The sequence below is a fragment of the Pituophis catenifer genome, unplaced genomic scaffold, assembly GCF_029215685.1.
Source record: "Pituophis catenifer annectens isolate HBS135680 unplaced genomic scaffold, rPitCat1.0.hap2 SCAF_2, whole genome shotgun sequence".
Classification (NCBI taxonomy): domain Eukaryota; kingdom Metazoa; phylum Chordata; class Lepidosauria; order Squamata; family Colubridae; genus Pituophis; species Pituophis catenifer.
In genome coordinates this window covers 136,392,360-136,633,186 of record NW_027256882.1, presented here as the reverse complement: position 1 = coordinate 136,633,186, position 240,827 = coordinate 136,392,360, and the positions used below count along the sequence as shown (strand labels likewise).

General features: G+C 39.2%; 10 protein-coding genes across 13 annotated transcripts; 4 read left to right on the top strand and 6 right to left on the bottom strand.

Moving 5' to 3' along the window:
• Positions 1-10,164: 10,164 nt before the first annotated feature.
• PYCR1 (pyrroline-5-carboxylate reductase 1) lies at positions 10,165-21,754 on the bottom strand. Its single transcript, XM_070934679.1, has 8 exons — positions 21,696-21,754; positions 21,160-21,260; positions 19,615-19,685; positions 16,151-16,330; positions 14,162-14,383; positions 13,214-13,306; positions 12,697-12,860; positions 10,165-12,605 (listed from the first exon to the last, which is right to left on the bottom strand). Exons 2-8 carry the CDS (start codon positions 21,224-21,226, stop codon positions 12,461-12,463), a joined length of 942 nt encoding a protein of 313 aa, XP_070790780.1. The 5' UTR covers positions 21,227-21,260; positions 21,696-21,754; the 3' UTR covers positions 10,165-12,460.
• A 10,237-nt stretch (positions 21,755-31,991) lies between these two features.
• Positions 31,992-34,616, bottom strand: MYADML2 (myeloid associated differentiation marker like 2). The gene has a single exon (XM_070934678.1). It carries the CDS (start codon positions 34,309-34,311, stop codon positions 33,409-33,411), a length of 903 nt encoding a protein of 300 aa, XP_070790779.1. The 5' UTR covers positions 34,312-34,616; the 3' UTR covers positions 31,992-33,408.
• Positions 34,617-40,751: 6,135 nt separating this feature from the next.
• NOTUM (notum, palmitoleoyl-protein carboxylesterase) lies at positions 40,752-56,359 on the bottom strand. The gene is made up of 11 exons (XM_070934676.1): positions 56,031-56,359; positions 54,966-55,018; positions 52,434-52,529; positions 49,988-50,048; positions 48,556-48,614; positions 46,160-46,262; positions 44,508-44,699; positions 43,318-43,418; positions 42,429-42,576; positions 41,857-41,904; positions 40,752-41,058 (listed from the first exon to the last, which is right to left on the bottom strand). Exons 1-11 carry the CDS (start codon positions 56,357-56,359, stop codon positions 40,752-40,754), a joined length of 1,497 nt encoding a protein of 498 aa, XP_070790777.1.
• An 11,114-nt stretch (positions 56,360-67,473) lies between these two features.
• ASPSCR1 (ASPSCR1 tether for SLC2A4, UBX domain containing) lies at positions 67,474-149,853 on the top strand. The gene is made up of 16 exons (XM_070934675.1): positions 67,474-67,661; positions 70,656-70,711; positions 75,748-75,862; positions 91,580-91,680; positions 103,864-103,921; positions 104,918-104,991; positions 105,958-106,384; positions 111,813-111,952; positions 116,020-116,101; positions 116,813-116,879; positions 119,126-119,188; positions 119,403-119,455; positions 144,100-144,151; positions 148,895-148,964; positions 149,212-149,393; positions 149,705-149,853. Exons 1-16 carry the CDS (start codon positions 67,560-67,562, stop codon positions 149,716-149,718), a joined length of 1,656 nt encoding a protein of 551 aa, XP_070790776.1. The 5' UTR covers positions 67,474-67,559; the 3' UTR covers positions 149,719-149,853.
• A 10,578-nt stretch (positions 149,854-160,431) lies between these two features.
• Positions 160,432-168,889, bottom strand: CENPX (centromere protein X). Its single transcript, XM_070934674.1, has 5 exons — positions 168,805-168,889; positions 162,634-162,685; positions 162,368-162,421; positions 161,849-161,937; positions 160,432-161,666 (listed from the first exon to the last, which is right to left on the bottom strand). The coding sequence occupies exons 1-5, from the start codon at positions 168,853-168,855 to the stop codon at positions 161,652-161,654; spliced, it is 261 nt and encodes an 86-aa protein (XP_070790775.1). The 5' UTR covers positions 168,856-168,889; the 3' UTR covers positions 160,432-161,651.
• A 225-nt stretch (positions 168,890-169,114) lies between these two features.
• On the top strand, positions 169,115-188,876 carry LRRC45 (leucine rich repeat containing 45). The gene is made up of 18 exons (XM_070934673.1): positions 169,115-169,167; positions 171,127-171,437; positions 171,898-171,959; positions 172,909-172,979; positions 173,169-173,347; positions 174,734-174,862; positions 175,433-175,545; positions 176,034-176,092; positions 177,018-177,095; positions 178,049-178,184; positions 178,383-178,460; positions 179,218-179,329; positions 179,448-179,518; positions 180,369-180,461; positions 180,640-180,732; positions 182,254-182,427; positions 184,995-185,142; positions 187,421-188,876. The coding sequence occupies exons 2-18, from the start codon at positions 171,200-171,202 to the stop codon at positions 187,615-187,617; spliced, it is 2,031 nt and encodes a 676-aa protein (XP_070790774.1). The 5' UTR covers positions 169,115-169,167; positions 171,127-171,199; the 3' UTR covers positions 187,618-188,876.
• A 6,798-nt stretch (positions 188,877-195,674) lies between these two features.
• RAC3 (Rac family small GTPase 3) lies at positions 195,675-203,800 on the top strand. Its single transcript, XM_070934672.1, has 6 exons — positions 195,675-195,731; positions 198,666-198,737; positions 199,862-199,979; positions 201,432-201,494; positions 201,790-201,949; positions 202,883-203,800. The coding sequence occupies exons 1-6, from the start codon at positions 195,697-195,699 to the stop codon at positions 203,011-203,013; spliced, it is 579 nt and encodes a 192-aa protein (XP_070790773.1). The 5' UTR covers positions 195,675-195,696; the 3' UTR covers positions 203,014-203,800.
• Positions 203,801-203,853: 53 nt separating this feature from the next.
• Positions 203,854-208,734, bottom strand: DCXR (dicarbonyl and L-xylulose reductase). Its single transcript, XM_070934671.1, has 8 exons — positions 208,592-208,734; positions 208,399-208,496; positions 206,557-206,711; positions 206,036-206,078; positions 205,686-205,785; positions 205,528-205,592; positions 204,915-205,032; positions 203,854-204,095 (listed from the first exon to the last, which is right to left on the bottom strand). Exons 1-8 carry the CDS (start codon positions 208,638-208,640, stop codon positions 203,992-203,994), a joined length of 732 nt encoding a protein of 243 aa, XP_070790772.1. The 5' UTR covers positions 208,641-208,734; the 3' UTR covers positions 203,854-203,991.
• A 2,661-nt stretch (positions 208,735-211,395) lies between these two features.
• Positions 211,396-223,205, bottom strand: RFNG (RFNG O-fucosylpeptide 3-beta-N-acetylglucosaminyltransferase). 3 transcript variants are annotated; one of them, XM_070934668.1, is made up of 9 exons: positions 223,078-223,205; positions 218,730-219,431; positions 217,482-217,530; positions 216,214-216,316; positions 215,765-215,918; positions 213,873-213,958; positions 213,622-213,787; positions 212,415-212,500; positions 211,396-212,286 (listed from the first exon to the last, which is right to left on the bottom strand). In XM_070934668.1, the coding sequence occupies exons 2-9, from the start codon at positions 219,210-219,212 to the stop codon at positions 212,220-212,222; spliced, it is 1,194 nt and encodes a 397-aa protein (XP_070790769.1). In that variant the 5' UTR covers positions 219,213-219,431; positions 223,078-223,205; the 3' UTR covers positions 211,396-212,219. The 3 variants fall into 3 exon arrangements, with proteins under 3 accessions (XP_070790769.1, XP_070790770.1, XP_070790771.1); XM_070934669.1 differs by having other exon boundaries at positions 215,765-215,840; XM_070934670.1 differs by lacking the exon at positions 212,415-212,500.
• A 135-nt stretch (positions 223,206-223,340) lies between these two features.
• GPS1 (G protein pathway suppressor 1) lies at positions 223,341-240,024 on the top strand. 2 transcript variants are annotated; one of them, XM_070937630.1, is made up of 15 exons: positions 223,371-223,403; positions 225,180-225,383; positions 229,080-229,172; positions 230,602-230,783; positions 232,255-232,419; positions 233,343-233,478; positions 233,793-233,870; positions 234,349-234,409; positions 234,684-234,769; positions 235,023-235,117; positions 235,586-235,691; positions 236,530-236,610; positions 236,734-236,871; positions 237,534-237,668; positions 238,750-240,024. In XM_070937630.1, the coding sequence occupies exons 1-15, from the start codon at positions 223,371-223,373 to the stop codon at positions 238,822-238,824; spliced, it is 1,668 nt and encodes a 555-aa protein (XP_070793731.1). In that variant the 3' UTR covers positions 238,825-240,024. The 2 variants fall into 2 exon arrangements, with proteins under 2 accessions (XP_070793732.1, XP_070793731.1); XM_070937631.1 differs by lacking the exon at positions 225,180-225,383 and having other exon boundaries at positions 223,341-223,403.
• Positions 240,025-240,827: the final 803 nt, after the last annotated feature.

Here is a 240,827-nt window from a genome sequence, read left to right as displayed (position 1 = left end):
GCTCACGTGCCAGGAGGGCGCGCGCGCGCAGGGTGCTGGGGCGGGTCCAGAACGTCGAGGCTGAACCCGAAGGGCCGAGGTGGCGCGAGACAGAACCGCGTTCCACGCGTAGCCCCCATCACCCGCGCCCCCTCCCCCCCCATTGTGAACCGTTTGGTACCAGACAGCGAGGGGGAGGCTGTGATTCGATCATCCTCGACTAGCCGGGCTTTACAATTCAAAAGAGTTTCCTATTTTTTTGGGGGGGGGGGTGTGACCCTGGTGGGGTCTGTAGTTTTTTTTTAAAAAAAGGTCCAGTTAGGTATCCCTGACCTTTCGGAAGCGAGACTGAAAGAAGAATATTTGGAAACTTTTTGATTAAAAATAGAAAAAGATAAGCGTATTTTTAGAGTGAAAAATAAACCAGTTGGGTGAAAAGAATTACACGGTACTAAATCCAGATATTGCAATATCCCTGCTGAAGAATAAAAATCAATTTTAAAAAAAGCGGCGTGAGTGAGTGAGTGAGTGAGATTGATTGCCCCCAGTGGGGGCAAAATTTTTGCATAGGCGCGGAGGTACTGCTGTCTAGGGTTAGTCTGCATATTCCAGAGTAGAGATAGACGTATTTCTCAACTACACTCATCCTAGCGTTTTCCCGCAGGGACAGGGTCCGCTATTTCTCAACTAGATCCTTTGAAGGGGAGTGGGGGAGGAGATAAGTGCTGGTTGTTTACAAAGTCATTAGAAAGAGATATCCAACGGGTTACTTTGGTGCCAAAAGAGTTCTGGAAGGTTCCAGAGAGCAAGTCTTGTAGCTGATGTCTCCAAATTTGTAAGACTTAGGCCACTTCTTCATTAGTGTTTTATAGCATTTTATAGCAACATCAGCCAATGTTGTGGCAATATAAAGCTTCATTACTGTTATTAGCACAGCGATGTTTGAATGAGGCTATAAGATGCTATAAATGACTTTAGAGAAAATGGCCTTATAATATCTTTTTAGACACTGTATGGAATGCCAGACAGTTTTTATTATCTAGCCAATAATAGTTAAATGTGGTACCTGATCCACAATTTCATTGTAAATAAGCTGCCTGAGCCAGCACTTTAAATTTTTCTAGACGAAGACTTGCTTACTAGAAAGTTCAAACCTTTCCCTCACAGTATTTTCCTCAATAGTGCTTTCTATTCTTTCTTCTTTTTTCATGAGCAAAGAAATCAATCATTTAATAGTTCTGCAGCTATCCCTGTTTATCAGAACCCTGTAGATCCAGGCAGGTGTCTGGATGTCAGACAGTTCCTCATCTCTCACATAGATAGTCACATACAGACTTCGGACAAGTATGTTATTCACAGAACTGACTAAACTGGCTTAGGACCAAGCATCTCTAAGAATAGCCTTTGCTGTTTATCTGCATTCCCCCCAAAGAGTCAGGTATGTTCAAGCAACTGAAATTCTAATAGCTCTTAATTTCCCTTCATTAATAAAACAAAAACTGTATTATGTGGGTGAAATGCCTATAGCTATCTGCCAGGAAATTGAACCTGTCATAACTGAATCACTAATTTGCCTAGTTTATATATCATATGGGAATTGCCATGAGTCGCAAGTTATAAGTCTTGTTTTTCATTGCATTAACAATGAGCCAGTATTTCTTGATGCCCACCTTCTGATGCTGTCCCTTCTCTTTAAGTAGTACCTCCCTCCCCTCCTCACATTTGTGTTAAGTCTTTGCTGTGTCTACACTTTCTCAAAACTGCGGAAATTGTAAGGAGCAGTGAGGTCTGGGCTGAAAATGCTGATGCAGGAAAGTTGCACTCACAGCTGTTTCTTGCTTAGGTGCCAGGGAAGAGGAATACTGCAGCACACTTCAAAGCTAGAGATAACGCAAAATATAAACTATTGTACCTAGTAAAAAGTCTCAAGAGACCCTGGATCAGATTGATTTCATCTTCCAAAGCTGCAGTGGGAAAGAAACTTGTTTCCTTTGAGTTTCACACATACTGTAAAAAACACACTCTTGCAAAAGTCAGCAGAAGCCAAATTTAAGTATAGCGAGAATAAAACTGTGGTGATACAATCCTGCAATTTGATAAGACCTTTATCCTCCAAAATTGTGTCTGCAAAGATGTCTGTATAAATATAGAGAACAATAAGCAATTGTGGCTATTTAGGTTTTAAAAACCTAAAGGAACTGATGATCTGATGGATATAAAAAAGGTGATGTCTGAATGTATGAAACTTTGGCCCATGTTAAACAGAGCTACTATAGAACTGTAGCTATGAAACAGACTCCACCACTGGCTGCTGTCAGTTCAGACCAGTTTGGGTGAACTGGTAGTTCCAACTAGGGCTGGCCCCACCCACCCACCCTCCCTGGTGCTATCATGTCCTATATAATCGCCATTTTTTCTATGCCGTATGCATCAGAGATGGTATTCAGCAGGTTCTGACCAGTTCTGGAGAACCGGTAGCGGAAATAGTTTGAGAACCGGTAAATACCACTTCTGGCTGGTCCAACCCCCATCTATTCTCTGCCTCCTGAGTCCCAGCTGATTGGGAGGAAATGGGATTGGGAGGAAATTTTGCCGTAACCTTCCCCTGGAGTGGGTAGGGAATGGAGATTTTACAATATCCTTCCCCTGCCATGCCCACCAAGCCACTCCCACCAAGCCATGTTACTCCCACCAAGCCACACCCACAGAACCGGTAGTAAAAAAATTTGAATTCCACCACTGACGTGCATGCTCACATTTGCGAACCGGTTGTTACAACCAGCAGTAGCCCACCCCTGATCCAGAGTACAGTAAATAGGAAGAAATAACAGACCTGTCCTCTTGTTGGAACCATGAAGACTACCTAGGATGCTAATTTAACTCCACTGTGAGGAAAAAGTTCACATAAATAGCGTTTCTGAGTTACCAATTGTTCTAGTATTAAATACGAGCTTCTGGTATTAATATCTGATGTAGCCAGTTTCTCTAATATACCACACTTTTTATATCTTGCAAAGTATTAAGAGATTGTAATGATCTAGATAAGATAATTCTTTTTTTAAAAACAACTATAAATATGGCCTGCCTTTCTTGAATGTTTTCAATACACACACACACACATAATATGATAATTTATTGAAGTATACAGATAAATGTATCTTCAGGTACTCTCTTAATGTTTGCTTAGTATCCTACCTCATCTTTCAAAATTATTATTTCATTTACAACCATACAATGGGATGATGATTGCTGCAAAGTGAAGTACCATCACTCATCACCATCTTTATTTCCAAATACATAGTTGTATCTACATAAACATCATAGAAATTCTTAGAGGATAGGAGTAAGGACAGACAGTGTTTCATTTGGAAATGTGCGCAGTAAGTGACAGTATTTCAATGGATTGTAGATTAAAAGCCTTTGAAAAATGCTAATAACCTTTATGTGATTAAAAAAACAAAACCAGAATCTGTATTATAACTGAAACTTACCACTAAAGGTCACATTATATAGGGGTATCTCTGCCTTCTTTCCTTGTAGCTTATATTTTATACCAAAAGTAGCTATTGAAATAACAGGTAGGAATTGGAGAGACCAGAGACTGGTAAAACCAGAGATTTTTAATTCCAAGCTGTTTCTTTTTTTTCTGGAAGAACAGGTAACCCTGTCATAATAAAATTTCTCCAATCATCAGAAAGGGGAAAAGTAAAGAAATTCAAGTCCTGTTGGGCTTCTCTTTCATTTAAAAAATTAAGAGTCAAGAACTGTCTGTTCCTATAGTTTTGTCCTAAAGCATTCCTATAAATGGCAATATTGGTTGCTTAACCTATTTTTTTCTAAATACAGGGTGAAGAAGAAATGGCTTAATTTATTTTAATTAAAATCTCAATTTTTCATCAAGATGGATAATTTTTTCTTATCAACCTTATTTATCAACTTTTAAATTATGAAGACAGATATCTATTGCCTTTTTCAATAATATAATTAAATGTTATATAAATACTTCAATCAGAAAGCCAATGCCTGAAGTTGATGTACATTTTGTGATTTATTAGATATGGGCATAATGTGAATTAGTTCTCTAATAGGAAATTAGTGTTACTCTATAGGGAAGATAGTATTGCTGAATCAACTTGACCTACTTGTTCCAAAAAAAACTTTACATACTATTGGATATATTTTTACCACTTTTTATTAAAAAAACCTTTCCCAAACCAGTTTACAAAATATTAAATATATAATATGTTTAAAACAATATTAGAAACATATAAAGCAAGCAGGATACCAACAATGGAAAGTATCTACAGACCAATTACATATTTATCTATAATTGGAATAGAAAGTGGCTAGAATGGGATGGGTCAGAATTTCTGTCTCTTAGAACTTGCAATCTATGAAAACCATGGAAAGTGCAATAGGAAGTAAAATAGACACATACCCTGCAGGCAGAAAAATAACTAGAAAGAATGACAGAAAGCACCATATGTTCCTAATGCAAAATCTCTAACTATGACATGGAGTTCAATTAATACTCAGTCTTGTATTCATTACAATAAAGTGCATTTTCCGGAGAAGCAAATATTGTAGCAGCTCAATATATTTTTGTCAAGGCAAACTGCTCCAACGTGAATAGATTTTCTTTGCAAATCACTCTTTATAATTTCTCTTTTGAAAGCGATATCTAAAAAAAATATGTATGGGAAGAATTTGCTGGCCTATCAAAGGAGTAAATGCTCCGAACTTTTGGTTAGGAGTTGAATGGCATTCTGGAGAATACACACTCTGCCAAAAACATGTGAATGGGATAACTGTACAGAAAATACTGAGTTCCTTGATTAAAGTTTAGCTAAATAATTTGCTCATCGGCTGAATATATGCCATGTTACCAATTCTATTTACTGCAATCTGTATCCTATGTCTTAACAATGAAGCTAAATATGCTAAATTTTGGATTCATAGGATAAAAAGTTACAAAATAATAGCTACTTGGAGCCCCTGTGTCTTTTCCAGGGTTTGTATGACTGCCCTCTACTGGCATACCCTCCCAGAAAAAGATGTTTAGTCTAAGAAAGCGTCCCCCAACCTTCTGGGCACCAGGGACCAGTTCCGCGGAGAGAGGTTTTCCACAGACTGGAGGGGGTGTGGTTTCATGTGCTGCCTGCATCCCACAGATGGGGCTCTGCTTTTTTATGATTTCTGGCATGCCACTGACCAGGGGTTGAGGATCCATGGTGTAAGACATTTCTGGCAGGTGAAATGTCCAAATCACATTTTGCCCTCAAATCCAGATAATTGCAGTCCTATTATTTTTACTATTTAATATTTCAAAAATATTTAAAGTATTTTTTTTAAAGAGCAATATTATTTTCCATTCTTTCTCTTATTGGAGACATAGGCCATCATACACATACCAGTACCTCAAATTTACTTTATACACAAGGATACACAGACAGACAGACACACTTTTCTTTGCATCAATATTTTCTTTCTTTTTCATGCAATATGTACTATAAGAATGGTAGTCCATATCTGAAGGGCCTTAGGATGAAAACTACTTTACTCATGTTTTATGTGCATAAAATTATTGTGTACATTTTACAGTCACACAAATCACATTAAAATTGTTCTATAACCAAGGTAGCCAACAGCTACTGTTAGAAAATATTCTGTTCTCATACTGCTCCATGTGCAAGTCACATATTAATTTATACTTCAGAATGAGGACATGAAAGTTCAGCAAGAAATCCTAAATCAGGGGAAAGTTTTTGCAGTTTCAGATAATATAAATAAAAAATCTGTTGAAAAACTTGTGCAGGCTTCAGCCACCTGTCTTTTGTTGTCAGCATTAGTCAAGGTTGCAAGATTAAGATCTCTAAATTACAGTTGATAAAAATTGCAATTCTAAAATTTTATTTAGAATTGACATATTTTGGAAACAAAGCTTTAGCAAAAATACACAATTCTTTCTTTTTCCATTCCCTCACCCCAACTTTTATACCAATATCATTGGTAACATTCTGATCAATAAGGACGGCTCTAACTAAGCTTTAATCCTAGATCTTAGTCTTATAAGCATTTCATTTGGCAATTATTTTTATGTAGTTTAGAAAGGGTAAAGGTTTACTGTAAAAAGAGGTTTCTGTACTGCTGACCTTTAATGTTCTATTTATCTGCCATGCTTCTAAAGTAGCTTTAAGAAACTACAGTGGGAATATGAATTGCTATCCTCTTCCATTACTGAGAGAGGGTAATCAGATAAACCTCAAATATAGGATTTCATTGTGATTTTTTTCAGTGATCAGCAAAATTATATAAAACCTAGAAATTAACATAAAGCCTTCCTCTATTGAAAAACTGTGATAGGAAACACTTTTGTTTTCCATTTATAATGGTTATACAATGTTAGCAGTTACTGGAATTTTTTAAAGCCCTAATAGAGCACATAACATGTACTACCTATTAGTTTTTCTATTTCTCATTGTACGGTTCTAGAAGTTACAAATAATTAAGTGTGTATAGCATGATTCAGCAAGTATTTTGGACCAGTAAACATATATGAAGATTTGAGAATCTGCTGTGCCCATTGTCTCTAAAGGGCTGCTGTGAGGGAGGGCTTAGTTAATCAAAAAAAGCCACCTATGGTGTGCAGGTCCTATTAAAACAATATATTTGAAGGGTAAACTGGTGAAGTTTTTCCACCCCATCCTCTATGTATATTTCCAAAGAGAACACTAGGCTACAGCCATATATAATATTTTCTAAGAATAATTTACAGGCACACTGGTACCCACAAATATCATGCTGCCTACCTCTGCTATAGCAGAGTGAACTTTGAACCTGATAAATCCTAGACCAGGAACATCAACACTAAGTGAAGAGAGTTAATCAATTTTTCTAGAGGAATTTTTCCAAACAATTCTGGGCATTATAATTTCTTCAGTCAGAAAGAACACAAAACCAACCCCATCACTAGAAAGTGTAATATTTATAAAAAGACACCTAAAATATATAGATTCAACACAATGTTAGATGTTAAGATGGATGCAAAAGTTTAAGCATCCCAGGTCAAACTGTATATTTCAATCGAATCCCTATATGAACAAAACCTGGAATAACTTCTCTGTAATATGAAATTAAGTACTTCTGTGTTCTATATCCACTCTCTTCATTTAGCAACCAATTTCCATTGCAAGTTATTAAGCAAAATGGTCAATAAGTGAATATGTGACTAAGAGTCTGTTCTGCTCTGGCCCATGGAAATTACAGACACATAGGTCTTGTATCTTTACTAAAATGTTTTGAAATAGAACTCTAATGGCAAAATGTTTGAACAAATAAGGCAGCTAAGGAGTTGAGGAACATGATGGCAAGGTAAACAGAATTGTTGCTAACAGATCTGTAGGTGCACAGCTTCCCTTATACTAGGTAGTGTGACCCAGATTTGTTCCTTTGACAGGGCAGGTTTCTTTCTGGCCAATAGTCTTGCTGAGCACCTTTCTTCATCCCTCCTCTCCTTGCAGTAGGCCCTTGCATTGGAGGGAAGCATTAACTCTTTGTCTTCTGATGCCAGTGATAGCTGCCTTCCTTGTTAGATCACTTTTGCATCTGAATCTCCTCAGACTGATGATCCTCTTCAAGTATGAATAGGCCACAACAGTGTTCCCTCCACCCCAGCTCTCCTCTCCTGCAAACTGAGGCCTCAGCTTCTGTAGTTACTGTCAATGAAACAGGTATGTGTGATGGAAAGCATGAACATCACTGACATCTTTCAAGGAATTCTCCTCTGGTCCATAACATTTCCTGTCCACTGAGTCAGCCCCAAACGTGCCAGGAATCTAGAATGTGAGCTGCTTCATATTGATGTTCCACTACAATTACAAAGGGTGGTGGATTCAGTGCTGAGAAGCAAGGAGGGTTGGAACCAGAAAGGAATGATGCAATACAGGATGAACATGGAAACTGGAAGATAACTTGAGCTAAAAAGTAATTGGGTTGATGATAGCTTTTCCTGAGAATTATAATAGGAAGGGGTTATTGAACTTGTCTGATAGGTGACTGGTCGCAAGGTGCTTAGAGAAGACTCATTCTAAGTCCCCTACAACTATTGGTGGGCCTGCAGGGTGATGAGAATTAGCAAAGTGTTTATAATCAACTTTGGCCTTCTGTAACTGTTCTTGGAGAATGTGATGAATTGTTTGTAGTTCCTGCAAGAGCTGATCCAAGGCTGGAACAGAAGCTGGTGAGGTCAGCAGAAAAAAATGGGGGTGGGTGCTATAGTTAGCCAAGAATGGACGTATGTTGTGCATTATTTTAAGTAAACGTAACCTGTGCTAAGGAGGCCTGCCCAGTTATCTTGCTGGTAGTTAATAAAACGTCTGAGATACTGCTTCAGAATCCCATTCACCCATTGTGTCTGACTCTAGATGATGCTTGTAAGATTTGGAGCCGTAGACTTTCGAAAAACGTACCAAAACCTAGCAGTGGATTGTGGGCTACAATCTGAAACCAAGTGTTCAGTTAACTATGTATACAGTAGATATGCTATGAAAATAGCCAAGTGGTGCCTTTGGCTGTGGGCCAAAGCTATGCAGTGAGTCATCTTAGTGAAAGTGTTTGTCACTACCAAGATTGTGGTGTTACCTTTTGACTTTGATATATTATAAAATCCTAGGATACAGTGGCCCATGGATGTGTTGGGTCATGTAATGGCATGAAAAATCCCAATGATTTGCCTAATAACATCTTTTCCTCTACCACTGGTAGAACAGGAGGTGACATACTGACTTACCGTACATTATCTTGGATTCATGGATACCAAAAATCTTCACAAACGATTTTGAAGAAACCAAAGTTGCATGCAGCTGGGCTATCGTGGCATAGCAGCACCCTTCTCTTAGTTCTCGATTGTGGTATATCCTGGCCCAAAGTTGTTCTTGGGATTGGCATGAAGAGCTTGAAACTGAAGGCTGAATTCAGCAATGTTGTTCAGCAGGGGGCTCTGCTGCATTAGCAACAGTGTGGTCCATTTAGCAGAATCTCCTGATAAACCAATGACAAATCCAACACTAAGTCTGTCTGAGGTAAAATATTCACTTCTTAGACTCATATATAGGTTATACTATGCCCAAAAGGCATGAAACTGAGTCAGTACCCCATTAAACTTTTCTGGGCATGCTACTGAATATTTCTGGTCTGTGTGGTATGGCACTGTGGCTGCTGCCTGCAATGACTAGACTTGCAGAGCTTGTAGCTGTGCTTTAAGTAGCACCACCTGCTGCATGAATGAGAGTTTTTGGCGGCAAGTTGATCCATGACAATTTTCATTGCTATGTGGCCAGTAGTTAATTACTCTCCCTAGGTGACTAGGATTTAGGCTGGTGTCAATCTGTTTTGTCCTGGCCCACAGAAATCAGAGATGTTACTAATAGACATACTTCAAAACATTCTGTTCTGAAACAGAACTCTGATGGCAAAAGATCTGAACAACTAAGGAGGCAGCTAAGGGGTTGAGGTACACGATGGTGATATACAAAGAGAGTTGTCCCCACAGATCTGTGAAATGCGAGATGCCTGGCTCCTCTTATGTAGTAGGAGTGGCATGACCAGGATTATTTCTCTTGACAGGTCAGGGTTTTCTGGCCAATAGTCTTTGTTCAGCCCTCCTCTTCTCCTTGGTAGCTCCGCCTCTTTGATTTCTAGTGATAACTGTCTTTCTTGGTTGCTAAGCAACTCTTCCAGCTGAATTCCCTCAGGCTGATGATTCTCTTCCTTTTCCAAGACTGAACTGGCCACTGCGCTGAGAGATGTTGTGAAAATCATTGGTTGATACCTTCACATTCAGATAAAGCTGTTTCAGACTGCACTCCAGTGTCATTCTCACTCATAGGCATGTGATCATCAAAATTTTCTCTATAATGTATATTTCTTACATATAAGTTGTCAGCTTTGTTCTAAATTAAAAACCAAACTTCTCATTACAACCGGATCTTCTTCTATCAGTTTTCCAAGATGCTGTATTTTTACTCCCTCAGCCCAATTTTGTTCCATCTCTTCCATTCAAGGAAGTGGGAAAAGCAAGGTCTTTGATTGGTGGCCGAGTTTCTTTGTTGTTGAAGGGAAGCCAAGAAAGAAAACACCTGAGGTTTCACACACTTACTTTAATGCAATCAGGATACAGAAGTAGTGAAACGTAATTTTAAATTGAAGAATACAGACTATCGATGTTCCATAAAGATTTCCCGAAAAATAGTATCTACAAATTGCAGCAAGTACCTAGAGCAAAAACATTTTTTCCTCTAATTCTTTGACCATTTGGGTAGTCATATAAAAATAAACTAAAGCTTCACCTCAGGAGAATCCTGCTTCATATTCCTTTGGATATAGTTTAACTCTAGATCATTGTCACTTTATTATTTAAGAAGTTTCCTGAGTTCAGATATAACAAGAAGTGTGGTTTGTTTAAAGACAGAATGGTTGTTTCTGAGCTTTTCCTTATAGGTTTAAATATGGGAAAGAATGAGTCAATAGTTTGGCTCATTCACAAAATAAAAGCCACTGCTCCTGTTATGTGTATTCCAGAAAATAGGAAAAAGTGACAAGAAAAGATTAGAATAAGACTAAGGCAGGAAGGGGACAATTGTGTAGTAGTACAGAATTGCTCTGCCCTTGATCTTTTTGTGGGGACAATCACCACCTACATCTTCTCAGTCTTTGGGCACTTTAGCAGAACCTGCATGCTGAAGCTCCCAATTAGTTCAGAACACATGTCTGCCTCCAGGATATAAAAAGACTTAAGTTCTACAGATAAAGGCTAAGTTCTGCTTTTCTCAGCAGAAAAATATTTTACCCAGAAGCAATATATAACACAACAATATCAATGTCCTAGAAAGGGCAGGGAGCATTTTAGCAGAGCAAGACTCTAGCCTTAAAAGAAATAAGAAAACTGACTTCTCTGCACCTCACTATAATAAGTTCTTAGATTTCAGGTCTACTTAGAAGGTACATCTTCACAACTATTTTTTTTTTCATTTTGCAGCCTTAGGCAAGCTTCAAGTCTTAGTCCTTATCTATTAGAGGAATGCTATGAATAAATCCAATAAATTCATAATTAGATCACTAATGCATCTAATTGTTACTCATTCTTGCATCATAGTACGGTTTGTTATTTCTGATTGTAGTACCAAAATGTTAATACCTTGTGTTAATAGCTACTCCACTGTGAAAATCAAAATTATGTATGAATAATCCTCACAGGGATGCGGTAGCTCAGTGGCTAAAACACTGAGTTTGTTGATTGAAAGGTCGGCAGTTCAGCGATTCGAATCCCTAGTTCTGCGTAATGGGGTGAGCTCCCGTTACTTGTCCCAGCTTCGGCCAACCTAGCAGTTCAAAAGCACATAAATAATGCAAGTAGAAAAATAGGGACCACCTTTGGTGGGAAGGTAACAGTGTTCCGTGTGCTTTTGGCATTTAATTATGCCAGCCACATGACCACAGAGATGCCTTCAGACAGCGCTGGCTCTTCGGCTTTGAAACGGAGATGAGCACCGCTCCCTAGAGTCGAGAACGACTAGCACATATGTACGAGGAGAACCTTTACCTAATCCCCACACAATCTGAACAACTTCCAGACATATGCTATAGCATATTCTGAATCTAGATGAGATTTCTTATAGCTTACGTACTATAAGTTTACACATTACCTGCATGAAAATGAAAGATCAAAATCTTGGGCAAATCCAATTTAGGTAGCAAGAAATGAGAAAGAGCTCTGCTAAAAACTAGAAAGTTGCTGCCAGTCAGAGTAGACACAATATGTGGCCAAATGGAGAATCAGACTGATCTGTTTAAAACAGATTCTTATGTTCTTATGGAATGAAGAGATTCCATAGTCTATAGAAGAGACTACTATAGATACTTTTTGCAGTGTATTAGCCCAGACAAATAACCTATATGAAATCTAAAAGCAGTAGACAATTGTTTGATTAAACTGAGAGACATTGCAGAAAAAAAATCTGAAGAGTCTGCTTCTACCCTGTGTATGTGTGTGTTTGTATGTGTGTGTGAGAGGAATGAAATAATGAACAAATGAATGAATGAAAGTGAACAAGACTTCAAAATACTTAGATACAGCTTTCTGTTTGACTATGTAATTATTTCTCTGGATCACCTGTTTTGAAAATCTGTTGTGAGATTAACTAGGAACATTTGGATGAAAAATGTAAACAAATCATCTGTCAAGACTGCTGAAGTTTCTTCCCTAAGAGAACCGGCTGAAAAAAATTACTTTCTCCTCAGCCTCCAAGAACATTGCCCTATCTACTATACCTTAATAATTACTTCTGGAAATTTAAATGCCTTTCTTTCAGCATCTTGAGTCCAGGACACCTCTCCCCCCCGAAACACCCCCCTTTAAAATGATGTGTACTAAATATTCCATTCAAAGAAAAAGAAAACAGGCTCAGGCAAGGCTTGGGTCTCTTCAGTATTTCTTGTTGCCAGGATTATTCTTGTTGAATAGGCTGACCTTGTTGGCAGAGGAAGATTCTAATTTCACTTTATCCATTAAGGTTTTCTTAACGGCAGCTGGGGAGACTTTCTCCTGGTCAGCTAAGCACTGTAGTTCCCTGTTAAAGACAGAGAATGGATTAATAGATCAAAGAACACAACTCAAGGGGTGTGTGAGAGGGGATTTCTTTTTGCTATGTGCAAGCATACCGTGTCCTGATGCAGGATGCCTCCACAGCATTGATGAGCAGTGAGCGGAAACCACCACTCTCTAGGAAATGGAGAGCATAGATGGTAGCACCTCCTGGTGAGCAAACATTGTCCTTAAGCTGTCCAGGGTGCTGCTCAGAATCCAACAGCATTTTGGCAGCTCCCTATGGTATTGGGTAGACAAGACAAAGACAACTTAGGGGATAGGAACAATAAGTTACTTTAACCTATATTTAGCTGGATCTTTGAGGGAGAAAATGTAAATTATGGCAGACAGAATTCCTTAAAACTGCAAATTGGTCATTGAATAAAAAAAAAATCTGACTTGTCTCACACATGATTGAATGATCCAATAGTATTTCTGTTTTTTGTACTGTACTTTCATAGGTGTGTGGTAATAGGGTCCTTCTTTGAATTTCAAACACGTTTTTTTAAAAAATAATTTGACTTTTTTCCTATTTATTAGGAAGCAGAGTAGTCAATGACCAGTCTGATAATCACAAGCTAAGATACTGACCAACAAGGCTTGAGCTCCCAATCGGACCGCTAGCCTGCGAGGAAGGCCCATCTTCACCCCTCCATCTGCCAAGGCATCCAGGGCTGTGAATGCCTAGGAAATCAGTAGTTAAAGAGAAGTAAACATTCTGGAAGTGGAACATAACAATGCAATGTATTTTTCTGATTATCTAAATCATGACTATTATCCTTCTCACCTTTCCTATTACCTACTCCTATTGGTATCTTATGACTATTAGTTGTTGGTTGTATCTCATGATTTATGATTGTATCTTATGATTTATGATTTATCACTGTTGCTTGTATGTATACTAAGAGTTTATGCATCAGAGACAAATTCCTTGTGTGTTCAATCACACTTGGCCAATAAAGAATATTCTATTCTGTACAGCATACTTCACTTAATCCTCCAAGGAAAAATTGAAGGCAAACAAGATCCAGGCAGAAGAAGAACATAATAGCTTCAAAATCTAATGGACTGGTTTGGACATAACTCAGCAGCACTTTTTCGTGTGGCTGTTAATAAAAATAGGATCGCCAACATGATTGCTGACATCCAATGACGGATATGGCACTGTTCTAATCAGAGTTCTAATCAGAGTTCCTCAATCCAGTGCCCTCTAATTGTGCTGCAGCTACAATGTCAAGAACTTCCAATCAGTACAGACTGAGGCAACTGCTGTATTCCAGAATTTTAACAATGGATCCTTGTGGGTAGCCTAGGACAGTTTGGAATAAATCATCTAGAACTCCAATAGTTCTAATGACATCTAGGAAATGAAGCACTTGGTTATAAAGCCTCATTCTCAAATATTGCAAGCCAATCTGCTGCCTCGTAAAATAAGATATAGCATAAAAGTAGTTACATTTCTGCATATAACCCTACCCTCACCACCACCCAAAACTTTTATATCCTTTTTGAAGAATACAGCAAAGATATGGCACATACATAAGCAGGTCCACTGCCACTGAGTCCTGTCACAGCATCTATCAAATCTTCTTCCACTTCAGTGCAGAAGCCCACACTTGCCATCAGCTGTTCTAAGAGCTTCCCATCTTCCACTTCTGCATGTGTGCCTGTGGCATAAACGGTGGCCCCTTCCCGCACAATGACTGGTGTATTAGTCATGCACCTGATCACTTTTGGGGTGGGGCAGAAGGCAGAAAGTTTCTTGAAACAAAAATAAGAGAAAATTGAAGATACTTAATTCAGAACTTTTTAAAAAATTAGATCTGACAAGTGCTGTAGAAAATCCAACTGTGCCAGGTTACAGACAGGTAGGAAAGAATGTTCCATGTTTATTTGGTACCCATATAATGTCTCTTCATATTTTTAAATGAAATATGTTGAGGTGAGGGCAAAGAGTTCAGCTAGGAACCTATTCTTCTCCCTAGGCACTTATTTCTTATTCATATATCAGAAGATCCTTACAGAAGAAATACTGAAAGTTTTAAAAGCATTGCATCTTCATTTCCCAACTTGTCCTCCAGATGCATTGCAATTCCATTTTCCTAACCGAGGGACTGATCATTCTAGAAGTTGTAATCCCAGCACATCTGGAGATGCCAAGTACCAAAAAGCTAAGTTATACATAACAGACTCCTGCCAACTGCCCCATTTGCAATTTAAGGAATGTCCATAGGGTGGCATATTATATAGGATAATTTATCACAATTTATGATAATTAGGAACATTATGAGAATTCAGTCAGAATAATCTTATTAAATGTATACTAATGTAGAACAACTTATGTTAATTTATTCAAGTTGATAACAATTTATTAATTCATAATAATTTAGCAATTCATGCTAATTTATCCAGATAAGAATAATAATTTCTGATAATTTATCCAGTACAATAATTTATGATAATTTATCTGGGATAATAATAATGATTTATGATAATATATAATTTATCCAGGACAACGATTTATGGTAATGTATTAAATTCTGGTAATTTATCCAGAATAATTACAGTAATTTATAATAATTACATCATGATAATTTATTAATTTATGCCTTACTAATTCATGATAGTTCATCTGGGTAATACTCATAACGTATAATAATTTATTCAGGGTAGTAATGATTTATAATAAGATATTAATTCATCATTTATTGGGTAATACCCATAATTCATGCTATCTGGTGTAATATTAATAATTTATTACAATTTATGCTAATTTAGAATAATTTATGCTATTTTATTCAGGTTGATAAACATAATTTATTAATGCCGATTCATGTAGGGTGATAACCAGTTTACTTACAAAGCTATTTACTAGATCATTAACCGAAGATACATTTCCTCTTCTTTCTATATAAGCAAAGCAATTATATTTGTTGCACTATTACCACCACATGATTAGTTTGTTCTTCAGAAATGTCTGCTAGCTGCCCTTCCCTTGCACATCTCTAGGCTCAAGAAACCTAATACAGATGAGTCAGGGGTGAAATGCTCCCAGTTCGGACCGGATCGCCTGATCAGGTAGCGATGGCAGCGGGTGGTTCGGAGAACCGGTAGCAAAAAATCCATGCGCCCCCCCCATGCCCAGCTGAGCTGTGCAATCATCAGAGGCTTTTTTTTTTTTTACTTTTAAAAGCATTTTTTCTGCAACGAAAAAATGCTTTTAAAAGTAAAAAAAAAGCCTCTGATGATTGCGTGGCTCAGCTGGGATCGTCAGAGGTTTTTAAAAGCATTTTTTCTGCAACCTCTTCTGCTGAAGAGGTTGTAGAAAAAAATGCTTTTAAAAGTAAAAAAAAAAGTTGGCAACGCCCACTCAGTCACATTACCCCCCCCCATTACACAGCACCCCCACACATTACTTTTAAAAAATGCTTTTAAAAGTAAAAAAAAAAAGTTGGCAACGCCCACTCAGTCACATGTACCCCATTACAAATTTTACATTTCACCACTGAGATGAGTGCTGATTCTCACCTTTTCAATTGAGTTGATAGTGACACCAGCAGCACACGAGACTACAATATGTCGATCTTCTATGTCTGAGCCAATTTCATCCAAGATAAAGGGAATTATGGGAGGTTTCACTGCTAGAAACAGGACATCACTGTTTTTAACCGTCTCCTTGTTGCTTATGGTGAAATTTACACCCATTTTCTGGAATTAAGAAATTGCATAGCAATTGATGAAGTACATCTTTGTGTTGAGATTATAACAAGGACAATAGAATTAAGCATGAAACGAGGCAAGCTTGGGCACACATTTATTTTCCTAGAACTACAAAGGCAAAATAAACTTGATAGAGTAAAGCCAAAATAATCTCACATCTTGATTTTAAATGGGCAAAAAAAATGAGGCAAACGTAATTCAACTGTTTTGACTACTGGGGTTGAGATGAGGTTTTTTGATCGAAATAACTGCACTAGTTTGCAGACAAACTGAGATAGAGAGGAACTTCTTGGGAAGAATCATATATCCTGTTTGGAACATGTTCAGTATCTAGATGTATATTCAATTTTTACACTTATGGTAGTGCTGTTTTACCATTTGCTATGATGACTCTAGTACAGGTAGTCCTCGACTTACAACAGTTCATTTAGTGACCAAAGTTACAACAGCACTGAAAAAAAGACTTATCATCATTTTTCACACTTACAACTTTGTAGCATCTCCATAATCATTTGTTAGCTGGATTCACTTAACAATTGTGGCAAGAAAGGTTGTAAAATGGGGCAAAACTCACTTAACAAAGTCTCACTTAACAACAGAAAATTTGGACTCAATTGTGGTCGTAAGTTGAGGACTACCTGTATTTATATATGAAAATTTTATAAATACATTTTATAATCAAAACCACAACCTCAGATATTCTGCAGTTTAAGGACAGGTCTGATCTCAACTAGATTCTAGGAATATGATACTCCTGAAGATAGAAACTAAGGACTAAAGAATGCATTGTGGACACAAATGTAACATGTAATTCCTTTAGCAATGCCACCATAAGTAATGATAACTGACAGAAGCAAGGCGGTGACTGAATGTATCAAATCTTCTCCATATCTATTCGAGAATATCTATTTGCAACAGAAGAAATAAATAAAAAAAGATTATATCTTCCTCACAAAAAGTATTTCCATACTAGTATCTCATGCTAAAGTTATTTTTTCATGTGAAAAAAAACAACTATTGGTAGGCCTCGAGAAACGACTGTAATGGAGCCTGCCCATTATGGTCATATGTCATGGCAGTCTTTAGGTGAAAGGTGTCACCTAATGAACCCACCCCCACTCTTCCCAGCAGGATGATTTGATTTAAATCAAGTCGATTTAAATCATGATTTAAATCACTAGTAAAACAGGCTTGATTTAAATCAAGTAGATTTAAATCATAATTTTTAAAAAGCAACTGTCGTCCCTGTCCCGCAGTGGCTCTTCCTCTGACCCGCTGTTGACTCACCGACAGTCCCATTCACTTTAATGCGGCAGTGACACAACAAGGTGAGGGACGTGGCAGACAGCAAGTGAGTGGATGCCTGCTAACAGGCGCTGCCGTGATGGATCTGAAATAACAGGTACTCTTTAAATGTAAGGACTCATTCTTGCTGGTAGTTAAAATCTTTAATATTATTATTTGCAAGCAAAATGAAGGTTTCCTATTTAGCCTGCTGAGCTTGGATTCATTGAATGAGTTTACCAAAAATATAAATTTTGCAAAATATACAGCTTCATCTTACATAACTAAGCTCCACATCATTCTGAATAAACTAAATTATTAATGTATCTTAAATAGAAAACTATCTTTAGACAGATTTTTACTCCAAAAGCATTTTATTAAAATAAATTTGATAAAAATAAAAAAAATCCAATTTAATTTTTTTTAAAAAATCGATTTTTTTAAAATTAAATTTTTATCTACCCTGCTTCCCAATGAAACATAAAAAGAACATGTGGGTTGCTAAGTGGAATGTGGGGTGCCTCCTGGGTGGGGGAGGCTCTTCGAGGCTTCATACAGGCCCAAGCACGCCTGCCCTGGCCCTCCCAAGGCCTCCCCCATCACTGACACCCCATGCTCCACTTCCTGTGCTTGGGTCCTCACATGCCTTTTCCCACTCCCACCGGGTCTTCCCAGACCTTAGATCTGATTCCCATCCCATCACCAGGCCAAATACACTTCTTCTCATTTAGCTTTTGAAGAGCTGAGAGGCCTTCCAGGATGCTGATATTATTTTCTTTTTTGCATGGCCACATGGCACAGTTCTGAAAATGGCCATCATTTAGTCCCATCCGTAAAATGGCAGCCACATCCGATTTGCTGTATTAGGCTCACTGCCACACATCTGCAGGACAAATTGCTTCATTTTGCTACCTTAACCAAGCTCTGCACAGAGCTGCAGAAGCTTTCTGCAATGATCAGAAGCTTCTAAGGCACTATGCTGCAGAACTCTCAAAGGCAGCAAAATGAAGTAATTTCTCTGATGGCCGCCATTTTGTCCTTCCCACAAATGGGTGAGACAAAATGGCCTCCGCATTTGGATCACCATTGCCTGGCCCAGGGACACATAGCCTGCTTGCCTTCCACAACATGAGGTCCGGAGAGCTTCAAAAGATGGGGCATGATGGATGCATTGGGAGGAGGCCCAAGTGCTGCAGGGTTTCAATGGGTGGGAGGGGGGGACTGCAGGCCTGCTACAGCCATCGTAACTTTGAAATGGGGTTATATGTGATTTTGGGTAGTCTGTCATAATTTCAAATATCCATTAAATTTCCTGTTGTACCTTGAGGATCCCCTGTATATGCTTTTCTAAGTAACATGTAGCCGTACTTTTTTCTCTCAATTTTTCTTTTTTATATGAATGAAATGTATCCTAATTCTAGTATAGGAACAGAAAAAGTTCTGACTGGGAAATTTAGTTCCTGTAGACATAATATCAGAGCTAAAAAAATCTAAACTATCTCAGTACATGGATGAAGCATGAAATGCCCAAGTTCTTATTGGAACTACAAATCAGTATTCTGGTTTATGACTAGAAGTATGCTGCTCTCTGTTGTTGCTATCATATCCACTGGATCCCTCTGCTAATAGTCACAGTTAAAAAAAGTTGTATGCTCTGTGGTTGGTGACTATGATGTATAAACTAGGAGTTCTACTTTATTCATCTTGGAACAAGCCAGACTGGTGCCACAGTTTTGTTCTTGGCATCAGGATATGGATTGTTCCTAGATGAACCAGCAAGATTCTTGTCAAGCTATGTAAGGAAATCAAACCAAAAAACACCTGATTTGTTAGCTGGATTCACTGCCAGGAGTCATCAGTGACATCAATCAAAGCAGTGTGCACATCATATATGAAGAGTTCAGTATACAAACATAGCTACGGAGAGTTTTATGAGTGTTTTGAAAGCAGAAAAGAGGCATTTTAATATTTCAAATACTATAACCTACCCTCAAGCCTGATACTGTTGGGAGATCAGTGTCTGGTGAGCTTGCTGTTATCTTGTGGGCAGCCAAAATCCCTAGAAAAATAAATATTATGTTTCATTTTGCTATAACTTCCTATATCTTATTCAAGTGATGATTCAGTTCTTATCAGAGGCATTAGTGTTTTATAGCCCCACTTAGATGGGCTCTTCCAGTGGTGAGAAAGTTCAGATGCGGAGTCCCACCAGGCTGAGAGAAAAGGAAGAGGAAGGTCACTCAGCCATTTCTTCCATGTTATAGCAGCAATGTAGGCCATGTGAGGAGTTCCCTCCTCTATTTAAAGTATCATATTCTCCCCCTCCTGCTTGACTACTTGACTCATAGGGAACTCATCTCCCCCTCCCTAGTTGCATAAAACCCTTTCTTTTTATCATAACTGACTAAATCAATCTAGATGACCACTAGAGGACACTAAAGGATCTTTTTCAGTATTTCTTTACTGCTATCTAGCTCCATTAAATTTTTGCTGCCCAGCTCTGATAGTCCTACTACCAGGTTTGTTAAAGCCTAGCATAACCTGCTCTGCCTGCCTCCTCTGTTTTCATTATATCCTTGCCACTATCATCACGTCTCTTCTAAATACACCCATTTTGTTTTTCAGTCTCTTATTCAATTTGCTTTTACTACCTCTTATCCAATTGTAGATTTTCAATTTTTTTAAAGTGAAGAAATACTGAAATGTATTGATAATTTTTTTAAAGTAAATGAACATTCAAAACTAAGATAATAGATAAGCAGGCAAAGTTCATGCAGAACTACACCCTTCAAAACTTTGTTTTTAAATCTGTGGAAAGTTCTGTGCTGTCTTTTGCAATGTTTGCAGTTTCATGACCAGTAAACCACTCTTCTAGCCTGTAATTATACTATTTCATAAGAAGTAAAAAAAAAACCACATAGAAATTAGGAGGTGGTTCTAGGGTTCTGGTTGCTGTGATATGAGTATTTAAATGCACCTCGGATTCTCCTAAAAATATAGCATACATATATCTGCTTGTATCTCATTAACATTTTCCCAACAATACTGTAACAAGTTAATCTGGAGAGAGTGGTAATATAGTAACATGAATTCCAAAATACAAAAGGGGATTAGTTTCAAACTTGTATCTAACTCTACTGTATTTCAACAAAAGTAGCACTGTCTTCATTACAATAAGCTCATTATACAAATATAAAGTATGCTTGAATCAAGGAAAAAATAAAAATATGAGAGACAGATAGATGGATACCATAAGTGACCTGGATAAAAATTTAGTATCATTTTTAACGTTTCAGAAATATCATATTTAAGTTGCACATTACTTGATTACACATTGCATGCACATTACTTGATTACACATGATTAAATAACACAACTGGCTTCGTCTGCACAGTATACTAAACCAAAAGCAAACAAACGACATGGCATCTAACATACTGTGCAAATGTGTAAGAAAGTTGCAGAATTAAATATAACACTGGTCAATCAGTGAGTTTATTGCAAATCAGTTCCAATTTCTTGCACTTGTCTACCTGCTGCCGTGAAGCCCCTCGCTAAGGAAAAGGCGAGCTGCCCCGCACCGATGAATCCGACACTCATGGTAACAAGTTTCCAGAAGTGACCTAATGGATCCCTGGTATATAAAAAAAATGAGAATATCAACTAAACGTGCCGGTGATAATAATATAATTCTTGCAAATTACAGGAACGGTCTTCAGGTTTTGCACTGGATTTAGAGAATGGGTAGATTCAAGTATCTGGGACAAAAAAAAAAGTTTAGAAGGGCTACTGCAGGATTCCTAACTAACACTCATCCTCAACTTGACATCACAGCTCGTTTAATCTTTTTCCTTTCTTGGAGCCGGCTCCACCTCCCACCTCCCACCTGCTGCTCTGCTTTTCTGCTTTTCCTGTCTATCCTACGGTCCCTGTCCCTTAAACCCGATCTTCCATTCCCTTTGCATCGCTGATCGATCCTTTCCATACTCTTCAGGTTCTCCACTGACCCAGCCTCCCCCCTCCCTCATACTTGTCTCTATGGAGCCCACTTACCCCCTAGCAAACAAACCTGATACTCCCACGTTGCTCGTTCAGAATCGGAGGTGGGGGTGAAGAGAAGCCGTGGCAAAGCACAGGACAAAGATTATTCCTCAGCCAATCCGAATGAGAGGGTGTGGCCTCCATGCCTTCTCCTTCAATCAGCTGCTGAGCAAGCTCATCGCCTGCTAGCTATTGGAGTAAGCTTTGTTTGCAGTTGCATCAGTCGAGCTTCCACGGAAGCCGCGAAGGACTGATTTCTTCGAGTGATGTTTTTTGCCGGGAACGGCTGCTGCATCCTGGGCGTTTCCATTATTAGTACGATACAAAACGGGTTCACGATTGCGCTGTCTCCTGGGAATTGTAGTTTCGGGTGGGAAAAAAAACGTTGAAAAAATAGGTGATAGAAAAATAGTGATGCCTCTTAAATGCGGTACTTGATTTGGAATTAAATTTGCATGGAAATCACATCGTTTGATCTGACAGCAGTATTTTCTTAACTGCAATGCTAATTCAACTTTAGGGAGGACGTGGGATTTCCAGTAAGGTATTTTTAATACTCGTCTTGGGTATATGCAGCGTCTTGAAAACTGAAAAAGGAATTTCCAACTCTCATATAAAATGAATTCATTACGGAAGAGTTATTTGAATGATCTGAAATAGTCCTTCACGAGTTTCTAAGTTGTTTATTCTCTTGATCATTCAGGTCTATTCTCTATCTTTCTCCCTTCTCAGCTTCCCCCATCTCTCTATATAAATATAATTTTTATTAAGAATTTTAGTCTCTACATGGGGCTCCCCTTGAAGAGCACCCGGGGGCTCCAACTGGTCCAGAATGCAGCCGCGCAGGTGATTTTTTTTAATTTTTTTTTTAATTTTGATTTATATGCTGCCCTTCTCCGGAGACTCAGGGCAGCTTACAATGCATTAAGCAATAGCCTTCATACTTTTGTATATTTATTGCCCCACAAACTGGGTCCTCAATTTACCTACCTTAGAAAGGATGGAAGGCTGAGTCAACCTTGAGCCTGGTGAGATTCGAACTTACAGTAATTGCAGACAGCTGGTGTTAATCACAATGCTATCAGTCTGCTGAGCCACCAGGCCCTTGATTATGGGAGCGTCATGGTGCTCCCATGTAACACCTCTCCTATGTGAGCTGCACTGGCTCCCGGTGGTCCTCAGGGTGCGATTCAAGATGTTGGTGATCACCTTTAGAGCGTTCCATGGCTTAGGGCTGGGATATTTACGGGACCGCCTTCTGCCACTGTTGAGTCCTCGCACTTACAACACGCGGCCTTGATTGGCCAAAATGCATGGACTTGCCTGCGGGAGAATACTGTCTTCCCATTGGTTACTTAGTTTGACAGCTAAAGTATAAATAGCTGTCAAATGCCTAAGTTCTGTTCTGTTTCTCACAAGCTTCTACAGCTGTTGTTAGCAATAAAGAGTTCCTGTTTGATCTTAACCTAGTATCGCCTCCGTTAATGGACCCCGGGTCGCCTTACAGAGCAGCCACCAAGAGCCTCCCACTGGCCAGTACGTTCCCACAGAGAGTGGCTCCTCCGGGTGCCATCGGCCAAATAATGCCGACTGGCAGCCCCCAGGGGGAGAGCTTTCTCTTTGGGAGCACCTGCCCTCTGGAACGAGCTTCCCCCAGAGATATGGACAATTCCAGACTTACGTACTTTCCGTCGGGCCCTCTAAACCTTTTTATTTCATCAAGTCGGGCTGGCCTAATCTCTCCAATTGTGTATTTTAATTTGGATTTTTAATGGGGGATTTTAACTGTTGGGCCAAATTGTTTAATTCATTTTTAAATTGTTTTTATATTTTGTATTTGATGTTTTTTTACTTCTGCTGTTCACTGCCCTGAATCCTTTGGGAGAAGGGCGGTATATAAATTTAAATATTATATTATATTATTATATTACAGCAGTAAAAACTAACAGAAGCAAAACAAAATACAATGGGAAAAAAGGATAGAAAATGCAGGGAAAAAGGAAAGAAGAAAGGAGTTACCCTGTAGTAAGATGAGTAGCCAATAAATTAGCTAAACAAATAAAAATATAATTAAGAAAAAACAAGTATATAAAGAAGTTTACTCATTAGTTTTTTGGTCTTTGCCGCAGTTGTCAGCTCCACTTTCACAGAGCCATCTTCAGTTTGCAATACCCCTACGGAACTCCACTTATTCAGGTTTGTAAATACTTCTTGATCTCACATGAGCCCTAAAAATAGTCACACACACACACACATTCTTTTTACGACCCTGTAATCCTTTCCTTGGAGTGGGGTCAGAGGGACTAAATGGAACTGAGCGTTTACTGGCCAAATGCCCTTCTTGACACCTACGTGAAGTTCGCAGCAGATATTTTCTCTTTGCATCCTGATATAGATATAGATAATATTGATATTGTGGCATAACAGAAAGTTACTTTTTTGCCTTTGCCTTGTCTGCTAATATTACTATTGTTTTCTATTTTTATTGTTTCCCTTAATGCTGTTTTTTTAGGTTTCTTTTTCATGATTTTTGTGGAATGCTAACTATTTAAAAGGTTTTCCTAAGTTCCAGGCAAAACAAAGTGTTAGGGAACTATATTGTATTTCCAGTTGCATTATGAATATGCATTTCCTAACTAGATGTTTTAAATAAAGAAATGGCTTTTTAAAAAGGATGATCTCATGCTTAAGCAGCGGTTTGGACTAAAAAAACCCCAAGATCCCTTTAAACCGTATTATTCTATGTCAGTGATGGTGAGCCTTTTTGGCACCGAGTGCCTAAACTGGTGTGTGCACATGTGTGTGCGCATGTGTGTACTTGCGCCAGAGCCCTAAAACTCAGAGACTAGCTGGCTGGTGCGCATGTATGCACCAGCTGATCTTCACACGTGCTGGAGCCCTGGAAACTCCTGGGGATCCTGGGTTACCGGCATGCATGAAGACCAGCTGGCCGGTGCGCATGTGCACATTGGAAACCCAAAGACCAGGTGGCCAGCATGCGCAGAGGCCAGCTGATCTCCAAGTTTCTAGGGCTCCGACATGCACGAAGACCAGGGGTGGGTTCTAAATTTTTTTACTACCGGTTCTGTGGGCGTGGCTTATTTTGTGGGTGTGGCTTGGAGGTCATGTGACTGGGTGGGCATGGCCAACTGGTCATGTGACCGTGTGGCCATAGCTATGTGTATAGGGACTAAGAGGGCTGAAAAAAGTCATTTCTGACAGGTCCTCGCACTTTTGACTGGTCCTCACACTTATGACCATCCTTACATTTATGCCCATTGTAGCATTCTTAACAACAGTGTCATTCATTTCACAACTGCTTCTCTTCACCATGGTGACAAGATAGGGCAAAAACCATAAAATGTGAGGACAGTCGTAAATTCGAGGACTGGTCAAAAGTGCGAGGACCAGTCAAAAATAACTTTTTCAGCCCTCTGAGTAGTCCATATGCACAAAAGGATACAGCAATAGAGAGGGATGAAGGAAGGAGAAGAGAGATGGAAGAAGGAAGGAGAGAGAGGGAAGGAAGAGAAGGGAGGAAGGAAGGGAAAGAAAATTAGTAGGAGTGAGGGTAAGAGAGGGAGGAAGAGAGGAGGAGAAGGAGAAAGAAAGAGGAAGTAGAGAGGAGAAGAAGAGGGGGAGAGAAAGTAAGAAGGAAAGAAAAGAGAGAGGTGGTAAGTTTGAGGAGAAAGATTGCTGTACAATAAAAAAGATGAAAGGGAAGAAAGCCAACCCCAAACAAATATAAAAATATTAAGATAAAGAATGAATTGTTAAACTTTAAAGAATAAAAGAGAATATGAATAAATAGCAATAATTAGAAACACACATACAAACATACAATGTACTTACTTTGAACAGAGTATTTGGCCGGTTCACAAATTTAAACAGTGTTTAGTCATTTCAATTAAATTTATAATTTCTATATTTCCTTTTTGCCATATTTATTCCTCATCTATTTTTGTAAAAAACCAATATTACCCTTCATCCGCATCTCTAATCTTAATCAAATTCAATTTTTCCCTTCTATTCTATATTATACACCTTCCCATTATCATTTATTTTTATATCCATCCTCACATTGGTTAATTATGTAATATTACAGTTGTTTAATACAAATTCAACATTTTAATATAAATCAATTAATATAAATCAATTATCTTTTTGTATATTAATCAATATGAATATGAATATTCCAATTATTTCCATGCAATCCAATTTCTTACAAATCAATTAATTATATTTACCAATAATAAACAAAATAATTTCCCCCATATATTCCTCCAAACCACAACTTAACCATTTTTGCTTTCAACACAATATACAATTAATAGTATCTCAATTATTACAATTCCCTTGTTAAACAGAGCTTTTTTTCTTTTGTGTTTTAAAATCTTGAACTCTCCTCTTTTTCCCTAAATTTCCCATTGTTTGCACCTACCTTTTTTGGTGAGGAAAAAGAAAAAGAAATCTCTCTCTGCCTCATTTTGTCACGTTGTGGCAGAGCCTGCTTTCAGTTTTGTTTTTTCAGCATAGCTAGGGGGAAAAAAATCTGCTCCAGCACTCTTTGCAGCTAGCAACAGAGCCCTGCGCAAAACAGCTGAGAGCAAATCAGCTGAGAGTTGGGAGGCCGATCTAATAAACTTGTGCTAATTAACCTATGCTGAAGCTGAAAGAGGCTGTTTTTTCTATTTTTGCAGGCACCGGTCTACTCATTTGTTTTAACACTGATCAGCTGTAGGGAGGCCCTTTGAAGCCCCGCGGCAAGAGTTTAAACAGTTTTTTTCCCTATAGCCATCAGCTGGGACTCAGGAGGCAGCAATAGATTGGGAGTGGGTGGGGTAAGCGACCGGCGAGCGGGCCGGGAACCGGTTCGGGGGCGTGGCCAGCCAATCTTATTACCAGTTCTCCGAACTATTAAAATTTTTTACTACCGGTTCTTGCGAACCGGTGCGAACCGGGAGCAACCCACCACTGACGAAGACCAACTGGTACACCAGAAACCAGAAGAGCAGCTGGCGACAGTGCGCGTGCCCACAGAGAGGGCTTTGCATGCCACGTCTATGTTCTATGTTCCAGATGATTATAGTTAATGCAAGACACAGCAATTTGACTTCAGTATAATATAGTATGGATTTTCAGAAGAAGTAGATTGAATGGTTAAAAATGCTAATATGGAAGTAGCCAGCTTTATATTCTAATTCACTAACATTACTAATGTTTGCCTTCAGTGTGTGGTGTATGTGAAGCACCAAAAGGTCATATCAATTTGCCACTTTTTGGTGCTTCGCACAACTTACTATATCATCTGATTTTTTTGCTTTGTGACTTTATAAGATGGTGGCTACGTTGCAAATAAGTAGCTCTCAACTCACAGCATCTCTAGTGCTTACAATACATCTTCAAAATTCCAAATGGGCCAACCAGCCAGAAGTCTCTTACCCTAAACCATGCCGGATTCAAACCAGTGAGGACAAAAACAAACCAGATTCCCCACTTCTTCTCTTCCTATTACCTGTCCATTTGCTGAGAATTTTTATACAGGGTCTCCAGGGCTGCAGAATTCCCATATTCTCACCATTCCTGACTTGTCTCTGGAATGCTCACTGTGGTATTTCTGGAGCATCCTGTTGTGGTCCGCCAGCAGCCTGCGGAGCTGGCAATGGAGTCGGACAGCGATGAGGCTGAGGAAGACATGGGCCAATCCTGAAGGCTGGGGAAGGCCCGGATGAGGGCTCTGTGTCGGAGGCAGAGATGGGTCCAGGGCCATCGGGGAGTGATGTGCAGACTTTGGAGCCTCCAGAGGCTGACAGTAGAGAGGCAGAGAAACAGGAGGAGCCTGTTCCTAGTGCACGTATGAGAAGAGCTGCCAGAAGGCAGGAGCAGATAAAGCAGAGAGGACGACTCGGGAGTAGGGCACTGGTGGGTTGCCCCAGTTCATACCGGTTCTATAGAACCGGTAATAAAACCATCAGGAGGCTCCGCCCACTGACCCTGATGTCATCAAAATGCTTCTGCACATGCGCGCGGCCCCATTACAAACCGGTAGTAAAGGTAAGTAGAACCCACCCCTGGAGTAGTGCCAAGAGATGATTGGCCCCTCCCATAAGGCTTAAAAGACCAACAATGGCTCTTGGCCTCTTTGCCGGAAAACAACCATTGAGAGAATTGCTTCTTGTTTGGCTGTAGTTATTTCTTCTGTTCCTGAACTGTTGCCAAGAAAAGCCTTTGGCAGTTTGCCTAATTATCCCAAGGTCAGAGATAAACTAAAGACTGGTATTTTAAGGACTTTGCTTTCATTTCATTTAGAATACGCTGAAAATGAGTTAATTCTCAGCTGTTTTAATAAAATCTGTTTGTTTTTTGGAACTGTTTGCATTTAATATCAACTACGTGGGTCTGGGTCACAACACATCCATGGTCACAAAGCCGACTGCCTGTTAAGTTGTTTCTATATTGGTATGATATGATAGGCAAGTCACTATCCTGGTTTACATCACTAGAACGATGTAGGAAGTACAAAGAATAGCAGTAGCACCATTAAAGAAATTATGAACCTGAAATTCTCTAAAGAAAAGTTGCCCTGGAAAGAAGGCTACTATACAGAGATCCTGGTTTTCTTGTTATTACTAGAGAAAGCAGTACTGTAGATAATAACTGCCAGATAGACTTGTGCCTACTTGTTAGCATATTTGTTTTTACAAGGGTAGAGCTGAGCTATACTTCTGTTTAAAAGTATTGACAAATGGCTAAATCCATATACATCAAAATTTCTCCTCTTTCTCCCAGCCCACACTAAGGGAAGTGATTGGAAGACTACGTGACCTTGGGACAGTGGAACTGTCATAAATTCATGCTAGTTATCAAGCATCCAAATGTTGATCATGGGATGCTGCAATGGTCATAAGTGTGAAAAACAGTCATAAGTCACTTTTTTCACTGCTGTTGTAACTTTGAATGGTCACTAAATGAATGGTTGTAAGTTGAGGACTACCTGTATATTAAATTGTATTCAAGTAAGAAATATTTGAAGAGAATTTATGAAAATCTTTGCCCTTAATACTATGTCTACAATATGCAAACTATAAAAAGATTTAATTCGTCATCCAGAGGTTATATGGATTTCTGCAAATGTGATATAACCATCATTGTCAATTTCATGCAAATGATTTTCAGAGCGTATATAATACAGTATAAGTCATATCAGCTGTAGGCGTCTTCATGTATGTTATTGAATATGTTCATGATAAAATCAAGCTCTCTTAGTTCATTCCAGATATATTGCATTTCTTGCTAACATAATTTTGGGAAATTTAATTCAATATATCTGGTGGATACATCTGGTTGAAAAAGACTATATGGTAATACAATATTAGTCCCTTAATTTTTAATGATGTGTACCTCAAAAAAGCTTAGGATCCAATAAAACCTTGGGAAAAAAGTAGTACTCCACAGATTCAAAGAACTTAAGAACTATTTAATTCTTTGTATAATATAGTAGATAAGTTAACATCACTGTTTGAATTAAAGCTTAGGATGACTTTTCCAGCTGATTGTTTAGAACATTCCACAAATGCTCTTCTCTTTTTGCCTTGGAGTTCTGATGGAATTTATACTGTGAGGAATGCAATGGCATTCTTCAAACGATCAATGATGCTTTTAAAGGCAACAGGGCAATTTAAGTAGCATAGCAGGTGTGAGGCAGTTAATTCTTGATTTGGAGATCTCTCTCTCTCTCTCTCTCTCTCTCTCTCTCTCTCTCTCTCTCTCTGTGTGTGTGTGTGTGTGTGTGTGTGTAGAATATGTTTCTTTCAAATTGTATATTTTTAATTGGAATCAGAGCTATAATTGCAGTAATCCCCTCATTCCACCAAATTAAAATAACATCTGATTTGAGAAATTATATCATCATATCTTGTGCTTTCCCAAAACAATTGAGAATGGATCACTCTCTCCAAAATTAGTTCAAATGCACTTATGCCAGCCATAATGTATATTTATCTTCTCTGCCAATTCATTCATCAGATGATGAAATTCTGAATGCATGATTCAGGCCACATGAATGAAAGTGATCGTGTTGCTCTTTATTTGTGTGCCATTTTTAAGAGGGAAAGTCATATTTCAAATAAGATGTAAACGAATGCATAACATTCACTTATCTTCATTTACAGATAGTCCTCGACATATGACCACACTTGAGCCCAAAATTTCTGTTGCTAAGTGAGACAGCTGTTAAATGAGTTTTGCCCCATTTTACAACCTTTCTTGCCACAGTTGTTAAGTGAATCACTATAGCTGTTAAGTTAGTAACATGGCTGTTAAGTGATTCTGGCTTCCCCATTGACTTTACTTGTTAGAAGGTGGCAAAAGGTGATCGCATGATCCTGAGGCAACCTCATAAATATGAGTCAGTTGCCAAACGTCTGAATTTTGATCACATGACCATGTGGAGGCCGCAATGGTCCTAAGTGTGAAAAATGGACACTTTTTCCAGTGCCATTGTAACTTTGAACGGTCACTAAACAAACTGATGTTAAATCACGGACTACCTGTATTTGTTTATTACTGTCACATATATGCTGCCCCATCACACAGATTCTAGATGGCTTACAACATATAATACAGAGAATCCATATAAACCAAATTCCCCAGTAAAACTACTACTAACTTATAGCTTGAAACATCCAGTAAAATTTCAGTATAAAACTAAACTCAGAACAGTTTCCCAGTATCACTATTAGTGCTCAAGCACGTGTTGGTCATGTGACTGAGTGGCCGTGGGAGTGAGTGATGTCAAGTTGGCCACTCCCACCCAGTCACATGCCCCCACCTAGCCACACCTACCAAACTGGTAGCGAAAATTTTTGAAACCACTGTAGAGAAGTAGTCTGTCAATCAATCTAGGATACAAATATAAGAGACTTCCACATATTGCTCTGAGTGATAGTCTAAACTTCAAGAGCGGAGCAGGGATAGAGAAACACAGGGCTGATGCTGGAGAGCTCTTTCCAACAAAGTGCAAGACTGTGGCAGCGACTTCAAAGTAGCCCTAGCTGTGGATGTAACTCAGCTGTTGTCTAGCTTCTCAACTAGTCAAGTAGATTGCCTTTGCAATCTACTTGACTAGTCGTTAGATTTGACTTAGTTGAAAGACTTGACTGTCTTTCAAAGTTGTTAGTTTGTCGTGGGACTTAGATGACTTGCCATGATCTGGCCCTTCATAATCTGACTCTGCGGTCATCTGCTCTGCATATGGTCTCTCTTTTCTGCTTCAGAGGATTGATCGCCTGCCAACTCTAAAGCTGACAGCTCACCCGAAATTAATGGTGACTTCCCCTGATAAATATTAAATAGCATGGGGGAGAAAGCCATTCTTGTGAAAACTCTCACCAAAATAACCATGGGCTGATTCTTCTCCTTCATAACCATTTGCCATAACTATCCAGGTAGGAAGGAGCAGAATTATCATAAAACAGTGCCTCTAACTTTCCTAGGCAATATAGAAGGGTACCATGGTTAACAGTACTGAACACAGTAAAAAAATCTAGTGGACTAGGAAATGTGTAAATTCTTCACTTGGGTCCCAATGTAGGGATCATCAGTGTGAATAGTATGGTTTTGGATCCATCCTCAAGGTTGAACCTGACTGGAAGACAAGATAATCCACACATATCAGAGCTATTGATTAGGAAACTGTAATTACTGCATTGGCTGAAAACCAAGGAATGAGCAATGTTGCTCTTGTTTTTCTTTGGATTAAACGTACTTTAGAAATGCATACTTGTTCTGTAATATGTTACCACTAATTCTAGTGTGTGCAGCAAGGATTCTGAGCCCTCTATGGTGCATTAATGTTCATAATATGTATTCATTTATTTACATAGACATATTGTAAGAGAGTTGAAAGAAAGCAGCTTAAACCTTAAATGTTTTTTGTGGACCTTTACTCATTTGCACCTAGTATCATTACCTTCGTATTATTTCTAATCCATGAATGAGAGGACCTTATCCTTAAATGTTCCAGCATTAAAGTAGTATTTTCCCTATTAAATTGGCATCGTCCAATGTCAAGGTTAAGCCCAAAAATGGCAAACAGCAATTCAATCAGAGTTCAGTTCTGGTTGTTTAAATTCTTGTGCTTTAGATTTTTTAATAGATTTTTTTTCTAATTAGCCATTTTTATTTTGGTTTGAAATAGTTTATTCACACACATTTAACATAAACCATTAGGACAAACACATCAATTTCTTTAAAATAAATTTATTTAAATACTGTTTCACACTGTAGGATATCAACTATTGTACTATTATTTGCATCAAGATTGTTTTTGCAAACGACTTCTTAGCTGTAATTTAAGAACAAGCATATTTCAGGCAACAGGCACTTCATTGAATTCATTATAAAAGTATACAGGTCCTTTTTAAATGACAAGGCACACAACTTATTCAGTATATCTGGAAACTCTGAGAGTTATTGTCCCAATGTAAGTAGTCCTCAATTTACAACCATTTGTTTGGTGATCGTTTGAAGTTACAACAGCACTGAAAAAAGTGACCTATGACCATTTTTCACACTTATGACCACTTATGACCATTGCAGCATCCCATGGTCATGTGATCAAAATTTGGATGTTTGGCAACTTGCATGTATTTATGAAAGTTGCAATATCTCGGGATCTTGTGATCACCTTTCTCCACCACTTGACAGACAACATCAATGAGGAAGCCAGATTCATTTAGTTCATTTAGTTAGTAACCACGTTACTAACTTAACAACTTCAGTGATTCGCTTAACAGCTGTAGCAAAAAGTCATAAGTGGGGCAAAACTCACTTAACAACTGTCTTAGCAATGGAATTTTGAGCTGAATTGTGGTCGTAAGTCGAGGATTACCTCTACATTTAAAGGAAACCTAAATTAAATCTAAATAGGTTGGGGAAACCTGCCTTCATGTTTGTACCACATGTTTGTACCACACATAACAATCATTTGCCTGAATTAGTATACTTTGATCTAAAAGGCAAACATATCTTGCAGGTAGCCATAGTTTCCACAGGCATTTAGGTCTCCTCAGATTCTTTCTTCTTGAAGGACTGCGGATTGAGAAGGACAGTCTGGAAGTAATTGTTTTGAAAACATAGCAGCCTTTCTGTTGCAGTTGTCAATTACAATGTCAACATATTTTTCAAACAGCTCCCAACAAGAATACCCCAATACTCCCCACCCAGCACATGCATGCAGAAATTCTCCTTTGTCTGGAGGAATGTTGAAATTGAAATATCTTCATGATGGTTTAGTCTTTCTTCCCTCCCACTGTGGAATAGCTGACAATACCTACCAGGTTTATTACAAAGGTATTATGTTTTTCTTCAACAAAAATTGATCTTAGGATGGACAGATGCTTTTTTTCTGGCATTTGGACTGTCATTCCATTTCTGCTAAAGTTTAAATTACTCAGGAGTCCTTCCAACAAATAAGGGCTCAAAATCTATTTCTGAATTTGTAGAATTAGGTCGAACAGAACTGGATGTTACAATAAACCTGTCTGTGAGCTAGAATACTGAAGATGTTCCATCTATGGCCCATCAGACCACGTTACATGTTTTTTTCAAACCATCCAATTTTTCCCCATGGATGCACCTCAAGTTCATACTTTGCGTGTGACACTATTGGCTTTGTAATGGGTCCGAACTCTCTGATTTTTTTGAGTCATTTAAGATTCTTGTAGCATCAGAGCTGAGCATTAGTGAGCTGAGACAAAGCGGATACGCTGTGAGTATGCTAAATCCACCATGTAGAGTACTAGGTTCACATAGGTGAATACCGTAATGACCACTTGGTTGTCCCATGAACACATGGCTCGGGAACACTGGTAGGGACGTTGTGGAGAGCCATATTTATGATCAAAGCAGAAAACCGGCCATATCACTGCAGCGCTCACATACATCAGGATAGCCACGAAAGTGTAAACGACCACAAAGCGTTCAAAGGAGCATTTCAGCGTTGCTGTCTTTCCTGTGACGTTGAGAGCCACCACAACCACAGTCACCACAAAGCAGAAGCAGTAAACAGCCACACACCACTGGGTAGCTGCATACTTATTGTATTGGCTGTCCTTCGCCAGAGCGCCAAAGATTATACAAGCTACAAAGGATTGGACAATTTTCAAGAGGCCTGTAACTGTGGCCATGTAACTTGTCACCTGGCCTGGCTTGGCCCTAGTTAAAAACACTTCTGCGGCATATGCCCAAAACAGAAGCCCTGCAAAAACACTACTGGCAATGCGGAAGTTTCTCACCTCGCAACTTTTGGAATCGCAGTCAAACTGGATGTAGACTGGATAGATCACAGCGGCGGTGATGGACATGAGGGTGGCGAGCATGGCAAAGGCAGCTGTGAAATTCCCCCAGGAGATGCTTAGGTAGCTATGGAGGTGAGTAAACTCGCAGGTGAGGATGAAGACGGTGACGGCAAAGCAAAAGCACCAGATTGATATACAGAAAGAGCCATAGGCCGCGCTGAATCCCGCTCGGTGGGCCACAAGGCTGAATGTAGTACATCCAAACATGGCCTGCAAGAGTCGAACAGCTCCCACCCAAGAGGCCACTGCATCCACGTTGAGGTATGTCTTACTTGATCTCTCCATTGCTGGATCGGAAGTCCTAGATTCCCTTCGGTAGTTGGATCTCGTTTCCCTTGTCCTTGTCCTATCAGAAGCTCAGGGGCTAAGTAGGAAGTGCCACGAGAAAAAGCTCTGTATCCCCTCTGCCCAAATCTTTGCTGGCTGTTATTTATGCGGCAGGCATAGTATGTGTTTCTGACAGCTTTTTGAGACGGACTTGCCTCTGCAGTAAAAGTATTGACCTGTCTTTGTCTGTGCTGCAGTTATGATCCATCAAACCTGCCCTGCTGAGTTCTGCACACCAAGCACTCCGGATGCACTACTCTTACTTTTCTTCTCTGTCTCAACTGATCACTTTTTCCCAAGTGACTCACAGGAGGTTTGTTTCAGTTGCACAGCTGCAGGTCTCAACTCTGTGCTGTAAAGGGCCAGCATATAAATAGAAGACTATATTAATAGATTTATCCAGAATGGAATGAATCGCATGGGGTGTGTAGGAATGAGAAGCTGGTTTTAGTTACGTCCAGGATAGCTTCATGCCCCTTTCATCTTCGGGGCAGAAATAAACTAAAACAATTTGAATGGCAAAAGGCAAGTAATCCAACAGCAAACAAGGATGGGAAGGACATATAATGCAAAAATACAGATACATTGTATATTTGCATTAGAGGTATACTGCTTATACTTTTCGGTCAAAATGTTGAACTCATGGCATATTACAAATAGCCCTTGACTTACAGCCGTTTGTTTAGTGACTATTCAAAGTTACACCAGCATTGAAAAAAGCGACTTACAGTGGTGGATCTTGTTGCAGCATCCTCATAGTCATGTGATCAAAATTTAGACTCTTGGCAACTGGAATGTATGACAGCTGCAGCGTCCTAGGATCACAAGATCACTATTTACAACCTCAGCCAGCCTTCGATAAGTAAAAGTCAATGGGGGAAATCAGATTCACTTAACAACCATGTGATTTGCTTACTGAGTGCAGTGATTCACTTAATAACTGTGGCAAAAAGATTGTAAAATTGGGCACAATTCACTTAACAGCCGTGTAAATTCTGGCCCCAATTGTGGCCATAAATTGAGGACCACCTGAGCATCCAAACAATCAGCATGGTTCATGGGAAAGCCCATTGGCTGGCTTTACACATTATGCCAAATTTAACCTGATTTATTTGGTTTTGACTCTTTGCAGTTTAGAGATCCATGAACTGTACTTTGCAAATCATAGTATATTCAGTTGCCTATTCCACTATTTACAGATCTCTGGACAGTTTATGGTTTAGGACTGTATCTACACAAATATAAGAGCACTAAACTGAAGGGACTTTGGGACCACTTAAAGGGAGCTGCTTGTTACTTTGACCACATTTTAACATACAGTACTTATCTCAATATGATAGTAAAACAAGTCATGCAGAATTCTGCTTACCTGTTCAGAAGAGCTTACTGAAAAACAGTATTTCCTGCTGATTTAGCCACTGGTTGAAAAAATATCATTTGTAAGATTAGAACATTGTTTTGTACCGTATCTGTATGTATATGCCAACGGATACTTAACTGAATCATGAATTAATGAATTAATTCATTTATTAGGATTTGGCAAAAATTCTGAATAATATCTGTTGGATTTTGTACTGAGTTACAAACTCATCACATTTTAGCTTAGTGGGTTGTATATGATAAATCTAGTCTAGTTGTGACTGTGCTCATGCTAGTTTGCTTTGTTATGGTTAACTGAATAAACCACAATTGATACAATTCACACAACCCACAATACCAGAAGTACAAGACTGGAGGTCTCAGAACCACTTTTAGCTATTTAAAAGCTATTTAAGCTTTTACTCTTTTAAGGGCAAATGGCATTTTAATTTAACAACATGTTGTATGAATTCACTCTGCACCTGACAGCAACTGTTGGGCCTCAACTATAGTTTTCTTGTCCTCTGATGCCTTGTATTGTTTTGGTTTGTGTCAGATTGGAAATACTGATTCAACTGAAACGGCTATTGAGTGAATACAAAATGGAGTGACCAATCCAAGACACAGATGTTGAGGAAGTTTGCTTATAGAAAAGGAATAAGGATGGAGCTGCAAAAGAAATAAATAAATGAAAATGGAAAAGGGTTGAGAGGAAAGAGAAGACCAAGAAATTTGTCCTTAGGTAAAGCTGAATGAGATTCTCCAAAAGAGAGAAGGTACCATTATGTTGACATCATCATCATCGTTAGCTGCAGCTGTCATTGTAGCGAAGCTCCACACTTTCACTACTTCTCTTCTTTCTCTTGAACAGGTGCTCTCTCTCTCTCTCTGTCTGCTTGTCTACCTACCTACCTATGTAATCTATCTACCTACCTATCATCCATCCATCCATCATCTATCTATCTATCTATCTATCTATCTATCTATCTATCCTACCTATCTAACCTATCTAAGACTAGAACTGATTGTTATCTAGTTAGGGTAATGAAATGTCTGCAAGAAAATAAACAAGCTCAGAGAGCACCAAGGACCCCACATTTATCAAATTTATTTGCTGCTCATCTTGCAGTTCACGTGCTTCAGGAGCCGTTCCTGCCTTTGCCAGGCTTGGACCGTATCAAATCATGGCTCATTGAATAAAAGGCTGCTTTTGCCTAGCTTGATACATGTTAGTGTGTCTGGGTTCACTTTATTTATTAAACCAAAAACAAAAGAAGTACACAGTGATTTAGTTTATATAAAAAGTAATGACGTGCTTTATTCAAGGCCAAGTAATTGAATGAGCAACTGCTGAATTTACACAAAGTTTGAAGCTGAAAACTTGGCTTACAAAGCATAGTGGCTAGGTTTACACCTAGCCACTATTCTCCAAACCAAGAGAATACAGTATAGTTTAGCATACATTTAGCATGCTCATATTTTCGGTTCCGGGCAAACCGGTTGTTACAATTGGCAGCAGCCCACCACTGGATGGATGGATAGATAGATAGATAAGATAGAACAGAGTTAGAAGGGATCTTGGAGATCTTCTACTCCAGCCTCCTGGTCAAACAAGACATCTTATACCATTTCAGACAAATGGTTGTCCAATCTCTTCTTAAAAATCTCTGGTGTTGGAGCACCCAGAGTGGGAGGTGGGGAGAGAAACGATGGACAGCTCTCCTGGCAAGGTAGGGAATTTCTGAAGGTAGGAAGTATAAATTTGCTGATGGAGATCCATTTCAATTGATGGCAAGTGGTTCTCTCTACTTTCAAATACCATTTTGTCTGACAGGTGCATCAGATTGTGACCTTGGATATACATGTCAACACAGGAGGTGGAGATGGCCTGATGACCATTCCAGCTTCCTTGAGTCTAGGCAAACACTCGAAAGCTGCCTGTTGCCAAGGCCCTGAATTTTGATCACATGACCATAGGGATGCTGCAATAGTCATAAGTGTGAAAAATGGTCATAAGTCATTTTCTTCCAGTGCTGTTATAACTTTGAACAGTTACTAAATGAATGGTTGCAAGTTAAGGACTACCTGTATTGAAGATATTTAAATTAAATTAATTAAATTATCTGGATCAATAATTATAGTACCACAAGGAACACAATTAATTGAAACATTTTATTGTATCTAATATACAGCCAGTATCCAAAATAATAAAGATTAAAAACAAGGGATGAAATTCTCTTAGATAGTCCTAAAAATTTTTTTTTTATACCTTAAGTTTTTTATTTCTAGTGACTGCCTGAACTGGTCTCGGCAGTTTTCTTGGCAATATTGTTTCAGAAATGGTCTGCCCTTGCCTCTTTCCTAGGGCTGAGAGAAAAGAACTGGTCCAAGATCACCCAGCTGGCTTTGTGCCCAAAGGCAAGTCCAGAACTGAGTCTTTTGGTTGCTAGTCTGATGTCTTCACCACTAGCCAAATTGGCTGTATCTCATATTCATAAACCCGGTGTGTGTGTGTATATACTATACTAATACAGTAAGGTGACAGAATTGCTGACTTTTTGTCTTTGCTATACAAGTAGTCCTTGACTTACGACCACAATGGAGTCCAAGATTTCTGTTGCTAAGTGAGACATTTGTTAAGTGAGTTTTGCCCCATTTTATGATTTTTCTTGCCACAGTTGTTAAACGCATTACTGTAGCTGTTAAGTTAGTAACGTGGTTGTTAAATGAATCTGGCTTCCCCACTGACTTTGTCAGAAGGTTGCAAATCCTGGGAACGGCAACTGTCATACGTATGAACCAGTTGCCAAACATCTGAATTTTGATCACATGACCCTGGGGATCTTGCAACAGTCATAAGAGTGAAAAATGGTCATAGGCCACTTTTTTCAGTGCCGTTGTAACTTTAAATGGTCATTAAATGAACTGTTGTAAATTGAGGATTACCTGTACAGTCCTCAGTATGGCAACTATCCCGAAACTACACTTTTCTCAACAATACTTTCTGACTTTACCACTAGGTGGCAACAACACAGTATTTGCATATTCATTTTACATTAGAGAGCCTTCACAAATTTTTATTTTCTGAATTTCCTCATAATAGTAGTATACCAGATTTGTTTTATCATTGCTTGTTCTACTTTCAGGTTTACGTTTAGAAAATATTAGAAGGAAGTGTAGCACAATTAATTGTGGTCAAGTTTCGAGATGAAGTAGCGTTGGTCTTTCTTAATGCTTATATTTTTTTTCCCTTGAGATACTGATCTTTACATATTCATATTGTTATTAATATAACATATTAACATTTTATAATAACATTTTCCATATAAAAAATGTGGAAATAAAATTTTAAGGCAACATCCAATTGGGCATGGTATTGGCTGGGTGGAGGGCACAATGACAACATGAACATGAATGGCTGATTTTTGTATGTATATCTGATATCCCAAGGCAAGTGAGCATTTTATGTAATTGTGGCATTTGTCCTAATCATACCTGTCTTTATTGGTTTGCTTGTAGCAGGTTTTGTAATAACATTAAAGCACATAACACCCTCTGTTATTGCATTTACATTTAACACAAGTGTATAATTTGGATTGTCTTATTTGAGAACTAAAATGTCTTGGGCCAACTGGACAACAGGAGGGAGTGTATAATTCAACAATCAGTTATTCCCAGGTTAGGAAGAACTGTTATGTCAACTGCTGCTGCCCAAGACTAACAAAAGAAGGGCCAAATAACTATTGTCTCAACGGTGGGGGTGAGGGTGGAGAATAGCATTTATGTTTATTCTTCTCTGTTCACTGCCAGCTTCTGACAAGAAAGTCAATGGGGAAGCCATCAGGAAGTCGAAAATGGCAATCACATGTTCACAGGATACTGTGACTGCACAGGATTCCCTTGATGATGGCAACTGGGACTGTCACGATTGTTATTGTAAACTGGTGTAGTCATATGGCATCATGCTTTATAACCACATCAGGGATGAAGTTGCTGCCCCAATTATTGTTATTAAGTGAGGACTATCTGCATACATACCCAATTTAAATCAGCATCCTATTGTTTGTGGCCCTTTCTTCTCTCCCTCAAATTTGTGCATTTCCTATAACGAAAAGATGAATAAAGGTGCAAACATCATATAGATTAAATTGGAAAAAAGCTCTTTCTTGAATACTTCACTCATAATTTCATTTCTACAAATCAACATCGTACAAAGGGAGTCATAAGGATTTAATAATAATAATAATAATAATAATAATAATAATAATAATAATAATGCCAATGCTGACCCTTGCCCTCTCCCATACGTATGTGTTCACAAGGAAAACCTTTCCAAGAAAGTATTTACAACTTTACAACTTTTGAGCATATCTTGGATCAGCCCTTATAAATAGCATTTACATATTAAAATAAATATTTTCACATTGCCAAAATAGCGTAAGCCGTTTTCTTCATTATTTAAAAAATATGTTACAAAACAATATCATTAATTTTATATTTCTTGCTTATTTCTTTTAAAAGTCAAGTAATAAAATCATTTCATAAAACAATACAAAAGTAAATTGAATACACGGTAGATCCATTTGTAGCCGCTGTGCTTTGTTTGTACAGTATCTTACATGGTGAGCTGCTGGCTCCAGGAAGTCCTTGTGGTCATATCTTCCCTTCTGATAGGAGAATAATTCAGTGCTCCCACCTATCCCCAAAGTCACTCTATGGCCTAGAAATGCCTTGGAAATGATAAAATGCATGAAGGCCCTTATGGGTTCTTGAAGCTGGAGTTTCTAGGCACCCGTTACTTCCTGTAGATTGTCCTTGTGAACAGAGGTACTGCTTGGCAGTAATGTAGAGGTAATGCTTCATTTAAGTGGGTAGATGAGATTCTGTCCATATGATCCTGATAGGCTAATTGTGCAAGAGCTATGTGCGTTAGTTTGGCTACTTGTCTCTGTAGATGTTTACGTGCTGTACGTGAGCAAAGAAGGCAGAAAGTTTGGGTGTCTAAAGAGTCAAGCCGTTGTCGTTAAGAGAATACACTTCTAGCTAGCACTGCTCAGCATCCCTAGAAGTTTACTGGGCTCCAATCCTTGTTGCTGTGCCATCTTCTGCACATCAAAACCCATATGCATAAGAAATTGGATCACATTCATCTCCTGGCCGGTGTATTGGTCCCGGATGGTAGGGCATGATGGGTTACAATGTGGCCATGGGCAGCTGTCAATCAGATGGACCGGGCAGCCTTTTAATGGGGCTTTCCCATTCTTATTGCTGTCATGTAGACTGCGATCCCAGCAGTGCAGAGCTCGGGGCAAAGAGGTCCCTTTCACTTGGATGTCTGTCCAATGACTGAAAAAGCAACCCATATAGATGAAAGCGTGTGACAATTTGCATGCTTCTTACAGGTGACTAATCATAGGATAGGCATAACTCAAGAGAACCTGCTGACATTAGAACTTTCGCTTCTGAACACTCATGGGGTCATATGAGGTAGCAACAAAAGAAAAGAGCTGCCAAGATTTGATCTATCTGAAACATACTGGACAATGTATGAGAATCAAAATAATACAGAATCAATTTACACAGGTTACTAGAAATTCCAAAAGATGGATGATCTGCTTTGCATATTTATATTATTTATATGCTCAAAATATACTTTTCTAACATTCTAGAAAGTCAGCAGTATTCCAGAGGAGGAAAGGCAGAATTTCAATTTCTGGATTTTACTTTTTGCTCTCTTTTCCCAAGACAGCTCAAGATCCACTGACATTTATTGTAAAACAGTTACTCAGGGTAGACATCTAATTGCAGAATGCAATAAAATGGGAGCTTCTGAAACCAGTCATTTATTCTCAGTATCCAAACTAAATTTAGTCTTTTCAGAGAAAAAGATCAATCCTGTCCACCCCATTTCTTTTTCTTTTCAGTCACCTGATTAAAAGGCGTGGGGTAATTTATGTCACCTCTGCTAATCATAATGCTTATAAATGTAAATTACCCAAAAATCTACAAACATATTGTAGATTTCAATTTATTTTCTGCTCACTGCTGATTCAGCCAGTCTTTCTTAATAATTAGTGAATGTCTTTCATTTGATAGAGAAGATGAGAAAACAGGAAGGTGCACCTTTCCACTCTACATACTTACTTGCGTGTTATGATCTCATGAGACAAACAAGCTGGAGCAAAGCTGGCGCTGAATGAGAAGGGGGAAAAGTCATAAAATCAATGTGATAGAAAAAGAAACATTTTGGAATGTCTTTTGTAACAACTTTTGAGTTTTTTCATAGTAGAATTTAGGCATCTTGCTGCAATAAAGATACCTATATAAGTTGCTAGGTGCAGAAAGGTTAGATCTCAGACCTGAATTGCTTTGAAGCACTATTCTTAACATACCATACAGAAGCTAAGTCACCACAGATTTAATTTCATTATCTCTTGTGACTGGGTATTGTGGATACTTCTGTCATGAGAAAGCAACTGAGTCATATGACAGCAATATAAAGCCACTGTCCTTGTCTTAATTTTAATTTTAGAGTAAAAGGCCTGAGATGCACTGCTGACTCCCACTAACAGCAATACAAACAAAAAAAATTTAAACATACAAATCTAGTGTTTAATAATGTGACATATCATGGAAAGATTTTAAGATAAAATTCTTAGATCCCAGGAAAGGAAATTTCCTTAAATGGAAATTTAAAAACATGAAACAAAACTAACGTCACATCCTTGAGAGTATTCCTCAATTCACGGCCCAGATTTTGGATATAAAGCCATTGTCCTTCCTGTACAGGCTGGCCAGTCAAATGTACATTGTCCACAGTGAGTTGAGCTTCATCAAACAACCACTGCACCACAAAAACAGGACCTACACAAAGAAGAATTTAGTATCAATAGCATCACTAATAGGGCTATAAACTTACTGGCTTAAGTGATAAACTAAGTAAACAAGAATGGATTAGATTTCTTAGTATGTGGAAATTTTAGAAAGAGAAACAAAAAATTAAGGACGAACGTTGGTATATCCTGTTATGCCATGTAACATTTTCTTGTGCATTTACTGTTAAATTTTTTTTTATCTAATCACATGGTAGCAGGGGTGAAATCCAGCAGGTTCTGGAGAACCGGTAGCGGAAATTTTGAACAGTTCAGAGAACCGGCAAATACTACCTCTGGCTGGCCCCAGAGTGGGGTGGGAATGGAGACTTTGCAGTATCCTTCCCCTGTCACACTCACCAAGCCACGCCCACAGAACCCGGTAGTAAAAAAATTTGGATTTCACCACTGCATGGTAGTCTTTATTTGCTAAATTGTAGATGTTTCTTGCAAATTATTCCACACTTTCTTCAATAATTAAAACAGTCTCGCATCCCCCAAACACATCCTATTTATATTGAAGTATTAAAGTAATATGAATATTTATTTATATTCAACAAATCAATTAGAAGTGTAAATATCACATAATTAGCTAAATCAAAACATTTACCTGGCTGACAATACCAGCAAGGCTTAATAATAACCACTTAGTATTAATTATTCAGATAAGGAGAGTTTATCTGAAATGCATTTCAGATATCGTTCAGCAACAGGCCTTTGCTGGCACACTTACATCGGAGAGTAGGATAAATTTTATAGCCAAAGAAACAATTCCATTCTTCTCCTTCTCTAAACTGCATTTTGCAGCGTTCAGGAACAAGTCCATGCCAATATCTGAGAGTTTTAAAAAAAATAGCTGGAGTTAATTATTTAAATTCATTCTACTAGAAATAGTTAACTATGCTGTATAGAATATCTGGGATTGAGAGGCAAGAGTATGTAAATCGTGAAGGGTCCTTGGTGCTCTCTGAGCTTGTTTGTTTTCTTGTTACCTAGTTTCATTACCCAAACTAGGTAACATTATCAGTGCTAGTGCTAGTCCTAGCACTGATGATATTGCCTAGTTTCAGTAATGAAATGTCTGCAAGAAAACATGTCAATCCTGAGCTACAAATGCTCTTCCTTTATTAGTATATAAATTCCAAAACCAGTGGACAGTAGAGGGCAGACAAACCACACATTGAAAATGTATATATATTTAAAAAGTTAAAGGGTGAAGTTTTCCTCTGTTTTGCCGAGTCTGACTCTAGGGGGCGGTGCTCATCTTTGTTTCCTAGCAGAGGGAGGCAGCAACATCTAGAGGTTGGTTTCTGTGGTCATTTCACCAGCATGACTATACATTGAAGACACATGGAATCAGGAGTGGGTTTCACATATTGTTGCCACTGGTTCGCCACGCGTGCGCTCGCTTCACTCACGCACATACCCAGCCTTCTGCACACTCACTGCACACACACACACCTTCCGCACATGCGCTCGGCCTTCTGCACATGTGCTACATAGGATGGCATTACGTCCAGGCAGATGCAGGCCCACCCGCAGTCGCCGCTACCAATTCACCCAAATTGGTCTGAACCGGCTGAATACCACCTTTGCATGGAATGCTGTTACCTTCCCACCAAAGTGGTAGCTATTAATCTGCTCACATTTGCATGCTTTCGAACTGTTAGGATGGCAGGAGCTGGGATGACAAAAGGAGCTCACCCCATCATGTGGTGCTTGCTGGAATAAATACACCTTCTGTTTCTCTGTCTATTGATAGATTACTAGAATATCTACTATGTACTTTCTACACAGTCACATTTCATGAATATTACTTAGCAATCTCTGAAGACTAGCTCATGTTAACTATCAGGGGAAAGTCTCACTGGATGTCTCACTCCAGTTTTAGATTTCCAGGAAAGATGTTAAAAACTTCAATACCTAATTCCTCTCCTGATGGCTTCTGTGGGGGCGCAGGTTATGGTATCAATGCAGTCTGTCCTACGATATTGTTTATTATCCAAGAACCAGCCAGAGTCTGCAAGGCCACGGACCTGAATCCCAGGATATCCCAGTTCTTCCAGCTGTTCAGCCACTCGATCCACATTCAAGAGGACTCCTGTTCCACCAGCACTGCAATGACAAGTCAAGACTTTGAAGCAGAACTCCTTCATATTGTTGCCTGAAGAACCATGGCTTGTAGGCAAGGTCTACACATCGCATCAATTAATGTTAATGAAATACCAAATTTAATTGCTTATTCATTTGTTCATTCCTTGGGCCATTTACAATGCATTAAAAACCACACGAATTCAGAATAAATTTAAAATGCAATAATTAAAATACATCAGATAAACAAAGAGAAGTCAGAATAATTAGCAAGTTTCTAAGCAGCATATCTGTTAAAGAATTGATTAAGCAATAGTTTTAACTGGAGAAAATGAAAATGCCTTTGGTTCTGAAAAGACTGAGTGTACTTTACTGAGAAGGCATTCCAGAATGGATACTGAAATAGCCCATTCCTGGAAGCAACTCACTGCACTGCTGCATAAGAATGATGTCACAATATCATACAAATAACTGATAGAAATTGCTATCATTTGTATGGTGACACAAGATCTGTGAGCTCATCATGGCTTCCATTGAATGCTTATCATGGGAGGGCATTTGTGGAATGGCTTGAAAAATGATTTTATCATACAAGAAAAAACGTAAGGGAATAGATTTTGTAGGTTGATTCCAGCACCTTAAAATTAAGTAGACAATTGTCAAGGCAGGTTTTGAAGAGTGTGCTCCGCCTGTGAAACACCCTTCCCCCATGATGACAAACCTATGGCACGCAGAGCCCTCTCTGTGGGCACGCGTGCCATCGCTAGCTGCTCTTCTGGTTTCCAGAGTGCGCAGGCCAGCTGGTCTTCGCATGTGCCGGAAACACGGGAGCCCTGGGAATTTCCAGGCCTCCGGTGTGCGTGAAGACCAGTTGGCACACACACACACACACATGCATACACATCAGTTTGGGCACTTGGTGCCGAAAAGGTTCACCATCACTGCCCTACCCCAAAAATCTCTCCTGGAGCTGATTGATTTTTTTTTTTTATTTGATTTGATTTATATGCCGCCCTTCTCCGAAGACTCAGGGCGGCTTACAATGTGCTCAGCAATAGCCTTCATCCTTTTGTATATTTTATACAAAGTCAGCTTATTGCCCCCACAAACTGGGTCCTCATTTCACCTACCTTAGAAAGGATGGAAGGCTGAGTCAACCTTGAGCCTTGGCGAGATTCGAACCCTGCAGTAATTGCAGGCAGCTGGTCTTAATAAGCTTAATAACAGGGTGCCTTAAACCCCTGTACTACCAAGACTCTTGGTATCATGTTCGGACCAAAAAAACCCTATTTTGTTTAAGTGGGCATTTCAACAAGTAGTTAGTCATCGTGGTTATTTATAGGTATCAGTTGCATCTCTTACTTTAAAATGTTGCTTCTATTATTTCTTTTTCTATATTTACTTTTGAAATGTTTTAATAATATCCTTTTCCAACTCACACAAGCATACATTTACTAGATGTGTTTTCATGAACAGACATATACCTGCTTCCTGCCAACAGCAACACCTTGGCATTTACAAGGCCTTTCCCCAATAATTCCTTTACAACTTCTTGTATGATGAGAGCACCCATGAAGACAAATTCATCTGTAGGAGGAGAAGGAAGGGGAGATGAAAAACAATCATAGTAAGTAAAACTGGCTAACATTTTTTGCCATTCCTATTGAAGGTATGGAGTAATGAATATTGAAAAGTATACTTTTTGTACCATAAGTTTCCAATGAGTGTTCAGTGGAAAAGTAAACCTAGCAAATATTGCAAATCAGTTAGCAAGCTTCAGATCCAAATTCTTTAATTTCTTCGTTGAATGTAACAAATGGAACATTCTTTCCCTTTCATGTTCTTTAATGTTTAGGACTAGTTTTCTGAACATTTATTTGACCTCTCAAGTATATGTTTGATAAGCTAAGCAAAGAAAGAACAAAATTCTGGGAAAAGCTTCTTTAAAAAATAGCAGTGAGATGGACCTCTATCCAGAACAGGGAATCTGAATTATGGTATATCTCTCTCCTGTTTCAGGAAAGCAGAATTTGTAGCCCTTCAAATATTGCTGGACTTCAACTCTCAGCACCTCTCATCTTGGCCATGATAGCTTCAATAGCTGGGAGCTGACGTTCAGCAGATCCAGAAGCTACAAGTTCCCCATCCAAACACTGGAAGAACAGAGAACAGAAAGAAGTAGTGAGAAGGTCCTGTTGAGAAAGATTGTAGCATGCTTCGGCAATTACCAGCCTCTGCTTCTACCTAATCTGCATCCAAGTGCAGGAGATTTCTAATTTTTTCCCAGCTGCTAGAATACCTAGCACACGATCACTGCTAACTGAGACCAAATGTTACCATTGGAAACTGGGACTGGATTCATATCTCAAACTATGATTTAGCAAAACACAACAACAACAACAACAACCTGGTCTTCCATGCTGTGTAAAGTCTTTACAAACCACAGTGGCTAGATTCACAAATAACCCTAGGCCAGGATCAAACCAGCCAAATTATGACTTGCTGCAACACGTGAGCCAGGCTAATGTACTTTACATCTTTTCTACCTTAAAAAATAAAACTAGTAGACTGAAGAAGAGAAATTATAGTTTCAATCAATTTCAGATGATGACCTTCCATCAACATAAAGGATATTGTAGAAAATAAAACAGAACTATATGTATGGAAATTGTTCTTGAGGTGACATTAGCAAAGAAATAAAGACAGTCAGGAATGGCTGTAAATGCTTGGGGAGGGTGTCTTTTCATTTTTTGCATGAAAAACAACAGAGGGGCTTATGGTACCATACATCAGTCTGCATTTAAGGCAACACTGAAGATGTCAGAAGTTCCTTAGTGGTTTTCCATACAAAAGGAAAACTGGGAAGATGGTCAATCCCAGTTCTCTTGCACAATGTGTGGAGTCCATGATCATAAAGTATTTGGTCAGCGTGGTGCTCTCTCAAGAATAACTACCTGGGAAAATTACAAAAATAAGGGTGCAAGAATGGGAACAATATTCCTAATGAAATGTGAGGCAAACTCTTCCTTAAGGGAATACAGATAAGGCAGTTAAATTTGTTCATCCTCTCAATATTGGTGATCAGAAAATTTCCTCTATTATTGTCCCTGAGTTCAAGCCAATTCAAAAAAATGTAACTGACTGAAATAAAGATATTGTTTTTTTTCCCTATACAGCTTTTATTTTTAGGTTAGAAATCTTTCATTTAATTAGACATGAATCTTGCCAGATAGGATTGTGAAAACTAATATTCTTCATACAAGATCAATAGTAGTGATATCCAGGAATCTGGGGTGTCAGCTACTGACACCAAATGGAAGATAGGCGTCCTGAGGAGAATATAAAATTTTGGAAAGATAAATACAAAAGGTCCATGTTTTATCTATTGAGTCAGTTATGTTAAAAAATCCCAACTGCCTGAAGCTCTTCTTTAGTCAGTCAAGAGAGCAAATATTTCTTTGTCACTTATGTCAACATCTTCCAGGCGGATGTTTCTGGCCACACGGTGCCATATATGTGATAGATCTAGATGATGGCCCTCAAGCGCATGCACAGATATAAGAACTTTCTCGATTCCATTTGGAAGTCCTGGCACAATTTCATTTTTCCTTATTTCAAGTTTAGCTAAATGAAACAGTTGCTCAGACCCTTGAGATGCAACCATTTCCCTCAGGCTGTTGCTCGGTTACTCCCATGTGGGGTTCTGAACCGTGACAAAGCAGGGCTTGCAAGCGGATGCATTATCTAGAGGATATTTATTATTTCTTCCTGCCCGCTGGCGAGAATCCTTTCTTCCTTTGCACAACTGTGGAGAATTCAGGCCAGATTCCCTTAATGCATAATGCCTGTTTGGCAGCAAGAGCCTGTCAGAAGCACTCACTTTTCTCAGTTTTGGCAGAGGCTCCACTCCAGACATCACTTGAGCAATATGGGATGAAACTGCAAGAGAACAGATGTCCTTGAGCACCAATATTCTTTTGATATGCATGGAGGGGTAAGACAAGAGTAAAAGTCCAGCAAATTAAACCCTAAGAGCGATAAGAGAAAATCGTTTAAACTCGGCTCACTCAGATCTGATGGTACCAGCATTTTATACAACTGATATCCCAGGGCATGAAGCATCAAAGAAAAATAAAATAAAATAAAAATTCTTCTAACACTTGGAGCTAAATGCCAGGGAGCTACAATTGGTCAAAATTTAGTGCATTTCCAATACATGTTTAATAATAGAAGCTTTATTCTTATTTTTATGGCAAGCATGGAAAATGTCCAGTAATTTTAAAGCTCTCATAGATCTGCACAGCAAATGCCACTGTTCTGATTTTCTATTTCTACTTTCCCCTGTATTGTGCTCCATTGAAGCTATCAACAACATCTTAGTTGATAACTACATATTAATTAGTCTAGATGCTTTTTGAATTAGAAATTACTCTTGAATGTCCCTGCTGTCTAAAAACAATGCTATGCAAGGAAAAAAAAATATCCCAATGAATAGAACAGCCATTCTAATTCTAACAGCCATTCAGCCATTCTAACAGCATTCAAGTACGTACAGACACTAGCTCCCAAGTGGGCTTTCAGATTAACAGCTATCCTCTGGTATTTGCTTTTATTCCCCGAGTCTGCTATCCAATCATCCTAGCCAGAAGTTGTATTTTACATGGGACTGTTTCCTTTTTAAAAGGGTTAGTGTGACTTTATTTGCTGGAGAAACTCTGTGTATTTTTTGGCAAGAACTAACACAATTTGATGGCACATAATCAAAATACATTTGTTGGATCAGTTATTACTATTATAGAAAATATCTAAGAATACAGTTCATCAGAGAAGTGCAGACAGAGAAGGAAATCCATCCTCACTGGCTTCTCCATTATGGCCAAGCAATTCTGCATTAAAGACCTAGCAGTGGTACTTCCAATACAGCCCTACAGTGGGAGGAGTACAAATGCCTCAGGCTAATATTGTTTTTCCCTTCCAGCCTACCCACCTACATTACTTTGGCCTTGCTGGCATGAATCAGGTAGAACTTCAGATCTGACCATCAGGATTTTCCCTCCCTTGTCTTTGGATTGTTCTTGAAGACTTTCTTAATGTACTAACAATCCATTCTGTTTCATAATTATTCTCATTTATTTTCATTTGTAATTTCTACTCGTGCTTTCATTATAGGATCATTACAACTTGCAAACTCTGGTCCTTTGTTTTCTCATATGCAGGCTAAGTTCTCCTTTTCCCTAGTTTACTAGTCTTCTATCTTGTTTATTTTTGCTTGACTATTCCATTCAACTCCTATAGCTGTTTATTCTACTTACACCATATTTGCATTCCACCAGTGAGGATTTTCTTCTGGTTGTGATGACAAAATGCCTGTTCCTGAAGATGGAGAAAAATAATATACATACTAACACATAGAGAAAAATATCCTTCACACAAAGAACAAAAAACATTCAGCATTAATTCAATGACAGATGGTAAAAAACAACAACATTGTTAGGTTCATATGCCAGAGCATCTGAAAGGATGCAATATTCTTAATAAAAATCTTTCAGACTAAGATAGGAAAATATTAGATTTAATACTTCATTTTTGTACTTCATGTATACAAAAATAGAACCTGTATCACTAATGTTTGAAATATTTCTTCTTTTTGGTCTAAACAGATAAGCTTACATAGTGGAAAACCTAAACACGTACATATACTTAAATGTAAATTCAGTATGTTCATGGACTCTTATTCTCAGATATGTTTTGGATGGACTACAGACTCTTAAAGTTTTAGAAGTGAAGAACACAGACTCATCTAAGCAACAGAACAAAGGAAAATTACAGCATTCTGAGTACTTTGACCATAACTGATTATTAAGCTAGGCATTAAGTTGCTAACACTGGGAAGAAGTATTGGTGAGTCAGCAAAAGTTAACCAATTTCCATTTCTGAACCAGGGCTTTGTTCTATGATAACTAAACATGCCATATAAGGACAGCCAATGATCTCTTAGCATTCTTGGGGATCTGCCCACAAAGAAGTGCCTTCTCCAACTTCCATGAACATCAATGTAGGTACTGGAGCCATAGAGGCTGTGCAGTCCTGAAGAGATCTGTAGTAAAATCTATTTATTAGGCCTGTCTGCATACCTTAAAAGGCATCTCTCTTTTTTAAACATTTCTTTACAAATCCCTATAATTAATGAAAGAGGAAAAAGAGAGTATTAATGCTGTCCACTTTGCTGAAAATACAAACATAGAAATGTTTACTATGTGGTGGGCTATCTTCCCTCTAAGAGTCAATGTCATTACAAAATCAACATATGCACTATGCTGAAACTTTTTAAAATAACTTTTTGTTTTATTAATATCATCTAGGCAGATACAGATTTCAGCCAAAGAAAATAATTTCGTTTTTCCAAATTGTCCTCCAGTTTCTCAGATAATATGTCCAGTGCAGGCTGAGAATAAGGTGAGCTTTGTGGTATCTCAACATCTTTACTCAGCACCAAGTAGGGAAAATGATGCAAATAATGAACTTTTCTTAATTCCTAGGTATAGGTATACCTCATTTTTATGCCACTTTTCCATCTAGATCAGTGGTTCAGGGGGGGCAATTTGATTTTTAATGGGGGCAATTGCAACCTTGTTTAAACCAAGTTAATGGCATTTTAGGCTTCCTCCGCATGAGCAGGAGTCACTTTTTGAATAGTAAGAATTATATGTCACAGGGATCAGGATTTTAGAGATGCTTAGGGGGCATGGCCAAAAAAAGGTTGGGAACCATTGATCTAGATGCTCTCAAAACATATATAGGAATACAGTAAGAGAAATATATAACCAAATATCACCACAAATAAATAGCAATTTTGTATGTGAATATTTCATTCAGGGGTATAATCTAAAATGGATTATGATTATAGAGGTGGGGATTGAAAGAAATCGATCTATTACTTTATCTAAAGCCCTGTTGCTTCATACCCATATCGGCAAAAGGGAAATTAGGTCCCTTTTCTCCTCTTGCTTCACTTCTGTAACACACAAGAGAGGGGATACATTCATCTAGTTATTACTCTCACTCCTTCCAGAACCAGTTAGATATGAGATTAATTTTGCTCTCTAACATAAAAAAATATTTCAGATTAAGCCCTTCTTGCAACAGAAGTGTGAAAACATGGTTGTGTAATCTAAGATTGGCATTTCTATTCCACACCATTCCTGACAGGAAATCATAGATTTAAGTTATGGAGGGGGGCACCTTCTGATTGAAAAAAAAAATAACAGTGGAACCAATTACAATTGTCAATGGAACCAATTAATCAGAGGTGGGCTTCCTTTTACAACATGAGTTCCTACTAGCCATCTGTCAACAATATATCAGTTTGAATTACTACTCTAAACAGAGATTTAATGACTGCAATGGCCTTTTCCAGCTCTAGGATTCTACTCAAATATTTCCTGTTCTCTTAAATTTATAGAAGATCTGCTTTGCAGAGAATGAAAAGGAGATTTTGCATTGGAGGCCTCTTTCTATTAAAATTCAAAATAATTACATGCATTATTTTGATTCTGGTATGTTACCTGTTTTTTAAAAAAACCTCTGCATAAATGCTAAGTGAATAAACCAAACATTATTTATTCCACATAAATAATAGAATATTACTAAAGATAAGTATATATATATATGTATTCATAATTATGCAGTTATGTAGACAGCAGAAACAATATATAATTCGCAATGTAAATCTCAGACTAATTAGAACAAAACATTTACCAGTTCTGGTAATGGGCCACTCCTTGGAGCTCATTAATCTCCTCATTGTTTCATAACGAGAATTGCAGTTCTCTCTGCTGAAGCAATACCAGCCTCCTGCATCCAATAACAATAATAATGATGATGATATCTCAGTAATTTTTTCCTGTATCACTAATTCACATCATTTTAAGCTGTGATTTATGAAATAGACACTTGGTGGAATTAAATTAGTGATAAAATTGTTTTATAACAAAGTAGATATTATTTTTCCTATACAAATTTATGGATCAGATAGATATATTTTAAAAGCTAAATAGAATTCCACATAAAGTAATCATAGAATCTAATTTGATTGAGATTTTAAACTTGTCAAATTATGCAAACTTCCTTTGCAATAATCTGAACATAGCAATATTAACTTCCTGTAAATATGAAAATATGTATTGAATAGGACAGGACTACATTGTAGTCTACAGTTTTTGCCATCTTTTTAACATCATCTGTAAAAGTAATGAGCAACCCATTGATTTCATTGGCAGATTGCTATCTTTTTCATAATATAGTATGTTCTGTCTTGAATTTCTTCTTTACAAATCATGTTTTCATTCTGCTTTCAAAGTACGTTTCAAAGAATTAATCTCTGTACCATTGGTTTTTTTTTCATATTACACCCTAATTCCCTTACCTGGAAATGACCCAAGTGAAATAGGATTGCTTTATTATTTTCTGACTGAGCAGTCAAATGCCAATAAAGATAGTTCTACTCTTTACAGGGCACACAACAGGCATATTCCTTAGGATAGGATCTATGGATGTAAATCTGATTAGTTTCAATAGGATTTACTTCCAGGTCATAACCATGAAGACTTGACTCTGCCTTTAGTCCGTATGTAATATATATATTACACACAAACACGTTTTTAGATTAAATTGTATGCATTGAGGGTTGAGATGAAAAATTGAAGGCTTCCTATGTAGAAAATGCAGGATTTCTGACAAGATTCTTGAAATTAGAATAGAACTACTTGACATCTCTAGTTTACAGTATCATCTCTTATTTATCTGAATAGCAAATGGAAAAAAAATCGCAATAGTAATTCTTAGGCAAAAGTTGATCATTTCTTCCATAGTAGCATAATGTTGTTGTCCTAATTGTTTTTATCTGAAACAAAATTTTATTTTGAACTTAGTGGGATTTACTTCCAAACAGATGGTTTAAGGTACTTTTCCAAAAGGAACTGGAGTTTCTTTTTTTTCCCTTTGAAAATGTTTTGCTTCTCATCTAAATTTCTTTAGTTCTGATTGGTGGGGAATGGAAGGATTTATAATCTTTGCAGTCATCTAATCTTTTAGCAGTCTGAAGGTTGGTTGTTAGCGTCTCTGAGATTTGTTGAGGCCATTTGAGGGTTTATCTGTATCCTCAGATTCACCTGAATCAGTGTGCAAATGGGTGTGGAACCTTCTTGGGACTGCTAAAAGGACTGTGTTGTAAACAGAAGATAGGTGGTGTCCTATCCCTCCACCTCTATTAAGAGAGGGCTGTTCAATTTTAATATAGATAGCCCATTTGATCCCTCTTTCAAACCAGTGGTCCTTTCTGTCCAGAATGTGGACTTTGCTGTCTTCAAAGAGTGATCTTTGTCTTTCAGATGCAGATGGGCTTCTTAATCCTGTCCTGATGGGTTTGTTCTCCTGTGTTGTGCTATGTGTTTGTGAAATGTTTCTTTTGTTTCCTTAATGTACAGATCTGCACATGTCTCGCTGCAATCCCCTTCATAAATCACATTGCTCAATTTGTGTCTGGATGTTTTATCTTTGGTTCCATCTTTCATTTCCCACCATTCAGTTAGAACTGAAGAAGATTCTTGGATGAGAAGCAAAACGTTTTCAAGAAAAAAAACCAGAAAGTCAATTGCCTTTTGGAAAAGCACCTATGGGACAACCATGACCTGGATGATTGAAAATCTCCATAGACATCAAAATAGAAAAGGTTATGAATTAGAAGGGGGGGGGAAGGAAAAATCATATAAGGTTCCCAATTCACGGGCTTAACTGAATAAATGCAGCAAAATCTAGAAAATACAAGGATGAGATAAAATTAAAGTACAAGCAAACAGAAGAAATGGATTGATTGACTAAGGCAACAAGAGCCTTATGTACCATCGTTTTACTTTCTGGTGCCCTTCAGACATTGTGTTGCTGAGTGGTGATTTAGGAAATTGTACTCAGTGTGTATGAAGTGCACCAGGTTAGAAAACCTAACAGCAAAATTTATTCCTATATGTAGCTTTGATTAGAATTATTGGACTAATTAGACTGTTATAAGTTTGCAAGACATAGAGACATGTGCAACAATGGCGGTGAAGATGAAAGGATGAAGACATTGGTTGCAAAGAAAGCAAACAGTACATATTAATATTCCTTGCATCCTTTGAAAAAAGCAGCTGGGATGTTACTTTGTCATCTCTTAAACTTTTTTACCTAAAGAGTATGAAATCATTGAACTTTGCTTTAAAACTCAAAATAAAATTAAAGAAAACTCAATCTCACCTTCCAAGAATAGAAGCCACCTTCTGCTGCCTTTTGATTCTTTGAGGTAGTAGCTAAAATAAAAACAAATAGAAGGCAGCGTGAACTTAGTTAGGGAGACTGGCTCACTCGACCACAAACCCTTTGATACACCAACTCATTATAATATCAAGAGAGTTACATAAAATACTTGGTTAAAGAACAAGAGAAAGAAACAGGATGGCTGTCAGAAGAGCTCCAAACAGAGTCTGATCAAAGGACCTTCTCAGGGACTCTGAGCCAGGCTGAGCTGGCTTTCATCTTGCTCCAAACTAAATGCATTAAACAAATTCCTAGCATTCCTAAGTATTTCCAGGCAGGAAAGAGTTATTCCACCTGTTACTGACTGTGCTCTTAGTAACAGCCACATGGTGGAAGCAAAGCTTAAACACTAAGGATGGATTGTTTCAGCACTTTTGAAGTACTAAGTATTAATAGTAAACAGTTCTGTGTGCTCTCTGAAGCATCTCTTCTTGGGGGCTGGAAATGATGCTTTATGAAAAAAGGGAAGAGACTCGCCATACATACAGGCAAAGTCTACAGGCTTGCTTAGAAAATTCACTAAGTTCTGATCCAGAGCTAAACTCGTTCTAAAAAAGCTGAGAATTACATTTTTATTAGAACCCAGAGAAACTTTCCACATCTTTTCAATACATTCTGCAAACTTCTGATCTTTTGCACGAGAGTAAATTTATCTAATGCAGGTCAGTTATCAATATCTCAGAAATCTACAAGACAATTTCTTTTTCCTCCCTACTTTGAGGATTTTCGTCTGCCTTCGGTTAAAGATTTGTGAATCAAGGCACCTCCAAGCAGTATCGCTTTGAATTCCAAATACTTCAGGCAAGAAAAAAAAATTATACACGGGAGGATACAGATCCGCCATCTGGTGCAAAGCTTTACAAATGAAGGTACATGAAGCAAAGCCCGCGAAGAAGCATTCCATGAAAAGTTCTCTATTTTCTACCGGGCATAGGGTCCAGGAAGATGGGCAATTGAATGAAACAGAAAGAGACGAGGCGCAGCGAGTTTGGCATCTTCACTCACCCGGCGGGACTGCCGTCGTTGCAGGTGACCGAGCTGTTCAGAAGCGAATGAAGCCTCAGCTCCTGGTGCAGATTCTGCGCGGAACAAGGGTACAGCGACTGCGCCAGGCTCTTGATCTGAGCCATGAAACTGTCCATGTTCCCCTCCACAGCGGTAAAGTCCAACGGGAAGCTCTCCACCGGCTGCCCAGCCGCTTCGCTTCGCTCTCGGGTCGCCGCGGCGGGTTGCTGCTGCGGTCCACGCCGCCTCCAGCTCTTCCTGCCTTCTCCGCCAGGACCCCAATGCAGGAGCCCCAAGAACAGCAACATCTGCACCGTCCCTCCACCCATCGCGACGCGGAGCCACCTGCTGAGGAGGAGAGAGGACCGGGTAAGCGCCACCGACTAGCTCCAAGGAGGCAGAGCTGGGACTAGGGCTCGGTCGTCTGGCCTCGGGCGGCGGGATCCTCCTTCTGCCCCTGGTGGCCAAAGGCGCTTGGCGGGCTGGGGGGCTTCGGCCTCTGTGCCTGCTCCGTGCCTTGCCTTGCCTTGCCTTGCCAAGGGTCTGGCAGCAGCGGCCCCGTCTCGCTCGCTCCAATGAGCTGCGAGCAAAGCAGCGTCTGGGCGTAGTTAGAGGCAGCCGGTGCCTGGTGCTCGCGCTGTCCGGGTTCTGCGGCGGGGCTCGAGGGCGCTCGGCTTTTCTTGGCGCACGGACTCGCCGCGTCGTCCCAAACCACAAGCATGACAAGAGGGGCCAGGAGTCACGGGGAGCCCACCGGGGGCGCCGCCAGCCTGGGCGTCGCATGGGGCGGCAGCGGCCAGAGAGCCCCCGCCTCCCCGTCGCTGGAAAAGGAAGAGAAGGGGAGGAGAGGAGTAGGAGGGGAGGGGGAGATTTCCCTTTCATGCCCCAGCCAACAGACGTCGCTCTGCCTGTCGTCCTCTTTTCTGTTTTCCCGTCCCGTCTGGCGAGACGCTCAGGGAGGCCAAAGCACCTTCGTAACTTCCCGCCCAAACGCAGGGCGACGTTCCTAGCGGGAAAGCGGTCGCGGCTCTTGACTCAGAGGAAGGGAGGGCGAAGCGGGCGGCACTTTGAATTCCTCCGGTTTCCCGCCGGGACTTGCCGCCTAGCTGGGGGCGAATGCCGGTGAACAGCCGCCTTCCACTCCTTCGCAACCGGAGCTTGGGCTGGAGTGGGGGTCGCTTCGGTAAAAGACGAGCCACAGCCTTCGGGGCTTCGGCTATGATCTTCAAGGATCGGCGACTGCAACCCGCCTCCTCTTGCAGAGACACCCCCCCCCCCACGCGCCTGACCGTCTTGTTCCTTCTCGCCAGTGCTTTGAGTCCCTTCCCCTGCTGCCCCAATGCTGGGTGTCCTCAACCATGTAGGCAGCGCCAGGCAGCCTCTTCGGCGCTCGCGTGTGTACAGTATTGGTGAGGAGCAGCGGCGGTTCTCTCGAGCCGAAGTTCTCTTTGGGGAAAAGGCAGGAGGATCTGTGGATGTCCCACTGCCTTCGGTCCTGGCTGCTTTCATAATTTTCTTCCCCACCATCATGATGGTCGTGAGAAACATCAAGGGCAGAACCCTACCCATTCAGGTTTCACGATAGTTAGCATTATGGTTTACCATATTCGGGCTGCAGGATTCCTGATGACCCCTAGATGGCAGTAAGGAGCTAGAGAAAACAACTACCACCATTAGCTCTAGCTGTCCAACCTGATGACTTTTGCCAATCAATAAATGAGATGTGAGACAAGACACTCTTTATTAATTTATTCTCAAGACATATCAGGCATATCATGATCCCTAAACTCAGCTGAAGATGTTACCTAGCCTGGTAACAAAACATTTGGAAACCAACCCACAAGCTAAGAGAATAAACCTTCACCCTCGCATATCAAGAGAGATGATAACTAAATATCATCTCCAGACAAGCTGCCTGGGTGGCTGGATCCCCATGGAAGTAGAATCTCTCTTCTAGATAATGTAGAACTCTTATTCTGATTTATTTGGAACTATGGCAAATAATGCCAGCAGCATCAAGAGATCAGTGTTCCTCACCAGTGTCCTAAATTCAAAAGTGGAGCTGTTTGAATACTGGATTTTTATGTATGGCTGAGTTTAGAGAGGTTGGTTGAAACTCTGTAAAGTAGATCTCTGAGTGTTTTTGTCTTATTTCTCAGACTGTAGGCATTGTAGTTCATTTAAGTATATGGTTTTAGACTAATTATTTGATGAAATAATTGATACATTTGCATATTAATAAAAGCAATGTTTTCAATGTTTCTTTGCTTTTAGGTAATGCATACTGTAATTGTTTCTTACCAGAGATATTTTTGGGGAAGATACCTTTGTGAAAGAGAAGGATAGCCCCATTTCTAAAATCAGATTTGCACATAACACGAATATATAGTATTAGGTAAGTTTTTATATAAATTCACATACACATTTATATATAAAATCTTATGTAGCATTTATATAGAAGATCTGATCAACTATCCAGAAGTATTGATTATGAATACATTAAAACAACAGATTAATCTGATTAGCAGCTAACGTAGTTCTTCCAATATTTAGTGAACATTTTTAGTAAAAAATGAATAGCAAATTGCTAAGTATACAGGATTCTAAAGATAAATGTAGCCAATAATGTCTTCATATGCTTTTAGCAAAACTGTATTTGTTGATTTGAGAAAGCATAAAGTTAATGTGAATTATATAATATTTTGTGCTATGGCATTGAAGGGTAGTTGTTGGATGCAATAACTGGTAAATAATGGAAATAAAGCATACACGAGAATAAATGGAATGCTTAGCAAATGGTTCAAGGATGTGTGAACAGGTTGTATATATAGAAGTAAATGTACAAGCAATGTTTAGTGTTATTTGAAGTATTTTAGGAGAAGACATGAATGTATGCATACTTCTCTATGCACATATTTCATTATGCAATAATGTACATTTATGGGTGAATGTGTAAGAAATGCTGGCAATGATATTAGAAATATATTAGGAGAAAACATGAAGGCATATTTCTGTTTACTGACATTGCCATGTTATTGAGAATCAAAATTATTTTCCACATTAGACTGTAAGATGCAATAAAGCATGGATCTGAAAATTATTGATCAAAGACTAAAGTAGTTATATTTTATGTTTTACTAGGAAAAAAATTGCAATTGAGTGAACAATTGCACGATTTATATCAGTTTTGAAAAATTACAGTAAACAGATGAATTTGTATACCCATCAAACTGTAAAAGTAGCAATGATTGACTTACAACCGTTCATTTATTGATCATTTGAAATTACAACGGCATTGGAAAAAGTGACTTATAACCAGTTTTCACAATTGTTGCAGCATCTCTATTGTCATGTGATCAAACTTCGGACACTTGGCAACTGGCATGTATTTATGACAGCTGCACTGTCCTGGATCACCATTTGACTTCTGACAAGCAAAATCAATGGAAGAAGCATGATTCACTTAACAACTGCAGTGATTTGCCTAATAGTTGCGGCAAAAATGTTGTAAAATTGGGCACAACTCAATACCTACCTTGGTTAGCAACAGAAATTTTGGCCTCAGTTGTGGTTAGGTCAAGGACTATCTGACCTTACAGACTGCCTAATCATAGGACAAACTCTAAATGTGTGAAGTTTTGAGTTTCATTGTATAGTCTAACAGAATTCTATGGTTTTTTCTAAAGTAAACTACTATTAAACTATTGCCAAAGTACCTTCAATTCTGGGAAAGGATAATACAGACTAAAAGTAACAACAATCATATGAGCATCTGTAACTCTGACTAGCAAACAGTGTTAGCCCCCATTATAGCCCAGGAATTGAAACTGACCAATTTGCTGCTGCTGCTAGTCGGCTGAGTATTTAGAAGGCTTCTCTACAGCAGAGTTCTAGAAATTTGCTCCACACTCCAATCCAGATTGTCTCATTGCTGGAATTTCCTAGGTTTCAGAAGCTCCTGACAATATCATGACACAGAGACACAGGAGACTTGTGCAGGATTGATGGAGTTCCTGAACTCTGCTGACTTATTGTTTTAATTCACAGTTGTTTCACAAAAGTCTGTTTTTTCAAATATAATGCCAAATTCTAGTAGTTACTAGCTTTCAGATACTGAAAGCTAGTAACTGAAAGACACTTAAACTATCTGGTCTTTAAAAATCACATTATAAATTATGTTTTTTTCAGTTTGAAAGCTATCACAATAACCAGTTTCTTCATGCTTTATGATCCCAAACAGCTCTCTGATCCTTTTCCAGACATGCCTAAAATGCCCATTTCAATCCTATATCACAAAGCCTTGCCTGAAAAAGTCACTTATCTTTTTTCTGAATAATGTTTATACTGCAGACAACGGAAAGAATCTAAGAATGTTGGTTAAGTGCATCTTTTTGCATTTCTGACCTGTGCAAGATGTAGGACGTAGATGAAGGAAAAATACTTTCCTGAGGCCTGACTAGAGGTCTATTCAACTCTTCTTCCATGTAACATTTTGCTATCTGTCTCATAAAATGATCTTACATAGTAAGCAGATTCTCAAATAATTACTTCAAAGTATGTTGTGCCACCTCAGATTACATATACTGCTCATTTGATCACCTGCTAAGTCTCTGGAATCCACATGGCATCTATTCCTAACCATAAGCCTTCTCTGGAACCGGCCGTTTTGGCAAACTACCGTCCGGTCTCCAACCTTCGCTTTGTTGCGAAGGTTGTGGAGAGTGGTTGCGCGACAGCTCTCACAGTTCTTGGATGAAACCGTCTATCTAGATCCGTGCCAGTCCGGCTTCAGGCCTGGGTACAGCACGGAGACGGCATTGGTCGCATTGGTGGATGATCTCTGGAGGGCTCGGGACAGGGGTTGTTCCTCTGTTCTGGTCCTGTTAGACCTCTCAATGGCTTTTGATACCATCGACCATGGTATCATGCTGCGCCGGCTGGAGGGATTGGGGGTGGGAGGCACCGTGCTGCGGTGGTTCTCCTCCTATCTCTCTGACCGGTCGCAGTCTGTGTTGGCAGGGGGGCAGAGGTCGACCTCGAGGCGCCTTGCTTGCGGGGTGCCACAAGGGTCGGTCCTCTCGCCGCTCCTGTTCAACATTTATGTGAAGCCGCTAGGTGAGATCATCCGTGGTTTTGGGGTGCGATGCCATCTGTACGCTGATGACACTCAGCTGTACATTTCCACCCCAGACCAACCCAATGATGCCCTCGAAGTGATGTCCCAGTGTCTGGAGGCCGTGCGGGTCTGGATGGGGAGGAACAGGCTTCGGCTCAACCCTTCCAAGACCGAGTGGCTGTGGATGCCGGCGTCCCGGTATAGTCAGCTGGTGCCATCGCTGGCTATTGGGGGCGAGTCACTGACCCCCACAGAGGGGGCTTGCAACTTGGGCATCCTCCTGGACACACGGCTGTCTTTAGAAGAGCATATGACGGCCGTGGCCAGGGGGGCTTTTTATCAGGTTCGCCTGATACGCCAGTTGCGCCCCTTTCTGGATTGGGACTCCTTGTGCACAGTCACTCATGCCTTGGTTACGTCACGCCTGGACTACTGCAACGCTCTCTACATGGGGCTCCCCCTGAGGAGCACCCGAAGGCTCCAGCTGGTGCAGAATGCGGCCGCGCGGGTGATTATGGGAGCGACGTGGCGCTTCCACGTAACACCTCTCCTGCGCAAGCTGCATTGGCTCCCGGTGGTCTTCCGGGTGCGCTTTAAGGTGTTGGTTCTCATCTTTAAAGCGCTCCATGGCTTAGGGCCAGGGTATTTGCGAGACCGCCTGCTGCTACCGATAACCTCCCACCGGCCAATACGCTCTCACAGAGAGGGCCTCCTCGGGGTGCGGTCTGGCAATGTCGGCTGGCGGCCCCCAGGGGGCGAGCCTTCTCTGTGGGGGCACCCGCCCTGTGGAATGAGCTGCCTCCTGGAATACGATTGATCCCGGACCTCTGGACCTTCTGTAAAGCCCTGAAGACGTTTTTATTTCATCAAGCCGGCCTAGCCTAAATGGTTTTTAATTGGGATTTTAAATTTTATGGATTTGGGGTTTTAAATTGGGTAGCCAGTGATTTAATTCTTTTTAATTGTCTTAACTTTTGCATTTGTATGTTTTTTAATTTTGGCTGTTCACCGCCCTGAGTCCCTTCTGGGAGAAGGGCGGTATACAAATTAAATTAATAATAATAATAATAATAATGATGATGTTAAAATGATGAAGCGTCAGACGCTCCACTCTTTTATAGTTGCATCATGCTGTCACAAGTCACAAGTAAGTAGAAAAGCAGCAGTGTTTGTATCTCAAAGAATATTTCATTACTTACTCCCCTCCCCTGGCTGCCCACCCTTTGGTGGCATAGTCAAATATATAGAAGTAACCAGAGAATATAAACTAAGTTGAATGAAGTTGGATGTACTTCTACTTGGATGTTTTGTGTTTAAAGAAACACAAATAATATATCGCATATCAAAAATGCAAATGTCAAATTTATTTTCCACTCTTAATAAATAAATCTCAATAACAATAATAATAAAGCTATATGTGATATAAACTTTACATTATAAAAGAAAGAGGGAAGCCTTGAAATTTATCATGTAAAAAACTCTTAAGAAAATTTGAAGTTTGCTTGAAAATCTTTTAATCTTGGTTAAAAGAATAGTTCAATATTTTGGCAAATGGCACTGCTGCAAATAAATTTATTTTTCCAATGATATATACATACAGATTCCATATTTCCTGATATTTTAATAACCTTCAATTACTGGGAATATTTCCAGGAAGAAATATGTGACTTCAACAATCAGCAATTTCTATTAAGTATGTTAACTTTTATGAATTTCAGTCCTCATAAGGTAATATTAGGGCAAGGTCAAATCATGTCAGTGTATGTCCCAAAATGCATTTCCAAACTCAAGATGATCATAACCTACTATTTTTATTAAGTATTCTTTAAGATACCCCATATACTGTACATATGTTGTGTTAATTATATTTTAAGATAGCAAGATACTAACTTTATAGTTTTTAAAACAATGGCAAGGCAAGGATAATTAGTCCAACATTATCTGGGGGCTTATAATTCATCCAGTTCAGCCCTCTGTTGTCCGCTGGCACTGATTCTTTAGGATTCCAGAAAAAAAGGTTTTTATGTCACATGCTACCTATTTTTTCCACTGGAGATATAATAGACTATGACATCTTTTACAAGCAAAGCTTGGGTTTGAGTTATGGATCCTTTAGCTAAGTCTTTTGAGCTTTATGCTGATGAAGTTAAAAGAGACTGGGGAGACAGTCAAAAGCATTTTGTTGTGGAGAGAGAGGCGAAACAGTTGAGCTTTAGAGTGGGATATAAATGAACTTTAAGGATTATTTTATAAATCAATGGAAGAAGTGAGAATTGAAATGTGTAGCAGTCACCTCAAATGAATACATCTCCTTGCTGAACTATAATGAGCTCCAGGTGGTAGTCCCTTCCCCCTCTTCTGTGCCCTGATGCTTCCAATTTTATCCAACTATTTCAAATTAGAAGTAGTGCTGGATGTGAAATGTGACCTTTCACCTCTTTACAACAGTTGTGATTACTGTATTATATGCCTTTGGAAATCTGAGTCATTGGTTGAATCGTGCAACATGGATAATTGAGCTCAAGTTACTTCAAAGAGTGTTCTTTTTACAGAAGTTACACAGTTCTTATAAAGATGTGCCACTTTCAGACACAAAATGGAAAACAGCTGTATGCTTCAGAGAAGAACATTGGCCATCCCAGACTCAGACTGGGTGAAGGAAAAAGCTCTGGCTATATAGCCTTTTTAAATCCATGCCAGTTGGTTTTAATGGGCTATGCCTTTTCAATTTATTAGAAGAATTACTTATTTTACAGTATATTCAAAAATGTAATTATGATAAATCCTTGTTCTGGCAAGTTTAAAGGGATGATCTTTTAAAAACATGGGTTGCCTCTGAACCACTCAAATACATTGTCTGCACTGGGCAAAGGGCAAAACAGTTCACTTTTGTTCCTCATTTTATACAACATTGAGAACTGAATTTTATTTTGACACTGGTTAGAGTACACATTATCCAGTGATACACTGAAGGCTGTTTTAGTGGTATGCCAAGCACTATTTAGTCATGCTATGCTATCCAGTAACACTTTTGTCAGTACTATCTTCAACAATTCCTGCCACTCAAGGTGGCTACCTTATTCTACCAAACAGTTCATGTTGTTCCCTGTCTACTCTGGCTAGTAGCAGTTCTCTCTCCTTTCTTAGGCTAGCTATATGTCACACTTCAACTTAAGGAGCAGGGAAACTCCTGAGCCTAATAGGGCCTGCCAGCTAGGCCCATCTCCCTTCCAAATGCCTGAGTCATAAAATTTAATATGCATCATGTTTTGATTTAGCATTTTATATTTGCCATTAAAATTAAACTTTGCAAAGGTTGATGAAGGAGGGAGAGAAAAAGAGATAAATGTGTGTGGTACAGCTGGATAGTGTAGTGGTTATAGCATGGATTTTGAAGTGGGAGATCAGGAATCAAATCCCAGCTAGTACCTACAATAGGGTTAAATGGGATAAGGCCCCCTAATGTTTCACCTACCTATCACTAATATGAGAATGACATGAACTAGGAGAATCATGCTAGCTGGGACATAACCTGGATTAACAAGATCTGCATCAGATGTTTGGGAACCAGGACAACATGATGATGTGGGCTACTGGAACAAATTACATATGGACGAGACAAGAGAACCAGGAATTGATGGAATGTAACTACAGCAATAGATCTAATGAGAAGTGGTATATGAAACATATGAAGGAAATGTAGATGGACAGAAGACTTGCATCCAAACTAACTGGGAAATACCGAGTTAACCAATGTTTCAACATAGTGAAGAGGAAACTGCTTTCATAATTTTTGATAGGCCAACTACACATTATATCTTGGACTTTTTTGATACATTTCACAAGGAAAATAGCATGGCTACTGATGTAAGAATCACATTTGTATAATGTGCCTTGGTTACAAAAGTCTTTTCATATTAAATACAACTGTTTGGGAAATCAACTGAAGTTTTTGCAATAGTAGCACTGAGTCTAGAAAAGAAATACTGAATGACTATCAATCAGTATGGAAATTAGGCAATGTTTGTATTAATATTTGAGGCATAGAATGAAAACTATTTCTAAAAGGATTATATTGAAATATATTGAAACTATAATTTTTCTGTTTCCCTTTTTGAGTGAATAGTCATAATAAATATAATTCACATGCTTGTTGGGTACATAACATGTACTATGTCAAAATCATCTGAAACACAATATGATGTGTGAATTCAGCCATTGATTTACTTGGGATCTGCTTCAGCATGGAAAAAAGCATGTATCCCATACTGGCTCATATTAAAATAAAATGTACCTGAAAGATATGTAGCACATCAGAGAAGATCCAGATTAATATTTTAATGTTAATATTTCTGTCGTGATGATAGAGAGAATAGAAAATGAAAGAGAAATAAGAGCTGGAGACTACTGCTGATATTTATTTATTTATTTATTAATCAAATTTCTATACCGCCCTACTCCCGGAGGACTCAGGGCGGTGAACAGCCAAGATAAAATACAGATAATACAAATATTAAAAGTCCCTTAAAATTATTAAATATTTTGGCCGAAACACAGATTAAAACACCCAATTTATAAAATCAAACGAATTAAAAATTTAAAAAAGGAGAGTTAGGCCAGGCCAGCCTGCTGGAACAAAAAAGTTTTGAGAGCACGACGAAACGTGCTCAGGTCCGGGATCCTCCGTATCTCTGGGGGGAGCTCGTTCCAGATGGTAGGTATATTTCCCAATATCTCTTGAGTCTTCAGATTAGTAACACGCTGAATACAAGGTTATCGTATCTTGGAGTTTGATTCAGAAGCTTTGGATTTCAGCTCTAGATTTAGTTTTTGGTTTTAGCACTTCATACCAGGACCAAACAGATGACACAAGGCTTCATGCTGTGCTGATGGAGACTCCTGCTATTATGGAATCCACAGAATGCTTATAAAATTATTTTGAATTTAGACTTCTAACCATGTATTCAACACTCTTTCACTCTTTTAAACAGATGTTTTTTAAAAAAAGGCTCACCTAATAGTTAATGCAATAATGGGGTTGTGCCATGAACAAGGGTCTACTGTTGTGCAAATAGACATTATACTCAGTCCTGTCAACTATGGACTTCCTTCTTCAATATGGGTGTAAAACTCACAGCATCACATGACATATCGTGCCATTTTTCCCCTTTGCAGAGCTGGAGTGGGCCTGGCCTGCATCGTGCCCACAGGCTGCCAGTTTGACACTCCTGTTCTTCAAGCACTAGGTCTTTGAGCCAAATAAAGGTGGAAATCTGGCAAGTAGAGGGAGAGCTAAATTTGAAAGAAGTAGACTCTCTCCAGCTGGTATATCAATTTGCCAGCAATACATGTTTATGACACACAGATTGTGCTTTTCCAGGTGCTGGCCAGATGAAAGTGGTAGTCTTATATGTGACTTTTTATTCAATGATAAAATGTCTTGAGATCTGTAAATAAAGGATAACATTCAATCTAAATATTAGTATATTACAATAAATATACAGCAACTCAATCTGGACAATATAAATACTAGCCAAAACTAAACACATCACACTACAGATTAAAATGTCAATCTGGTCAGTGAATTCAGTGATTCTAGCATGTTGTATTCCATAAACAATGTGAAAACATCTTTTGTGAAAAAGGCTTATTCCTCTAAGGCTCTAAGTCTTAAGAGCCTTCAGAGGAAATAAGCCTTTTTCACAAAAGATACTAGAATTACTTCTTGATTTACAACCACGATTAGGACCAGAACTTGATTCTTGATTCTTGAAACTTGATTCACACAACCTATCGATATGCTTTTTTTGTGGGTGATTAAACTGAGGTTTATTCAATAAGCCATGATCCAGTCAAGCACTGTTGAGTGCAGGTATACCCAACGTTATTTTTTTAAAAAATAAGCCTTCCATTCAGGGTACTTACAATCCTGCCCATCATCTTTTTACAGGTAGAAGACGCTGAAATTCCTCCCCTCCCCAGATGGCCCGTATAATTTTAGCACCTGCACGGGCTACCCAAACGCACGGCCGAAAAGCGCTCCGGACTGCTTAAGAGAAGCGAAAAAAGGCGGCAAAATGCGAGCAACGGAGGAGACGCCTCCAGTAGCCCAGGAGGACAACAAGTCCACGTGTTAACCAAAGAGGAGTCCGGGCAAAGCTGCCTTGCATGTGCCAAGAAATTCCCTCGACCAAGCTCCCTCTGCTCCATAGAGAAGGGTCGCCAGGGGCAGGCACAGACCCGCAGGGATGAAGCGCGAAGCTGGGTGCTCCGACGTCGAAGCCGCGCCCCTCAGCCGTGGCCATTCGGCTTCGTTGCGGAAGAATCTGGTGCCTACAAGGGGCGGGGGAAGCTGGCGGAAAGCTGGCCTGCATTAGGAGGGAGGAGGAGGAGAGTGAACGAGCTAGAGAAAGATGTCGGCGGCTGGCGGTGGGGCTACTTCCGCCGTGACGGTGTTGACCCCGAACGGGAGGCGAGTGACGGTCCGAGTAGGCCCAAGCACCGCGCTGATCCAGGTGAGCTTGGTGACGGGCAAAACGGGGGGGTGGGAGGGTTGCGTTCGCTCTGATTGGCCCCGGTCTGGAAAACAGGTGAGCAGGCTAGTTATGATTGGGTCTGCGGACAGGTCGTTGCCCTCAGTAGCTCTCAGGGCCGTAGAATGTTGTTGTGGGGGAAAGCAGAAAGCGTATCGGGTGGCCTTGTTAAAAATAGAAAGCTAGGCCTTTGAGGAAGGGAAGGGGTTGATGTGCTACCCAGGTGAGGATTGTGTTTTCTCACGCTCCTCTTTGCAAAGGGGGTTCCGTGGAACACTGCCTCTTCCTGTGGATTCTCACCATTCTAGTTCTCTCTTATGGGGAACAGAAGGGACTAGTGCCCCTATGCTTCGCAAAGTGTATTTGGTGGTCCCTATACAAAGTGTGTTTGGCCCCTATACTACGCCAAAGTGTATTTGGTACAGGCTTGCCTTACTAAGTGTAACTTGGGGAGGCGCTACCCTGAGAAATAATAATAATAGTAGTAGTAGGTTACATGATCTATTGAGCCACAGATTAGCCAGCCACAACTTAATTTACTGCCAACCCGGTTTGTATGATTACTATATGGCTCAGAGTGTTATGTGAAGCCAGAAAAATTGGGATAATAAAAGCAGTTGAACTAACTAACCTTTGGCCTGTGTAAAGGAAAAGGAACTGAAGAGAAATTAATTATATACGTGATTGAATCAGAAATTGGGATACTTAAGAGTTTTGGGGTCCATTGAATGTTTTTACTATTACTTTAAAACCAGATTAAAAATGAATGGCTATATTTGCATGAAATGCTTCCTATGGTTAATTTATTGATGTTTTACTTAATCTATTTTTCTGGGTTCTCATGATACGCTGATCCAGAGGCTAACCACAAGAGCTGGATTTGCGTAGCCTGAGGTAAACTAAAACAGTATGTTCACATCCAATGACTCCTAGTTTTTCTTTCAAACTTTCTTCTCAGCAATCTAATTTAGTGGTGAGATTATTTTCAGACAGTTTATAGAATTTCATAGATAAACTGAATATCCCTAATAGATCCTAATTTATATTCTACTACACTTGACACAGAGACTAGTTCATCACTTTAAGAGATTATACATCATATTAAGCCTCAGTTTTTAAATATGACATTAAATAAGCTCAAATTCACCTATTGTGTTAAATGATATGCCATGGTTTACAAGTTACAACCAACAGTTTTGTTCATAATGTAATAAAGTAAGGTAAACTAAAAGCAACATTTTTACTTAGTGTGATGTGTGAATCTTGATAGGATGAAATTTATTGCTGTGTTGACATATTGAGCCAAAAATCCAGTTAATGAGAATACACATTGTAATGGCAAGCATAACAGATTCTGGGTTTGAATGTTTATGGTTAAAGAGTCCTGCACAATGGAGATCATTTGGTCATGGCTAATGCCTTTTGTGTGAGGTATGTGTAAATGAAAGATAAATGTTTTTCATTCAACATAATTTAAGACTTCTATAACTGTTTCCAGTGCCCTGCTGAGGTAAAGCAATATTTTAATTTCACAATTGTTTTTAGTTGTTGTTGATATTTGATTTATTTTGTTTAAACGTGTGTTTTTTTCTGAACTTCTCTGGGAGGAAGAGAATATAGAAATAAGTACACTTGTTCACATTAACTCTTTTCTTGCCGTGCAAACAAATTTTGGTTATATTCTCTTTTCATACAGACTAGTTTGGCACCTTGTGCTTAGCCATTTTTTAAAATTTAAGTATGGCTTATGCAATAAGTACAAGTGACAAGATTGACAGTCATTCTAAGACATAAAAAGTGACTATATTGACATCCTGGACTAAGCTAAAACAAAACAATTGTATGATTGTGTGTCATATATGGACATAGACACTAAGCACAGTAAATTTATATCACACAAGTTATTTTCCATTTCTGGTAATCAAGTTGAGTTCTGCTTCTGTTAGCTACATGAACATATTCACACTGTTTTATTAGCATTATGAAAGTGGTTTGAAACTACCTTCTTCCAGATTTTTTAAAACTTTAAAGTACAATTTATAGAAATATGATTCCTATCTAAATATTAACCAAATCTGATTGATTTTTTTTTGAGATTAGATAGATGCCTAGTAAACAATTATAAATTAAATTACATTTAATTTATAATTGTTTACAATTTATAATCTTTCTGAGCCGTTGCCTGCAAATTCAAGGGAATAGGGTTTTCCCTAAATTTGTCCCCACAACTATAAGCCTATGACATATATCCGGTAGTAAACAAACGGGTATTTTGATACAGATTCGACATCATAGCTATTGGCTCTTAGCATAAACTACAGGTAGTCCTTGATTTATGACCAGTCACTTAAAAACTACTCAAAGTTTTGACAGACCATTCTAGGGCTACTTGCAACCTGGATTTGAAGCTTTGATGGTGAAGGACCCCCTCCCATAGTCATATCGCATTTTGAACACTCGGTAAATAGGGCCCACGTTTACAGTCATTTTCAGCATCCTTTGGTCATATGACCATAATTTACAATGTTTCTGTAGTGTTTGCATTACAACTGATACATTTGCTTTATGACTGCTGCAAAAAAGGTGGTAAAATTGGTGATAGTCAAGTGGTGGCCTACTTAATGACTGTTATGACTTACGACCATAAATCTAGGCACAATTACAGTTGTAAATTGAGGACTACTTCTATTTTGGCACTTGTTATAGCCATGATTCAATGACCATGTTGTGTCTAGAACTAATATAATTGAGACACCTCACTTTCTGTGAAAAGTAATATCATTTGTGAGCAATTAATATGATTCTAAAATGCATTTTTGTTGATCTAAGTTATGAGGAAAAAAGATTGTTCTTCCCTTTGTAGATGTGAATTTGAATTACTACTTGACACATAAGTGAGGAGAAAGTAAATAATCTATTTGAAATATCTTCTGTATGTCAATCCAAATTAATTCTCTCTCTATTTTTTTTCTTCAGGTCTTGGAAGAAGTTTGTAGAAAGCAGAATTTTAGTCCTAATGAATATGATTTGAAGTAAGTCTTACTGCTTTATTTATTAATCAAATTTGTATGGCCGCCCATCTCACAAAAAGCGACTCTGGGTGATATAAATTGAATAAAACACTAGATATAAAAACAACAGATATAAAAGCATAAAAATCCACACCAAAAGATAAATATTATAAAAAACAAATATACAAACCCTAGGCAGAGAGAGAATAAGAATGCTCACCTCAGTGATGGAGCCATCTAGCCAAGTCTCCGGTTCTGTGGGCACCCCTAGGCCTGGTCATATAGTCAGGCCTTCTGGAATGTCAAAAGGGGTGGGGCAAAACTATTTTTTGCCGGGGGGGGGGAAATATTCCTTAATGCAGGTACCACAATAGAAAGGGTACGTCTGGTACACACCAAATGTAGATCCCTACCTAATGATACCTACAAGCATGCCTTCTCTGCCAGAGCTAATGGGGTGGGCTGATGTAACTACAGAGAGATGGTCCCTCAGACAGTCCAGTCCCATGTCATGAAGGGTTTATAATGTTAAAATCGGCACCTTGAATTGTACCTGAACAGATTGGCAACCAATGCACAGCTTCCAATTTTCCATTTTCCATTATTTTATAGGGAAAAACATCTGAAAAAGTTTATAGTAATAATTCCAAAGATATTCCTTTTATCTGATTCTCAATGTGTATGTTTTATAGATTGAGTTTTGACAGAAGTTAACTATTTACTATTGCATCAAATTATATTGTACTATAATGGAAATTCATATCCCCTCTTTCTACTTACAGTAAGATAAACACATTCTAGTAGGGAAACCCCTCAATGCCTTAATAATTGAGATAATTTGAGTATAAAGTTCTAGAATCTCTAAATTTAAATTTATTGGAGAACTTAATAGCATAATAGATAAAGGACTATTCATTATAACTTAATATTAATATTAATTTCCTGAGACTCTGGCACACGACTCGACTGAAGACCTGGTGGCCGCCTGGCATAGTGCGGCCACAGGGGCTTTGGACCGCGTCGTGCCTTTGCGGCCTCTGACCTGATGCCGATCTCAATTGGCTCCTTGGTTCTCCGAGGAGCTGAGAGAGATGAAGCGTCGGAAAAGACGCCTAGAGAGTGTTTGGAAGACTAGTCAATCCGAATCTGACCGGACACAGGTGAGATCTTATATCAAGACCTACCTAGTGGCGATAAAAGCGGCAAAATCTAACTATTTTTCCGCTCTTATCGCATCTGCAGAGAACCGCCCAGCCGCTCTGTTTAGGGTGACCCACTCCCTCCTTCGGGTGGAAGTGCGGGAAGATCCCTTGCAGGGTTGAGCTGAGGATTTTGTGCAATTCCTGCAAGATAAAGTCGCTCAGATTCGGGAAGGCTTGGACTCCGACTGGGTGAGTCCGGGGAGGGAAACGGGGTTGAGTCTTGAGAATATTATCTGGGAAGAGTTTGACCCTGTGGCTCCCGAGGATGTGGGCAGGATTCTGGGTGGGCTTAGTGCTGCCACATGTTTATTGGACCCGTGTCCCTTCTGGTTGGTACTGGCCTCCCGGGAGGTTACACGAGGCTGGCTCCAGGGGATTATAAATGCTTCTTTGAGTGAGGGTGCCTTTCCCGCCGCCTTGAAAGAGGTGGTGGTGAGGCCCGTCCTCAAGAGGCCATCCCTGGACCTGGCTATATTAGCAAATTACCGTCCAGTCTCCAACCTTTGTTTTGTGGCGAAGGTTGTCGAGAGAGTGGTGGCACGACAACTACCCCGGTATCTGGAGGAAGCTATCTATCTGGAGCCGTACCAGTCGGGCTTCAGGCGGGGGTACAGCACAGAAATGGCATTGGTCGCGTTGGTTGATGATCTCTGGAGGGCTCGGGATGGGGGTTGCTCCTCTGTCCTGGTCCTATTAGATCTCTCAGCGGCTTTTGATACCATCGACCATGGTATCATGCTGCAGCGGTTGAGGGGGTTAGGAATTGGAGGCACCATGTTACGGTGGTTCTCCTCCTACCTCTCTGACCGCTCGCAGTTTGTGTTGGCAGGGGGGCAGAGGTCGACCTCGAGGCGCCTTGCTTGGGAGGTGCCGCAAGGGCCAGTCCTCTCGCCCCTTCTGTTCAACATTTATGTGAAGCCACTGGGTGAGATCATCCGTGGTTTTGGGGTGAGAGTCCATCACCGATGACACCCAGCTGTACATCTCTACCCCAAATCACCCCAATGATGCCCTTGATGTGATGTCCCACTGCCTGGAGGCCGTGTGGGTCTGGATGGGGAGAAATAGGTTCAGGCTCAGGCTCAACCCTTCCAAGACTGAGTGGCTGTGGCTTCCGGCATCCCGGTATAGTCAGCTGGTGCCATCGCTGACTATTGGGGGTGAATCTCTGCCCCCCACAGAGAGGGCTCACAATCTGGGTGTCCTCCTGGACTCACAGCTGTCTTTAGAAGAGCATATGACGGCCGTAGCCAGGGGGGCTTTTTATCAGGTTCGCCTGATCTGGCAGTTGCGTCCCTTTCTGGACCGGGACGCCTTGTGCACGGTCACGCCCTCGTCCCCTCCCATCTGGACTATTGTAATGCTCTCTACATGGGGCTCCCCTTGAAGAGCACTTGGAAGCTCCAACTGGTCCAGAATGCGGCCGCGCGGGTGGTTATGGGCGCACCTCGTTACGCCCATGTAACACCTCTCCTGCGCGAGCTGCACTGGCTCCCAGTGGTCTTCCGGGTGCAATTCAAGGTGTTGGTCACTACCTTTAAAGCGCTCCATGGCATAGGACCAGGATATTTACGGGACCGCCTTCTGCCACCAATAGCCTCCCACCGACCAGTCCGCTCCCACACAGAGGGACTCCTCAGGGTACCGTCGGCCAAGTTATGTCGGCTGGCGATACCCAGGAGGAGAGCCTTCTCTGTCGGAGCTCCTGCCCTTTGGAATGAATTGCCCCCAGATATTCGTAACATCTCTGATCTCTGGCTCTTTCGCTGTGCCCTCAAGACCCTACTGTTCTGACAGGCGGGGCTGTCTAACTGAATGATTTTAAATTGGGTTTTAATATTGAGTTTTAAAATTTGGCCAAAATCATTTAATGATTTTAATTAATTTTAACTATGATATTGTATATTTATGTTTTTAATCTTGGCTGTACACCGCCCCGAGTCCTTCGGGAGAAGGGCGGCATATAAATAAAATAATAATAATAATAATAATAATAATAATAATAATAATAATAATAATAATAATAATAATAATAATAATATAATAACAACAACAACAACAACAACAACAACAATAATAATAATAATTATTAGTTAATAATTATTAAATACTAGTATTTATTATAGTTCCCATATTGACGATTATGTTTTTCTCATTTACCTTTAATTTTATGAGAAAGAGAAAGTGGTATTTGTGAATATTTCCAAATATAATGGGTTCCAGCTGCAGAAAAAATCCTGGCAATAGTTTGTACCTCATTCTCCTCCTGGCTGGTATTCCAGACAACTTTATTTTGGTTGCTCAGCTGACACTTACTGAGTTGTTGAAATCATCTTTATGTAAATTTAATTAATTTCCCAGCCCCTTCGTTTTTTAAAAAATGATCAGTGGACATATACCCACACTCTAATAGCTTTAATCCTTAGTTTTACTCTCAATTGTCCCCGGGTTTGGATGACATAACTGAATCCAAATCTAAAATCTGGCTTAGCATTCTTTGTAAATACACTCATTGATTGGTTCAGATATTGTTCTAAACCATGGTTTGCCTAAATATGACTTGTTGAATAAACCATAATTGGTTAGAATCATGCAGCATTAATCCATAAATCTTGGTGAATAAAATCTCAATGCATGGCTTCATACAGTGAAATAAAACACACTATGTTATGGCTTACTACAGGAAGTCCTCTATTTATACCACAATTGGGAACAGAATTTCTGTTGCTAAGTGATGCTGTTGTAAAATGAGATTTGACATGCTCACATTGCTTAGTGGCAGCAAGCCTGGCGTTCCCCATTGTGATTATTATCTGAGGACCCATCCTAATCTGGCAGCAGGAAGCCCCAGAATTGCATGACTCTAGGGCTGCTTGTCATGTCGCAGAAAGCTGCAGCTACATTGCACTCCTCCCTCCTCATCTTACCTTTGCTGTCGTCTTGTTCCCATTGATGACAAGTGTGACATGGTTCTGGGGCTGCAGAAATTAGCCCCTGAGCTACAGTGCAAAGGCCAGCCCCAACTGAACCCAGGAGTATGACACAAAGGACCTTTATAGTGCATTACATCTGTGAGGCTGCAAAATGTGGCCCCTGAGCCACAGCACAAAGCCCAGCAGTGCACGGCAAAACTTTAGTCACTCCAACCCAGTCCCAATCTCAGTCTTTCAAGGAAGCCACTGTGTGTGACCTCGAAGAAAGCCTCATGTGGCCAGCAGCTGCCTTGCAAAGGGCTATGCTAAATATGCCTAATCAGCAGGAGCAAGAAATAGTAAAGGTCAGTTGGGGAGATGGAGCACAGGACTAGAGATCAGAAGGGCATAGATAGGGAGGAGATAGGCAGTGGGAGTTGAAGTACCCCTGTGGTCATAATTGTGGGTGTAGGCTGCAGGGATGGGTTCTACTTACCTTTACTACCGGTTTGCAACGGGAGCACATGCGCAGATCCTCCATTATGATGTCCAGGCAGGTGGGTGGAGCCTCCCGCCGCTTTTACTACCAGTTCTCAAGAACCAGACAGAACCGGAAACAACCCACCACTGGTAGGCTGTTAAGTGTCCAAATTTTGATTATGTGGGTGCTACAAAAGCTGCAACTACAGGTGCCTTTCATAAGTCTCTTCATTCAGCACTGCCGTAACTTTGAATAGTGACTGGATGAGTGGCCATAAATCTGGGATTATCTGTATGTAAATTTAGCCTTTCTGACTAACTTCCATTTTAATCATTGTTTTCCCAAATAAGAGCTTATCCTTCTACTGTGTTTATTGATATAATCACTTTTAGAAATAATTTATTGAAAAAAATAATGCACCTTCAGTGTAAAAACTTATTAATAGGCATGTATGTTTTTCAGATTTCAGAGGACCGTGCTGGATCTTTCTTTGCAGTGGAGATTTGCTAACGTACCCAACAATGCCAAATTGGAGATGGTGCCAGTCTCTAGTAATAGAGTAGTGATTGAAAATACAGTATGTACTTTTCACTTTATGATGACTTTATTTTTATTTATTATCAAGATCTTTGTAGATATTTCTTAGACAACGATAAGTTCCCCTCCCCCTTAGCAGGGATCCCTGTCTACCTTATGGTAAATATATGAATATAAATTATTTAAATGAAGTGTTGTGCATTTTAAAATACTATATAAAAGCATTCTTTAATCTCTATAGAATAATTTCTATACTTTTCATTTTTAGTTCCCTTCCCTCTAGTATAGTCATGTTTTTATACAACCTGAAAACAAGCATGTGCTGTTTCTGCCAGTAGGTGGTATTAACAAACCTGGATGATTGCATTGCAGTTTGCTTATGTGGAAATTAGAAAATCTGACTGATTCTTGTGTTAATAATACACGGAGTTTGAAATTATACTTTGCCTTGGCTTAAAACTTTGATTTATCTGGGAAAGAGCAAGTTAGCACTCTTTTAAAAAATGAATGGGCCTATCCTTCACTAACCTTCCCTACTGGTTTGCAAATGTGGTCGCACCGCCTGTGCGCTCACTCCGCTCGCGCGTGCTGTTGTCTGCACATACACAAAGCTGCCTGCACATGCACAGAGGCTTAAAATGTCACCAAAAAGTGACATCATGACATCTGCGCGGGTGGTGGAGCCTCCTGCAGCCGCCGCTACTGGTTTGCCCGAGCCAGATAAAACCGGCTAAATTTCACCCCTGGTCTGTCCTGACTTATTAATGAGAGAACCCTGTCAAGCAAGAATGTGCTGTTGTATGTGAATGCCGCTGTGTTTCTCAATGTATGCTTAAATTCTGGGAACCTGAGTCTTCAAGTAGGCTGCTTTTTTATGTATGGCTAAGTTAAATATTCCCTGCTGCCATTTTGTATATAAGAGGATTTTGAATTTCTAGGCCTTCAGTATGAAATCATTATGAACATTGTTTGGAGTAAAAGTCAACCTATGGCACATCAGATTTTTGGTACATAGCTTATGTTTAGAAATCAGATATTTCTGGTGAGTGAATTATAAAATATTCCTTGATTTATTTTCTGTCAGAAACATATAATTAGAAAACAGCATATCATCATATTATTAGTATCTTTTTATATCTAGAAGTGGGTAGATTTATCGTAATCATAAGCTGCTGTCTTGGAAGAACTATAACTGAATATATGTTTAAAATATTATATACAATTTTTGTTTCTAAATCTAGTAGAATTTTTTTAAAAATAGTAAAAGAAGTTTATTTTAAATCTAGCTTTTGGAAATCACAGTTTTTTTACATTCCAGTTGTGCTTTGCAGGGAGAATCCTGCAGCTTTGTTTAAGGTAAACAGTGTGTTGAGTTCAAATTTCAGCATATAAAATAAGGTTGGAGGACTACAAATTCCATGCCTCATCTTCTTGAGTAGTTTCCTTTCCCTGGAGAAGCTCCTCCCAATCTCCTAAAGATACACTCAACAAGAGTACTGAAAACTGGGTGGAAGCACAAACCATAAGCAGATTGTTCCTCATAGTTCACACCTTAGCTCATCCAATTTAGTTGAATCTATGACCTTTGGGAAAGCAGTATCAATAAGGGAAGAGTCAGGGAAGTTGGTTTCCATATGCACACTTAATTACTTTGGAACCATCTCAATGTTGTTATTGTAACTGAAAGTTTTCCAATATGTTTATTTCATCTGGCATTTTTGTAGATGCTAGATCATCAAAATAGAAGTCTGCACATTATTCTTGGAATAAGCTCTTTGATTACAGTAGATGTAAATTCAAGATGAAGCAGATAATGCTGTTAAATACTTACCTGTACACAGTTATCATTTCTTTAACTATACTATGACAATCATGGACCTGGTCCAACATATTCAAGGGACAAACTTATGGGGGTGGAGACATCACATATTGGATCTGGTTTTTGTCTTTAGGTAGTGATGTTGTGATGTATTTTGGGAATAGTAACATCAGTCCCATAGCGGCCTGGGCCCCAAGTTCAGCCCTAGCATTTCCACTGCCACTTAGAAAGGCTCCCTCGGGCCATCCTCAAGGTGAGATTACCTCTGATGTCTAGTGTTCCCCAGGATCCATTGCAAGCCACTTACCTTCAGGCAATAGTCTTTCTCTGTTGAGTACATGGCCTATCAAGGCAGTCCCAGGTTGAATTAGACCTTCATTCTTGAAACGGCTTAGGGGCATTTCTTGTGCAACCTCTGCAATTTCCAAAAACCACATGAAATCACAGCCCTCTCATGCAACTTCTGGGGGCCCAGGGGCCACATGAGAGCAAACCCTATTCTTGCTTGGCCTGTGCAGCTTCCAAAAATCATTCAAGAATGGCGTGTACTTTTGTGCAATGTTTGGAGGCTGTGGAGGCTGTGTGAAAATGATATATGCTCTTATATGGCCTCTGAAAGTTTTGCAAGAGGGCCCCTGGAAATTGCACAGCCTCCAGAATTTCTGAAAATCGCATGAAAACATGTTTACTTCTTGCATGATTTTTCAGTCTTTCTGCAAAGACTTTCTAGCCAGAGGGGCAGGGAAGAAACTGGCATTCTATGACAGAGAAAGAGAAGTCTCCAAGCTTTGTTCCTTCAGTGCATCGTCCCAGTTCCTCTGCCTACCCTGGACTAGAAAGTCTTTTTAACTTTCTAGATCACAGGGAAATCTTTCCCTCTAGAGCAGGGAAAGAAAGGGCCAGGAAAAGAAAGCTTAAATCATTGGGATCTCAGCTTCCTTTCTCTGTCCCAAGGCACCAGTTCTTGTCGCAGAAGGCGTTGCCTGCCCTATTTCAGCAGACAGCTCTTTCTCTTTCACTTACAATGGTAAGTCGAGGACAACCCATACAACATACAGTGCAAGGACTGACAGACTGTATCATGAATATTAGTTGGTAGTCAGAATACATGATATCTTTTTGTAAGGGCCTAAAGACATGGCTGTGCCAGTCTGTTTGGAGTCCCAGTGGGAGAACAGCACAATGGAGGTGGTTAATTGAGTGATAACGGGTTCCACCTACCCCCCCCATTCCACCCACTCTCCCTGTGTGTTCTTGGTTTTAATGTGTATATGTAACTGTAAACTGCCCAAAGTTACCCAATGGCAAGATTGGCAGACAATAACTTTTATAAACAACAAATAAATAAATAATAATGGTCCTTAAATTCATCACACACTGACAAGTTACAAAACAATTTCAATTGGGAAATGGTTCATAATCTGCTCAAACAGGAGACCCTATGCCATTTCAGACAAGTGGTTATCCAATCTCTTAAAAACCTCCAGCCATTCTACTGACAAATTGTTTCGTCAGGAAATTTCTCCTTATTTCTAGGTTGGTTCTCTCCTTGATTAGTTTCCATCCGTTGCTTTTTGTCCTACCTTCAGGTGCTTGGCAAATAGGTCGACCAATCTACTTATTTGTGGTAGGACCTTAGATATTGGAACACTGCTGTCATATCACTTCTAGTCAGTGGTAAAATCCAATTTTTTTTACTACCAGTTTTGTGGGCGTGGCTTGGTGGCTGTGGTGTGGCTTGGTGGCCATGGCTTGTTGGGCATGGCAGGGGAAGGATATTGCAAAATCTCCATTCCCCTTCCACTTCAGGGGAAGGATACTGCAAAATCTCCATTCCCACCCCACTCCAGGGGAAGGATACTGCAAAATCCCCATTCCCTCCCCATTCCTGGGGGAAGGATATTGCAAAATCCTCACTCTGGGGCCAGCCAAAGGTGGTATTTGCCGGTTCTCTGAACTGCTCAAAATTTCTGCTACCGGTTCTCCAGAACTTGTCAGAACCTGATGGATTTCACCCTTGCTTCTAGTCCTTTTTTTCATTAAAGTGGACATACCCAATTCCTTCAATTTTTCTTCATATGTTTTAGCTTCCAGACTCCTAATCATCTTTGTTGCTCTTCTCTTCACTCTTTCTAGAATCTCAACATCTTTTTTGTGGTGACCAAAACTATTCCAAGGCATTATAAAATGGTACTAACACTTTAAAAAAAAAAAAAAAAAAGATTTATATGCCGCCCTTCTCCGAAGACTCAGGGCGGCTTACAATGCGTTAAGCAATAGCCTTCATACTTTTGTATATTTTATACAAAGTCAGCTTATTGCCCCCACAATCTGGGTCCTCATTTTACCTACCTTAGAAAGGATGGAAGGCTGAGTCAACCTTGAGCCTGGTGAGATTTGAACTTGCAATAATTGCAGGCAGCTGATGTTAATAACAGTGCTTTAGTCTGCTGCACTACCAGGGCTCTTCACGTAGTCTTGATTCTATCCCTCTGTTAAAGCAGCCTAGGACTGTGTTAGCTTCTTAAGGCCATCCTTAGGACAACTCTAAAGGACTTCCTTCCTCGTCACATCTCTTATTAACCAATACCTCCAAAACACCAGAGAAAAAGGAACAAAGAAGTAAGAAGCAATACCCCAATTAAGGCTGGTAGAACAAGCTACCACAGTTCAATAGCCAGTAAACTTCACTCCCTTATTTGACGATAATGTTACTTAGCCTGGTAATCAAATGTCTTCAGGAAGAAAAAGAAGTACAGAGAGTACAAGAAACCAGTAATTAGTGTTGTTAGTTGTATCAACCACAAAAAAGAAAATATTAAATGTCTGGATCTTCTTTACATTTGTTATATCAGAATATCTTCCATTGGATATGGTTTTTTAAACTCATGAATTATGAATATGTATATATATTATCATGGATGGGTACACTGCAATTACATGATAAAATAATAGGATGAATATAGCCCATCCAGGAGTCGTGTACATTTTTATAGATTGGTTTTATTTAGAAACGTGCAACACAGATGTAATTTTAAATTTTCTCCCAAAACTTTCTGACTTTTGAACTATTTGTAAGACAGTGAAAGGTGAAAGTCCTGTATTGATGATGGAAAGGTCAGACAATAATTTACCCAATAATCAGTCTTGTTTTCCATCATTGTAAAATTTTCTGGATTTTAATATATAGTTTGGAATTTCTGTAAAGTTTTAGTTGCCTAAATGAGTATTTGTGACATTCTTGGCTTTGTACTGTTGCCTAAAAACTGATGTAATTGGCAGAGTAGATTTCTGGGCAAGCATCTTGTGGTCTAGTGATGTCAGCTGTCAACACTTTTAAAGAGCCAACAATAATCTGAAAGCTGTTCTTGGGCAGGGAAGGCATTGGGCTAGCCTTATTAGTGAAGGATGCAAGTACTTTAGTCCTTCTGAGTGGTGACTGATGTGATGCTGTGTTTCCCATGAGCATTGGATTGCTTCTAGCAGGTCACTCTCTTGGCTATCCTATAAGAATAACATCAAAAACATCCTGCCAGCAAAAACATGGTACATATGAAATTTTGTGGCATCTAGGGTTTACTTTGAAAACCCTTGTCAAAATTTTAGAAAGATTTTGTTGTGTCTTTTTCTTTTTCTTCAGATCCTTGAATTATTTCAGTGATGAACATTATTTGTGGAATAATATCCAATTATGGTGGTTCTGTAGTCTTGCTCTTTAGATTTGTTGGATGTTTTAAATAATTTTCTTTAAAATACCAAATCAACTCAGAATCAAAACCCAGAATGCAAATTTACAATGATATTCTTTCTGCATAGGAATTGCTACTTGTGCCTGAACATTTAGAAGGGTCTTCTGGCAACCTATATATATTTTATAGCTCAGAATTTCTGACTTACCTTATTATTCACATTATAAGATGCTCCAGACTGTAAGACGCACATTAGCTTTAGAGGAGGAAAACAAAAAAAAAATCTGACTCTGCCTCCCAGCATCCATCGGGTATTCATCTGGCTAGTATCCTTGTAGCAAAGAGCAAACAGCCTGCTTCCTCCATGTCTGCTGCCTCTGCCAGGGAACACTGGAGCCTTCGCTGCCGAGCAACTGATTGGCAGATGGATTGGCCTCCCAGAATACCGCTGATCAACTGTTCTAGGTGGTGGCGATTGCTGCTGCCTATTGTCGGCAATTGCTGCCGCTGCTGCCTGTTACCGCCGCCTGTTTGCCTTTGCCACTATTCGTCGGCACCCGTTTGCCCATGACAATAGGTGGCAGTGAACAGGCGGTGGCGAATGGGCGGCGGCGGCAAATCAGCGGCAATAGGCAGTGGCGGTGATCCCCGCTGCCCAGAACAGCTGATCAACGGTAATTCAGGAGGCCAATCCAACCGCCGATCAGCTGCTCGGCAGTAAAGGCTCCAGCATTCCCCACCGCCGCACCAATCCCCCTCCATCCCACCGCAATATTTGCTCTATAAGACGCATAGACTTTTCCATCCACTTTTGGGGGAGGGATAGTGCATCTTATAGTGCGAAAAATATGGTAATTTGTTAGCATCAAGATGGATCCTCTATTGCTGTGTTGAGCTATATAAGTCATCAACCTCATTTTGCAAGCCAATGGTAAGGAGTGTTTGGAATTGTAATTCAGTAACCTAGAGAAGGATCGTTGGTCTTACCTGATACGTTCCTTCTCGTTGAGTGGAGACAGCAGCCAGCGTGGGTAGTGCCCATCCAATCAGCTTGAAGGACTGAGCCTGCCAATTTTCCTTAGTCCCGCCTCTGTTGCCGGGCAGCCCAGCTTTGGCGAAGACTGGAAGACAGACTCGGTGTGTGGGACCAAGACGAAACCAAAGACAGAAAAAAACAATAGAAATGCGGAGTCCAGTTTGAAGAAGAGAAGGGAGGGTCTGGCTGCTGTCTCCACTCAACGAGAAGGAACGTATCAGGTAAGACCAACGATCCTTCTCCATTGAGAGTGGAGACAGCAGCCAGCGTGGGACATACCCAAGTTCACTGTCCCGAAGATAGGGGGGGATCACGCTGGACCGCATTGTCCTCTCCAGCAACCACTCTTTGCAGAACTCGGCGACCAAACGAGGCTTCGGCTGACGCAAACTGGTCGAGTTTGTAGTGTCTGATGAAGGGACTCGGAGAAGTCCACGTGGCCGCTCTACAAATTTCCAGCAAGGAAGCCTGTGTAGCCCAAGCTGCTGTCGTAGCCGCGCTGCGGGTGGAATGAGCAGTCAAACCTGAAGGGCGCGGAAGGGATCTAACATCGTAGGCCGAGGCAATAGTCTGGCGGATCCAACGACCGATGGTTGAAGGAGAGACTTTACTGCCTTGAGAAGTAGGTAAGAAGGAGACAAAAAGCGACTCCGAACGACGGAAGGGAGCCGTCCTCTTCAGATATATTCGCAGAGCCCGCCGGACATCGAGAGAATGCCAACGACGTTCTCGCGGATGCGCGGGCCGGGGGCAGAAATTTGGAAGAATCAGTTCCTGAGCACGGTGGAAAACTGAATTGACTTTCGGCACGAAAGTAGGGTCTAAACGAAGCACCACCCGGTCAGCATGGAAAACACAAAGGTCCGAACGGGTGGACAAAGCGGCGAGTTCAGATATGCGGTGAGCCGAAGTGATTGCCACCAGAAAGGCTACCTTGCAGGTAAGAAGTCTGAGACTGGTAGTACGCAGAGGTTCGTACGGGGAACACGTAAGAGACTGTAAAACCAGAGGGAGATCCCAGGTCGGATAGCGATGCAGAATAGGAGGACACAAATTCTTCGCTCCCCGAAGAAATCGGCGGATCAAGGGATGATGAGCCAGAGATGACAAGGAGCCGCAGGTAAGTACTGATGATAAAGCAGCAATGTGACGGCGGAGAGTGTTGGGGGAAAGACCCTGGGAGAGGCCCTTCTGTAGAAACATCAGAATGTGAATAATTGACGGTTGAAGAGGCGAGATACCGACCTGGCCACACCAGTTGTAGAAACTCCGCCAGGTGGCCGAGTAAATTCTCTCCGTAGAAGGCCGTCGTGAGGATAGCAAAGTATGCGCAACATCTGCCGGGATTTGTACCTCTCTCAAAGTGCACCGCTCAATCTCCAAGCGGTTAGATTGAGCCAGGCCGGGTCCGGGTGCTGCAGAGCGCCTTGTGTGAGAATATTGTCCGAGAGAGGAATGCGCCACGATGGGGTCACCGATAGGGACACAAGGTCCGCAAACCAGGGTCTCCGAGGCCAATGAGGAGCCACAAGGATCACTTCCGCTCGCTCGGATAGAATCTTGCGGATGACCCTGGGAAGGAGGGCCGTTGGGGGGAAAGCGTACAGAAGGCCCGAGGGCCACGGAGTTCGAAGAGCGTCGACACCGGCTGCTCGAGGATGAGGGTACCGAGAAAGGAACAGCGGAAGTTGAGAGTTCTCGTGAGTCGCGAACAGGTCGATCACAGGACGGCCGAAGCGAAGAGTCAGTTCCTGAAAGAGGAGCGGAAGGAGGCGCCATTCCGCGTTGTCTATTTGACGGCGACTCAACCAGTCCGCTTGAACATTCTGCACCCCGGAGATGTGTTCTGCCCGGAGGGAACACAGGTGGCGCTCTGACCAGATCCCCAACGCAACTGCCAGGGTTAGAAGAGATTTCGACCTGGTGCCCCCCAGTTTGTTCAAATGAGCCTTCGCGGCGACGTTGTCCGTGAGGACAAGGACGTGGGTTCCGGAGATCAGGTGACGGAATGATTTTAGGGCAAGGTAAACAGCCTTCAGTTCCAGCCAATTGATGGGATGCCGAGCTTCCGAAGGGGACCAAGTCCCTTGGGCCAGTTGACCTTGGCAATGAGCTCCCCAGCCCAGAAGACTGGCATCTGTCGTCACCACCACTCTCTTGGGCTCGAGGAAGAAGCAACCCGCCGAGAGAGCCGGGGAGCGCCACCACCGAAGGGATCTTCGCACCGGAGACGGGAGAGGGATCGGCTTCGATGAAGTGCCTCTGCCGGCCTTCTGCAAGGGCAAGAGAAACCATTGGAGTTCCCTGGCGTGAAGTTGAGCCCAGGGAACAATAGCAATCGCCGATATCATCTTACCTAAAAGTTGAGATAGGACATAGGGGGAAACCACCCGACTCCCCTCAACCCGGGAAATCAACTGTCTCAGACTAGCTTGTCTATCGGGAGAAAGGAAAACTTTGCCCTGAACAGAGTCAATCAGTGCACCCAAGTGTACTAACTTAGTGGAAGGGGAGAGATGGCTCTTCTCCAAATTAATAGAGAAACCGTGAGCCGCCAGGGTCTTAACCGTCAGACTAATATCTAAGGCAGCTTGCTGTACAGAAGGAGACAATAACAGAATATCATCTAGATAACAGAGGAGACGGACTGAACGAAGACGGAGCTGAGCCGCCAAGGCAGACAACACCTTCGTAAAGGTGCGGGGGGCCGAAGAAAGGCCAAATGGGAGAGCCCTATATTGGTAGTGAGCTCCGTCATAACAAAACCTCAAAAACCGTCTATGGGAAGGGAGGATAGGAATATGAAGGTAGGCCTCGGTGAGATCAATGGAAGAGAGGAGATCGCCCCTCCGAACGCCGTCTAGAATAGATTTTAATGATTGCATTTTAAACTTTCGGTACGCCACGTATCTGTTTAAACGTTTGAGGTCCAGAATGGGGCGCCACCCCCCCGATGATTTTGGAACGAGAAACACCCTTGAATAGAATCCCGAACCCTCCTGACCGGAAGGGACAGGTTGAATAGCCCTGATAGTCAGGAGATGCTGAACCGATGAATCCATAAGGGACTTTTTGACTGGATTACGAGAAATCGGACAGCAGACAAAGGTGCGAGGGGGGGGGGGCAATAAATTCAATGGCCAACCCAGATCTTAAGGTGGCGAGGACCCACATGTCCGAGGTGGATTCTTCCCAGACAGCGGCAAAGAGACCCAACCGACCGCCAATGGGAGGATCCAAAGAACAATCAGCGACGGCGACGGGAGAAACGACCTCCTCCCCCTCGAAAGGGCCGCTTAAAGTTAAAGGGACGTCCTCTGAATGATCTATCAGAGGAACCCCGCTGCCTGCTGAAATACCCCTCTCTCCTAACATTGGGAAAGGGAAAGGAAGAGGAGGACCCCCCATCCGCACCTCTGGAGTAGGAACGAGAGGGGTAAGGTGAAAAACGGGGCGCTCCTCGCCGGAAAACAGCCGCTAAAACCTTCTTCTTGTCCCTGGTCTCTGTGAGGAAGGGATCTAAGGCATCCCCGAAAAGCTTCGTGCCCTTAAAGGGAACCGAAGCCAATCGCCACTTATGTCTGGCATCCGCCTGCCAGTGACGGAGATACAACAAACGCCGAGCTGTGACCGCCGAAGCCAAAGATTTCGCAGAAAACCTAGCAGCGTGAAGAGTGGAATCGGCTGAAAATTGTACGGCAGCTACGATTTTATTTAGGTCCTGTCTGATACGAGAATCTCCGGGGGCTAGTTTGTCTTGTAGCTGGCGCAACCAAAGTAACGTTGTACGATTAAAAAAGGATGCTGTAGTAGTAGCTTTAATCGCCCAGGAGGAGCTTTGAAAGGCCTTTTGAAGAACTTGATCAGATCTGCGTTCATCAGGACGGAAACCCTCGTCCGGCTCGCCCGGAACGTTGGAGTTAGGAAGAAGAGCTGCAATCGGGGCATCCACCGAAGGAATTTGAAGAAGAGTCTCCAGATCCGAGGATACTTGAAAGTTTCTTTTGTCATTAGCCGAAGGAAGGGGAGCAGAAGCCGGAGATTCCCACTGGCGTTTAACGACGTCCAGAAAGAGAGGAGGAGTAGGGACGGATGTTATGGGTCTAGCTGGTTCCGCGAACATAGGGTCCAAGGAACCAGAGGAAGACGATGGGGGAGGATCCGCATTTGTAGAGGATAGACGGGCCGTATTAACCGCTTTGAAGAGCAATGATTTGAACAAGGCTTGAGGAAAGAGGCCTGTGAAAGTGGGCTGATCGGGAGGAAGGTTCTCATCCTCCGACAGGTCAGAAGCAGGATCTCCTTCGTCGATGCAGGCTGAAGGATGACTGTAGTGGGACGAAGTAGGAGAAGCGGAGCGAACAGAATGAGAACATCCTTCGTCACTGGGGTCCGCCGAACAGGGGGAAACCTCTCTCACCGATCCATGCCGACTGGAAAGACCCGAACGGGCGGCCAATGACTTTTGAACCGCTGCCTCGATCATTTGCTGTAACTGACCTGGAAGGATGGAAGGATCCAAGGAATGAGCAGGTACAGGGTCAGATGAAGGAACCTCCGGTACAATTGTTGGATCAGGCACTGGTTGAGAAACTGCGTCAGGCCCCCACAAATTTTCCTCAGAAATAGTCACTGGGCAATCTTGCAGAGAAAGCTGGTCAGGAGAAGGCGAGTGATCGGCTGCTGGAGGTGGATTAGAGGAGGTAGGAGGTTGAATAGTGGGAGGAGACAACTGGGCAGAAGCCTTGTCACATAACCTGGTCAAAACTTTGTCTCTACGTTTTTCTGCCTTGGAGGAAGAGGATGACACATCACGAGTGGAAGACTTGTGATGAGAGCGTGAGGATTGAGAAGTTCTGGAATGGGACCTGGAATCTTCCATGACAGAATGCTGGGTAACAGACGTGGAGTCTGATTGGCCAACTTTACTTGCACTGGCCTTACGACCGTGCTTAGATTTAGAAGGGGCCTTGGGCATGTCAACAAAACAAGGGGTGCTTTAAGGAAAGACCCCACACGCCTGATTACGCTTTGATAAATTATACTTTAATGTGTCAGAAGGGAGCGAGAGGAACTCCACAATTAGGCCCAGAGACTGGAATGACAAATCTATTTGGTAAATCAAATAGGCTCGATAGGGAGCGTAAGAAAAACTCCACAAACACCAAGCGTAATAAAGGAAAGGGCCCAACCACTTGAGAAATGTTGTTGAGAGAATCACTCAAATTAGCAGACAAACTGGCAGATTAAGGTCACCGTTCTCAGGTTTGTGTAACGTAAATGGGAGGGGGCGCGAGACCCCACTAGGATTCAAAGGCAAACAGTGTATAAAATGAATACAGCCTCAGGAGAAAGGGGGGGGGCGTGAAGCTCCACAACTGAAATAATATGCTGTATAAGTATAATGGCCACTGCAGTACAAAACGGGGGCGCAAAGCTCCTCAGTTGCAATAGTTGTGCCAGCAATGTATCTCAAACAATTAGCAGTCTGCAGAGATCGGCAGTTAAACAGTTAAGGCGGCAAGCAGCAACAGGTCGCAATAGAAGAAATGCGAGGTTGCGAGGCTCCCCAATTGATAAACAGCCAGCAGCACTTTAAGTTGATTTAAACAGCTAGGGCAACGGCTGCGAGGGAGCAGGCTTCTAGAGGCTAAAACCCCCAGCTGAAAGGCTTGATCACGGGGAGAGCAGGCTGTGGGGCGCCGCGATTTCCTAATGGCGGGAAGCGAGGGGCGTCCAAGATGGCCGGCGCGGCTGCAGCGCGCCCTCCGAGTTGCCGAGAATAAGGGGAAATCGAAACTTAGCCAAACGGAGCAGACGAAGGCAGCTCGAGTCAGGGGAAATGTCCCTCGAAGTTCAGATGAAATTAAAACCCCTTGGGAGGGATAGAGGCGAGGGAATCCCACACCCCTGGTTAAGCCAGGGAAAACGAAGCCAAATGAGGGACTTGGGTAACTCACGAAGTCGAAGTCAGGCAGTCCAAGGTCAGCCGGAATAATCAATCAGAGTCCAATAGCAAAGAAATAGCACAGTCACACAATCCAAAGTCAAAAAACCAGAAATTCAAACACTAGAAATAAGAATAAAGAGATTTAGCTAGAGAGCAGTCCCACACACCAGCCAGCGCTGAAGGACTGAGCCAAAAGCTGGGCTGCCCGGCAACAGAGGCGGGACTAAGGAAAATTGGCAGGCTCAGTCCTTCAAGCTGATTGGATGGGCACTACCCACGCTGGCTGCTGTCTCCACTCTCAATGGAGAACTAAAGATTTTCAGCTGTAACATAAATGATATTGAAAAAGGGAAAAGTTATATTCTCAGTATTTTTTTGTTGAAACAGAACAAAAATCAGTATATCCAAATTAGTGTATCCTCAAAAGTAGCAGACATAATTCTGATTGCTTTGTTTATCCTTTTTTGTGCATGTGAAAGAGAGAACATGGCATGTTACCTCTACTTGTTGTTAATTTGTAACATATCATCATACAGCTACAATATGTAGACCAGTTTTGACTCCAAAACCAGTATCAGAAAAATGATTTTCATATAATATTTCATTCAGCTAGAAGTTTTTCCAAATCCAGAACTCAAGAGAATGCAGTTAAAAGATATTAAATATGTGGTTTATGTTTTCTTAAGAGATACTTGAAGATCTAGAATCTAGGATTTTTTTTTTTTTTTTGGCGTACTAGACCAGGAATAAAAGCAAAGTTGGACTCCAGAGTAAAAGACCAACTGGTCTTGGTTATAAATCACATTTTACCATAAGCATTAACATGACATCAGATTTGTCTGTTAAAATATGTTGTCACAGGCTAACACATGACACAAATCATATGCTCTTTGATTTGTTTATTCTAATCAGAGAGAAGTTCTTTGGATGGGGATACCACATGTTTATTCATTGATATGGATTAACAACCATCTAGTTAATTTGGTGTGATGACCATATTACCTCTGAAGGGAATAAAAATGGTCTGCCCCCAAATGTTCTTATTTGTTTATATTATTTTCCATACTACTATACTCTAATATGACTTCTAGCATTTTATTAATAACAATAACAGAATAAAATAGAACTAGAGTAATAAGCAAAATAATCTAGCAGTATGTCTTCCATAGATGTCTCACTCCCAGTTGTAGCAACCAGGGCCCAAATGCTGTGTTGAAGAAAAACTCTCTATAGCCTTTTCTGAATAAATTCTGTTTGCACAAATTAAAGAACAACTGATTTGTATTCTAGAGGAATCCTGGCCAAATTAGAATGAATATATGGATGGCTCTCTTTGAAGGAGCTAGGCCCGTAGAAACTAAGCCAATTGGATTCTAACAGTATTATGGTTGATTGTCAAAGTGTGACAGGATTCTTTTTGAACTGGAGTTATATTTTGTTCTTCATTGGAAGCAGTTGACACAGAAAACAAGACAATGCAGAGTTTTATACTTTTAACTATATACAATAATTTATATTTTACAGCAGGACAACACAATACTGGTGTTCATCCAATGCATGGTTTCCTTCTGCCTCCCTCTATTCCCTCTTCAGCACACGGGGGGGGGGGGTGAGTGGGAGAGGGAGGGTGAGAAGGAGGGGGGAGCGGGAGGAGCTGGAATTTACTGTAATATGCTTGGAACCGCTTGAATTTTTCCTGACTCTGCTCAGACAAATAACCTACTGTTTCTCCATTGGGGAAAGACTCTCTCTCAGGATCTTGGGTGAAGCAACCAGCCAGGTCCCTTCTTTACAAGCTTGGGTGGAGCTCTTGATCCTCTGGGTCTTTCCTTCTTCCAGGGAAGCCACCCATGGATCTTCCTTCTCTCTCTCTTCCCAGCTGATCCTTTTGTCCTGTTGCAGTCTTTGAAATGTGTTGTGTTCTGAATTAAGACAATTAACTTGGCTTTTTGAAAACTCTAAAGCATTTATTTTATCTATTTTTATTCATTCAATTTTATTTTATTAGTTTTATGTTGTGCTGTAAACCTTTATAGTTGGCAGATAACAGATTTAATTAATAGAATAAAGAAACAAATGTACAAAAAAAATATTGGAGTAAACTAAACAAAGAATCATGTTGGTTTGCAACTACCGGTAGAAGTATTCCTTTGGACATAATCAATTTTGAGAAAAACCAACATGACTCTTTGTTTAGTTTACTCCAATATTTTTTTTGTCCTGATGTGCTTGGGAAAAAGAACCTACGGTATAAGTGTGTTTAGAACATGTTAACAAAGTGTTTCAATTCCCAAAGAAGCAGATCTCAAGTTATGCTTGCATGAGATGCTCAGATATTATTAGGGGTGGTGCCATTTGTAATCTATGTGCTATTTGTTATAGAAGGTTAGAAGCTAATTGTGTTATGAAGAGCCTAAGTAGCTCTTTTGGGTCCCTTTAATCTAGATACTGGGCTTTAAATTCGTTGTAAAAAGCTAGAACAAATAGTACTTGAGTTGAAATAATATGGTAAGCTTGATACCTTACAAAAATAACAGTTTATATGGATTAAAAATGACACCATATGCTGAGTGAAGCTTATAGTTATAACTTAGTTTGACATTGGGTAAAGAAAATAAAGCTTTAGAAAATGAATTTAAGTTCAGATAAGATTTAAGATCTAATGAAAACAATTTGATGGAAAAATCAGAGTTTCATTCTCAAAATGATTACTATGAACATATATCAAGATTGCTGCTTTAGGATGATTCCCTGGAAAAATTTAAATTAAAAAAAAAAAGCTTGAAATACATAAAATAACCCTGAAAGTACGCAAAGAAACAGACTTGTTTCTCATTTATAATAAGCTTGTTCCTATGAAAATAATTTAATAATAAGGCACTTATCAAGTTTGGCTACTGTAGAACAAATAGATCATGGAGTAACATAATTTTTTTCTTCCAGACATTCTGGATGAGTAAAAATCAGCTGCAGTTTGAAGTGATATATTCCACAGCGGACTTTGGACTTTCTTTAATGTTTATAACTCTGTTAAGGCAATAATAAAAATAAAACTTAATCCATGCTGTCAGCTATTTGTTTTAGAGATGTTGTTTATAAGTGTTAAATGCCACAAATACCTGCTGCTCTGCAGCATTAGTTGAAACCAAGGACAGGGGCCAGATTTCTGTTTGCCAGATGTGATCTTGAACAAGTTTCATGAACTGCGTTACTAATAGATGAGTATGCGTATATCTTCTATACACATGTATATTATCTCATAGATACGGATTGCACTGCAATTGGATGATGGTTCTAGACTCCAGGACACATTCAGCTCCAGTCAGACATTGTGGGATATTCTTCACCATTTTGCACAGACCAGGTGAGTGTAAGAACAAGAATTAAAAAAAGGAACATGAACATACAACATTTGAAACCAAATTTTATGGGCAACTAAGATGTAGAATGAATATCTGCTATGCTGTTATTTCACTAAAATCTCTCTTAAAATAAATACAGCCTAGGAATGTATTTAGTCTTGCTCAAAATCCTGCATTATTGAACAGATCTGTAGTATAATGGCCATTACTTTAGATAGAATTTGATCATATTGTGATAAGAACCTGCAGTAAGATAGTCAGATAGCATTAATTCACTTACCTTAAGATGATCAAAATAATGTTCTCTTTAGAGAAATTGGTAGGTTTCACTATTTAAAATAAATGATTTAACTAAGGAATTATATAGAAAGCCAATTTAAACTTTACTTGGGTTGTTTTCTCCAATCCATTTGGAAAGAACGGTATACTACATTAGTTGTACCAATAAAGGACCCTTTGTCATTTTTTCTGAATCTATAGACAAGCAGTAAAAAGGAAAAACAAGTCTGGCTGAGACTATATAATAAACTAGACAACATGTCACCCATTAGATCATCATTTCAAATATATTTCCTTACCTAAACAGAAACCGAAAGACCACAGGCGAGCAAAAATTAATTAAGAGTTGAGAATTTCCCTTTACCCTATACTTTTCTCTCTTCCCCTTTTCCTCCCTTATTTTCCCATTGTCTTCATTTTTCTTTGTATTTCTGTATTTTATATTTTGATAAACTAATAAAACATTTGAACTGGCACAGGGCTAGGAGAGAGGGACTGCCTCACCTGGCTTTCTTGCCTAAGATTGATAAATGAATACAGATTGATATTGTTATATACCCTGGACCTTTTAATTTGGAGATCCTTCTATATTATGATATTCTTAACCAATTATAATTATGTTAAAGTAGTAGAAGCGAGAATGGTTTCCAACTTCCTGTTATCTTCCTCATTGAGTTTCTTTGAGGGCAGCTGGCAGAGAACATCGGAAATCTTCCTTCTTTCCTTTCTTTGATTGTGGGAAACTATCAGGGAACTTGGGCAATCGAGTTTGCACTTCTTGTTAAGTTCCCTATGGTCTTGGTGACTTGGAAATGACAATCATCTGACCATGACTGATCACAGTGGCGCAGCAGTGTTGAAGCAGCCATAAATTTGCTGAATTTCAATCCCAAAGAGCCGTGAATCAATTTTGGACGCATTCTGTAAGTTAGCCCATTTGAGATATATTGATTAAGAAATTATTTCCCTATAAAGTACCTTTTCTCCAAATTGAAGATTACAAACAAATAGACACCACAGTTTAAGGGGTGTATAAAAGACAAATCCATGTGTTGATAGTTGTGTTGTGTGTTAAAAAATACTGTATTCAAATACAGTTTGGTCCTGAAACTTTATTGGTTTCCTCTGTCATAGTTTGTTATATTGCACATTTGTTTTCATGCCTAAGTAAGTTTCTTTCACTATTATATTTCTGTGCCTGAGAATATTTATATAGTCTTCAAAATTTTTAAACTAAAGCAATTGACTTTTCCACTAGAGTATGTATTTCTTCCCCTTGATTCCTTTGGTCGCAAAAGTATGATTGGATAATGTATGAAATGACTGGTAAGACCCGGAAAACCACTAAACAAAACGATCGCCTTATTTTTCTGCCATTCTCCTCAATTTTAACTTTTATGCTTCACTATACTTTTTCTCTCTGGTGTTAAACAACTCTGATTATTTTTTACTAATAATAAATTGTACATATTATGTACAACTTCCTAGGTTCTGATATAATCAAATGGGAACATGAAGAACAGTTATTCTGGAATTGACGAGATTTTTCTCTTGTCTGTTGGAAAAGATTCTACAGAAATAATAGAAAATATTTGCCGCTTGGGTTTTAGATTTTGGCAGTGGCTTGCTCTCCAAATTCTACTATTCTTCAGAGTGTTTCAATTCAATTATTGACTGGACATTTCCAAGCAATTGAGGTGTTATTTTAAAAAAAGGTTTCTTATTGCCCTTTGTATCTTTTAGGGTTTTTTAAAAAAAGGATTAGCCTATGCTTCATATATTCTGTGAATTATGAAGCTTCTGTGATGGTTTGCCTCCCTCTTGCTGCAACCTACATTTAGTGTTCTTTCTGTCTGAAGTGGATTCAAGACTCCTTAAAAACAAATGTCAAACTAATAATCTGTACTTCACAGATGATTTGTTACTTAACTTTGTTTTTTGTGGCCTAGAAGGCTGAACTTCTTAAATTGTAAACAATTGTTGCAAATTATGCTGAAGCATCTTTCTCTTCCTTCTCCCTCTTCCCCCCAAAACCACTTCTTAGCGAGCTTGCCTAATACTTAGAAAAGGACCATCACTGATGTGCATTTTTGTCTCTATTTGTTCTTTGATTTTTACATGTGTGAGTTTCTGTGTGTGTGTGTGTGTGTGTGTGTGTGTGAGAGAGAGAGAGAGAGAGAGAGAGAGAGAGAGAGAGAGGGAGAGAGAACCCTCTTCTAGGTTCCTTTCTGTTTTAAAACACATTTACTATCACCCATTTGTTACGTTATAGGATTGTTTTATTGGTAGTTATTTCTTTCAGAATCGGAACTGTTCCAGCAATATCTCAGAAAGACTGTCAGACTAGAACGTCCAAAGCAGTGATGATAGGACCATCAAGAAAGGGTGGATGAGCCAACTTGAATGCTTGCATGAATAACAACAGATGACTGTTTTGTTTTTTGCCAACCTTTGATTTACAGTTTTTTGTACTTTTCCCCTGACACATTCCAGATACAATTTCACAAATAATATTGTTTATGTCTAGTGAGTTGTGATTACATAGAAAATCTAATTAGAAATATCTTCAAAAGATGTCACTTATTTCTTTGTCCATGTGTTGGTTCATATTTTAATATATGCATTAACAAACCGTTCTGTAGGGGTTCACTGGTAGAGGTTTTATCTTTTTGTCATTTTAACAATCATTTAAATTTAGTCTCCACCATCTTTAAAGTGATCTAATAAATCACCTCTTGTCTATCTAGCTCATATTTCCTACTCAGTGAACTTCAGCTACATTTTATAGATACTGTACTGATCCCTTGTATAAATTAGTGTCTTGTATGGAATCAGTTCCTTGCTTGAAAACAGTTTCAGACTGTAAGAAGTTCCCCTTTCACAATTACATCAGAGGTGGTATTTAGCAGGTTCTGACCAGTTCGGGAGAACCGGTAGCGGAAATTTTGAGTAGTTTGAGAACCGGTAAATACCACCTCTGACTGGCCCTGCCCCCATCTATTTTCTGCCTCTTGAGTCCCAGCTGATCGTGAGAGAATGGGGATTTTGCAATAACCTTCCCTTGGAGTGGGATGGGAATGGAGATTTTACAGTATCTGTTCTGCCCCAGCTACGGATCCCAAAGAACACAGCACACACAAACTCTGAACAAAACTTAGTTTACTCAAATAACACAGTTTTAGCAGATGCCGGCTGTTAATAAGCGTTCTTAACAGCCTGCCAGAATTCCACAGATAAGATAGAGTCTTACTGAAGTTGGCAGAAAGCCCAGAAGCAAGGTTGCAGAGAAATGATTAGCAAACTAAAGTTGTTTCCTGCAGCTTGTTACAAGCTGCATTCTTTCTTAAATAGGCTAAGGGCGTGGACAATTAGCCCCAAGTCTTACTCTCGAGGAGACCTCCTCCTGAGGAACCACTCCTGCCTTTTGGCAGCTCTGCGTGTCCGTGCATTGAGAAGAGGTTCCTCCTCTTCATCCTCTTCACTTAAAGGAGCCTCTGGAGGTTCTGAAGGCCCTGACTGAATCCCTGCCTCTGGCACCACATCTTCTTCAGCCTCCTTCCTGTCCGATTCAGGCGCCGGCTGCCCAGGCTGCTGGCGCAGCACCACACCAGCCTCCTTGTCGTCAGGATCAGCAACAATCCACGCAGGCTGCTGGCGGGCCACAACAGTATCCTTCCCCTGGAATGGGGAGGGAATGGAGATTTTACAGTATCCTTCCCCTGCCATGCCCACCAAGCCACGCCCACCAAGCCACGCCCATAGAACTGGTAGTAAAAAAAATTGAATCCCACCACTGAATTACATAAATGCAGAATGCAATATTTTTATGTAGACGAGATTTTCTCTCCTCTCTCTCCTTTACTGTTTTGCTTCACATCCGTTCTGAAAAAGATTTCTGAAGGGCTGATAAAAACACAACTGTGTTAAAGGTCCACAACATTCAGTGATACGTGCTAATACATACTGATAGCTGTGAAAAACAACTAGGCATCATAATAACATTCTCTTGTTTCTATTACTCAGCAACTGATATTTAGTTAAATATTGCCTCTATTATTGGAGGCCATATATAAATATCTTAATTAGAAGTTGTGAAATAAGAATTATCTACCTTGAATTTGCCCAATCCTTTTAAAGTAATGCAAGTTAGCAACCCTCTCAACAATATATGGTAGTGTTTTCCATAATTTAACCATACACTTTATGAAGATCTTCCAAAAATTTAACTGCCATTTAGTTTCATTGGAAGAATGTGGTTTAAAAGACCTCCTTATTTAAGCTCCCAAAGCATTATAACTTTCTTCATCAGGAAATTGCTTCAGCTCCGTAATCATCCAGTGTTGTCATCATTTTAGGTTTTTTATTTTTGTGCTTAGTTTCAACTGTACAATACAGCTCTTGGTTATGTAATGCAGGTAGTCCGGACTTATGATCACAATTTAGTTCAAAATTTCTGTTGTTAAGCAAGATAGTGAGTTTTGCCCCATTTTATGACCTTTTTTGTCACAGTTAAGTGTATCACAGCAGTTGTTAAGTTAGTAACATAGTTAAGTGAATCTGGCTTCCCCATTGACATTCTTGTCAAAAGGTTGGAAAAGGTGATCACATGACCCTGGGATACTGCAACCATCATAATGTGATGAAACTGAAGTTGGAAATAAAAGTAGTATTGCTCATCTACTATTACTTAGTGGTGTCAAATAGTCCCTTACACTTTATCCTAAGCAGTCAAGATGATTTCCCATTTTTGCTTACCCTCTGTCTCCACTTGTGATTTAAAGCTTTAAGGACTCTTAGACATTAGTAAAGTTGCTTATAATGACATCAGAAAATAGTTCAAACTTGGAAGAGGATTACTTTTAGCCAAAAAGGTTGCTAGGACTCTTAAATATGATATGGAGACAGGTTACTATTTAAGAGAAAACTGATACAAAATATTTTATAGATGGTGTACTCTGTTAGTAAATTGCCAAGATATATAAATCAGATAGTAATAAATGATGGAACTTCTATGATACAGATTGAACGTTTTACCGCATGTGATGGTCATGTAAAAAAACCTTCAAAAGTATTGGAAAATTATATACAGTACTATTCAGAGAAAATTTTAGAAACTAATGTTAAGTTGAAATAATTTTATAAAAATTAGGCATAATAAGCATAACTCCAGAAACATTAACTAAAAAAACCAGCTTTCTAAGATACATGTAGACAGCAACAAGGAATATTTAGCACAACATTGGAAAAGATATATGTTTCTGATGACAGCTGATTGGGAATTTAACCTTGGAGAATGTATAGCAATGAGAAAATTAACAATGTACCGGTATATTCACAGTAGAAGTTTGACTAAATTCAACCAACAAAGGTTTCCATAGACATTAGATATTGCACAGCAAGGGAAATTTAAACATTTAGAATATAGTTTTTAAGTAGAAAAAGAGCTGATTAAAGAACTAAAATTAGAATTATATGACAATTTTAAATGTTTATAAATATTGTATATCAGTTGAAGTAAACTAAAGGCAAATTAGAAATTAATTATTTTGGTAATGTTTTTAGAATTTCTTTTTTCTTTAAATAATAAAACAGTGGAGATACCAATATTCTGCTCAGATATTTTTTTTAAAAAAAATCATTTAAATCCCTTTCTATTTTTTTTTAAATGTATTCTGCTTTTTATGGTTAATTCTTCATTTACTGAGCATCAACAATGCAACTTTTGCAATTTCTCTGCCTACTAATTTTACATCTTTGTATTATTTTTTTTCTGTTTTTTTGTTTGTTTGTTTGTTTGGGGTGTGTAGTGTATGCATGTGCATGGGTATAATGATCAATTTAAAAAAGGTTGCTAGAACTGTGCCATTAAAGTTCTTGAACTTTCTAGCTTATAAAAACAAAAAAAAAAGTGTAATTAATTAAATTACTTTTAGGATCCAAATATTTGGGCTGTCTCCAACTGTATCTTTTGAGGTGCTCTAGCAATTATTCATTGTCATTTCATTCAGTTAATGTCATAATCACTTAGTCATTGGGCTATAGTTATTTTACTTTTGTATTTTTTCCTATTAATGGAATCATCTATTTAGATTGACTCAGAACAAAATGCAGTTCTCTAGAGGTATGGATGCCTAGTAATGGTTTACTTCTATACAATTTTGGAAACAGTATCTTCAGTAGTTTAGCGGTACTCAGTAATTTTTCTCATAATATTTGAAATTTCAGGGTTTTTTTAAAAAAAATTAAAGCACCTGCATGTTCATAATTCCTAGTGTTTGAAAAGGAAAAATCTGTAACATTTAGATAAAACAGTTCAGATATCTAATCCAATAAAAATATTGCATGGTTAGTGGGAAATATGTTTGCATTTTGTACACAGCTGTTTGTTTCAACTGTGCAACACTCTTCTTTCTTTCTTTTGATCTTCTGTTCCTCCCCCTCATTGTTTCTTCCACCTGCCTAACATCTTCAAAAGAAAATGTTCTATCACTAAGACTTCAGTCTTGTGTCTTTTTTTTTTTTTACCTAAGTTCAATTTTCCTAACCTAGCAGCAAATTGAACCAATCTGCAGGTGTAAATGGTGTGCATATGGCTGCAGTCTTAAACAGGTGAATAGCCCTTCAAGTCCTCTTGAGAGAGGAGTTTTGGATTTTTTTAACACAACAAGAAGATGTATGAAATTCTGATGCCATTAACTCTGCTGCATCTAGTGAATTGTGACTGTTTTTAAAGAATATGTTACAGATTTATTTCTTATCTCTATTTAACTATATATTGTTAACAGTTCTGGCAGTGAATATAATAAAATGGTTTTGTGTATAAAAAAAATCTTAATAGGAATGAATTGTGTAGATGCTTTGTTTCAATTATTGAAACAATAAAAAGAAAGTAACAGATAATATAAAACAGGTCTCATGTCTAGACACAGCCTTGCACTCATAGAAGGATTGTAACTCAGAAATACAGCATGCACTTTGAATATATAGACTTCTATCTTCAAGCACTTCAGTTTAAAGAAGCCTGGTGGCTCAGCAGACTAATAGCATTGTGATTAACACCAGCTGTCTGCAATTACTGTAAGTTCGAATCTCACCAGGCTCAAGGTTGACTCAGCCTTCCATCCTTTCTAAGGTAGGTAAATTGAGGACCCAGTTTGTAGGGGCAATAAGCTGACTTTGTATAAATATACAAAAGTATGAAGGCTATTGCTTAACGCATTCTAAGCCACCCTGAGTCTCTGGAGAAGAGTATAAAGGGTATAAATCAAATTAAAAAAATTTCTTAGACTTTCTGCTTTTGTCTAGGCAGTTAAATGTATTTACCTGAGGAATTAATTGATGAACTTGGCACTCACTGAGGCATATTTTCCCAACATGTGCAATGTTTGCTTTTGTTTTTCTGATGAATATTTTAAATATTAAATATAATTGGTTTTCCTGTAAAGAAATTTGGCTTAACTCGCCCAAGATATAGTAAATATTACAAAAGTATCAATTTCTCTTAATTGCTGAAACACCACTGGGCACTCATACTGTGTGGGATGGAACAAGAGTTTTGGATGACTTCTTTTTTTAAAAATTGAAGGAATAGTACAAAAAAAAAAGCCATATATGAGCTAGTTTAGTAGCAGTTTGAACTCCTAGTTGCATTTTCACATTCTGTAAGCTGGAATACTTCTGTCTTTTATAAAGTATCTGGCTAAATAGCTTATTTCAGAATAGATTCTGGTAGCCCCAGCCATTTTGTCTACTTGCTAACTCTTCAAAGCTCATTCTCTGACCGTCCCATATGGAGAATGCTGTTAGAGCTCTGTGCCTCTTCTTGGAGCAGAAGGGGATAAGTGTGGTCAACCCACTGGAATTTTCCCCCAGGTCCCTAGTGTCCATTTCTGCTAATTAGGTCTGAAGAAGGTCTGGAAGCTATTGTGAGCTGCTGCTGCTCCTCCTCCAGCATGCTCTAGCCCTTACACAAGATGTTTACAGGCCCTGTCAGATCCCTACATGAGGGAATCTAATCTGCCTGCTGTTCTCCTTCTGAAAAACAGCACATCAAAGTAATGGCAGCGTGTTTGATGTGTCTGCTTGCCTCAGAGAATGCACGTAATGGATTAACAGTTGCTGGAGGAGGGGCCTGCTGGCTTCTAACCATCTCTTGGGAATCTTTGTGTATGTTGTTTTTTGCAGACACTTGATCAGAGAGTACAGTCTTGGATAATAATGCCAGAGGTGTTGAAATTAAAAGAGATGTCCCTTTTCTTGAAATTTGTCTGCTAGATCATAGCATTCTTAGTCTTGCATCTTAAGCCTGTGATCCTATCTTTTGCAAATAAATTGGTTCCTGTTTATTGTGACTTTGGAGAAGTATGTCTTGAATATTCTTTTCTTGTTAATAGCAACCCTGAGGGCTCTGATCACCCACCTCTGCAGTTAGATAGCTTGTAGAAAAAAAATGAATAAGCTTAACTTAAGGATAAGTGAGAATTGTAACCCTCTCAAAATATTTTTTTCAAAATGTGCATATTTCTCATAAACTGGAAAATAATTTAGAAGTAAGGAAACAAATACAATAAAAGATTAATTGATCTGCATATTTAAGCAGAGAGCTCTGGTGCTTCAGATTCAGGTTGAATCCCTTTGTACTCCAAATACAATATTGGGACACTAAATTAAAATTGCCATTCAGTAACATTTAATTGTCCCCTCATCTGAAAGCTGGAGATGGAGGAAGCAAATACTACCGTTCATAGTTCCATAAGTCTATAAGGAAACAACCTCTTGGTTTTTGCCAATCATCCCTTCAGTAAATAGTACCCACAATTTCAAGAGCTTTAATTGGGCTAACATTTAAAAAAATATGCTTACTTCCCTTTCTGATTTACACTTTAATATGTTATTGATCATAGCATTCATGTCATGTTCTGAGTTAAGGATATACTTAGGAGTTTATCATTAGCATACTTGCTGGCAGATTACTCAAGTTTCTGAATGTTTATTTTTAATAATTTCTGCAGCAAAATTGTCTTGAGAAACTTTCTGTTTCCAGAACCTAGGACAGGGGTCCCCAACCCCCGATCCATGGACTGGCACCGGTCCGCAACATGCCAGAAACTAGTAGGCTCAGACAAGTGAAGCCCCATCTGAAGGATGCAGGCAGCACACAAAACCACACCCTCTCTGGTCTGTGGAAAAGCCTCTCTCCATGGAACCGGTCCCTGATGCCCAAAAGATTGGGGGTTGCTGGTCTAGGGACTTGTCATTCTGCAAGATTTCTCTAACATGCTCATTTAAAACCTGCTATACACTGATTGATTAACTAATCCAAAATGTGGCAGGGTGAGCAGGTCTCATTTCAATGCATGTGATCTTTGCAACCCTTTGCAAGCTGCATTGATTACCAGTATGTTTCCAGGTGCAATTCAAGATGCTGATGGTCACCTTTAAAGCCCTTCGTGACTTGGGCCAGAGTTATGGGACCATCTCTCCTAAATTGTTTCTGCTTGTGCCATCTAGACCAGCAGGAGGGGCATCTTTGGGCCCCATCAATTAGGGAGTGTTTTTTGGCAGGGCCCAGGAGTTGACCCTTTTTTCCTATGACGCTCATCCTCTGGAACATCCCTTCTGGAGATCAAATTGGGCCCAACCTTGCTGGCCTTCTACAAGGCCTTGGAGACTTGGTTCTTTCCTCAAACCTGGGGCCGTGTATGTGATGGAGCCAGGTTTCTTTCAGCTGCTATGTGTTTTAAAAATGTGGTTTTATTATTTTTAATAAAAATGTGGTTTTAGTTATTTTTAATATTGTTGGCTGCCCAGAGTTGTGTATTTGAGATGGCAGCCATATAAATCTAATAAATTAGTTTGTCCCTTAATATTGACGTACCCTTTATTACCTTGACCAAGTACTTTCTGGATAATTTTATTTTTTCTCTGTGTGGCAGAACTGATCTGTTAGGCCTGCTTTCCCCTGCCTCCCAAATTACAAATGTTTGCAAAAGGAAGGTATCTCTTTTTCTCTATCATAAATATAACATAGATTTAAATAGTATTTTTTTCCATTAGGATCATTGGTAGAGAAAGTCTGAAGGGCCACACATGTTGTCTTCAGATTTGTAGAGAATTTCAACACAGTCCAAAAAATGTCTTTGGAATTAGCAGGAAACGAGATAAATGCACATGTAAGCAAAAAGAGATAGAAGATATGCAAAATCTATTTATCCCAATTATTAGGCATAGTGAGATAGCTTGATTATGCTGCAGATACTAGGAGATAGTAAGTGGCACTGATTTACAATTTTGGCAAATAGGCTGTGTGCCATATGACTTGCTGTCTTCGTGCACATTTAAATATGATTTTTCATTTCCAGTGCTGAAGTTTCAACTGCCAATCCGTTCAGCATCTTTATATGTGGAAAAAAAGTGGGAGTGCTATTTCAAAACATATTGGGCTGCTTCTGGCAGAAGAATAAAGGAATTCAAGTTATGGTCATAATTGGAAGAAAAAACTATAAAGAACGGGAATTTCCATTTGTAAGAGTCGGTAATAAGAGTTTACGTAAATTTAAAAATAATACTTTCATCTTTCCACAGCGTTTCTATAAGTCTTTTGGCAGGTATTGCCTTCTGGAAGGACATATTATATTTTTATGTTGGATGCTTTCTGCTTGAGTTAATATAGAAAGCTTGGATCTTAGAAGATTTGTTGTTCCACTAATTTTTATTATTTTATTTTGAGTTTTTTTCATCAAGTCACTTCAGGTTCAGTCTTGTTAGATTTAAATTTTTGTTGCTTTTTTTTCCAGTCCTGAAAACTTAACTATTGGTTTAGTGGTATTGGGTATTGAATTGAATTGAAAGCCTTTTATTTTTTTATAGATACTACATTGCTGGATATTTTAATCTTTACCAAGTATCTAAAATCACTATCTAATTGACTGTTAACTACAAGGGAAGATTGGAGGAAGGAAAGGAAGGAAGGAAGGAAATGCTGTGAAGATTGCCAGCTGTACAATGATGGGATCAATACTGGTTAGACTGATGGTAGCAGATTCCTGAAAGATCAGAGAGCTGGAGGCCCAATTCATACTTCTACACATGTGCAAAATGACAGATGGCTCAGAACCACGCACCCAAAATGGCAGATACACAAAACATGTTAACACAGAGTGTTCAGTCTGAACTTGCCAACTGAAGATATAAAAAAACTAAAGAGACTTCAGATAATGATCACCTGTATATGTAATAGTTTACATATAGATTTAAGCCAGCACTCATTTGCTTTATTGCTTCCTTATATTCATCTACCCTGGAATTCTTCAACTGTTCTTATTTATTGTTGTTGTTCAATAATAGTTTGTGTTGCTTTACCACAAAGGTATATAAGGTATTCTTCATGAAGGTCAATAGTCCTTTGACAAAACAAAAACAAAACACTAAAATTGCACCAGACAGTCTTGGTGTTTCCTACAACCCAAAATGGTGATAGAAGACAGTGGTCATTAACCAGGCAGGAAGCTTGTTTTAATGGCCAATAGGAACTGGACATATTATTGCCATCCTTCTCACTGAAGTTACATAGATTGTTTATATACAGTAAGAGTTAAGTTAGAAGAAGGGAGAAAATACCACTTCAGCAGAATACAACCTCAGTCTGACTCTGTAGTGAGTTGGGATGAGAAAGAGAGGAAGAACGTATCTGAGCTTTGCAAGGCCTTTTGTGTTATGGTAAGTGGAAGATGGGTACGAAACCATTGAGTATTAATATTGGTAAGCTACTCGGGGCTATCTGTAGACTTTTCTCTGAAAAAGCTTAGAAAATTCACAGACTGTACATTAGATTTGTTTTGGGACTTTTGACACCAGAACAGGGTTTTCTTCAATAGGGCATACTTCATTTTTATGTTTCCTTGCAGGGAATATGTGGAAGAGCAAAGTGAAGTGTCCCCTGTCTGTATTTACATGCGAGACGAAGTAAGTCAACAAACCCACTTCTCCGCCATTCCCCTTCATCTCTCACTGAAAATGACAAAATTACTCTGCATAGCTTTCCAGTCTGGAAAATGAGTTCCTCCTTTTGACTCACTGAAGAAGGGAAATTGGAAGGACTTAGTCTCTTCAAAGTTTGAAGTATTTTGTGGGGTGAGGGGGAAAAAAAAACCCTGCTGGAACATAATCATGGGCTGCTTAGCTCAAGCCTTTGAACCCATAAAATATACTCAATGATCTGTTTGTGTGTTTTTTCAAGTTCTTATAAAACTCGAGACTCACAACAGTGGTTTCAGCTTAATAAATATTTGCTTTTTCCTTGTTTTGATCTCTGCGGGGTTTTTATTTTTGTTTAATGCTTTTATATGTCAGTACTTTAGAGTCATTCATCACCTACCGTAGAATAAATGCCAACCTCTCCTTCCAGGTACTGAACAGATCACCCTTATAGTAATCAGTGTTAGTTCTGCTATCCTGGAAGTGGAATACTGAAAGAGGGGGGGGAGGAGTGGATAGGCAGAATAAGCCTCTTCTAAGCTTCCTCTCAGGATAAACTTGTCATCATATAGCTAAATGCAGTTGGGCATGTTTAATTTACTACTTGAAGATAGGAAGAGCATAAACTTATGAAATTGCTTAATTCCAAATTGGAGGAATGGTTAATCAAGGCTAGTGGTAGATTCCAATATCTCCAATTAGGTCTTTTTCAGTTCTGCTGTCTAAGATTTCTTTAAATGCAAATGTCAAAAATGGAATGTGGGATTTTATTTATACAAAACTAACATTTTTTTTAAAAAAAATAATCCTTAACACTCTGAACAAGGGTCAACAAAAACAGAACTATTTAGAAGCATTTAGAGGAAGAGTACGTGAGACAGAGTGCTATATATTACTCTGATACTTAAAGTATTCAAATAACTTTTGAGCGAGTTGCCTTTTCAGAACTGATAAAACAGTACTGTATGTTGTTTTCCATTGTAGGTATCTGGGAAAACTGCTTTGGAGAAGACAAGTCTGAAGTCGCTTGGTCTAACTGGAGGCAATGCCATTATCAGGTAGGGAAGAGCATTATTTCCATTTTTTTCCCCTTTCCCTTTTTGTTTTTTTCTTCTTTCTTTTCTTTTTGCCCAAGGGATAAATTTACTTTTGTGGGAGTGAGCAGTTAAGGGCATGTTTTTGAAGACCTTCATTAGGTTTGTTTGCCAGCAGTGAAAGTGCCTCCCACCCCCCTTGTTGATATTTAATGTTCTGACCAGTATCTGGTATTTTGTTTGGTGTTTAATTTACTGTTTTATTTATAGTATATATCACCAGTTTACATCCTGAAGAAAGAACAATGAAATATAATAATCTATTGTAAAGCAATAAAAATGTAAGATTAAAATATTTGAAAAGGCAATCTGGTCCTAAAATTGATGTTTCCTTTCTGATGCCTTAATGATAGGTATATCTTCAGTTTCTTTTAAAACAACAGTTGGAACTGATTGTACTTCTTTTGGGAGATAATTTCACAATTGAGACATGGTAGTCCTTTGGCATTGTGAGAAAACCATCAGTAGGATAGCAAGTAGGCCTTCCCCAAGTCATTATAGAACAATGTCATTCTTTTAAAATAAGACTTAAAAATTATAAGAGCTGGCACAGGGCTTTGCATTCATTATCATATATTCCTTATTTAGCCACCCCATTTTGCAATTAGACACCCGTGCCAGCTAAGGTTATCTGAATTGTTTTCAAGAATACTCCCAAAAAGAGTTAAATTCCCTGTTCATTAAGAATTGCCCTTTATCAAACTTAAACTTCATTAAATTTGGCAGAGTATCTCAGTCTATTGTTCCTTTTTTGTTACAGTCTGTGTGAGAAATGCTTCATTTGTTACTGAAAAAAAAACCTGAATCCCATTTTCCAATAATATAATTGACCACATATTTCTGTACTTTTTGACCGAAAAAGAAAATAATTTCTCCTGTCTATGCGTACACATACTTAAGCCTTCTTTTTCATGTCTCTTATTTTAATAGAGTGAACACAAAGAAGGCTGTTTCCTCTGATAATGCAGAAGGTGGGAGCAATGAAATCCTTTCTAAAGAAGTACCAGAAGGGTCAGCTTCTACAGAAGAGCCAGAGGCTGTGTCTTTTGCACACCTGCCTGCCTTTCCAAGCTCATCCTGCTCAAGTGAGGCTGCACTTACCAACCAATGTACTGATAAGCAGAACTGGAGTAAAGAATCTCAGGATAATTCAGAGGAGCTTCGTCCTCCTTCAGAGCCTATGCCTACCTCATTTGTCCCTTTCATGGGCAGTGGTCAGTACCTGGGTGGCGGCTGTCCCACACCAATGCTATCTCCAGTATTGACAAACCAACCAAGTTCTCTGTCCAGTCCTGGAGGGCCTTCCAAGCCAAAGAAGTCAAAGAACAGCCAAGAAAAACTAAAGGAGCAAAAAGAGGTAGCCGTTTAGCTTGCTTACAGTGTTCTTTGGGAGGAGAAAGTTCTCTAGGCCTGTTCTCTTGACAATTGAACCTATGTGTTAATATATTCTCCCAAATTTAGACAAAATTATGTCACATTCTCTGAAATAATTAAACCTTCAGTTTATTTTATGTGATTTATTTATAATTTATATGATAGCAAACAGTTTCATAGGTGAATGATAATACTCTTGAACATATCAAACTGTGTGACTGAAATCATTCATAATCTCTTGTTTTAATTTTCTAGAGCATTCATCTTCTCAGGTGTAACACAGTTCATGATGAATGCTGTTCTACTTCGTTATTAGGAGCTGGACGAAGACCGTCATTTAATATTTCTGCGTATGGTTGATGTGTTCAGTTCTGATATTACATTGAGACATGGATACACCCTCTTACATTGTTTTGCCTGTAGCCATGGGAACCCCTGCTATAACCTTGACCAACGCCTTATGTTGCCAAAATCAAAATCACTACTTAAGAGATGCTCTTGGAGCCTGCCTTCTCAGACATGGTAGAGTGCTGTCTTTAGAGTGGCTGCAGGTTCTGCTGGAGCCTTCCCTCCCTCATATTAAACAGCGTGTGACTTTGACTGCTGCTTTCAGGCGCTTTGATCTTGGGTGCCTTTGCCGCTGATTGATTACGTTGCACTCCCTCCTCCATTCCTTCCATTCCCTTCTCTTGCTCTCATCAACAGCCCTAGAATGGGGCTGGCCACATGGCATCTGTTTTTTGTCCCTTTTTAGTGGGGGGGGGAGGAGAAGGGGGGAAAACAAAACAAAACAAAACAAATTATTTTTAAACATCAAAGGTCCATTTTAGCAAAAGAATCTTCCCATTAACATTGTGCTTGTGTGTGGAGTTTTTTCCTTTTAATTTGATGGAAGAAGCTGGATAAAATCTGTGCCGGCGTCCCTCCACTTCTGGGCTAGGACTGGTTCACAGACAAGCTATGCTTTGACTTTGATGTCAAAACATTAATTGTTAGAAGGTAGCTTCACTCCCTATTCCCCTAGAGATCAGAAGAATTCTGCAATGCGGGAGGTTTCAGTCATATCCAGCATGTTTTTTGGAAGTTGTAGCATGCCCCTCACCTTTTAATTGTGCAGCACAGTAACATTTAGGTGGGTAATAGATAGCTTTGAGTGGCTTGACCACAGCACTATAATAATCCTAGTGTTGAAGATTCTGTCATAGGTTGAGTTTGGAAATCAAAACCAAAATAGGTGAAAAAGACGAATATGTTTATGTTTATCTTTCCTTTAACTGCCTTGTGTTGTAATTCCTGGAATGGAAGAACTGTCTAGTTCAAAGAGATTATCCATCAAATCATTCTGTCACCCAGTCCGTGCTATATGTATTGTGTAGCTGCTGCTTGTCCTCCTTTTTTGGAATCTGTAATTGGAGAATTGCTTCTAAGAACCGCATTGTGGAAACTGAACTATTATTCATCAGTCTGTAGCTCCATATTTGAAACAGAGTGCTGGTCTGGCAATTGACTTTGTATTGGTGGTCTACTAGAGCGGCTTTGAATACAAGAGGACCCGTGCTTTTGTCTTCAGTGTTGGGCAGCAAGCCCTAGCCAAGTGGGATGTTGCCAGTGTCTTGGGTTTGTTTAATAGTAGAGAGGAATGTGTTGCATTGTTTTCATCCTCAAGTCAATTACTTGTTTCTAGACATAGCCCTTCTGGAACTCACTTCAGATTTTGGAAGTCATTGCTGTTATGAGGAGAGTTAAAAGTTCAGTGCTTTCTATTTGAAAGCCCTGTCTCCCAAGCTACATTCAGTGCCAATTACAATTTCTCAGGATAATTATATTGACGTGATAGAAATTTCAGTTTTTTAGGCATGCTGTATAACTTATATAATAAGTTTTACGTAGGGCAGAGAAGACCAGTTGGAAGAGGAAAAAGAGAGCATAAAATAAACTGGTTATATGAATGAGGTATCTGCCTCTGAACCTGAAATGTCTCCCTCGTGGTTAATTTTTTAAGCTAAACATTCTTTTGTGCCAATTACTGTATTTGCTATTTCTTGTGAGTTCCTTACTTTACCTATTTTAGTTCGCTATTCTTTGCTATTGCCATAATAAATAAATAAAAATATGTAGTGGAAGATAGTGGATGGCATTTGGTTCTGGATTAATTATTTGGTCTTCTGGAGAATCTAAGAGAAGTTGTGTGAGATTTTTTTTTTTTTAATTAGATTTATATACCGCCCTACTCCCGAAGGACTCAGGGCGGTGAACAGGCACAAAATAAAATACATAAATACAAAAGTTAAAAGATATAATTAAAACCAGATTAAATAATTTAGCCCAAGATAATTAAAAAATCCCAATAATTTAAAACAAATTAAAATTTTGATGTAAAAGAATTTTAAAACGGGGGAGAAAATTAGGCCAGGCTGGCTTGCTGGAATAGAAGAATCTTAAGAGCATGGTGGAAAGTGCGTAGATCCGGGATCCTCCGTATCTCTGGGCGGAGCTCGTTCCAGATAGTGGGTGCCCCCACAGAGAAGGCCCTCCCCCTGGGGGCCGCCAGTCGACATTGTTTAGCTGACAGCGCCCGGAGGAGCCCCTCTCTATGAGAGTGTACCGGCTGGTGGGAGGCTGCTTGTGGTAGTAGGCGGTCCCGTAAATAACCAGGTCCTAAGCCATGGAGCGCTCTAAAGGTGGTAACCAGAATCTTGAAGCGCACCCGGAAGACCACCGGGAGCCAGTGCAGCTTGCACAGGAGAGGTGTCACACGGGAGCGCCATGTTGCTCCCATAACCACCTGCGCGGCCGCACTCTGCACCAGTTGGAGCCTCCGGGTGCTCCTCAAGGGGAGCCCCATGTAGAGAGTGTTGCAGTAGTAAAGATTTATTTATCAGGCATCAATAGAAATTGTTAGGGACCACCATGCAGTCCCATAACATCACCACGGCCACCCATTGTTTATTCTGTTCTAATAATTGGAAATAGTGACCCTCAACTCCATTTATATTTAATGGTGGCAAGTGACAAATTACTCAGGTTTACGAAGTTGTCAACTCTCTTTCTTCTAATCCAGGAGGAGGAGTCCATGACTCTCAGTTCAAGACAATTGCTCATTTACGCTGCAGCCCAGTCTCTAAACAACTAGAGTCAGGCGACAGTAGTCATTGTGAAAGGACAGATTGGCAGCTCGTGGGTACTCCTTGTGCTTTCTGCCCAGGGAAAGCTACAATCAGGCTCCTTCACCCTCTAGTTAGACCTGACTCTCTTCAACTTTCTAAAAGTAGCTGAGGGTCCACCCACGCAACCTCACTCTTTTAACTTTCCAAATTACCCTCTGGTGCCCACAAATAGAGGAAATCTTGCCTTGTAATTTATGTTGTCTCTACTGATAATTGAGAGAGGCTCCTTCTATTCCCAGAGGGCTTGTTCAGGGTGGGAGGGGTGGTGTTGCTGGAGAGAAGTCAGGATGATAGGACAGTAGATGGGTGGGAAGGCGAGCAAAAACAGGGTATGCTAGAGACATCAAGATGTGGGGGAATGGGTGACTAAAAATAGGCCTATCCCAAGTTCATGGAGTCTGGGGCCAGGCCAGGCCAGGCAGATCATTGATGGTCAAAGATGCTAGTTTTCAAAGCAGCCTATTAACCATACAGACCAACTGGTGCCATCGCTTTATAGCTCTGGATTCATAATGTGTCAGCCAAGTTTCATTGCACAGTATTTACTTAAATCTAGCAGAACTAGCAGAACCTAGCCCATGAATAAGAAAGTTTTGTGCACTGAATGGAAACTTTACTTGTAATATAGTACAGTTCCATTTAATAGATTTTATTGTGTAACTACATCAGAGTGTGCATTTTAGTCAGTCAGTGCTAAGGAAGCGTTCTTTTCTTCTTTCTAGCCACTTCTGTACAGTAATTTCTGTACTGTTTAGTCTTTCCTGAATCTAGATTTTCTACAGCAGGTTTATCTATCTGATTGACATCTTTCCATGGGTAAATCTATGTTTACACAAGAATAAGTGATACATAGTTTCAGGCTGTATTGAGATACATTTGCTAGTTTTAATAATAATAATAGTAATAGTAATAGTAATAATAATATTGTAGTACTGTACAGCAAATACCTGTTGAAAATAAAATTTACTAATTTCATTCCAAACTATTCATTAAAAATAAGATTAAAAAAGAACTAAATAGAACAAACAAAAAAAGGGAAAAATCCAAATAAAAATAGTATATCAGTATAATAATACGGTAGTGTCATAAAAAAACTACAATGCTATAATATATTCCTTTGAATATATTGCATCTCCAATATAAAAAGAATAAAAGGTAACCAACCTTTTGGGAACATCCATTGGAAAGTGCAGTATTTTTTTAAAAATGTGAAACTAATGTAGGTTTTACATTGAAAGAACTACCCTGGTTATTTCCTAAAACTGGAAATAATCTTTTCTTAGTTCCAAATAGCTTGTTTATTATCCAATTTTATTTTAATCTTTTTAAAATTGTTGATAATATTAAGTTGCTGCTTGATTTCCATAAAAACATTTTCTAGTTTATTTGAAACAATTGGTCTTTTTGAGAGCTGCTAAAGCACCCAAATCAAGCAACATAATAAATAAATTCTATGTATTACTGTTTGGATGATGTGATTATTTATATTCATTTTATAATATTTCAAAGGTTTTAAAAGTATCAATAAATGCTTAGAAGTAACTCAATGAGGACCCAGATTGTTGGGGGCAATATGCTATTTAGTATACTGTCTTTGGTGTAAGCCACCCAGAGTCCTCGGAGAGTGGGCGGCATAGAAATATGACTAATAAATAAATAATAAATAAATAAACTGTCAATCAATGTTTTCCAATAAAAAGTTCTTCCTTCCATATTTAAATAACCTGCCTACTTACATAGGATTACTAAATCCAGGCTATAAAACTTCAGCTAATCACTAGATGACACCAGAAAGACCCAGCTAAGACATGGTGACTCTTTGTTTACAAATCTAATTCAAGTTCAAAAGAGTTTGTATAATATGGATACAAAAAGTAGCATTTTTAAAAACCCCTAGAATCAGAACCTCTCTGCCTGAGAGAGAATGTATGATATATCTCTAACATAGACTGACAGATTGTAGTCAAACATGAATTCTGAGGATGGTGCCATTTTATATAATTATATAATGTATACTCTGTGAAAATTAGGGCAGGAATTTAAATTAGGAAAGATCATATCATAAGTCAGTTATGAAGTTATGTATGTAAATAAAAAAAATTAAATATATTGCTCAGAAATGTATATGTTATCACAAAACCCACATTTTTCTAAGTGCAAAGATTATATTCCTTGTGCTATGTGGATTTTGTGCCCTGATGGCATAATTCAAGCATCAAGCTTTAATTTATATTCACTCTACAGCATTTGGATCGAGAGCCAATTGTGTGCCATCCTGATCTTCAAGAGCCATTGGATTCTGATTCACAAGATCTCCCTGATGAGTTCTTTGAGGTTACAGTAGATGATGTGAGAAAACGTTTGGCCCAGCTACAGAATGAAAGGTAAATTTATTTTTCACTAGTAGTTAAGTAATAATTTTTATGGCCAATGTGCATACAATATAGATTGTTTCTCTGATTCTGATGGAATCCTAAACAATGAATATGCTCAGGATTTGCTTCCCAGTTGTACTAAATGTTCTTCATATTCTTGGAGATTTTGCTTGTAGTCTTCTAGTTGTATGCTCACCTGCCTAGACAGAAACTTAATGTTTTTTCTCTAAATATTAACATTGTAGGAGGAGAGCTATATTAGTTAATCTATGATAGCAAAAAAACCCAGACCAAGTTTAATAACACCTATTTTGATTAAAAACTGTGTTAAAAGGCATAAGCTTTATGAGCTACACTTTTTAAATTGGAGTGGAGGTAGGGAAATACATATGAGTTATGCAAATTGCAGGTTACATATGAGACAGTTCTCCAAAATGAAAAACAAGGTTTTAACAGCATCATTTAGCAAGAGTTTCTGGACTTGCATTTAAAAGTTTCAGGTAATCTCAACAGATCTCAACAACTACAACCATTATTGTTGATTGAGAAGATACTTTTATTCTGTTATACAAAAAACACACACTTGTTAATAGCATAAAATTAGTTGGAAAAGGTATTACCAGATTCCCTCTAATGCTAGAGAATCTAACATTGATGTAGTATTTTCTTAAACATGATTGTTGAGACATTAAAGTACCATGTACTTTGATAATACTTCAAAGAAAATATGAATGTAGACTCAGCAGTAGAAGATAAATCCACTTCTGTACCGTAAATATCTTATTTAGACAGTAGGCTTTAATTTTCTTTGTAATTTGTAACTTAACTTTTTAAGTAGAAAAGTTTTTTTAGCCACGCACTTTTTTGTCTCTAAAGTCTTGGCAAATATATGTGGATGGCAATTTCTGCTCTTTGCAATGCTGAAGATTCTTTGGACTAGGATTTTCTTAGTTCTTACTAGTTTCCAGGAATACCAGCCAATCCATCTAAGTCACAAAATTGCTTGGAAGTTTTTTTTTACATTGTCATCTGCTTAGATGCATCTATTATAAACACTGGAATGATGGATGAATGGTCAACAAAGCTCATAGTTTCTTTGTTTATATGACAGTGAATACATTTAGTTTCCTTTGATGATAAAGAAAGTCTTCACAAGTGTTAATACAAAAAGCAAGTCAGAGCAACTTTTAAATCAGATTATTTGTGTCCTCTGAATTGTGATATTATTGGTTTGAAATCTGGAGTCTTCATCTGGAGGTGAAAGAATCTAGAAAGTATCCATATAATGGGACTATGTACAGGGAAGAAATGTCACAGAGGATAGACTTGTCCAATTGTTGATAGATGCAAGAGATTATACAGAATTCCTAGAGAATATTTCAAAATAATACAATACTTCACATTCTATATCGGTGATAACATAGGGTGCCCCATTGAAAATAGTGATTAGGATATTGCACTGGCGCCAGCAAAACCTCTGTCCAAGTCCACCCTCAGCTGCAGAAAGGCAGTGGGTAACCTGAGACTAATCACACTTTCATCTCAATCTACCTCACAGGATGCTTGTGAATAAAAGTGGGAGCAGAGGATTTTGATTATACTACCTTGAGCTCTTGAACAAAAAGTGGGATAAACAAATAACATAGAATGAAAGTGCTTGTGTTAATATGAGCAAAGACAGTGTGCTAAATTGTAGAAAACATAGTTCTATTGTTCTAGCTTTTACTAAAACTCTGTAAGCATACCAACTATTGACACTTTCTAAATATTCATCTGTTCTATAGACTGTTTTTCTTTCATTTCTGTAAACCTGATAGGCTATAAATTAATTTCTATAAAGGTAAAGGTAAAGGTAAAGGTTCCCCTTGCACATATGTGCTAGTAATTCCCAACTCTAGGGGGCGGTGCTCATCTCCGTTTCAAAGCCAAAGAGCCAGCGCTGTCCGAAGACGTCTCTGTGGTCATGTGGCCAGCATGACTAAACACCAAAGGCACACGGAACGCTGTTATCTTCCCACCAAAGGTGGTCCCTATTTTTCTACTTGCATTTTTTACGTGCTTTTGAACTGCTAGGTTGGCAGAAGCTGGGACAAGTAACAGGAGCTCACCCCGTTACGCGGTGTTAGGGATTCGAACCGCTGAACTGCCGACCTTTTGATTGACAAGCTCAGCATCTTAGTCACTGAGCCACTGTGTTCCTTAATAAATATGTCTATAAGACATCTTCCCAAACTGGTCACTTTCTAGAAGCATGAGCCTAATCTCTCAAATATTTCAGCAGTGACCATGCTGGCTGGAATTCTGAGTTAAGGATTACCCATCTGGAAAACCTCTGACTGAGAAGAGTTGCAAAGTTGTATTTATAAGCTCACTGTCAGTTCTCCATTGATAATAAATACTTTATATTTATCTGTCTTGAATCAATATTTTAAATGCCAAATTAATTATGTCTGTCTTAACTTTCAACAGTTCTTTTTGATATTGTAGGATAGGATTTTGTTGCATTATATATAAGATTAAATTTACCTTTTAGTTGACATTATTCCTTTATAGGTTGACATAAAAATCGATAAATTATGTATAAATTATACTGACCTGTACAATAATTTTCTAAAATAAGACAATAACAGAAATACAACTTTTATGGCAATTCCAACTTTTATGATATATTGGTGGTGCGGTGGTTAGAGTGCAGTACTGCAGGCTACTTCTGCTGACTGCTGGCTGCCTGAAATTTGGCAGTTTGAATCTCACCAGGCTCCAGGTAATATGTAAACTGGGAGAAAAAAAATAAACCTAAGGTAAACTGATTTGAGGATAAGGGTCAAAGGATTAAAATTAGATAAAATGTTGTTTTATAAAATATAATAAAAATGGGGTGGTATTGAATTGAAACTAAGAATAAATGGTGATAAAATTGTAAGGTAAACACTTAACAAGAGGATAGAATATTGTAAAAATTATTTTGATATGACTTGTATAAGATATAAGGTAAAGAAGAATAAAGATATGTTTAGAATTGTTATGCAGATGTAAAAATGAGTGAAAGTGAATTCGAAACTAATTTTGGATAGATATAATGGATTTATATAGATGAAAATGTGAAATTTGAGGTAAAATTGGTTTTTTCTTAAGTTTTGAATTTCTTTTTTATCTTCTTTTTTTTTTCTTTTTTTGTTTATTTATAAAAGATGTAATGGAAATTGTGAATTGAGCTTGTGAAAGGAATGTAAGCGTAGTAACCATCTATGACCGGATCGAGATTTTTGCTCTTGAAAGTTATGTTTTTATGTTTAAATTTGAAAAAATAAATAAAAAATATTTACAAAAAAAAAAAGAAAAGAAATACAACTTTTATGGCAATTCCAGCTTTTATGATATATTGGTGGTGCGGTGGTTAGAGTGCAGTACTGCAGGCTACTTCTGCTGACTGCTGGCTGCCTGAAATTTGGCAGTTTGAATCTCACCAGGCTCCAGGTTGACTCAACCTTCCATCCTTCCAAGGTTGGTAAAATGAGGAGCCAAATTGTTGGGGGCAATATGCCGACTCTGTAAACCACTTAGAGAGGGTTATAAAGCTCTGTGAAGCAGTATATAAGTTGCTATCCTCCGGGAGAAAAATGATAAGGATATATATAAGTCTTTTGCAGATGGTATATTATTCTTCATTAAAACAAATTCTGCAATCCATTATGACAGTCTAAATTTGTTATTAATCAAGAAATACTGATGCAGTCATTACCTATGGGGCATAGGTATGCTATGTAAAAATATGGTTGTTTATTTCCAGTATTTCAAAATTAATTGTCTGATTATATATTTAGGAAAATAGAATGACAAGTTTTCGTTAAAATGACTTTGTGCAGGTTTTGCAGGATGCAAATTGCACCTGTCTATTGAACAATCTAAGCTTTATTGTGCTAGGGAACTTTTATACACATATAATATAGCAAAAGGATCGTATCAGAATGAATAGGTACAGAAGTTTAATTGAGTAGCATATGATGATTGAGTAGCATAACAGGGTTGAGTTGATCTCCACTTATGGCAGTCTGCTAAGCCTTGTCTCTTCTTAGGAGGTGTTTAGAAGAAGTTCCCTTGATGACAAAGGCACAGCGAGAAGCTCAAACGAAGGAGAAATTAGAGCGTTATCCAAAGGTAAACTTTTTTTGTGTGATTGTGATTGTTCCACAGAATTAGAAATATAGAGGTCTAAGTGTCTTAAAGGAACATATAAGTAGTAAATATCTGTGGCCCTGTCAAAAAAAAAATCTTCTACTACTGTTTTTGCTTCTTTTTACATGAATTGGAAGAACTGGAATATTCATTGAATAGCAGTAAGTGTTGTCTTGTTTTAGGATTCCCCATAAAAGAATTTTTAAAGCAGGGCAGTGGACAGATTTCTTGCATGTTTTGTTCTGCATGTTCTTTGTTCTTTTGGTGTGAGATACAAGAGTTCTGTTGCTAAAATGAAGTGAGAATACCTAGCATTTATACAATGCTTTTCAAGTACAACCTTCCTGATCAAATCCAGAAATTACCTACCGGTAATTAATTTCTAATGAGGATAAGATTTGAATTCACACTTATGCTTTTCCTTCCATCTCTGTTACTTCTGCTGAACATTGCTATCCCTGAATAGTCCAAGAATCAGTTTTTATGTTGCACTTTGTTTTAAAACATCTGTGTGAGTCAGTTTCCACCATTCTAAAAAGGCTGTTGAAAACTACATGTATGGTCTCTCTGAGCCACACTGTCCATTCATGAAAAGGAGCAAGTTTTTGAAAATGGGCTGGTATTATTCAAACATGTATGAAGCTAATGTTTTTGTTTATGTGAGTAGATGCCTGATTCTTTGCGTTCAACTAGGTGGTACTACGTGTTTACTTCCCAGATCGTCACATTTTGCAAGGTTTCTTTCACCCTAGTGAAACAGGTAGGAGTATATCTTATCTCCCATCTTCTGCTTTATATAAATAATCAAACTGAAAAAGACCAACAATGCTTGGCTATCAAGCTAATGTTTGTGACTTAAAAAGATTTACACGTCTCTAGCTGCTTTATTTTACTGCTATTTTAAACGTTTGTTGTATGGAAAATTGAGTTGTATGGAAGATCGCTGAAATTGTTTTCTAAACAGAATGTGTTTCCTACAACTGCCTGCTGGCTTATTTTTCAGACCACTTACCATGGCATTAGTCGTGCCCAGATGAGCCCATTGAACAAACAGGGTGTTGGTCTAGCATAGTTTCAGCCAGAGCCCAAAAAAGAGTTGGAAATACTGGAAAGAATTTGAATCAACCACTCTGCTTCAATATGCTGGGTGTCAAGAGGAAAACCAGACTCCCTGCACCTTTAAATAGTCAAAATCTAGGAATTTTTAACTGCAAAGTAGGATATGCATCCAAAGAGATGTCCCTCTTCAATGGGAAAGAAGGACATCTCTTTGGGTGCATAGCCTACTTCACAGTTTAATTCTTCTCAGGCCTGAAACTTAATGATATTCTTTACTTGATTGGACTCACAAAATACCTCTCCTGCTGGATCTAATCCAGCAGATAGAGACCACCACAGGGTTGTGCTGCTTCAAGTAACCTTTGTGGGTGACAAACAACAGCTGGAATTGCACATGCAAGTCTATCGGGAGTCAGTATGGTTTGTGTAGCAAAGGTAAAATGCCATAATTGTCCACAGGATATGCTCCATTCTGATCAACTTCATTTTTACGGATACCTTTAAAAGGTAGCCTCAGGGACAGCTCGTTTTCTAGTCTATTCAGTAGTCTGTTCTGGAGGTGACAATGAACGTCCATGGGCAGAGCCTCCTGATCCAAGAAAAGAGATAATTGGTTTGCAACACAAAGAATTCTCAGCTTTTCCATAATCCAGGAGGTACGCCAGGATCCGCAGAGGAGGAAAGGGCACATAGGCACAATATGGTACAAAGGTCCAGCTACCTTTTCATTCCAAGCAGTGACTAAGTTAGTAGGTAAATTTAATGTTTCTGCTTTCTTATATCAGGATGTTTGAGTTAGGTTAGGTGGAATATATCAGATAAGAGATCTGGCTTAGAATCATAGAATTGGAAGGGAATCTAGAGAATCCATTCCTACTCTATGCAAATTTACTGCTATAGCAATATTAATAAATGATTATCTGTTTTTTGCTTATAAATGTCTAATGATGAAATCCACCAGCCTCTGAGGCAGTCAATCCTAGTGTCTGATAGTTTATACCACCAACTTCTCATGCTATATAGATTATATAGAGGGCTTATCTGGAGATTTAGCTGGATCTCCAATTCTTATACGTGCTGATTTGGGAGAATGTAAATATACAATACTGCGTCTTCACTGTATTACTTTCTGCTCTTGAATGGTTTGGCCATTACCTCTACTTAGAAGTAGTCATATTCTTTGTATCATCTCTCACTACCATCACGGCAGTACCCAATCTCCACTAGTAAATGTTTTCCTTATATATTTCTCAGGTAAGCAATGCTGCTTCAGCTGTTTCTGAAGGCAAGATATATTAGATAATTCATTATTATAAGACAGAAACCATACAAAAAAGCCTTGTCAGTTTGGGATAGCAATAGCATTTAGGCTTATACTGTATACCGCTTCACAGGGCTTTTACAGGCCTCTCTAAGCAGTTTACAGAGACAGGATATTGTCCCTAACAATCTGGGTCCTCATTTTACTGACCTCGGAAGGATGGAAGGCTGAGTCAGCCTTGAGCCTGGTGAGATTTGAACCGCCAAATTGCAGGCAGCAGGCAGGCAGCAGAAGTAACCTGCAGTACTGCATTCTAACCACTGCGCCATCGCAGCTCTGGGCAAATGTGCTGGAAGAGCTTGTATAAATAAACCAATTTTATTTGTTGCCTGCAACAATTTTTTTTATAGTCGAAAGATAGCTAACATTTCACCAGCCAGTCTTCCAAGGATGCAGAAGGAGATTTTAAATATAGAAACAAAGTGTTCCACATGGATGCTGGAATCAAAGGGTGAACTCAGTAAAGATGGTGGTAATTTAAAGTTTCTGCTTTCTACTGTGTCAGTCTTTGAGATAAGACTAAGTTGGTATTCTCTTTAAAATATATCATCAAAGAGGATGGTGCTCATAATGTATGTGCAGCTCATACTAAACCTTTTTTTTTTTTTTTTTGCTTTATTTAACAGTTGGTGCTCTGAGGGCATTTGTGAAAAGTCTCCTTGTAAATCCAGAGATACCATTTTATTTGTGTAAGTTCAGATTTATGTTTTATAATTTTTACAGATAACATTCTGCATCTGTTGCTGCTATTGATTTGGAGAAAATGATTTTTACATTTACATTGTATTTATATATAAGGTTGTGAGACATATAACTCACTTTCACTGTGCCTATAGACCTTTCCTAAACCCCCTTTGTTTCTTTCATCTTCTTTCCTAATGAAAATATTGTTTTTCATTGTAGTTATTACACCACCCAGATCCATTCTGAGTGACGATGGCATGACTCTTTTTCAGGTAGTAGTTATATCACTCATTCAGTTTTTTTAAATTATAAAATACTTTGTTTTTAAGATCAACAATTACTATTGTATATCTTAATCAAATGAAGGATGAAGATGAAATGGCTTGATATCTTGTGGTGCTAGAATTTCTTGAAATGCTTCTTGCTTTGAATGTAGGTGATTTTATCAATAGCTCTTTTATTCTAACTTGCGAAAATCTATCTCACTGGTCCTCTAATACCTGGTAATGTGTGGAATAATGGATTGTTGACAAAATAATGGCAGCATTAACATGAAGGAGGATACTGAATATTAGAATGGGTGCAGAATTCATTGATCTGGAAAACATTCTGTTTCATCCCAGACCATGCTAAGTCTATGATCCAGCCCTAAAACGTGCCTGTTTTATTCATAATGCAATATCTGGAATACCAGAAAGCAATCATACTTCCAAGAAGTTACTTCTGGAAACTGCTGGACCAACCCTGAAAAGACAGGAGAGGTTCAGCATTGTCCAGAAATAAACAAAACATTCTGGAATTCTACAGAATCGTAGTGATATTTTTATTTGGCTTAAGCCCTCTTTATTTTTTAACACGTTACATTTCTGTAACGTGTTCACTTCTGCTCACTTCTGATCAGTGACATTTCCTTATGCTAATTCTTACGGATTTAACTCGGTAATAATTCACTTTCTTGGAGCTAAGGTTCTTCTGGATGAGAGTTTTATTGTTTCTCTATCACAAAATGTTAAGGGGGAACAAGCAGTGTTATTGTTCATTAATAATTGTCTCATGATTTTTTACCAGCATTTTTCTAATTAAAGATAATCTGTTACAGATGGAATCCTCACAATATTGTTTAATATCAGCTAAGAAGGGAATAGCTATATAGTATTGTAGTCTTTGAGCAATAGGAAGTATTTCTCAGGATCATCTAATTAAGAATAATTGAAAACAGCATTGCCTGTAATTGTACCAAGTGACAAATAAATTCAGGACCAAGATTTTTAAATAATTGGAAGGTGTTGGTTTCAGCTACTTCTAATGCTATATAGTAATGTATTTTAAGAGTTTCTGTCCAGCTAAATGAATCTTTCAGGATGCAGCAAGGAGAAAGACACCTAAGGCGCATTTCTAAGAACTAAAACTCCTTTGTAAATTTGAGCATTATTTGGATACAAAGTTGCTTATCCTTGATTAGTTCCTTTAAAACTACATTACTAGTTCCTTTGAGCAAGGCAACATTGTCCTTCCTTACATTGAGTAGCACATTTTTGCTCCATACATCCCACAGGCCAAACAGAATAGCCTTTGATTTAGCCAATCTTCCATGTTTGCCATGGCATTGTTTAATAATTGTTCCAAAGCCTGTCTCCTAGTTCTTAAAAGAATGTGGGAAACATTATCTCTCTGTAGAGCCACTGATTGGTAAATAATGAAGGAAGATGCTGATCTGTCCTCTGCCTGCAAGCACTTGTATCTTGTTCTTATTTGGGCACATTAACTGCCCGTGCTTATTACTCAACTCAACTGTCTTGTGATACTACAGTGCAGGTTATTTTTAGTTTATATGACTACAGCTTTGCAAAGTGCATGGGATATTAAGCGAGAGAGAAAAATTCATGTCTCATTCTAATCTTTTTCTTCTTAAGAAAAATATGGTGTTAATATGGACTGAAAGTTTGAATATGTGCCCCGAACAGATTTTGTTCTTCTCATTTGCCTTGCTTTTTGGAAACAAATATTTCTGTACCAAATTATGCCAATTTTTTATGCTTATTTCTTTTATTCTATTTTTAACATAATGGTCTTATATACCAGGGGTCGCCAACCTTTAGGACCTCAGGGATCACTAAATTTATCATTTTAAATCCCGCGGACTACTAATATGAATTTTTTAAAAAAAGATAAATAGTATTTAGCGCAATATAAAAATGCAAATAATTTTTCTGCAGACCACCAAAATTTTCTCACAAACCACCAGTGTTCTGAGGACCACCGGTTGGTGACCGCTGTTATATACTATTCTGTGTTTTATATTTTGTACTCCTATATGGCCTAATGACTAGTCAGTAAACTACTACCATTGTCAAGGGGTTATGAAAAAGAAAATTCTTGTAGTGGAAGTGTTAAAAGTATTGTAGATAGCTCAATTATCTTATTATCCTGGGTTCATTTCCCAGAATTAATAAAACAGCAGCAATAAGCCTTAGGTTATTTAAAAACTTCTGTTCAGTTTGTCTGCTTTATATTGTAGGCATGTAGTGAGTAATCCAGGTTCTGGATTATATTTTGCATTCATTGTAGGCTTTTTACAAATCAGGCAACACGGTCATGCTTGAAAGTGGTGTACAAAACATGAAATGAGTCTCTATTTAGGAAGATATGGAAAGGAGATAGGATCCCTTGCACAACCATTGCATCCCAGATGTAATGAGTTGTGCTTTATTTCCTGGTATCAGTCACTGTTTACGGTTACTATAATCCCACAGTGTTGATTATCTGTTCTGAAGACTGACCTTCCTCTACTTCTCCGACTTGAGGTTAATTTGTTAACTTCTGTAAGAGTTCCTCCCTGTTGTGGGTCAATGCAACTCTGTTCTTTCTTCCCTCTCTTTCTTTTGATCTTTTAGCCCCGAGGCCTCAGAGACGAGCATACTTTTGCCAACTGAACAATCTTTCTCTGTTTTAGAGGCCTTGAAAAATTGCGTTCTTGATTTTTAGCAAAGTTTGCTGTGACTGAGTTTAACTCTTTGCATTAAAGATTTTTGCATTAACTGGCTACTTTTCATAATGAGGGTGAGATTCTAGATGGAACAAAAAGAGCCTTGCAAGGTGATTTAAGCATAAAAAATATCTTAGCTGATCTGAAAATATTGCTTGCAGAATGTAATATATACCAAGAGTCACTTTGAGGTTGATAGGTTATATAGAGTGTACTAGGAATTCATTTCCATAGTCTTATCTCATAGCCTCTCAGGCGGCATACTGAATTAGGAAAGGATTAGAGTTCTTCTGAAGTTGTTTATAATTGATCTTTCCAAATTCCATGACTTCTTATGGATGAGATACAAGTGCAGCTGCTGTCAAGAGTGCTGAACATATAAAGTCAGTACTGTAGCTACTTGCATCCAAATTTGAGGCTTCTTTCCTTTTGATAAATGCATCTAACTGAAGATCTCTTGCCAAAAAGTTTGGGTTTCTCCAAAAAAAGTATCTCTATGTGAATTACCAATAAGATTTTATTTCTTGCTACAATACTTATGTCAGCGTCTTTTCCCTTTCACTATGAGAATACGTTCAGTTTATGCTCTTTTCAGCCTTGTTACATATTTGTTGTTTCTAGGTTGTGGTTCTGTGATACGTAGGCTATTTAATTCTTGATGTTGTCCCAAGGGCCTTTCTGCATGAGCAAAACAGAGAGCTGCATCTTAATCATAAGCATGATTTCCCCAAAAGTATTTCCAAAGGGTAGTACTCTACTTTTACAAACATACTACTTGTGGGTAATTGCATGGGCAGAAAGATTTTTCTTGTTTTGAAGGAAAACAAAGATCTGGCTAGATGGCAACTCTAGCCCAAAACAGTGTTTATCCTTTAGAAAATTCCATAAAATATTGCTTTATTCCTGGAAGCAAGGTAGAACAGACACAGTCTTGAGTTTTAGTGTCTTTAGGTTAGCTCTGCCTACTCATCACTCTATTAAAAATGGTGCACTTTTTTACACTAAAGCAGTGGTTCTCAACCTTCCTAATGCCGCAACCCTTTAATACAGTTCCTCATGTTGTGGTGACCCCCCAACCATAAAATTATTTTCGTTGCTACTTCATAACTGTAATTTTGCTACTGTTATGAATCGTAATGTAAATATCTGGTATGCAGGATGTATTTTCATTGTTGCAAATTGAACATAATTAAAGCATAGTGATTAATCACAAAAATAATATGTAATAAACGAGGAAGGTCAGCATGCATTGGTAGGAGTGAGTTGCTCATAATTTTCTTCTTATTATTTATATTGTCCCCCATTATTATCTGAAAGATAATGTTATTAATTAGTCAATAGAGATTTTTGCAGGGGATAATATGGCACAGTTTCTATAACAACCCATCCTTCTTGTGTCATGTACGAACACAGCTCTGGTTTTGAGGTCTTGCAAGGAATATAAATCCTTCCATTCCCCACCATCTCTAGTCAGAGCTGAAGAAGCTTCTTGGTGGATGAGAAGCCAAAACGTCTTCAAAGAAAAAACAAGAAACTCCAGTTGCCTCTTGGGGAAAAAAAGCAACTTTGGGACATGAATTAGCAGCTGCTAGAAAAGGGGGGTAACATATTTTCTGAAGCGGGAGGAAAACATGCATACAAGGCTGCGTGTGCCAAGAGAGGAGCCATGAGGCTCCAGCCCTTAAAATGTTCAGCAATGAGAAAACAAGCACTGAAGCAAAGGGCGCCACGAGAGAGGCGTGTTTGCACAGCAGCCACGGTGCCTCAAAGGAGGAGCTGGCTAAGTCAGCCAATTCCGGTTTCATCCTGCAGACGGTTATCTTCTGCCTCTCTTCCATGCTTCGTTTCCTAGCAGGGAGTTTTTGGGGCCATGCAAAACCTCGGGTCCATCCCACCCCAACCCGCTTTCCACGGTGCAGGTCACCAACCACCTCCCTGGCAAATTTCGCCTTTCGCTGGCCGCCAGGCTCAGTCACCCTCGCTCGCCTCTGCCTTTCGAGGACGTACCTGCCCTTGGGCTGCCTGCAGCCCCGCACTGGTTCCCCCCACCCGGCACTAACAGGCCTGCCGTGCCCGCAAGTCGGTCGAAAAAAGGAGAAGAAGGCACGACAGATTCTACGCAAGCAGGCCTGAGCCGCCCAGGCCCCGAGCCGCCATGATGCAAATGAAGCTGGGAATAAATGAGCTGATAGATCCAGCCCGCCTACCGCGAAGGCATGGGCTTAGAGCCGCCCAGCAGGGGGCGCCATAGCGCCTCAAAGCCTTAGGCTTAGGGCGTATCTGCATGTGGGCGGACCCGCCTGGAGACGGATAGAGGAGCGGTGTCTCAGTTCCTAAAACCATCAAAAATATGTGTTTTCCGATGGTCTTAGGCGACCCCTGTGAAAGGTTCGTTCGACCCCCAAAGGGGTTGCGACCCACAGGTTGAGAACCGTTGCACTAAAGCATAGTGCAGGGACACAAACCTCAATTCCTTTTAAGAAAAAGGTAGATGGGCTAGTTTTTATTGACTATCCACCTAAAAAAATAACATGGAAGTATATTTCACATATGTGAGTAGGCCTGCACAGATTATTCACTCTTTATCCATGTCTCAACCGTATGAAGCAACTGCAAATGTAGGAAACTTTGGCATATCTTGTTTTGGGCCTTTGTAGTGTCGATCCAGGGAACTGCTTTCCTTACCAGCAATGTGCCTCTTGAATTAACCCTGTAACTGGGTTAGGAATTGTAATTAGGAATACATTGTAAGAGATGCACTTTTTAATCGCAGTACAGAAGGTAGAATTCAAAGAAATAAGGAATCGTTCCATGGGCATACAGAAGGTTTACAAAAGTGTGAAGGTCAGCTCTTTGAGGTGTACATTCAAGAACTGCAGTGGGCTGGTGGAAGTCTCTCGTTGTAAGCTTAATCAGCGGAAGTAATAAAGATTGTGTATAGCAAATTAGAACCAAATGCGTTCTTACTGGACAATAAACAGATGGTGTAGAAAGGCCTTGAAAGCCATTTTAATACCTGAGTCTGTCTACTGCTCAGATTCACTTGCAGCCTTCCACGCTGGAACAAAAGGTTCTGTGCCTTTGTTTCTGAGTTACAATGTCATTGTGGTGAGGAGCAGCCAGTTCAGTGTCTTTTTTTCTCCCTTTAATTCTCCTCCTTCAAAGTCACTGAAGATATTTTAATTAAAAGCAGAAGTGCTAGTGGCAAGATCCTGTGTGTCTTTGAACTGGGCGACTTTCTCGCTTACTGAGAAAGCAGCTCCTCTCATCTTTACTTGTTTTGTGCCATCTTGCCCACAGCTGCCACCCAATATGATCTTCGATTCCCACACATCTGTCGTGGTGGGAAGATGAGGAAATCAGAAATTTCCATAAGAAGACTTACTGGAAAAGAGCCAAACTGGACTTCCGATATAAAATATTGACAAAACTTTTTATTTGAAAATGGGACTTTTTCCATACTGGTTGGCCTTCTCAAATTAGAAATGGGGTGTAAACCAAATAAGGCCTGCAAACTTTAAGCAGCCTTTCAACCTTTGAATCAAACGGCAACAAGAACCTCATTCACTTTTGAAGAAAATGTTAATTCATATTATTCAATGATACTATTCAACAGAAATGGTACCATTGAATAGCACAGTTTCAGCGCGCGTGTGTGCGCGCGCGCATTGATGAAAGAGAAAGTTTCTATAAGTTTCTATACTTTCATGTTACAACTCTGTGGTTTTATACACAATATCCTAGCTGTTCCTGACTGCATGTGCTTTATAACTGCCAAGCTTTTGCTGCTAGATAATGCATCTTTTTTTTTAATCCCCTGATTTGTGTCAGAACATTAATTATCTGTCTTTCTTGAAGCCAGACATTCCTAATCTATATATACTTGGACATACAGTTTTATCTTTGAACTTGACTTTTTGATCAATTCCTAAGACTTGGAGAACTTTTTGTTTGCAAAAATTCCTTTATAACAGGATGCTTTCCTTTATTTCCTGTTCATTTTTTCTCCACCCGTTTTGAATGTTACCCGTCAGATTCACACTCCTTGTTCCTGATAGGTTGCCTGTTGTCCCCCATTTTATCTCCTCTTCTTTGCATCTTGATGAATGGTATAAGAATAAGAGTGTAAAGCCAAATTGGGACAATTTGGCTTTTAGAGTTTAGATTCCTGTAATGTTAGAATAGAATAAAGTATCAATTTTTTTTGTTAATCTTGTTAATTAATTTTGGCCAGGCAGGGATTAGATGACTCTAATCTAATTTAGATGAGTCTAGATTAGATTAGATGCCACCTTTGAAAATAAACCCCTTTAAAATTAGCAGATTTATTTTAATCTGATAAGCATGCAGCCTTGGAGTATCCATGGTTAGTTTACAAGTGTCCATGGTATCTCCTTCCAAATCAAATTGGAGTTTGTGCAAAAAAGATAACATATAGAATGTCATATATCAGTTGTTATTGAACATATGTGGTCATTTAAAAAAAAATCAAGATAAACAATAGTGTTATTTCTGTCAGCAAGGTATGGTTCTTGAATTCTTTCTACACTTTCACCAGGAATTGCTGTAGCAGGCACATATATTGTTTTCTGTGTAACGGAAGGCATAGATATGGCATATGTATGATCTATACTTTGTCCCCAGGGACCTGTCTGGATTTGCTGTATGCATCTATAGTGTCTGTTTCTGTGTATGTGTGCCTGTACTGCCCTTGTCAGATCCATTATTCTTCTTGAGTTGCATCTTGTCTGACTCATTACTTCTCTTGTGTGGTATACAGTATATATTTGCACTGGGAAATATAGGACACCTACATATGATGGATTATGTAGCCAGGAGGGAGGAAAACAGAATGAAAGTGTCAGCAGGATTCTGAATCACTGCCCAACTACCTCACCTTAGCGATGCAGTGAGGAGATTTATATATTTTAGATTTTTAATCTCTGCAAACCCCAGCTGGATCTGGTACATTTTTGAACTCTAGTTCTTCTTTTGCCAACTTCTTCCTGTACACCAAATTTGGTCCTGGTCTGTTCTGTTTTCAGAGTTATCCTGCTGATAGACAGAGTCCTAAATCCCTTTCCAATATATCTTTCCAACATTTTATTGGCTTGGAAAGAATAAAAATTAACGTCTTCCTCTGAAGGCTTCTGCAGTTCTAAATTTTTACGTCACGGTCTGTAAGTCTCCAGATCCTGTAATTACAATAAAAATTATGATGCATTCGCTTTTAAATGTTTTGTCCTAACAGTCATGCAGTTTACAGTACTTCTTTTGTTCTCATTTTATTGGGTGGGAACTGCGTTAGTTCATTTCAAGGATCATAAATATAAGGACTTTCCTGGAAAAAAAACACACATGTTGTAAGGAAACAACAAATGCTGTAATTCACTATTTTAACTAGGAGGACCTAAATAATTAAATGTGTCTTGGACAGGGGTGAAATCTAAAATTTGTTACTACCGGTTCTGTGGGCGTGGCTTGGGGGGGTAATGTGACTGAGTGGGCATGGCAGCTTTTTTTTTTTTTTACTTTTAAAAGCATTTTTTCTACAACCTTAAGAGGTTGCAGAAAAAAATGCTTTTAGAAGCTTCTGACGATCAGGCAACTCAGCTGGGATCGCCAGAGGCTTTTATAGGCACTTTTTTTTCTACAGCCTCTTCGGCTGAAGGGGTTGCAGAAAAAAATGCTTTGAAAAGCCTCTGACGATCCCAGCTGAGCCGCGCGATCATCAGAGGCTTTTTTTTTACTTTTAAAAGTATTTTTTGGGCCGAAGAGGTTGTAGAAAAAATGCTTTTAAAAGTAAAAAAAACAGCCTCTGATGATCGCGTGGCTCAGCTGGGCATGGGGGGGGCTCAGGGATTTTTGCTACCGGTTCTCCGAACCACCCGCCGCCATTGCTACCGGATTGGGCGATCCGGTCAGAACCGGGAGCATTTCACCCCTGGTCTTGGAGCATTCTATATCACCTGATCCATCCAACTCTGGGAGTTTAGATGTGCAGGAAGACATCACTAGAAAATTAGGATAAAAGAAATTGAGGCTTAGGGGGAGTCCTTGGTGTAATGATTTGATGACTTTAGAAGTTTTTAAATTCCTCGTTTCTAAATTAACAGGAAAGAATATTCAGACTTCATGTATCCTTTCCTAGGCTGCTGGAAAAAGCTGGGAGGAGATTAAAGCAATTCAGAAACTTGATGTTTTGAGCAGAAATGTTAGTGGCTACTCTTAAATACTCAGAAACCCAGAAGTTACTTTCTAGTTAGGTTTTATTCCTTGCCAAACATCTAGAACTTGAACGTCACTGCTTTTTAAGGAGAGCTCTTAATTTGGGTATATTTCCAGTGCTACATTAAAATATTAAACACCACTGGTGTTTGCACAAAAACATTGTATTTTTCAGTGCCAAATATTTATCCATCCTTGGTTTTATCTATACTTAGACTGAATTATAGGTAGCCCTTAGCTTATGGCTGCAATTTGGATCAGAAGTTCAGGTGTATGTCCCGACAGTTGTATGTCAAGGTACCTAGGTGACCAGACCCATTTTTATGGCAGTTGTTAAGCAACTCATGCAGATGTAAGTTTAAATCATGTGATTGTTAAGTAAATCACATAGTCATAAGTGTGAAGCCATTCTCGTAAATGGGTAATTTTTACCTGAAACTGCCAAAAATACTGGAAACTAGCAAAAAAAAAAAAATGGCTTTTAAGGGAACTGAATGGCTGTCCTGCAGGTTATATTTTTTTTTAAATAGTTTTGATTGCTTTAAGGTTTTTAAATGATTTTTGTTATGTTTTTGTGTCTTTGTATTGATTGACATTATCTGTTGACATTTTTTAAATGTTGAAGGCCAACTTTTGTATTTTGTTCTTTCATCTTTTTTTTTCACTTTCATCTATAAAAGCAGTATCATCAGCATATCTGAGATTATTAGGCTTCAGCAATCTTAATTCTTATTTCATTTTTTTCTAGTTCAGCATTTTTCATTATATATTCTGTATATGTACAAAAGACAACCTCAGTGTATTCCTTTCTCAATATTGAAGTATCCAGTTGCTTCCCTAGACAAACGAATATATATGTATGTTCTTAAGAGCTGACCAGAATTGGTTGGGACATATATACTCAAAAGCTTTAATACAATCAATAAGCAAAAGGAAGCATGTTTTTGGAACCCTCTCTTTTCTTTTATTCATCAGATATTAGCAATGAGATCTTAGGTGCCTTTTTGTCTTCGATATCCAGCTTGTATGTCTGGCAGTTCTTATTTCATATATTGATGATCCTAAAGTATAATATCTTGAGCATTATTAATATATGAGATAATTGTAGTTGTTCAGTAGATTGAATATTCTTTATCGCTGATTTTTTAAAAGTTGAAACAGAAAATGATCTTTTCCAGTCTCTTGTTTAATAATACAGTTTAAAAATTGCAAGAGCACTTTAATTGCCCCATCTTACAGATTCCTAAATAGATAGGGTGATATTTCAACAAATCCTGCATCTTTATTGTTGTAGAGCCCATTTAACTTCCTTTTTCAGAACAGTGCAGTAATTATTTCCAGGGGGGTAATTTGGGAAATCTCAAAGTAACAGAGCAATTTGTAGTTGCTTGTTTGTAAATCAAGAATCTAGTTTGGGACTGCTGCTGCTTAAAGACTTGTGTAAAGCAACAGGGGTATTTTTTGGGGGGGAGGGGAGATAATTCACATTACTCAAGACCAGAAAAAGGCTTAATTGAGTCAAACAATTCAAGAACCACTCTTCCAAATTATCTAGCTATAGCTCAAAGATCCAATGCATTGTCATTAATATTGGGATGTGGTTTTTTTCCCCCAGCTCCTCCATATATTCTCTTCTTGCTTCAGTAAATCTTTGCCTTCTTTACCTTTTATGTGCCCAGTTTTGCATGAAGGGTTCCTTTAATTTCTATAATTTTTGTAATATTATATAAATATTATATTCTTCCCATTCGGTTATTATCTTAATTTCTTTGTATTGCTTATTTTTATTTTTGCTTTACTTTGGAATTAAATGTTTAATTGGGTAAAGTTTCCTCTTGTCTTTTATTTTCCATCGTCACTATATTTCAGCAGGAGATGGGCACTTCATTTTCTTTTATTTTTTGCATTTCAGAATATTTTCCTTGCTTCATCTTTAATATTGTCATGAATTTCAGTACAGAATTCTTCAAACAATCTATTTTCCATATCTAATCTGTTATGTGTGTGTTCTGTACCTTTACCATATTATCTTGTTGAATACTCTTGAAGTTGTATCATAGGAGTTTTGATTGGAGTTCAAGCCAGCAGCAGATCTTGTTTATGATGACTTAGTAGAGCTTCTGCTTCATCTTCTTGCAGAGCCTATAATCAATTTGATGTTGATGTTGTCCATCCAGCAATATCTGTCATTTAAATTATTGGAAAGTATTTGTTATAAATATTTAACATGAATGAAGGCAAATATATGTGTCCCAAGATTCTGGAGAGAGAAGTTCTTTGAAATTGGGCTCCAGCATGATTCAGAAAGCTTGGAAGAATAAACCTCTGGTCCTGGTGACTGACTCCGATTGGATCCTGCAATAAATATTTAAATTGCTTGATAAAATTTAGGTCAAAATTACATGCTCTATTACTTCCAAGTATACCATTTCATTGAAATATTTTTCTGGTCAGTTGCTAAAGAACTCTTTAGTATCTGTTTCCTTTGTATCTGCAGTTGAAGCACATACTTGTAACACCATAATATTGATCAGTATAGATCTGAATTGAAATTATGCTATAATTTAAGGGTTATATTTATTTTTGATACCCCGTAATTAATAAAGATGACTAGTAGAAGAACTGTTGCCCCACGTATGTCAAGTCATCCATCCAACTCTATTTCAGCTTGATAAACACTGAATACATAAACACACAACTATTTGGGAAATTGAGGCCTGGAAATGTTGGTTGATAGCAGAATTTCTGATTTAAGTGGCTGTGCGTTTTTAATATTACATCTCTCAGTGCTGAGATGGCCAAATTATTCTGTTTAGGTACTGGCCGAGTCCCTGGAGGCTAGATGGGGAGAAATCAACCCTAACTTAGTCCTGTCAAGATTGCATCACTGGAATTAGGAGGCCCCCAGATTCAGGGATATTTTTTTGTCTCTAATCTTGGATGGGATGGCACTTCCCCATTCAAAACTGGTGCAAAGTCTGGGGGTCATTTTGTACTCATAGCTCCCACTTGGAGAACAAATGTAGTTGTGGCCAAGAACTTTCCTGGATTAGGAGGCTCTTCAGATAGTTACTTATACCAGAATATTGTCATTTATCTATTGCCATGTACTCTACATGAGTCTGCCCTTGAAGAGCACTTGGAAGTTTCCACTGGTCCAGAATTCAGTGGTGTGGGCAACAATGGAAATGCCTTGGCATGGCCACGTACCAGTCCTGCTTTGCAAGCTACATTGGTTGCCATTGTGCTCTGGGTAGAATTCAAGATTTCAAGAATTCAAGAATTCAAGAGCCTTGGTAGTACAGTGATCTAAAGCACCCTGTTATTAACACAGCTGCCTGCAATTACTGCAGGTTCGAATCTTACCAGGCTCAAGGTTGACTCAGCCTTCCATCCTTTCTAAGGTAGGTTAAATGAGGACCCAGTTTGTGGGGGCAATAAGCTGACTTTGTATGAATATACAAAAGTATGAAGGCTATTGCTTAACGCATTGTTAAGTCTCCACCCTGAGTCTCCAGAGAAGGGTGCCCTGAGTCTCCAGAGAAGGGCGGCATATAAATCAAATTAAAAAAAAAAAAAAGATACTGATTATCATTATAAAACCTTATATGGCGGGGGGGGCAGGTTATTTGAGGGATCACCTATATCCCATGGTATTTGCTAATTGCATAAGAACTGGCAGAATTGGAATGCTCAAGTCCTCTTGATTAAACAACCCTATCAACCCAGAAAGTGTGTCTTTTTGTTGCAACACCTGCCTTCTGGAATCAGATTCTCCCAAGAAAATCATGTGGCTCCCACTCTGATGGCATTCCCAAAAGCATTAAAAACCTCCCAGGACTTAAACCGGGGTAGAGAGGGTCCCCTTATTGGATTGTGACTTTTGTATATATAGTGTACTGTCCAGGGAGGTGCTGATCTTGTATATTTTATATTGTGTTTTGCATGATGTTCAGTTTTAAATTGTGAGACATCCAGTCATTTTGGAGTCAGGTGATGTCCCAAATCTGATGAAATGAATAAGCTTGTGTGCTCCTATATAAAGTGAAAATTGCCTCATTGATACCATTATTTGTGTAGGTTTTCAGGAGCAAAAAAGCAATTGCCATGCATTGATGCTTTTAAGTTCAGCAATCTCATACCAGAAATCCCTTTCTTGGTGGTTGGTGTCTTTCATTGTCTTGAGATCACCTTGATAAGACTATTTTGATTCCCTTGCTTGTACAATCCCAGTATCTGTCTTGTTCTGTCTCTGAAAGGCTCCGTATTAGTTGAAGGAGTATATATACAGAAGTTAAAGGAAATATTAATGATTTTCTGTAAATACTTGGTAAATTATTAAGTTATTACTTACGTTTGTTTTCTTTATAAGACTGAAGAGACCTTGAGAGCTTCAACTGGAAACTTGGTAGCCATGGGGAAATAGAAGACTTAAGTTGTGGGATGAAAGAAAACTAGATGAATGTGAGCTTAAAAATAAAGAGGCTATATTTGAAGTGAACATCCTGTTGTATGTGTGTGTTTACAACAGGACAAATGTGCAGACTGGCAGCAACATGAAGTTTTTGAAAGTTATAAAGACTTCAAGGCATTGGCTTTGATATTTTGTTATGGCTGTTTGTGCTGGCTGCATTACCCTCATGGCCCATGAATTATTTTAAAATGTTCTTCAGGGCAGAACTGATCAACTGCAGATTTCACTGTTGCAGAATTCTAGCCAACCTCCAGCTGGTTTATGTACTTGTTCTAAGTTCACTGGACTTTTCAGATATGTTTTCCCTTCCTCTTCTTTACATGTTCCGCTGCAGCAACAGATACAGGCACCATTCATAGGATTAGAGTCAACTAGTTTGGCAAATTTCTAAAATGTGTGCTGGGAATTTGTGCTGAGAATAAAAGCAGGTATCTCAGTTTGGACAAAGATGGAGTACAGTTGTAATTTCATCATCAAAAGAACTAAAAAGACCTCAAAAGTTTCCTTCTGTTTTCCTCTGATAGCAAATTGTAAAGGGGCTATGCAGGGTGAAACCCGTTGCTGGTCTTGTAATATAGGGACCACATTTATTAAAATGCTTTTTGAAACAAAAACAAACAACAATTTTCCAGATTGACTTTTTATTAATGTCTTTCTATTGTGAAGCACAATGGATATAAATATGGTTCACTTCAGACCCAATGATTTCTCATAACATCAGTTCTAAGTCCGTTTAATCAGAAGGAAAATGCAGGTCCAGCAATCATTCTGATTGCTGCATATATCCAATTTGTCCAATTCTCATTTCTCTGACACCCTTATTGCAAAGGATTTGGGCTTTTCTCCTTTAAGATATTATTAATCATGTTAGTTTCTAGCACACACAAGTTAGTGTTGATTATCTTAGTGAGCACATAGATAGGCCTCCTCTGAGATAATTTTCCCAAATCTGACCCTTCACATCTCCCAACAATGTACTCATTGCTGTTGTAATTAAATACATCCAGTTTTCTGCTAGTTATCTTCCCTATCTCTGTTCTTCTATCTTTTCCAACATTATGGACTTCTTAAAGATAGCTAGGTCTTTGCATAATGTGTCCAAAATGTTATAAATTGATTCTGATCATTTGTGCCTCATTGAGAACTCTGATTTATTTTCTTCTAGGACCATTTGTTTGTTTTCTTGGCTATCCATAATATTTTCAAGAGTCTTCTCCAACCCCAAGTTCAAAAGCAACAAAATATCCTGTCTCATCTATATTTTTTTCAAATTCTTAACCTTCACTTCCATAGATTTTCACAGGGAGGACCATTGTATGATTCAGATATTTGTAGGTATTGACACATCACAGCATCTGAATATTTTTTCCAAGGCAGTTTCACTGCTACCCTAACAAGAGCTAATCCATGGTGTATTTGTTGATTGCTGGTTCTTTTACTGTTGATAGAGTATCTTAAAAGGCAAAAACTATAGTGTCTTTGTTTGCATTTCTAATGCTGGTTTATTTATTTATATTCCACCTGTATTTTTATAAACAACTCAAGGCAGTAAACATATCCAATACACCTTCCTCCTCCTATTTTCCCCGCAACAACAACTTTGTGAGAGAGTCTGGCCCAATCAGCTGGCTTTCATAGCTAAGGCAGAATTAGAACTCAGTCTCCCACTTTCTAGCCTTTCTAAGTTGCTGTATCTATTGCCATTAGTTTGTTCTATATTTAATAATTGTCCCATTTTTCCACTGTGTTCTCATCATCCAGGTCATAGTTGTTCCAAAAGTGCTTTTTCAAGAGGCAACTGGACTTTCTTGTTTTTCTTTGAAGACATTTCGCTTCTCATCAAAGAAGCTTCTTCAGTTCTGGCTGGCTGGTTGGGAATCGAAGGATTTATACACCTTGGAGACAGCTGGTCATTTGCATTCTTTTAGAGAAAGTGTTCCTTAGCTTTCATTCCAAGGGCAGGTTCAGCTATCAGAGTAGCATAACCTGTATTGCAAGGAGATAAAAGTGTAAATGTCAGTGGAAGAGAGAAATGAAATTGTGTTGGAGAATTAAAGAAGCCAGTTGTGTGTAGAAGAGGTAAAACTCAAACGGTGGAGTGAGCTCAGAGACTGAAGCTACTACAAGTGAGAAAGGAGTAACAGAGCCTTATAACCTCACAAACTTTCAAAAGACACTGACTAGCTACAGGCAGTTAGCAACAAATAATTGCTTTATCCCTCCTACAAACTGATAAGGAATGGGAGGCAGCGAAGCAACTTAGTACAAAGGAGTAATTACCAGCATGTTAAATCTCCAGTAGGACCTACTGAAGTATAAGGGCTGAAAGGTGGAGGATAATTTAGAACTAAATATAAGATAAAAAAAAACATTAAGTCCTTGATAAAAGGAACTCTTGAAGGTAAGACTAGGAAAAAACTGATAATAACTGCTTTTGTTGCTATATAAAAGGAAAAGCTTTATAGCCTTCTAATCAGGAGGGAGGTTTCATACCCAAACCTACCTAATGATAACTCTCTCGCATGAACTACTGGAGGTTCTTGTAAGTAGGGAATATTTCTAAGGTATCTTGGATGTTGACATTCAACTATAAAGAATAATAGTATATTTTTCCATTTCTTTGGATCAATTTACTGTTTTTCCATTGACGTCCTTTAACATACCAATTTGAGGTTAGAAGCTCCTGAATGTGGGGATCTTTTGGACACTTTTCTTCTTTGTCCGTATCTATTTGCATTTCCACTGTCTTTACAGACATTGATGTAATTACTGCTGCTTGTTTCTTCTAACAGTTATTTGAAATTCAAGTTCCATCCTGAGATTTTTGTCTTTCTTGGGGATGGCTTCTCTTTTTTCCTTGGCAATTCCCATCTGTTGACCCCATTTGCTTTTTTGTTTGGCAGTCTCTTATTACATTCATCTTTAACAAGTTCTATGATTTCATTCCACAGTTCCTCTGGTTGCCTATCAATGAGGTTTAGGACTTCAAAGCAATTCCTGAGGTTTTCATTGCAAATGGTGGGTATACATTCAGCATCATACTATGGAAACTGGTATCATACTATGGAAACTTGGCTTTGTTCTTCTGCTTTGGCTGTACTTGGAACTTGCACATGAGTGGTCTGTGATGTATTCCACAGTCAATCCTGGCTAATGTCTTTTTGCTATTAAACCGTAGCTCTTCCACTTCCTAATAATAATATAGTGAATTTGATTCCTATATATTTTATCTAGTAATGTTCATGTATAGAGGTGCCGTTTCCAGTTGTTGGAAGACAATGTTACTAATGAAAAATCACTGGTTTAGCAACACTGATAAGTTGCTTCCTTTCTCATTTCTGTTTCATAAGTCATACAATCCACGTTATTTCCAACATACATATTCTCCAACCAGAAACACCACATATTGCTTGCATATTCTGTTGATCTGAGAATAAAACTTACCTTCTTTCTGCATCAGTGGTTGGAGTATAAGCTTGAATAATTGTCACGTTAAATGCTTGTCCACAAAGTCTAATTCATATTATTGGGTCATTGACTGCATTGTACCCAAGAACTGTCTTTATTACCCAAGTACCGTCTTCCTGATTAAAAAAACACAGTTCCTTCATTTTTCATATCCTTGAGTAGTAAACAGTATGACCATCTGACTGAAAGTGTCCAGTTCCAGTCTATTTCAGTTCACTTGTATCTAAGAAGTCCATTTGTAGCCATTCATTTTGTCTTTCACTTAGTTGGGGATCATTTTCACACTTTTCACACATTTTCTGCATAGTAACATCAGCAATTAGAGATCACATAGCTTTAAACTAGCTAATCCATAAACATCATATTCCAAAAGAACCTCCTCTTTTCTTCAGTGGCTTATTAGGTGCCATCTGACTTGAGGGGACTGTCATCTAGCATTATCATATCAATTGCGTTATCTTGTCTGTCCATGCAGTTTTCTTAGTAAAATTCAGGAATGGTTTACCATTGTCCTGCCCTTCACGGTATGATATAATGCCTTGCCTTTATTGCTAAAGTCATTATCTGCCTCCTCTATCTTTCTATGTTGCTGCTGCTCAATATAGATGTATTGTCAGCTTCAACTGAGCAGCTTTGACCAGGAGAATGTACTCTTGGAATACCCTCCAAACATTCTTCATTCATTCCTCCCAGGAACATATTCAGCTGTCACAGTAGGGCAGCATAGCGGGACCGGGGAGGTGGTGGTGGGGGATGTACTACAATAGAATTGCAGAAATAATTATACCAAGGAATAAAAGTAAGGAAATGAATCAGTGTGTTTGAAGTTTTACAATAAATCCATAGTAATGTACCACTTTAATATTAAAACAGCTAGCACTCTGATGAAACAGCTAGCACTCTGGCTGATGAGTAAAAGTTGAACTTTTAGACATTATCTGATAAAAAATAATAGGCTTCTTAAGTTTTCCTTTCCCAGCTGCCTTATGTGTTTGATCAGGGTCTTCTTAGCTTGGGAAACTTTGTTCTCAGGTACTAAGACAAGGCCACTTAGGCAGTGTCCCTTTGACCGTGGCTCTCATGTTTATATCCCTTCCGGAGATGCTCTTCGCCTCTTGTCAGAGGAGCTTTGATCCACAGGCTCCCCAATTAAATTTTCCAAGTGCTGGTTTCTGTGTTCCGTGAATGGTTGGGGATGGGAAGGGTGTTCTGGATTATATGGTATGTCATGCTACTATCTTAGAGTTCTGCATTCATGTGCATGTCCCCTTTGATGTACTCATATACTTACTAATCTTTACCCATCAAACTAACCGTGGACTCATGACACTCTAGTCATTACAACTCGTGTCATGGAAAGAATGCTCCTTCTTTTGGCAGCTGCAAGTCTCTTTCCTCAACCCTCCAAAGACAGCAGAATAGAATAGAATAATAGAATAGAATAGAATAGAATAGAATAGAATAGAATAGAATAGAATAGAATAGAATAGAATAGAATAGAATAGAATAGAATAGAATAGAATAGAATAGAATAGAATAGAATAGAATTCTTTATTGGCCAAGTGTGATTGGATATACAAGGAATTTGTCTTGGTGCATACGCTCTCAGTGTACATAAAAGAAAAGATACATTCATCAAAAATCATAAGGTACAACACTTAATGATAGTCATAGAGTACAAATAAGCAATCAAATCATATTAGGAAACAGTCAATATAAATCTTAAGGATACCAGCAACAAGGTTACAGTCATACAGTCATAAGTGGGAGGAGATGGGTGATAGGAATGATAAGAAGATTAATAGTAATACAGACTTAGTAACTAATTTGACAGTGTTGAGGGAATTATTTGTTTAGCAGAGTGATGGCGTTCGGGAAAAAACTGTTCTTGTGTCTAGTTGTTCTGGTGTGCAGTGTTCTGTAGCGTCGTTTTGAGGGTAGGAGTTGAAACAGTTTATGTCCAGGATGCGAGGGGTCTGTAAATATTTTCACAGCCCTCTTTTTGTCTCGTGCAGTATACAAGTCCTCAATGGAAGGCAGGTTGGTAGTAATTGTGTATTCTGCAGTTTTCTGCAGCCACTATTTGATCTTGTGCTCTCTGAATAACTTTGGCATTTTTTTTTTTTTTGGTAGAAGGGTGATTTACTTTGGACAATAGGTGAGAGAATATATCAAAGTGAAGCTGTCCAAATACAGGGAGTGATGGGGAACAGGATTTTTCCCATGAAAAATGATTCATGAAAATGTGACATAGTTTCAACCAAGTACCCCCCCCCCCCACTCCAAAGAAAAATGTTAAGTACTAAGCAAGGTCCTGTGAATGTGACGTTTGTCTAAGTATAATATATGGGTTTATCTTGCTTTCCATAACTTCTTATTTGAACTGATGAAATGTAACTTCTGATGCCACAAAATAAATCTCTATTGTTTGCTGCTTGATGTGAATCAAGAGATTATAATTACCTGGTACAGAAGATATATTTGTTACACTTGAAAGACATCTTAGTCTGGCTTCAGAAGTAGACAACTTAGATACTATAACATGCTACGGATGTGGAGGCAAGTGGCAACTGTGGAAGCACAGGGCAATTGTTTGTTAATTAAAAGAGAAATATGTACTGTGAAAGTACAAAGGTATCAAAGACATAAAGGATTAGTGAATTTCTAATAATTATGCAGTCATGTAAGGATAATTTCAACAGATAAGCATATTTTGCAACTTTATTTCCTTAATTCTATCCCCTGTTTCCCCCCCCCCCCGCCCCCAAATGGAATAGGTAAAACTTTGAAGTTTTTAGCCATACTTAGGCTTTCCCATGAAGGAAAGGCTCAAAGTGTTGTCCTTGCAAAATAACAATTTTTCTGTGTCTTGCCGCAGTTCATTTGTTATTCATTTTAAGTGCTCAGAAACAAAGGACATATTATCTTTGATCGTTTTCCAGAGATACACTCTTTCCCAGAATGATGGGCACGCATCCATGTTGTTGCTGCAGGATATCCAGTTAGTATTCTTCCACAGCACTCCTTTCGTTGTTTACTACAACGAGTTACTACTCAGAGCATCCTATTTTTCAGCACTGATGATGACTTTTCAGCTGTAGTTCAAGACTGCACTAATGTAGTGCATTGTCTTTTTGACAATGATTGTCATGGTGTCATCCTTTCCAAAAAAGGAAATAAACAGCGTTAACACATGGTTCAAGGGATAGGCAATCATTTGGACCTGATGAATCAAATTTGTGACTATATTAGATGGCCTCACAAAATGGCTCTCAGAAGCATAGCCAATGACAAAAACTCATTCCTCAAGCCAAACTACTAAGTTCCTCTTCCCGCTCTCTTAAAATGGTCTCTACGACCCATTTTCATGTTGTTTTCTGACTTTCTTCCAAAACTAGCAATCTGTTACCACAGACATTGACCATTTCTATTTTGTAAGGATGCCTGTGGAAAAAATGTGGAGCGCAGATACAACCTTGTAAGTTGAGCATGTCCTGTTTTTTTCAGACCAAGATCCAATTTTTTTTTAAAAAAAAATATGCTGGAATCTACGCAACATTGGCCATGACTACAACAAAACTCAACATTCTTTAATTTACTGTAAATATGGAGTTGCATCAAAGTTTTCCAGGTGCTATATGTTACCTTGTGCCTCAAATTTAGTGTATTTATTGTAAATAAAGATGTTAGTATGCTTGGCACTTTGCTGCATAGGCTGACATTTTTCTATTTATTTATTTTTTTCAATTGTTTCTAAATCAGACAGAATAAAAGGCCTGACAATTTCAAGAGAATTATTGTCATGTGCCATATTCCATCCCCATATTATTTTTCAATGCACACATTATTATTAACAATATGTAACTTTGATGCACTGACCAGTCACTTAAATCTCAATATCTAGATTTTTTTTAGTATATTAATTCTATGTTACGTTTGTAAACTTCCAGAAACATCTGTCTGGAAGCTCTTGGAAGGAGAATGCTGCCCTAGATAGGCTCTAGATCTGACCCAACAAGGCAGTTCTTTTGGTTATTATTGTGCTAGTGTTTTTAAACCTTGGAGTTAAAGTGATGCACTAAAGCTGAAATGTTGTGATAGCAGAGATCTATTACATTTAATGACAGTCTCTTTGATCTTTTATTTTACAAGTCTTCTCCCACAGCTTTTCTGTTTTTATTGGTTTAATTTGTAAACTGTGTATGTGTATACACAGGGATGGCAATACAAAGATACCTTAAGCATATGGTGTAACAAATAGTCAGAAATGATTAAATAAAACTGTAGAAGAATGGTACATGTTTTTCACAAGAGGGATAGAAAATTGTATTAAACGTGGCTGAAGTGTTAAATACCTACATTATGTAGCATCTGAGTTCTCAGTGTTTTTGTTTGATTGTTGGCACTGCTTCTCCTCTAACCTGAGTTTGATTTTGAAAAATAATTTTTATGAAGTGTAGAAGCTTTCAGCTGAATAATTGAAAATTCTTTGAATGAAAATGTGATTTTCAGGAGCTCTGCAGGAATTGTGAATGTGTTATCTTGATAAAAAGGAAAGAGCAGTTCCAAATATTCAAAAGTTATAGGCATCCATAGCATAAAAACAATAGGGAATGATTCACAACTTAGAGAAAGTTTCTGTCAATACAGAAATTGGAAATTGCCTCAGGTCATCCATTTTCATATAATAATTCCAAGCAAATAAGAGTGAAAGTGGTAAAATGATTCTATTAAGCAGTGCTATAGAAAACAGAATTGAAGATGGGTCTTGCCAAGGTGGATTAGGGAGGAAAGAAGGCGTGGAGATAAGTTGTTTTCTCTGTATATCCCTAGGTTGGTTGGATACATGTATTCAAATCTTGTACCTAAGAAAAGATAACAAGAGGTTCAGGCTATCCCAGAAACCCATACATTATCATTTTGTTAGCCTGCACTTGATTGAGTCAAAATCTTATATGCCACATACATTTTTTTAGGCATAGTGTGCTTTGGGGGTTGCAGTAAAACATATTCAAAAAGAGACAATTGGTGCCCAAATGAGCATGCTGTGTGTGCCTAGCCTGGAAAAAAAAGAGCAAGCTATGGATCAAGCTCTCTGAAGAGAGTTTTTATTGGCCAAACTCTAGGAAAGAAAATAGATTTTTTGGGGTGGGTGGGGGAGGGAGGTGGTGGCTGAAATTTGTGTGCTCCTGAACTGCTGTCTCATTCCTTTAAGTCTCTTCCAATTAAAAGCGCTTTGGTCTGATGTCTTGCCAGTGCTGGGAATTGGTTGGGGAGGAGGAGTTGGAAAGCTAAAGCTGGGCTTGTCAACTTGTGAGTAAAAATAGGGTAGCAGATTGTGTGTGTGTGTGTGTGTGTGTGTGTGTGTGTGTGTGATAAGCATTTGTACTGCGTGTGTCTGTCTCATTCTTGGATTGTGTTCCTCCGTGCCCGCTCTCTCCCTCTTCTTTGTGTTTCCTTCACAGGCTCTGCCATGAATTTTCTCTGACCCCTTGGGGCCGTTCCCACTTGAAGCTTTGAAGTGTGTGCCCAGAGCTTGATTGACAAGGAAGTTTTAGTGGCGGCAACTGGAGAAACTGAAAAGGGCAGGGCTTTGAACTAAAGGGCTTTGAGCTCCGAGATGCTGCGCTTAGTTATCTCCTTCAGAATGTTAATTATTCATCACGATAATTGGGCAGGAGAGAAAAAAAGAGAGAAGAGGTTATTAAAAAATTCCAACACTAACACACTACAAAACCTCATTTTCCAATTCTGTGGCTGGCGTGAAAAGGATAGTGTGTGCGCGAAGAAGCTGAGGGAGGGTTTTGTTGTTGTTGTTTTCCTTTAATCCATTCTCTAAATAGTAGGATCCCTTCAGATGAAGACAGCGGAAACATCAAAGCTTTTATAAGAGTTTTCTTGGAGTTTCTTAACTGTGTCTGGTACTTTTTTAATTAAAAAGTTTACGAAGAGCCGCCTTTGTGACTGGCTTCTGGTGACGTTAGCCAACCTTGTGTCCCACTGTCTGGGAGAGAAAAATATTTTAAAAAGTCTAATACTGTTTTGGCCACTATAATATCTGGTTGATGCTCTGGAGGATCAACCAGTGAATGGAGGACCCATTCACTGAAAGAGAGACGAATCTAGCTGCCATGCAGATACAATTCTATAGAATTCTTTAGAGCCTAATGTTGTTGTACAATATCTCATGGTGAAGTAATTACTAAAGTTTGTTATTTTCAATATCCATTGTTATACCTGGATTTTTCCAGTACCTAGATACCAGCAGAAATCATTTCAAAAGTAGCAGTGTTTTTATACCATTCTAGTAATTAGACAAGAGATCTGAAAATCCTTTCTTTATGAATGTTTTTAGCAGTTTGTTAGAAGTAAAAATCCTGCTTATATTCATTGCATTTTATTCTGCTGCCGATTTATGCAGTTTAGAAATAATTGTTTCACAGCTTGTTGAGGTTATTTTGGTGGTGATCTTGCTGCTCAGATATAGATTCAGATTATTTATAAGAAACTTAAGCTGTTTTTATTTTAGAATCATTTTCACACACACACACATACATACACAACTTTCCCAAGGTAAACATTTTATGAAATTAATATCCTTAAAATTAATAATGAAAAATTCTTCCTCTTGTGTCTTGTCCCTTTTCTTGCATTTTACTCGGAAGATTTTGGCGAAGGTCTATCAAAAGCTGTAAAATCATGCATAATAGCTATATAGTAATAACTTTCTATGCATTTGTTAACTATATCATAAATTTGAATATAATAGGTTAGAGTTCTATACCCAACAGATCTACACAGGGAACTTCTCTGCTGCAGAAATAGCCAGTGAGGGTCATTGCCTAGTTACCAAGTTTAAAATCCCAAGTTTGTAATCTAGTGTATAGATCTGTCCTAAAAACTATTTTTACTGATACGGTAACATTAACAAGCTCTGCAGAGACATAGTATGTCAATGTATTTATGCTTTTTTCAGATTGAAGATTAAATGCTATATAGTATATATATTTTACTGTAAACTACTAAGAGTCTTGCAACTGTGGTGTATATACATTTGTTAGATAATTAAAAGAAGAAAATGACTATTACAATTCTGAATATCTTGTCTAGTATGCTTAGATGGGTTCAATAGGAAACTGGCAAGAATAGTTGCCTTTGAGAATGGAATAAATACTGAGGGAGGTTCCTCTCACGTGTAACCTCCTCAACAATGTTAATATATCATTTTATTTGTTTAAAGCATTTTTACCCTCATCTTTACTGAAAAGGCTCACAGAGCAATTTTCAAATGACAAACATAAACTAGTTCTTGGCCTCTAGTTTACAATGTACAAAATAGGTTGCACAAGAAAACAAATGATAGGAAAGAAGAACAAAAGAACATATAGATAAACACCAGTTTTTCAAGACACAATTCTTAACGACAATCAGGGGTGGAAAAGAGTATTTTCCGCATACCACTCACAATGTTAATGTAAAAATTATTTTCAGGATCTGTAACTAAGAAATCTGTGAATGAATAAACATTTGGGTTATAATGTTGAATTATATTATGATCATGTATATTTAAAGGGTCTTTTGATTTCTGAATGGAGGTTTAATCTGGTATTTCTAAGAGATATAGATAGGGTCCCATTTCACATCTAGGATTAAGATTATCGCAATTTCATGAGAATGTATTCTTGCAAGACTAATAGAAGAAGAACAATTTCAGCAATTCTTCTGTTTATTCTTATGCTCTGATTTCTCTCCTATTGCAGGCTAACCTTTTCCCTGCTGCTATTGTATATTTTGGATCTGAAGTGCACAAGGGTGAGTAGTTGTGCCTCCATAGTACACGCTGCATAGATAAATTGTGAAAATCTTCCTGTGATATGCAGATTTTTTAAAAATTACCCCTGGATTATAGAAGTATTAATAAATGTATAGAAAATATAATTTTCTATGGACTTTTAAATCAGAGTATGTTTCTTTGGATAGCTGCTGGAGTAGTCATTCCAGTGTGAAAATATCAGTAAGGGAAATATCTGGAAAGTGAAATAATAGGGGACAGGTCCAAGTAAGATTTATCATCCAACTCATGGAATCTTAGCAGGGGTCCAAACCACTCTGTGTGTGTGTGTGTGTGAATCCTGTCATACTGGTAGTCCTCGACTTACAACAGTTCGTTTAGTGGCCGTTCAAAATTACAACAGCACTGAAAAAAGTGACTTATGGCCGTTTTTCAGAATTATCTTTCCAGCATGCCCATGGTCATGTGATCAAAATTCAAATGCTTAGTAACTGGTTCATATTTACGACCGTTGCTGTGTCCAATGGGATCCCCTTTTGTGACCTTATGACAAGCCAAGTCAATGGGCAAGCCAGATTCTTCATAAAGGTGGGACCAGCAGTCAGGAATGGGTTAACTCCATCTGTTATCCGATAGGACTGAGTCTGCAAGCTGTTAAACTCCTCCTCTTCCTCTTGCTTTCCAGCTTTTCGACTCAGTCTGACTTGGGCAGACGTATTTTTGCTGAGCTGATCCATTCTGATTGCCTTATACCATCAGGACCTGCTCCCATTTAGTTGGTTGAGCCTTCCTTTGCCAGCGTGAAGGTTGATACTGCCTGATCCTGTTGAGAGCTGCTTGGCGGCAGGACCCGCGCTGGGGGCTCCCAGCTTCCTGGTTGAGCCCTCTGCCATTCCAGTGTGAAGGGCTACACTGCCTGACCCCGCTGAAAGCCGCTATGCAGACAGCTCCCAGCTCTGCTGGTCAAGCTCTCTGCTAGTTCAGCGTGAACAGCGGTTCAGCTGGAGCCCACTGAAGGCTGTTTGGCGGCATGGATCTGTCGGCTGGCAGATTGTCAGGGAGGTGTTCCTGGGCATTACCTACATGCCTGGCCCTGAACGGGGGGAGGCTTCCAACCCCCCCTCCTTGTCCACAGATCGGAGTCGGTGGCGGCGCTTACGGGCTTATCCCCGTGGTGTTAGCCCGCCAGGGGCGGCATGGCTCCTTTGTTTTACTAACTTATCAACTACAGTGATTCACTTAACAAACATGACAAAAAAAAGTCGTAAAATGGGGCAAAATTCATTTAACAAATGACTCACTTAACGATAGAAATTTTGGGGTCAGTTGTGATCATAAATTGAGGACTACCTGCACTTTTACAGAAAAGATATATTCAGAAGCAAGGCAAAAAAGCTGCATGATAGCCTTTGGTTGGTAATGGTATAAACTGACATCTGAGAAAGCATCATTTATTTACATCCTCTGCAGCTCAATTTTAGTGAACACAGTTACAAAATGATTGCCATTGAGAAAGGAGTGCAGCATTTCAATCCCTCCCCTGCCCCTTTATTCTAGGAATGTTTTAAGTGAGACAGAATTGAGTATCCAGGGAGTATCTGCAAGAAGTCCACAGACATCACTTACACACACACACACACACACACACACACACACACAAAGTTTCAACAACATAGTAAGAATTAGTACAAAGTAAAGTAAGATTGATAAAGAAGAAAGGGAAAGGGAGAAATAAAAGAAAAGCTAAAAGTACAGAAAAGAAAAAAATAGAAAAAAGAACATAGCAAGAAAATACCTATAAAGCCCTTCATGGCATGGGCCCGAGGTACTTGCAGGACCACCTCCTACCGGCCTCCCACCGCCCAGTGCGCTCACATAGGATTGCCCTCCTCCGGGTGCCATCGGTCAGACAATGTCGGCTGGTGGCGCCCAGGATAAGGGCATTCTCTGTGGTTGCACCGACCCTCTGGAATGAGTTACCCACTGGGCTCCGGATGGCCCCCGACCTCTGCACTTTCCGTGGCGACCTGAAGACATGGCTTTTTCAGCAAATTCCCTGATCTGCTGGGAGTTTTAATTGCTTGGGGATTTTAAATTGGATTATTTTAATATCATTTTATTGTCGTGTAGTTTTATTTTGTGAGCCGCCCCGAGTCCTACGGGAGAAGGGCGGCATATAAATACGATAAATAAATAAATATAAAGAAATGGCTTCTCATCTTCTTCACAGCAGTCATAAGTACAATTATACTTCAACCTCTCTCTCTAGGGTTACATCATGCCTCTTCTTTCTATAATCTATCAGTGTAATCAAAACCATAAATCACAAGTTCATTTTTTCTTTGTGACAGAAAAAGTCTAGAAGACGTTTCTTGTCGCTAATAAGTGTACTGTCTTTGTCTCTAATCAAACACTTTATTAGATAATTTAGCCATTTTAGCAAGTTCTGTCATCTTTGCTATCCTTTTCTCTATTGTAGAAATGTTTTAGTATTTTTAATTGTAATGTATTTTTTTCTGTTTGAATTGTAAGATGCCCAGAGTCATTGATTCAGATGAATGACTATAGAAATTGAATAAATAAATAAATAAATAAATAAATAAATAAATAAATAAATAAATAAATATGTAAATAAAAAGTGTTCCATAGCTCATTTTCAACAGTCTCTCTTCTAAGTCCTGAGACAAAATGTTGTGATTTCAGTTGAACATTCATCTTTAAAATCCTATGAGTCACTATATGTATTTGAGTCTGTTTTCTGGTGTTTTTATATGCCCATCAAGCATGATAAAATTATCCTTTCATTGTTTCCAACATAAATTTGAAGTACCTTTATATATTCTAGTTACATTTTGCTATACCTACAATATATCATTTTATCAAAGTTTTCTTTAAGATTATGACATAATGTAAATTTCAGTCTTTTTATATTTTCCCACTGTTCTATCAGTATATTATGTCCAAGGTTCTTAGCCCATTTTATCATTTAATCTTTCACTTGTCCTTCTTCAATTTTTTTAAAAAAATAACATTTTAGCAATTACATGTTCATCATTTGTATACATTTCATTTCAAATTCTTACATTGTTTAATAGCACAAATCCTTTTATTACTTTAAAATTTTCTGGTAAATGTAAGCAAGAAAACCATTGTCAGCTAAGTCTCCTTGCCTCCTTGTTCTCTTTATTTAAAATCCCCCTTGGTAATATTCTAGTATCCCATGATATTTTAACTATTCACCTATGCCTATTATTTCTTATCTATAAAATGCTTCATGTGCTAAGAGTCATAAAGGTGTTTTGGGGCATAGCTTGGATTTTTATCTATTCCGTATTCTCAATATGGCATGCCTAACATAATGAAATCTACATTGACTTTATTATACCACAAGTATTCATGTCATCCAAATCTCAGGACATCTCCTTCTAACTCTAAAAGTCATCCAAACCAAAAACATGCTAAAAATGTTATCCAGTCCTTCTCTTTCCTTTGTATTTGTAATACCTTATATTTAAGTCATGATTTTTTCCCCTTGCTAAACAAACTTATATATATCTTTTTGCCATTTTTAAATGGTACATCCATTTTAAAAACAAGTATCATCCGAAACAAAAACAAAATTCTAGGCAAAACATTCAATTTTTAAAAACTTTTTTCTTAATTTTAAAACCAGTTTTCTCTATCATTTGTTTTCTTAATTGTTGTTAACATCTTGATCTTCTGATTATTCATCTTAATACCTACTAGCATAACAAATCTTTTAATTTCCCATTAATTTTTCTATTTTCTTTAGTGAATCTACCAAAACTAGCACAAATCATTAGCAAATACCATCAATTTAGAAGTTTCTACTTTATTCTGTACTCCCACATTTCTCTTTGCCTCGTCTCTTTTTATATCTTTTTATATCTCATAGGATTTTGCTAGTTCTCCATTAACAGTTTTGTATGCTTTCTTAAATAGATCAAATTTAAAAAAATTCCAGAACTCCTATCTTCCAAAAGATATTCCAAAATTTTAAACAAGAATGACCATTTCAAATTGTCAAAAGACTTCTCTGTATTTAAGAAAAACAGTGCAGCTTGTTTCACTTTGTCTACTTCTGAAGTAAGGCAACTTCAATTGCACACATTCAATTAAATTGGATGAACATTATATTTTAAATACTTTATTTTGCAATTATTTTAACCACTGATAAATACTAGTATAGACAATTACTTCAAGCTATGATTCGTTTTTTATCCTGGAGTAAGTATTTATGTAATACTGGTACAGTTATCTTAAAAGAATATATTGATTATCACAATTCAATGAGATAGAAGAGGATTGGTCTACAAGACTGATTAAAGTAAGACAGTCCTGCAGATTGAAAGTAACAATTAGTTCTCTCTCCTAATGGTGCAATTTATTAGAAAATGGTCAATGGCCTAAAATCTTCAAGAACTAACTGACTAGAGAAATGTATGTGCAATCTGTTTGGCAATTTTATTTTTGTTAATACTCGTCTTCACTTGACCAGTTCACTGAATAGGATCTACGATAACAGGTATTACAAAACACAAAATCTCAGATGTTTACAGATGTCTTCTTGTGTGTTTGAAGAAGTTTCTAGAGGGTTAGTCTAGCTTGAGAGGTCATTTTATAAGATACATCAGTAGTTTCATTTTTTGAAGCGTGTTATTTCAAAGATTATACAAAGAATCTAATGTCTTTGCATAATATGTTACCTTATTTAGAAAACCTAAAATTGTTCATTTTTACAGATCACTATTTGAGGTTGGATCTGCTGGAATCTGCTGTGTCCCCTTCTGAAGCTGACATTTTAGTAGCTAGGTAAGTAGAAATTGTCAATAATTTATTTCAAAGATCAGAATTTATCAGTTGGCAGAGTATAGACATGTTATCTTACATCTGTCTAAATTCCATCTGGATGATGAAAGGACCACTTATTTGCAAACTCCACAGAGATTGAAAGAATATCTGCACCTTTGGCTTTTGCATTTAGCTCAACATGCAATTTATTGTACTTACATATGGACAGGAACCAACATGAAAATCTAATATTTATCTTTTCTTCCAGGCGGCTGTCTAAACTGGTAGATCATACAGCTCAACGTTTGGAATCTGCTCCTAGCTCCTCACTTATATCAAACGATGCTAACCAAAACACAGAGCATTCAGAATCAGCAAATCTTGAAATACCACAGCCACAAATAAGGAGGGCCCCAACTGGAAAAGTGCCAAAGTGGCTGAAGCTGCCAGGTACCACCTTACATGTAATGGGAAGATACATACTTTTTTTTCCTCCAAAAAGAGATCCAAATCTGTCTTCACATCCATAACTCCTCCACTTTGTGTGAAGTTATTCCCAACTGTTGGCCCTCATTGAGTCCAAACTGATCCCCCCCCAGCCCATGGTCACTTTAGAATGTGAGAATGTATACGATCCATGTTCTTCAGTATGCTAATATACTATCTGGATTTTAGTTTGAAAATCTATTTCTTTGGAAAAGTTCATGAAAGCTTCACTGTGCAAACTCATTTGCTATTGTTGCCTTATGTTTGCATTTCAGGTGGAAAGAGATGAAGAAGTGGTAATACCTGCTGCTGAAAGATGCTTTGCTTGGTTGAGAAGCAACATTGAATTACCATTTTCTGCTTCTAATAACAAGCTAAAATATATGACCTACAAATGATTTTTCAGAATAAAGTTGAATGCTGTTTCCATTTGCCAATTCTGTTAAATTGGGAATGAATGTTGCCTGCGTTCTGCAACATCATTGACCTATACAATGCATATTTCGATGGTGTAAAGCAAGAGAAAGCACAGGCTTTCTGTGACTTCAGATCACATAAATGGAGTAGGTACAGAAATTCAGGCAAAATCATTTGCCATCTTTGGATGCTGAGAATTTCAAGAACATGGTACTGAATGAGAAACTATAGCGGGTGGTAATTGTGAAGCAACTTTGGCTGATTTTGAAAGTGTTAAATAGAGTCAGACCTGGGTCATGCTTGGATGGAAGACCATAAGACTCTCAAGTCTATAGACCCTGGAAAAGGAGAGAAAACAAATAATTTCTGTACTGTTGGTAAGAAAATTGTATGGGAATATCAAGTACTGTCAAGCTGTACATGGTGGGCAAACTCAAGAAATAGGATTTCAGAAAGGCGTCTTTAGTGCTAATCACAAAAAACATAATCTTTAAAATAGTCAAGGTTGGTCTTAGAGTTAAACAAGTCACTTAAGATGGGGTCTCTGAAATACTTCCTTCTCATAACTGCCGCCATCTTGGTATACTGTCTCTTCTCATGGCCAGTGATTTCTTCCTCTGTCTGGCTCCCACAGTTTCTGCCAGGTACATTCCAGGAGTCAAGTTGGATTTGAAGATCTTTCCATGAAGGAACATTCTTTAAGGAAATCGATGAACAGATCTATTGGGGACTGCTAGGATGTAGAAATGGTACTTAAAATGAATGGACCAGAGAAGCTTTGACCATATAAGATTCTCTGCTTAATGAGCACAATCTGCTTCCTAAATATTTTAGAAAAAAAATCAGAGGATTGATTCAAGTAAACAAGGGATACGTATGATTCTGTTTGATAATTTCAGTACCTAGGATAGACAGCTAATTACAGTAAAGCCCTCAGTTTAAATGAGGGGAAAGGGATATCTGTTAAAGTAGAAAGTTGATTAAACCCAAATGAATTTCAGGTTTTATTTATTTATATCCTGCCTTTATTATTTTTATAAATAACTCAAGGCCACAAACACACACAATACTATTTTCTCCTCCTAAATTCCCCACAACAACCCTGTGAGATGAGTTGGGCTAAGAGAGAGTGACTGGCCCAAGCTCACCCAGCTGGCTTTTTTTTTCTCATGCAGGACTAGAATTCACGTTATCCTAGCTTCTAGCCTGATGCCTTAACTATTATGATTAGGTGCATAAAGTGGAAATGAGATTTTGTTCATATGTAGCATAAAGTAGACAGACAAACTCTGTCATGCTAAGCACAGTCTATTATATTAAGGCTTTACTATATTCCTTGCTTAAAATGTAAAAATGTAGATATTATTACAACAATGTAAAGCTATATTTGCTGTAGACATGCTTAGAGGGTTTTTTCCTTTCCTTATTAGATCCTCAATTTATTGTTCCTTTCTCTATTTTGTGCAGGGTTTTTAAATATTGTAAAAATTAATAGAGAAGGAGATGTTGCTCTTCGATTTGGTAATATCTTAGTTCGGTTGATGTAATAATGGTTTAGGGATTTCAGGTCTAACCTCTGTATACATTTGGTCTCCTGAATCATTCTTTCTGTTAATGAAAAGCAAGATACATTTGCTGACTAGGAGCACCCAGGTAGTAAATAATGTAAGACTTATTGGTCATATACAGGCAATCTGCTTTAAACTACAAGGCATATTTACAGTAGATAGATAGATAGATGATAGATAGATCTCTACTGTATACAGTAGTACTGAATCAGGTGAATATTCTTCTTCTCTAACCCTTGGCTGAATTCAAAACGTAACTCCTATAAAAGTTAAGCCCTGAATAGCTCCTTGGGGAGAGGCGGGGGAGGGGGGGTTGTACATATAATGCAAAACAAAATCTCCTACAGAAAGCTCTCAATTATAACATAGATAATGCTATTCAGTTAGAATTCTTTGCAGCCTTAGAAATAGCATTTAAAACCACAGGATATGCCATAGAGAGTCAAGAAAACATAAGGGAGACAATCAGACCACAGACCACAAGAACACAGAATCACAACCATCTCAAAGCCAAAGACAGAGCAGGCCTCAAAAACCTAAAGAAGGACCAAACTATCATCCTTCTCCCAGCAGATAAAGGCCAAACCATAGTTAACATGTACAGATCACAATACATACAAAAAGCCAAAGAATTAATAGAAGACAAAGAAGCCTATATCCCAGTAAACACCAACCCAATGCAGAAACTAGACAACCAGATCAAGAGAATTCTTAACAAAATAACTAGGAAAGGTCAAATAACAAAAAAGGAACAGTCGGAGATGAAAAGATGTGGACTCACCCTCCCACACTTCTATCAACACCTAAAAACATACAAGCCCAACATACCTCTTTGTTCGATTGCATTGTTAGAAGGGAACCCAACATAGAACATAGCTAAAGGACTTACAAGAAACCTTGAACATCTCACAGAGGGGTCCAAATATTCCATTAAGTGCTTTCAGAAAAATCAGATGCCTAATAATAGAAGAAAAGATCATTGTTTCATTCAATGTTTACATCCATAGACCCAGATCTAGTGAAAGAATCCATGGCAGCAGTACTACACAAGATAGCCTATATAACCAAATACACTAACTTCAAAATACTCATAATTGTGGACCTCATCAATCTCTGTCTCATCAAACTCTGACTCAGTTTCAGTTTGATGGACACATATAGCAATAAATCAGAGAAGCACCCATAGGATCACCAATCTCAGAGCCCACAGTGCAGACTGTAATACAGTGCGTAGAAACCATAGCACTCCCATGCATACCACCAAAAATATGGATCTGATTGTGGAAGACACTTTTGCCCTATTAAAAAAGAAAACAACTCGAGAAAACACATGAAACAATAGACTACAATAGACTTCAAAGGAAGAAAACAACAAACTGTCCTTCCTGGATATCCTCATCAAAAGAGAAATGGCAGCAAATTAGAAACATACGTCTATCAAAAAACCACCCACGCTAACCCAAGTGCTCCACTACCAAAGTAACAACCCAAACTTCCACAAGAGGAACTGTGTAAGAACATAATTCTGGCAAGCACAAATGTACTGCAACAACTCGGAACACTAGAAAAAAGAAAATAGACTGCCTAGACCAGGGATGTCAAACTGGTGGCCCGTGGGCCAGATGCATCACGTGCAGGCCACGCCCATCCCAGCTCCGTGAAGGGGTCATTGCAAAAGTCACATAATGGCAACGTGACACGAGTTTGACACCCGTGGTCTAGACAATATCTTCCGACAAAATGGAAAATCATATAGCTTTATCAGAAGGTGCATGACCACTCAACCCCTCATCGCAATCAACACAAGCTATGAAAATGGTAGTACTGCTGTACATTAAAAACATATCAGAAACAACTAAAGACTATTATACCACGTGGCATCACCATAACTCACAAACCAATTAAAACCGTCCAAAATAAACCAAAAGATCCAGTAACCCAAGAAGAAAAACTGAGTCATTTACAACATATAGTGTAAAGACTGCAACAGACACTATATAGGGCAGACAGACATAAAATTAGCAGACCACATCCATGAATACCAACTAGCAGTCAGAAGACAGGATGAAAACTTTATTTCACAACATAGTTTCAAGTTAATCAGGAAACTATCAAGGAGAAAACAATGTTCCAACTGACTCTGACAGGGAAAATCCTGTATATAAATACTAATGGGCACCAAACTCCCCTCCCTTCTAGTACTGAAAATGTTTTGTTTTGTAGTCGAATAACAAAATGTCTGCAAGGAATCAACCAAGCTCATTGAGCACCAAGAACTCCATAAAACACTTCCCTTGAACAAAATGGCTCCATGTCAAATTTTAATGCCCCATATTCCTAGGAGAACATTTAAAATATTGAGTGTTCTGCCAAAAAAAGTAGTAGGTATTTTATAAAAAGTATTTTATGCCATAAAGCCATAAAAGCAGGTAAAATGGGGAAGCCATACTACTACAGTATAATAGTTTGTGAGTTCTTTATAGCTAATGCTATATTTACAGTAGCGGCCAAAATGGTAGAAACCTTTTGGGGAAAGTGTATTTTTGAGGTTTGATGGCTAATAACACCACTTGTTTTTTTGGAATTTCAAGATAATCATATTCTACTGCTGGAATGGCCTGGGAATAGCCCAGACCTTAACCCAATTGAAAAACTATGGAGCCGACTAAAGAAACTTGTTAGTCAGAAGTGACCCAGCAAATAAAATCCAGTCAATAGAAGCAATCATTTAATCTTGATTTCACATTATAACAGCTGCAGAACTAAAAGACTTCCATGGGAAGACGTTGTAAGGCCGTAATTCATGCTAAAGGTTACCTACGTAAGTATTACTGATGTGATAATTTTTGTACATCTCGTTTTTTCTACTTGTTTCACTTTTCTTCTTTATACAGTAACTGCAATACTCTAATAGCAAATCCTTCATAAAAGTTATTGCATTACATTCTTGATTAAATTATCTTTCCATTGGTATATAATTTTATGGTACTACTCAGGGGTGAAATCCAGCAGGTTCTGGAGAACCGGTAGCGGAAATTTTGAGCAGTTCGGAGAACCAGCAGCGGAAATTTTGAGTAGTTTGGGGAACCGGCAAATACCACCTCTGGCTGGCCCCGGAGTGGGGTGGGAATGGAGATTTTGCAATATTCTTCCCCCAGGAGTGGGGAAGGAATCGGGATTTTGCAGTATCCTTCCCCTGCCACGCCCACCAAGCCACACTCACAGAACCGGTAGTAAAAAAATTTGGATTTCACCACTGGTACTACACAAAAAAAAAAAAAAAAAGTGGTGTTATTAGCTAGTTTTAGAAAAAACATTTTTCCCAAAAGGTTTCCACAATTTTGGCCACTATTGTAGCTACATAAGTAACCCCAAATAAGGACAGATTCACTTCAATACAACATTTGATTAGCAATGGTGGTGCAGTGGTTAAGAATGCAGTATTGCAGACAAACTATGCCACAGTCTGGAGTTTGATCCTGACTCGCTCAAAGTTGACTCAGCCCTCCATCCTTCTGAGGTTGGTAAAATGAGGATCCAGATTGTTGGGGGCAATATGCTGACATTATAAACTAACCAGAGAGTGCCGTAAAACACTACGGGGCAATATATAAGTTTAAGTGCTATTGCTGTTGCTATTGATATTAATATCCTGTAGGTTATCTTCTATGTAATGCAGTGTTTGCATTTAATAGCCTATCTGAAAAGATCACACAGCATGTCAATATTATCACTATATTCCAATATAGGATTCTAACTTCCTAATAAGAATTCAAACCCCAGTGAACAGGCAAACAAGCCTTTTTTTAAAAAAAAAAATACAAATTAAATTTCAATCATTGAACATAAACTTAGCTGATTCTTATTATTATACCCTTTCCTGCCTTTAGTTACCTTCAACCAATGGTGGCAAGTTCCTCCTTTTTTATTGACTAATGCACTTTAAGCCTCTGGCTGGCTTATTTAAAAAAACAGTTCCTTCAATTATGAGATGGCAGTACATGCTAAAATGCTGAAACAAAGTGCCCTGTTTTGTCCACAGTAGAGAACAAAACTTCAGACTACTCGGGGTTTTTCCCCCCGGAGCTCAGAATTTCAAAGCATTCATTTGGAATGTGGAACATTTTGTATAGCTCTGCTTACAAATTACTGCACATACATATTTTCACATGACAACAGTACTTACATTCAAGAGCTATATTTATTCACTACGGGAATGGGCAGATAGAAGAGATGCACCCCTGTAAATAGCTACAAAGCTAGACTAATACCTTAACATCTGTGCTGTAATGCTCAAAAGATCCTAATCCTTCTCCTGTGTTGGCATGTCACTGAAGGAAGCAGCACATTCTTCTTAGAAATAAATCCACATCACACAGAGGTTTTTTTTTTTTTAATTATGCCTGCCTTTTTGTTTGAAAGATGATCAAACGGGGTTCACATTAGGCGAATGAGGCATGTGTGACTTTTCTATAAGGACATATCAAAATGGCTGTGCAGTCTCCATTTGAACCATACATTCCACTTCTATCCACTGTTAAGACACCAGTCAGAGTAACCAGCTTTCCATTCAGTGGGGTTGATATGGCCCAGTTCCCTCTAAGCTTTTTTAACAAAGAAAACAGCATTGTACCATCTGAATGAACTTCAAAGTGGCTGGAAGGGGCACTAAGGATTCCTGGCACTTGTCATTGTCTCCTAGATTGGCCAACATTTCCCTTCAGGTCTAATTACTTCCAAATGCTTTCAGCTGCTTTGAAGAAACTTGGGAGGGAATGAGAGAAGAGAAAGGTAGGAAGACATTTCTGAGTGAAAAGAACAGAAGGTAACTAAAACAGCAAACAATGTGATATTTAACATCAGTTAAAATGAGATGAAAATTGAATCAATAGAACAGTTCTGCCCACACATTCTACTATCATCTATAATACTTAAGAGTGGCTGCTCTAAAAATAATTACAAAGCAAATTCAGGTTACTATACAAAGCAGCCTGTATCAATCACCCTATTCTTACTGAAAGAATGTGGGTCTGTATACTTTTCAGTTAGTCCATCTCTGCATAAGAGCTTAGCGGGTATCTTATTTCTGCATCCTGTGTTGGAAGTTTTGTTTCCTTTGAACAGGTTACTCTTGACATCAGAGCTGGTTTTGGTCTTTCATATAATATCCTTTTATATGGTATACTATTGTATAGTTGGATAGTTGATATCCTGTGCTACATCATCTTCACATCCCTTCTATTCAGAGAATTGTACATATTAAAAATGGTTGAACAGTATATGTGGCTTCTTTAAAAATAGAGAATTTTGTTTTGATACTTCAACTGACATGCATTCTGCTTTATGCCAGATTCTAGATTTGCAAGGCAAAATCAGCAAATTAAAAGCCCTAGTTCAAGAGTTTCCTGCTTTTTTGTCCCACTGTTTTTCAGTAAGAGGCAAGGGTTTTTTAAAAACTTTTTTAAAATTATAGATGCAATTTCTCCTGGCCATCAATTCTTTTACAAATTTCCATATATAATGCTGAATACCAGTTCCTCCAAAGGAACTTATTAAATCTGATGCTTACTAACACAGAATAATCAATTTGCGCAGAGGTGCTTGTTTCTAAATGTTGGTTTTGAAGGACTATGCTTCCAAAAATTAGCTTAGCTTTAGATTGTTCTCAGCTGGAGACACACACATGGATCTTGTCACAAATGCATAAATTCCATTGAATGGTAGTTGAGAAAAAGGCATAATTGTCAAAATGTTGTATTTATTAGATTTTTATCCCACTTTTATTACTTTATAAGTAACTCAAGGCAGTGAACATACACATATTGTCCTCCTATTTTCCCCACAACAGCTGTCAGATAGGTTGGTCTGAGAGAATGACTGACCTGAAGTCACCCAGTCAGCTTTCATGCCTAAGGCAGGACTAGAACTCCTGGTTTCTAGGCTAGCATCTCTCCACCATTACATAAAACTAGTAGTGATTAAGACTGGAGAAGAACGAACTCTGATTAGGAAGATTTATTGGAAAAATGGTTAAAAGTAATAGCACAATAATTACAGAAAGTACTTTTGCTTCTCTCTGTAGGCAATTAAAATAACTTGACTTCTTGCTTGCTTGATCTTGCACTTTCAAGAGGGAGCACCTCTATTCTGAGAAGGCAAGCTGGCCTGCACCTGTGTTGTTTACACAATTTATAGGTACCAGGTTCTTTGAAAGTGTGACAGTCCTCTGACACCTATTCTATATCCCAAATAAAAGTATAACTTGCTCAGCCTGTTAATATTTTATCAAAAATGATTATGCACTCTCATGCCAAACTTTACATTGCTATTTGTAATTTATATATTTTTTTCCAGATTCTCAACATAATGTTCAGTCTCCCTTCCTGCTTTATTTTCACAAGAGTTTATGAGATAAATTGGGCTATCAATTTACCTCATCACTATCTCTTAGCCAAGATCAATCAGTGACATTTTGTGATTGAAAGTAATCTTAACTTGGTCTTCCAGGTCTCATTTGCAATTCCTAATCACAATGTTGCAGAAATAATCATTAGGATATTGCGGTGTTTTGGATTCATTCCTCCCCAAATGCTTTGAATTATATATAACACCTTTTTGCAGTTCTTTAAAACAGCTGTATGGTTTAACATGTGGCAGCTACAAGATCCCAAGAAAAGGTACGTCTGCTTTAAAAAAAAATTGCAGATAACTACATTTGCAGTTTCTTGGAATAAAATTTAAAACACTTGTCTTAATTTGCCTTAATGGTGATAAAATTGTTGATGCCACTCAGCATTCATGATTGACAAATGCTTCTCAGGCAGAGAATGTACATCCCTCTGTCTCAAACAGGATCTTCTTGAGGAAATGCTTCTTTAGCATGTAACAAAAGGAGAAATTACCCACAATCCCTCCCTTTCCAGGTGAAAAAGTTTGTGTAATTTTGGAAATTGCAGACAGTTCTCACACAACAAACAAGCTGTGAACCAAAAGGGTGGAAAGAAAAAGAAAAATACATTCTGTAGCTTCTGAAGAAAATCAGAATTTGCAGAAAGGATTTTCCTGGTAACATATTGGCACAATTCCAAGGATCTTCTCTAGAGGAAAAGGTTAGGTAAGAATGTACTAATTTAGCTTCTTTTTCTATTTGTGTTTGTACAGAAACAATCAAATAATCAGACTTAAAAATTCAACCCTTGTGCATTTTATGCAAATTATCCTTCATATAAGACTTGCATCTAAATGAGAGCACATTAGAGTTGCACTGGTATCTGCTAAATCTTTTGTCCTGTATATGTTCGAGGCACTGCCTGATTGTAGCAGCCCTTATATTTTAATTTTCTACACACTATGGTTTTGCATGTAAATACAGGTAGTCCTTCACTTACAGCAGTTTAGTGACTATTCAAAGTTATAATGGCACTGAAAAAAGTGACTGTTTTTGACTGTTACGATTGTTTTTCACACTTATGAGCATTGCAGCATCCCCATGGTCATGTGATCAAAATTTGGAAGCTTGGGGACTGGTCATATTTATGAGAGTTGCAGTGTTCCGAGGTCACACAATCCACTTTTGTGATGTGACAAAGAAAATGGGGAAAGTCTACTTCACTTAATAACCATGTTATTAACTTAACAACTGCAGTGATTAACTTAACTATGGCAAGAAGGGTCATAAAAAGGGGCAAAACTCACTTAACAAATGTTTCACTTAGCAATAGAAATTTTGGACTCTTGTGGTCATAAATTGAGGACTACCCATACTTAATTTCTCCATGAATAGATGGGGCCAATTCTAGTGGCATTCCTGTTTCTCACCCAAGAGGCAGCTAAATAGTTTCTATCTGCTTTTTTTCTCTCTTTTTAATTTAATAAGCATGCACGTTTTATTCCTCAATAAGGCATGCCAGTTGTGGAGAAAAGAGCAAGTGTAGACATCCCCCTGAAAGCAAGGAGGCAACAGCAAAAACATTCACTACATCAAGGCTGGAGGCAGAGTTAAAGATTGTAGGACTGGATGTTTTCAGGGAGAGCTGATTTGAGTTCTCCAGCCTTACCCCTATAGATTCAGTGGTGTCACTATAACAAGCTATTAGAATTTTTTTTATATGTACCACAATTTAGTGAGAGAGCTTGATCCAACTGAAATAAAAGTACCAATTCCTTACAGCATGTTCACCAAATAACCCCAAAGATCACATTTAGGTCATATTTAACCTGTTCTAGTCCTGCCTGGACTAGAATTGGAGTTCTTGGAAAAACCGAAACAATTAATTCTACCGGTAGCTGTATGCTAGAGAATGATATCCTGTAGAATTGATTGTAATGAATTCATTGTATACATGTATGTTTCTTGAACACCTTGGTCTTGAGTACAGAGCTTCCTGCATTTGTCAGTGTCCTGACAGGATTCAACTTAAAGGTGTCATATGAAGAAACTGTGTTGGCCATTTGCTCTCCAGGGAATACAAAAATCAAACCAAAAGAAAATGGAGCAAGCACTTTGAGCAATTTGTTTCAATACATGCAATAATATATGTAATAATCATGTTGAGGTTGTTAGACAAGTAACTTTTTCAATCAAAGTAAGTTTATAGGTTAATAAGTAACTAGAGCCTCTTGTCAATGTTTCAAATCCTTGATTACCTTTGATTGCAATTACACTTCCAAACTTGATTATATGTGTAAATATAAAGCCAATGTGAAAAACCCTTCTAGTACAGGATCTGGCTCGAGTTGGAGAAATCAAAATTCACATCCTCATTTACTCAAAAAGTCACTGGCTAAATTTAGGCTGGTTGATCACCTACCTCTTAACAGATAATATGGTTAATATAATACTTATATCACATCACACTTGTGTCGGAAGCACCTGCTTCTCAAAATAATTTTGGATACATCAGCATCTCCTTTGTCTTAGGAGTAACTAGTATTAGGTATAGCAGAAACAATGCAAAGCAACAGTAATTTCTTGTACAAAGCTAATATGTAGAAAGAAACACTCTGGAGAACTCCCGTTGACCACTTCGGTTATTTACCATTCTTACTTTAAAGCTGACATGGCAACAGACTCACTATTTCAAATTTTTAGCATTAATTGCACACACACACAGTATAAAATGGTGAGTTTGCTACTTCTAGTCGTTGCTGGATTACAGCTTCAGCATGGTTGATGATCAGAGGTAATGATAGCTGTAATCCAACATCCAGAAGAGCACAGTCCTTCCTGGTTATGTTCCCTAAGTCCCATTGAATTTAGTGGTGCTTACTTCTGAGTTCCTTAAGATACAATTACACTTCTTTTAGGCCTGATCTTTCTTTCACAACAAAACCAGATTCATTAGGCTACGCCCTGCCTCCATGTGTAAGGTTTACTATTTCACAGCTTTCCCCCCCCCCTCCCCTGCTGACAGAGAGGCTGAGTCTTGCATGATGTGGGATCCTCACACATGCTGTTTGTTATTCTGCCCCTTTCTGAAAGTTTTTCTTTCGTCCTACAAAGAAGAGGCGGGGTGGGGAGGCCAAACAACTCTTTGAAGATACTTGACTTTCTATGATTAATTGCAACAAGGAGCCCACACAAGGGAGGGACGTTATTTTTGATTTATTGACGTTTCTTTGTAAGAACAAATTTATAGCAGAGGGAAGCAGCTTCTTAGAGGAATATCAAATGGTTAAAAGGTTCCATGCACACTTTGATGTCATGGCCCTGTGGAATGTGGGAAAGGGTTGAAGGACAGGCACTGTTTATTCATAAAATAAAGATCAGGTACCTACCGTTGGCACAGATTTGGGGCTAGACTCCTGTTTAAGAACTTAAGACAGCACTCAGGCCTGGAGGTGACAAGAGCCTTTGATGTGGCCAAGCCTCCCAAGCGTACTCACCCTTTCCACACACCTCTAGAAGGCGGCACCTGTTTTTCTCATTAGAAAAGTAAAGCTGTTACCTGACTATGAATGGGAATCAGAAGGGCAGGGCACAGTTTCAGATAGCCACCATCTGCTCCAGGAATTGTGTTACAAGAAACTCCCAACAAACCCACAGTTATTTTAGGCAACACTGACAGCCATTAAGCACCCCAAAAGAGATGGCAAACAGAGCTGAGGAGAAAGGTAAGTTGTCATTCCAGGAAGTCAGCACATTTTGTAGGAAATTCCATATTACAAGTCTGTGTGCTTCTGAGTTCAGCAAGATCTTCTTAGTAACAGGAATGTAGGTTTTTCACTCAATGGGTTTCTAGAAATCCAGAAGCTGTGGAAAATAGAAGAATTTCAACATAAATAACAGAATTGCCCTAAATTAATTAACAAATCTCAGTTCCATTTGCCCAGTGAGGATATTGCCAGTTAAACATCTCCCTGTAAAAGAAGATTAAGATGCCTTTTCCCATATCCTTATCCTATGAATTATGGAATCTGAACTGTTGTACACACCAGCTGTGGCAAGATTTTTTCCACGTGTTCCACTTCCACCCTAGTTACATCCTCAGTCTGAGCTTGCCGTGCTGCTCGTGCTGCTGCTTCTGCAAAAGACATAAAACATGGCAAGCAAGAATAAGTAGATGGGAAAGATGGCAAAAATTGTCATGCAGAAAAGGTTATTATAAAAACAATTATTAGAAAGCAAGCATGTGCTCTCTTTATATGTATACTTGACACATGACTAGATAATTCATAAGAGGCAGAGGGATCCTAAGTAGTAACTCACGGATTAAATTTTCTAGGAATTTTCTGGTTTTTATCAGCATACATACTTATTTAAGCAGTTAATAATTAAGATCAGAAATCAGTTCTGGGATCGGAATAAAACGAGATTTATGAGTGACACACTTGATTCTACTAGTAACATTAAGCGGTGAATAAGAAGGCTGGAACTTAATTGTACAAGAAAATGTTAAGATTCCACAGGTCCTGTCCCACTCCTCTATGATTCAGTCCAGTTTAATTACTCACCTCGAACAAATATTTTAAGCATTTCAGCCATCAGCAACACAGCATCACCACTGGCTGAAAGAGAAGGAACATTCCTATGAGACCATGTCTAAGCATCACCATTCCCTACACTCATTATTCATGCACATGCAACTCTGCAACCCATATGCCACGACTATTTTTCAGTTATTTCTCATGTTCCAGGGCATGGTCTCTCCACAGAAACATTTGGGAAGTTGTCCAACAGCAGTTGGCCTCTTTATGGAGGCAGAAGGGGAAGCAATTACCTCGTGTTTTGTCATCTTTGAAGTGGAGCTGGAGCAGTTTGTTCACGGTTTCCTGCACAGAAAGGGATTCAGTCAAGAAGTCTTAATGGAGAAAAAGTGAATCTCTTTCCATTTCAAAAAGCTACTCAATAAGTAATATATTTTAGGTCAGCTTCTGTTGGCATAGGAATAAATCAAAAGAAACTGACCAAATATATCACAAGGTTTAGCAATCTTTACCCACCTCGGAAGGATGGAATTGTCAAAATTGAGCCAGTGAGATTTGAACTGCCTGCAGTACTGCACTCTAACCACTGTGCCACCTTGGCTCTTATTTTCATCTTATTCTCTTGAGAGCAAGAGGGAATCAACTATTGAACCTTCATACCTACACAGTATGAAGGTCCCATCATCCACCCTTCTGGCTGCTTGGGCCAAACTCTAAATTACTTAACCATCCATTTCTACCAGCTATCCCACCTGTTTACAATTACTTATTTCGATGAAGACTATTCCTTGTTTTTAAAAAAAATAATTTCCTTCTAGGTTTTCTGGAAATGGTAGAAAGCCAATAAAGTACATTGTTAGGCATTTTTCCATTATTCCTACCAACAAAGTTGGTTTCTTTGGGGGAATGGGGAGTAAAGGCATACAAAAGAGGCTTCTTTCATCTCAGTAAATAGGAAAATATTTAGAGGAAAATAGAGCTAAATGTATTAAATAACCTTTAGCTAATTATTGTCAATTATCACATAACCAAGATCTTAATATGTACACCTTGGGGGGAAATCTCTTGTCGTTTAAAAGCAAAACAAGCCTCCTTTACCTTTGTTTTCTATTCTAATTAGAGCAAACAATGTAACTTCAAAAATAACATGATATATTATTAATATTCTCTAACCAATATTTACATTTAGTGTTACGCTAGTTAAAACTGGCTGCAACCTCTGGTGTGGCTGGGACAACTATTATTTTGTCATCTTCAAGAGCTATCTCCCATTAAAGGAGAATTTGTCTCAACTTCAAAGCTATTGGACTTTAGGCACCTTTGTACTTCAGTAAATCTTATAGATAAATCTACTAGGTAATGAATTCAATGGGCTTTCTCTTGGATAAGGGGATAAAAATATATCTTCCCTAGGTTCACAGCCTAGGTTCCCTAGGTTCCTTTGTGTTAAAAACCCATACCATTTCTGAATTTTGAGCTCTAAACCAATTAATTACTGATTAATCTAGAAAGTAAGTTCACATGTATCAAACTTTTTTTTTAGGTTGGAGGTTGTAAGTGATACAATAATATCAAAGTCAGTGCATCAAAACTCAGAAACTAGCAATTCTGCATTCCACATAACCTAAATGTACATAGCAATATAGAAACTTTTGATAAAAGACACAAAATGTACAAGAAAACAAAAGTGATGACGAAAATATTTCTTTGGAAGCTTTATTAATTTGTATTTAATAAGCTGCATTTTTTATTCCAAAACTGAAGAGTGAAAGGTGAGCCAGAACACTAGTTTAGTAATTGCAATTCTAACAACTGAACAAACTGGTATATGAATCCATGTATGATGTAATCAGTTGCCCCTGGAGATAAAAAGAATCCATGACCTCAATGCCTTCCGTCGTTCCCTTAAAACCCATCTTTTCCAGCAAGCCGGGTTGGCTTAAGAAGAAATTTTTAAATTCTTTTAATTAGTTTGTGATTTCTTAACTTTCGGGCCAAAATTTATATATATTTTTAAATGTTTTTTAATATTTGTATTCTATGTTTTTTATCTTGGCTGTACACCGCCCTGAGTCCTCAGGGAGAAGGGCGGTATATAAATTGGAAATTAAATTAAATATAGCAACTATTTTAAACAGAAATTGATACTAAAAGTTTACATGTAATGGACATGGATAACCCCACTAATTAAGTACTGTTTTTGGTTTATCACTTAATCAAACCTCACCCCAAAAATTCTTGTTTAGAAGATCAACACACTGATGGAAATAATTCCATGAATTAGTCTTCTGGGGAAGAAATGGCGAATTGAAGATGAATGTGTGAAAAGCAGGATGGAATGAAGAGCTGTCAAGTAGACCAGATTTTTGTAATTCCTCTCCAGGCAAGAAGAGGATTTGAGAGTGCCCACAAGCACTCCGGAGAGTTGCCCTCTGCAGGTCATTGGTGAGTTTAGAGCTCTGAGAGATGAGGGAATAACTATCTTGATCAAACCAGTCAGCACCTTTGAAATGATACTGAGTTCATGTACTTTTTTTTTAATTTTGGAAATTTCTTGTTAACAGTTTTTCAGCTGTTAGGAACCTTTGGATCAATATCAATAAGAGCCTTGGTAGCACAGTGGACTAATGCACTGTTATTAACATCTGCTGCTTGCAATTACTGCAAGTTCAAATCCCACCAGGCTCAAGGTTGACTCAGCCTTCCATCCTTTCAAAGGTAGGTAAAATGAGGACCCAGATTGTGGGGGCAATAAGCTGACTTCGTATAAATATACAAAAGGATGAAGGCTATTGCTTAGCGCATTGTAAGCCGCCCTGAGTCTCTGGAGAAGGGCGGCAGGAACTGAATGAGTTTCCTTCAATCCTTACCGAAATAAGTTATTAAGGATAAAAATTAAGGAATAAATAGTAAAAGAGCGATTAAATTTTTGATTTTAAAAAGTTTCAAATGGCTATGGGTCCAGATAAATTTGAAATAATATTTTGGAGTTAATTATAAAGACCCATTCTCATAGGAAAATATAGTTTTGAATCCTTTAAAAAATGAAAAAGACTAAAACTTGGGCATTAAAGGAAAATAGATCAAACATTACAATTATAGAAGAACACTCACACTTGACTTACAAATACAGAATGAAACCAAATATTTTAACATTGGACATACTAAAATATTTTTGAACAATGAACCTAGAAGTTAACTTTAAGAGTGTCTTTCTCTACAGATACACTATGTTTAAAAAATGCTATGGAAGAGGTTTCACCTGACATGATTGAGACTGATTTGAAAGTGGATTTAAAAATGATAGGCTACATGAATAACATGGACAAAGATGTCACACTGGATATACAAAAGATGCTGTTTTAATAATTAAAAGGATTATACAAATAACAAACTGTGACATGGATTTTCCTATACTAGATTTACAAAAGAGACATGTTAAAGCTCTGAAGAATTTTGTCGGAAGGGCAAGTATTGAAAAGAAATCAAGTTTTGAGACACTGTTTGAAGGGAGTAAAGATCAAGATTGATAGAAGTAAAAGGAAGGAATATAAAGTTAGTGTATTTGATCAAGGTTAAAATAGATATCCTTCTTCTGGTAACCTTTAATGGACATCTGCTGATATCACGACTGAAATGACAAGGTTTTATTAATGTGTTTACAGATAAGAATAGGATATAGATTTTATAAAAATGGAAAGAAGAAATCATTTGTTGTATTTTAAAAGGTGATGTATAGTGGTGGGTTACCCCTGGTTTGGACCGGTTCGCAAGAACCAGTAGTAAAACCAGCAGGAGGCCCCACCCAGCGCCCTGGATGTCATCATCAGCAATCTGCGCATGTGCAGAAGCAAGGTGCGTGTGTGAGCGAAGCGAGTGCGTGATCCCATTGCGAACCGGTGGTAAAGGTATGTAGAACCCACCCCTGGTGATGTTACTAAAATTGTTAATCTTGCTGTGATAAAAGGGGGAAGTCACTTTTTAATTTATTTATTTTTTTTTACTATATTCTTACTTATATATATATACCTATTCTGCACCTATTTTTATTTTTTTACTGTGTTATTTTCATTGTTGTAAACTTTAATAAAATTACCATTTTAAAAAAGTTAGAATTCTATGAAATAAAGAGAACTAAGAGTTTATAAGCACAGTAAGAAAAAACTAGAAAGAACTGAACAATTAAAAAAGAAGTTCAAATGGATTAGTAGCAAGTGTTAAATGATTGGCAAACAGATGGAAAAAAGTGTATTTCCAAGCACACCTAGTTTGCTATTCCGCTCACTTTTACTCAGATCACATATTTATAATATATACAAATGTACACAATACAAAAGCTATCAAAGTAATAATTCTTAACAAAGAATGTCCAAACAACTACCAAGTTTACAGAATTTTTTAAAAAACATTTTCTTCTCTCTCATGTCAGGGAGAAGCTGTGTTATCTCACTTCAAACATTCTATACCATTTCTTCAACCTGATGAAGGCCTGGGTTTCAGGGAGGGATGAAAGGAATTATTTGTGACAGACAAGCTTCATGGGTTTATGCTAATCAGAATAAGAGGAGCACCACATTTTTTTCCTAAGTTTTTTAAAATTTCCCTTCCATGAAAGGTAATGGAAGACAAAAAAAGGGCTCTGCCAGCTCTAGAGCAGGTTACTTTTGTCTTCCTATTAATATTAAACCAAGCTCAATATTATGTATCCTGCCTACCAGGTTTCTAAGATTTCAGATCTTTTGCAGTTGTACTTGCCAACACTTTACAAAGAAGTTGTGATTTGTCTCCTAAAATTTTGGACTTGGGCGTAGGCATACCTAATCAATATAAAATTGAGCTATACAACTGGACTAATTAAAAATGCATTCAATTAGGCTTTTGAAGTATTTTTTTTTTTAAAAATACACCTTTTGTACAAAAGAAGCTGGCACATTTCTATTCTACTGCAGGCTTAATAGGAAACAAAATAGGAAATGAATGAAGCTCTAGTGCTATCTGCTGTATCAATCTAGAACTGCTCCAAAGAATTTCATTAATTCAACATCTAACATTCACTTGAAGAAACATTAAATGATACATTTGTGTATGTTTTAAAATGCATTTTGGGAAAATGATAGTTAATATACAGCTTCAGTAGCTGAGTGAAACTTATTATTCAGTACTGTAATAGCATTTTACTCCAAAGTGAATTCAACTTCTATATACGTTTCCTGGCCTCTTTTAGCAGTCCATTCCCATCTTTATTACTTTACTATTCTGACCACACTGCCATCCTATAAGACAGAGGTCTTCAAACTTGGCAGCTTTAAGACTTGTGGACTTCAACTTCCAGAATTCTCCAGCCAGTTATGCTCTGCTATAAGACCTTTCCTAATCCATAGTATTTTGTCTTCTATTACTAAATTTTTAAGCAAACTGGTACCCTGAGGACTCTGGATGCTCTTTTTTAATCATTTTTTAAATTTTTGTTTGATTTTATGGACAATATTCCACTTTCAATATTGTGATCATCTCTCTCTGTCAGTTCAACAGTATATTTTATCCATCTTTTATTAAATCCCATGTATTGTTCAAAGCTAAGCCTGGGACTGTTCTTTTCTGATCAAAGTTGTCACCCGTTTTGAACATAATTTATATCTAATTACGTGTTCATAACTTAGACATGCCCATGCAACAAACATAGTTCCAAGGTACAACGCTCAGTATAAAGTTACGTACTCCTATCCTAAGAGCGTAACAACTAACAAAAGCGCCTTTGCCTTCGCGTTATAATGTAAAGCTAGTGCAGATACATTGTGATGAATAACCAGTCCTAGATTATTTCGTAATAATAGCAATAATAAACATTTAGTAAACTTCTCCGTACACCGTATTAGGGGGAGCAAAACAAGACATCACCTCCGGCGTCCCCACTCCAGGATACCAGAGAGACTCGATTTCATTTTATAGCCCAACTTAATCTATTTCTAGCTTGTACTTTTATAGGCGCCGCCTCAATCGTCTTTATCTCCTGGGCATTTCCTCCAAGAGTCCTCTAATTCTTGCTTTTCAGCCAGCGGTACCTCCATTTCTTCTCCACCCACCAACTCGACCAATTCCTATTACACAGACTCCATTCCCAAAACTGCCAATGGACCTGCCTTAGTTCCAATTGCAGCCTCCGTCTGCAATCCGGACGGCCAGATCCCCGAACCTTAAAACTCATCTACTTTTGCAGCAACACTTCTGGCGCTTCGCCCACCCCTGGGATAGCTGCTGCTCTGCATGGTAAGCCTCCGGCCATTCCCACGTTACATCTCCCGTTGCATCCTGGTACGGCCAAAACTTCCAATTGCTCTAGCGCCTCTTTCCGTTTTTCCTTCCTCACCCATCTTAAATCCTAACCCAGAACGTCCAAGCTGAACTTTTTTTCTCTCTCTGTTTGTTTCCCCACTGTTGCGTTTCTCTTGGCCCGTTTCCCTAACCTTTTTGAAGCCTCCCGCGCACTCTTCCCTTGTCTCCATTTCACGCTGCATTCCCTCGGTTAGATTCGGCGCTCAAAACCGTCAGAACATCCGCGTGGCGTGTTGGGAAATGTAGTTCCTGGAGTCCCACTCTCAAGCGTTTACTTCCGGAGAAGAGCGGGGCCACAAAGAGGCATGCTGGGAAGCGTAGTTGATCTTTTGCTCCTCCCGCCCTTCAGTCTCTGTAAAGCGGCTGATCTGAAAAGAGGCGGGAGGGTTAAGTTAGAAGTTTCGTTTTAGGAAAGTTAATGAAAGCGGAGTTGGGGTCGGTGCCCGAAAGCACCGAGTCAGGCTCTGAGGATGGAGGAAATATGATTGATTACAGTGAGTAAGTTGTCCAGGGAGACCAATTCTTGCCAGCGGCACGGCGCCAAGGTGTCCTGCTTTGTGAATGCGTTTCTCAGCTTCTCATCGACGCTTGCTTAGCTCTGTTCCGCTTTCTTCTTAGCCTTTTGCTCATCAGTCCCCGTTTTCTGAAAAGTTGTGAGAATGGACTGTGGGTGGACGTTGCGTCGACCTTATTGAATCATAGTCCTAAACTTTAGTTCTTTGCTTGTGGGACTTCCATCCGAGAAAATCAGTGGATTCACATGAGAACCAGCGATGATTTAGGACCGAGATCTATGCCTGTAGAGCCATAATATATTGAACTCCTAGGACTTACTAATAGATATAGAACTATTTGCAACTCAACTCGGTTGAATTCACTGCTGTAAATCTAGCTTTAAAAAGTGGCTTGGGGTTCTGGATTCTTATTTTTTAAAAGCAATTCTGCTAGGACTTGACTACACTAAACTTGTTTAGGATCTCGGTTTAAATCTAAAATAATTTAGAAGTCCCTTTAAGTGATCCCACACTAACAAGTTATCTTTAATAGCTGATGTTTCCTTTCTCTCTTTCTTTTCTGTCATTACACTTCTGTTTAATTTTTCCACTTATAAGTATTTAAAGAGAGATGAACATGAGTTTAGGGTTTACTGTTGAAAATTCACCAAAAACTTTTAGAAACGATTAAAAATAAATAATTGCTGAGATGTTTTCGAATAAAATGTAGGAGGACTAGGGAGTTGTATGCATTAAATATTTTCAAGCATTGTTAATTCACATTTTAAAAGATTACATTGTATTAAAGTTATATCAAGTGAAACAAAGTATTTCTAGAAAAGATTCTACAGGCTTCAAAACTATGACTTATTACACAATGATTTAAGGACCAGTCCAGTTTGGGTGAAATGCTCTTAAATTGTCAGCATTTGGGTTGTGAGAGTAGATTCAGTTTCTGACTGATGAACACATAAGTGTCAGTTCATTTACTTTGAACTAATTTAAAGTATATGGATTATTACTGTCTGGAATAGAGAAACACAAAGTGCCTGTTGTAATTATACATTACCTTCTCATAGACCACAACACCATAATGGCAACAGGATGATTCTAAAACAAATATCTGGGGAGAGAGGCATCAACTTGGCGCCTTTGTGCAAAACTTTGGCTTTATCCTTACATTTTAAATTAAATTAAAACATTAGCTTGTTGACACACAAAGAATAGACACACTTGCCAGATGTCGAATGTTTTGCAGAATGTGCAATCCAGATTTTAACAATAAAACCCACACACTGAGTTTCAAGGAATCCAGTACAAAAACTACACACACATTGGGCTGCACACATGTTTATGGTAATGAGTGGTCTCTTAACTCCACCAGAAGATACAACTTCAAAGAATACAATTGGTATATTTTATCTCAAAACACAGTTGTGCCATAAAACAAGCACTAAATATATTATTTATTTAGTTGGATCATTTTTATTTTTCTGCCAAAACAGGATCTTAGCATATGTTTTAACTGATATCTTTGCTCTTGACCATTTTATTGAAGAAATATACTCCCTATAGTGTGAATAACTCAGTAAATCTAATGTTTCTCGGTAGAGAGAAACGACGTCAAAGAAATAATTAAAATGCCTCTGAACTACAGTTCCCAGCATGCCCTATTTCTCAGGTAGTAAGATGTAGAAGACAAGATATTTAACTACAATTCCCAACATGCTGCAGTCTCCTTAGTTACAAAAGTAGGCATTGGCAGTTGAAGGGCGAGGCTTTAGTACTAGCAACCCTCAGCAAGCTTTCGAAGCAAGTTTGATTGTCTCAAGGCTTCTAGTAACAGAGGTATAAGTCGAGGAAGCTGGTTTCAACATTTGGAGATTACTTAGATGTTCAAATAAGATCACTGAGCAAAATGTGCTCTGGCAATAACCTGCTGCTGTTGTTGTCCACCAGGCTACTGGCTGCTGCCTTTTGATCTTGCCATCAGTCTTAACCCCTTATCTACTTGGGGGAATGAGTGAAGCTGATGCCTGCCACAGAGATGGATGCCTTCCGACAGTCTTATACTAGGCTGTGCAAAGAGAGTGGTGCTGAGCCTCAAGAGAGTATCCTGCCACACTTGGAGGAAGCAACAGGAAGAAACCGCTTGGATTTGGCCACGCAGAGCCTTTCTGTAGATAGTTGCGGAGTCCTTGGCAAGCTCTTGCAGGATGACCTCCAGTTCACTGAGCTCATACTGAATGATTGCATGCTGAGTGAAGAAGGTGGGACTTCCTCTGTCCATAAGGCAATTCTTTATTTTTCTCCTGTCCTAAAAATTTATTGGAGTTCATGGCACTTCCATTGTGTTGCTTGCTGTTAACTTCTCTTTGTAATCAAACACTCTGTGTTAACAATTTGCCTAGGCAGGTCATCTCTAAAATGGAGATCAGTCATAAAATTGGGACAAGGACATATGGTGATACATATCTTCCCAAAGGACAGGAGGAGAAGGAAGTGTTAGTGTTCAAGAGTATATTCTCATGATCAGACAAAATAAATCTATACATTGTTTTATAATATGAAAGTGGGTTCACATGTCACATCAAGCATGAACTCACTCACTCTGGTTTACTCAATAAATCATGGTCAAACAAAACAAGATTCAGTACAGATGTGAATGTGGGTTTTTTTTAAATTGGGAAACTTGCTAACATTTTCAGATATGAGTCTTTTTCCTTGTAGGGGCTAAGCTGCTATTACATGGACTTTGTTCCAATACAGTTGTGAAGTTCTTAAATCTGAAGGTGAGTGTGCTGCACCTTAGTCGTAGAGTAGCAAAATGTTGAAGATGCTTCTACTTTGGGGAATAATATGGTGAATTTAAAATAGTCAAAAGCTTTTTGAGGCAAATAATATAACTGGAGTCTATAGGGTATGTGCAACCTTAAGAAACCTGTTAGTTTTAGAATAGCAGTTGAAGATAAGTAATTTTTGAATAATTAAATAATATAAAATGCACAGATAGAATAAAGATAAAAAAAGAAAGAACTTCTGGTAAATTGTTTTTCAGCTGTTCAGTTTTTAAGCATATTTATATTTTCCAATCCTTACTAGATAATTTGCAATTAGAGATTATAATAGCATTATTAAATTTATTATTAATTGATTATATTATCACATACATACTGGTAAGTATATGGATGTACATATGCATACATATTCGTGACTCAGCTTTACATCACATCATAGTTTCTTTCCAAATCAATAAAATTTCTTTGCTACCTTTCTATTTATAACAAAATGATGGTAGAATCATAAACAGTAGTGGTTCCACTTACCTTCACTACCGGTTTGGAATTGGGAGCATGCACTCGCGTGCGGTGCTTCTGCGCATGCACAGAACCTTCTGCAGATGTGCAGGGCGTCTGTGATAATGGCTGGGCGGGTGGGCGGAGCCTCCAGCCGCTGCCACTACCGGTTCATCCAAACTGGGGCAAACCAGTAGAAATCCACCACTGATCGTAAAGTTAACATGGAACCATTAAATGTAAAACATAGAAATGGACATGAATTCGTGAATTCTGTGATGAGAAGTGCAAACAATGCAAATGAGCATAAATTAACAAGTGTGAAGAGACGGTCAAGTATGTTGAATTTTCAGAGTTCTGTGGATGAAGCCATGGTTCTGTTTAATCTCTGGATGTATCCATGTTTTGAATAATGGAGATACTAACTAGGTTTGGTTTCTTTTAGGGAAACAACATGCGAACTGTTGGGACTGAAGCTCTGGGAAAGCTCCTCAGGCAAAACAAGACTATCCAGAGGTGAGCAATCATAGGTATATGGGGGGGGGGTGCCTCTCAAGCTGTGCATACCCAGTTGGTTCAGATTCTCAGAGGAGGATTCCTATATTTGCATTATGTCTGCTTGGGAGAGGATTCGGGGTTTCCTTTTCAAGTACAACCTATATCTTCTATGCATCAGCATCTATTAATTGCCTTCTTCTTCCCAAGGCTCACCTTGGAGTGGAACAATCTAGGCGTATGGGAAGAAAGCTTCACTATCTTCTGTGAGGGGCTTGGTGCAAACCACCATCTCCAGATGTTAGACCTGCGCAATAATCAAATCAACCATCAGGGAGCAGGAGAACTGGCCATGGCACTGAAAGCCAATTCTAGTCTACAAGAACTCGGTAAACCTGACCTTTTTAAAAATGGATGGTAACTCCCATCCCTCCCCCTTCGACACCCAAGACCATTTTACTGGGAAATAAAGATTGCTAAAATAGGAGTAAAAAGTATGGGATATCTCTTCATCACATATCCCATCTCTTATCTATAAACAAATCCATAAAACATCATGTTTTTAGTTCTGGTGTCAGTAGAAAGTCCATAAAAGGTTGCCAAAAGTAACGATGTATCTTGCTATAACCTTGATCAAATAAACCAGCTTTATATTCCTTCCTTTTACTTCTAACAGTTTAGTTCATTCAGATATTGTCATAGGATTTAATTTCGCTTCATTTCTTCTTTGTGCCATTCTTCAACATCTTAACAAGCCACTTTTGTAAATCCAGTAGGAAAAAAAATACTCAAATCACTCTCTGGGTTTATAATTCATATTTTCCTTTTAAATTTTAAAACTTCATCCAATTTATTTTGTAGATCCAATGAAACATCCTTTTCTTAGTCATTCTCTTGGCCTATCAGTTGTAAATCTAATTTCCTCTCTTCTCATCAGATAAAATTTGTTCTTCATCTATCATTTATTCCACAACATCTTTTGGACATAGTCTACCAATAGAAGCAGACATCATTACTGACATTGTTGATATTGTGACTATTGTTTTCTGATTCCATTCTTCAAAAGTCTCCATCAGGATTTTAAAAATGTGAAGTTTTTTTTTTTTAAAAAAAACCTTTAAAAGTTTACACCATAGTAGCGAGCAAGATGGCTAATCCCATTGTCTTGTAACTGGACAAAACTGCTGTCCTGCAATTCTCCTTACAAGGAGCAGCTGTCTAGAACACTTCTGGGCAATCTCCTATCCTATCCTTATCTAGAGAGATAACAAAGAACCAGTCTGCCCGCTGGTTTTTTGTCACAGATATCTGTTCTACTTTTACAGAACCATCTTCAGTTCACCATACCTCCACTGGAAGTCTGGAGATAATTGCTGATAATTTGAAAAGTGCATGAATTATGTGTAAACTAGGTGGAGCTTTTTACGGAATTAGGGCTGATGTTTATACCATTAATGAAGTATCTTGGCTTGCAGAGATATTGTACTGCAGTACATTTGTTCAAAAGTGGATATTTTTGCACGTAATCTACCAATTAAGGGTGGGGGGAAAATAGAAATGTCCAATGGTAGGCACAACCTAAAACTGTTCTGTACAATTTGGTACCAAACTATCAAAAGTTAAGCCATGCTGATTGACTTGCTGCTGCCTTCCTAAGCAGTGTTTAATAATAGATACTGTTTAGAGTTCATTCTGGTAAAAGTTGACTGGTTTCAACCATTGATGTACCAGTCTGGGAATGCAAGACCTTACATGAATGTTTGCTTCTTGCTTAGATCTGCGCTGGAATAACATTGGGCTCTTGGGGGGCCGGGCACTTCTGAACTGTCTTCATAGCAACCGGACAGTGCGGCAGCTCGAATTAGCTGGGAACAATGTACCAAGTGATATCCTGAAGGCTGTGGGTAAGGAATTGTGCCAGCTTTCTACTTGATAAAAAATTAATTAAGATTCAACTCTGGCTACAGATTGTTCTACTGTGTGCCTCCTGTTTTTACGGCTGGAGGGCTAAGGAATCACCATACAATGTGAAAACCTCAGAATTCTCAGAGTCATTTCTAACTCTGGATTTAGAGATCTATCCTGGGAATGGGCAGAGAGTGGACAATAGCAGTCTAAAGTTATTGCTGTTACATCCAGCTTGTGGGCTTTTAAAAATATTTTAATGATAAATTGCATAATCTAACAATGGGTGGGTATTAGATGGGTGTATACAGGCATATAATCTGAGCTTTGGGGGGAGCGAACATTACAAAAGAAATCGATAAATTTTGACAGTGTTGGTGGGCTCCAGAGTGATCGCTCGTTAATTATTGTTAGGAAATAAAATGCTGGTCTAGGTAGAACCTTTGTTGGAACCAGTAGTGGTGAGGATGTATTTTCTGTAGGGTCACAGGTAACGACATCTGAATACACCTTCAAACCTGTTGAATGAGGGAACAGTTAACTTTATTTCATGTTTCTTTATGGTTCAGATCAAGCGATGGAACATAACCAAGAGCGTCAGAATATTCTCTCCAAAAATCGTAACATGACAAAAATTCTCAGCAAAGAGGTGATGTGCTTGAAAGAAGAGAAAGCTAAACAGGTTAGTTGATCAAAAGTAATTAACAGTTGTGGCAGGTGATGGAGCTTGAACTTACAGTTTTCTCAACTATGAAAACTGTCTAAGTTACTTTAGGCCAGTTAGTGGCTGAAATCACCCAAAGCCTTGGATTTGTTTTGCCATGATTTATTGAATAAGGAACTGTTGACTGGGATCGCACATCATCAGCCAAATCAAACAAACAAATTATAATTTAGTGCAGTATGTGAGCCCAGGCATTATCTCTTAATCTAGCCTTCTTTATATTGTGAGATTAAAAGGGGATAAAACAATTCAGAGTGCCCTGATCTCCTTAGAAGAAAAAAAAAAGTATTTTCTTCCCCTCTAGAGCTTAACTTTGGAAACTTTCAGCCTAAATTTATTTTTTACTCAATAAAGTGACTAGCTACCGTACTTATAAGTAGAGTAGGTTTGGCTACCAAATGCTTGCATTTTGAAAGGATGCTGTTAATGTAAAATCTGTTTTACAGTTCCTGGATCTAATGGACACCATTGACAAGCAGAGAGAGGAAATAAACCAGAGCAACAGGTAAGCACATTGAGAGACATATAGAGCTGAGTGCTGTATTCTCATCAACCCTTTTCCTGGTGGATGTCTTCCATCAGCAGTTTTGTTTAGATGTTACAAAGGAGTGGAGTGAGAAGAAATCCTTGAGGCACTCCACAAAGTAGACTTCTCTGAGCAGATCTCTCCTGTTACTCCTATCAAATGGTATTAATCCCTCAGGAAAGAGAAGACTACTGCAAAACAATGCCCCTCCACTCCAATCCAGTAGTAGTAGTAGTCCACAAGGACACCATCAGTGGAATCAAAAGCCGTTGAGAAGTCAGAGAAAACCAAGTGAGTTGATCCCAGTCTTTGATTCCCCAGCCTGCTATTCTGAGAATTGAAGTCCATACATCTTCAAGTTCCAAGGTTGAGAAACACTGAATTTCTATCCATTTCTATAGGAATAACAATTTTTTGAACCACATGTTTTCATCTGGACTTCCACTTAGAGTCCAGAAAACATCAGCCATCTCTCCAACACTGTTTGGCGAGATGATAAAGCCCCCTGTTCCAATCATGGTCCTACCATTCCTGCTCTTTTTTTAATGGACAGAAGCTTGTATTTTTCCAGCCAAGGTAGGAACTGGAGAGTAATTGATTTTGTATACACAACAGAGGGCATTTCTTCTTCCCTCCCCAGAGGGGAAGGAAACAAGCCTATACATAGTAAATAAGGATGTCGTTGTTTTGCAGCTATCTGACAGAGACCATCAATTGATACACCATCCTGCTTGCTCAGGATGAGGGGAGCGCACTCTATATAAACCATAGAGAGCAGTTTTTACCAGTACTGGCTCATATTTAGCCACAAGGGATCCTCTCTTGTCAGGACAAAATTTCAGTGCAATCTCTACATGAGGAATGTTCCCTTATGCATGGATATCTCCCTCTGCTCTCATTGCAGGGTATCGGCAGCACGAGTTGGGCGTCTGCAGGAGGCCCTGAATGAGCGCTATTCGGTGATGAATTCCCTAAAAGCAAAGTACGGAGAACAGCTTCACAATGTGGTTGGAGAATCCAGGCTAATCTTGTTGATGACTGTCCCAGCTCAGATTTGATTCCGAATCGGAATGGGTCCACCTGGCACTCCATTTCATGATTCAAATGAAAGGAAAATTGTGGAACCACAGGAGGGAACAGGAGTAAAGTCAGAGAGGACAATTGACTGAATAGCCCAATGGCAAAATTTAGTAATTGTATAAATTACTAAATTGTATAAGTAGAATTATTCATCCATAATCCTAAATACAAATATAAAATAATATACCGGGGGGGGTGGGTGGGCAGGGGAAATAGGGAGTGTATTCTATCATTGGCTGCAAACAGTCTGCCTGCTTAGATTTTGGGACGGATGCAGCATGGGGTGTCCTTTTGTGTCTGGGGGCTTCCTGCAAATGCCCGATTGGTGCACATGTTCTGTGCCCAAGTCCTGCTTGGATTTGGGATGGACCTTTTTCAGTCAGCCTCTTTGAGAGCAGAAAGGCTGCCCATCGTAGAGTTTTAGCCCCACATGAGACTGAGTCCCTTCTGCAGGCAGCTCTTTTCCTCCTTCCACTTAACAACCCAGGAGATCACTTAATGCCAGGATTGCAGTCATTTGAGAGAATCGGTTACATGACATCTCGCTTAATGACCGACTCAGTCAATGACCAAAGATTTCGATCTCTGGTACATGTATTAAGGAAAGCCTTCAAGGAGTGCCAGTTCTGGATCTGCTTTGGTCAACCTGACACTCCAAATCCAGAGGTTGAGGTTTATGGGTAAATTTGGAAATAGATACAAACTTAAGGATTGCTTAGCTCCTTTACCATTCTAGTTACTCTGAAGCAAGTCTTGCTTTGCAGTGCCAGTGCTCTTGTTGCTGGGGCCTCTAGGTCAGAAAACCTCAAGGCAGCCTAGAAAGTAGCTCTTTCTTGAAACTTTGCTGCTTTGCAGACTCCAGATGACAGAGGCAGCTTTGGCACTGTCAGAGCAGAAGGTGTGCAGTCTGGGAGGACTTCTGAGCTCAGCAAAGGAGGAGCAAACAAAACTGGTGGAGAACCATGCCAAGGAGTTTCAACAACACAAGAAGGTAGACTGGGGACGATCTGAGGAGTCAGGGAGCCTATATAATCGAGCAAGAAATCTGGCACTATTTGAAACAGATGTCTGTGCTTGAAATAAGCCCAAGTATTAGTGGGAAAAGGATGTGAAGCCGAAGTTTGGATCAAACAAGGAAGGACATTGGAAAAAGGAAGAAGGGCTGATGGATGCATCTCTGGTTTTGCAGAATTCTTCTGATCGTGAAGCAAAGCTTCTGCAGGAACTTTCAACAGTCAATGAGAATAATATCCAGCTCAAAAATGAGGTAAAAAAATTGTTTGAATAGCATTATGTCAGTGTTTCTTAACCTTGGCAATAGCAATAGCACTTACACTTATATAATGCTTCCCGGTGCTTTACAGCCCTCTCTAAGCAGTTTACAGAGTCAGCCTATTATCCCCAACAATCTGGATCCTCATTTTACCGACCTCGAAAGGATGGAAGGCTGAATCAACCTTGAGTCTGGTGAGATTCAATCTGCCAAACTGCTGGCAACCGGTGATCAGCAGAAGTAGCCTGAAGTACTGCACTCTAACCACTGTGCCATCGCGGCTCAGACAAACTTGTAGATGTGTGGACTTCATCTCCAGAATTCTTCAGCCACCATGGGAGTTGAAGTCAACACATCTTCAAGTTCCCAAGGTTGAGACACACTCCATTAAGAGTTATTTAACTAAGATCCTCTCAACTTAGCTTCTGGCTCCTGGATACAGTCTTGGGCAATAGCAGCTTTGAGCAATTCCTTCAGTGAGTTACAGGTTGTGGGTTAGGAGCCATAAATATACAAACGCAGTCAATCCAACACAATGGAACAGTTGGCTCAGGCAGCCTGCTAATCAGGTTGACAGCACCTATTCAATAGACAAAGTTCCTAGGTGGGCCACCGACAGAAGGCTGCCAAGGATTTTTTATTGCTATAAAAACTATAGGTTGCCTGTTTGTGCTTGACACTATTTTCCCAGCAACCTGTTGTAGAGAGATGGGGGCTTGTCTGTCTCTACTACGAGTGGATTTCCTTCTAGGTGGATGAGCTGGAAAGAAGATGCAAAATCCAGCAAAAGCAACTGTTCCAGGTGAAGGAGGAGCTGACCCACACAACTGCAGAAATGAAACTGAGAGCTGTACGGGCTGAAGGTGAGCATAACTCACAAGTCTTCAGCTACTGAAGGAAAGAAGGGCTTTTTTGGAGTCTTTCAAAAAAGGGAAGAAAGATGAAAGGAATTGGGGACCTCACTAATTTGTTTTTCCATAGAGCGTTTGGAAAATGAAAAGAAGCGATTCAAGCAGACCCTGAGTGATACAGAATCCCTTCGTATGAAGGAGGTGAGGACGCTGTGGGAATTTTAGCATTCCTACACGGAGAGAAGGGGTGGCTGAAGTAGATCTGACTCAAATGTGCTTTCTGGCCTGAAAACAAATTCTATCCATTTCTTCAGCATCTTGTTTATAAGACAGGGTGCAATTATGGCTTGCTTACAAGAGTCTTGAGCTCTTTCATCCTGGCCCATATGAATAAAGAAATTCCTTTGGGAGTGTTGTAAGACTTGGTCAGAATGCCAGGAAATTGTTTCTTCTCAAGGGTTTCTCCATTACTGAGCCTCCAGTCCCCCAGCTCAACAGAAGCAACTGCACATTTTCACTATTGCCTGACATCTACAATTCAAGAGTCTGAGACCGGGGAAAGCAATTATGTTTTCCTTTGTTGGATTTCTTTTTTAGTTCAGGATTCTGGGAATCAGATTGTCCTAAATAAATCTGTCTTCCTTTTTACAATAGGATCGTCCTTACCCTTCAAAATTAAGGGCTCTGTTTTTTTCATTACATATTTGAGGAGGATGGATAGTTAAGAAGATAGATAGATAGATAGATAGATAGATAGATAGATAGATAGATAGATAGATAGATAGATAGATGATAGATAGATAGATAGATAGATAGATACAGAGAGAGAGAGAGGGATGGATGTCCCATTCTGTGGGTTCATATTACAGTTTTGTTTGGATTTTCTTGCTAAGGAGTTGGAAAACATGCCCCAAGCTTTCTTGGAATAAAGAATGATGTTTGCTCCAATATTCTTCGTGTGTCTCCCATTTACCGAAGAGAAAGGCTGGTGTCAATCAGTTGTATTTATGTGCTGCTAAAGATCCTCTGAACAATGGTGTTTGACATGCAGGTGGGACAGATAACTCAGCATATGGAGACAAGTGAACATGCTCTACAGGAGCGCATCCAAAGGCTGGAGGCCATACGCATTGGACTCGAGGAGGTGAGTGGAATGGCTTCCCAGTATTGATGAATTTTTTCCTGAAAACTGTAGACAAGTCTTGTCCTCGGTTGTTTTGGATCTTCTCTAGGAATATGTTCAGATTCAGACCACTGCAAATTTCTTGATTTGCTTTTATGATCAGAAATTGCAGTGCATTGTTCTTCTGCCTTGTCCCTAGGAACTGAGCCAAGTGAAAGCTGCTGCCTTCATTGAACGAGGCAAAATTGAGGAAGAAGTCATCAGAGCCAAAAACCAAACCAGGTTGGAAGAGGTAAGGTTGACAGGACAGCTCAAAAGCAACATTGCTACATTATTTTATCTGTGAGGTAGCCTATAATCTGTTTCCCATCAGACATTGTAATTCCCTATGCATGCCAGCAATACATCAGAAACAAAGCAGAGATGGAGATGCAGAACCAGCTGAGACTGGTATTTTCTTACAACTGGCATCCTGGGATGTTCTACAGTTAGAACATTGGATGAATGTCCATTTGGGGAGAATTTAACATCACGTTTTCTAGTTCATCAAGCTAAAATAGTGGCTCTTCCTTGACCCAGAACTGGTGAATCTGTTTATTTTATATCACATCAGGGTTATTATTAGGTAAAATAGAATGAAGAGAATGAATTATGTTTTAACTTTTCCTTATAAAAGCTGCAGGTGGCAAGGAACATCTTAAAAGGGAAGCATCCGTTCTTTTCATATATCCTCAGTGTTTTTCAACCTTAGCACCTTTATAATATGTACGCTTCAGTTCCCAGAATTCCCTAGCCAAGCATTCCCCAGTTGAACTCCATTGATCTAAAAGTTGCCAAGGTTGAGAAAAATTGGTCTAGACCAACCTGGGAATTTTGATTACATCTCAGTATAACTGGAGGTAACCAAGTTGAGGGGTGGTTGATGATGCTTTCTAATTCAAAGAGGCTTGGGGTTTTTTTGAGGGATCCTTGGTGCTCCCTGAGCTTGCTTGTTTTCTTGCAGATGTTTCATTACCCTAACTAGGCAACATCATCAGTGCTAGTAAGGAGTGCTGTTTGCTGTCAGTTTATATTCTGGTGTCTTGCCTGTCTGTGTGGGTGGGGGCAGTCTTAGAGATTCCTTGGGCTGTTTACATGCTCTTTGGCAGTTTCTTGATTGGGATATTGCTTACTTGATTGTTGGCCAGAAGTTAACCTTGGAGTTAATCTATGCTGATCTGAGTGCTGATTACTGGTGGAGAGGTGCTGGAATCCTTTTCTCTTTTGGGCTGGTTGATTATCTCTTTTGCATAGTCTATAGATATTGTTAATGTCTATGTGTCTATTGATGGCTGATTTATCAGAGTGCTAAGCTTCTAGAAATTCCCTGGCATTTTTGGACTTGGCCTGGTCTAGGATGGTCACATTTTCCCAATTGAAACTATGGTTATATTTGTCTATATATTGTGAAATTAAAGAATTTTCATCATGTTTTCTGGCTGCCAGATGGTGTTCATGGATGTGTTCTGCTAGTCTTTTGCCTGTTTGTCCTACATAGTGGTGGTTGCAGTTCTTATATTGCATGCTGTAGACGATTCCTGTTTTTTCTACTGGGGTTGCTGGGTCTTTTGGTTTGCTTAAGATGTTTTGAAGGCTTTTTTCTAAAAACAGGCAAATAGTTAACAGATTAAAACTTATAATGGAAATAAAATCAAATCTTATTAATAATATGTGTCCAATTCTTATAGATCAGTAATAGAAAACAGAAAAAAGATGGTTGCTTTCTCTCTCTCTCTCTCTCTTTCTCTCTCTCTCTCTCTCTGGCAATTAATAGCAACACCGCCTGGAGCAGATGGAGGAGAAGCTGAGGCTGATGATGCAATCTCGTGATGAGGCTCAGAATCACTGTTTGCAGCAGAAGCAGACAGTGGCAGAAGCACAATCTAAGGAGGGCCAGTTGAGTCTGCAGGTGGAAGGACTCAAGAGGCGACTGGAAGACCTTCAGCAGGTGAGGGAGTTGAAAAAGTCCCACAGGAAGAAGCCTGATATCAGCATTCAACTGTAGGCTACAGTTCCTTGGGTACATACCTGGGAGTACAGGTAGTCCTTGACGACTGGTCACCTAGGCCAGTAATGGTTAACCTTTTCGGCACTGAGTGCCGAAAAGCTGGAGCACCAGAATCTAGAAGAGAACAGCTGGCTGGTGTGCATGCGCGCTGCAGCTAGCTGCTCTTCCGGGTTCTGTCATGCACATATGTGCCAGCCAGCTGGTCTTTGAAGAGCAGCTGGCGACACTGCGTGTGCCCACATCACAGACCTAAGCCATTGTTTAAACTTCCAACCAACTTATCTGGAGGGTATAAAATATAGAATAACAGAGTTGGAAGGGACCTTGGAGGTCTTCAGGTCCAACCCCCTGCTTAGGCAGGAAACCCTATACCATTTCAGACAAATGATTGCCCAAACTCTTTTTAAAAACTTCCAGTGTTGGAGCATTCACAACTTCTGGAGGCAAGTTGTTCCACTGATTAATTGTTCTCACTGTTAAAAAATTTCTTCTTAGTTCTAGGTTGCTTCTCTCCTTGAGTGAAGTACTTAAAACCCAGATTCAAAGTTCCAATGGTCAAGTCTCTTTCCCCACCCCCACCCCCCGCACAGTCAGCTGATTGCACTTTGGGCCCACGTGGCAACCAGACTGCATTTACAGCTGTTTATAGCATCCTGCAGTTATGTGACTGTTTTATGATAGTTTTGCCAAAAACTAGGGATTTCCTCCAGTTTTTTGGCAAAACTGTGCCCATAGCAAATGATTGATTTATTTAAAGTCTTCAGTGATTCGCTTAACGGCTGCTGCAAAAAAGGTTGCAAGGTCAGTTATGTGACCAACCCATATTACGACCATCGTGAGTTATGACCATGATGGGCAGACTCCGTTATGGTTGTAACTCAAGGACTATCCACAGGGTCTTCTGAATAGATACAAGGCATGGTTTAAGAAAAAAGTCAGAGTTCAGATGCTCCTAGTTTCTGGATTCCACACTGCTAAGCAAGAGATGGTAGACTGTTATAAAACATGTGGAGCAAGTAAATTGTCTGATTAACAAAGATCATATTTTGAGTATCGTATTTTTCGGTCTATAAGATGCACCGGTGTATAAGACACACCAAGATTTCAAAGAGGTAAGCAAGAAAAAAAATGTTTTTGCCCTCCCCGGCCCCCAGGAGCACTCTACAGGCCTCCCAAAGCCTCTGCGCTCCCCGTTTATGTGAAAAACGGGATGCGCAGGGTGGCACTTCAGGAGGCCAAAAATGGCTGTATTCAGTGTATAAGAGACACCAACATTTCCATCCTATTTTGGGCGGGGGAAGTGCGTCTTATACTCTGAAAAATACAGTAGTTTCTTCTGCCTCTAAGAAAGTTCTCCTGTGTAAAATTTGGTGTTGCAGGTTGTAAACAATGGTTTATGACTTTAGTGTACTGTGAAGTCAATCAGTTGTGATTGACAGCACAAGCCAGAGTGGAAACAAATTCATTTTAGTATAATATATGACCCCCTAACAGTTGTGGGCTTTATTCTGTTCCTAAAAGCACCATATCTGAGCTAAGAACTTCTTGTAATGTTCTGGTATTTAGATCCAAAGTGATTATGCTGTCTGGTGTGGGTGCAGTTGCTCTTCCTTTTGCCAAAACCTTAAAGAAGATCACCTTTCCTGTTTCATACTCAAATATTCGCAATATCTCTAGCAGTTTTAGCATAACTTCATCATAACAATTAAAGAATTCCCTTCTGGTGGGGGACTTGACACATCCACATAGTTTTCATGGCAATGGTGAAGAGTGGCTTCCCATTGCTGCCTTCTCAAATGAGGGGTGGGGAATGGTATTCCTAGTCTACTCTACAAATTAGGGATTTCCTGACAGTATCCCATCCAAATAACCAAGCAAGATCTGGACCTCCTTTGTTTTTGTTGTGGCCCATCAGCAGCCTCTGCAGCTGATTCCAACAGCGAGGAGTCAGAATTCTGACAGCAAGGAGTCAACTGAGGCAATTTGCAGGGAACAACTTAGTTCACTCTCCTTCGCGTCTTGATCTTAGTTCTTTTATCAGTTCCTGCAAATTGCTTCTGGGATTTCTGCCAATCCTAGTAGGATTACGATTATTTATTCTTTGGATTCTTGTAGGCTGTTAAAAAAAAGTTAATTAACAGCCTTTGTTTGAAAAAGACTGATTTAATTTAGTAAACTAAGGTTTGGACAGACTTTATGTGTGCTGCGTTCTTTGGGGTCCGTAGCTGGGGCAGAACAATTTTTCACAACTTACCCAAAACTGTTTAGGTGCTCTACCGGGTTAGACGGCCTCCCCTCACACCCAATTTTATTTGGGAACATATGTATCTCAAAAGCGGTAAAGGGAGCGTGAGACACAGGGACAAATACAGGGCTGCTGGGCCGATGGTGAAGGTGTGCTCCATGTGGCCACTGTGGTGACTTTGTCTGTAGTACCAACATTTGAAACATAAGCCGCTGATTACTTTGCTGTTCCCCCCCCCCCTCATGTGGGCTATGGATGGCAGGAGCTGGGCAGTAAGGAACATGAGAAAATTTCCGAGGTCAATAAAGTGCGTGTGGAGCTGCAGGAGCAGATTGGTCATCTGGAGGCTGAGAGAACAGCACAAGAAGGACTACGAGGGAAGATTGCGGCTCTTGAGCGCCAGCTGAAAGGTAACTAGAAACACCCTTTTTCTTCCACCAAAGTACCTGCAGCAATTTGTATGATGTGCCATAATATGGCACCCATAACAGTGGTGAAATTCAGCCGGTTCTATCCGGCTCGTGAAAACTGGTAGGGCCTGCGGTGGGAGGCTCCGCCCACCCGCCAGGAAGTCATTACGTCCTGTTTTTGACCCTCTGCGCATGCACAGATAAGGCACGTGCTCACATTCCTGAACCGGTAGTGACGGTAAGTGCATTTCACCGCTGACCCATAATCAATACCTTACCTAACTGAAGCATAAGTGAGACCCTAGATCTGGAGCTAACATAGGGGAGAGCAGGGACACAGGAGGCAGATGGTGGGCCTCTTGGTTTTCTCAGCAATGTGGGCTACCTCTGACTTTTTCTCCAGTGGACGATTCCATCTATTTCTCACTGCCACCATGGCTGCTTCTGGCATTTCTGTCAGCTTGTTAATATACAGGCAGTCCTCAACTTACAATAGTTCATTTAGTGACTGTTCAACATTACAATAGCACTGAAAAAAGGGGCTTATGACCATTTTTCACACTTACGACCGTTGCCACATCCCCATGGTTACGTGATTTACATTTGGATGCTTGACAACTGACTCACATTTATGACAGTTGCAATGTCCTGAAGTCATGTGATTCCCCTTTTGCAACTTTCTGACAAGCAAAGGCAATGGGGAAACTAGATTCACTTAACAACCGAGTTACTAATTTAAGAATTGCAGTGACTCGCTTAACAAATGTGGCAAGAAAAGTCGTAAAATGGAGCAAACTCGCTTAACAAATTTCTCACTTAACAACATAAATTATGGACTTAATTGTGGACGTAAGTTGAAGACTACCTGTACTTTCAACATTCATGTATCTCTTGATGTTCCCTTTGAGTAGGGAGTACCGAAGCAACTCATTTCCCTAAAGGCAGGATGAGACTTCCATTTCCCCATTTATTATCCCAATCTGACTGGAGGAAGAAAGCTGAATGTGGTAATAATTATCACTGCTAATATTAGTTAGTTTGGGTAATGAAATACTTGCAAGAAAACAACCAAGCTCAGAGAGAACACCTCAGTAATAATAAGCATATGCCACAAAACACTCCAGGCTTAACAATTGTTGATAAGAAAGACAAAATGTCCAGATCATGGACATTGAATTCCTGGAAATAGCAGAAGAGAAACAATCAAAAGAGAAAGAAAGAGAAAATAACAATATACAAAAACACGCAAATAGAGTGGCTGTGATAAAAGAAAGCAGAAGCAGTACCAATGGTAAAAGGGTCCCTTGGGTGTAATTCCAAAACATCTAGAGCACCATTTGAACGCCATGGGCATTGACAAAATCACCATCAGTCAATTGCAAACGGCAGCTTTACTTGAAACAGCTTTCATCCTGTGACGATACCATTAATATTATTAAACAATATCTGCCTATCCCAGATCCTTGGGAAGGATTTGATAGATGAACTAAAATGCCATATTCAGTCTAAATATCTGGCTGACTGTATGGCCAACCATTGTAATTCCTACAGGGCATCTTCACTTGTCGTACATGATTAAGTGTGCAATTCTAGGTAAAAGTCATGGGGGCTTTTTGGCTTGTCTGGTCCACAGATATGTCATGTCTCACTGTTTCCATTTCCTTGCTTGTAGCATCCCATCTCTTTCCTTGCTGAAAGCCAGTTCAATTCTCTGGCTGGAGACGGTTCCCCGTTTGATTTCTTACTGTGGAATTAATTGATAATGTACTGGTGTAGGCTTTCACAGCTGGTATCTGCTGAGCAACCTCAGGATTCAGTGGCCGTGGTCTAAACAACATATTTCCTGACATTTTGCCAACAACTCTGGCATATTCAGTGGCATGGTGGTCAGACCATAGGCAACTAAGCAAGGATTGACTGGGCTGAGGTCTTTATAGCCATGTGTCCAGACCACCTTGACTCTAAAGATAGCACCCACTGTTGCTGGTGAACCAGTCACTAAACCTTGAATCCCAACACTACTCAATAATGCTGAAAATCTTTTCTGTTGCCAAGCTAATGGTATCTTAGGAAGAAACAGTTAATGTATCCCAGTTCGATTATTCTTTCATTCTAAATTTAGACAATGACATCATCTCTATGCTTCAATCATGTAAGAAATTATGTAACATCGTGTAGTTCTCTTGAGGCCGTGTAAAATATATTCTGCTTTAAAAGATTTCATTATCCTGAGTCAAAAAGGCTAAATGCACTCATGTTTCATGTTTTCTTTTTCTAGTGTTGTCCAGTAACCACCGGGAGGCACTATTGGACAAAGACAGTGAAATCTCCAGCCTGCTTGAGAAATTACGGGTTCGGGAAGCAGAAATCTCCAGGATAAGGGAGGAAGAAGTTCAGAGGGCCAGTTTCCTTCAAAATGCCATCCTGACCTATGTGCAAGGTTCCCCACTTGGCTCTCTCAGCTCCAAGAAATAAAACTGAGTTCTGCAGTTGATAAATCCCATCTTCAAGGAAAGGAATCATAGGAGGATCATGGTGGCAGGCCAGGCTTGCTTATATTTTTTGAAGACCAAAGAATCTGCATGGCCAGTTACCTGGAACTAAGTGTGAAGCATCGCTGAAGGACGTGTGCCTGCTTTAGAAACCATCTTAATTCCTGTGCCAAAACCTTGTTCAACCACGGCAGCAAGAATAGTCTTCAAGATAAAGCCATCTATTCCCGTTTGCAGCCCACAGACAATGTATGTTCACACAAGTTCTCCCTCATTGATTTTGGCCTCGAATTTAGATCCAAAATGCACATCACTTCAGTGATAGGATTGTTCTTGGAAAAAATAATGCTTTGATGTGACCGACTCTTTTAAATGCATCAATCAACAAATAGTAAAAGGAACATTTAAGTCAGCCAAATCATGGAGATTTTTCCTATACTCATTTACTCTGCAAGAGCTACAACATTTGAGATAATCTCAAAAGGACTAACGTTGGGTCTAGAGTCATTTGGGGCTGTCCTGACCCAGTAGAACACTGAATTTATTTTCCACGCCTGAGAATATCACTGTTTTGTCTAATTTTCTAAGGAACTCTTTTGCACTCACCCGTAGCCATTAATACGTGATTCCTCTGGACTTAAAGGTGAAGCAGATGGAGGATCCTAATAGGAGCGGGGTTTGATTTATCCATGAAGCCTTTTCAGTTTCAGTAAGGAGAAGCGACAGCTTCTCTCACTGATGACAACATTTGAAATGTGAGCCAAAGGCTAGAATAACTTCCAAATAATCCTGATATAGCTGTAGTTGTCTTGAGAACAAGATGACACACATGGAACAAAGAATGATTTTTGGTTTTTATTTTTGGTTTTATAACTAGTATGAAAATGAAACTTTGAAATTTTGCCTTTGTTGTAGGGACTGGCTTGCATTTATTTCCATATATATTATAAATATATAAACAGATATATTTATATGCAATTAAACATGTAAGAATATATGTTTTTACGTGCTTAATTGCATATGAATGTCTATATTGCTTTGATGGTACATTAAAATGGGTGGATGGGTTTTAAAATGGCAAATACAGTTCAGTGTAAGAAACTGAATACATATTAGAGCAAAACTTCTAAATTTCTAAATGTCATGGGAGGCTTAAATAAAGTGGTGATCTAATGTGCAACAAAAAAGAAATCTGTAATAGAAATTATTTAAAAAGGATTGAGAATAAAACTGCCAATGTAATGTACAGTGCCTGAACTACTGTGTCAGTTCTGCTTAGTTCTGCTTAGATTTGGAAAAGATGCAAGGAAGTTAACGTATTAGGCTACTGTAAAACTTGTAGCTTTTTGGTTTACTTAAATCTTATTTCTTGTTTTAGTTTAGCAAAGGAAAGTAAAGAGAGAGAAAAAATACTTTCCAACTTTCAGACCTTTCCAGCACAAAGATCAGCTATCAGGAATTTGGGGGGGGGGGTTTGCTATAGTGCCATACCAAAACTAGGAGGCTGTAATAGTGGAAGACGAGTTACTTTTGACACATACATCCTATGATATGTGTCATTAGTTCGTGAGTATGATTTAGTGATTATGCATTCAAAAATCATGAGGAACCCAGTCCTATTCCAAGTAGCTGCCCTTTTTCCATCTTTCAAACAGAAAACAACCATGGTGGAATGAGATGGGGACTTTCAAAGCAACAGCACCAAGGAAGTTCCTCGTTGGAATTTAGGGATTCTGGCTCAGGATAGTCCTTCCCTTTTCAAAGCTTTGTCCACCTGTTTTTACAGGAAAGTTTAGTGCTTTTTATTCATGCCTTTCTGAAATAATCAGTGCCCTGCAACCTGCCAATGCCTTGGTAGTAATACCGTTTCCCTGAAAATAAGACATCCCCTGATAATAAGCCTAAACGGGCTTTTGAGCGCATGCACTAAAATAAGCCTGCCCCTGAAAATAAGCTCTTCCCAAAAATATTTAAACACAGAGCTGGAAATCAGGTAAGACAGCAAGAGGAGCCCCATCTTGCTCCATGGGCCCCAAAAATAAGGCCAAGCACTTATTTCGGGGTTCAAAAAATATAAGACAGAATCTTTATTTTCGGGGACACATGGTAACATTTGAGAATATAAAAGAAATATTGTTTGTTGTTAGGTTTGCTTTATGGAACGTGAGGCTAAAAGGGAAGAGCAGTAAATCAGTCTTTATCATTATTGTACATTTCTACTTTGGCAACCAAGTCTGATCTGCTTTCAGTGGTTTATTGACTTTGTGGCAGGAAATTTGACTTTTCAGCTGTGACACTAGTGATCAGATGTTTGCAACTCTGGAAAGAAGGCCTTTGGGATTTAATGGGACCCACTCCCTGGAAGGGAGCAATTTGTGGACCCTGGAGCCTTATCATAACCAAGATCCTGGATGGCTAATATTTGATCTTAAGAATGATTAAACAACCAAATGGCTCCCCATTTTTTAGTTTGTGATTAGAAATGGGTAGATTGTGTTGCTGCTATGTTCACTCCTTACTGTTTTTGGTTTTATTATAGCCCATGGCTGCTATATGAAGTGGCAGTTCATTGAGAACTAGCTATTTGAAAACTGTAGCTGTAACAAATTGTTTGCACTGTGAGCAAACCTAAATTCTACGATGTATGACAGAAAGTAGAGAAAAGCCATTAATCATTAAAAGAAACAAAACACTTTCCTAAACAATACTTGAGCAGAAAATTAGGTAATCTTTCTTATATGACTAGACTAAATTAGGTAATCTTTCTTATATGACTAGAAATTTATTTTCATTTTACAGGAATGAAATTAAACTCAAGAGATAGAACTCCTTTTCAGTAGGGAGAAGAAGCATAAAGTGTCAAGAGTGAAACATGGGCAGCTCATGCCTCTTAGTTTCAACTTGTCATTAGAGTAAAGGGGGAAGATGTTGACTACAAATGGGTTAAACTCAAGCTGGATGTTGACATAAAGAACGTTTAGCATCTAATCTTAAAGGTTTAATACTTGTGAATTTGTTCAGGGTTATTTGTGCAAAAACAAACAGATCCAGAAATCTATTAAAACCTAACAGTTGCTAGAAAGGAATTTGCTCTAGTTACATTTTATGTAGTTATTTTGTTATCTGTGTAGTCTGTATGAGTGTTATCTACACAAGTAAGCAACAGTGTAAGCTTGTAAGAAGAAAGGAATTATACATTGTCAATAAGTTTATAGATTGTTGCAATAATTAGAAAATATGGGTCACTCATACTTCATTCACACAATGCATCAGAACTGTAAATCCATGCACCGCGAAATTAAGCCTAGAATGACATCTGGATTTATATGATTTGAAGAGAACCTAGAATATACATTAAATCTGACCAAGAAATTGTGCTTAAGGAGGAGCACCTTAATCATAAATTACCATCACGATTTACTCTCAGGTTATTCATTTAAACTACAATCTGTAGTGTTATCTAAACTTAGTTGGGAGTATTTTGAAAGAAAGTTTGTTTTTGCTTTTTACTACTTGAATAAAATAATGAAAAATAAAAATATACAAAGTTGTAAGAAAAAACCCAAAAAGAAACATATTTGTATAGCCATATTTAATTGTAACCATCCATAATTTATACCAAGGGATTCATTTATAAATTGTTATTTATAAATTTGAGTTGAGTTGATATATGTGATAATTTTCCCCAAATATAACTTACAGCACACTATATAGAGACATACTTAAATGAAGCATTAATTCAAAGCACTTTCTATATAAATGGAATCTAGTCTGATAAATCTGAAATATTTTGTTGAGTAAGACATAATTTAAGATTCATCATCAGATTTTTCCTGCAAATCTTTTTGGGTCAACCGGCTTGCATGATCTTACATGATCAAACACAGCATCTGTGTCCACGTGGGCATTTTTCATGTCCACATTTATTGCATCTTGCCATCTTTGCTTTGGCCTTCCACATGGGTACATGTCATCGATATTAAAGTGGAAGGCGATGTAGGTATCTGGGGTGCTGCTTCGTAGAACAGGGCCATACTACTGTAAGCATTTCTACATAATTTAAGATTGAATGAAGTTTTTGCTATTGAGTTAATCCTTTTTCTAGGGTTGAATAGAAATATCTAATTTTTTTCTATTTATAAAATAATTAATTCGATAGAGAATTTCCAATAAGGGAAAATCATCCAAAATTTGTCCTAGCCAATAGTTTTATAGTGTTTTGCAGGACAGCCATCAAATTGTGCTGCTTTAAAATTATTCAGCTGTAAAATCACATTTTTAGCTTTATAAGTAGTCAAAGTAGCTACACTTGTTGGTGTAAAAAATTATTTAATTGTGGAAAATGAATGAAAACAAAAGCCAACATATCTTCAAGAGATCTGTCCTCAAGGTTGAAAGTTGTCTTCAGATGAACTATATAATTTCCCTTCATCTTTAATATCTGTAATAATTTGCTCATCTTTTTTCTTCCTCAAAGTATTTGCCAAGATTTAACTATATCTTTCACCATTTCCCCGAGACATTTGATACAAATATTTAAAGTAAACGCAGTTTTTCATGAGTTGTGTTGAGATTTGAGCCAAATAATATCTCAAAGACATCTCTTGATGAACTGAGTTTCATGCATATGGATTTGCTGCATTTTTCTGTTTAAATTATTGGTAGTGGCTCTAGGCATCTAGACCCAGAGGGTTTTTAACATATTTTTCATAGTGGTCTCATGAATTTTTTTCTTATATGATATACATGTAATAATGCTACCACAAATATATATTTGTGCTTCTTATTCAAAAACAAGGAATGAGTTGAATCGGCATTTTATTTAAATTGTAATGTCTCAGAATTAATCTGTTTTATAGTAAACCAGATGGTTTACTATAGTAAACCAGATGGTTTATAATATTGTTAGTTGAAATTAGTTTAAATTAAACTATTGTATTATGAGCCACCCAGAGCTGGTTAAAAGATGTGTGGCTATTATAAGTGTTTGAAATAAATACCCCTACAAAGTTTAATCTATTGATTGAGGAGAATGAATCTAAAATAGTTTTCTGAATAAAAAGTAGATCTCTTTTATTTGAGAGATAATATGTAAAAAATAATCAAATTTAACTCCTCCATGTAGATCTTGAATTTAATTTTGATTGCTGAAGGGTTGAAATTTTTTAGGTCTAACGTCTCTTTAAAGTCTCCTCCATAATAATATATTCATCTGGTATATTTACTGAATTATGAAAATGTTCATGAATAAAAGGGTTAATCTGTAACACCCTTTTTGGCCACCAAATATAAAGACAGGTGGCAGGAACAGCTGCCAAACCAAGTCACTCCAGCTGTTGCATTTCTACTGCTACTGGCCCTAATGAATTTCCCTATATATGCAAGAGCTGGAAGAGAAACTTAAAATGTGTGAGGGACAGACTTAATTTTAGACATTAATGTTTGGAATAGCTGTGACCCTGGCTTAAGATACTTGGGTTTTTAATTAAAACAAAAGTTCTTTCATTTCCCCCCCACCAACTAAATATATTTATATAGAGCAGTGATTGTACAATAGTATAAAGTTTTAAAAGCAAGCATATAAAAATGTAAAGCAAAAGGAAACTGAGTAATTGCTAGCCTACAATGAGTGTTAAGTATCTTTTCATGTTCAGTGCTAAAGCTGGTTGAAAGTATCATGCAGATTATATTCATATTGTGCTAAAATACAATGTTTGATTTTGCATGCTGGATAAATCCAGCCACTGTTCTTTGTAATTTTAAACCATTTTTTAGTGTGTGAATCCTACCAGTATATGGAACTGACACACTGGCAAGTGATGGAATGCCATGAGCTCGGAAATGGCATGTGGGAAAGAATTGCTTGTGAAGAGGAGCCACAGGATTGAATGTAGTTTTTAATCACCAAATCATGACTTTGATAGGCAGTTTTGAAGCAATGAATGTCAACTCAACCTGTCCCCAACCCCGAGTTATACTCTGCTTAGAGCAAAAGCAGTTTCATACTTGAAGCCAGACAGTTCGACTTCTGCTCTAGGTTTCCTCTCTCTAGTTCTTAAGACTGGCAGAGATTTTATTTGAAGGAGCAGAAGATGAACATAAGCAATAACAGATTAGTCTGAAGTTTTAGATGTCTAATTAGGAGAAGTGAAAAGTTCATATTTCAGGTTTGACAATTCTGTTTTGGACTATGTCTTGCAGTGAAGTAACCAAAATCAATAAGAGAGGAACTATGTTGGCAATGCTTTGTGCAGAGTAATGTGGATGGAAAAGAGAGTTGGCTTCCAAGGCACATAACATTATGGATAGCTTTGTTTGCCAACTGCTCATCTGAGATTTTCTTATTTTCAATGTTTCTCCAAATGGAGCTTTCAACTGTCTATTGGCAAATCCTAGAGGCTTTGGATCACTGTTAAGATACCATCAGAAGTCAAATCTGACTATGTGGACCATTCTCAAGTAGCCAAAAGCTACAGACTAATTGCCAGAAATTGTTCAATTTGATGAACTGAGAAGTATGTACAGGAATTATCTAGAAAAACACTAGTTACAGCTAGAACATTAGTAGAGTGAGAAGAAATGCTGACCAAATAACTTCCCCCTCCTTTCGCACAAGAACTCCATCTAAAGTAGGTCACTTGAATTACTCTCAGGAAACTCTGGTTGTTGACCATAGGGCAGAATTAACCCTTTGCTGGCTGGGGGTGGAAGGGACGTAGTAGCTGCGTTTTAAGAGTGGTGACTCCAGTAGGTAGAATAAAGAACAGAAAACACAAAGATTTGAGGTCTCCAGGTAGCTTGGACTCATACATCTCATTCAGCTAAAAGAATTATCAATTATTAGAGGAATTAAAAAAAGTCAAAAAAGGGAGCAAAGCAATGAGATTGAAGCCCTGCCTCTTTTTTTATAGGTTTGTAACACACGTTAAAGGGGGTGGGGCTTCAATTATATGCCCCCCCCGCCCGCAAATGCCTCTACCAAAATGTGGGTTCCCCCCTTCCCCTTTTTTGTATTATTCATATTCTTTTTTGTTTAATTTATGGGCGAATTTATTATTTTGGAACGGTTTCTTTTGCTTTATTTATTTATTTTTTTTAAATGCCCATAGTCTTCAGGAATGGGCAAGGCATTAAGAAGCAGACAAATCAATAAGCAAAACCACCACAGAATAGCGGTGTTCTGGGATCTCAGTCGGGGGGAGGGGGGTTGCAATAGCAATGCAAAGAGGTGGCGTCAATAACTCCGAGGCCCCCGAACAAAACGGGCCGGTGCCGACCCTGGACCGGGTTGTTGCTGCCTGCCAGGCAGGTCCGGCTCCGCCCAAAATATGGCCCAAGATCCAGTCCTTAACTGCCTCGCCCTCAGTAAGGAAGGTTTACGATAGCAGGTAGAAAAGCCGCCTTTTATGGATGAATTAAAATTAATTATTTTAAAAATTAATCACAAGCGTAAATCCACAAGGACTATTCGAAGCGCCAAAGGCATAAGCGAAATAAGCAGAAAGGACTGGATTGAAAAAAAGCTTCTCTGTTGAATTCTTTGCAAGCCCCGCTCTCAGTAATGGCAAGAAAGCCGCCTCGCCCCGGGAAACGGCGCTGGCCCGCCGACCCAGGGCAGCGAGCGGCTTCCAATCCTCCGCCCACCCAGCCACCCCTCCCCGTGATTACAAAGGGTCGCCGGCCCCCTTCCCAGCGCTCGGCCCCGCTGAGGGGCGAGGGGCCAGCACGCGCGCCAGTTGCTAAGATACCGGCGGTGGGAGGGGGGGCTCCCAAGCTCGGGGGAGGTGTTGCTCTCCGCGCCCGCCTCCTTTCCTTTCGCGCGGCTGCTCTGGAGAGCGAGGGGTCGTAGGGAGGAGCCCCCGGACTCCCGCTCTGTCTCCGTCCCTCCTCCTCCTCCTCCTTCCCCAGCCCCGCCCGGCTACGGGTCTCTCTCTCTCGCTTGCTCGCTCGCTCGCTCACTGCGGCTGCGGGGCGGCATCCATCGCCAAGGAAGGAGAAGCGCTGAGCTCGGTGCCGCCGCCGCCGCCGCCGTCCCTCCCAGCCCACCGCACTCCCAGGGCAGATGCAGGCCATCAAGTGTGTGGTCGTGGGAGACGGGTGAGCGCCGGCGGGGGCGGGCTGGGGTGGAGGGGGGTGGGGGCAACGCTTTGGCGCGCGGCCCAAGTGGCAGCCCATGTGCTTGGCGAGAAGGTAAAGGGTGGGGCTGTGCGAGGAAGCGGGGATGCTGCCGCCTCTTTCCTCGAGGAGGGGGCGGGGGGTGGTGGAAAAAAAAAGGAAGGTCGCGTTCATCCTTCCCTTCGGGTCGGGAGGGAGCACGAGGTCGGGAGCGAGCGGGGAGGCGAGATGGAGCTGGAACCGCTGGGTACACACGCCCATCCATCTCCTGCCTGGGCGCCCTTCTCCACCTATTGTCGCAGAAGCCAGCCCTTTCCGAAGTCTTCGCCTTGCTAGCGACGGACTGCTCCTTCTCCATTCTTCTGTTGCTCAGCTCTGCCACCCCCTCCCCTCCCATTCTGCTGCAATCTCAAGGGAGGTTTCTCCCCCCCGCCCCCCAAATCTGTTTTGCTGGTTCCCCCTTAGCTTCGCCCTGTGGTTTGATAAGGCTGCTTCCTCAAGCAGCAGCTGCTTGATCCCTCGCCCTTCACTCTGTTCTCTGGCCAAAAGAAGCACTTGAACCCGCGTCCCCAAAGACCTCTGCCATTGTACCGAAAAGTGTAGGTGCCTCTTTGAGTGGATTGATGATTCATGATGCATCCTGTCCACCTTGCTTCCAGAATGATGGGAAAAGAAAGCCAGATTCAAAATAACTAGAACCAAGCCTAGCAGAACTCCATCCAGTGCCCAACCTGAGTGATTTCAAGTTTTGGCTCTCAGGTTCTGTGATTCCCCTAAGGGTGGGTGAAGGGTGGAAGGATCAAGTGTATCACAAGGGGAAGGATGGGTGAAAAGGATTTACTAGGCTGATATGGGTAATTAGTAGAGAATAGAGCTTTAAACTAGACTACTACATACAGAGATTGGCGGGGGCATCTTGAAGCATTAAAAGCTTTAAAAAAAAGGGGGGGTTGGGTTGGGGATAATTTTGTCAAGTGCCCCTCTGCAACATCTACAAAATACAGCAGGTTAGTCTGTAGAGCTACTGGAATGTTGGACTTTGAAGCCTCCTGGATTCCTGTACTCGGAGACCAACCTTCTACTAAACAGAATGAAGCAGCTATTTTGCAGCATAGTGAAAGGGTAGCAAATCAGATTCTAATTTAGTATTGTGCTTTCCTGCTAGGGCAGAGGAGGGACTTGTGGAAGTTTCCACCTGTGGTTCCAGAGTAATTTGAACAGATTTTGGACTAGCTGTACAGCATAACAGGGAGGGGGGAATTACCATGTGTTGCTGAGTTTTGAGCTTTAGATCCGTGCTGATTAAGCTTTGGGTAGTCACTGCCATGATTCATGCTTCATGCTAAGCAATCTTCTGCTTAATCATGGTTTGTTGTTGGATTGTGCTGTTGGTGGTTGGGTGATGCTTAACTATGGTTTATTTGATAAGCCATTGACTATGACCTACAAATCATAAGGTCCGGATCATATGATACATTACATGAAAGCCAAGCAGTCACAGGTAAGCCTGACTCCTTTGTCTCTGTGTGGTGGAATTCTATACAATTCGCTTATTTTGAGGAAGAAAAGAGGTTACAGCTTTGGTTCTTGCTGTTAGCATGCAGTAAGTGATAAAGCTGTGAACTACTGCTCAATTTTCATCTGAGTTCAACATCTTATCTATCTAACCATCTAATTTATGAGGGGCACCTGTTCTCATTGCCCTCTAGTTCAGGCACACTCCTCTGATATCAAATTATCTAAGTTGTTTCATTCAGAAGTTCAGGAGTATACACAGAGCTCCCTCCTCCCATTTTCAATCACTATAACTACCCTGTGGGATAAACTGGGCAGAGAGACTACCTGGCCCAAAATCACTAAGGGAGCATTTGTGACTGGGCCAGGTGGGCTTGAACTAGGGTCATCCCAATGCCAAGCTACTGCCCTAACTGCATTGCATTGGTTTGTAATGTATGAGAATATATGAGTATTATTTTGAATACTCAGACACACACTATAATTGGTCACACAAGGGAAAGTCCTCTAAATTATAATTCAGATCCTTAATCTCAAAAACATATCCCTGGTTCAAAATCAGAAGTGAGAGCAAAATTAAGCATTATTTGTCTTCCTTATATTTTGGTTTGCTAAAAATGCTAGTGCTGATCTCAAGATAATCTGTATAAACATCATTGGGTAATTGCTGTGGGAACCGGGAGTGTTGAAAGATAAATAGTAGGGAGTACTTTATTTGCCACCTTCTGAATAGCTATTTCAGAGGCATTCTTATCCTAAGTATGGTGCTCCAGCACTGTTTTCCTGCCAAAAAGCACTCTTATTTGCCAGCATGGGGCTGACATTATCTTTGGACCAAAAGTATGGATTTCTACCTGTTTAATTATTGGCTTTTCCAGGACATAGTAAGAAGAGTTCTTGTGCTTGCAGAAGATAATGTTACTAGCTGGTCTGCAGTATAAGGTGAAATAATGTCAATATTAAGGTGTTATTGGGTTAATAATTCAGAATTTGAATGTGTTACATTTTATTCCTCTAATTTTTAATCTGATTGTGCCCTGGTAATTTAAATAGTAGGATTTATGAGGATGTTGGAAAGAATCTTGCAAAATAGACCTTTTCATCCATTACCAAAAGTTGCATTACTTAGAACAAGATATATATTATAGCAATATCTTTAGCTGTCTTAGAGTTTTGGGAAGGAATCAATAGTAAAGTATACCATATTCAGACCATCTGATGACAATGTGATAATGATGATATTTAGATGTGCTTTCCATGTATGGAATGCAAAGAAACCTGGGTTAGTAACCTGAGGTTTAGGGCTATAGAGCGTATCTGTTTTGTCTCCAAACTCTGGGATTTATTATCTTACTATAATTATTGTGCTTAAAGAAGTGCTTTCTCCTTTCATTTTTTCAGGGCTGTGGGAAAGACCTGTCTGTTGATCAGTTACACGACAAATGCCTTCCCTGGAGAATACATCCCCACTGTGTGAGTACTAGTAGAAGAAAGCTTAGGTTCCAGGAGATAAGATAAATGCAAAAGCATAGTGATTTGAACAGTTTCCATATTAGGGTTTTGAGATGCTGGGTATTAGAAGAATTTGATACACCAAGAAGCCCTTCAAGTGTGACCAAGTTCTATACAGATAAATAGTATGCTCAATCAAGCATTAAGAGTTTTGTGTGGGACTTAACTAAGCATGTACATCCACCAAGAACTCAAGATTAGCCACTTTTCCATAGTATATATTTACATATGCATAAAGTGTCCTTGGGTAATCACTGTAGAAGATGAGATGTTTGAGGATTGTATGTTATTTTGTGTATGAGCATGTATAGTGTGGAAATATTACGGTGTGACATAACTCATGCTAGCAAAAGTAATTCCCAGGATTGTTCTCAAACAGTTTTACAAAATAGACATTTACAAGATCCAGTTTATTTTCTTGCTTTAGCTGCCTTTATTTCTAGAAGACAGAGAGAAAAAGATATTTTCAAGGCCTATGCATCTCCATACATATGTTATTGTATAGCCTATTGGTGTGTAATATACAGATTAACTAAGTTTGAGCCCGTTGTCACTCTTTCTGCAGTCATTTGAAAGTTGTCTTTTCACAGAGAATTTAATGTATCAGACAGTGTATTACACAGCACAATCTAATCCTGTTGCCAAGTTGTTTATAAAATTTATCAGAGGTCCTCTTCAGTCCAACATTAAGTTTTCTGCTCAATGGTTTTGGTTTTCTATTTGTTCCACAGCAGGACTGCTGTTTACGGTCAATTATTGTCTCTGAAGAGATTATTTTTTAAACCCAAATAGTGCTATTTTACTATAAAAAACAAAAAGAACAAAAGGCATTCAGAAAGCACCACCTTGTAAGCAGCTTACATAATACAGAAGTGAACACCATATTTTTAACTAGATCTCAATCTTAACTGCTTATTGTTTGTACATAGAAATTGTGCTGGGAGTTTAATAAGCAAAAGTAATAAAATATATATTTTATTAAAGTAGAATTTAGTGACTTTTACTAGTTGAGAAAAGAATATTTGAGTTATCTTGAGACTGTATTCATCTAACTAAACCACTGCTAACAAGACCTTTTGCCCTAGATTTGATAACTATTCTGCCAATGTCATGGTAGATGGAAAGCCCGTAAATCTGGGCCTTTGGGACACAGCAGGACAAGAAGACTATGACCGGTTGCGACCACTTTCCTATCCCCAGACGGTAAGTAAGGGGCTGGCACAAGGAAAAGGGGGTCAACCTATTCTCCAAAGGACTTGAAGGCAGGACAAGAAGCAATGGATGGAAACCAATCATGAAGAGAACCAACCTAGAACTAAGGAGAAATTTCCTGACAGTTAGAAAAATTCATCAGTGGAACAATTTGCCTTCAGAAGTTGTAGATGCTCCAACACTGGAAGTCTTTAAGAAGAGATTAGACAACCATTTGTTTGAAATGGTATAGGGTTTCCTATCTGAGTAGGGGATTGGACTACAAGACTTCCAAGGTCCCTTCCAATTCTGTTATTCTGTTAAGTGCTGAAGTGGAGTTTAAGTGGATTCAGGGGTGAAATGCTCCCGGTTCGGACCGGCTCAGGCGAGTAGGTAGCGATGATGGCCAGTGGTTCGGAGAACTGGTAGCAATGGCAGCTGGAGGCTCCGCTCACCCGCCCCATTCCCCGGAGTCAGGGAATGCACCATTCCCTGACTCTGGCCTTGCCGCGGAGCCGCTGCCCGCTCGCCCTTCGCCATGCGGTGTATCCTACTGCTCACCTTTCTCCCGCGGCTAGCTGTCAGGGAAGGCAAGCGCCCAAAAGTTACTGGAGTTGCTCGCTCTCCTTCTTGAATGAGCCGCTCTGGTCCACTCACCGGCTGCGCAAGCACACCGTTTATTTAATTCAGTGGCAGGTTGGGTGTGCGCTTGCGCAGCCAGCGCATGGACCAGAGCGGCTCATTCAAGAAGGAGAGTGAGCGACTCCGGTATCTTTCGGGCGCTTTCCTTCCCTGACAGCCAGCCGCGGGAGAAAGGTGAGTAGTAGGAATCGGGGAATGGTGCATTCCCCTACTCCGGGGAATGGGGTGGGCAGAGCCGCGTGGCGAAGGGTGAGCAGGCAGCAGCTCCACGGCAAGGCCGGAGTCGGCGAATGGTGCATTCCCCGACTCAGGGGAATGGGGCGGGTGGGCGGAGCCGCGGGAGAAAGGTAAGGACACGCCAGCAGAATAGAACTTTAAAATTTTTTCCCTACCGGGTTCTGTGGGCATGGCTTGGTGGGAGGGGGTCTTGTGACTGAGTGGGCGTGGCTGTGAGTGACATCGAGTTGGCCATGCCCACTCAGTCACAGGACACCCCCCCCACCAAGCTATGCCCACAGAACCGGTAGGGAAAAATTTTAGATTTCACCCCCGACTGGATTCCTCCCTTTCCCAATAGGACCTGTTTGTTCAAACTCTACAATAAACCCATTCCATATTTCATAAGAACTAGACCTGAGTAGTATCAGTACCAGTGCAATTAAATGTCAAGATGACCTGACATATCAATTTGATAAAACCTGGTATTTCAGTTTTTATGGACTGATGTTGGGTGGGTGGGAAACCAAGATTTGACATGCCATGAAAGAAAAAGTTTGCAACTTTGACTATTTCATATGAACACTATTGCTCATATCCTTATAGGATGTTTTTCTCATCTGCTTCTCACTGGTGAGCCCTGCATCCTTTGAAAATGTCCGAGCCAAGGTAATATTCTTTCACATTGAAAATTATTTTCCTAAGAATGTTATTTACATTCTTGCTATTGATTAATAAATGATATTTTACTCTTAGTTGATGGCAACAAGGAATACTTCCAATACATGTGTAACTCAAAGGAATTTGATATGGAATCCATCCTCCCCCGTCTTTCTAAGGATAACCAAGTTTTGGTTGGCTAAAATGCAAGAAATGATTATTTGATCCTGAAACCATCCTCTGCCACTCCATCCATTTCTTACATTAGTTATCAAATGAATTGACGGTTCTGTCTTATTTGTAGTGGTACCCAGAAGTTCGACATCATTGCCCTAACACACCAATCATTTTGGTGGGCACGAAACTGGATCTGAGAGATGACAAGGACACCATAGAGCGGCTACGCGATAAGAAATTGGCTCCCATTACCTATCCCCAAGGTCTGGCCATGGCCAGGGAGATTGGTGAGTCTTTGAAACAGAAGCTAGAGCAGGAGTGAGCCATGCAGCCCCTTTTTTGCAGCTTACAGAGCTCTGTTTCTGTTAAACATTGATGGCATGTTTGCTGAAAAATGGCAGCTAGATTCCCATTCTATTGCATTAGAGAACACAATTATAGTTTAGTCGATCCAACTTAAACCATGAAGAATCTCTTATTACTCTTTCCCCAAACAGGAAAAGATGTTAGCCTCCATTTTCCTTTCTGTTAAATTAAATAGCATCTTTTCTTTTAAAAATGAACAGTGGTTATATTGATCAAAAGGAAAGGGGAGAGGGGAAGGGAGAGGAGAGGACAGGCGATTTATTATGTAAATTGGTGCAAGCTTTCAAGTTTCATTTTCCAGTAAGCGGGATGGAAGGAGAAAAGGGGGTGAGAAAAACAAGAAACATTGGAATCATGAAGTGATGTTCAGGAAAGTCTGTTTCCAGAGATAGGACATCCTGAGAAATTCCAAATTCATCTCTCTTTGATTTCAGGCCACAGTGATTAAGCAATTCTAGAGGTGATCTGCCAGTTTTTAGGGAATAAACCACAAACCATTTCCTATTCTGGAAGAGATATTTCCAGAAAACTGTCAGACCACCCCCAGTACAGGTGGAGCACTATGGTCTACAGCAGGGGAATCAAACTGGTGGCCTGTGGGCCAGATGCGTCACGCACAGGCCACGCCCGCCCCAGCTCCGCAAATGGGAAAAACGCCGCAATACGTCACGTGATGACGTAACACCGCGAGTTTGACACCTGTGGTCTAGAGAGAGAGTAGAATGTTTAAGGGATCCCTTTCGTTTTCCTTGTCATACCTTTTTAAAAATGAAATAATAAAGCTCCATAATCTGATGAAGTCTTCAGAAAGAAAGATGCATAATTCCCAATTCATTTATGCCGTCTCCCTACAGGTTCAGTGAAGTACCTAGAATGCTCTGCCCTTACCCAGAGAGGCCTCAAGACTGTCTTTGATGAAGCCATCCGTGCTGTGCTCTGCCCTCCACCTGTGAAGAAGCCTGGCAAGAAATGCACTGTGTTCTAGAGCATTCCTGAGTTCCACGTGTTATGGATGACTCTTCTAGAGTCTGAGGAGGAAGAGTTTGTCGGATGTTCCCACAAGGGAATGGCGGGGTCCCTCATCATGTGTGAAGTCAGTGTTTTTTAAATGTCTCTTTAATTTAACGTGTTGATGTAAAAGGGCCGCATGGGAAAAAGAGGAGCTCGGTGCTATCCCACCCCCAGGGTGGAGCCATGAAACAAACACGCTCTCCATGGCTCTCTGCTAGGACATAATTCATGAATGAAAGGAACAGCCCTTTCTTACTACTTCTCTTGGTGCTAGAGCATTGTGGTGGGATTATATAATGAACCCCAGGTGCGGCAGGAAAGACAAATGAGACACAGGTTGAAGAACAAGCCATTTGTGCTTTATGAAGTGGGACACTATCTAAGCCAATAGTCGGGACCACTCTTGTGCTATTCAAATCTTACCACTGCCTTTCAGGCCATTAGCCTGTTTGCTGCTCCTGAGTGGTTTGACTAATCATCAAACTCCCCTAAAGATGGGGAAGAGGGAGGTCTCTTTACCTTATCCAGCCTCTGCAGAAGTGGGCCACCTGGGAGGAATCTTTCCATAAGACGTGTGGAAGATATCAAGCGACTCCTCCCTTTTGACAGGAATGATGGACTGGGGGTTGGGTTAGAGAGCTTTGAGGGATTTGGAGACGGGTCCAGTTTTTAATCATCGTGTAGTGATGAGCTGAACACCTCTTATTTTATACAATAAACATTTATCCATAAGTAAGTAGTGTTTTAGAGTCATCAGCTGAAGGAAGAACATTTCATCATCCCTCTTCCTGTTAATTGCATTAAAGAAGATAAATTCTTTCTACTACTTTATTGATTTATTCGTATATCAAATTGTTCCATTTCATGATCCTTTGGTATTTTGAAAAAGACTATAAACTGGATAAATCATGGAGAGTTGGGCTATTCATCCCAAAGGAGTTTACAAGGTATTCTAGCTGGAGAGGAATCCTCCATCAATGGGCAGTGTGGCACCAGTGGTCATGCTGCTTTGGTCGCTCAACAAGAAGAGGATGCCATTTACCACATCATCCAGTTCTGTAAAGATAGATGCAGGAAGGTTGGCTGAAAGCAATTGCGAAGGCAATCCAATCAGTAGAAGTCTTTCACAGAGAGAAAGGAATTTCCCATTCCTAAAACCAAATGATACTACCTATTCTTATCTTATCCAGTCAGCAATACCTAACCCTGATAGCTTTTTCTAGAAATTAAATTCATAAATTCCTTTTCACAGGAACAGATGTAATATTTTTGTTGTTAATTAATTGTCTGTAATTGGTGTGATACTGATAACAGAGGAATGAGGTGATATGGTTCCAGAGATAAATCTCCGATAGGAAAAGACAAAAATCACCTTTTTCTAAGAAAAACACTTCATTAACTTTAACTAAAATGGCTTAGAGCTTGCTATGTAAGGAATGGGGAGAACTCGTCTCCAGAAATATAATCTATTTCAGCTTCACTATCAGAGGCATAGAACAATTGGGAGACTATAGGCCTTGATCAGAAGCAGGGGTGGTATTCGCTTACCTTCGCTACCAGTTCGCAAATGTGAGCGCGTGCAGGGCCTTCCGTGCATGCGCAGAGCATCAAAAACGGGACGTGGTGACGCCCGGGCGGGTGGGCGGAGCCTCCTGCAGCCGCCGCTACCGGTTTGCCCGATAGAACGGATAGAACTGGCTGAATACCACCACTGATCAGAAGCTTGTACATTCCAGATGCATAGACTCTTTAAAGCAGCCACAGCACTGGTACATGTTTCTCACTTATTGCTAACCACTTTGCCTCTGTAATGTTTCTAGATCTCCAGAGACCCTCTGTTGTCCTCTGACACAGGATGTTTGTGTTCCAAATTACCTGCAAATTTTCCCAATGGGATGCGGCTAAGCATAGGTCCAGATTTCTGGGGATCACTCCAATTTAGACGTCCCATGTTGGTCATGACAACTGTGGGATTCACACAATTTACCCGAATCTTGAAAAGCAAAGAAAGGCAATACAGAATGAATGCATCGTTAGACTAAGCACCCAGCAGATACTTACTCTCTTTAAAGAAGGTGTGGTCTAGAAATGTTGATGATCTAGAACTCTCAATAATATTGGTAATCTAGAATTATGATCATCCCGCATCACTGGTCATGTTGGTCAAGGTCAAATGGGAGTTGGAATTCAGCAACATTTGAAGGGTCACATATTATTTATCCCTACTTTTTTGAGGTTACTCTTAAGGAATTGGTTTTTCATTATGAAAACAACTAACATTTTAATCAGCTGGCTCTCTTGGTGAAAAGTCTTACTGAACCTTCTTCCTTCAAAATAAGGCTCCATTTTTATTTTTTTTTTGCAGGTTTGATTTATAGTAAGCTCTATACAGTCACCTAATGACAAAATATTTTTGTTTGCTGTTTGCATGTCCTATAGTTATTGTTTCTCCTTCATCTTATCTTGCTCTTCAGGCAGAGGTGCTTACCTTATGGGGGCCTAATTCCAGAGCCATTGACTTTGTCAGCATATCCAAGGCACTCTTGGTTGCACCTTCAGGCAAACAGAAAAAAATAAGTGTATTAAAAGCTCCCCTTTCTTCCTCTTCTCCTTGCTTTTCCTTTACTTTCCTGCAGTGATACTCACTATAGACAGTATGATTTAACATAGCCCGTTGGGAAACCTGGCTTGAAACGTTGACAATAGCTCCTGGTGCTCCTCTGGCAATCAGTTTCTGGGCAAAAATCTATGACAACACAGAATTTATCAAACATTTATCATTTTCAATTTAATGATATCCAGGGCATCAATGTTAAGTATAAAGAGGGTTGCCAAAGCAGTGAGGTGGAGATCTATTTCTAAGCAAATGCACATAGGATGGAACCACAAATCCATCTTCCTTAAGACCATAATAATATTCCATTTGTTAATGTAAGTTTTTTACTAACTGCTTCTACAGTCTACATGGTCCTTCCAACATCATGCATATTTCTCACCTGGGAAATCTGCAGCACAGCCCGAAGATTGACATTGAAAGATCTATATAAAAGGAAAGTCAGATTAAATACACCAAGAAAAGCCAATTGCAACAAAGTGGGAAATTGCTAGAAGCCCAAAGTGCAGGGATTGCATACTAACCCCCAAGTCTTCCCCATCCCATCGCCAGTCGGGAAACAAAGGAATTATCAGGTTGCTAAAACAAACAAGTCTGCACTTTTTTCATCAAGGACAAGGAAAACAATTGTTCTGCAAACTAAAGCAAATTAACATCTGAAGCTCGGTTTTTATTCTAGAAGAACATTTTATTATATTTACCCTTCAAAGTGGAGTGGAAAAGCCCTGTAAGGTTGAAAATCAGAATCTACAGCAGTGGTTTCTAAAACCAAATTCTCACATCTCCCTTTAGTTACCTGGTATTAATTGTGGGTCCTATTTTATTTAAATTTTCTTTTTTTTTTTTACATCTTTTCTTTGGCCTAAATTATTACTTTGCTTGCCGCCCCCTCGCCTCAATTACCTGTCAAAGGCCTCTTTAGTAACCTGTAGGAATGGCTGCAAAACTGCTACAGCAGCATTATTCACTAACAAATCAATATCTTCTACTGTGCTTAGTGCAGCCTCTGTAGCTTCCCAGTCTGCGAGGTCAACACACAATGTCTGGATGCCTGGGCACTGAGGACAGAAGTAACATTAAGAAAGACGGGGATTGAAGCTGATTACAAAGCAGGGGAGTTAGACTGCTAGTTTCAAGTGACTTTTAACAAAGTATACAAAATAAAACTTCACCAGGACAGAATCCTGATTTCAAACAACAGTCCAAGGAGATGTAATTCCTTCATTAAGCTTGAGCTGCAAGGATATTTTCCAATTTTGTTTTTGATACTCAAAAAGAGTAATTTGGACATCTGCAATTCTAATTAGATTCTTCTATGGTATATCCTCCAATAATCACCCATAATAATAAAAAAAGTGCCCTTGGAACATGTTTTACACTATATGAAGATTGTCCGAAGAATGGCAGATGAGTTCAGTTGGTACAAAGTACAATTTCCCTTTTCATGGTAATTCTGTGAGAAAATGGTGAGAAATGCAGTAAATAGCTTATTTTTAAATCAGTGCTGTTCTGGGGATTGCCCTATGGGGAACATAGATTGCAAATGGCTATCTGATAGTGGTAGCTTTTCAATGACACTCCCTAGCAAGCCAGGCACAAGTTTTTAACCTATAAAACCCAGGCATTTCCAGATTATGTCAAGTCATTTTATTCCCCTTCAATGCCAGACAAGTGTGGAAAACAGGGTGGAAGTTAATTTGCTCTTTTGTCTTTCAATACAGCCTAAAGGATAAAGCAGCTGGTAAAAAATGGGGACAACCCTGAAGGCTTTTCAGGTTTGTCCCCATTTGTCCCCAAGGACTGCTGCAGGTTTTCTCTTAAAAAGTATTTCAGATGTTTGGGTAAAGGGCAGGAAGGGAGCAATAGAGTATAAAAATGGCTAGGACCAGTCAATAATCTACTCCAATTTTAACAGGAAGAATTTTTTTATTTCTTCAGCACCTAGTGGCACTGGATACTCTGATTAATTGTTACCCTGAGGCATGATAAACTTGTAGTGGAAAGACAGGGTGGAAGGTCTGCTTTTGCAATGATTAAAATCACAAGCCATGCACTTGGCACACCTGAATGGTGAAATGTAGTAATATCTGCTTAGTCAGTATCTCATGATCTGACCATTCTATTGCAGATCTGCCTCAAATAGTTGAGATCTGGCACATAAAAGGCATGCACTTTTCAGGCATGTATAGGAACATACATCTGCATATACAAGGACTTTTCTTTTTGAGGGTGGGCTAACAAAAATAGGATGCAATTGAAGTGTAGCTCCATTCACAGAAATTAATAAGCTTGAGGTAATGGGGCCCTAAGAGAATGAAATTCAAGGTTTATCTAGACCAGTGATTCTCAAAGTCCGGTTTACTCTTTCAGGGGAATGGAGTATTTTATAAATAACATTTCTCAACTTTAATTTATAACATACAACACATCAATGATATAACTCACACAAAGCTTTTTGGGGTCCTCAATCACTTTCAAAAATTAAAGAGATACCCAGGCTAAAACCTTTGAGAACTGATCTAATCCAATATGTGGAGGTCCCAGTGGAAAAGCTGTCTCATATTGCCTTTTCCCAGAAACAAAGCCATCCTTCCTCTGAGTTAGAGGCAACCACCCAGGCATGGCCCTCCAGGAAGAGAGGATTTCCCTTCGGCCAGAGGGAAAGCGAGGGTCGGGCCAGGCAAAAGCCAAAGGAGAGCCACCACTGGGCAAAGGCTGAGCAGGCAGGAGCCACGCTGCCTCTACCTCTTCTTGCAGGCTCTCGAGATCTGTCTGGGTCCGGCTCACCGCCACCACCTGAGCCCCCGCCTGGCTCAGCCGTACCGCCACAGCCCTGCCGATCCCTGCAAAGGGGAGCACAAGGTTGTTATACTAATACCGCGGGGCTCGTCCCCGAAGCACCAGGGCTGCTCCAGCGGCGCTGCCCCGGGGACGCTACCTTTGCCTGCACCCGTCACCACAGCGCGGCGCCCAGAGAAACGCTCCATCCTCCGCGGCGGCTGAACTTCCAATCGGCGCTGGAGGCAGCGCTGGAAGGGAAGAGGCGGCGCCCGAAGGGGCTTCCAGAAGGGGGAAGGAGGCCTTCCCTCCGCTGCCGCCTCTTTCTTCCCTATTAAACCCTCCCGGCTCCCAGGTGTCGTGTTTGCAGTCTCGCCCGAGGACGCGTCCCCGTGTCTATCGGGAGCGCCCGAGCCCGGCTTCTGGCGTCCTTCGGGGCACCGGGTGTAAAACCGCATCCGGGCTACCGCTCCTTTGTCTGAAGGGGAGGTTCCCGGTTCCTTGTGTCGCCATGTTTTTTTCTCCCGTGGACGGTGGAGGAATCAAGAGTTTCACGTAGTTCTGGTGTGGGTCCCTGGCACAAAATCGGAGCCATGCAAGGCTTCTTGTGTTTTATGATACCGACCCACTGTAGGCTGATAAATACAATAGAGAGGTTGTTGAGTGAAAGAGAAATTGTAATATAATGGCCAAATATTATATTGGTTTTATTATACTGGTTGGAGAGTGGCTTCTGATAATCACGAAGTGCAAAATGACAGTATTTAATACCTGAGGCAATAAGCAGTAGAAATTCAACAATACAGAATAAGCAATTTTATGTGACACCTCACTGTTGATACTTTAGCACTAGCAGTAGTACTTATATACCACTTCATAGTGCTTTAAAGCAGCGGTCTCCAACCTTTTGGGCTTTGGAAGGGAAGAGGGGATGGTTCCATGTGAATGGCGCATGAATGTGTGTGTGTGCGCTTGCCTGCCACACCTGCGGCCAGATTTTGAATGGGCCATGGTCCAGTAGTGGGTCAGACAGCCCAAGGGTTGCATGCCCCTGCTTTACAGTAGTGATTTGATTTACAGTAGTGAGTGATTTACAGTATCGACAGATTGCCCCAAACAATCTGGATCCTCATTTCATTGACCTTGGCCGGTCAGGATTGAACTGCTGGCAGTTGGCAGAATTAACCTGCAATACTACATTCTAACCACTGCCATCACGACCCTATTCATATTCCAGTAATAATATATCAATATAATAATTTAATGACATGTTAACAAATAATTTAATAACTTCTAAAGAAGAAAGATCAACTTCAATGTTGCTTGGACTGATTAGGAGATGGCATTTGACTCTCTGCAACATAAGTAATCTCCTTTAATTGTAATTTATAGTTCCTTTTAAAAAGAATTCAAAACCAAAAAAAATTCTCACAGGAAGGATTCTTACGTTTTTCCAAAATCTTATTTCAAATCCTTAATCAATTTGTAACTTTCCAAAAAATCAAAGTTCTAATCACCCTTTTTCTGTTTATGCCAATAATTTTTTGTGAGTTCTTAAATACTTGTATTTAAAAACTTCATTCGCTAAGGATTAAAGGAAACTCAGCTGGTGTTATAAAACTTGTCAATCTAAAGATTCCTAATAGCTGAAAAGCAGTTAATAAGCAATTTCCAAAACTGATTAGAAAAAGAAGTATGAACTCGGGTGTCCATTTTGAAGGTGCTAATTGTGATTTCAGCAACAGATTATTCCTTTGTCTTCTAAAGCTCTAACCCACCAGAGACCAGTATATTATGGTCTCCTCATAAGGAGCAACTGTATGGAGCACTTCTGGGCAATTTCAAGCCCTCTCCTTGTCCAGAGAATTACGAAGAGCCAGTCTACTTGTTGATTCTTCATTCTATCACAATCATTGGCTCTGCCTTTAGTGTAACTGTTATCAGTTTGCCATTGCTTCCTGGGAAGTCCTTTTCAAATGCTTAATTATAAGTGCTGGTGAATATACTGTAAATAGAGTACATTTGGAGTTAAATGCAGAGTAACAAACTAATTCAATAAGAAAATTGATCAATTTTCCACAATTAGGTTTACTAAATGTTCTGGTCTAGAGGAGGCCAGTTTTGAATAGCTGACAGCCCGACAGTGGCCCCTGGCCCAGGGACCTATTATGGCACTCGGTGATAGTGAATCCCCAAACCGCCCTGAGTCTTTCGGGAGAAGGGCGGTATAAAAATTTAATAAATAATAATAATAATATATTCCTTGGGGGGAGGGGGCATTAAGCTCTCTGCTCTACCTAATTTCATGTGTCATGATTCTTTTACTAAGACATAATAAGGATCAAAGAAAAACCAAATAAGGAAAACATGGGAAAAGTACAATGAAGGTTACCTCTAAAGAAAAAAGCAGTATAAAAACTACTTGTCACTACTCAAAGCTGTATCCTGACCAACTCAATTCTTTGTAGCAGATGAATGTGCGTTACAATCAAGCTTCCATCTACAGTTTAAGTTATTTTTAAATATAACAATCTTGATTTCAACTTTTACATTTTTTTGTGCCTTGAAAAAAACTTGGCTTCAATTTTGGATTCTTCTGTCAAAATAAAATATCCATCAGCTGTTTCAAGAACGCTCAGCAGAGACAATAATACATGCAGCTATCATCTCCAAAATTAGTTGTCAGTATTGTTACATTTTTCATCAGGTGGTGCTCACAATCAGAACTGTTCTGGAGCTTACAGCAAACCAGATAGGGGGCACATCAGACAATCCAGTACAATCTGGATTGGTTCATAAAATAGCAATAGCAATAGCACTTAGACTTATATACCGCTTTATAGTGCTTTTACTCTAAGCAGCCCTCTCTAAGTGGTTTTACAGAGTCAGCATATTGCCCCAGCAATCTGGGTCCTCTTTGATGAATGCTGCTATATTTACAAGAAGGATTCTGTACAATAGTAGTGACTCAGAAATATATTTTATTAAGTGACTAAGTTGCTCATGGAACCAGTGGAAAACCCTCAAAAATTCTCATGATCCATCCTTTTACATATATATTTGCTAATACTCATTTTCTCAAAAGATCCAATCTACTGGGTGTTGGGTGTATCACATCAGGAAGTCTAGATGCAATATAATAGGTAAGATTCAGATGATGGCCCAGCCAACTGAAACATCTGTTTCAATATCTTGAAACAATTAGTGGTTAGAAAATATTGAAGACCAATCACTTGGGACTTGACTCTGACAGTGGAGAACGTCTAAAAAGGTAAGAAGGAAAGCAAACCATGAAGGAAAGAAATTGTGGTATTGCACAGAGCAGAGAAGTTGCTAGGGATTGGTTTGTCTCATATTCACTGTAAGAGATGACATTTCTAACATTTCTTCTGTGGTTCCACAGGAATACAATTGGTAAATCAGAATTAACTACCTTCCCAAATAAGAACACTTGTCCTAATAACAAAAAAGCTATGCTTTGCTCCAAACATTTCTATAAATGTCTCTTTATCAGCCATATTGCTACAGTGCCAGACTGCAGCTTTATATTGAAATTGTACTAATACAATGTGGGAAGGATTATGGCTCAGCAAAGATATATTTAAGACTCCAAAAGAAATACTGCAGATATTATTTATAATGCGCCCCAGACCAAAGTTCTCAAGTATTATTTTGATGAGTGGCTGGTTTATCTGGGACTTGCTTTGTCTTTCTTCTTCCTCTGATATATAGCTCTCGCTATTAATTTAAAGAAAGCTGAGTAAAAGATTCACAGGAAAGGGGAGATGTCATTTCACTATTACGGTAGGGCACCACAGAGTTTCAGGGTAGAGGAGGCAGTGAACAGATTTGAACCTGCAAAGAATAAGGTAAGAAGTTATAGTCTAATTCTGCAAATATATTATCCGGCAATTTTCAGTTGTCATGTTTGAATTTCTTAACCGAACAAGTAGGTTAGGGGATTTAAGACATAATGTACACACCGAGTTGGATCTTGTTGTATACTGAATACTTCACCCACACTGACAACATTGCGTTTATTCTCAGGGCCACCATAACTTAAGGTAACCTAGAAAAAACACACATAACCCATATATTCAAAATTGCACTTGTTAGAAATAATTAATTTTAAAAACTGGAACACATTTAAGTCCTAAAATTGGGTTCTACAGTTAGTATAATTAGTTACCAGGGATTGGAAATATATTACAGTCTCTCTAGGATTAGGACCAATTGAAACATCTTAAGTTGGGAAAATGGAAATGAATAAAATCCCACAACTGCTGCTATCAGGTTAAACAATCCTTAAACTATTATAAGGGAAAAATATCATATCTCCTTATCATATCCATCTTTTTAATGTTTACTTTTTTTTTTTGAGCGTACATTACTGGATGTGAAAGTAAGGCCAAGATAATGGGGAACAGTTTTTAAAATACAAGTAATCCTTGTTTAGTGAACATTTGGTTCTGGCAACTTGGTTATTAAGTGGCTAGTAAGTGAAACTGCTACTGTGCTCATGATCTTATTTCAACTTTCCTTTCCAGGACAGACCTGTGAAGGTAATAAATGTGAGGATTGGTTGTAAAGTTATTTTTTCATCACTGCTATAACTTGGAACAGTTGCTAAATGAGGCAGTCACTAAACAAGGACTACAAGGTATTCTTAAAATTGACAAAACTTCCCTGGAATCCCTGAAGTATAGTGTTTATCTTATTTTTCTTTTACTTTAAATATTGCTACATGCTATTTACTCTTTCTCCCTTCATGAATCACTGCCTTGTCATGTACTCTTTCACTTCCCCGTTTTCCACACATAGTATTCAAATAAGTATACAAATTCAACACTGACATTTAACTTCTTTCTCGATTGTTTTATGCATATCTTCAAAACCAAGCTTTCGCCTCAACAGTAATTTAAGAGCAAGTGATTCTTATTTTTTACACTTATTTTACTTAGAAAATGCCCATCCTTTCTTCTCCTTGTTCTTCCCATCTACCATGAGAGAAATTCGCAAAAGGTTTTCGTATTTTGTTTGTACTACATCAGTACTGTCGAAGATGACAAACTTGCAGCATAGTCTCAGTAAGAAACTCCCACGAAATAGACCCTTTTAAGGAGGGAAGAGGAAGTGGGTGGGTGAGAGGGCAAGAAGCATCTGCTTAGTTTAGAGCATAGTTGTCCTTACTTGTCTGAGTGCAGCTTTACCACGCAAGCGCTGTAAGTTTTCCAGATGAGAGTGAAATAAAGGGCTGTGCAATAGTTTCACTTCCAAGAGCCCTTCAATGATGTAGCCAATGGTGCAATCATCAGGGAGGCGAATTCTCTCTGCAGTGCTGATGAAGCTGCCAAGGCTGCCAAAAGCAAAAGTCAAGGAATGAATCTCTCCTTAGTTCTATTTGGGCCACAGGTGGGAGCAAGCGTTCCAAGTGCACCTACCTAGCCCATGGGCTCATCTTGAGGGCCAGGCCTCTGCTGATGCAAAATCCAGCACCACCTGTGGCAAACCAGAACTTTGTAGTGGTCTAGCAAAATAAAGAGATACATGCTAATATGACTCAGCAATTTGTGATCAAATGGATGTTATCAATTCTATTTGACTATTAGAAAGCCTCAGAAAACTGTTGGAGCTTTGGGAAACCAATTTTAAATCAAATTTGAATTTAAAGAAACATACCAGCTGTGGACTTGCTTTGTGTATAACTAATTCTTCATATAGCTTCAATGAAATTGGTTCAGTCAGACTTATGGAATGAAACATGTATAGGATTGTAATCATAATACTATTTTCTATGGCTGTAGAACAGAATAATCACTATAATTAATTACAGAGAAACAGCCAAGTGTAAGTAAAGGAATGAAAACACAACTGTATCTATAAATTCAAAGTTGAATTTTGTAATTTGTTTTAAAATATGAAAATTTGCACATTTCTTATTTCACATGAAGAAGCTTAGATCTTTTAATTTCTTTTCAAAAATAAGGTACAGGTACCTCAGGTACACTCTGGGAAATGCTTACAGTACTCTCTTGAAACCTCTTCTTCTCCAATCTCTCTGCTCTGGGAGAGGGGGAGAAAAAAGCAAGCAATTTTTGTAGGCAATCTCTTCTTTGCCTGACCTTTTCCCACTGCCAGTGCAATTCCATTGCTTTCAATGTGCATAAGAGCAAACCACTTTCTCTCTTAAAATCCTTCTCCAATCTGTCTGTCCTGCAAAGGGGGGGGGGATGCAGAGAGGAAAAAAAGGAACCCATTTCTGCAGGCAATCTCTCCTCTGTCACTGCCTTCCCTCTTGCCTTGCAGAGTGGAGAGGTTGGAGAAGGGATTTAGAGTACTGTAAGCTGTTTGTGTAGCATATCTGCAGTTCTCATCCTTGGGCTGCTGGCACAATCCCATGTGTAGAAGAGCAAACAGGTTATTTTCTTGCAATATGTTTCTTTCCAATCTCTATACTGAAGGGTGGGCACAAGATGAGTACTGATTATAATGGCAATCACATGATTGAGGGACACTACAAAGGTTGTAAATTGGGTGTAAAATTATTTGTCAGTACCATTGTAACTTTGAACGGTCACTGAAGACATGGTTGATAAGCGAGGACAATCTGTAATCAGCTTTTAAATGGCATATTGTGAGTTGCAGTCCAAAGTGGGTGAAATGGAAATTCTTCAAAACTTAAAGTACCCACTCTGTTCCTAAAAATCTTCCACCCTACCTAATCCCAAATAATGCCAAAAAAACCACAGCTAAAATTTGCTAGTTCTAGGAATTTTAAGAATGGGTGTTTCTGGTAGCACCTTTTGAACTTCTGCCTAAAGTACTGCTATCAAGTGTTTCTAAATAAGGGTAACTCCAATGGAAAGATCACAAATACGGTGATCATTCTGCTTATTATTCTGAACTTATTAAGCACCAATGTCATAAACAAAATCTTGTTATGGACTGATAAACTGGAAGGATAGATGGCAATTCTACACTTTGTTTCTGAAGGATGCAACCTTTTTATATTATTCACAAACAGGTTATATTATATGGAGGGAGGGAGTAGTAAAATTAAAGTCAGAGGAGGAGCACTGCTACTGGCAACGAAATCTATCTATCAGCAGTCAATTCAGTGCAACAAAGGAAGCAATGGTAGTCTGAAATAATAGCATCTGCAAAAATCAACTTCAAGGCATTCCTCTTAGGGAAGTGTTGCCCGCTCCCATGCTGGTGGGCTAGAAAAATAGCAAAATAGGATGTGGAATTCCAGATGAAAGTAAACATGCAAGACTACAAAAATCTGCTTTTTTTCAGTTCATGAAAACCAACAGTGAAAGAATCTGCTCACTGATCCATCATTCCGGAGATGGTCTGTTGCTTCAATTGGATGGTCCAGACTTGGTCTTCCTATATATATATCTTGGCTGTGTGAAAAAGCAGATAAAAGACTCAAGAGACTCTTCAAATTCACATAGTTGTCATCGTCTACATGACAAAACCACCTGCAGAAAATGCAGAAAAGAAAACTGTAGTGGAGGTCATAACAAAGATATAACAAAGCTCTCTTTGAAGACGACCTCATTTTTCAGATCTATGCATTATTGACAATGCAAATGACATAATTAAAATGCGAACGGGGAGAGAACAAATGGAGAAAATCTTTTCAACTACATAAAATTAGATCAAACACAACATTCTCCTATTTTATTTGCTGATCAAAAGAACAGCAGATCCTAATTGATGAAGCCAAAAGAGCAATGAAAGTAATTATTTATTAAACAAATGATTTCCACTTACTTTTGCCCAGACTCTAGAAATTTATCATATTCCACTGACATCTTGCAGCAGAGAGCTTGGCGGGTGTGAACAGCTGAGCAATTGGTATTAATTATATGATCCCCTATAAAATAAAATTGATTGCAAAGGAACAATCTATGTAGTTTCTGATAGCAAATATAATTGTATTCATATATGAAGAAGAGCCCTGAGTGTTACATTACATCTATTGTTCTACGCTGCTCAGAGTTGCCTTTGATGAGATCAGCAGCTACATAAATTTGATTAATTAATAAATAAGCATCCAGTGCTAGCTGTGAAGGATCTAGATTGCATCAAACAATGTCATGCTATAAGAATATGAAATGGAAAAAACAAATGGGCAAGCATGATAGTTTTACTTAATGCTTCTGAAATTTTCACCAGGAATGTAAGAAAATATTGTATCCTTTAATAGTGCTATAGTATTTTTTGAAATTTCATGTTCCACAACTATAAAGTTGCAACATATCTTATATTAAATTGATCTCTGCAAGCACTACTTATCATTACTGCTTCTGGAACATTAACAGGCTGAAGGAATTTAAAGTTATTAACATCATTTTCAATGGAGGCAAACAGGAAGTATTTCAAAAAGAAAACTATCTTTTTGTACCCAGAAAAGGAAATACCTGAATATAACATCATGAACAGCAAGTACACTGTGGACAGCATCTATTTTCAATTCCTTGCTTCTCAGGTCAGAAACTAATTCCCGCACTCAAGACAATGACTGAGCTGTGGATTGTCTTTTTGCAAAGCATATGGTCTATATCAGGGGTCTCCAACCTTGGCACCTTTAAGCCTGGAGGACTTTAACTCCCAGAATTCCCCAGCCAGCAAAGCAGCCAGCTTAAAGTCCTCCAGGCTTAAAGTTGCCAAGGTTGGAGACCCCTGGTCTATAATTCTTTCTCTAAAAAGATACTGTGTTTCCCCGAAAATAAGACCCTGTCTTATATTTTTTTGAATCTCGAAATAAGCACTTGGCCTTATTTTCAGGGAGGTCTTATTATTTTGGGGCACGTGGAGCAAGATGGGGCTCTCCTTGCCATCTTACCTGATTTGCAGCTCTGCATTTAAATATTTTCAGGGAGGGCTTATTTTCGGGGAAGGCTTATTTTAATACATGGGCTCAAAAGCCCGATTGGGCTTATTATCAGGGGATATCTTATTTTCAGGGAAACAGGGTAGTGACTCGTAAGAGTGATTTGTATCTTAAATATAAACGTGAAAAGTGAGTAACAATTTACCTGCTCTACGATGCAGCTCACGATCTTCCCCGTCTGTGAATACAAATGTCTATAGGATACAAATCAAGAATTACTCATCTCCCGAAGATTTCAGAGTAATGTTGTTGTTAATTTCAGTCAGAATGTTATATTGGTTTCTAACAGCCTCAAGCAAAAAAGGACTCTTTTCCCCCCCTTATGATAGGTTTCAAGAGTGTTAAGCATATTATCTGATAGGCCAGTGGCCCCCAATCTTTTGGGCGCCAGGGACCGGTTCCACGGAGAGAGGCTTTTCTGCAGATCAGAGGAGGTGCAGTTCTGTGCGCTGCCTGCATCCCGCACATGTGCGGATGGGGCTTCACTGGCTTGCACAGCCCGGTTTCTGGCGTGCCACTGCCAGTCCACAGCCTGGGGGTTGGGGACCCCTGTGATAGGCAGAAAGGAAACCAAATATATGGTCTAATATGGTACAAGAAACAGTCACACAATTCTTATTTTCAGCTCAGCAAAAATCCCAACCAACCAAAGGTCAAGGGTTTCGTAGCTAGTTTGGTTTACTGGTTCAGGCACCAGACTAGAAACCCGGAGACCGTGAATCTACGGTAATCCTGTTTTAGGGATGAAAGGCAGCTGGGTGACCTTGAGCCAATTACACTGTTTCAGCCCAATTCATCTCACAGGATTATTTTTTTATCCAGGGAAAATAGGAGGAAAGAGAATTAGGAATGTTCATCGCTTTGAGTCATTTGTAAAAATAATAAAGATGGGATAAAAATAAAAATATTCTCTATTGAATTATTGTATAACTACCAGCCATTTATGATCTACCTTCATAAAACAGAAAAACATGTCAGAATCTGCATGCATGCATAACTGATCTGATGTAGGGTGAATTTGCAGAGTTGCTTCATTAGGAACAAGGGATGGGGCTAACTTGAATAGCCCTTGATTTCTGCAATGCATTATTTACTCTTGCCAGGAATTCCCTGTTATGGAGATCTTCTAGAACTCTAATGTCATTGGGGAAAGGAGGAGTATAAATAGGTAAAATTATCATTTTTATTTTAATTAGATGAGAGATTTAGCTTGAACTATTGTGCTATCATAAAAAAATAAAATAAGCAAATCATTTATTTCCAATATTGTGATGGTAAAAGGACATTATGTTCAACCTTTGAAAAATGTTTTAAGATGCACCTTTATATATAATTGTTAATAATAAATATCACTAACAAAATAACATAACTGTTAAATAAATAGTGTTCTTACCTGACCTCTGGCCTGGGATATCCATGTTTGGAAGAGCAAGCTTAGCCTTGTTTTATGATATTTCCTTGTGGTTTTCACAGCAATAAAAATATCTTTCAATTCCAACTTTTCCTTAGCAGAGACCTTAGCAGATTCCATATGTATCACATTGTGTGGCCTTTCATTTATCTTTCCATTATCTTTCAGATGGAATCCACCAGTGTCTGTGACATGATGATTCCATTTTTCTAATAGATTCTCTTTTGTTATGGGCACTATATTGTTGATCTCAGCATCCAAAGGATTGGAGGAATTGAACTCCACCTGATGAAGTCGGGTATCCTTCTTGTTGAAAGTATTAAAAGCAAGAGATGGATGTGGCTGAGGATAGATCTTAAATCTCCAGCTGGATTGGAATTTGGGAATTAGCAAAAGGAGAACTGTGCAAGTGATAATGGAGAGCAGGAAGCATATCTTACTGAGCCTAATGCAAGAGAAGCTCATTCTTCAGCCCCTAAGGGCATTTGCCATCTTGTAAAACTGGAATATCACTTCCCAGTGATGATGAAGCCTTTGAAATGAAGCTCAACTGTGTAAAAATTATTGAAGCTGTGGGACTTTTATAGCCATACAGTATCATCTTTGTGGCATTCAATCATTAGGGGTTGATTTCTTTGTATACCGGGGCCTGGATTTATCATCCTAAAACACAGAATTTGTCACCTATTACATGAGAGACAAAAAAGAAAAAAGAAACTTGAATGTTTTACATAACCTTGAGATAAGAATTAAAGTCCCTTAAAACTATCAAGGAGATGGTTACTATGGACTAACGTGAATATATGAAACTGCTTTATACAGAATCATAACTGATCTTCCTGTTCCAGTATTATTGTGACCGACAGCAATTCCCAGTTCTTTCCAATTTTCTGCTTTTGTTTTAGTTAGAACTCTAATGTGTGGGATACTGTTGAATCTCTGCTATTACAAAAGAAAAACTGGAAATTATGCAAAAAACAATGCATTTTAGAGTATTGTTTATATGCATTATTAATAAAATGACCTAAAATAACGTTTAGGAAACATGCTGAAAGAAAGGGAAATATAACTGAAAAAGAATCTTGTTATGCCTGTGAGTTTCTGTTACTTTTTCTATTGACTTAAGCCTATTTAAAAAGGGGTCTACAATATCTAATTATTGTATATAATCTCTCTCTATATATATACAATCTACATATAAGTTAAATAGAGATGGGGCCAGCACGGAGCCCTGAGGGAGTCTGTTATTCAGGTGTCTTTGCTTACTGATTTTGTCACCCATGATGACTTGAAAGGTCCTTGCTGAAAGCATGTTATTTATTAGGTGGCCCATAGTCCTACAGGGGACAGCGTGGAGGAATTTGCTTAATAGGCCCTCCCTCCATACTGTATCGTATGTTGCTGTGAGATCCACAAATACAACAGATGTTTTCAATTTATTCCAATATACCACCTACGCTATCAACAAAGTTCTCTTAGGCTGATGACCTGGCATTAGCATATAGCCACAAGGACATCGAAGCTACAGAAGGCGTACTTACAGCCGACCTTACAACTTTGAGCACATACTTCCACCAATGGAGGTTAATCCCAAGCGTAAGTAAAACAGTTACATCATGTTTTCACCTTAACAACAAATTGGCAAAAAGAGAACTCAATGTATACCTAAACAACAAACTGCTCCCATATGAGGCAACACCAAAATATTTGGGGGTCACCTTAGACAGGACTCTGTCTTTTAAAAAACATATTCAGAATATGGCTGCCAAGGTTAACAGCAGAAGTAACATTCTACAAAAACTATGGGGAATTTGGGGAGCTTCAGCCCCAACTCTTCGATGTGCAGCCCTCAGGCTTTGCTACTCTGCAACGGAATACTGCGCACCTGTATGGATAAACAGTTCACATACAGGACTTATTGATGTTCAACTCAACCATACGATGAGGCTAATTACTGGGTGCATAAAATCTACACCTAGTTACTGGCTACCAGTTCTTAGTCACATACTTCCCCCGCACTTACGACGACAAGAAGTTCTCATTCAGGAGTATAGTAAGATCCTGTTAAATTCCTCTTTACCCATTCATGGCTACATTCCTGATCTCTTAAGATGCCGATTAAAGTCAAGAAATCCACCACTCTTGACAGTGCTTAAGCTGCTGGCCGATCATCAGAACACCACACAAAAGTGGATGGAAGCGTGGAGTAGCTATTCCCCCCAAGATATTTCTGAGCATATTAATCCTAATAGTATACCTCCAGGATTTAATCTACCCCGACACATATGGGTAACATACAATAGAATTAGAATGACTCATGGGGTGTGTGCCGACTCCTTGTATAAATGGGGAAAGACACCTTCAGCACAATGTGATTGCGGGGGCCCCTGACAGACTATCCAACATATAGTGAGGGAGTACTCTAACAGAAGGTATCCAGGAGATTTTAGGGACTTCCTCTGCGTAACAACGACAGCTACTGACTGGATCTCCAAACTCGACATTAAACTCTGAAATGTTATTTCTGTTTTCCTCCTAGGCTTTCTTACTGCTTTTTTAAAAATTGTTTTAATTGTTTTAACCTGTAAAAATGAAGTGTTTTAATATTGTGTGTGACCAGCCATACGCTAAATAAATAAATAAAATCTACAGCAAGGGTGTCAAACTCGTGTCATCACGTTGTCACATGACATATCACGACTTCCCTCCCTTCGCTGGGGGGGCGCATCTGGCCTGTGGGCTTGACACCCCTGATCTACAGTATATTTAGTAGAAACTCCCTCCCACAAAATAAGGAAATAAACTTAATTGCATTTTTTGGATGATTAGGCTTATTTTGGGGAAAATAAGTAAAACCAAATTAATAATTGAAGTTAGATCGTTTATTCAAGAGAAGAAAAAAGACTCACAGAAACTTTCTGTCATGCCTTGTGAATGATATACTGTTAGAAGACATACCATTAGTGGGTGTTGCTGAATTAAGCAATGGATAATACCAGTATATTACCTCTTTTCCTAACACCTAATTTTTCTTCTTGATACTCCCCCTTTTCTCTCTTATTGACATGTTTTCTCTTTTTCCCATCCAGCAGATTTCAAGAAAAACCAGATCAACCTTGCATAATAACCCTCTGAATTAAGTGTTTGTAAACTGCTTTTGAAATAAGCCCAAAAAGTGCATGTAATTAAAGCAAGAACCACATTGGCCACCACCCCTGCTTTATATTATAGGGGTTGTGAAATACATTGCAGAATTGCAGTCCATTCTGCACAGAATCAAATGCATTAAATCAAATGTGCTTAGGAAACCCCAATAGGACAAACAAATGAAATTTACAGATTTGATTTTTAAGTGCACCGATGCCTTGGTAAAGAAATCTTTAGAGCTCCCCCCCCCAAAAAAAAAATATATCAGTATGAGATCATTCCAGTAAATAAGCAAAAAGTACAGCATATATTCCAAGCAATATTTGTATTTATTTTTTTTTTTGGAAAATGACAACTGCTTCCCCCAAGAGCTGCTTCTTATTGACAAGATGCAATGGATGGAAAGTAACCAAGGAGAGAAGCAACCTAGAACTAAGGAGAAATTTCCTGAAAGTTAGAACAATCAATCAGTGGAACAACTTGTCTCCAGAAGTTATAGGAGCTCCAACACTGGAGGTTTTTAAGAAGAGATTGGACAACCATTTGTCTGATGTGGTATAGGGCTTCCTGCCTGAGCAGGGGGTCGGGCTAGAAAACCTCCAAGGTCCCTTCCAACTCTGTTATTCTATTCCAGGAGTCCCCAAACTTGGCAGCTTTAAGACTTGTGGACTTCAACTCCCAGAATTCTCCAGCCAGCATAGCTGGCTGGAGAATTCTGGGAGTTGAAGTCCACAAGTCTTAAAGCTGCCAAGTTTGAAGACCTCTCTAAAGGAGGGGGAGGATATTGCTACAAGTTGCTACGCGTTATAATCCTGAGTAGCAATTGATTCTTAAATAAATAAATAAATTAAATAAATAAATTCTTAAGTAAATTTAGGATTGGGGTCTCACGATCATTTTTATGTCAATTGTAATTTCAAGCAGAAAGAGTTTAAAGCCGACACATTTAGAAAGAAGTCCTAGGGATCGTCCGGGCTTTTTCTATAGGGCAACCTTCTCTGGGGACCAGGCATCCCAAAGCGGTTGCCTCGACTCCTCACCATGGCAACACGCACGCACGCACGCACACCTTGACTCCCCCTCCTCTCCTTCCTCCACTCCCCCCCCCCGCCGCCCCGTGAGAACGCTACTGGAATTCTACCCCTCCCGCTCCCCGCCAGAGCGAGAGTTTCTGGGCACTTACCGGCAGGGTCGGCTTCGCTCCGGCTGGCGGGGGAAGAAGCCGGGCCGGGCGCTTGACTCTCGTGGCGCTCGCCTGACCCAGGCTTCGAGCCCTCGCCGGGCCGAATCAAACGGACACCGGGGTGGGGTGGGGTGGGGTGGGGGAAGAGGGCGGTCGAGGAGCAGAAGCGAACAGGGGTTACGGTCCCTTTAAGGGCTTTACCTGTCGCCGGCTTGACCCGGTTGCGTAAGTGAACCGGACGTGGAAGTGGGAGGGGAGGACGTGACCCGGAGGTGCATGGTGCGAGGGTCAATATGCCGCTACCCGTCCAAGTCTTCAATTTGCAGGTATCGAGGAAGTTTCGAGGGGGTCGCTTGGGGGGGGGGGGACGGGGGGAGGTCTGGCCGCAGGGCGTGTCTTGCGGCGGCTCGAGGCGTAACTCAGGCGGTGGCGGGAAGGAGGCTGCATCGGCGGCGGCTCCTCCGGTGGGATCAGCCCATGTGTTATTCTCGGAAGCTTCCCCCCTGGCTGCCTCCTTGGGGAGGGGAGGCGGCGGAGGCCTCGAGCGGAGACAGATCCGTTGCCCTGAGGCCGAGTGGCTGGTCGCGGCGGCCGCCGGTTGGAGAGGCCCCGCCGCCTGGTGCGCTTGGCTCTGCTGCTCCCCTCCCCGCCCAACCCAACCCCCCTCCCCTCCCCTCCCCTCCTTGCTGTTCCTTTTGGTTTCTGTGTAGAGGCGGTAGAGGTGACCTTCTCGGGGGGCTGCTGGCCAGCCGAAGGATCAGTCCGGAGTTCCTCCCTCCACGTAGGGGCTGAGGACACTTAATAGACATATATAAAGATAAAGGGGAATAGGACAAGAAAATGGTCCTGATGATGTTACCTAGTCTGGTAACGAAACGTTCAGAAGCTAAATTGAAACAAGGTTGGAGAGCAAAACCACTGCCAAAAACACTTAATATACGCCCGTGCGGGGAAACAGAGCAGTTGGGCTTCATTTGAATGCTTTGAAGAGGTCTTGGGGGATGAGGGGCGGGGGTCTGTTTCTTCCTTTATTAGTTTTTTCCCCCCTGAGAGTTGTGCGGTGATACTACAGCGTAAGTGGGGGAAGTAGATATAAATGACTTGTCACGATCGGCTGTCTGTTCCTTACCCTAAATATCACCGAAAGAGAATTTATACTCTAGCAAGGTTTGCATTAAGGAAGAGTTGTGTGATCTCCTGGTTATGAAATGCAATGCCCCCCAGCAAGTTCTGCCACTCAAAAGTTGGAATAAACTGGTGCTTTTTTTTTTTTTGGTGCTTTTGTAATTGTGAATTTGCTTCCAGAGATTTAAAAAAAATAAATCAAAACGATGTCTGAAATGTAATGAGAAGTTGAAGTACCTGGGAACAGACATTTGGGCAATCAATTCTGTCTCCTAGGTCGGAAACTTCACAATTGTTGGTGCATTAAGAATAGTAGAATCACAGGACAAAAATAAGGATGGAGAAACTTGCTTCTTTCTGTCTCCTTCCTGGTTACAGTCCTCTGCCCAAAAGTTCTCTTTTGTTTCTCAAAGGGTTTTTTGACTTTCTTGTGTTGTTTTTAACTGATGACCAAAACCAACAACCTTGAAAGATGATAACAGAGGGAGGAATTTGGAGGTTGAATTTTCTCTCTTCTCAGTGTCTCCTAAAACATTTTCCAAATGTCATGGCCTTGCCGTGTTAAGAAAAATAATGTCTTAGAAATCACAATTATTGCTTGCCCCTCCCAAAAACCCTTCCTCATCTTTCTTACTTTAGAGATGCCATGTATTTTTCCAGCTCCTCTAAGGGCGTTATGGAAAGTTTTCTGTACCCAAGTTCATAATTACCATGTCACAAGTTGCATGAAATGTATCTGTTCTGATTTTACTATTTATAATACAGTATTTAGGCAATTGTGCATCCAAGCCAGTGGATTTGACATTTGTTGCTTGTTTAATGTGGCACATAAATGCTAATTCTTTATAACTTTAAGATGGATATTAATAAAGGCCTATGATGAAAGAGAAAGAAAGCCAGTTCATATTATTCTAAGCCTACCATGAATTATAGCTGTTTATGACTGCAGAGGCATTAACTTCCTTTCTTTCCTTTAGCAGCTGGCGAGCTCTGTGTCAGGGCGAGGGGGTACAGAGAGTCAGGACAGGATGAGGGATAGTTCAGTTCCAAGCTCAGCTTCCTCGTCAGTGACAGATCTATACAACACTCCCCGCAGCAGTAGGTCAGACCTCTTCCTCCCAGGTACATCTGGAGACTTCAGCCTGAGTGCCTGCTTATCAGCCTGCACCCTACTTTATGAGGTATCTCAAAGGAGAAAGCACTCAAGGATGTCTGAGTGAGAATGACTTGAGTTTTATCAACATTAAGGCATATTCTTCTTCCTCTTTTTTTTTTTGAAAAAAAATCCCCTCCTTTCTCTGAATTGGATGTATTTCAAATAACAAAGGATTTTGTTACATGCTGTTGAGCTGCTAGCAAAGATATTTGTCTCTCATTGTCTAAGAATAGTTGAAAGCTTGCAGACTCAAAGCAATGGGCGACAGACTATAATTTCCCACAGGAGTTGTATGGCTTTACTTTGTTATGTATGTAAATTATGTATTCTAAGCATTTTTCTACTTTTTAAGTAGGGATTTAAACACAATATTGCATTATCTATTCTTTTTCTTAACAAATGTCATTACTTAAAATCAAAGCAATGGACATTAACACAACAGCAGGATTACCTGACTATACTAAAGCTAAAAAAACTGCAGGACTGGTTTGGGATCCCTTGTTTCATGGTAGGTGGAAGGGAATGCCTAGATGAGGTACTGGCATGAAGAAAGCTGTCTCTTTGGAAATAATGAGCCAACTTTTCTTGGAACAGGGAAAAGTGGTCCAGAGACCGCATATGGCTCCTGTATTGTTTTGGTTTGTTTTTAGTGGCCTCCAGAGATCACATAGTTGAAATTTGGCAGCAAATTGCTGAGTAATAAAGCACAGTATTCTAATCCCTAGAAATAAAAACAATGTGTGCAAAAAGTGCAGGAACCCTTTCTGCAATTCTCAGAGACTCCATAGAATGGGTGAAGCCAAAAACCTAGGCCCTTTTAGATATTTTTTGAAGAGGCTGAATGGCTTTAAGGACTGAAATGATTGCCTTACAATATTTCGTCTCTTAAAACCTCTGATAATTCTTTTGAAAATTGTACTTTTTACTCTTCTAGGTTTTGAAGTACGCCATTAATATATCATTATAATTTAGTACCGTACAGTCATGGATCTGACAGAAGGCGGGCTTCTCGTAGTGGCCATTGGATGAGCACCCCATTGCATCGTGTCATCCTTATATTGCCCTGTCCAAGTCCAATGTGCCATTCAGATATCCCCAAATTAAAAGAAAATAGTACCTGGCCATAAAAAGCTTGTTCACAAAGGACAGGGCACCCAAAAAACAAGGTCTAAACAATCAAGAGGATTCATAAGTAAACAGTCTGCCCTTTGTATATGTTCAGATTCCCTACCTTTAATCATAAAAAAACCCTCAAATTATGATTTCTTCCAAAAAGAAGACTATCCTCTGAAAAAGCACATTTTTCATATGCAGAGAACTTCAGGCTGCCAATCTGCATTTTATCAAGATTTGACCAATGATCTGACCCTGATACTATATCTTCAGATGTTCATATACAGTAAATTTGTTAGCTCCAATGTCTGCAAATGGGGTAAATTTGAAGTCTAGGTTTATCACTGTTTCATTATCCAGACCATTTGGGGCATATTTGGAAAAAAAACTATGAGGATCTCAATTTAGGTGAATGCTGTAAACCTTGGGTGGGTTCAGGTAGCTAATTTATAATCACCGAAGGGTCTGTGAAATACATTCTATTATCCAGCCTCTTCATCTATCCTTTGAAACAATTGGGTTCAGGTGAAAATCACAATAGCAGTATTTATTTCTTCAATTTATATAGCCATCCATCTCACCTAAGTGACTCTGGAAGATTCACAACATTATCTTTTCACATAAGAACATAATTAGGATCTCATAGCAATAAAATTTTCTTTGGATCAAATATTTTCAATCTTTCTTTGTGAGGCTTATGTCTCAGCAAAACAATTTTCTAATTAAAGGAGATAAAATATCCTTCATATAGTGCTTAAAGTGACAAGCTCTTAAACCCCTTTTTGTTGATTTACAATTAAAAAAAGGATTTAGAAATAAAGGAATCTGTTAGGGCTGCATTGCATATATTTTGTACAATGTAGCATTTGCCTCTTGATTCACCATGATCTTTGGGCTGGGATATAGGGTTGCCCTGTGCAACCTATGACATATTCAATTCCCACTTTCACACCACAGAGGAAGATTGGTAATAGTTAGGTTGTCATACTATAAAACTAATTTTCCTTAATTTCTCATGGGTAAACTTCTAATAAATTTCCAAGAAGCCTAGATTCTCCTGAATCTTTTGCCTTCATATCCTTATGGGCTTTCTAAAGGAACTCAGTTGGACATAATATAGACTAAAAATGGATCTTTGGTATGACCTAGTGAGATTCCTGATACTGATGTCCTTTAGATCAAGATTACACCAAATAAGTGTGAAAGATGAAATCTGTGGAACATCAGACATGGCTTTAGACCTGATTGTGCTTTTGTCATGGTTCATATTTAGGTTTCTTTGTTATAAATAGTTTTACTTTTCTTTGCATTTTAGCCATGTTTTTATATTTATATTTTTATATTTTATTCAATTTATATCCCGCCCTTCTCCAAGTGGACTCAGGGCGGTGCACAGCCAGAACTAAAACACATATGAATACAAAATTTAAAATTATTAAAAGAATTAAATAACTATGGCCCAAAAATTTAAAACATTGAAAACTAAAACCCCTTTGACAATTTAAAAAGCTAAAAAACTTTAAAAAGGGGGGGGGGGCGTTCACGCCAGCCCTGCTTGATGGAAAAGAAAAGTTTTTAGGGCACGGCGAAAAACCCGGAGATCCGATATCCTTTGTATCTCCGGGGGCAAATCGTTCCAGAGGGCAGGAGCTGCCACAGAGAAGGCCCTTCCCCTGGGGGTCGACCGCCGACATTGCCTGGCTGACGGCACCCTGAGGAGTCCCTCTCTGTGGGAGCATATTGGTTGGTGGGAGGCTATCGGCGGCAGAAGACGGTCCCGCAAATACCCAGGTATTTGAAGTGTGTATGCTTGCTTGATTTATTCATAATGTATAACTTTGTACATTTTCTTGTACGGAATTGTAAATATGCAGTTGCTCATGCCATTTAAAATTACTGCTCTTTGTTTCAGTTGTTGAGAAAATTCATGATGAGGGCAGTCTTCCCCTCTCCCAAAAGTTTAAAAGCCCAGGCAAACTCCCTGAATTGCCCACTTATAAATCCAGCCCTGATCTTGGATAATGAATATCAAAACAGCAACAACAACAACAATAATAATAATTTCAGACTATTATTTCATGTTTCAGCCTTGGCAATATTGTGGAAATAACAGTATATTCAGTACTGTATACAGTATATGTGCTCTTGGGTTTGGCTGAAAAAAATTCATAAAGATTTAAGTGGATTTTCTTGTTAACAATTATTTCCATTCATTATGAATGAAAATAAAAAGTATGCCTAGAATTTCCTATGAGTTATATGAAACAATATAAACTTTAGATAATAAGCTGACAAGTAAGAAAAATATCCCAATTTAATTATGCTAAATTCTGTTAATTTCTTTCCCAATGTAACATTGTTCCAATTGCTTACCATCTCTGTTTTATTATTGAGAGCAAGGAAATCTATTGGGTGAATTAGTGGCACAAGTGAGGGTAGTATTTCTGACAGGCCTGGAAAACAACTTCATGGAGTGAAAATCCTAAACTGTACATTCATTGCTTAAATGTCAAGTTCAGTTATATTTGCTGATGCATGGGAATCTTTCCCTTGGGGCTGGGAGGGAGACTCCTCATTTCTGTTTCACTTACATGCTCTGCCGTTACAGGGTGCGGTAGAGCCCATGCAGATTGATGTAGATCCCCAAGAAGATCAGCAAAATGCACCTGATATCAACTACGTGGTGGAGAACCCAACTCTGGTATGTGCTTGAGGACAAAAATGACAGAATGGGTTTCTTAGAATTGTCTTCCAAAACCTAGGTTCTCCATCAGTCCTTAGTTTAAGCAAATGCTACCTGTTTATTATTTTACTTGTAACCTTTGCTTACATATTGAGGAAAATTGATTTATATTGTCAGTTAAAATGATAGGCGAGAGGGAATTGAATCACAATTGCTGGAAACTCTTTCACATTGTGTAACGAAAACAGTCCACAGTTTCCTCTTCTTCTGTTGATAGTGTCTTTTGAGTGAAGCTCAACTATTGGAGACCTTATAAAGATACCTGTGTTGCTTTAGTGGCACCGGTACAGAAATAGGTTGCCAATGCCTTCTCCCAGGATGCTTTTTCAGCTTCCAGTCTTATAAGTATCAGCTTTTTGAGACTGGATGGCGTTATCTGCTTGTCATATCTCATATAACTATCAGTGCTTGAGTTGTAAGTTTAAATCATTATATGAGCTTTTACAGCATAGAGGTTAAGAACATGGCTAAAAGTAGAAAAACCTTAGCTCAAGTCTATTCATCCTTAGCCACAAATGCTGACTGACTTTGGGTCAGTCATTCTATCTCAGCCCACCATACCTCACAAAGTTGTTGTGGGAGTAAAACAGGTATTGTACCAGTATTGTTTTACTAACTTCCTAAATGAGCCCAGTTATTACTTTTTTTTTCCTTTTTGGAGATAAAAAACGATATAGTGTGATATCATCCAATGCATTAATTCTACAGAAAATGTTGATGCATAGACCTGTTCCACAGATTACAGAATATAACAAAAATGAAACATATTTACAATTTGGTTAATTGTCATTAAGAAACAAAAATATCCAGGAATAATTCCTGTGTGCTTTAGGATCTAGAGCAGTAATGGCTAACCTTTTCGCCATCGCGTGCCAAAAGCAGGAGAGCACGGAGGCGGGGGGTGTCGCGCACGCTGACAGCCATACTTATATACGCCCTGTCCCCCATGCATGCACGCGTGCCCCCCACATACTCCCCCTGCTTATGGCACACGATCCCACGGTGGGTCTGGTAGGCTCGTTTTTTGCTCTCCCCAGGCTCCAGAGCCTCTCTAGGAGCCTGGGGAGGGCAAAAACGGCCTTCCCCACCTGCTCGGAAGCCCTCCAGAGGCCGGAAACAGCCTGTTTCCCTACTTCTGGTGGGCCCAGAAGGCCCAAAAATCAGCTGACTAGCACGTGCATGCCCGCCGGAGCTGAGCTCACATGCCCACCGTTATGGCTCCGTGTGCCACCTGTGGCACGTGTGCCATAGGTTCGCCATCACGGATCTAGAGCTAGCAATCATCTGGGAACTCTATGTTCCTCTATAGTTCTTGAACTGAAAATACAAGGGTCCTAAAAGTTGGGCTAGTACAAACTACCATCTATGATTTCTTCTTGCTGCGCAGGATCTGGAGCAGTATGCAGCAAGTTACAGCGGCCTGATGAGGATTGAGAGATTGCAATTCATTGCTGACCACTGCCCACAGCTGCGAGTGGAAGCCCTGAAGATGGCGCTCTCATTTGTCCAAAGAACATTCAATGTGGATGTTTATGAGGAGATTCACCGGAAGTTGACTGAAGCTACCAGGTACTAAGATGAAGAAGGATCTTGAGAGGCTTGTCAGGGATGCATAGTACTTAAGATATAGATATAGATATATATGTCTTTAGTTGACTGACTTTGCATCTATATAACTATATATCTATATATATATGTATATGTCTGTCTCTCTCTGTCTATCCATCTATCTAATTATCTTTGTGCGTGTACATACACACATAGAGAGTGTGTGAGAGAGAGATAGAATGTTAATGACATACAGCATAATTACAGTTAAATATAATAAAGCATTCATACAAATATGAAAAAGCAAGCCTATTAACTTACAAAAGTTTTTAAAAGATTATTCTGGTGTTTTAAAACTAACATTTATACAAATGTGCAACAAAATATAAGATGTAAATTATCATTTCTAACAAAATCCAATAGATATAAAATACTATGGCACAAATTTCATACAGTACTCCCTGAAATAAATACTTACCCCTTTTTGATATCAGTAGGTAATATAGCATAATTTAAAAGCATTCAGGGAGACTATATAGTGCCTTTTAGACAATGGAGGCAAAGTCTTCTCACCATTACCCATTCTGCATGGGCAACACTGTTCATTGCAAGATATTCTCTTATATTTCCAAGTCAACCGTTGGTAAAACATTAAGTTGTGCTAACGTCCTACCTTATCTATATTTAGATACTGCAGTCTGTCTTAAGGTATTTATTGGCTGTACTGAAATTTGAAGGTAGAGCACTTAAGTTTTCAATTAGGACTATTATTGCCAAATTCCATTCCCATGGACATTTTGCAGTACCATATGTATATATAAAAAGTAGAAACCCCTGGGAGAGGCCCCCTTTTAACCAGATGACTGTATCCAGAAGGTTATTTTTTTTACTCAGCTCTTGCATATGGTTTCAGTTTGAAATTCTTCTTTATATCTTAAGAGCCATTCATGCACCCAGTAGAAAGGGAGCCCTTTCATTTGCTTTCAGGTATTTTGATGAACTAAGCATTAGAATCAAGTGTAACTGAGAATGTTTGCTGTTTAAATAAAAGTTTACCTAGCAGGGAGAAAGAGCATAGTTAAGCTATTAAAGTCAGCTTTTTTGATTGTCTTGGCTCTTTGTTTACCTTCTCTGTTTAAATCACAGGTATGTTGCTATTCCTCGCTCAAACTGAAACAAAGGGATCTGTCTTGTTTTCTATCTGTAGTAGTTTTCCTATAGGTCATCAGTTTTAGTTCCCATCAATTCATTTAGCACTGCCTGTAGCAAGGCATTATAGGAGTTCTATATATGAGTCGAACTCCTTTTCTGAATTTACAGTTTCACTCATCAAAATATCAATATTGTCTAGAGCCAACTGATTGTACTCCTAATGCATTACTATGATCCTTCTCAATTCTTGTAGATTGTGGCAGTAGATAGGTTGTTATATCTGTAGGTAACATGATTCTATGTTCCTGTACACTTTGTGTATCTACTGTTTTCTTTTCAGAGAGCTGCAGAACACACCTGACGCTGTCCCAGACGGTGGGATAGAGCCCCCTCCCCTAGACACAGCATGGGTCGAGGCTACACGCAAAAAAGCTCTTCTCAAACTGGAAAAGTTAGACACAGATCTTAAGAATTATAAAGGAAATTCAATCAAGGAAAGCATCAGGTGACACTAAGGACACTAACGAATGAAAACAAAAGAAATTGGAGTTGGTACAAATTTGTAAAACTAATCTCAGAATAACATTTTAAAATGTCATCTGGAATCATTTGGTGGACTGTGTATACTTCAAATGACATTTTCTTGAATTTATTATTTACAATTTTCTGATACATGTTGCCATGAAATAAAACCATGAAGGAATCTTTGTGTAGAAAATGCTACACATTTCCTTTTCACAGGAAAAGAGTTTTCCATCATCTGTAGTCACAGATCATTTCTCAAATGTGTCTTGAGAAAGAAAATTGAATGATTGAACTGTTTTTCACTCATTCCCAAGAATTAAAATAAATAGTTTGCTCACCATAATGTCCCTCCTCTGTGAACCCTTCAGAAGGTAGCGTGAAATATACTATTTAGTTCTAAACATGTAATGTGTGAGACACATCCCCCAATATAAGTTTTCCCTTCTGTGACCCACATTTTTCCTAATGCTGCTACTGCTTATTCTCACTCTCAGATTTTGCAAGACATGTATCTTGCACTCTTCTACATTTAGTATACATTTGTTGACTTTGATAATGTACATAACAGTTGTATTCCTCAGCAGCGGTGGGCATTATTCATGGTAACTTATGAATAGTTTTGCAAGGAAATAAATGTTCAGAAGAGGCAATGGATCTGTTTAGCAATGAAGCACAGTGGACTTTGTAGTGGAATACTAAAAAGCTTAATAAAGAAGTATACTTGATCCTCATTTTTAGTTTTCAGTGTAAATGTTGATGCCAAGTATCTGCCAGAAATAAATAAGAACGTTCTTTGCCATGTGTTATACAGTAGTTAGACTTTTTGGTCAAGAGCAAACATTGTTTAGGATTATGTGTTTCTGATGCTTATTCCTTTATAGCTGACATGTACCTGCTTTTTAGGAGAGGCCATGATGACTTGGGAGATCACTACCTTGACTGTGGAGACCTCAGCAATGCCCTTAAATGTTATTCACGAGCCCGTGATTACTGCACCAGTGCAAAACATGTTATTAACATGTGCCTCAATGTTATCAAGGTAAACAGCAATTTATCTCAGCAGTTCTTTATTTGGAGAAAGGGGACGAGAAGAATTTAATATCTGTTCAAAATAGACTTTTTCCCCCCAACTCGGAATTATCTTATAAACCTTCCTTCCTTTTCTATCTTTGCATTTCAAATTTCCAGTTTTCCCATCAGTACTTTTTACGAGGACTCAATGAGTCAGTAATAGTAGGCTACTGCAACTCCTCAAAAAGGTCTCTTTTCACCGTTACTTCTTTTATAGAGGCACAGGATAGAAGGTGTCAGGTAATGTGCTACTGAGTTATGTCTGGACTTGTTTCTTTGCAGGTCAGTGTTTATCTTCAAAACTGGTCCCATGTCCTGAGCTACGTGAGCAAAGCAGAATCCACGCCAGAGATTGCAGAGGTAGTAAGCTTTTCTCCATCTTGTCTGTGGCAAGACATTCCAATGATCTAGTCAAGATTGCCTACTGAAATGGGAATTTGGAACTAGCCATATGCTAGATCGTGCTAATTCCTTGTTTGCCTTTAGTTGCCCTGTTTTGATCTCCTGATAAAATATAGTCCTCTACTGTTTTAACTTGTAGAAGGATTGTTAAGAGCTATTTAATTAATAATGAACTTGGAAGTAGACATGAGGTTCGGATTCCCCTATGAAAAGAATCAGAGATTCAGTTTCCTCCTGGCTTACATGATAAAGTGTTGTGCACATGATCCCTGTTTAGAGCTTTGAAGGAATCCATCTGCATTTCAGATGGACCCTTGATGCATGCCAAGGGAAAAGAAAGAGAGAAAAGAGCTGCTTCCTCAGACAAGCTTAATGGAATGAATTAGCTGAAATATTATTGCTCATTGACTGATTTTTCTCCCTCCTCTCTGTCTAGCAAAGAGGAGAACGGGACAGCCAGACACAGGCCATCCTTACCAAATTGAAATGTGCCGCAGGTGAGAAAATGGTTTGCTTGCTTCACTGATACTGTCCTTAGTGTTCGTGGGAATGGTTGTGTGCAAGCAGTGCGATAGACTAGCAAAATGTTCCAGTTTGCTTTTCCAATATCTGTCCCAATATTGTAAACTGCACAAAGCCCCCCCAAGTCAGTCTCTATTCCTAGAAACTATCATTAATTTAAGAGGTTCTCCCTTAGGTTTCTACGTGACCCCTAGCCTTCTCTTTCTTCCGATTCATCTGCACAAAAGAGTAACTTAATCTCATTCTTAGGCTTGGCTGAACTGGCTGCCCGGAAGTACAAGCAGGCAGCAAAGTGCTTCCTGTTGGCCTCATTTGATCACTGTGACTTCCCTGAGGTGAGGATGTGGAAGAGATGGGAGCTGGCAAAACAGTGGGGTTTAAAGTGGAGGAAATGACACATACAAGGCCATGTTTGACCTTTTCCAAGCTAAATCTGGAGAGATCAGCTATTTTTCCTCCTTGTGTTTTTTTTTTTTTCCGGGGGGGGGCACCTCTTCCTTTCCTGGGAAACCTGGGGAAAGGATTCAGGCAATCTTGGGTACTTTATCTCTATTCTTTAGAGGCTGTCCCTTCTCTCTTTTTTTCCAGCTGCTCTCTCCTAGCAATGTAGCTGTATATGGTGGCCTGTGTGCACTAGCAACTTTTGACCGACAAGAATTGCAACGTAATGTCATTTCCAGCAGGTAAACAATTTGCGGAACTTTGATGATGAAATAAACTAAATTATAATGGACATGTTAGTGGATTTATTGATGGGAGCAGACAAATGGCAGGAGTGAAAGAGATGGAGTAGTCTCCCTCATCTTGAATCCACTGTGTTCAATTTTAAGTTCCTCTGATTCCTTTTCCTTGGTACCGATAGTCCTCAACTTACTACTGGTCAATTATGGTCGTATGTCAAGGACTAAGTATAATTTTAAGAAAGACAGGATGAAGAATTATAGACTTATTCCCATCTGGGTCCAGATTTTAGACAGTTATGCCTTTCCACTGCCATGCTCTCTGGCTCTTGAGACAGCGGTCACTCACAATCTTGTAGAAATGATCACATGATCAAAATGACTTTTCCATTGAATAGAGTTAGCCCTCTTTGAAAGAGACATAAAAGATGATTCGACTTCGGGTTGTGTGACCCCCCTTTGTATCTACAGCTCCTTCAAACTGTTCTTAGAGCTAGAACCACAGGTGCGCGACATCATCTTCAAGTTCTATGAATCCAAATATGCTTCATGTCTCAAGATGCTGGATGAGATGAAGGTATGTCCTAGAGTTTTAGTGTTCCTCAGTATGTTTTGCAAAACAGTTGCAACAGCATTTGAACTCTGAGAACCCTTTCTTAACTGGATAAAGCTACTCTTGTCTCAGAAGTATAAGAAAGCCTGGCTTAGGAAGGGATAAGCAACAGACTTCAGAGATAATACCAGATCATAGTCTGTGTGTGTGTGTGTGTAAGAATTTCTGCCCTTCTTGCATGTTAACCTTAATCAGCTACATTCTGTTTCAGTGCGTCCAGGCTACTAGGTATTAAACTCAATCTGAAAAATAGAAAAATATGTTATAGCTATGTACTGTTACAAATACACAGATTCCTATTAAATATCTTTAAAAAAAAAAAAACAGGAAGGAAAGCAAATAAAAGTTGCTAGAGGAAAAGACTGCCCGTGAAAAGCCTCTAGGCTGAAATTGTACTATCTTGAGAGTTAGTTAAGATACATGCGTAAGATTTGTTTTTTTGTCTTCTCATTGTCTCTTTCAAAAAATGATCTTGGCATGCTTTGGATGTTGTTATTGGGGTGGGGTGGGATTGAGACTGGCTCGTTTAGGGAAAAAACATGGAAACAGTTAATAGTTTTGGATATTTTTTTCCTCTGTTGCTATTACAGTTACTTCCAGTTCTCCCAGGTTAATAGCAAATTAGTAGAAAGAGATTAATGAATGTTATGGTAACTCCAAAGGAAATGTGGTAAATCTTATTAGGTAGATTCAGTGTTTCTTTTCTATTTATTATTAACATTTTGCAAACTCTAGAAATGGTTGTTTTATAGAGCAAAGCTTTGGAAAGCTTTATGTCCATTCTTCTTGCTGTTCTGGACAGGATAACCTACTACTGGATATGTACCTGGCACCTCATGTGAGAACACTTTACACCCAGATACGAAACCGGGCCCTTATCCAGGTAGCTGTCTTTACCTGTGGCTGCAATTGTGACTTTCCTTTGCTCCTTTCTTCACTGAATGCAGTGCAGAGTCACTCTCAGAATATTTCTCTGTCTCTTTTTCTCCCTTGACTTTATTCCCAGTATTTCAGCCCCTACGTATCGGCAGACATGCGCAAGATGGCCACTGCTTTCAACACTACTGTGGCAGCTCTGGAGGATGAGCTCACTCAGCTGATTCTAGAGGGGCTAATAAATGCCAGAATAGACTCCCATAGCAAGGTGAGTCCCAGTCATACAAGTGCTCCTGAGTCTCTCTGGCCACTGCTGGAAGCCAATGGCTAGCTAGGCAGAATGAACTTAATTGTTTGCACATAGTAATTATGCCATACGGCTAATCAATTGGGCCCCACAATTGAGCCCAAAATTTCTGTTGGTAAGGAAGACAGCTGTTAAATGAGTTTTACCCCATTTTATGACCTTGCTTGGCACAGTTGCTAAGTGACTCACTGTAGTTGTTAAGTTAGTAACAAGGTCGTTAAATGAATTTGGCTTCCCCATTGACTTTGCTTGTCAAAAGGTTGGAGAAACTGATCAAGGACACTGCAACCCTCATAAATACTGTATTTTTTGGAGTATAAGACGCACCTTTTCCCCCCAGAAAAGAGGGTGAAAATCTGGGTGCGTTTTATACTCCGAATGTAGCCACGCTCAGCCTCCCAAACTGAGATTTCAGAGGCTGAAAGAAGCCTCTGAAAGAAGCTTCAGAAAAAAAGCCTCAGAAACGACGCTTCAGAAAAAAAGCCTCTGAAAGGCATTTATCTAAAATAATATGGCAAGCAACAAAAGAAGAATCAGTAAAGGTTCTAACCAAACTATGTTAACAAATCTGGAGAATGACACAATAACCAGTTATAACCCTGCTACTTAATCTTATTCTGTAGATTTTGTATGCCAGAGATGTTGACCAACGCAGTACTACCTTTGAAAAGTCCCTGCTCATGGGAAAGGAGTTTCAGCGTCGCGCCAAAGCTATGATCCTACGAGCTGCTGTCCTGCGTAATCAGATCCATGTCAAGGTGAGCAAAAATGCCCTGCCTTCTCCAGGGGTTTGCATTTCATGAATCAGCATCAATCAGAAGTTGGTATAAATATAAATGAGGGCATTTGGACTGAGCTGATGAGCTGAACCAGGGCAAGTAGTTCCTATGCATCTCCTGAATGACTTCAGCTGATGCTTAAATATTTGAAGGCCACAAGCAGGTTAGATAAGATACTTTCTTAGAAACATTATTTCAGTACAGATTTTGCTGTAGATGTAAGAAGAGCCTTCCTGCCATAAGCCTAAGGCCTTTCTAATAAAATTTTCTGTTCTGTAATACCAAACATACCTATCCACTTGTGGACCTGACAGCAATAGCCCTTTTTCAATGTGGCTCCCCATAAATTGGGATGTAAGAAACTCTGCTTCTGACTGTAGTGCTGGTATGTAGCCCTCAAGATTAATAGCGGTTGTCACTCCCTGAATCACTCAAGTTCCCCTTTAAATTTTAGGTTTGAAACCATTGTACACGTGGTAGCAATGAATGTCATTGTTTTATTATGTATTATGCACAGAGCTTCCTACAGCAGGAAGTGACAAAATGAACATCATCCAAAAGTGGATTTTTCTTGGCAGATGCACAGGGAAGATGCAGGAAGAGAAGAGGGCTATGCGAGGCATTTGAAAGAAGCAGCTGGGAACGGCTTTTGAAGTAGTAGTGTGACCCTAGCAATAGGCATAACTGCTTGCTATTCAGAGGAAAAGGGGTTCTCTTGCACACATTACAAAACCCTTCTTTCAAAATGTTTTGCCCAGCCTTAGAAGAGACTTTCATCCTTGGGGCCCTAAATCCTCAGTTTCCCTTAACTGTGTTACACTTTGTGAGACAACCCAAAAGGTGGGGTTCTTTTACCACTGGCCCTTTTTTTCTGAAGGGGCACGTCTCTCCATCCTCATCTAATCTTTTAGTCCCTAATTCTTTTCCATTCATCTGGTTTCGGTTCCCTGGGGGTTTCCTTCACTTGCCTGCTGGTGTGGCAACTTGTGGGATGGGAGATGAGCTCTTTTTCTACCTGATTGCTTACTGGGCCTTGGGTCTCTCTCTTGCCTTGTTACAGTCTCCTCCACGAGAAGGAAGCCAAGGTGAACTCACTCCAGCAAACAGCCAGTCCCGGATGAGCACCAACATGTGAAGCTCTCTGAGCCAACAAAAGACTGTCCCTTCCCTCCCTGCCCCACATACCCAGGGCCATGTGTATCCAGTATCCACAACATCAACTGTCCCTTGGTGCCTTTTCAGACTCTCTGGCTGGGAGGGGCGGGCGGGGGGCAAGACAGTTGAAGGCAAGCTTTGAGAGAGTCTGAGAACTCCTTTTAGAACAGACAACGTTTGTCAGATGCAGCCCTTTGAGAATATGCAAGCCTGCGAGTGCTGGCTTCCTCCTATCCTACCCGGGGTTTCTCATCAATAGAAGCTGATCTTGGTTCCATGCAGCTGCCAAAAGAGCTTTGTTGTTTTTGTTCAGTAAAAGATAAATGGCATGAATCTGGAGGACGTGTGTGTTCGTGCAGAACTTCTCATTTGTACGAATGCATCAACTCAGACCCTGAGAGTCTCTCTTGGACAGCATCACAGGAAAACAGGCATCCTTCCCATTAATTCACTTCAGGGCTGTGTTTTCATTCACCTGGAATCAGCTCCATTTTAATTTGTTCTTCCTGTGTTTTTTTAAAGTGTGTGCTCTGGCTTGTTTTCACATCCCCAGACCTCATGAATAGTTGGTTCCTTTGATAATCCCTGCTCCAAATGGGATGGAGGGCAGCATATATGGAATTGTCTCCCCCTGCACTTGGGCAGGCCTGCCTGGCTGCCTGCACTACTACTTTTTAATTTACTTCATAACAAAAGGGGTATGTGGTTGCAGGCTTGACTCAGATTGTGTTGGTTAACAAGCGTAGGTTGAGTGTTTGAGTGTTCCACAGTTGCTTACATTTGGGGAGGTTCATTGGGGTTCATCCCAAGGAAGCAGTTACAAATTTGGATTTAACTCTTGGCCAATTTATCTACTTTTCCCAGACACTGTTAATGTTGTTTAGTTTAAAGCCACATTCTCTCCTATGCATTAAAAACGTAATTGCAATGATAACTGCAGATCTGAGCATCAATTCTTGCTCTCCTCCACAAACCTCTCAACTCAATTATACTCTAGTACAGATATCTGAAGGGTGCAGTTCTGAAATTAAGGATTGCTTGAATTACAATCCTAGATGATACTGAACACGTCTTTTTGTGGACCCTTTAATCCTAGTGTTATCATACAATGCCATTTTTTATAAAAGTATGGAAAGAAATCGGTGAGATGGATGATCCATATGTAATCTACGTAATTTAATGGGAGCTTTACAAGTAGTACTATGTGATATTTAACATATTTCAATGCAAAATATATAAGGATTCCTTACCTTTCTTAAAAGAATTCATATGCATTTAGCGCAGAAATATTTTGAATTTTCCTCAGACATCAAGGCAATGTGTGTGTGTATGTGTATATATATATAAAAATGCAAAAAATTAAAATCTCGAGTGTTTTCCCCGCGTCATTATAAATAAGTTGGTTAACATATTTAAAATCCTGGTTAAAATCCCAGCTTAAAATCTTCTAAAAATCCTTACAGAGCACTCAACAAAAACTTTTAAAGTCACTGGTAGGATTTTAGCTGAGGTTTTAAAGGACCTTGCAGAGTGCTCTAAGGATTTTTAGAAGATTTTAAGCTGGGATTTTAACCAGGATTTTAAATATTTTAACCAACTTATTTATAATGACGCGGGAAAACACTCGAGATTTTAATTTTTTGCATATGCACACCTGCGAAAAGGCCACTTTAGGTAATAAATAAAGCACACCATTACAGTAAGCAAGCTTAAAACAAACTGCCTAAGCCAAATAAACAATTTTAACCCAGTATTGAAAAAAAAAAGATGACTCTGCAGTATATAAACCTTGACTTTTCTTAATTTGCTGAGTCCTATTACATTATGGGTCAAGTTAGGGAATGGTTCTTGTGTTTCTTAAATCAAATGTTGAGTTTTTCAGAACCTAAGCAATTTAAAAGGTTTCTTTCTTCCATTGCTCACAAACACAGTTAAAAATGAAATTGCAATTCTTTCCTGTTATTGTTCCATATGGATTGGTCT

Bases quoted from the DNA above. Each gene is read 5' to 3' on its own strand.
- MYADML2 (XM_070934678.1), bottom strand. From the start codon at position 34,311: ATGGAGAGATCAAGTAAGACATACCTCAACGTGGATGCAGTGGCCTCT.
- CENPX (XM_070934674.1), bottom strand. From the start codon at position 168,855: ATGCAGCGTGAAATGGAGACAAGGGAAGAGTGCGCGGGAGGCTTCAAA. The intron at 162,422-162,633 runs GTAATTGCTTCC...CTTCTCTTTCAG, and splicing joins CAAAGATGACAAAACACGAG to CCAGTGGTGATGCTGTGTTG. The intron at 161,938-162,367 runs GTGAGTAATTAA...TGTCTTTTGCAG, and splicing joins GCTTAAAATATTTGTTCGAG to AAGCAGCAGCACGAGCAGCA.
- LRRC45 (XM_070934673.1), top strand. From the start codon at position 171,200: ATGCCTGCCACAGAGATGGATGCCTTCCGACAGTCTTATACTAGGCTG. The intron at 173,348-174,733 runs GTAAACCTGACC...CTTCTTGCTTAG, and splicing joins TTCTAGTCTACAAGAACTCG to ATCTGCGCTGGAATAACATT. The intron at 177,096-178,048 runs GTACGGAGAACA...GCTGCTTTGCAG, and splicing joins ATGAATTCCCTAAAAGCAAA to ACTCCAGATGACAGAGGCAG.
- PYCR1 (XM_070934679.1), bottom strand. From the start codon at position 21,226: ATGAGTGTCGGATTCATCGGTGCGGGGCAGCTCGCCTTTTCCTTAGCG. The intron at 19,686-21,159 runs GTAGACAAGTGC...TTATTTTTCTAG, and splicing joins GAGGGGCTTCACGGCAGCAG to GGATTTTGGCTGCCCACAAG. The intron at 12,861-13,213 runs GTCAGTATCTTA...CCAATACCATAG, and splicing joins TGGGAGCTCAAGCCTTGTTG to GGAGCTGCCAAAATGCTGTT.
- GPS1 (XM_070937630.1), top strand. From the start codon at position 223,371: ATGCCGCTACCCGTCCAAGTCTTCAATTTGCAG. The intron at 235,692-236,529 runs GTATGTCCTAGA...TGTTCTGGACAG, and splicing joins AGATGCTGGATGAGATGAAG to GATAACCTACTACTGGATAT. The intron at 236,611-236,733 runs GTAGCTGTCTTT...CTTTATTCCCAG, and splicing joins GAAACCGGGCCCTTATCCAG to TATTTCAGCCCCTACGTATC.
- RAC3 (XM_070934672.1), top strand. From the start codon at position 195,697: ATGCAGGCCATCAAGTGTGTGGTCGTGGGAGACGG. The intron at 195,732-198,665 runs GTGAGCGCCGGC...TCATTTTTTCAG, and splicing joins TGTGTGGTCGTGGGAGACGG to GGCTGTGGGAAAGACCTGTC. The intron at 201,950-202,882 runs GTGAGTCTTTGA...GTCTCCCTACAG, and splicing joins GGCCATGGCCAGGGAGATTG to GTTCAGTGAAGTACCTAGAA.
- DCXR (XM_070934671.1), bottom strand. From the start codon at position 208,640: ATGGAGCGTTTCTCTGGGCGCCGCGCTGTGGTGACGGGTGCAGGCAAA. The intron at 206,712-208,398 runs GTAGAGGCAGCG...TTCTGTCCTCAG, and splicing joins TCGAGAGCCTGCAAGAAGAG to TGCCCAGGCATCCAGACATT. The intron at 205,786-206,035 runs GTGAGAAATATG...GTGTTGTCATAG, and splicing joins CTGTGCTGCAGATTTCCCAG to ATTTTTGCCCAGAAACTGAT.
- RFNG (XM_070934668.1), bottom strand. From the start codon at position 219,212: ATGAGCTTCTCTTGCATTAGGCTCAGTAAGATATGCTTCCTGCTCTCC. The intron at 215,919-216,213 runs GTAAGTGGAAAT...CATTTTCTGCAG, and splicing joins TTTCTAGAGTCTGGGCAAAA to GTGGTTTTGTCATGTAGACG. The intron at 213,959-215,764 runs GTGAGCAGATTC...TTATTTTGCTAG, and splicing joins ATCTCCGGAATGATGGATCA to ACCACTACAAAGTTCTGGTT.
- ASPSCR1 (XM_070934675.1), top strand. From the start codon at position 67,560: ATGTCGGCGGCTGGCGGTGGGGCTACTTCCGCCGTGACGGTGTTGACC. The intron at 106,385-111,812 runs GTAGCCGTTTAG...TTCACTCTACAG, and splicing joins AACTAAAGGAGCAAAAAGAG to CATTTGGATCGAGAGCCAAT. The intron at 119,189-119,402 runs GTAAGTTCAGAT...TTTTCATTGTAG, and splicing joins AGAGATACCATTTTATTTGT to TTATTACACCACCCAGATCC.
- NOTUM (XM_070934676.1), bottom strand. From the start codon at position 56,359: ATGGGTGGAGGGACGGTGCAGATGTTGCTGTTCTTGGGGCTCCTGCAT. The intron at 44,700-46,159 runs GTATATGTCTGT...TTGTCATTGCAG, and splicing joins TTGCTGTTGGCAGGAAGCAG to TGCTGGTGGAACAGGAGTCC. The intron at 43,419-44,507 runs GTATTGAAGTTT...TAAAACTCTCAG, and splicing joins GCCATCAGGAGAGGAATTAG to ATATTGGCATGGACTTGTTC.